This window comes from Polyodon spathula, chromosome 15, assembly GCF_017654505.1.
Source record: "Polyodon spathula isolate WHYD16114869_AA chromosome 15, ASM1765450v1, whole genome shotgun sequence".
Lineage (NCBI taxonomy): Eukaryota > Metazoa > Chordata > Actinopteri > Acipenseriformes > Polyodontidae > Polyodon > Polyodon spathula.
The window spans coordinates 21,938,584-22,218,446 of record NC_054548.1 but is presented as its reverse complement, the minus strand read 5'-3'; the positions used below and the strand labels follow the sequence as shown (position 1 = coordinate 22,218,446).

Here is a 279,863-nt window from a genome sequence, read left to right as displayed (position 1 = left end):
TAATAACAATGAAAACGTACATTTTAAAAAGAAGTTTGAATGTGTTGCTAATACAAACTTAAATCATACACTACAATAGACATTGCTATTGTTTGTGCCTTAAATAAATAAATAAACTGTTAAGTGACTGGGTAGCTCAATCGTATAGTTTTGGGACCATTAAGGAATACAGGAAGAATGACAACAGACAAGCAGTCTGCAATTGTCGGGTGTGCTTTTTGTACATGCGATCATAAAATCACTGTTATAAAAATATGACGGCCGAAACAGTTCAGCACTTCTGTTAATCTCTGAAGTACAAGGAGGGAGGTAGATTTAAACGCGTGCATTGGCCCAGTTTAAAATTGAATTAGTGTGCAAAATATCAGTAAAACACAAAAGGAGTACTGCATGCTACTACGAAATAGTACTTACTTTTGACCGCTATTATCCACAGCTTGAATAAAGAAATACCGAGCTGGAAGCACAATATTGGGTTCCAGACCTGATCCCCATACTAGACTTTTCACAGCACTAGGAAGATTGCTTCCGTTCGAAATTCCCGACAGTGCAAACAGCAGAGTGCAAAGCAACCACAGTTTACACATTCCTTATTCCTTATGTCGTGTCTCGTCAGGCTTTACTATTTAAAATATGTGGCGCAAATGTACTTTTCAGTTCAATACATACTTCACTCACTCAAATAACTTTTCTGTAATTACATTTAATTGTATAAACAAACTTACATTAAAAAAAAAAATACATAAACTACACTGTCCTTCAAATTATACTTTGCACAATGCTATGGATATCCTACTTACTTTTAAATTCTGTACATTGTAATTCGTAGAATGCAGGGATACACTTTGTTTTTCCTACTGAACTCCCAGACAGTCACTGAGGAGACAAATGCTTGGATTCGTGGTTACGTTGTTAATCCTGATTGGACAAAATATTACTACGCTGTAACCGAGACTCCAGTTGGTTGGATCTGGAAACACTGGAAGCTTGGATTGTGCAGGTTGGTTGCATCCGGGAATTTAACAAGATTGTATTCGTGTTAGAAAAAGAAATGAAGATTAAATTGCACTACGAATACAATCGTACAATGAGAGCAGCAAAATAAAGTTGGAACTAAAATCTTAAACCAGGTTAAAAAAAAAAAAAAGTATTTATTTATTTCTTATATGTATACTTTTTTTTTTTTTTTTTTTTTTTTTTTTTTTTGTCGAGGCCCCCAAGATGTAAAATTGTCAACACGGTATAACCACTTTAGGTAACCATGAGTGTGGTCGTGTAAAAATAGTATTGTAATACATTGCAAATCACGACTTGGCTATCTCAGGAAGCATGATTGACGGTTTTTACTTAGGTTTTGAGACATGGGTCAAAGGTCACAGGACAAAGCAGTTTTAACATACACAGGTATTAAGGGCTGTCCTACATTGACATTGTCTATAAGTGTTCTTTGACCTAGGTCTTAACTATCCCTAAACAAATAGCCTTTTCCTGAAAAGGTAAATGTCTCTGTTTGTTAACCCTTTAACTGCAATTAACAGTATACAGAGCAACCTGCTGTGCAAGGCATGCAGCTAGGTTTTTTTTTTTTTCCCCAAGAAAAAAATGTTTCCTTGCTATGTAAATTGGAAAGAAATTTATAATAATAAATAAACATAATTTTTGCACTTGGAAATATACTTTTATGTTGTTCAAGAAATGTTTGATTGTATACAAACACATGTGACAGTTCTAATGCTTTTTTAAAATTGTTTATTATACAACAGGAATAATCACATTCTAATGTCACCCGATTGCGTTGGCCACTTTAACATGCTCTTTTTATTAGCGAGGCAAATGGTTCAATCATGGATTAACATTTGATTGTGATTGTTATAGACCATTAACAAGGAGAAGAATATCAGATTACAAATATCTGCCATTAAATATGTCAGTATATTTAAATAATACAAGTGAAAAAAACACATCAATATCATACATTTTAAATAACACACACACACACACACACACACACACACACACACACACACACACACACACACACACACACACACACACACATATATATATATATATATATATATATATATATATATATTAATAGTATATATGTGTGTGTCATATATCGATTAAGTTTATATTTATAAATATATGTACAAATATAAATTGGTAATCACTGGTATTAAAAACTGACCATATTTGTTGTTTTATAATTATCAAAATGAATAACATTTTCATTGTGTTGTTTATTGTAAAAATGACACAACAAGTAAACATTGATAACACTCTATACGTGCACATCTTGTTAACTTGCATATTAATCTTGTATTGTAATCCTTTACTGCCCTGTAACACCTGTAGGTCACCTTGGATAAAGGAGTCTGCCAAAATAATAATAATAATAATAATAATAATAATAATAATAATAATAATAATAATAATAATAATAATAATAATAACTCTTTTCCATGGGCATGCCTATTTATCATGGACGATAAGTTAGGAGAGCTTATTTCAACAAGACAGTCCATTTACATCTGTCAAAATACAGATCATTACAGGACGCAAAACAAAACTGTCATGTTGACCAATAGCACTGCTGAACTGATCAGCAGCTTAATACAGTACACAAGACAGTTCTTACAGTATGTATAGATGAAGAACACCCCTTGGTGGCTAATGAATCACTGGTTAACAACAAAGAACCACCCTGGATCACAACGCTACAAAGAGTGACTGCCATTAAGGTTCTGGTCTGTGTCCACTCACCAGCCACCTAAAATTTAGGGATTTATTTATTTATGTATTTATTTTTAAAGATTTGCGTGCCAATATAGGTCTTTACCTGGCTTGGACCTTGTCAGACTCCTAAGTGCCAGGACAGCCTTCCTCATTCTACTCAAATCTTGTGAAAATGTGACTTTTCAACTTTGTCTGCCACATCTACTCTCCATTATTACAAGCTGAGTGGCTCAAAGCCAGGTAGGCAAATTTAGATAAAAATTAGAATACTGTAACTGAATATGACAGCAATATAAGCCAAAACCACTCAGATTGACTGAAAACACCATGCAAAATGTAACGGCATTCTAAAAAAAAGCCATATAAATGACAATTTAAACTACCTATCCTTTAAAGACGTAATTTACTGAGTGGCCAAGAAAAATAACTAAATCAAGAACGCATTAAAATGCCAGTGAATACCTACAAAGACACCCAATGGGATTCATGTTTTTGTATCATTATTTACCCTATATTTCCATCCAAGTAGAAGGGCTTCAAGGATCTGGTGATCTTAAACCACACATTTAAGCATTGTATACATTTTGCAAATCCACTTTAAATCTTTTTTCTACTCTATCACTGCAGGCTGTGGAACAGAAACTATTATTATTATTTATTTCTAAGCAGATGCCCTTGTCCAGGGCGTCTTGCAATTGTTGCAAAACACTGCAGTACAGAGTATCAAACTAAACATGTTGGAGACGCGTCACAATCCAGGATCTCACCATTGGAGACTTTTGTTTTCTTTACTGGCATATAATACCTGACATTCTTCCAAAATGTAGAATCAGAATGATTAGATTTGGAACCATTCCATTTCATTGCTGGTAAAATCTTTAGTGCCTTCTTGACTATGTGAGGGAGGGTATCCATTTCAGGCAATGGCCTGAACTTGATCAGAATCAGTTTAAATTGATCGTCGGCCAACAGGTGATTGATTCCTGTCTGTAGTTCAAAAATGCAAGGGCTGCTTATGTATCTTGGGCTGAGGACGTAAATCACTCTTCTGCTTCTTTTGATAGATGAAACAATGTCTTCTGTGTAAGCTGAAATGTTAAACAAAAGAATTAGAACTAACATTTTAAAATAATGGCTGCAAATTCAAATGAATTCCAATAGAGTTTCATAGAATTGCATACGAATAACCTTTTTTTTTTTTTTTTTTTGTAGTCTTGAAGATAATTTTTAAAAGAAATGGCTACCAAGTCATAATGAATTCAAGTAGAACACCACATCAGTAGCAGCTGAAGCACTGGTATGTTTTATAATGACAGGGAAAAAGGGACCAATGTATACGTTTCAGTGCAAACCTTTTGAATTCAAACCCTGGCAAATTAAAACGTCAGGTTAGACCACTAGGCCATCTATGTTATATAATATTTGTGCTGCAACCAAATATGCCAATACATACAAATATCCAATATTAGGAGTAGAATATTTATTGAACATACTCCTCCATAAAATATCTCTCTCTCTTGTTCTGTAACATTAATAGGGTGTTGTTTTCTTTCTTCTGTCACAGGTAATTTCTTAGTGAATTAGAACCAATGTTTGCTATTGCTTAATAACTCATGTATGCTAGTACTAAGGCACATTCATACTGCATATTCTTCTGTGGGAGTGTTTGCACATGTGTAAAATTTTGAAATACGTTCTCACCTCCTCCTGGTAGCACATCCCTCTCAAGGAAGCATAACTTGTATCCGCACTGCTGCTCCAAGAACTCTGGGAGGAGCTTCAACACAAACATTTCTTCTGTAACACAACCTCCATCTTCAGACTCCAAAATGTCTTCAGAAGAGGATTGGTTAGCATGTGAAATAAAGGCATCATACTCCTTCCCATCTGAAATGTAATAATAATAGTAGTAGTATATAGAGGGAGTCTGAGAGGAAAAAAAAATGACACCAAAGTTTGCTGCTTATTACAACAATAGAGCTTCTATTTACCTATTAAACTGCAAGGTATATTTAAAACATAACCAGACTCACAGAACATAAACAATCTGTAAACACATTTCCATTTTCAAGCATTTTTAATCAATACATTCCTTTCAATCCCCAAACTGAAAGAGAATATGCCCTGAAAATGCATTTTTTTTTTTTTTTTTTAATAATTCTTTATATCTCAGGAATAGAAAAAGATCCCAAAATGAAATTTTGTCTGGAGTTCATTCAATGTTATGTCTCTCTTGTGTGTTAATCACAACTTGATAGTACCTATTTTTTTTACTCATTTGTGGACCTTGTGACCTGTTAAAAAAATACCTTGATTACCCATTAAGCCTCCATTTAGCCATGAAAGGTATGTTTTACTGTATTCTTTTGTTACAATATTTGGATTCTATGGATTCTATGAAAAATCTACCTGGGTGTGAATTTTGGCAGCTCTAGGATATTTATTTCAAAAGTTGTTAGCTTTTAAAAGCACTGTGGGTGGTCAAAAAGTGGTCAAGCAGTCAGTATCAGGTTGAAAGCACTTTAAAAGGAAACATACAATGCAGGTAACCTAAATGATCCTTTCCAAAATATTGAAAAAATACACATTTAAAAAATGTCTTTATACAAAAAAAAAAAAACAAAAAAAAAACATTTGTTTGGTTTATCATTGCATTAACATCCCCTCCAACAGTCATTATCCATTATTAAAAAATTAAGTTTTAGCGGGCTTCTATCAGAAAATAGATGCCTGATGGAACATCACAGCATCAACTGTGAATCAAACTTAAAATCAATCCACGCACGTGCTGTCTTTTTCATGATGACTTGCCGTAATGAAAGCTGGGTTCACATCTATTGGTCAAAATCAATTATACTAGCCATCAAAACCAGCTAATCTAAACTTTTCACCGAAGAAAGCAACCAGTCCTGTACCCCCAACTACAGATCAGCCAATCACAGCCTCTCAACTCGACTGGAGCTCAGCATCTTTCAAAAACAACAAACAGAGACACCGACATTCAGTAATATTGCTCCATTCAGAAATTTGGCACTGTCCAGATAAACTATAAGCAGCTCTGACAAGTAAAAAGTTACATACTTAATTTAAAAAGTTGTTTGTTTTCTTCCTCAAATATGTAAGTGATACTTCATGAACATTTTCAGGACTATTTTCCTGTACAATACAAGGGTTCAAGGTAAACCCTTATAGCCTAAACTATAAATACACAATGATGCTTACTACATAATTAAAACTGATAACACTTCACAGAAAGTGTCTCTATTTACATGTAGTTGTGTATTTACAGTGGAATTACTGTAAAACCACATACGCAATTAGTGTCATTTTTAACAGTGTAGCTAGAGACGGTTGTGAGATGTTACTCTAATAAGTAGTTTAAATATTTCAACTGCTGTATCTCCAAAGTGCTGGTGCTATATCTCAGTGTGTGTGTGTGTGTGTGTGCTAGTTTATCTTACAGGAGAGATCAAACAGATTTAGAACATGATAACAAACACACATAGAATAGCACTATCCTTAGATCAAATCTATACAAGCTACCTTAAATATATATTTTTTTTATTATTTACCTGATGAGTTATTTAAAAAGACTGTGTTTTGATGGGATGAAAGGTGTTTTGATCGGTTAAAAGGTTTGGTATTATTGAAACTGTTTTTACATAAGGCACACTTTATATTCTGTTTATTTTAACTTTAGGCTAAAAACAACTGGGGGCAGGAAAGTAATCTTTTGAGACAACCTTTTGACAGCAAAGGAAACTGGGTGATTAAGATGTTTCACTTGTAGTCACCACTACCTCGGATCAATGTAAAAAAAATCCCCAAGTTTATATATTTTTCCATAAGTAATGACACATGCAACCAAAAAAACAACAGTTCATAGTGGCTATTAAAAGGCAAAGAGGAAACCACTTTTTCAGCACGGAGAATCCGCTATGAATGAATGGCAATGAATGATGATGATAGCAATTGCAATTGCAGATGATTTATGAACTGTGATGAGTGCTCAGGGTCCGAGTGAAAGATAAATTTGGCCGGATGTCTCATTCATGGGTGCCCGACGGCTACCTGCATGAGACCGGCTAGAAAAACATAAACAGTTACATGCATCCCAGTGCCGCAGATAGAAAGTGGCTGTGACCACCTCCCCCCAAAAAGACGAGGCCGCCAAACCTGAATGAATAATAATAATTAGCACGCTCCACAGTGACACTCTGCCACCTATCCCCCAAATATTAAATTTAGCCTCTCCAACCCGACCACTCATCCTGCAGAAGTAAATACGAACCACTCAGCACTCAGGTAAGGAAAAACCCCCTACTCACATATTTTTTTATTTTTTACGGGTGAAACCTCAGGAAACCTGTGGCTGAGGGCAGCCCTTCATCCAGGCTCTATATGGTCAACTCCCCTTTCGGCTTCCCAGCGCTTGACTGAGCAGCCGAAACAAAAGTAAGCTTTTATGCTCTCGTTTTGGTTAGGGGTGGATTCTCCTTCCAGAAAAGCAATCAAATATTTTTTTTTACATTTTTTCTTTTTTTACTGTAAATTATTTCAAAAAACACCTTTGAGGTAAAGCTGAAAGGAGTAAACACCTAATGTCCTACAGTAGTAGAGCCACTCCCTCTTGTACTTTTTTTTTTTAAAAACCACACCTGGTTAGTAGTGTTATAAATCAATGTTATCCCCTATTTTGCCCCAATTTAAATGTCTCGTCACTGCTACAATCTGCTTAATGAGCAAGAGGACTGAAGCTCAGTGAACGACCTGTTCTAGCTCTTGAGCCAGTTGCTTCCCCTGCTAAACCCAATTAACACATCTTGCAAGCAAGGCCTCAGCCTGGGCATTCTGCATCAGGACAACCAATTGATACTGTGTTAGGGAAATAAACTGTAGCTTTTCTTTTATTTGGTATGTTTTTCTTTTGCAAAGGTGAATGCTGGATGGTGTACTCGAATTACATTGTATTAAACACAGGTGCCAGTTTTGAAACAATACAAATTCAAGAGTTCAATATGCTGTGAACCAGTGCTGGTGTGATAAAACACATGCAGCATGAATACAGCCCATGACAGCAAGTGGCACATTTTATTAAAGGAATTTAACTGGCTAAATAGTTTTACATACTTTTTAAATACTGTCATAACATGGGATGAACGTCTGATTGAACACAAAACAGATGAATCTGCACTTACCTCCTATGGTTTCATCATATGGAAAATAATTCCTGTGCAACAAAACTATTTCAATCCAGTGAATGTATATGTAGACACTTCCTCCAAATATGAAAATGACTGTCAAAATAATGCCACTCAACACGTATGTTAGAAAGGGTCCATTCACTATTAAAGAGAAATATCATACAATAACTAAGTTTTATAAGATATTCATTGCAATGACAACACTTAAAATGTTTTATTGCAATGGTTTGATTTTAAATGTTAAAACATACATACTGTGTAATAGTATTTAATAGTCATAGGATATAAACATCTTACAAATTCAGTGTGTTGTTGTTTGAAACATACTTTAAAACTCTTACCTGGACTCTTCTTTTCAAGCCTCAATATACCAGTTGTGTTCCCTTGAAAGTTCTGTGCAAAGCAGGTAAATGTGGCAATAAGATGTCTTTCAGTCACTTTACTCAAGTAAGCTGTGTGGATAATAATTTTTCCTTTTCCGTTGTCCTCAACAATTCTGTGTGGAAAAAAAAAAAAATTCCAATAATGTAAAATAAAATCATAAACTTGACTAAATAAATACCCACACAGATAAACATGCACTACTTACCGGCTTTCTTCTAATTCCAGGCTGATGTCAGTTGAATTGTCATTGCCATTGACTAACCATTTAATTGTAGGTGTAAAGTTTCTTTCAAAACCAAAATTAACTATGCACTCCAGTGTTAAAGGTTTCCCTGTAAAGGTACATACATTTCACTCAAATATAAGGACATTATATTATATATATATATATAGCAAACCAGATTCACTATTCCAAATTAAGATTTATTAATTATGAAAAAAAAACTAAAAAACAACTATGCTCATCAAAAACACTGCTCAACTTTGACCAGGGAATAGTTTTTCTTTGGAAGATTCTTCTTTCTTTGAAAAGTTAACTCTTTAATTCTGTTCAAGTCTTTAATTAGCTTGGATTCATTAAAAAAAAAAAAAAAAGACAGACAAAGCTTATAAAATTGTCAAACAAGAGTGCTTAAGAAACCTTATACTTCATATCATTTATAAGAAGTAGGTAGGAGTATGTCTGGTAAATAACAAGAACAGCAATCCAGAATTAACCCTATTAGGAGTATTAACAAGTAAGAAGTTAAAATATTACTAACATGCAGATGTGACAAAATAATGTAGCTTGAATAAAAAACTGGAATAAACAGTTTGAAAATATGCCTTTATACCATACTACATTGGTCTTTTTATTAAAATAAAAATACAGTACATATGCAAAGTATTATCTATATAATCCTGTGAATAACAACTCAAATCTTACCAAGTTCTGCTTCGATAGTCTTCACACCATTGAGGTTGAGAATAGATGGTGGTATGCGGGTTTCTTGTCCTGTGAAGTAGAGAAAATATAAGAAACAAAAAAGATTTTAAAAGGTGTGCAACACGTATTCTTAACCCATCTTACCCATGTATGCTTAAGCATTCCAATCTACAGTAAAAAGAAAATGACCTGTACTTCTTAACTATGGGCTTAATGCAAATACAGGAAGCCCATCTGCAAGCTTGCCAACATTGTTAATATAAATGAGACTGTTTCTGTAGTTCATTAGGTAAAGCTGACTTTAATTTTATCAGACAGGAATATTCCTTATCTGACAGGAATATTCCACTGAATGAACAGTTTACAGTTTTAGAAACCATAAAAAATTTCCTTTCAGGATAATGTTCTCCTGTCCATTGCCAACCGGCTGTGCCTGGAGCCCATTCTGATAATGTCGAAACCATGCAACCTTGTTTTGATAGCGCTCGGACTCATCATAGATAACCGATTGATTTGGTGAAGCACACTGCATTATGAACTGATCTCCAGCTAAAGCTATATATCCAATTGGCTGCCATCCAGTCAACAAACCTGTTGATGACATTCATGAAAGCAAATCTAAATATTACATTCACTTGTACACATCTACTGTTGATGTTATGTCATAGAGGGGAAAGAACTTAAAATAAATTCAATGATGTTTCAAAAATAGATTGATTAAACGTGTTGCGAGTTCACAAGATAGGAGGTGCCCGATAAATTCATTTTCATCAATACCTATACTGGTTGGTAGCATGAGCAATAATTTTGATACGCTAAAACATTGAAGACATTGAAAAAGTCTTCCTGTCAAAATCTTGCTGAACACTACCTTAAAATACCATTTATTAGTAACAACAACCTAAAAGCACTTACCAAAAACTCTGACTGTTAACATTCTTCTCACAATCCACAGAGTATTGTTTTCACTGTAGTTTAAATCACATGTGTAATTGGCAGCATCTTGCTTATAGACTGTCCTTAGTACAAGTTTTTCATTTTCAAGTTCCAAGGTTGGTCTGCTTTTGTTCAATTTCACACGTTTCCCATTCTGAATAATGACAATACAAAAAACTGTTATACAACTAATATGTACATTACTTATATTCACTGTTTATGTCATGTTTGGGATCATTTGTGTCCACAAAGCAAATCGAACTTGAAATTTAGAAAGGTGCCAATATCTAGCAATAACATGCCATTACTGTACCTTGTACCATCTCACAGGCAAATGTCCCGAAGCTCTGTAACAAGTCACAGCAGGACAGGTTATTGAATCACTGCTACCAGACAGTAGGTCTACTGTGCTGTGTGCATAATCCTGGCATTGCGTCTTGTTTTTCTGGTTAACAACTAATGTGAGGTTTATCTTCTCATCCCTGTAATTTATTGAAGAAAAATGTGCAGAGGACATGAGTGTTAAAATTGTAAAGAAAGGTTGTGATCATCAGACACTCAGTGTATCTTCTGTCACAGCTGACTGCACTTTTCGCACAAACAGCAAAATCTGTTGGCACTCTTCTTAACAGATAATTTTTTTACTGCTCAGAGAATGTGTTTTTTTTTTGTGTTGTTCGCCAACCCCTTCATATTGACAAAACAATGCTAGAATGTAATCAGAACTTAAGTTAAAACATTGAATCAAAGTCAGCCTTTATTTCACACTCACATATACATTAACAGAGGGAGTTAAAACTGAGCATCATTTTTTATAGCTAACACTACTTCGGTATGGTAAATGTAACAATGTTAAAAAAAAAATAAAAAATCATTCCCAGAAACGTAACCCTACCTTATCTGACAGGAATATTCCCCTGAGTGAACAGTTTCCAGTTTTAGAAACCATAAAAAATTTCCTTTCAGGATAATGTTCTCCTGTCCATTGCCAACCGGCTGTGCCTGGAGCCCATTCTGATAATGTCGAAACCATGCAACCTTGTTTTGATAGCGCTCGGACTCATCATAGATAACCGATTGATTTGGTGAAGCACACTGCATTATGAATTGATCTCCAGCTAAAGCTGTATATCCAATTGGCTGCCTTCCAGTCAACAAACCTGTTGATGACATTCATGAAAGCAAATCTAAATATTACATTCACTTGTACACATCTACTGTTGATGTTATGTCATAGAGGGGAAAGAACTTAAAATAAATTCAATGATGTTACAAAAATAGATTGATTAAACGTGTTGCGAGTTCACAAGATAGGAGGTGCCCGATAAATTCATTTTCATCAAATACCTATACTGGTTGGTAGCATGAGGTTCACTCAATTACATATTACTTTTTTTGTACTGCATACAGATCACCTGTATTCAGTAAATAACACAAATAAAGATTAAAATTAAAAACGGGAATAACTAAGGTCATATTTTCATTTGTAACATGACACCACACCAATGTGTAAATCTCGGATTTAATATCAAACTGAGGCTGCAGCTATTTTTAAATGTATTCAACAACTTCCAACATTTCCCTTTCAGTATAACATATTGACAGATTATTATTATTATTATTATTATTTTTTTTTTTTTTTTTTTTTTGCAGTCTAAAATTTTAAACCCACTTCTAGTGTCCATCTAATTGGATGCTCATTTGATAACGTACACCGTCAGCGTGACTTGGACGGATGAGTTCTGAAAGTCCACAATCACAACTGGGGCTGACAGAGTCCTATTTGAAATCGATTTCATCTTGACCTGCTACTGACAAAAATTACCTTACTTCAAAGTATGCCAAATCGTGGTGGCAGATGGAAACGTTGCATAATTTGTCAGTAGAGTATTTGTGTTGGCTATATACTGACACACATGTTTAACAAGACCAGACAAACGCTTGTGTTATATATGTTAGTTTTTTAAACAAAACGATGACATTACCTTCAGTTTCCTGAAATGGATAAGTCACTTGGACGTCAGGCAACAACAGCAAAATCACTGCCAATGCCCAGTACACTGCAGCCCACATGTTAGCTTTGTGACAAGCATTAACATCATCTGTCCAATCTTCGCTGCCCCTCCATGGGTCTGTCCACGTCTTGCATTGCAGGTACCCAAATATTTTCCTGTTTTCAGCTAACCGAGACGCAAGAAAGAATAATTTGGTCATTAACGCAAAACAAAAGCAAAACGTCTTACCGCAGTGTTCCTAGAAGTAAGGATTTCCTTTCTCTTCTTCAGTGCTAGAGCATATCAGGCAATTCTGACAAAGACATCAGCACAGCTTGTTTTATTTCCACTTGCAACACACGAGGAAGGATTTTAAGACATAGTGTCCAGTTTGTAACCAAAAACTGCAATGTCCCCATGTTATTGTACAATTAAGCAGTGTTGTTGCACTCAACGTACAGCAGGATATGTCGCAAAAACGATAAGGAACTGTGCAAGGAGTGGGTTGGTGTTTTAGGGGGGAGGCGCCCGATTGCAGCCATGTCTTGCATTGCCCCCTGCTGACTTTTTGGGGACAAAAAGAGACTAAGGTGGGAGCAATGTAACAATTTGTGCATTAATCTGTGCATAAGAGGGCTCAGTGCCGTCTCTAAACAACCTCGCAAGGTGGTTCAGAGACGGTATAAAATATGACGTCTCTGACGGTATAGGCAAATCACACAGACCAAAATAACGCGTCAGTGCTGGTTCTGAGCTGTCATAACTCGTCTGTGTGAAAGGGTAAGAGTGAGCTATTAAAATTAAAAAAAAAAAAAAAAAAAAAAAAAAAATAATAATAATAATAATAATAATAATAATAATAATAATAATAATACTCTATATTTAAATGGCTTAATTAGTTTTATCGATTATTTAACAACGTGTCCCGATTTTCAGCTTTGAAAATCTGGTCCACAACAAATGGACTCACAGTTATCAAATACATGTCTTAAACTTACAACAAACAAGGCTAAACATTATTTTGAAAGGGGGTTAATACATTTTAATTAAAATAATGAACGAATGTAATTTAAATACATGTGTCTGTCCTGAGCCTACAGTAATACAGGTTTATCACATCATTGGCTTATGCTTTCATGGTGAATTTTCACAACAATCTTTATTAAACAACACAACTGCAATTTTCAGTGACTAGATGGTTTGCTGTAAATTCTAAACCATGTCACACACTTCACTTATAGTCACTCTACTGTGTATCTTCCCTTATGGGGGTGAGTTTAAAAAAGTGGATTTCATAGAGGTTACTTAGGATAATAATATCTATCAAATCCACAGGGTGGAGGGAGGGATCTATTAAAAAAAAATGTTATCACTTGAACCAAATTTCATTATTATCCAATTGCAGAACTTTGGAAAACTATATCTCATCTCTCAGTGACCCACATAAGGGAAGATATACTAAAAGTAAACTGTATGACATGGTTTACAACTTACAGCAAAGCATCCAGTCACTGTAAATTGCAGTTATGTTATAATATAATATAATATAATATATAATTTATAATATAAACACCCAACCTGTATTACAGCATAAGAAAAGTATTACATACATTAATTTCATTTTATGATTAAATGTCTGTGGTAATACCATTAAAGGTTTAGGCCAGTTTGACAGCATTTCACACAAAACATAATTAAAAATCAAAAACTAAAATATATCATTACATTAGAGAAACATGCATTTTTGATAAGTCTATTAAGTTGTGCATTTTGTATTTGTATTAGTATTATTATGCGTACACTTTGCATAGGTGCTGACTGATTACAATTATTGGTGTATTAATGTCTAATACTGGATCTAATAGTAAAAAAGAACACACATAAGATGTATAATGTATATCCAGTCATTTATAATGAGTTAAATTGTTAGCTACTTACAGTTTTGTCGGTTATGTCTGCATTTAATTCAGAGGAACTCAGCCTTCCTGTCGTGGGTTTTTTTTAACAAGTAACCCTATTAACACTGCTGCCTGCTAATTTACTATGGATTTCCTGTGCAAAGCTGACCTTGATCATTTTTTGCATGCACGGATGTGAAGTCCTATACATGTCATACAGGTTGTTTCAAAATTGAGTACTTTTTCACAGAATCTGGACGCCTACAGTACATAAGTTTGAAAAAAAAAACAACAACATTTAGTGCTGTAGTCTTGTATATAATATATATATGTGTGTGTGTGTGTGTGTGTGTGTGTGTGTGTGTGTGTGTGTGTGTGTGTGTGTGTGTGTGTGTGTGTGTGTGTGTGTGTATCATTATTTCTTACATTTGGAACACATTTACTATTAAACCAAATGAACTCCCGGGATAAAAAAAAAAAAAGTGGGGTAAATTCTCAATGTAATTACCTCATGATTTTACATACTTATTTGAACAAAACAACATAATTCAATATTTCATAAGCACCATTCAGTTGTTAGTTTCTTATTTTGTAACAATAATATGGATTTCTTAACTTCACAAAAACATTTTGAAAATATGTCCCAGTTTAAATTATTAAACAAATTAAAAGAAGGATGGCAGTTGTCACCTGTTTAAAATACTTCAAATGGCATGTGTCTTTGGAGTCAGTTCTGCAGGCTAAGAGACCATGAGATCATAGGCCATGAGATCATGTTTCAGCTCACATTATGTGATCCAATTCCTAAAAATCATATGTAAAAAATATAGTATAGATAGTATTTAAAAAGTGTTAGAACACTATAGTTATTGCCTTCTCTGTAGTTTCTCCAGGTTGTCTAGCAACAACAAAGACAGTATATGCAGTTTCAGTTTCACAAGGTAATCGGCTACTGAGGTTTACATGCATCTAGACAGCAGATAATTGATGAAACAGCACATAATTGGCAAAACAGCAAATTGTGTTTCTATGTAAATTACTATCAGCTAAACTATTTACAGTATCTCCAGTATTGTATACAGTTTGGCAAAATTTTATTTTTATCCATCTTTAGGAAACTGGCCCATATGACACTTTTGAATATGTATCCAACAGTGCATTAAAAAAAAAAAAAGTTAATAGAAATATGTATAGTCACAGTTTTAAAAGTGTACAATTAAATAACATACGCAATGCATATATTAAATTTGAATATTGTAAAACTATGAAATTCAGCATTTCCATCACGATCATAACTTCTAACAATAGTTTAGTCATAACTTCTAACAATAACAACAGAACATTACAAATTAATCAGCAAAATAACATAAAAACCTTTAAACAAATGTCTGTACCTCGTTATCTCTAGCTCTGTTCAAATGGTGACTAAACCTGAACATGTTTGCCAATGTGGTTGACGACTCACTTTTAACATACTGTTAATATCAGATGTACACTTGCAAAAAAGTCCTATGTGAATTCTCTTATGATGTAATTGTATGATAACACTATAGTTCCTATTTTATAATGTATTCAATAACTAGCATCAGTGTTTACCATTTTGATAAGACATGTTCAGAGGAGGTTAGTTTGAAGCACAAAGGCAAACCAGTACTGCCTTAAAAATCGCTCAGAAACATGTTAATAAGGTCACATTTTGAATGTTTAGCACCAGAACCACTTCATGGGGCTCAATGTGCCGGTTTGTTTCTTTTTGTGATCATTAGTGCACTGTGCTCTGATCAAAACTGAATCATATATGTGACAATAAATTATTTGTAACAATCTTTCACCCATTTTACATCCCCCCCCCCCCCCCCCCCCAAAAAAAAAAAAAAAAAAAAAAAACTTTGAATATATTATACTGTAAACAGAATAATGTATGGCTCGGAATGCATTGTCACACAAAACACGTCTTAGGGTTGCAAGGTACATTATTGATTGATTTTATATCATGTACAATAGTGGTTACATTTTAAAGCATGTTCACTTCTTCTGGATCAGATGAAACGTGTTTTTTTGCTGGCATCAGGTACTGCACTTTCCTCTAAAATCATGAATCGATTTTCATGGACTCACTGTCCTTCCATTTTACTGTCCCATTGGACTTCACTAGTAGTTGGAGTGACTCCGGTAAGGAGCCTAGATCCTTTAAAGGCTTATACTCAATTAATATGATTTTTATTTTTCTATCAACCAATGCATTATGCAGACCAGTTACTAATTAACATTGCCTTTCACTATCCATATTTTCATCACTCAGAATCATTATTAATCTTCTGCTTTTTTCAATGTATTCCAATATACCATCAACAAAAGCTGAAAAAAAATATATACAGTGCCTTGCAAAAGTATTCAAACCCCTGACCAATTCTCTCATATTACCGTATTACAAATGGTACATGGAAATTTCGTTCTGTTTGATATATTATTTTTAAACACTGAAACTCAGAATCAATTATTGTAAGGTGACATTGGTTTTATGTTGGAAAATATTTTTAAGAAAAATAAAAAACTGAAATATCTTGCTTGCATAAGTATTCAACCCCTGTACTGTGGAAGCCCACAGTTTGCACCGATGAAAGAAATTGCCCTAACAAGGACATAATTACCATACCATTGGCCTCCACCTATGAACCATTAAATTTGGTGTCACATTTTCTGGATAAAAACCCCACTGTTGAAGGATCATTGGTAAGGCTGTGAATCTAAAGGAAAATGAAGACCAAATAGCATTCTACAGAAGTTAGAGATAAAGTAATACAAATGCATAGATTATGGAAAGAGTACAAAATAGTATCCAAGTGTTTGGATATCCCAGTGAGCACAGTTGGATCAATAATCAGGAAGTGGAAGCTGCATCACACCACCCAGGCACTGCCAAGAAACGACTGTCCCTCAAAACTCAGCGCTCAAACACGAAGGAGACTTGTGAGAGAAGCCACAGAGAGGCCAACAATCACTTTGAAGGAGCTACAGAGTTCAATGGCTGGGAGTGGAGTAATGGTGCACCAGTCAACCATATCAAGAGCTCTGCATAACACTGGCCTGTATGGGAGGGTGGCAAGAAAGAAGCCGTTACTCAAAAAGTACCATCTGAAAGCACGTCTTGAGAGTGACCCAGAAAGCATGTGGGAAGTGGTTTTGTGGTCAGATGAGACCAAGATAGAGCTTTTTGGCCAAAACTCAAAGCGCTATGTGTGGCGCAAACCTAACACTGCCCATGCCTCAAGACACACCAAGTAATTTAGGGCATAGTTGGAACAAAATCCAGGCCCAGGATTGGACATCCCTGATCTAGCTAGTGTATTCCCAAAACATTTCCAGCAGAGTAAGCCATTTCCTTGGTTGCAGCATGTTCAGTTTTTCATACATGATACAATGAAGAGGCTGTGTGCCACTATTTGAAAATTGGTTAAAAACCAAACAGGCTTGTAACCTGCCAAGAAGAATGGGCCAAAATCACTGTGACCCTGAGCAAGTCACTTAACCTCCTTGTGCTCCGTCTTTTGTGTGGGTGATACTTTGTTGTAAGTGACTCTGCAACTGATGCATAGTTCACACACCCTAGTCTCATATCTTGTTAAGTGCTTTGTGATGGTTGTCCACTATGAAAGGCTCTATATAAAAATAAATTATTATTATTATTTATTAGTTGGAACAAAATTATTATTATTATTATTATTATTATTATGTTATTATGATTATTAATAATGCATAGTTCACACACCCTAGTCTCATATCTTGTAAAGTGCTTTGTGATGGTGGTCCACTATGAAAAGCAAAAGTATTTCAAATAGAATTATTATTATATTATTATTATTATTATTATTATTATTATTATTATTATTATTAATAATAGCGAGTCAAGTCGTAACATGATAAAACATATTGTAATGCAACTGGTCCAGCTGGGGCCCAAGATACACTTCAAAATAAAGACAGGGGACGCCAACACTTAAACTAACACAGACGCCTAAGCAACTCACCTTTATTGTGAGGCACAAGGCAGAAATGACATATGGGCCTGGTTTCAAACACAATACACTGTTAAACAATCTCGCAAATTGACCTGAAGTTATTAAGTAACCATTGCTGTTTGATATGATGCAATATAAGGTTCTGAATACTCGAGGGGAGCTTTCTCGCTGTGTCATACCAGCTTGTACTGTGCAACAGCCTATACTAAAATGTACAGAAGCAGAGTTTCAAAACACAAAAAGGGGGAAGTCAGACACTGCACATTATAGATTAGTCAGGCTGTGTTTTACACAGTAGTTTTGGAATTGCCAGTGGTGTGTAATCTTCTTTTACTTATAAGCAATATTCAGTTATGTAGCAATAAATGTATATAGTCTAAATACATGGATGTTTCAACTCCTCAACAATATTTAAAAAAGTCTTAATATGCGTTTAAATATAAAAAACTAAACTGCTCTTATACTTCGATAACGAGATTCAATTGATTGTTCATTTGGTAATATGACTTGATTTTCGCTCCTTTGTTACGCCTAGTTCAAACCGTTCAAATGTTTGTCTCTCACATTGCGCGAATGCTGTTGTGAGTTCTTCAGAGTTTGAGTTTGAAATCACACATAGTCAAAAGTCTCTGTTGTAAGTGAAGATAGTAGTGGGACTGAGTTTTACTTGTAGAACATATACGTAGCATTAGAAAAAAAAAAAAAAAAAAAAAAACAATGTGAACCAGGAATGGAGAGTAAAGTTATTGATGGTTTTACCAAACCTAAAATAGATGAAGAACTAAATATCATTGCCAGCGATCAGTTTACGAGAAGTACGCAGGTAAAATGTAAGTGGGCTGTAAGCTTGTTTGAACAATGATTAAATGGAAGAAATGCAAAAGCTGACTTTACAGCTAACGTTCATGAGACTAAGTGATGAAGAAATTGCTGTTGCTGATCCTGATACAAATAAAAATTAGAAACGGGGGTGTTTATGTGGATGTGAATTTGTAAGTCTGAAAACTTGTCTTTACATTGTTAATGTATTATTGTATTACTTTTATTTGCAATATGAAACATTAAACTGAAATCACAAGCCCCTTTCTAAGTGTTATGTTCGTAATGTGTAAAACTGTAATTAACTATTTGTTGAAAGTGGTATTCGCTTTTCTGTTGAATTGTTCTGACTGTACTGTCGTTGAATAATCAACAATGTTCTGTGGATTTGTGCACAAACTGTACATTAGTTAATCAACAATATCTGCCCTGCACTCCCCTTCTCTTCAGAGCCACACAGACACTTTTAATTCATAGAATTAATTAATCAAAAGATCAAAGGGTGACGCCACAGAAATGTTTTTAAATTGTTTACTCGTTCCACTTATGAATGTTTCGATACAAATGTTGACATTATAACTGGGGACTGGAAATTGAGCACATAGTTTCATTGTTGTGTTTAATTGAATGTAAGCGATGCCCAGCTACAAGGTAGCAATCAATTTATTTATTTATTTATTTAGTCTATAAAAACATGTGACGTGAAATATTTAGACATGTGAAATATTTTCGGTCAGATATCCTGTTGTAACCTATTCCAATGCAGTTGTATATAAAATAAATCTACACCAGAACTCATTAGTAAAATCTAATTAAAATGCTTAACCTCGTTTTGTTTGTCTGCCGGTATGGTATACATTCGTAGAGGTGTGACATTTACAGTAGTTATAGAGAATCAATGAAAATATGAACAATTCCTTATTGCATAGTATTAAACTGACTGAATCCTACTTTTTTTTTTTTTTCTTAAAACGATTGATCCATTTCCACCCTTTGTAGTGCTTCTAAGTATGCAGTCATATTTCAGATTGAGGTGTTCGTCTTGAAGATGTTTAAATATTAATGGTGATATCATCCAAAATGAATTATGATGTTGCTTTTCTGTATGTTCTATACTGAAAAACAAAACAAAACAAATACTGCTTTAGAACAATAGCAATACAAAACAAAGGTTGTAAAAAAAAAAAAAAAAAAAAAAACATCACATACAATTGTCAAATTAATCATAAACTTCATAAAACACAGGGCTGAATTTTCCTGGTAACTTCTGTGAATGCCAAGTAATTTCGCAATTTTGGTTATGCAAATATATCATGTAGAACATGCTGGAATACTGGAATATACAGCTATGTGTTGTTATTTTGACCAATATTCCAATAAACTCATTTGTCATAAACAGTACATACTATCCATCTTTTGAGCATACATGGTTGTTGTTCTCACACATAGAAAGAAATACATTGTTCTTTTGCCATACAGAGTTACAAATGGGTCATCTTTATAAATAATTGCTGTGCAGTTGATTGTTGTTTCTTTACCTAAACAATTCATGGTATACAAGTACTATAACAAAGAAAAAAACAAACATACAAAAAGATGTACAGTTTTATTTCTCAACAGTCATGGTATAGTGCTTGAAAAAAGAAAAAAAAGATCTAAACAAGCTTCACTTTTTATCTGGTCTCCTTTACACTGGTAGTGGTACAATATTGTATGATTGTTTACTAAAGCAGACATATACAACATATATCTCATTGCAGGGAATGGAGAGGTAGCTCTCCCATCGTAGCAGGCTGATTTAATTACATATTGGTGTATAATGATATCCTTAGAGGTTTCACCAGTGTAGCAAATAAAATCTGCTCAGCTTGTTCAGAACTGAAACAAACTGCAAGTACTGAGTCATCATAATAGCTGTAGAACAGTAGAGAGCTAAGGACCAGAGTCATTATAATAGATGTAGAACAGTAGAGAGCTACAGACAAAAGTTTAGCATCAATTTTTATTTAATTCAGTGCTTAAATAGAAGTGTTAAGTGATTTATTCTATATAGATACATTTTAAACTGTTAAGAAATTAAACTGAATCTAGCATCAGGAAACCTTCATGGAAAGCATATGTTGGGTCTAAAGTATAGATGACAAACCCAAACCTTGCTATTTTTGAACTGCTACTCCAGAACATTGTTCAAACTTCCCCTTCGCAATTTATGAGTGTGATATTTAAGGGTCCTTGATCTTGTACTTTTGGTTATTTACTTGTATTTAAAGCAGATGCAATGTTTATGTCTATCTGCATATGCCAAATTGATTTAAAAATGTATGAAAACAAGCCAAAGATCATCAGCAAAAGAAAATGGAAGACCAGTGATACCATTACTGATCTTATTAAGAGATAATAAAAAGGATATCGCTAGCGCTCCTCTTAATATGAAATAAGTACCTTCACCCATGTTACACGATGCTAGTACTAGAGAACCGTTCCAACTCTGGATACATGAGGTTAATGGAGTGGTCAACAAAACTGGAACATAAGTATTCAACATTTCTGTTGTAGCACTTTCCTTTGTACACTTCCAACTCAAGGTGTCCGGATTCAACAATATCTGTTGCATTTCTGTGTTACACAAGAAAATAATACATTGATAGAATACATCATTGTTGTACATTAGAGTGTTCAATTTAATTAACAAGTAAAACAATATTATTATTTTTAATACACTGTAATAAAGACATACTCTGGTCTTTAAGTGACCGTAACAACATCTGTTTTAAAAAGCATCACTGCCTCGGTAATTAAAAATATCTTAAAGTCCACTTCCTGAGCACTATAAAAAAAAAAAAGCATTGGCCTAAACGGTAACCACAAGCATCTGCACTTACCTTAGAGCGCACCTATACACCCTAGTGTTGTTTAATGCAACTCCCAGCAATCTGAGTGAATTTGATTCAAAGAACACCTCTGTTTGTGTGAGTTTCAAAAATCCACTGCTTGTATTTACACTCCATTCAACTGTAAAACCAGAATTCTGTAGCTCACTCCAGCTTCCTGCGTTCTCTTTGCATTTACTGCAAGTTAAAATGGCAATTCCTCCTTCAACAGCAGCAACATGTAATTCAGAACACCAACCAATACCTGGAAAATAATAACACAAATGATCTTCCTTCAAAGAAGGTGATGCAGCTAAAAGGGTTATTCACTACTGCTTAACGCTTTTCAAACTTATTTTTTTTGTGTTTAAAAAAAAACAAAAAAACATTTTATTTCTGTTTACTTTTTTCTAACCTCATTTAGTGTATAAGAATGGCAGCTTTACACATTACTTACCGAAAATATAATTAATGTTTTCACTTCGATTTATGCATATAGATAGATAGATAGATAGACCAGCAGCAATCCTTCCGAAACCATGTCTCGTTGCTATCAAAAGAATTGATTAACAAAAATTTTGTAATAATCACTATGGAAATACTTTTTGTACAGCTATTTTATAGATACTCTACAAGGTTAATTACCTTTAAAGTTAAATAACAGGGATGAAAATAAGACACCTATTGCAGTGTCATTAATACATACCAGTGTCACCCATTTTAAGTTTTACTACAAGCTTGATTAGCCACAGTGTACAGGTAATAAGCTCAAGTGTGTCTTATTAAACTCATAGTGAAACCAGGAATGGATCAAGCTGCTATGCAATGGGATTCTTATTTCCACCCTGAATAATGTACTAGAATAGAAAATGTTTTTACCTTTTCAAATTTCTAAAATAATCACCAGAATTCCAAGTTGTTCCTTTAGATGCATTCTTGTCTGGGAAAAAAGAAATAATGTAAACAATATTACATGACTGTATATTATCCAGTTTATAACATGTGTACTAAAATATCTTTTAATATTACAAAATGATTATCTGTTATAATCACACATTAATATCCAGCCTAGTGAGAGCAGCACATTATAAAATACATACATTTCTTCAGTTTACTGTGACAGGGATAAAATGGAGGCGGTTGTATGAACTCACAGTATGTATGTGCCCTGTAACACTTGTATCTTGAAACTAATTATCCAATTGGGGTGGAACTTGGTATTACCATTATTTAGCATAATTTATTGAGAGTACCAGAGTGTGGGAATATATACAAGGGTGTCTGTCTGTCTGATTTGTCCATCTGTATGTCATACTTACATTTTTACATACATCTTGAAAACACAAGAAGATATTCCACATTCTGTAAATCAGTCATTTTGATATATTTCACTATGATATTAACACCTTGTATAAATACCTAATGATTTTAATTACCCCCATCCAATTTTCAACTAGTCATACTGTTCTGTAAATATTGTTCATGTTTAAAGTACACATCATGGCCATTCACTTTTTCATCATACTGATGGCTCTAGTCTATTTTATTTTTTTAACAGCCGTGGTGAGGATGTAGGTATGTGACATACAGTACTTGTTTCACTTATAAGAATGACCATCAACAGCCCACTCTTCCCTTTTGAGAGCTCATTGGCTCATTCATGTAATACTACAGTACCATGAACATGCACTGAGTATCCTCCATACTGATTGTTATCTGTTCCATACTAAAAGCCTTTTCTGAAGGGTTTTCTGTACAGCAGTACTATGTCAGTAACTTACATCCCCTGCCATAGCTGAACATTCAAACTTAGAACTATCAAGCTATGAGTATGATAAACATTTTAATGACCATGACATACTGTGTATAAACGGTATATATAGAAGAACAGAATACTGGAAGCATAGTCACCTCAAATGTATTAATAATATTGGGGGGAAGAAACCTGCATCTATTTTTGTCTGAAACAAAAAAAATTAAAAAAAGAACTAGCAAGAAACAACTTAAAACAATAATTCGCTGCCTCTAGATGCATCTGTAATTATGTTATTTCTGGATAGTTTTGTAATACTGCCACTTTGGTATCTTTTATTAGTATTTTTTAGAGGAGGGAGGAGGGAAATTCAGAGGAGGGAGCACATATGACTCCCTTTTGCTTGATGTACGAAGATGACCTAATATGGACATGGTGTATATGCCATGTTTTCCAAAATATAATCACTTATAATCTTTAACTCACTGTCTTGTTACTGTGTGATTATCAGGACCCTCTCTATACTCTATTTGCCTACATTAGTTTTCATAAAAGGCAATGGCTGCAGATAATGTGCTGGAATACATGATTCTAGTTGATAATCAACAGACATATATCTACATTAAAGTACTTTTTCAATTTACATTTAGGCATTTTATGTACAGGTACTTATTTATTTTGTTCATTCAAGAAATGAAAGGCAGGAAATAATGGAGTTGCTCCTGAACCTCCGCTCTGGCTCCACACTCCGAAGCGCTCTCGTGACCCAGCTTGAGCTCCAGCTCTGGAGCTTAGTGCAGAAAACTGGCACGCTCCACTCTGGCGCCATGCTCCGGAGAGCTCCCATGACCCAGCTCCAGCTCCAGCTCTGGAGCTCAGCTCAGAAAACTGGCACACTCCACTTTGGCTCCATGCTCCCGAGTGCTCCGTGACCCAGCACCAGCTCCAGCTTCGGAGCTCAGCTCAGAAAACTGGCACGCTCTGCTCTGGCTCCATGCTCCAGCTCCAGCTCCAGCTCCAGCTCCAGCTCCAGAGCTCTGTTCAGAAAACTGGTAAGCTCCACTCCTGCTCTAGGTCCTGCAGCTGGCTCCAGGGCTCCAGAGCCGCTGTTGTGTAATATTCTGCATTCCCTAACTGATTGCTGCATGTGCAGCTTCGTTTTTAATTGTGATCTGATTCCTGTGGGCCTGATTGTTTTGAGCAGGAGGATTTAGTCATCGCCCAACAGTGTTTGCTTGTGTGAGTGATTTGCTCATGGCAATCTTTTTTTTTACATGTTTACATACATATATATATATATATATATATATATATATATATATATATATATATATATATATATATATATATATATATATGTGTGTGTGTGTGTGTGTGTGTGTGTGTGTGTGTGTATATATTATAATATATATATATATATATATATATATAATATATATATATAGGAATATATATATATAATCATAGTTTATACAATAGTTTTATTGGTTTATAAATAGTTTAAATGTAAATTATGTATGTTGTCATGTTGTCAAGCTGCACAGTGAATTTAATTGAAATATATTTGAAACTGAAGAATTTTTGTCATATTTTATAAAAGGTAATGTGCTGCAATCATCAGGGGATGCAGAATATTACACAACACCTGAGGATGTCCAACCCTACTTTGTATACTTTAGGTAGTTTCTTAGATACCTTTTTTATAGCGAGGTGACCAGAACTGAACACAATATTCAAGATGAGGTCTTACTAATGCATTGTACAGTTTTAACATTACTTCCCTTGATTTAAATTCAACACTTTTCACAATGTAGCCTAATTTAAAGGAGTGAATAGAGGCCTTCATAGGTTTGTCTAGGTTCTATTATTCAGATGTATCTGATCCTTATTTTTTCTAGTCTTTTGGCTTGAACTCTACTCAAATACTTTCCCTCTGGCCATGTCCTACAAATGGCTTTTGGCAGTAAGCACAAATCTAACTAGAAGAGGTACAGCAAGAGGTCATATTACTTTCATGGTAATTACCAATTGTGACTAATGATTTCACACTAATTACGTAATTAATATATAATGATTAAATAATGATTTCCATTTGCAATGTCACATCTAATATATTGTTAGGCAACAACAAAAATTGGCGTACTTCCACAATAACAGTGATGTATGGTAAATACATTTTCAAGAAGACAGGAAACACAGAATTTACAAAGATGATTCTTAGTTGGGAATTTCCAGATCCAGTGGTGACACTGGGGCCCAAACAGTACTCATAAATACCGTAGCCAGGAATTACACTGTAAAAAAAATATTAGAAGAAAAAGAAAAATGAACGAATCTTCCTTGACCGGGTAAACCAGACAAATGTGAAAGAAATGCATTTATAAACAGCACAGGACTGTAATTCTGTAACCTTCTCTATGCCATGCTTTATCTTAGTTTGTATCACTTTTCCTTTGGTTTGTAAAATAAATACATACTCTTACACACACACATTCATAATGTGTAGATGCTACCATGTATTCCAAGTTTAGCTGGGAACAACATTTCAGTCGTCTGCCTTGAATTTGAACAACTTCTTACAGGCAGGTGACAGCATCGATATTAAAATTCTGGCAAGTGCTTGAATTTATAACTTACCCACATTGTCTAGATGAAGACATTTCTGAGTCAACAAAAACGATTATATTTCTGAGGGAAACAAACGATTACATAGATATCCATCTGGATATCAACTATATTTATTAGCAAAAACAACAGTTTACCAAAACATACTCACAATGACCAATAATACTGATACAACATTTCTCACGTTTAAAGATAAGTTGTAACAACCACTGGTAACAGCCCAGCCTGTGTTTTGTAGAATGTGCAATGTGGGTTATAGGAAGTGGTTGACTGTGTGGTTTTGTGATGAACAACAGAAATAACTTGTCTAATTGCTATCTCTGGGAAAGTTTAATTTGAGTGAAACTAAAGGACAATAAAATAATTAAAAAATAATATGAAAAATATGAAACTGATAAACACCAATTCTTTAATGAGCCATCATAAAACTGTTTATCAACTGCACACAAACAGCTACTGTACACAAATATTACAGTATTGTCTGTTATTTATTTAGTCCCAGATTGCTTTGTGAAAGAAGAATATGCAGAAATATGTAAACTGTATTTGTATGAAAATAGGCCAGGTGTTTTTCTGGATATAGAACCGGTTTGACAGTTCAGACTTTTTTTCAATATTGTAATATTTTTAACAAATACAGTAACTGTAGGACATATTATCATGCTTTTTGAAGGGGGCACAGCTACACCTAACAAAGACGCATGTACTTTTTAAACAGGATGTATCTGCGGCACTCAAAACATGGTATCTTTACCTGAACACAAGTTGCTTCCTTCAGCCTCCATACCCTGATTGGGCTTTTTCTTTTTCACTACTTTGAGTGAGTGTTTCTTTTGCCTGTGTGATTACTTAAGCTATTAACGCATTCATCACCATGGTTTACCGCAAACTTTCGGTATTTGTGGTGCTCTACCTTAAAAGCTTCAATATAGATGTTGCTGTGACCAGGCTTGTGAGAGAGAACCACCGCCGCTGCTCGAGAGAGAACCACCGCTGCTGCTCGAGAGAGAACCACCGCCACTGCTCGAGAGAGAACCACTGCCACTGCTCGAGAGAGAACCACTGCCACTGCTCGAGAGAGAGCCGCCGCTGCCGCCTGAGGGAGAGCTGCCAGCACCACTGGCTGAGAGAACCATTGCCACCTGAGGTAGGGCTGCCGCCACCGCCAGCTGAGAGCCCACAGCCGTTGACTGAGAGCCCCCCGCCGCAGACTAAGAGCCCCCAGCTGCCAACCGAGAGCCCCCAGCCACCAACCGAGAGCCCCCAGCTGCCGACCGAGAGCCCTCAGCCGCTGACCGAGAGCTCACAACCACTGACCTAGAGCCCCAGAACTGCTGCCAGGGAGAGTGTGTCCCACACTACCAGAGTCTCCAAGAGAGAACGCCAAGTCACCAGAGCCCCCAAGAGAGAGAGACGCATAACTAGAGCCCCTGGGAGAGCGTCCAATGCCACTGCCTGAGAGAGAGTACCCCGCGCCTTGGCTGTGGCACCCAGGTCTCTCCAAATGACAGCCGGGTTCTGAGGTTGCTGTTGGGGCTGTCTGGCTAGCCTCCGCCTCACTGTGTTGAGAGAGATAGCAGTCCAAGGGAGCCCAAATCCAGGAAGGACTCTGCTTTGGGTAGCTCTAAAAACCGTCCGCTATTGGACTGAAGCAGGTTCTTCCCAGGCTGGGAAGTGTTTAAGAGGGGAGCAGTGTAACGTTGGGTCTCGCAGGACTGTCTAGTTGGACTTTATGGTGCTCCATTGAATGGCTGAGCGGCGGGATTTGTGTTGTTCACTGTCTGTCTGTCTGTCTGTGTAGCTGCTGCAGCCTGGGTCCAACCAGGTCCGCTCTTTCCCTCCTGCTGGACTCTATATAAGGTGTAGCTTACGTGCTGTTTTCCAGGAGTGTGCTAGGAGTATGCTGAGCATGCTGAGAGAGTGACAGCCCTAGTGTCACATTTAATAAAGAAAAGAAAGTCTTCTCGGGCACAACCCCCAGTCAACACGGACCTCCTGATCAGCTCAGTGCTGGGCGAGCCTAACTGCTCAATTGATTGCCCAGCAACATGTCTCCTGTTCTAGGTCACAGCTGCACACATTTGGGCAGGAAACAGCGACAGGGCTGTCCCCTGTCACAAAAGCATTAAAAACATTTATGTTTGCAAAGATAGGCCTATGGCAGGTGTCATTTTGTTACGTGATAGGCTACATTATATTTATGGTGCTGGCCCTGGAATGCTTGAAGGTATTAAACAGTGCCAAACATGTTCCAAACCAAGTACTGTTTCAATTGATAACAACCATGTTTTCTTATTTGCTTCAATGAGTCCTGTTATATCCTCATTTGGTTCTCTGCCTGGTGCATGCCTGCATGATGGCAGTATGGTGCTGGAGACCAGTACTGTACAATACGTCACACCCAGATCAGAGTCCCCTGTGTGTGTGTGTGTGTGTGTGTGTGTGTGTGTGTGTGTGTGTGTGTCTGTGTGTATGTCTATATATATATATATATATATATGTTTGGAGGTATTTTATATGATTTTGATGGTATTATTTACATAGAGTGGCAACAATATGTTACAACATACTTTTAATTAGTGTTGTTTTAATCAGTGGTTGCTGTAGTGACTTTGACAAGACTGCTGTCTTCCCAAAGACGCTCAATTGGGTTTGTCAGCATATTGAGGTTGCCACTGAAAAACCTTTTCTTGTCCTAGAAAGTCTTAACCCGCAGTCAGTATATGTGTTTTTATAGTGTTCTCACCCATCTCTGAATCCATATTCCCCTTACTGTAACTGCTAACCCCCTTCTCTTCCATGCTGCCCACAGTGTGACAGACTGTCAGGGTGGTTGACCTCACCTGTCTTTCTGCAAGAAAAGAAAGTCTCAATTTTGTGGACTCATCTGACCACAGCATTGCTTTCCCTCGGGCTTGTTAACAGGTTGCTCTGCAAATAAGAGCCATTTTCTGATGCTGTTGAAGGGCTTTATCCTGGCCACGCTGCCTATCAGCTTGATGTAACTCTGTTACGGATGGCCTGGGCACTAACTTTGGCTCTGGTGGCTTTCTGGACGTCAGCAAACAGCAAGGATGCTGATGTTCTTCTGTACCAGTAGGACAATCCATCTGTCAGTTCTGGCATTGCTCTCCCAAGGCCAACTTGTTTTTAACTCTACCAAGGTCAAGGTCAGGTTTTCATGCAGTTTATTGCACAGCTGTTTGATTAATTCCAAGTTTGGATGATGTTTTAAATTACGGTAATGAGGCCTTTCTTGTGAAAATTAGGAATTTTGCTGTCTTTTTTACTGATACAACATTTCTCACGTTTAAAGATAAGCTGTAACAACCACCAGTAACAGCCCAGCCTGTTTTTTTTTTTAGAATGTGCAATGTAGGTTATAAGAAGTGTTTGAGGTTGTGTTTTTGTTGATGAACAACAAATAACTTGCCAATTTGCTATCTCTGGGAAACTTTAGTTTCAGTGAAGCTTCGTGCAAAATATTTAATCCTAAACACACATCTTTGGAAATTTTATATTTTATAAAGTATTTCTTTAAATATCATTTCCTAGAATTAAAAAGCTGCTGACTGTGTACTCTTTGTCTTTTCCCCTACATCATTAGCTGAAAACATGACTGCCACATTTTTCTGAAAGAATTGAGGTTTGTGCTGACCCCAATGCTTTGACTAGCATCAGCAGGTTCAAGTTTTTATATAGTGTATCTGGAGATATTCATAATCTGCATGTCAAGGTTTCAAAATGGAACCTTTTCTAAAGATTTATAAAAGAACATTCTGAATATAACAGGAATCAAGTGTTTATATAGTTATACAAAATGGCAGCACAAACACCAACATAGCTTTGTTTGAAAATATCTCTTTGTTTGTAAAACCATGGCCTTAAAAAAAATAAATAAATAAATAAAAAACTCACCTGGTTTTGAACAGTTGCTGGTTATGGAATGGAAAATGGCTACTGTTTTGCAGGTGCTAGTCGATGAAGTGTGAAGTGGACCCCAGTTATTATGTAAAATTACTCAGGTATTATGCCAAATAATAATTTGCCTGGAACATCAAAAGGAGATATTCATTGTCCGTCCAAAACTTTACAGAGCAAGTAGCTTCAAAACACATTTCTTTCCCTTCCCTTTTTCTGACATCTGCGATGGTCCTGAATAGTTTTGAGCTCTCAAATATTGAGTTTTACTTCTCTTTTGTATGGTCCAAGATAGTGTTTACTTTCCCTTCACAGCATAACATTTCCTCGTACCAGTTAGTGAAGTGTTATGTTTTGCTCTGCAGGTGCAGAGTGTTGTTCATGTGCACAGCATGCACAAAATTGTTACAGTGTATATCAACACATGTAAGGCCACGTGTTAGCTGAGTGCATCTCAACACGTGTAGGGCAGCTGTGTTAGCGAGAGTATAAAAGGAAAGGTGCGTGTTCGCTTCTTTGTTCTTGGGGTTCTGTGTTCTGTGTTCTAGGGTCTGTGTGTAACTGTGACTGAATAAACAACATTTGATTTTGTACCGTTCTCCTTGAAAAAAAAAAAATATGTACACATTCACTGCTCTTCTGAGTATTGCTGACCTAGTATCTTACTAAGGTGGGCCTTTTTCCTGGCCACGCTATCTATCAGCTTGATATAACTCTGTTATGGATGGCCTGGGCAGTAACTTTGGTACTGATGATTTTCTGGACTTCAGCAAACAGCAAGGATGCTGATGTTCTTCTGTACCAGTAGGACAATCCATCTGTCAGTTCTGGCATTGCTTTCCCAAGGCCAACTTGTTTTTAACTCTACCAAGGTCAAGGGCAGGTTTATTGCACTGTTGTGTGATTAATTGCAATTCCAGATGCTGTTTTACATTACAGTAATGAGTCCTTTCTTGTGAAAATCAGGAATGTTGCTCTCTTAGATCAGAGTACAGCTCATGAGCCTGGGACACATTTTCTAAATGGTGTATTGCATTCATGCTGACACACCCAATTTAAAAACCACACTGAAGACATTTGTTAGGACCAGATATGACTCATGAATCTTATGACTGAGTATGTACTGAACAAATGCTTAGTGAGAACAAAGGCACGGTGTAATTCTAAAATGAATGCATTTTTTGTTTGGTGCTAAATGATAACTGTGATTATTTGTAAGTTCTCCTTTTAACATTTGAATGATTCAATAGGGTTAATTTTTTAAATCATGTATTGTAAAATGTGCCCTTTCATTTAGAATCCACACCATATGATCTATTCAATGACTAAATTTTATTTTAGAGCCATTCAAGGACAAATATTTGTTCCAATGATAACTTACTTAATTGAATTGAACCGTTATGAGTTCTATTTAGATAATTATTTAATGGATGACTTTGCTTGCAATGGTCTACAAGAACCAAAGTTGTGTACAGCAGGGTTTATGCCATAAGAGATTGGTTCAGCTCTCATCAATTAGATGTGTCACATATGACTTAGTTTTACCATTATCCAGACTAATGTAGTCACGTGGGATGTCAAAAAGTTGTTAAGAAATTTAGGAAAAATATGGGACAGCTTAATTGTTCTGGCAGTAAATGTAATCCTTTTCTTTCAAAGTAAGCTCCCCTTTTTAAATGACAGTGTTTTTAATTAAGCACCTGCAAAATCAGTATTTGTAGCCTGTACTGTATTTCTAAAAATATATTCTGTGTAGTGCTAATCAGTTTAAAATAATAATTGGAGAGTGCTTTAATGCATGTGTGGCAGGGTAAGACCCTCCACAAACTGACCTGAAACATCCGAGAACAGTTAAGAGATTCTGAGCCACCTGCGTAGCTGCTGCTGTTTCCTTGTAAAATTAGCACACCCAAAGATAGTACACATGCAGTAACTGACTCTGCACTTTATACAAACCAGGTAGATCTTATGTACTGTAACACAATGTTGACTCTGTCAATGCTTAAGAAAAACGACTGATAGTCTGAAGCTTCAGATTGCCTGTTTGAGGGCTGGTAGAAGCCTAATTTAGTTTAGATGATTAATATAAGCCACAGCAGTGTTCATTTGTAAAGTATTATCCTTCTTTTGTTTGCTTGAAGACAAGCACAATCTTTTTCTTTTTAGATCAACCTGTGCTACCTTGTGTATAAGCCCCGTATTCAGCTGTGAATTATTATTCCTCAAAGACAGCCCAAACTCCAGACCTTGATAATGCAATCATGTGAAGTTAATTAGTGCAGTCACCAACATTACCCACTAGAGGGATACCAGCACTGAACTTTCTTCAACTGAAATACAGACTGCCAATGGCCTATTCCATGCTTCAGTTGTCTAAATGACAGCACATGCGGCTGTTCTCAAAACAGCACTTGAAGCCTGCTCATTTTTCAAATATATATACAATAAATTATTTGTAATAACATAATATCATTTAAAGGAAATATCGAGTGCTTTGCTTTTATAGTCCACTCCACATTACAGCACTCCAGGAAGATATAAGAAGATGGACTGTTAAATGTACATGTGAGTAGGGGGTTTTCCTTATCTAAGTGCTGAGCAGATCATATTTAGTTCTGCGGGGTGAGTGGCCGGGTTGGAGAGGCTGGGCTCTCTCCCCCGGTGCAGTCATGCTCTGGGGGACGTCCGTGTCTCAGCTGCTGATTTTCATTAAATTCAATATTTTGGGGATAGGTGGCAGGGCGCCACTGTGGAGCGCGTTAATTATTTATTATTATTCATTCAAGTTTGCCGGCCTTGTCTTGTCGGGGAGAGATGGCCACAGCCACTTCCTATCTGTGGCACTGGGATGCATGTAACTGTTCATGTTTTTCCAGCCACCCTCAGGCAGGTAGTTGTCGGGCACCCACAGGCGAGGCCTCTGGCCAAATTTATCTTACCATTGTCGGGTGCGTTAATTATTTATTATTCTCCATTCATGGTTTGGCGACCTCGTCTTTTTGGGGGGAGGTGGCTCATAGTCACTTCCTATCCGCGGCAGTGGGATGCATGTAACTGTTCATGTATTTCCAGTCGGACTCGTGCAGGTAACCGTCGGGCACCCATGAACCCTGAGTGCCCACCACAGTCATCAGGCCCTGAGCGCCCGTCACTGTTCATAAATCATCTGCAATTGCAATCATCATCATTCATTCATTGCCATTCATTCATAGCAGATTCTCCGTGCTGAAATTATGATTTTTTTTTTCACCATGTACTGTTCTGGGTCTTAGATGGAAATACATGACGATGAGTCATGAGACATATTTAAAAAAATAAAAAAATAAATAAAACTGGCGGAGATATTTTAAAGTATTTAAACAAACAACTTGACAGTGCAGAAGTGTGAATTTTACAATGGCAGTATTAAGAGGAATGGCTCTGTTTATATAATTAAAACAGACCTCAGCCACTATCACATGCTGTAGAATCTGGCCACACCCTGTAATATAACCCATTTGTGAGTTTGCCTGGTCTCTAATGCTTTGCTTATGTTAAAGGATATTAGCCTGCAGCCTAATTGTGACAGAACTGCTCAGCTGCTTTTTGGTTACCCTGGAGTCTGGACCCAGTTTTATACTGTGCTGAAATGATGAGACATGTCTTAATTGAGTACTATTCTAGTCGTATGTTTTCTTTTACTCTTCAAACACATTTAGTTTCATATTGCATGGGGTATTTTACCTAAATGAACTTCAACTTTATAGGGGAAGTGGAAAATCCATGGCTCTGTATTTTGTTCCCGAACTACCACAGCAATACCATATTAGTTCATTGACCCCTGTACAGAATGCATGCTTTACCAACAAAACACTCATGGCACTAAAAATAAACCAGGCAGAATAGAAAAACATTCGATACATCAACAATTTCCAATGTTTATTTCAGTTAAATTTGCTTTTGTTCCTAGTACATCCTTGGATTAATTGTTTTCTTTTGTTTAATCTCTATTACACCAGAAGAATAGCTATCAGAACAGAAGTTGGTACGATTGCAGTTCAACAAGGTAAAACCTTGCCATCATTTCAAAATATTGAGAATGGCTAGAACAACAAAAACTACAGAAATGTCATCCACAGTTTCAATGACATCGAGCCAGAATATTGGGTACCATCAAGAAACAGGTACAACAGTTAGAAGTTTAGTGTTTTTTTTTTTCCCCAGCTACTCATTTTATAAAAACTGAAGACACACCAATAGAACACCCTGTTAACAGTTGTTTTTAGTATTTTTTTTTTCTTTTTTGATTAAAGCTAAATGTACTGATATGGTCAACACAAATCTAATTTATAACACCAAAGAGAGTACTTTTCTTTCTTAAAGGACTACAAAGGCACGACTTGCCAACTATCAAAAATATAAGCTATACAAGATATAAATGTTGTATGGTACTGTAATAGAAAATCTCTAATCTTGGTTTTAAAAAATGTAAACACTTTCACAAAAAAAAAAAAAAAAAAAAAAAAAAAAACACACACACACAAAGTTAAATAAAATAAGTTAATGGTTATTTGTATATTTATGGCTTTGATAAATACAATCAGCATTGTAGGGGAGATTTAAAGTATCAAAATAAAAATGTTGTTGTTTTTTTTTTTTTCTTAGCAGTAAAGCTTTGCCTTTTGTACTAGTTTTAAAAGGAGATGAACCCAGAAGGAGGATTTGTACTAATGAGCCTAGCACCTGCTTAAACAATGCCAATGGTTTTGAAATTAATTAGCAAGGAACCTCTTAAACAAACATTTGTGATTGCCATAACATGATTGCCATAACATATATAGATGTGGCGACCAGGTTATGTATTTGATATATTAGAGATTAGCTCTTTTTGATAGCTCTGATTTGAACATACAGTATTAAGCAAGTCTTTAAAGCAGTGGTAGACCTTGAAAAAAAAGAAACACTCTCTTTTTTTATCCACATAATCTAGACCATTTGTTAATAAACAATAACAATAAATAATTTGAATGTGATCTTTATCCACATATACCCCATCTGGATAGAAAGCACTAACATTGTGCACTAACAAACGTGTACAACATATACATTACATATATAGAACGTTCTATATACAGCCATATACAATTTTAAGGTTATCTCTAAAGACTACTGGCAATGTTTACTATAATCACAGAAGGAGCTAAAGCAGCATATGTAAAACAAAAGAAAAGAATAAAAAGAGAAAAAAAAAACACTGAATTTAGCAGCAAAGAAGCTGCATTATTATTATTATTATTATTATTATTATTATTATTATTATTATTATTATTATTATTATTATTATTATTATACATCATCTGAAAAAAATCCATGCTTTATGTCTGATTGCCATTCATACAGCCATGTTATACTGTTAAAAGTGAGGGGTTCTACTGCTTACATTGAGTTCCCATTAATTCTAATCAGTTCAAATAAACAAGAAACTGCAACATTACTTCAGCTTGCGGTAATGAAATAAGATACCAGTGGTTCAATGTATTTTTTTCCTGATTTGAATTTGATCTCCAAGAACTTAGATGGCAAGTATAATATTGTTTTTCATGAGAAAGTAAAAGGGAAAACATAACATGTATAAAGCAAAGAAAAAACACAACCCACTAAAGACACCTGATAATTGCTCATGTTGTCTCTGTGTCTCACTTTACTCCACTTAAGCAGAAGTTTTTTTAGTTTTTTGATGTTTGAGGAACAAGTGCACAATTACACCAAAATACTTTGACTTCAGTTATTCCCCATGGATTGCTAGTGAAACTAAAATTAGGATGACTTCCAACAAAATACCAAATGTGGCTTTCTGCTTGTGTGTCTGTAACTTCATTTCATAAAGTTATTTATTATTATTTTATTAATATTATTTTAGAAAGAGAAGGATTTCAGTTGCTTGTATTGCAGGTAACCATGTTCATCCTAATGTTGTCTGCGGGAATGTCTAAGGTTAAAATGCTACAGAAAAAAGGGGATGGATTGAAGTTGTGGAAATCTGATCATTGCCACTGCTGACCAGGGGTATAATAATCATCTAAAATGAGTTCTTAGTTGGCAGAAATACACAGCACAAAACCACATAGTATAAGAAGTAAATCAAGTATATTCGAAAATAATATTTAAAGTTATGCAAGTGGCGAACAAAATCATGACGAGAACCGCATGGTCTGGATATTTTCCACAATATGAATATGTATTTGAATTAGCTTATCGTTTTATTCCTGCAAATGGAATGGGGGTGCCAGAACCAGCTACAGTTTGTCATAGTAATTACGAAATGAATTGATTTTGGCAAAAAAAGAACTAAAAACTAGTTTAATTTTTTCCAAAAGCGAATTCACATGCCTGATAAAAACTGAACATTTTGGCCTTTTAGCAATGTAGATTTCTTCTTCTTCTTCTTCTTCTTCTTCTTCTTCTTCTTCTTCTTCTTCTTCTTCTTCTTCTTCTTCTTAACAGTAGTAGTAGTAGTAGTATTTGTAGTATTTCAAAAAATATAAAGATTGAGTTTCTTTTTTATTTTAAATAAACTTTTTCTTGTAACATGCTTTTCTTTTTTTTTTTTTTAATATGGCAGTTTATTGTTTGCGTTTTTGTTTCATGCAATCTTGTTTTTATTTCTTATATAAGAGCATCGGCATACTAATCTGTACTCTTATTACTATTTTTCTTTTCCAGGCATTTTCCCAAGGGTCCTGTGATAATTACGCAGCACAGAACATGGAAAACAGAGAACATATTCTTAAAATAACCCAAGTTTGGCAATATCATGTCCAACACAACAAAGTCCCACCAGTTGGCTTTGGACAGCTTTTCCCACAAATTGAATCCAAATAATTTCATGGGGGCAAAACAAGAATCTAGGATAACTATTCTTCCCAGTGACATGGCTCAGGCCCATTTCCCCAACTGCTTACAGTATACTTAAGAAGCCAAGTGTCTCCCAGCAGATTACAATTGATACCACTTCTTGTCCTTGCATTTTAGCATCAGCTGTAGAACAAAAACACAAAAAAATAAGTTTTACTGATGGGCTAAAGCATATTGGAATAGTAACACAAAAACTAAGTGTTAAAAAATGGTTAACGCATAAGCTAAAATATCCCTTTACACATTTGCGTGTTCTAAAACGCTAAATCTGTAAACTTCACACATTTGCTTTATTATTATGTATTATAATTAGGGTTCCAAATCCTGTTATCCTGCATTAACATGACACGATACAAAAAACAAATGTCAGAAAGGCTACTATTCAGCACAGCTGAAGTCAGAGCAAAGCGGCACACAACTGGACTATGTTTTTGTAGATTGTGTCCACTAGGAAGACTGTAATTTCCTGGCATGTTCCTCAATGTGCCCTGTGGTTATTGTTTAATCATACATGTTAGTATCCACCCAAATGAAACACAAATGCAACTGCGTGCTCTGATAAAACAAAATGCACGACATTTTTATTACATTTTGCTTTGTTTGGTAAAACAAACTTTATTATTTAGAACATAGTTTATTAATACAAGCCATATGAATTTAGCTGTTTTGAAATGGAGAATGTTGCTATATTATATATTATATGCTATATTTATCTTAGTTATTTTCTTGGCAGAACATTAAAGAGTTATTTTTTTTTATTATTTTTTTTTAAATATGTAAAACTGGTGATAGATGTAGTAAGATGCTATTAAAATGACAACTGTGTGGACTATCCCATGTCAGTGCAGAGTTTAATGTCCTTTTGAAAGCATTTGTCTGATTCATTAAAGCAGCAGAAATACCTCATGAGCATGTTTGGAAAATGACTCTGCGCTCCCCATCATGGCAGCTGTGCGTTCCTCCAGTTCGCCCAGTCTCTGTCCTCTCTCATCCAAAGCGATGCGGGCCCTTGCCAGGTCTCCAACTACCCCTCCAGCAGCAGCCTTCATCCCCTCCATGCTCCCAGGGCCTGGAATATGCTGTGCAAGACTCCGCGAGGCCTTTCCTGCAGCTGCCTCCCCAACTAACAAGCAAAAGCGTAGCATATTGGACAACAGTCCAAAATTGTTTAGATATGATATATCTGAAGTTTCTCATTGTTCACCAATATAATACAAAATAGTTTTGGTATGCTTTAAAACAATGGATGCAAATTTATATGAAATATTAAATATTTTTGATGTTCCAATTTAATTCATTATCAATTTGTGGTTACTATAAGTTATTTTCAGAACTAGAAAATGTATTATAAAATAACAATCAAACAATTAAGTCATGTAAAAATTTATGAAGCACTGTTTGTAGTTACACTTGCTAACATTTGATTGATTTTCAGACATACCTTTTTACTAAAAATCTATTCCAGGTTTCTCCTGAATGTAGATGTACTATAACCAATGAATACTGTAGTTGTCGTAAAAGTAAATAGCTTACAGAGTTCTTCCCTGTCAAATGTTTGTCCACTTCCTCCAAAGAGTCCTTTTAGAAATCCTCTGTTTTGAGCCTCTGGCGTTTCCACTGGTGCAAACAATGGTCCTTGAGACCCCAACATGTCCTTCAAAAAAAAAAAAAAAAAATAAAGAATATATAATATATATATATATATATATATATATATATATATATATATATATATATATATATATATATACATACACACAATAAATGAAAGTCTTGTGGCATCTCAGTGAATTTAACAAGGGTAACTAAAGGTATTCTGTTTGAAACTGGAATACTGATCATATCTTTCCCACTGATTAAATGAGATTAAGAAACAAATGTGATTGTATTTAACATAACACGGGAGAAGGAAATAAAATATAAGAAATCCCAGCAGCTACATTAGCCAAGTCATTAATATTTTGTTGGCGCAACACACCACAGCTTTTACCATATACTGTACCACTCCTCCTGTTGTTTTAAAAGTGAATACAAAATGAATGTAAAGCAATCAGCACAATATTGTTCTTTCAAGTTACATTTCTTTATGGTATTCACGTAGTTCTACTAGTCAACGCAAAGAAATATTACAATTTACTGCAGCGCTCTCTATAAAAGGTGAGTGCAGTTTCTCATATGGTTAAATAATTTCCATAGAACTTCAAGGAAAATTATGATGTGAACTCTGCTGTTGCTGTGGAATCAGATAATTAGCCTGTGTATCAAAAAGTGGAAAGAATGAATAATTGCTTAATGGTGCTGTTCTACATACAGACCTGCAGGTTTTCACACATCTCCTGGCTGAAGGTAATGCGCTGGATCTCTGTAGGAGAGCTCAGGAACAGTGCCTGCCCTCCATTTGTAAAGCAGAAAGTGCGAGCAATCCTCATGTCTGTCAAAGGTAGATAGTTTACATCCAGCATTGGTCGAAGGCTAGGCAAGCTGCAATGCAGATTGAGATCACCATCAGGAAATTATTTTATTGTAACAACCTTCCCATGCTTTGCCTGTTTCATTTCTTAGTTGCTAGAATCAACTGGAGATGAGTTCCAATCCTCAGCAGATTAACTAGATGTAGTGAAGGTGTGCACCGTACATCAATTCTTTACTTACCTGGCTTATCTACTGCAGATGTGCAAAGCAATGGTGTTTTTGAAAGAATCCTTGCAAACAGGAACCAATCAAAACCACCAGCCACTACAGACTTCCCAGCACTAAGAGCAGTGTGGAAGTAGTGCTGTGCTTGTTACGAGTCACTTGATTAGATGATTCTCTCATGAATCTGGCAACCAGGAAATCATGCATGCAGAGAATGGGATAGTCCACCTTTTACAGTGTCTCTACTGTTGTGTAGAGTCACCATACTTTTGCATTAAAGCCTGCCAGAATGCATCATTTGTTTCTTTTACAATCTGTGCCAAAACTATGTATTCTAAACAAGGCAAAACCATGTTGAAAAAATACCTTAGTGTCATGATATGTCCATTTGCACAGAAGCAAGCCAGGCAAACACTATTACAAACTGTAACAACATCTGCCCTGAGCACAAACGACGACTCTGTGATGCTATGTGCATAAAGGCAGTTTTGGGAAGGCAGTGAGTAGACTTTGGCCTGTTTCTCCGAACAGATGACGGCAAAATGGTAATCCCCCATATCCTGAGAAGAGGAGGGCGAGAAGGTTACAAGTTTACGCTTGCGGGGTTTCTCATTGTCATCCATGCTGTTCGGATCCCTCCACACCTCATAGGGAGGGTGGATCAGCACACCAGCACAGTCAACAGATGAAAACGTCAGCAGTGCTCCTTTAAGCATCAACACGGTCCCTGTACAATAAAAAAAAAAAAAAGAAATACATAAATGTTGCAGTTCACTGAAGAGCTTGACACCACTAGTCAAAAACTGGTACCTGACACTGGTTCTTTTACAAACCCCCAAACTAAGTTCCTTATTTGCTGAAAATAATGAAAAGTTTTAACATTTTACAACTAGAGAATCAATAGTAATTATAACTGATTCACTCTGCAACTTGATGTTTCTTGTAAGTTTTAGCATTTTAAATGTGATCTTTTTTTTTTTTAATTAATTTTAGCAATAATACAACTAAACTGCACTCTGTTACATTGCAGTCACAATCTAATTAACAATATAAGATTTCCCCTTTATGACTTTTATGACTTTAGCAATTAAATCACAGATTCATGGCCCATTAACATTATTAATCATGTGATTGTACAAAATGACACCTCTTACCAGTGGGAGCCACCATGACTGGTTCACTTTGCCTCTGTTCCTCACCAGAAGGCAGGTTTAAAGAGATGACCAGTACAACCCCTAGGCTGGTCCCGACCCAAAGGCATGGCGAGAGGGTCCCATCATTCTTACGCCCATACGAGTCCATGAAGTACAGTGCTGTTATGGTTTCCTTGGATTCCTTGTCAATGCTGGACACACTGGAGCTACGGGAGCGGCTGAAGGAATTGTCCCGGCTTTCTATGGAAACCCAAGAAGAGATTTCAACAAAAGTCATTTTCTATATTGTGTTACATTTTTCACCAAGGCAATATTAACTCAAACCTAAAAACACAATTTCCAACAGCTTGCCCAATTTAGTCCATAGAAAAGGAATGCTGATATTCAGAACCAGGTGGTGTTAATTTTTTTTTTAGGAAAGAACAGTACAGTTGCTGTCATGTGTTCAAATAAGTTTATCCTGAAAGCTTTGAAGGCACAATGGAGCCTGCTAACGGTAATCAAATGAGCTAACCCTGTTGTTACTATTGCTATGACTTAAAACTATCTGCACTTGTGCAAAACATATTGATCTAAATAACAGGAACCACTTCTTGTGATAAAGATGTCTGCAACAGAACAACAATATTGACCAACCTTTTAGAATCATACTACTGAACAATTTACTGTAGTGCTATTCATTTTTCACTAGATTGTATTGATTCATTAACTAAAAAAGTAGCTTCAAATGTCATTGTTACTGGATTCTATTGCTCCAAAATGGACTTCTTATATTTTTTTACTAGGAAGCTGATGTTAGCTAAGCTGAATGGAAATATTGTGAGACTAGAACGAGGTAAACGTAAAGAAAGACTTTTAAAATAGCCACAATATAGAGACAAGTGTAAATATCTACTTTTAAAATAGTATCAAATATATAACAACCAGCATTCTGTAAATAGAGGCTACTATATCGATATATTATTTTTATATATATATATATATATATATATATATATATATATATATATATTTACATTAAATATGAGATATATACACTACATAATAATGTAATTTAGGTGTGGTTATAGCATCATTAAATTAACTTCCTTAAAGAAATACTGCAAGTCTTGTCTTAACATTACTGTGCCATGGGGGAAAATTATTTTATTTCTTGTACTTTACATCATGACATCATCAGCCTGGCTGACGCCGGACTGACCCCGGATGAGCTGTATTCACAAACTTCCTGCATGGTCAGACTTCAGTCCAATGAGTGTGAGCCATTTCACACTCCTACTTGTAACTTCACAATAAAGTATTCAGATGGTTCAGTACAAGTTTTTCTCCCTAATTTGGAATGTTCAATTATTTTTTCCCCTCACCACACAGCTCAGAAGAACTGAAAGTACAGTGGGAGTCCTCTGATCCGACTACCAAGCGAGCTTCCTCTTTTACACCCAGGAGAACGGTTGTTAATGAGCTACTGGCCTCTGGGGGACAGAGGCCAGCCCTGTAGGTGTCTGCCTGAGCTTATTGGGTGAGGGTTTTGCTTCCCTAAATCTCAGAGCCAATGCAACGCTCTCTTCAGAATCCCCAGCAAAGACCAACGACTTTCCACAATCAGGACGCAAACCTGCCCTCTCCTGACTGTATCTCACCCTGCACACCACACTCCTGTGCTTTTACCAGGTGAGCCACTGTGGCACCCTTAATCTTTCTGCAGCAGTAGGTGGGTTATCTAAACCATCTGAGAATGTAATATTCAAAGGAAATGGTAACATGTATTTTTTTAATTATTGACCAGTAATCATCCCATAAGAGAAAAAGAAAAAAAAAACTATTATTTCTAACCCTACCTCATCATGCATTTCCAATACACAGTCCCACAGATCTGCCTCATAGGCAGCAGCAGTAAAAATCGTGCTCTTTTGAACTCCATGGAAGGGAATCTAATGAAGCTTGCAATGGTCAACATGCAATTGAGTTCTTACCTTTCTCACTCCATGTGTAACTGGCAGAGTGGTGTTCATCTTGCGAGTAAATACTGATTCCATGTAATTGCTGAAGCATTGCCCGTCTTGATGCGTAACCTACTGTCCCCAAAAAAGGCATGCATTGCAATAGGGACAAGTTCAACCAAATAGCATCCAATAAAAAAAAGCCGAGCAGCAGATAGTATAGAGTGGTGAAACTGAAAGGGTAAGCACTGTCTCTTTTGATATGGTCACTGTGTTTACATGAATATAAGCTGTAAATGATTTATTTTGCCATTCTGTATTTTTAATAACCTCCTGACAATGAAAAAACAAATATTGTAGTACAGCACTGGCAAAATAGCAACTCTGTTATCATGCTGAGCTTTCTGACATACATTCCTGGCATGCTGAAATGTCAGAGACACATTAAATTAGAATTCTTAACATTTTTTGCAGAACACTTAGAGTTGCTTTTGTCAGGTATTTTTAATTGGATTTGATCATTCAGATTTAAATCATTACATGTAGCAGTTGATAGCTGGTGAGCACACTAAGGCACATTTTAGAACTAGTGTTCAATACTGCTTTCTTGTAAGGATACATCAGTTTAGGATTTCATACAGTGTTTAATATAACATTACCAGTGCGTATGCAAATTTAATAACCTGGGACAAATTGTAAAATTATGATACAGCACATTTTATAACCTGGTACAAATCACTAAAACAGGTGGCGCTAGTGTACCTCATTATCCTAATGTTTTACTAATGATGCATATGTGTTAAGTATTAATAATAAATGCATTAATTGAGTTGTAAAACCCAAGAGTTTACTTTTACACTTGAAAAAGTTTATCTCCCATTCTTTACAAAACATATGCAAAGTCATAATGCTGACTTAATAGAACTGAACCTTTTTACAACATGTTTCACATTTTATTCAACATTTACTCTGTGAATTCATTTTAGATATGGCTATACAATACTGTAGATATGAACTCGAAAGGATTAGTCAGCTTTACATCCTCTTCAGTTTCATCACTATGAGAGCTTTCAATTAGGAGCATACAAATCGTCCACGTGGATCAACCATGTATAACAAGAATTTTTCATTGTGTCTGAATAACATGCAATCAATTTCAACCTATTAAAATTCCAGGATCATGTCAAAACACCACAAAATTCATTGTCGAAAATATGTTGTAGAAACAAATGAACCGAAGTGTTTTGAAGGACTCACACAAAAGCAAAAAACAAAACATCAAAGCGATTATCCAAGTTAACAAAAAACAAAAACTTCAAACACAATTAGCATTGATGAATTCTAATCAAAGAAACACCTCCCAACTATCACCAAACAGAGACATTAGTACCTATACACAATTTCACACAATAATATAAATAGCGACGTGTAATACTTGCCAAAATATATATATATATAGATATATATATATATATATATATATATATATATATATATATATATATATATATATACTTTTGTTTAAATAATTACTCGCTATTATATATAAAATATAATACTGGGGGATATGACAGGTGCACACAAAAAACACTGAGAAATTGATAACAGGCAAATGTTTAATTAAATATCAAAAATTTAATAATATAAATGGTAAAAAATATAAACCAAGTGTTTGGAAACCGAAAAAACTACTAATACTAATACAACACACGAAACTTTTCCCAGCTCACTTGTGTGGAGGCAACTGTAGCTGACATGACTGTAAACTGTGGTTAGAAGAGTGTGTCTGCTTGAAAAAACAACACAAAAAGTTCTGAGAAATGAAAAGGAAATGCAAACAGGAAATCATCTTCACCATCTACTTGTGTGTAGCTCTGACTGTAAACTGTCACATAAATTTCGGAACTAGACCACAGAGCTCAGTGGTAACAGTTTCCAAAATTATATTTTAAAAAGATCACATAATTCTACCACACATGAAGACATAAGTAATGTTGTTTTAGCTGGCCAGTGTCAGTGCCTCCAAGTATAAGTGCATCATGTTGACACAGTATTTAAGCCCGTCTGGGTTGATGTATGTGAAACTAGCCAGGCATAAACTGTGAAACGGGTGTAAATCTGCATTCTACATACATTTCATATAAAAAGTTGTTTTCTTGGAATTCTCCTTTGAAATTATTACCATAAATATAAGTTGCCTGTTCTTTGCAAATGTATACTTTATTTTTATTAAAACAAAAAAACTGTTTTAAATGAAACAAAGTTCGCATTGATGTGAATGTAAATGTCTGTTTTAGCAATTCACCACTGTGTGCACTTCAAGAGATCTGGTATTAACAAAAAAAAAAAAAAAAGCATAATGTTTGTAGAAAATAGTAGATAGTCATTCAACAAACCTGGTTAACCTAGTTGATTCTCACTAGCCATGTAAACAGGTTGCATTCTACTACATGCATTAGATGGAAGAGTGTTATAGTGTTAACTGTTTATTTGAATGGAGGCAGTTTTTTCTGGTGATTGGCCTGAATGATGGAGCAACTGCATCTGGAGTTCAAGCAATATTAAACACCATCACAATCTTTTCAACCAATCCGACTGCTTCGTTGCTGTAGGATATGTCACGATACACTACAGCTTTTGATTTCTGTAGTGCATAAAATGAAACTAGTTAAAAAAAAATAAATAAAAAATATTTATTTCAGAAAACATGTTTTAATGTATTTTCTATAAAGTAATGGTGTATAATAATGATGATTTGTTTTTAAGTGCAGTGAACTTGGAGGTGAACATTCAAAATTATAAAATAAACGACTTGTCAGGCCTCATCAATTATTATAATTTGTAAAGTTTACACTACACTTCAATTTGTAAACTTTACACTACACTTCAAAACAAATTAACTCTTAGGTATCCCTTGAGTGTATTAGAGGGGAAGGTCATGGTCATAATCTGAAGTTAGTATACAGAATACTTCCAGCAGGCAGTGGGTGTTGGGTCTGTGCATTATTTGACTTGCAAAGGCAGAGGGTAAGGACTTTTATTCATTCATTAGGCATTCAGAGATGATTTCCTTACAGCTTTTGAATTTAGTTCACATGCTTCAGAATAGATTACATTTATAGTGGCTTTTGTTGGAAAGAAAGAGTGTTTTTGTTGTTGGAACTGTCATATTTTTTTAGAATATTTATTAAGCAATTATAGAGTATTACTACATTTGTGATTAATGGCACTATACACATCCAGGAATGCAATAACCTTTCATACTGATGCTAATATGACAAATAGTATTGTGAATGCCAGTTCTCTCTATTCTAATTTGTTAGATGCAAAAGCGTAATTGTTATTAGTGACAACTGTGACAAAAAGACAGCAGACGCAAACAGACATGTTAAGGGCAATGCTTCGTCAACACACAGGAGCAGGAAGACAAGGATTAACACCACTGGGCTGTTACATTTAGACACTTTTAAACACAAACCGCACATTTGATTTATTCAGCCGTAAACGGCGAAGCAAACTCTCAATGTCAATTGCTTGCCACAGTATCATAGTCAACAGGAAAATGTTTAGTGTTTATGAGTGAGTTTACCATGACGATACAGAAACTGTTATTGTTGTTTGGTAAGTAATTTTTTCTAGACTGTCAAAAACAACATTTCCTTACCACAAAGAAAGAGCTAGCTGGAGACCCTACTGGGAATAAAAGTTTTTGACACTTCCTTTAATTAGACTGTTGTTTTAGTCAAATCTTGTCACATAAAAGAGTAGCCAAACATTACATTTCTTTACAGTGTTTCATCTTCCTTTCGATAACATTAACTCAATTAAAATTGTTATGCATAATGGAAATGTTATATTTCTCATATATTTCTTTTTGAAGTGTCAAATAATGAATTTGCTGTTACAGTAATAGCTTTAAACGTACTAGGTCTTTTGTAGAATAATAACAACATATTTAACCTTAATGCCAAAATATTCTTTATATAGATAAAGGATCCCATTTCATGCACAAAACACTAAATAAAATATAAGGTATTGCATATTTAAATCTTGGGTAACACTATTTTAAGGACTACATATTAGGCATTTATTATGTACTTATTTGTGACTAATTAGTACAGGATACCTCATATATAACCTCCTGATAAGGGTTTGGTAGGTACTTATTATTCGTATTCTCAAACATGCCTTACTAATAGGTCACTGGACATTAATAAAGGATTTGCATGTCTTAAACTGAAGTGAAGACTGTTCTTGACCAGCTTAGGTCCTACTAGCTACTTGTATATGATTAATATATTGGTAATAAAGCAGCAAAACAAAGTGGACCATTCATGGACAACACTCTATCCCAGAATAAAAGGCTTATTAGGAGGATGTTGGTCAGAAAAGAGTTTTGCAGCCCCTATTCTTAAGTGAAGGTTTAATTTTTGTTAATTAATAGCTTATTAGAAACATATAGGTCATTAATAAAAAGGTTTTGCAGCCCCTACTTTGAAGGTTTCATTTACATTACTTAAGAACTTATAAGCAGCATATTCAATACAATATCTTTAAATAGCACCTTTCATAGTGGACCACCATCACAAAGCACTTTACAGATGTAGGCTGTGAACTGTGTATTATATGCTGAGTCACTTACAATAGGACATTGATTTAACACCTCATCCGCAGGGCAGAGCACAAGGAGGTTAAGTGACTTACTTAGGATTACACAGCAAGTCAGTGAGTGACAGAGGTGGGATTTGAACCATGCACTTCCTGGTTACAAGGCCTGGACTTTAACTACTGGACCACACTGCCTCCTTATATCTACGAATAATGCACAAATAAGCAATTATCACCAGAGCATCTTTAATCGGCTGTGCAACCTGTATATAGTAAAGGGAAGACTTCAGGCACCCCATGAAGCTCTTACTCACATTAATGAACCTGACCAAAAAAAAAAAAAAAAGTTGAAGTAAAAAAAGAAACAGACAAAATCATTTTAATTAGGAATTCTTTTTTTTTTTTTTTTTTTTTTTAAGAACCGTTAAAACTTGTAACAAATTGCTATATAATTAATTTCTCAGTAAAATTACTAAAATTATTAAAATCAGATACATTCTGCATTCCTAAACAGATACAGCACCAACTGGTGTATAATGTGTTTTTTTTTTTTTCTAAGGCCATCAGCAATCTCTTGTAAAGGGATAACATATGCAAGAACATCAGATATTTAAACAAAGTATCACAAATTAACATTAACAGTTAGGGCCCTATGAATATTGTTTTATTATTTTCTGATTACAGTTTTTACTCTTTAAAATGATTTTAATTAGGTTGATTTAATTGAACTTATGTACACAGCAGGCACAGAGAAACAACACAAAACCATAAATCTACTGCTAAATATATATATACACACACACACACACACACACACACACACACACACACACACTTGGTGTGTACATTGGAGTAACAGTCGTATTTTATTCAATTGGACTGAAAAATGGTATTGTTAACTTTAAAAACGGGTTGTATAAGTACAATGTTATTATACAGGTTGCACAACTGATAGAAGATGCCCTGGTGATAATTGCTTCTTTGTGCATTATTTGTTAGATCAACACTATTAATAACATATGCTGCTAATAAGTTCTTAAATAATGTAAAATAAGCCTTTGCTTCAGAATAGGGGCTGCAAAACCCTTTATTAATGATCTATATGCTTCTAATAAGCTCTTAATTAATGAAAATTAAACCTTCACTTCAGAATAGAGGCTGCAAAACTCTTTACTAATGACCAACATCCTCCTAATAAGCCCTTTATTGGAACAAAGTCCAACTCTGGGACAGAGTGATATACATGCATGGTCCACTTTGATTTGTTGCTTTATTACCAAGGTATTAATCATATACAGGCAGTTAGTAGGACCTAATATGGCCAAGAACAGTTTTCAGTATAAGGCATGCAAATCCTTTGTTAATGTCCAGTAACCTGTTAGTGTGTTTGAGAATGAGTATAAGTACCTAACAAACCCTTATTCGGAGGCTATACATGATGTATAAAGTGCTAATTAGTCACAAGTAAGTACATAATAAATGCCTAATATGTAGTACTTAAAATCAAGTGTCACCAAATCTTGTCATTTGAGGGTTGTAAACACAATATGCTGCAAAGCACTGTTTTATATGTAACACACCAAGCGGCTTTAAGTGGTTAATAAATTAAACATAAACAATGTATTTCTTAACATTACCTTCTCTATCTGACATGGCATCATTAGATAAAATATAAACTTTGCATTCAATTCCATCAGCTAATAAAAATAATATGTTAAATATACACAGTCTATACCACTAAAAATTCAGAGAATCATAGTGGCTTTACACACTACAGAATTTAGGTATCAGTGATATCAGTGACGTTTGCTTGCTGGCTGCTCCATTACACCTTTATAAGTGCAAAACTGTGGGAATATTGAATCACAGACAGATAGAAACACGTTAGGTTTAATCCAAGAAGCTCACCCAAAACAAGAGAAACCTATTTATTATAATATAGATCTACCACAAGTAGTTATATCAACTTGTATTGTTTTTATTCCACTTTTAACATCATATAACCATCACAAAATAACTCCATCAATAAATCAGAACATATTACTTGTTAAATAACTGTTCTGAGTTGTTTCTTGATAGTTTTCTAATGTTTAAATACTTTTATTTATTTTAACAAATGGGGGAAACTTTGTCCTTGTTGGTAAACAGAACTTTTGAATAATTAGTAATGCCTCTTCTGAGCTCCAGAATGCAGACAAATATTGACAGATACAGAACATCTGAAAACAGAAAACCACACAACTGTAGCAAGACAGATGGCTACCCTGTGGAAGGAAAGACTGTGAGAAGACTAGGGTACATGAAACAAAAATACAGCCCAGGGATAAGACAGGTTCTGAAGAAACAAAGACCTGGTTATACCAGTATACAACAGATATGGACACACACAGCCAGGTAGCTACACAAGAGGGTTTCAACATAGATGCTTTTGCTCTTTTCCTCACCAACTGTGTTTTATTTCCTTTTTTATACAGCATGTGATTGGATTGACTGTAAATCAAGTAGTTTTGTAAATAGCAAAACTAACATCTTTGGGGTATAAGTCATAATATTTGGGACATTATATGCTTTGGCAATCTGTATATTCTTAAAACACGATTTGTCATTGAAAAGATGTGTCTAAATACAGCGATATTAGGGATGACCTGTTTACAGAACACTTTGAGAAGATGATACAGTTCAATTATGAACTTAAACAGAGTTACTCGGCTGTATGTGACATCTTGTTGGCTTTATAAAAACAGTTTAAGGGACCTTCCTAAAAGACAATTGCTTGAAATTTAAAGATTCTCTTTTCAGTTCTACAGTAAAGACTGCATAATGCTCAAATGTAAAAAATAAAATAAATTAGAAGAAAATCAATAGGATTATTCAGAACTATCCAATCACACCTGCCAGTCACAGAGACCACAGTGCTTGTGCAAGTTCATTTTCATCCCTACTTGCTATGATTTCAGTCACTATTTTGGTCAATTATTTACAGCTGTCAAATGTATTATCTGATAAACTATGTGTAAACTCTAGCAACTTTTACAGAAGCAACGTAAATCAGACCAAAAAGAGTATTGCATAATAACAATTGTGTACTGATGCTGTTTATGAAACTCTAACAAAGGTATGCCCATTAACAGTCCATTATTTGTTAATTATTAAGTTAAATGTAGAAGCTACTATTTTTTGTATCCCTAACAAAATTAAACAGCAGCTCAAAAGAAGGCAAGCATGCAATCAGAAACAGGTTGAGACAAACACACACCTTCTGTGTGGGAGGCAGGCAAAGAGATCTCCATGCAAGCAGCAGACTGTGCTTTTCGGAAAGGGGGTCGGCTAGGACCCCAGCGGTTCAGTTTAGCACCTTCAGTGGCAGAGACGCGCTTCCCAGTGCTGCAGGGCTGTGAGGTGGGGCTAGTGCAATGTCCATTTACATTATCTGTAATAATGGTAAAGCATTAGGAACACTGTGCAAGGAATGAATAACAAAGAAGGCAACAATGTTATGGTCAAAGCCTAAAATAATGTTAAAAAAAAATCAGAAGAATAAAGTCCAAACGTTTCACTACTTCAAAAAATGAAAATTGTCTCTTTGTAGAAAAAAAAAAAAAAAACAGCAGTATAATTTTGCGTTGAATTATACCATTATTAAAATTAATTGAGTTAAATTTAGTATGGGACATCTTTAAACAACTGTGACAACATTAAGCCACCAGGTGGTACTAGTCTATGTACAAACCCTACTAGAATCAAAGGTAAACAACAGGAGTTTTTGTACATGTATAATATAATACAACAATACATCTTATTTTAATACTGGTATAATGTAAATATAAAAATATGATATTTATATAGGCAATGCATTTTTTGCAGAAATCAAAACTAAGTAATGGTGTTGGTAAAATGTAACAGTTTACAACAGTTTTCAATACAGGATACCTCCTGGTCATTATTTTCAGTCTGAAATCTAAGAAAAGAAAGCATGCTTTTGAGACCACTATGATAAGACCCCACCCCACATCTGATGGATACAGTAAATGTGGATAGAAAATGTAGTTTGTCCCTTTAAATGACCATAAGCGTAGAATTTTTATCAGAGTTAGAATATAAGATTACTTCAGGTAAATTACTCTGTGAATGAAACCAGTTGACATTAATGACTATGTAGATATTATTTCACCTCATAAATCAAATGTATATCAGATTGTCCATTTTTGTAAACAGTCCCCCCACAGAAAACATACGCTAAATTCGATCTGCAATAATAGACACCCTGTGAATTGATATTAAGTGTGACCAGCTTGTGGACATTTGAACACATCACATTTAGCACATGCTTACATTTAGCTCATAATGAGATTCTACTGTTATCTGAGGCAATACAAAATATATAGCAATTGTGCAGTAAATAGTTATAGTAGGTGTCTCTTAGCCCATTTATTTGTTTTTTCCATATGTGTTTTATGTTAGTTTGTGTTCATACATTTTTTTCAAGCAGGAGGCACCTTCTGTAAAAAAAAGATTGTGAGAAGGATAATTGTACAGGAGTGATTCCTAATTCAACACTGGAAGAAAGTATTCTGATTAAATTAATACAAATACAGTATATTAAGCAACTGTTTTATTATGCACAATTAAAACAATTAAAAATGATAGTACCACATGTAAAGTTAACCTTTTGTATTTATTGCAAAAGACATGGTGCTCCCATACTCAAGTGTTTGCACTGTTAAGGTGAATTAAGTTACACTATCCAGAAGGTGTTAAGGAATGACTTCAGGAATGGCCATTTGTAATACTTAAATCAGTTTTGCAGCATACAAAACCTTTACAGAAAGCTTTCGAAGTTCACTTTCACTTCTAAAAGCACTGTTTAACCTAAGAGACAGTTTAAAACCCTTCAGGTTCTCTGGATTATCCATGTGTTTCACATGAGACCCAAAAGCATATTTTCAAAGCATTTAATTCAAATAACTGGTGATGTTGAAAAACCGCAGTGGCTTGCTTTCACATATTCTAAAAGTAATATGTGATCATCGTACTTTGAAAGCATGATTGTGAATAAAGTGAATGGCATGTGTTGATTCGTCATTATTTAGGTAATGTGGAGGGGGTATTAGTTCTTTGGTTCTAGATTTGTAAAATTAGGAAATCTTCTTTAAAAGATAGGAGTAAATTATAGTATAATATATATATATATATATATATATATATATATATATATATATATATATATATATATATATATATATATAGAGAGAGAGAGAGAGAGAGAGAGAGAGAGAGAGAGAGAGAGAGAGAGAGAGAGAGAGAGAGAGAGAGAGAATGAGAGAGAGAGAGAGAGAGAGAGAGAGAGAAATTGTTTCTATGGAGTGTTTGGATCCCATGTAGAAATATAACATGACTCCATCAGTTTGGGGTTCACTGTGGATAATTCAAATATGACCCTATCCAGTTTATCCATTTTAATTATCCACAAGCCCTAAGCTGATTGGGTCATATTTCTGCCTGAGATGCTAACATGTACAATACAATCACCCAAAGTGGCTTGTATCTATAGAAAGAAGCCGCATTAACACACCTCTTTGATCTCTGAGTAATTTCATTTTTTTTTTTTTTTGACCATCCTAAATTTAAAGTTGAGAATAAAACAAAGTACACTACAATAGTCTTGAATCGTCTTGTTTAATTGATTAATTGATTGTTCACTGAAATAACTTGAATTTGCTGTTATGACCATGTGAAAGTGATTGGAAGTCAACTGGAACAAAACAGCGACTGGAGCATTATTTTATAATAATTATTTTATTACTTGCATACTGGTGCGAGGAGAGATTCAGGCAGAATGCAAAACATAAATGGCTTAATGATGTCTGAAAGCTCCAAATACCGTACTTGCAAGATGAGCTATGGCAATAAATAAAGATATTTTGCTTGTCTTTCACAGGATTAATCCATTTGGGTGTATATATATATATATATATATATATATATATATATATATATATATATATATATATATATATATATATATATATATATATATATATATATGACCAACAGAGATTAAAAAGTAAAGAAAGGGTGCTGATATCAAAACAAATAAATCAATAAATAAAAGGAATAAAAATGTCAAATGTAGCCAACAGAACCATATGATCTGAGAAATGACTACTGGTACTTGGTTAATATGTCTAATATATAAAGAATGTCCAAAAGTTTTTTTGTTTTGTTTTGATTTTTTAAAAGCTTAGAACTGTTGGCTTTCGCCTACCGTACCAAGATCAGTCTTAAGATCTGTCGGCAGACTTAACTTTCTTGGTCCTTTAACTGCAACAACAGAAAAAGGAAAGAAGATAGTAGTTAATAATTAAAAAGAAAGAAAGAAAATTGAAAAAAACAAACCAAAAAGAGAAAAAAGAAGCGTGCAATATGTGCACAGAGTTTGCAAGCGGGTGTGTTGGCCAGGACAATCGCATGCTTAACCTCAGACAACCATCTACATTCCCAGCAAGACAAATTTAACTGCGGCTCCATGCCCATATCAAGTGTAAGCAGGAGATTTTTTTGAGTCCAGTCACATTTTCTCGTTTATGTGTATGCATGTTAGCTTTTTCAATTTTAAATTATGTTATCATTTGAATAGGAATTACAAGTTTAAACTGTGAAAAAAAAAAAAAAAAAAGTGTTTTATAATATTTATTATTCTAACTTTATCTTATCAAATCTAGCCAAACCTGCTTCATAACGGTATGATTATATACAATCTATTTGGATATTTCAATAATCATGCTTTTTCAACTACAGTATGTTTCTGCTAAATAACTGACTGCAGCAACAGTTAGGTGTCCTGAGCCAAAGGCGAGTCAGCTGTGGAGGATGTTATTGCTATTATAAACTGAAAAATTAGATTTTCATTTGATTTGCACTCAATCATGTAATGCAGCTTGAAATGTCCGTGTCAGCCTTATATACATTTATGCTATATGTATGTATTCTTTCACAAAGATTTATGTCAAATGAATCGAAAGAATTATGTACAGTATTTTGCCGTTGGTCTAAAAGTATACAAGATGGATGCTATGACAACAAGAGAAAAGTGAGCTTCAGGTACCCTCGTGTGTTCACGGTTAGCAGTTGTGTGTGTGTGTGTGTGTGTGTGTGTGTGTGTCTCTCTCTCTCTCTCTCTCTCTCTCTCTCTCTCTCTCTCTCTCTCTCTCTATATATATATAGATAGATATATATATATATATATATATTATATACACATATACACACACACACACACACATTCGTTGTTATGACAGACTGAAAAAAGCTGTCTTATTTAGCAGGGGCATTAATAAGTACTGATATTGAACTCATTAGACTGTTCATAAGGGTATGTTTGAGTACATTAGGATTGGCTCCTCAAGACACATTCATAATAATACAAAAATACATGTACCTGAAATATTTTGATTTTGAAATAACTGCAAGCGTTCATTTAAAATTCAAAAAAGGATCTCAATCAAATAATTTACCATTTTTCATTACACAACTGGTACATAGTTGTAAATGACATTGTAATAATCCTATGTGTTCTATTTTTACTGTCATTTACAAACATGTAATGGTTTAGCTCATTCTATGTATGCGCGTTATTATTATTATTTATTATTATTATTATTATTATTATTATTATTATTATTATTATTATTATTATTATTATACACATTTATGTGTTTATTTTTCTAGTTATTATTTAATAAGGGTGCATATTTTGATTTGTAATTTGTATTATTAATAATTTAAAAAGCTCTGCATACATGTGACTAGCTTATGGGTGAAACATAAATCACTTCTATCTATCTATCTATCTATCTATCTACCTATCTACCTATCTATCTAGCTAGCTAGATAGATAGATAGAAATGCTTTATGTTTCACCCATAAGATTTTCTCTTGTTATCATTACATTTATGTTTTTGCACACAAAATGAGCGAGCCTTAGTCAAGATGAGTGAGCCCAGCAAGCATGGACCAGTTACTTCATTATCACAGTGATTACATTGAGACTTGAGAGCAGTGATGCAGAAGCAACGTCTGAGCAGTGCATGCAGGACATCTGCAGCTCTGGTTAGCCCTGATATTACTGTGCTGCTTCGCCGTTGTAACAGACGCTTACCATTGTCCAGCAAGTAAAACACTGGGCTGCAGTGGCTTGCTTTCACATTTGCTGGGGTGTCTGGAAAGGTGCGGGGATCATTATGAGGTGTGGTTGGGGGAGGAACTGAAATAAAATTGAAAAAGAAAAAGACACTGCATCCTTGACAAAATAAAATAAAAAGTAAATAAATAAATATAAAAATGAATTCTGTAAGAAAGCTTCAGGCATATCCTTCGATCATCTAACCTCTTTGTTTTTTTCATATACCACCCATGATGACAATTGAACAATTTGGAATACTCCTTCCAAATCTTTGAAATACCCTGGTGGTAAGGAGTACAGATAGAATATTATATTACAAGTTACTGTGTGTAAGGCACGCAGAATACAGGAGAAAAGCACTCATTTGTCCATAAAATTTTTAATATTTAACCAGGTTTATAAACTTTTTGCAATGTAAGGTAAAGACAGGTCAACTGCTTCATCTTAGAGAGTTAGCAGAAGTAAATAGTGACATGTTTTGTGATTGTCCCTCCTCTTAAATCTTTATAAAAATAAGATACACTGATACAGGTGCTACTGCAAATGACTGTGCTCACTTTGACAAGAGCTGGTTAGCATGCTTATAAAGGCAACTGCATAGAAAACACACATTTCACTGTTTAAGGTCATTGTGGTGCACATCACACAAATCAATTTAATAATAATAATAATAATAATAATAATAATAATAATAATAATAATAAATAATAATAATAATAATAATAATAATAATAATATAATAATATATATATATATATATATATATATATATATATATATATATATATATATATATATATATATATACACACACATTGTCTATTACAGATGGCAAGATAACATAATAACGGGTTCAAGCAGCATTCAAATTATAACATGCACATGCTGCCTCAAGCTTTATGTATACAGTTCTTTATTGAAATTATCAGTACTAATATAATACACAAACACATGCAACCCTTCTTAACACCGAACATCCATATAATCAGGATTACACAACATAGCATTAACCACTCTGAAGTTAAGCTTTGGCTGTGCCATACAAATTGATTTAACCCATTGCTGTTGGTGCTGGTCCATTTTAGCTTTCAAAATTATTTTTCAAGTAAAACTAAAGCCTCGATGATTAAGTTCCTTCTAAGACCACAGGTACAAAAAAATAAATAAATAAATAACTTGCTGTTTGGGAAACAAAAACATTTACAGATTTTAAACTTGTAACATGATGCAATTGAAGAAAACTGCAGACTGTAATATAATTGGAATCCATGATTGTATGAGTCCATAAAAAAAACAAAAAAAAACAAAATCAAAAGCAAAATCTCAGGAACGCCAATGGTTGGAGGCACCACTTTATCGTTAATGTGTTAAAACTCTTACTTACCCATATATCAGCGTTGCTTTCTTTCTATTGTGCTTGAGATTCTCATCCAGAATCTTTCCGTCTCAACCTCAGCCAGTTGCTGCTCCTTTCTGCTGCTTCAAATAAGTTCTTCACTGTATGACACAACTCTTGGCCACTGAACCCGACATCTGAGAAACCTGGTTTTAGAGTGTGCCACAAATCCTCAACAAGCCACATCTACTGTGTAAACCTGGACTTTCCATCCTCGCTGTTCTGCTTCAGCAGCTAGTTGAGCATACCAAAGTTTCTTCCTCTCATACGCCTCATCCACAGCATCCTCCCATGGCACTGTTAACTGTTAACCAGATGAACAAGGTGTGCTGATCCAGACCATAAGACAATGTCCTGTCAAAGGTTAGTGGTGGCAATCTCAGGTGGAAAAATAAGGCATTGACCAACATCTGCCAGCATCTTCCAGTCTCTAGCAGCTTCCAGTTGCCATGGGCAAGGCTTGGTTTTAACACCTTTTCTTGGTGGTTGCTCTCCTGGACGGAGGAGTATTGTCTTTTGTGTGTAATGCTTTGATGGAACTGGTGGCAACTTATTGGTCAGGTTGCGCTTGTCTTCCAATGCTAAGGCCAAACATCGCAGCACCTGGTCATGGCGCCAAGTAAACCATCCTTGGCTAAGACCCACCTTACATCCTGTCAAAATCTGCCTTAATGTTGCAGTTGATGAACACAAAGGACAAGAGGGATCCTTACCCACCCAGAGGTTTAGGTTCTGTGGTGATGGGAGAATATCATATGTTGATCTGATGAGGAAACTGATCCTGCTCTGTTCCATTGTCCATAGGTCTTACCAGCCGATCTTGCATTGTTCCACACTCTCATCCACTCTCCCTGCTTGGCCTGGGAAATGGCCTTTACACACTTGATCCTTTCTTCCTGCTTTTGCACCTCGCTAACTACCAGCTTCCTCTGTTGAGCTGGGGTTGCCTTGTGCCATGTAGGAGGAACTGAACTGAGACAAAAACCTCCTTTTCCATGCTGAACTTGCCCAATAATATCTCCGATTCAACGGTCAGCCTTAGCATCTTCCACAGCTTTTTGCTGTCCATTTTCTTCCAGTTTTCAACACAGGCGCTGCCTGCCTTACACATTTGTCGTGTGAATCTACTAATGTCATTTCCAGTCGGACTTTGGCGCACTTAAACTCCTTGGTTAGAGTAGAGATTGGTAGCTGCAGTATTCCTTTACCATAAAGTCCCACCCTGCTGAGGCAGCGTGGAACTCCCAACCATTTCCTGACGTATGAACTGATTAAAGCTTCCAACTTCTCAACTGTTGTCGAGGAAACCTCGTACACAGTCAGTGGCTACAGCAGTCTTGGCAGTAGACCAAACTGAAAACACCAGAGTTTCAGTTTGCCTGGTAAAGCACTGCTGTCTATGTTCTTCAACCCTTCCACTGCTTGTTGTCTAACTTCTCCCACACAAACTGTGTTTTTTAGATCCCCCTCGTACTATCTCCCTAGACTTTTCACTGTCTTCTCGGACATTGTTGGTATTGCCTCCCCGTTAATGTAGAACCTTTTATCTACTACTTTACCTTTAATTATAGAGATGCTCCTTGATTTAGTGGGCTTGAATTGCATTCATGCCCATTCAATGTTATTGGTTAATTTGCCCAATAACCGACTAGTGGAGGCTACTGTTGTAGTCATTGTTGTCATGTCATCCATGTATGCTCGAATATATATATATATATATATATATATATAAGACCTTTAAGGGTCTGGACCCGGTGTACATTCCACCTCCTTGTGCGGCTCTTTTGTACAGCAGTAACGGCGCTATGCTTTAGTGCGAGAGGTCTGGGGTTCGAATCAGCCCTCCGCCTGCATGTGGATTGCCTCGCCCTGTGTTATGCGTCTGTCTGCGGGAACCGAGATCGCTACACTGGTGTTAGAAGTGGACGCAGGTCTTACACCGGGCGAATTTGAGCTGGCAGGGGAGAGCGTAGCGTGCACGGGGGAAGGCAGTAGCGAGGCTGGTAGGTGACGTAATCTCACACAAAGACATAAGCCTGATTACGCTCCTTGTAAAGGAGTCGGCTCTTTTGTACAGCTGTATTGGCGCTATGCTTTAGTGCGACAGGTCCTGGGTTCGCACCCGCCTTCCTCCTGTGTGTGGATTGCCTCTCCCTGTGTGATGCACCTCTCTGTGGGAAATGAGATCGCTGTGATCCTCAAGAAAAGAAAAAGGTACAGCGTGTATCATCGACTGATACAGGAGCTCTGGTTTGACAACTCTGGGAAATCAGAAATCAGAACCACAAGCTTTTCCTCCGTTTTACTTTAAGTTTATTTTTTTATTTCTTCCTCACAAAGGAGCCTCTTACTTTCCCCTGATTGGTTGCTGGTAGTTTATGTCACGGCGTGGTGCAGAGAAAGTTGAAAATATTTTCATTTCCTGCGTGCTGCTATGCTGTGCTGCTTCCCTCTGCCGCTGCGCATGACCGCATTCACTGAAAACAATTGCTTTTGCCGCGTCGCATCTGGTGTGAACGCCCCTTTAGGCAAGCAATTCTAGACAGCACTTTCCACTTTAACTGACTTAAAAATTGTATTTGGCAATACAGTACAAGGTTTGCCATGATCTTTCATTAAAAACATATTTAAAATACACTTTGCCACACACAATAATAACAATAATAATAATAATCACATTATTTTCGAATCAAGCAATTTCAGTGCCATTAAAGGTGCTAAATAGGTATTCCATCTGCAAAACCAAATATACGAATGCAGTGTAAGCCAGTGTATGCAGTGTATAACTTCATTCATATTATATTTACAAAGCAATCACATTGAACATAATATACTTTTTTTTTTTAAATAAATCAGTGCTGGCAACATATAAATATTGCATCATTTAGAAGAAACATAAAAGGGTGAGATGAGTTAGATAAATGAATGATGAAACATAAATCAACAGAAACTGGATTATAGTTTCCAACTACATTAAATATGAAACCTTTTTGTAAATGTAATTGTAGTTTTGGTTTTCCATAATGTACTCACTAGTTAGATAAATCATGCTGTCATTTTCTGCTGCACAGATGCTACTGTACATAACAGTGCCTTATCACAAGGAAACATTTCACTGAAATCATTATTCATACAGTACATTGTGTGATTTGTTTGATTTGTTTCCTAAAATCGCATAATCTATTAATCAATTTACAAAAATCCACATCAAATGTCTGGAGGCACTAGCAAGAGCTGACCTTCTGTCTTATTACCTGAAGTGCTCCAGTTTAATTGACAGTGTTTAACAACATTTGCCATTCATAATGATTCATTGTAATGAGAAATAATACAGGGACGAATCATAAACCTAATAACCTCTCACCAAAATAAAAAAAATAAAAAGTTTAAAACACACAACACTGCAAGGTTACAATGAAGGTGACATACAAAAGCACTGTAGCTTAAAAACATGTAAGCTAGCATTCCTATAATTAGGAAAACAACACTTACTTCAAATAAAGTTAATACCAGTTTGTGTCATACCTTGGATACATTACTGGTACCAAAATAATATAACAGCTCTATAACTACACAGTTCTCTATCACCAAAATAAGTTAAAATGTTGTTACCATTTTGTCCTCAAGGAAAAAGATATTTGAAAAAAAAATAAAAAAATCTCAATACATGAGCGCTAAGAAGAATAATTTATAATATACTGAGGCATCAACTTCTTTTTATGTAGTAAATACTGATAATATTCCAGTGGAATCTTATAACAAGGATTCACTGTATCAACTCTAACCCTTGACATAATTTTGAATCTACATTTCTACATTTGAAATCATGCCTGTGTACGAACACTATAGTGCATGACTCACATAACCTTGTGTTTTCTCCAATGGCTCTTTCAACTAATTTAAAAATCAATAACTATCGCAGGGATGGATAGCTCCAAGCCTGGAGGGAGGTTTAACTGATTCAATTAAATAATTAAGAACATCATTGGAAAGAAGACTTGGGTCCAGATTCAATCTAAAATGAAGTGGATGTGTGTTCTGAGAAGCTGCGAGAATTGTGCAGCTTTTGAGTTGCGATTTCTTTTACTCAAATCAAATTAAACAATTTCTGAAATTTAAGGTGCCGCAAAATGGGAGCAGAGATATAACACGGGTGTATTTTACCATTTGGGAGGGAACTGACTTTAAAATTTCTATGAAATCAGACTCACTTTTTATTGAAAATTATGCTGGATAGTGTGTTGGTTTATAGAGGTACTGTGAAATTGAAAACTGCCTAAAAAAGGCATAAATGATAAACTACTTGAACAAACATATGATAACAGCTATTTTAACTATTTGTTTAGTGGACATACAGTACAAGTAATGTCAATTTTTACTTTCTGCATTATGTAACACAGGTTTTACTACAGATGTACCACACCCAATGGACATGTGTGTATTTACAGTATGTAACATACTTTATTATAAACTTAGAAATGTAAAATGATTTGGTGCCAGACGTCACTGTCAGGTTTGCATTGTTTTTAAGTAGCCAAACCTTACAAATCATGCCAGATTCAAAATAGACAGGTTCTGGATTGTAGGTGGTATAACAACATTATATTTCAATTGGTATTTGGTACAAAAATGATGCTGATTTATACAGAGTGCTGGTATTAACACCAGGATTAAACAGGTTTCATTTGGTCACTGTCCCTTTAATTAAAAAGCAAATAATGAGTTGTGTTCGGCATGTGTATAGTATTAAAACTGTGTTTAAAAATTGACCTGTCTGTAGAACCCCAAATGTTGGTCCTATAGCGCTTCAATGAGCGTGCTTTATACCATGTTTAATGACAAATCCCCACAAGTCACCATGTTGACTGTGCCGCCCCTTAAATTTGGGTTTAAGGGGTGGGAAGAGCCATTTGCCCATCCTGACCTATCAATACCCTTCCTAACCTTCGAATTCACTTTACTAAAATCTGTAATGCAATTATTCTCCTGTATTTAAACTGTGCAAATGTTTAACATAAACACAGCAACCAATGGTATGATATAGGACTGAAACAGGAGCAGAATTTCATTACCTGATGTGGGAGACTTGCAGCGTTCTAGCTCCAAGGAAATAGGGCTGTCAGACAGCTCAGACAGACCTGAAAGGAAAATGTACAAGCTAACCACTTTCCACCACACAAGTGTTTTCATCATAAATACATCTTATAGAAACCTTTTATTTTGGAATTCCCTGTTTAATATTTTCTACTGTATATTGTACTACTGAATTTGCTCTTGTGATCGCGATAGTGATTTTTATAACGCAATTCCACAGTCCATAATGCTGAGCCTTAACAGAATAAACTATTAAAGGATAGTTTATCCAATTTTAACTGGACATTAAAGTGTTGATTATTAATGGTCATTCGGAGATAGATACTAATATTTAAAAAAATAAGAGCCCAAAAGATATCCTGTTAATCCAAGCCTAATAATGGAAGATATTATTGTCCAGCTTACTTGTGCAGTTTCAACCCCCATAGGTTTCTTACAATAGATGAACATTCACAGTTTGGTTGGGTCTTTAAAATGCAAGTCATGCATATATGTATATGTAAACACACTCAATATGTCAACTTAATAGCATCTTCCAGTGTAGTAAACTACCCTTGCACATATTCCATAAGCAAACTATGCCACTGCTTCCCTTATTGTTGGTGATACACCATTGAACCCAATTTTGTTTTAATTTTTTTTTTCAATGTCAAGCATTATACCTTACAGGTCTAGACAGAAAAGCAGAGCCTGTATGAAATTAAATGGCTCATACATCAAGATATGATATTTTTTTTCTTTGTGTGTGTGCGTGTGTGTGTGTGTCTGCGTGTGTGTGTGTTAGACAGTTAAAGCCTGAATGACATTTGAGGCAGTTATTGCACACAAAGGTAATTATACAGTCTTTTGTACTTCTGTACTATTCAGTAAAATCCATTCTTTAGAAATGCTTCAGCTTTCAGATACTTACATAAGAATTAGTCGCTATTTTTTAACTATATTTAGTTAAAAATATATAATAACTATATTTAACTACCGATTTAGCCCAGTATGCATTTTGAAACAAATACTAAAACATTTTATCTGTGCACAGAAATGTTCTCTTAGAGACACACTTCCAGGTATGCATTTGTACAGAAGTAATGATGCGTGAACATTATCAAAACCTTGTTGGGGTTTTATTGCACATTCACAAAAGAAATGTTCTTCCAATTAAACACAACTGTAATTAAGCCAATTAATATAATAACATAGAACTTGAAGGCTCAGACACAGGATACATACTGGAGTTGACTGAGGTGAAGCCCCAGTGAAGTTGTATATTTCCCTGGCTCCCAGAATTCCTTATAGACCATCATCCAGTGTCCTCCTGTATAATTAGACTTACTCTGGTGGGATGTACGAATCCTTTTCTTTGAATCTGAATAAATGTTAGACAGGCCGCGCATGCAAGAGGTGTCTGTCAGGCATGCCAGAACATCAGCATCAGCAGTATCACCAGGTCGAGGAAAGAGAGAGAAACAGGCCAAAAGTGAAAGGACAGTGACCCCAAAGCAGCACCCTGTCAGCCATTGGGAAATTATTCAAAAACTTCAAACATGCATTATCTATTTGACATAACCAAATAGAAACAATTTAAAGGCAAAGAATAACTCATAGATTGATTCTAAACCAGTAAGTTAAATCAAATGAAATGCACTGTGCTTTATGGTTGAATGATATTTTAATTAGAGGCAGCTTTCTTAATTTGGATGATTGAAATTACAACATATTAACTACAAGTTTTTTTTTTTTTTTAGTTTTTTTTTTTACAATTAATATATAGAAAAGGAATATTCTGTACCATTACTGATACATATTTATTAAAGATATACTCCTTTATAATTAATGATAATTCAAAAGCAATGGCATTCATATCAAGGTATATTTGTATGTAATTCCTTACTGTTTGGTTATTCTCCAGTAATAAATATGTATAGTATATTAGTGCTTAAACTAATGAAAACATATGGTGGGGGGGGGGTACCAAAATACAAAATAAGTAAAAATAATAATAATTCAAATAAAATATACTGACCTAATATCATCAGATTATTGTTGAAAACAGGTAGTTCGACACAATTATGTGTTAACCTATCACAGCATTTAAAATTAGTTTTGGATAAAGTACTGCAGGTTGCTGGTATATCTATTTCTCCTAAAGAAAGCTTCAGCAAGTAACAACTTGTAAATTAAGACTCAATTTAATAATAATAACAAAAAAAAAGAAAAGAAAATGTCATTGTTTGTGAGGAGAAGAAGGTACAGTAATTAGTAAAATGCAGCCAGCTAAAGAAAGCATAATATATAACATGCTCAAGCAGGAAACTCATGCAGTGCTGGCACCTCCAAATGTAGAACACTGACAGTCAGCATGCGAGTTGTGCCCCTCCCTACCTGCTGTAGGCTGCTTGCTTCTGCGTGGAGAGCGAAGCTGCCTCGGGTATGGGTCACTGGAACCGTAAAGGTCAATGGTTCCCATGCTGAGCAGAACTGTCTTCTGGATGAAATCCACCACAGCTAGGCCATTGGAATTCCCAAACGCAACCCTGTATCAACCAACACACAAACACATATACACGAACAAAAAATAAATAAAAAATCAGTTTCAAAATATACCAAGCTGGTTGTCCTTTCTGACATGCAACATTTCTCCAAAGGCCAGTTAGAAAATAAACTTCTACTTTGTTCTAGAGGACAACTCATATTCGATGTATGCTGACAGCAGTTTAATATTTACTATCTGCAGCTTTAGATTTCCATTTTTTGTCTTCTCAAAAACAATTTTTAGATCAACTTCTTAGATTAATACCTTTATACAAATTACTTTACCAGAAATTACAACTTTAACAACCTCCAAAGAATTGTCTTAAGTAACACAACAATCCATCTTTTTTAATGCTGTGCAAATCAGACTAAATAACTGCTTATGATGTCTACAGTGTCTTCAAAGTATCCCCTGGTCTATAATGCAAAAGCAAACTGTTGCTGTTATGGCAGACCCTGTTAATTACAACAGAGGCACCTTATCACAAAATAAGCATGTGTTTGCACTTTTTGATGCTTGTAAATACCTTACTGTGGCTTTCTTTAACACAGAAATATAGGAATGTATTACCATCCATGTAATGAGAAATGGTCGAACAAACAATATACAATGTCACTTACAAGCCATAGGCCGAGTTCAGAGCCAGGCTTGCTATTTGTTGGGGAGGCTCTCCATCTACCCACACCAGCTGTATTACCAATTCTGCCTGGTAGCCTTGGGGCATTTTTACTGGACGAGACTTCACCCTAAAAAAAAAAAAAACACTACAGTATATTTGTACTGTTTTCTAAAGGGACTATTCCCCTTGTTAGAAGCTGTTTATCTAAAGTGAACATATGTGCTTGTGAAACAGGATTATTAGACCTATAGCTATGCTGATGCTTTATAATGAGGTAGCACTGCACAGTTTTGGTACAGATGATTTTGGATTGTCAGAGCCAAGACCAGCAAATTACCTTAATAACAGAAGAAGCAGATAACGGACAGTACTCATACAAAGACAGAAATTAACATAATGTATGAAGTATGAAACTGACTGAAGCAAGTGCCCAGTTGGTAAGAAAAAGTACCCAGTTAGAAAAACAAAACAAACAAACAAAACCAAAAAAAAAACAAGGGGGTCTTTTCACTATAAATATTCCTGGGTCGATATCTTATTTTGTTGCCAAGGTTATAAAATCAGATCTCTAACTGTAGTCAATTTTGTGCATTTCTGTCTAAGAATATGTAAAACACCACCTGGGTATTAAAGCTATAAAAATGGTTTTGATTAGGTCTGTTTATTTGATTTTACAACTAGAACCAAAACCTTTTAAAATATAGAAGTGAAATAAAGTCTGGAATAAACACTTTACCATATCACCATTAATCCAGCTGCTCATTATAAAAAGTAATTGCAATTTCAGTCACACACTCTTACTTGAGGCAGGGGATGCTGTCCTTTATTTCCTCTGGAGAGACATTGCTGGGACTTCCTGTAATGGGCTGGGAAGGCTCAGTGTATGGAGAGATATTCTCAGTCACCTCTGGGGTGATAATGTCCTCCACATCATTCTGAAGCCTAACCTCTAGTGACTGTAAAAACATAACACTCAAATAATTCTAATCATAATATGTTATCATGATCTACTTAGAGCAGTTGGGCAATATTTCCTTAGGTAAGGCATTTAAAGTTGTTTAATTCATGTTTTAGCTGGAGAGTAACATTTGTAAGAAAGATCCTGCCAATAACGCATTTGGAAAAACATTTGTTCAGATTCAGTTATACATTAGTGAGTATGCTCATTGACTGAGTGGTATACTTGGGAATGAGTAATGCAACACCAAGAGTATAAGCCTCCCTTATCTGTAGTGTCAAATACATTATTCATTAATTACTAATTACTAACTTATGTTGCTCGGTTGAAACAAGGGGACATAAACATCCAATTAATATATATTGTAAATCAGCTGTAAATTACAAAACAGACTTGATACAAACATGCAGACATATAGACCGTAAAGAAAGAAGAATCAACAGGCCTCCTTACCACTATTTCAGTAGTAGCCTCGTGTTTACTGAATCTGTAAAGTATGACATGAGCTGAGATGCCTGTGACGCATAGGATCCTGCTTTCAGGACACCAGCTGATCATCTGTATGGCATATGGGTCCTCTTCCACAATCTCTGCTACCTGCTTGCCCTCTCCCACCTTCTGCTTTTCAAACACCTTGGATGTTTTCAGCTTGTACAGCATCTCAAGGGTTACTGTCACATTGAAGACAACAATCAACATTTGATTTTCTTTGTCATTTTTTCTTTAGATTTACAATGTCCAGTTTTGGGGGACCAAAATGATTACCACCATCACAAAGCACTTTACAGAGGTAGGCTGTGAACTGTGCATTATATGTAGATTCCCTTACTATAGGACATTGATTTAACATCTCATCTGCAGGATGGAGCACAAAGAGGTTAAGTCACTTGCTCAGGGTCACACAGTGAGTCAGTCAGTGGAAAAGGTGGTATTTGAACTGTTGACCGTCTGGTCACAAGTCTGGAACTAACCACTGGACCACATTGCCTCCTGATAGCCATTAATCAAATTCAAAATAATGTATTTTTATTATTCTAAAGTGAAAAAACTTGAAAATCTTAGTGATACAGTTATATTCATTAAATATATTTTGTACCACAAAAAATAGCTGAGTCTGCAAACTTACTGGCAGATCCATCCCAAAACTTTAGTGATCCGTCAGCATGCCTGCAGAAAGAGAACAAGCAGCATGACCAGTTAGTGTTTAAAGAAAAATGTTAACAATAATAGAATAAAAAAGAACAATAGCTGCAGGTTTTTTATACACAGAACATCTGAAATCATATTCACATATTCACCAGGGACCTGAAGCATCAGTTCATTCAACGTTGTGCACTTACCCTGTAATAATAATTTCAGGATACGTCTGTGTTCCCAGTGTCCAGGTCCCACCACTTACCGGCCATTCCTACAGATGAAGAGTCAATTACTCAAGGTATACTATTAATGTTACTTTTCATAGTCAATACTATGGTTAAATAAAATCAAATAAAGAAGAATTACCAAAAAGATATGCACAGTAGGATTCACACGAATAACTTAAATAACTCTAAAGTACTACAGAACCCTATGTAAATATACTTAAGATTATTTGGATATTTCTGTCCACATATCCTGGCCAATTACTCAACTGTTCATCAACCTATACCCCAGGATATGTTTCAGATGGGTTTTTGAGAGAATCTCCCTGGATTGCATAACCCACGTACTTCTCGGGGGAATCTCAGGATAACCACTAGCAGATGGGTGATATCCCAATACTGCAAAATGTCCTGGATGTCATATGGCATTGTGCTTTTGGGTCTTTCTCATTCAGCAATGTAGCTGTGAAGCACTTTTGTTTACACTGATGTGCACAGGATGCATTGGCAGATATGCAATGTTCTGTAACACTACAGTGTGAAGGTACTATACTACAGTACTGCATCACAAGCACATATTTTTTTGATGCATGGTTCTAATTTGCACCTACTTTACTGCGTCTGCTGGTATAGCTGTACTAATACTGAATGATTATGGCATTTGTTGGATAATAAACCCCAAGTGAAGAAAGGAAAAGTTGGTAAACCTTGTTAATCTTAAGCAACAGCCTGTCTAAGAGAAATTGACCCTCCTCACTATACAGAATTAACAGTGGTAATTCAAATATCATAATAAGACACTAATAAGAGCTTAAACTGTTTCAGATTAAATCCATAAACTAATTAGTCTTGCTTTTTACCAAACATGTTATGTGTTTTTCAAGGTACGATCTCCAAAATAATATAAAAAACACACATAAAGGTTATATCTGCTGATTTAAAAAAAAAAAAAAAAAAAAGATTATAATAACTACCAATGTTTTTAAGTTTTATTCAAGGATATTTCACATTTAGTACACTTTGGACAGATTTGTTGCGGTTTCACCTGGGGTTAAGTTTCTTACAGTTACAATAATTAACCATAACTCAAGCTACTGTATTCAGTATTTACAACAACTCTTTAATGATAAATTTAGGGGGATTTAAACCAATTAACAAATAATATGTAAGCTTTGGGGTGCACCTTAATAACAATCCCAGTGATCTCAATTGGACTCTGTTTAGATGTTCTGCTGTACTTGCAAATCCATAATTGATCAGTTCACAACTAATCTAGATTTCATTAGGGATCTGGGTTTAATAAAAATGTAATTTGGTGTCCCTTTCCCATAGAAAGAGTACATTTTCAGTCCATTTTTTTGAGGCTTGTTTGAAGAACAGATGTTGTTTATGTGCCATGTTGCTTACATAATTAATTTGTTGAATGGGCTCTTAATACTTACCTTATTGCTGTAGCCTTGCTTTTTGTGTTTGGCACCTACAGAGTAAAGAGCAGGAATTAGCTCTGGAGGGCAGTCAGCAAAGTATGCTGTGCAGGTAACTGGCGAGTCATGAATATCCATAGGATATGGGTTTTCAAAGATAGGAAAGCTGTTGGAAAAAAAAGATCAAAGTAAGGTCACTTGTTGAAACATTCTGGTACTTTGGGTTCACAGAAGATTCTCATTAGAATGTTCCCGTCATCTAGTTACAACCCAATTCCTGCTGAGTTTTCAGTGACAGTGAGATAATTAGTGCTGGCAATACAGCTCTCAAGACTAGTGGGTTACAGGTGCAACTCAAGAGCATTTTACCATTTTTTTTCCAACCCTTAAATTGTAAAACTTTTTCAATTTACTTCAACCTATTTATACATTTAATAGATTTATAAACGGACAACTTAAACTAAAACTTCACTCTTCAAAAGTTATACAATATTTATATACATATCAGGTGGGTGCATAGTGTACCTATAAAAGGTCCTTCCAACATTAGTATCATATGTTCAGTGTGATAGACCTATACATTTGTTTTACAGTTTGGTATAAATGTCTTTCATAAAGTCTGTATGAGATATACGCACTGGCTTTGTGTTAGGTCCACAACGATAAAGTCCTTTTCAAGCAGCACAACTACTGCATAAGGCTCCTGGAATTCTGTAATAAAAAGGCTCTTGGTCAATTGGGTCTTATGATATTACCTTGAATATATGTGGATGAAATGCAAATTGTAGTCCCAGTGTCATTGGTCCTTTACTTTGTAAGAGTGAAATATGTGATTAGGAGGGTCATATCGCTTGAGAGAGTTTCTAAATATGACTCATGGGCTCTCCCTTTGTCAATTAAACTGGTGTACTACTCTAAGATAGATTTTAAGGGCCTCTGAGATCTTCAGTCTGTGCAATGAATCTAATTTTACAAATGCAAATAGGTAAAAAAAAAAAAAAAACTGGCAAAAAAAGGCTAAAATCTGGCAAGATAAAGTATAACATAATCCCAAAGACACTTATTACAATTGCATAGGCTGAATGTGAATCTGTAGAGTAGTTTAACCTCTTAATGTGACCTTATGTTGTTCTTTAACTTTTTGCAATGGGTTAATTCAGGGTCCTAGGGGGTGCAGTGGGTTAAATTGTATCTTTGACTTTGCAGTAGCATGTAAGGGTGAAGGAGATGTGGGTCATTCCTTGTATTAAACATGAAGCACGTCCTGGTAAAATAATAATAATATTCCCAAAAAAAAAAAATCCATGCATTCAGCATGCCAAATTAGCCTTTGTGTTTATTGTTAACTCAAAGAGGGGATACATATAAAGATATATATATATATATATATATATATATATATATATATATATATATATATATATATATATATATATATATATATATATATATATATTATATTATTTTTAATAATTGAGAAATACATTCAGATGCACAGCTATGTCAATTTTGATTGCATACAAAATTTGTTTTATAGAGCCTTAATATAAAAGATCACATATTGTTCTATTTTGTTAAAGCAAGCTTATGTTCTGCTAGTTACATTTCCCACTTACCGTTTGGATAGGGAGTTTCACAAAGTGTTAAGAATTCTACTATGGGGTGATCCATTTCCAGCACTGTGATAGATTTACCGTGCATGATTGTCAGGCTAGGTCTTCGGCCTGCTTTATCATATGCCCAGCCCTCCGAGAAGATAAATGGCTTTCACTGAAACTAGACGAGTGGGATCATTGTGAATTGTAAAGATGAGGCTAATGAAGTTAGGTCCTAATATGTTATATTATATATATATATATATATATATATATATATATATATATATATATATATATATAATATAGGATTCTGCCAGGTCAATAGAATAAGAGTCTGCCAGGTCAATGCAGCAGTTTGAATGACCCCACCTGGATTTAACAAATCACATAATTTTACCTAGATTTAACCCAGAAAACTTAATATAGCATTTTTTTCCCAGATTTAATTGCCATATTGACTTTAAATGTTGAATTATGCGATAATATGTTTCCAATATTTATAAATGATATCACAAAGTACACAATTCAAAACTTTTAACTATGTTATTATTATCATTTATGTATAAAGCTAAATCTGAAAAAAAAAAAAAAAAAAAAGATTAAATCTAGGAAAAATGTTACAAAAGAACATGCCCATTTTCTCCCCCTCCCCTTTCCCCAGATGGCAACCCCCCAACACCCCCCATCCACCTCACCCCACATAGGACCCTGAGATATTAACAAAAAAAAAGTGATCTTTAGTTGCTTCTGTGTATTTTCATTTGCAAGTGAACTGTTACATTAGGGCCTGAACGAGCACAATATTCTGTAATCTTGAATACTGACTTTGGATACTATTTTAATACTGTGCATGTGTAATATGCTATTGTGTAGTTAATGGGGAATTTTACATACTGTAACAATACGTACCAGATTTAAAGTATGTACTGTATTACAGTCCATGTGTCGTCTCTTTTGGCAAATTATATTTTCAGAATCATATCTTTCTGAATTAATACTTATTCTACTGAAAATATAGTACTGTACCAACAACACCAACTACAGTAAATCTAAATGGAAGCCTACTTATTTTAAAACACAGTTTATTCAGCTATGTATTTTTGAGATTGTATCTTTTTTTTTATGTTCCCTTTAAAAATCGGACATGGGTTGGAACTGGCTATAAAGAAATAATTAGCTATGTGTTACCCTTGTTTAACCATCATTAAAATCAAAATGTTACAGGGTCAGATTTGCGAGTGCTGACTGTGTGTGTGTGTGTGTGTGTGTGTCTCTCTCTCTCTCTCTATCTATATATATATATATATATATATATATATATATATATATATATATATATATATATATATATATATAGCATTTCCTTATTATTTCAACACATCAACAGTATTGTATTATATAAACTAAAGTCCTGGTACATTTTCTTTTTCAAACTACATTTGTGAACTGCATACATTAATCTCCATTCATGGTTCTTCCATTACCGACGTAGTGCACGAATGTTTCTGAAAGGTTCAGTTCTCACATCTGTTTTCAGATGAATTGCCTTGAGCTGTTGGTACCTGGAGGGTGCTTATCTGACTGCCATATACATGTATAACTCCCAAATACCCTAAGCTATTCCATCTAATAAACTAGAGTGATATTTACAAAATGACTGAGCTAAATCTCAGCGGAGAAAACATCTACGCAACAATTTATGATTGTAATGACACTAAATAAAAAGAGACTGAGGTTGCTAGTTTATGGCATGCCTCTACAGAATGACAAAATGCCTAGCAAAGATTAAGTGTGGTTTCATTGTGAAAATAGTTTCTTAAACATAATACAGGAATTGTAGAGTTCTTATGGATTATCATAATGTACCCATAAACTGACATAAAAAAAAAAAAACAAGAACTCAATCATAAACAAAAATTAAAACAAATTATAATGGTGGAAAGACAGTATAAAGGGCGTTGCCATTCATATTGCAGTGTGATAATACTGGATAATAGTGCTTTTGGTATATTACAGTTTTATGAAACTTTGTATGTGAATTCTAGAGAATTGACAGAATACTTTTAATGCTTTTATTGTGAGGTGGAGGCTAACAGACAAGCTATTAAGATATAGGGTAATTTGCAAAAACAGTCTGAGCAAATGTTATCACACTGATAGCAGAAAACAGCTTGGAAAGTGTTTCAACAAGCCAGATCCCAATACATCTCTATCAACCTGTCCTGCATCCATCAATCATTTCCATGATTTAATTCAGGCTTATTTAAAACAAAAGTGAGTGATTTACGTTTAAATGTTGTGTTTTATTGGTCATTTTAATGTTTTAGTATTGTTTATAAACTGGCTACAGTGTTTTTTTTGTTTTTTTGTTTTTTTTTGCTGAAACTGTGTTTTTTAAGAAATTGCCACAACTAATTTCTTATTTCTGTTCAACTGCTTTGGTCTTGGAGACAGTAACCTTTGTAAGTAAACCGAAGTGAGGCAGCAGGTCAGTGTCAGAGTACAAAACTGAAGTAAACACACCTGCTCCTTGATGTCTTGTATTCCACTTTCAGGATTGGTTTGCATGGGTCTGGTTTCTTTCCATCTCTCTGGCTTTTTGCTGTTGTAGAAGAAAAGAAAATCCAATGAAAAAAACCACATAGGATCCAATCCTTTTTAATGATTCCAGTGAATATGTTTATTTTCACATTCTAGAGGTGTAAATTAGTCAGTCTTATTCCCCAACACCTGTTTAATAATAATGGATGACATTGTTTTCCAATATTCTAATCAAAGCATTCACACCCAATTAACAAACTCAATTATTGAAGCATTCACACCCGATTCACAAACTCAATTATTGAAGCATTCACACCCGATTCACAAACTCAATTATTGAAGCATTCACACCCGATTCACAAACTCAATTACTGAAGCATTCACACCCGATTCACAAACTCAATTACTGAAGCATTCTCACCCGATTCACAAACTCAATTACTGAAGCATTCACACCCGATTCACAAACTCAATTACTGAAGCATTCACACCCGATTCACAAACTCAATTACTGAAGCATTCACACCCGATTCACAAACTCAATTACTGAAGCATTCTCACCTGATTCACAAACTCAATTATTGAAGCATTCACACCCGATTCACAAACTCAATTATTGAAGCATTCACACCCGATTCACAAACTCAATTATTGAAGCATTCACACCCGATTCACAAACTCAATTACTGAAGCATTCACACCCGATTCACAAACTCAATTACTGAAGCATTCACACCCGATTCACAAACTCAATTACTGAAGCATTCACACCCGATTCACAAACTCAATTATTGAAGCATTCACACTTGATTCACAAACTCAATTATTGAAGCATTCACACTTGATTCACAAACTCAATTATTGAAGCATTCTCACCCAATTCACAAACTCAGTTATTGAATTCACAACGATTCACAAACTCAATTATCAAAGCATTCACATCCAATTCAGAAACTCAATTATCGAAGCATTCACTCCCCATTCACAATTTAAATTATCGAAGCATTCACTCCCCATTCACAATCTCAATTCAGATGAATTAACATCCGATTCACAGTCTCAATTATCAAAGCATTCACATCTTATTCACAAACTCAATTATGTCTTAACATTTAAGTATAAAAGCATTGTCCTAACTGAGGTCAATCAGGATGATTGTTGATTTTGTAGATATATGTAAATGAGCAAGACAGGAAAGTAATCCCATCTCCAGTACAGTCCAGTTTGTTACCTTCCCTTGCATATGATTACACTGGAATAAACATACAATCAGAAAATACATTTCAGAATTCCTTGTAAATGAAATCTGAAACACAGGTTACATAATTTTCAGTTAGGAAGTAATCCCATTGTCTTTTCCATGATAGTGTGTATTCATTTTAAAGAGAGAAAGTAACAGCAATCCTTTTATTGATATTTTAGTTTATAATTTTAGAATTTCTGACCCTACTATATATATATATATATATATATATATATATATATATATATATATATATATATATATATATATATATATATATATATATATATATATGCTCAAAGAGCCAACTTCCCAACATTTAGGTTTAGCATACCTTTGTCAAGGGAAAGTGTGTTTAAAAACAAACATTGGAGGTATTTGTTGCCTTCTGATGCCATGGCAACCACACATTTATTTCTCTTTAAATCTGATGTCATTCACTATATAGCTAATGATGTCATGGTTTACTGTTCCTTTCTATTTAAACCTTCAGGCAGCATGGTATCAAGTGTATTTATCTATTTATTTTATTTTATTCTTCCTTACTGTACATTATCTAATTAATTTTGTTCTAAAACTACAAACTTTATGTCATCCATAGTGTGTCTGTTCCTTGTAATGTGCTGAACTATTGGTTCATTTACTTTTTATGTCTTATATTTGATAGGTGGTTCTGTATTCTTTATATAATGTACCTGTCTCTCTTACATAATTGATTTTATTATATTTTTTATGCAAAATATACCATATACAAGGTTGCTATCCTTAGGAGTGAGTCATTTAACAGGCTTACAGTGCCTATAGAAAATCTACACCCCCTTTCAAAATCTTCACCTTTTGTTGCCTTATAGCCTGGAATTAAAAAGCAATATTTTTTTTTTTTGTTTCATTTATCTACACATCCTACCCCACAACTTCCAAGTGAAAAAAATATTCTACAAATTTGTAGAAAATTAATTAAAAATACAAACTAAAATAGCTTAGTTGGTTAAGTGCCCATCCCCCTTGTAATAGCAATCCTAGCTCAGGTGTAACCAATCGCCTTCAAAATCACACACCAAGTTAAGAGGCCTCCACCTGTATAAAATTGTAGTAATTCACATGATTTCTGGATTAATTCAGCAGTTCCTGTAGGTTCCCTCTGCTGGGTTGTGGATTTCAAAGCAAAGACTCAACCATGAGCACCAAGGCGTTTTCAAAAGAACTCTGGGACAAAGTTGTTGAAAGGCACAGATCAGGGGATGGGACTAAAAAAGTATCAAAGGCCTTTAATATACCTTGGATATTCAAGACGATTATTACGAAGTGGAAGGTGTATGGCACCACCAAGACCCTGCCTAGATCAGGCCGTCCCTCCAAACTGGATGACCAAGCAAGAAGGAGACTGATGAGAGAGGCTACCAAGAGGCCAATGGCAACTTTGCAAGAGCTACAAGCTTTTATGGCCAAGACTGGTCAAAGTGTGCATGTGACAACAATATCCCAAGCACTTGACAAATCTGGCCTGTATGGAAGGGATTACTCAAGAAAGCCCACCTTGAAGCCCACCTGCAGTTGCTAAGGAACAAAAAGGTAAATGTCCTAGAGTGGTCCGATCAGAGCCCTGACCTTAATCCAGTCAAAAATTTGTGACATGACTTGAAGTTTGCTATCCATCAATGCTCCCCAAGAAACTTGACAGAGCTTGAACAGTTTTGTAAAGAAGAATGGTCAAATATTGTCAAATCTAGGTGTGCAAAGTTGGTAGAGACATATGCCAACAGACTCACAGCTGTAATTGCTGCCAAAGGTGCTTCCATCAAGTACTAACTCAGGGAGGTGGAGATTTATCCAATTATGATCTTTCAGTTTTGCATTTTTAATATTTATTTTTTTCCCAATAAAAACTTTTTTCCCCTTAACAGTGTGGAGTATGGTGTGTGGATAAGTAGAAAAACTTTCTATAGGCACTGTAACTGTCTGTTAAATGTTTGGCAGGGTCTGCTGAGCTTATCAGTTTTACAGCAAATGTGTAGGTGAATCATTGCTATTAATCACTGCCAGGTGGGGCATGGCTAATACAGGGTGAACTGCTGTTGAATCTTTTACAAACACCCTGAACATCACCAATGCTGATGCATTCATTTTCACAGCTGCTGCTAAGTGCTGATGTAAATCACACAGCTAAACTCAATAGTATTAGGAGTGTATGTCTGTGCATTGAGACATTATAGATGAGCAGCAGTTCAATTCAAACACAACAAATGCTGGTTACTGAAGTTCCAGTAATCTGGTCAACCATTAAGTTAAATAAGTCAAAGACAAGTGTTTCAGAAATGAAACAATCAAGAAGCAGTGCCTGATAACTTCAGAAACTGTTACTTTTGGCCAACGATTTTTCACACATTTCTATAAAGGTTGCTGTTAGATATTAGTAATAAGATCTCACACTACTGTGCATCAATGAATGGGAGGGTTTCATGATTTTGAAAACCAAGAAATATAACTTAAGCACAGTTATCATATTTGCGTTTAATTATGTTTCTAAAGTGGGGGTCGAATAAAACATAGCACTGTTCCACAGGACGTTCTATAGCAAAATACAATACAACTTTCTAGTGTGGTCCATTCTCTTGTGTTTGATATGAAGTTGCTGACACTTGAAGTGCTATGTTCAGGTTGTCTACAGTATGTCAGGAAAGTAATTCATTAGAAAGCGGAACTGTATTTTTATTTGAGACGTCTTCAAAGTTTTAGCTGAGCATTTCTAAATGTAGTACTATTCCCATTTTTTTTTTTTTTTTACTTATTGTTGTAATAAGGTTTGATTTTAGTAGCACACTAGACTGCAGCTAAAAGACAAACACCAGTGGTTGTAAGTGTCCAGAAAAATCAGTTGCCCCCTTACCATGTGGAAAGGTGATCTGGAAAGGTTTGGCAGTGTTTTTCAGATTCCACATGGTCAGGCTTCCGTCGGAATGGCTGCACATGAACTGCTTGCCTTCATGATGCCAGCTTACAGAATGAATGGCCTGTAAGATGTGAACACAAGACAGCAACATTAAATGAAGAACTGGGACAAATTGCTGCAGGCATCCAATAATCAGGAATGTTGGAAAATAAAATGTGTATTCAGTTGCATGTTATCATTAGAAATAAAATAAATAAATAAATAAATAAAACACCAGTAACACAACTGTGCCTATCAATAGGTGCTTTGGGGAAATAAAACATTATTTATGAGGAACTATGATATGTATGATATGATATCCCTCTGCTTGTGCCACCCACAAGGCTGTTAGCAATACACACAAAAAGGAAATAAGAGACCATTGCATCTGTATATATTTTTTTCAGTTGAAGGGGTGTATAAATCACAGTTGTAATTACAGCAATGATATCCTCACGGTGAATGCAAATAAGTGTACCAGATAAGAAAACAATACAAAAATGTGATGAATTAAGTTTTAGTCATAACACCATTGTAAGTATTTACTGGTAGATCATCTTTTTGTGTTATTTGTTTGCATTATATCAATGTCATAATTTAATTCCAATCCCAGTCTCAGGTCTCAGTGAGAGAAGAGTTGAGTACACACTCATAAGAAAATAACTTTGAAAGCTGAGGAAGCTTTGAAAGCTTTCTTTCTTTCTTTCTTTCTTTCTTTCTTTCTTTCTTTCTTTCTTTCTGTCTGTCTGTCTCTCTGTTTCCCAAGAAACCATTTAATTAGCAATCAATAGAGATATAATAGAGTTAGTTCCATAACTGTTTAGTAAAATGATGCATATCAACATGAACATTTAAATTAAATGATGGCTCAAGAAGACATTGAGAAAGTCTTATAGTCAAAATGTGTATCATTGAAATAAATGAGGTTTCTTTTAGTATTTCTAAATTTAGCACTACCGAATGTTTAATAGTTATGGATGGATAATTATGAAGCAACCAACATTCACTCACTCTTCACAGTATATATATATATATATATATATATATATATATATATATATATATATATATATATATATATATATATATATATATATGTGTGTGTGTGTGTGTGTGTGTGTGTGTGTGTGTGTGTGTGTGTGTGTGTGTGTGTGTGTGTGTGTGTGTGTGTGTGAACTAAAGTAAATATGCTATACTGAATTGAGGGTTTAAAGACACAAATGCAACTCTTTCGTCTGCAGCAAATGAAAGCAGACTGTAAAATCATCCTGTACTAATCTTAATGTGCAACTGGACATTACACTATAAATTCAAAGATCACCTGCATACATCATGTTTTTGTATACTTGCTAAAGAAATTCACAAACCTCCAATATTTCCCAGACAGTATAACATTTTCACAGCCTCTGTGTTCCGACAGAAAAAAAAAAAAAAAATCGGCATATTTAAAACCTGCCTCCTGCGTCCTTCACATTATTAACTAACTTCAGCCACCAGTGAGAGAGATTGAGTTCTGCAAGACTGATTCTAACTGGGGCTGAAAAAAATCGAGTCTGATTTCAAATTGAATATGAGTTAATTCCAGTGGAGGATGAAAATATGGCAAAAAAAAAAAAAAACCCTCCTGAACTGCCCCTCACAATGTTAAGACTAAAACTACTCTTTTATGATTTGTTAATGAGCACACATAAGCTAAGAAAAAAAGAAAGGGCAGATGTTTAGTTAGAATACCTCTTAAAGGGTGTTCTTCGCAGGTGAATTCTAAGGCATATATACTGTATACAAGAACACAGCTGTTTTGACTAAATTGTGGAATGGCCCCTGAAGCAAAAGCCAGACTTCTAAGTACCATCTTACTAAAAAAAAAAAACATTTTCTCCTAGAGGCTAGTTTTATGAGGTGTAGTGCTCTGGAAAAGTGGGGATGCTGCTTTACATATATATTGAAAAGAGACAACTGCTATGTGAGCCTGTGAGATAGCGGTACTGTACTTCCATTTGTAAAAAATGAAAACTAAGTTAATTTGCTTGAATGCGTCAGCCGGTAATCCATCAGGCAATTATTTTATTTTTTTTATTTTTTTAAATGACTCCTTCACCTTTTTTTTGACAAACATCAATTCCATTAATAATGTATGAGTGTAAAATTTGCACTCAAGGCAGAGTAAAAAACACAGCTTATCTGATGTATAAGAAGATGTAGATCAATTTAGATTACAACTCTATATCTGAAAAATATGAACTCAGTCATGTAAGCACCCTCAATGAATGAAATATTTCAGAAATTAAAATGCATAACTGACATTCAATATTAAAGTCAATCCACCTATTTACCTAAGGATAGAGCCACATTTAATAGACAAAGAGCCTTAATTGATGTCTTATGCAAAGCTCGGCTTATACATCATTATCTGTGCATTAGTAATAAGTTTGTTTTTTGCCATATCTGTGCAGCGCAGTTTCCACTTCATTTATGAGATATTTATACATGTTAATGTAGCAAACAATTTTCATGAACACATGTGTTTGCCATGATTTCTCAGAACATTTTAACACGTGGATGTAAAAAATTTAAGTATTTCCCTCCTAAAAGACTATTTACATCTCTGCATCAAACATATCCCGCAGTGAATTGCATCTACTCTGAGAACTCTTATCTACTGTTATCAACATCTGTAATTCTCAGAGATTTCCTATGCACTGACTGGTAGTGACATGGTCCTTGTTTGGGAGGATTTTGTCTAAAATGTAAACTTAACTTAAAATGGGAGTTAGGATGTTCAATACTACTCAATGGTTACATTTACAATGACAATAGATGTAGCATGTTATGATTATAGCACTATTATTCCTGGGGAAAAAACTCTACTCTGTGCTGTCATTTCAGTGGTTTTAAAAGGACCAATCTGGAGGTGCATATACTGTATTTGTAATGTATAGTCAGAAAGAATGTACAGTCAAAAGAGATGAACCTGTTTTTAGATTATTTAGAGAAGTATGTTGTGAAATGTCTAATTGTATTGACAGTCGTAGAGAAGCGCTGATGGAGCTCTGTGGCCTTTCCCTAGTTCCCGTGCTTTTTCTATGTTTTGTTTATACTGAGGTTCTTTGGCTCAGTGTTATTTTTTTCTGAAGTTGTGTGATAAGCAACATCTAACATGAGACTTGCACCGGGCCGGGATTACTGGAGATAAGGAAGTGTACATCTGTCTCAGTAAGATGAGGATTCTTCAGTTTGACCCTTGAAACTGGCATTGGTCTACCCCCTCCATTCCTGGTGCAGTAGCCCTGCTGCTGTAAATAGTGTGTGTGTGTCCCTGCTAATTGGGGAGTGGCCACGTGTACAAAAAGGTCCAGAAATCCTGTTTGTTGGGGAAGGGGAAGGGCATGGGGAAGGGGAAGGGGATGAGGAAGATGGTGGGGGATGGGGATGGGGAAGTCTGAACTGTGATTTTTGCATTTTTTATCAACATGGTAGAAGGCAAATGCCCACCCTACTCATAGTTTTTTTTAGGTTTAAACCTAATCTCTGGGTCTAATTCCTGCTGGTAGCCAGTCTGGGTCGTGATTCTACCCTGGCACAGATGTGTTAATATATTTTACATAAATCAATGGTGAACATGCAAGTAAATCTTATGTTTCACCTGTTTATTTGAGTTAATAGGACAAACATTACAGCACATCAGCTGTTGTCTCTGCCTTAGTGTAACTGCTGCAGTTGAAGCAGAAGGGCTCAGTTTTAAAAATAAAGATATAGATTTTTGAGCAGATAAACCATAGTTCTGCATGGGATTCAGAACTGTTTGGGACTTCCTCTCTCATTGTTTATAGCTTTCCTTATTGATTTTTTTATTGTGTGTGAGGCTGCAGAGTTACCCATGTAGAAACATCAGTAATCAGGCAATTGTATCTACTTCTATTGGCTTGGACGGTAGAACACATTCAAGTTTCAAGGTACCTTTAGAAAGCAGTTTTACTGGAAATAAAAAAATAAATACATTTAAGGGTCCTAAATTCAATTTCAATAGTCTGTCTTGACTAAATTCGATAATAATATCTAAGATTAAGGAGCACATACAAGATTATGCTTTACAGTAGGTAAATGAGAATATTTAATATAATTTATTTCCCTTCTCATGAATTCAGAACCTGCTAAGACCCAAATCTGATATTTGATTTTTTTATTTATTTTTTTATATGTTGTGATCCAATGCTTTTCAATATGTCATTTTTTAAATGTCACAGCTGTGGGGGCTCCGAAACACTGATGAAGAACAAACAGACATATGTTATTCATTGCAGCAAATCAGAACTTCTTAGAAGCTTTATGAAGGTAAGCACACACACAAAATGTCTGGGGGGTACAAAGGAGCCTTTCCATTTAAGGACTTACAATATGTAAGCTATCCGGCTTGTGTTTATTTTCTTGCCATTTCCATTGAAGGAGGTTTTTAGTTCTTCAGCGAATGGACAACTGAATGGACAAGTGTTATTGATTGTTCCAAATGAGCCATGGTATGTTCAGCTACCCCAAACCCCTTGATCTCATTTGGTTTTGTTGCAAAACATAATAACCCCTACTGCTGGAGTCAGACTGTGGTGAAGAAAAACAAAGATAAAGAAAGGGCTAAGAGTCAAAGGTGTTCTAGATTCTTCTGTTATATATAGCAACATATGTGGCATGCTGAGCACACCTGAAAATGGGTATAAAAATATATCTTTGAGAAAAACTGATACGTGAAGCCCATGTCTTATAATCACAGAGGGGATCCTTCAAAGGGAAAGTAAAAGGGAAATGGATCTCTGAATTCAATTTTGATTTCAACCTAGTGTGTCAGCTAATAAGGTATTTTCGATTCCCAATAAACCAAACATGTAATGTTTCACATTATTATCCTGCTTTGTGACTTGACTGTGAGCAATTTAAGCACCCCCCCCCCCACCCCTGATTTTGACAAAGAAAGCTCTCTAATGTAAACAAGTAATGATCTTGGACTCATGTTGGCAAGTTACATGCAGTGTTTGGGATCTTTATATTATAATGCCTCAAAATAAATTCAATTTGTCCCACAGGGACTCAATTAGACTGACTGGAAAGATAATGGGTGGCATTTGTATACCTGCAATGTTGGCGGACAAAGGTTACCACTTATAAATGTTAAATTTGAGATTTAAATGTATAGGGTATCTCTCCTTTCCAATTTGTTGTTTATGCTCTTCACAAATATGATACAAATGACAATACCTAGAAAGAGCATGGCCTTTTCACGACGAGGTGATTAGTGAAAATGTAGCAGTTCAGGAAGAATAGACGAGAGGATATATTTTAATTTTTTTTTTTTTATCACAGGGTTCAAGACATGAGTACTGTTCCATACCAAGAGGAAATCCTTGTCAAGCTTGTGAGTACAGAATGGACTGAGTCTACAGTATATTCAGTCAGTCAAGCAGCAGCATTCATGTCTGTGTACATTATTCAGCATTAAAACTGTGTATCTGTGCTGTGAGACAGGGTCCCCTGTCTGACATGACTTTTGCACAGACTTGCAGTGTTCATGTGTAAGTCGCCCCACATACAGTAGAGTAGGAGTGGAGGAGTTGTAAGACCAGAGAGACAGAACGGCCTTACTTTATCTGTGTTACTATTAACTAATGTTACACTTATGTTCTCCTGCAATAACACTCTATTTAACTAAGTCTTTCACACTAAATCTCTGCAAAAACGCTTATCTCTATCTCTTCTCTATATGTGATTATCGCCAGCCTACATAATGATACAGCTACCTGCTTACATGATGGATTTTGACTATTTAGAAATAATATAATAATAATAATAATAATAATAATAATAATAATAATAATAATAATAATAACTCAACAGCTTATTGTACTTACCTCATCATAGTAAAATCTGAAGTCTGGCTTTTTTGCTCGGAGGTCCCATAACACTACTGTTCCACTTTCAAAGCCTATCAGCATCTGTATGGAGAGTAAAACAGGTTATGTGAGGTTTTCTTTAAAACAATTAGTACATCTTGGAGATGATTGTTTCCGTATCCCAAAGTGGCAGAGTGGACAACATCTGATTGACAAAGAGTATGTAGGAAGTAAATTCACAAGTAAGTGTTGTTGGTACGGGTGTTTGTATTTGAATTCATGTGAATTCATTTAATATGTAATGTGAAAGTGGGTTGCACAGTATTAGCAGTTTCAAATGAGACAAACCAAATCTTGTCAGCTCATGACAAGAACCCCAATTAAAATCTCACATGGTCCAGATTCACTCTGCACTCCCTGAAGTATTAACAAAACAAATACTGGATATGCTTGGTTTAAGATAAAAGCATTAAACCTGTTAATCTCAGCCACACAAATAAACCTATTATTTGGACGCAAACCAAAACGATGCGTTCCCATTAAGGAGCAGTTCCCCCTGAACAAACAAACAGAGTGCAGTCTGGAAAATGGGATTAAGGTGGGATTTGGAACTTGATTGCTTTCAGTATGTCATGCCTTCAATTTTAGTTTTTTTGTTGTGTTTAACATGGAATGACTAATCTATGAAACCTAAACACGCACACAAAGCTGCAGTTATTGTCTAAAGTTTAAAATGAACACCGTTTTCCACAAAGTTTACTGCAACACAGTTTAAACACTACAGGAGGTTTTCTGTGGTAATACCTGTTTTCAGATCCAGTTCCGAAAACAGTAAACTAAATTTTTTTCTACAGTAGGGTATAATCACAATTATTATTATTATTATTATTATTATTATTATTATTATATTATTATTATTATTATTATTATTATTATTAAGAAGAAGAAGAAGAAGAAGAAGAAGAAGAAGAAGAAGAAGAAGAAGAAGAAGAAGAAGAAGAAGAAGAAGAAGAATCTGCAGTAGTGAACCTCCGCCTTATGATTTTCGCAATAGCTTTATGAGTGACGTCACCTGCAGTACAAGACACCCTGAGCTGTAAGCAAAAATTGGAACCAGTAAATCTCCAGGGACACAGCTGTGCACTATCAAATTCAGCAGGGGACTGTCTTGTCATTCAGGGTAGGCTGTCATGTTCTGATGTTTTTAGAGGGAAGTTGGACCGTGCAGAGCAAGCAGGAAACCAAGCAAAAAGATCATACAAGAAAGAACACTGTCTGTAGGATTAATATTTGGTGCAGAAAGTCATCGTGGCTGTTGAAATGGTAAAAGTAGTGCTATGCTAAACACTGGGGATGAAGAGGGACTTGACAGCTTTTAAACCCTCTACACAAAGAGGGGTCTATTCATAAAGGCTTAATGCCTGTCGAAATGATTATAGTTATAATAATATATTAAAATTATTATTATTATTATTATTATTATTATTATTATTATTATTATTATTATTATTATTATTATTACAGTATTATTCAAACGTCCTCTTACAGTGCTTTTTGATTAGTTGTATTTTTTATTTTTTGTTAAGAATGAAAATCTTATGTGTGCGTGTGGAAATGTATTTACCAAGTTGCCAAACAAAATGAAAACACAAAGTATTTATTTAAAAAAATGAATTTTTGGCAGATGTGTTAGGGGCATCGGAATCAGGTTTTGCAAACAGTCCGTTTTTCTTTTTGCAACAGCTACCGACTCCACCTAGGGAACATTAATAATGCTGATAATGTCATCAAAAAGAGGCGGATTTTGGTTCTTGAATAACTGTATACCCATTCATAAAATGTTTTGCAACAGTCGGCCGTCTGCTCAGATCCTTTTATGAATAGCAATATGGAAGACTTTCATTAGTTTTAAACAAAGTTTGTTTTATTAAGGCAGTCAGCAAGTGCTTTTATTATTAGGCCCAGAGTGTTAGCAGGGATGGAAATAAGACTCCTATTGCATAGCAGTTTCACCCATTCCAGATTTAACTATAAGCTTCATTAGCCCCAGTGTATAGGTAACAAGTTCAGGTGTGTCTTATTATTAAGCTTACAGTAAAACCAGGAATGGATCAAACTACTATGCAATTACAGTCTTACTTTCATCCCTGAAATGGAAGCATAGCATTATTACTGCTTCAATTGTTATAATGTTACTATTTGAAAATATCTTTGCAATGCTGTTCTCTCCCTCACTGGCCACACAGATCTATTTATGTCCAAAGGTATTTTCAAACTTGACACATTTCTTACCTGTTATTGAACTAAGCAGAACAATAGGTTTGAATTAGTCATTCACTAATTTATTATGTTCAATTCAACATGGTAATGTTGTTTAAAAAATAAAGTGTAACCAAATGTAATGCATTCTGTATGATGAAAAGTTTTAATTGATTTTGACAAAACTTCATGGAGCTTGTTGCAAGTGTACTTATATGTCGCGTCTTTAATGAGATTTCAGATGAACCAGGTAAGGGGAGGTTTATTTGAAAAGGGAGCACCAGTAGCAAGTTGAGAAGAAGAAGGAGTGAGTGATAGTGAGACAAAAAAACATTGAAATAGTACTATACCTACACTAGTGTCAAAGCACTGAAATGTATATCGTCTGTGGTAAAGAACTGTGCAGAAAACCTGAACATTTGGCATTCTTTTAGGTCTGCATTTGCACCTCTTATTATAATAGGATTTCTAATTACAAAATGAACGTGATATTTTAGTTTGTCATCTTGCACTAATCCACGTTCCTTTGCTTTTATGTAATCAGACATATATTTGTCTAGTTTATGAAATCAGACATGTATTTATCTAGCTTATGTAATTATACATGTATTTATCTTTTCATGTGTTTCTATCAAACATGGATAACCTTGTATTAAAATAAAAAGATACAATGAATTGGGTTTACAACAGTGAAAACAGTAATTCCATCAGTCATTTGTGTTATCTGGTCCTAATTTTTGTCCCACTCTACACCTGATTGATATGTTTGAGAAAAAACTTGATGTGCCCACACTTATTTACAACTACTGTATTATCAGCTCATTTTATTCTGGTTAGGCTGTAATAATTAGAAATAGTGTATGCACCATCCATGTGTGATAAATCTTGTAGCAGGCTCATGCAGCCCCTTGCATTTTAATAGGCTGCTTTTCCAGTTATTAGAGAGATGCATTTAATTTGTATGTGTAGGTGTACTATCCCTATTAACCTACTGCAAACAAACTGCATGAAAATTACATACCTGTACTACAACTCATAAACATCAGCAACTAACTTAATAGCACAGCACAACACCATTTTAAGCTGAGAAGCTCAAACAGATGCTGAAGGTGAGACTAATTTGATTATCATTGATGCAAAAAGTCTTTCTGGGGTTCTTAAGGAGTGAAGCATGTAGCTATTAACCATATTTGTACAACTGCTTGTAATATTAAAGCTGGTCCAGGGAACAGTAAGATGTTAGTTGCAGTATATTATTCTAAACTGAACGATGTAACAATCAAACTGAAGTAAATAAATAAGCTAAAGTCAAATGTGTTAATTCCTCATAATGAGATGTAGATAGATAGATAGATAGATAGACAGATAGATAGATAGATAGATAGATAGATAGATAGATAGATAGATAGATAGATAGATAGATAGATAGATAGATAGATAGATAGATAGATAGATAGATTCACTGATTAATATATTGCTTGGAGGAATGACCCATAGGTTTGTTCAATAAACCTTAACATTGTGTTTTTTTATTAAATATCCTAAAAAAAAAATATGTTAAACGGTTATAAAGAAATTTCCAGATTTCCTGTGATCCAAACTTGAATAAATATGAGTTAACCTGCAAATTGCTACCTCAGGAGAGGCCCTGTTGTATACAGGGAGTTCGAAAAAAGTTCACTGCAAACCTCTTGATGTGCAGAATTCAATCAGAAACTGTTACAAATAATCCATCCATAAGCTTTTCATTCATTCCCAATGTAGACGGTTATATCCGAAATGTGGCAACTACTGTCTACTACAAAGACATTCCTTCTCAGAGGCATTGCTAATCATGAAATATCAACTTGTTCCAAGCAGCTCTACTGTGAGATATATTCATAATTTCCTGATCTGAGTGACACTTGATTTTATAATGTCCTCATTTACACAGTGTTGCCTATAGCTATTTTTGCGCTCATCAATTTCCAGTTAAGTATGATTGAACAATCTGGGGTCTAATCTCTACATCAGTGGATCTAAATACCATCATCCATTAAACCCTATCTGCCATTTGATTTTTAAGACATAAATGCACTACAGAGACTCTGTTACTGTAAGTTGAGTTTTAATATGCTGGTTCACAATTCTGGTTCTAATAATCAGTGTCTGCATTTAGACGCACCGCTCTTTAGCTCAATTTAACATACCTCTCTATGTAAAATAGTTTCAGTTCTTTAGTGAACAAGACTCCAATTTGCAGACTGACACATTTTATTTGACACTTTTATAACAGTTAGCTCAACCACAACTTTAAAATCAGGATGTTTGACATCAAATGAAACATTTCCTAGTGTATCCCTTTTGAATATCCACGGTTCTGTGTGAATCACTATATTGCATTTAGACTTTCTGTGCTTACCTTTCCCTCGTCCCTGGGACTGTCACTTAAGTGCACCACTGGGCCGGGGTGGGTCTTTGTTGCTCTATGAGGAAAAAATACATTAGTAACAAAAACTTTGCTTAATACAACAAATTATCATTTAGATTTAAACTTTATATTTTAATTTGGGTGTAGGTGTGATGTTTGCACTTGGACTGTAGAAGACTTTCGAGAATACGAGGTAGTTTTAATGAAACCCATGACATCTGTCTGCTGTGCCAGGTAAAGATCACATCCATCTCTTCTCTTTCACATCGTGTCAAATGAATCAAGAGGCAGGGTTAGGGAACTATCTGTGAAATATATTGGCTTGGAGGACCTGCCTATGAAATACATTAACTAGGAACACATCCGTGAAAGATTCTATCTTTGTTAACATTAAAGATTAACAACTTCAATCTAAGTAAAACTAAACAGGTTTGTTTTATTTAAGTAATACATTAAAAGCTCTGTGGCACTATTTCAAAGACGAGGAGGTGTGTAAACCACATTGTCCTAGCCAAATTCAATATACACTGGTAAACATTCCTTATATTTAAAGTTGCAGAAACCCATTTGAAGCAAAGTCTCTCTCCTCAATAATACTCTATTTCAGATACATATATAATATGTTACATTAAGTGTCTCTAATTACTGTGTATTTACATAGTAGTTAGAAAATACACGTGTACTGGCACATAATTACAAGGTTATTATGCATAGTTACAATGTACTTAATTTGTAAAGCTTTTTACATGATATAACCCCAATCCTAACCCTAACCCTAACTCTGCACTTAACCATAGGACCCTAACCCTTTTCTGATACAATTGTGTACTTACAGATAACATGCAGAGAGATTTACATGTTAAGTGCATTGTAACTATACATTATAACATTGTAATTACTGATTATGTGTAAGAACTCATGCAATTACTGTGCAACTACTTAATGTAAAGTGCGAAATATATGAAACTCCTAAAACAGATTTGATAAGTAAATTAGCATGGATGCCAGGATTACATTTAAATAACACATCCTTTAGATAAAAGACTATATTGCTGCAGTTAATTTTAACATATCATTTATGTACTGTATTATTTAAAATCAATTTAGCACATTCTTAATTCTTACAAAGGAAACGATATATAAGTAGATCAAATGGTATCTCAATAGAAGGAATTGTTAGGGCCTTGTTAACAAAATCTTGATAACTGAAGAGCAAATCTGTCCAAGCGTTACTGGTACAATGTAGGTCACATAAAAACACAATACTGCACCTAGCAAGAGAAGAGAAGCCTATTGGTGATTCTCCTTTAAACACAGGCATGCAGGGCTTTAATAGCATGGCAGTAACTGAGAAATACATTTCCACATTTGTATTATTCCCATACCAGTAGGACTTTCAAAAGTTTCTCTTGTGGAAACTAAATGTTATAGACAGTAAAGTAAGGACAGAAGTGTAATTAAGAAATAATGAAGTACAATGCCAGATTTAAAAACTGCCCAGGCACTGCAGTTGAAATTTTAACCAAATTACCTGGGGGGATATTATACAAGCCCTCATTATTGTTCGTCATTATTTCATTTAGTGCTTACAACAGGGGAGTTCCAGTTAAGAACCCCTTCAAGCACAGAGCAGATTATTTCTGAAAGGTCAATGTAATACCAAGGGTGGATTCTACTTGCATAATGATGCTGTGGTCGACTGCCAGCTTTTATCTGACTTAAATTGCTGTGTTTTTTTCTAAAGGTTTACAGTCACCTAAATGTGCAGTCCCTAAGATTTTAAACTCAACTTTATCTACACTTCAATAGCCATTTTCTTTGTGCAGTTTACCTTCCGATTCTAACACAACTTTACCAATTGTAGGGCAATGGGAGTGGCATTGACACACAGTACCCAGAGGACTGTTGGTATGTATTTTTTAAAGTCTTGGTTAGGGGATTATTTTCAGAAGTGTTATACTGTATACAACAGCTTTAAAAAAAAAATAAAAACATGCCTTTGAGATATATATATATATATATATATATATATATATATATATATATATATATATATATATATATATATATATATATATATATATATATATATATATATATATACAGCTCTGGAAAAAATTAAGAGACCACTGCAAATTTTTCTTAAAGCAGCATATCTACATGTATGGCAGTGTAGGAGGTTAGTGGGCTGAGTCAAAACAGTGATGAAACACACAGGAGGCTTGAGTAGTTTTTCCCCACAGCAGGGTTTTTTATTTGTTTGGCTGTAGATGGCAACCAACCAGTATTCCAATCAAAAAGGAAATAAAACAAAAATAATGATAATTAACAAAGTCCCGCACACAATAAGCAGTTAAAGTTAAATTTTGGATGCTCCTGCATTGGTCTCTAGGGGGCTCCCGGTCCTGGGTAGGATTTTAGCAGCGAGGTCCTGGTTGTTCTTCAATTTCTGAAACACAATACACTATTTAATCAATACAGCAACACATCTCCTTTTGCCTTTCCCAGGACTGAGCAACTGAGCTTATATCGTACCGTCCTTTAAATATTGTTCAACCCCGCCCTTAGCCTCGGCCCCGGTCGCCGCTGTACCCAATCGGCATACATAGAAACTCCGACTGAGGTACATGGCGTGGCGGCCGCGGACTTCCGCGTTTGGGCGGAGCGAGCGATCTTTCTGGAATTTCCAGAAGGTTCGACTTTTGTCTTTTCGCCGGTTTCGTCCCGTTTTATGCAACGCCACCAGCGATCAGGAGGATCGACCACAGCTCCGACCCATTGCACTCTCATCACAGGCAGCCATTCCATTCCAGTGTCTGTTGAATTCCAACACAGGCATACCTCATTCTACTGGATGAGGTACTGATTAGGGGATCACCTGAACCAAATCTTATTTAACGAGGAAAAGTATAAAAACCACTCCTGTGGTCATCACTATCCTCTTGCAATAGGACCAGCTGGATGGCAAAACAGTGCTAGTAGTACCTCAAAAGTAATTGGAATAAAAAAATAACTATTGACCATGCCCAAAGAGTTGAAAAGGAAAGTTTTGAGTGAGGAAAAGAAGGGTTCAATTCTGGCTTTACTGGCAGAGGGATACAGTGAGCGTCGGGTTGCTTCTATCTATCGGACAGATTTGTCTTTGTGAAGGATGCATGAATCAAGCCAAGTACAAGGTTGTCCTGGAAGACAACTTGCTTCCTTCTGTTCTGACAATGTTCCACAACTCTGAGAATTGGTTTTTCTAGCAGGACAATGCTCCAAGCCACACAGCCAAGTCAATCAAGGTGTGGATGGAGGACCACCAGATAAAGACCCTGTCATGGCCAGCCCAATCTTCAGACCTGAACCCCATTGAAAACCTTTGGAATGTGATCAAGAGGAAGATGGATGGTCACAAGCCATCAAACAAAGCCAAGCTGCTTGAATTTTTGGACCAGGAGTAGCTGAAAGTCACCCAACATCAATGTGAAAAACTGGTGGAGAGCATGCCAAGATGCATGAAAGCTGTGCTTGAAAATCAGGGTTATTCCACCAAATATTGATTTCTGAACTCTTCCTAAGTTAAAACATTAATATTGTGTTGTTTAAAAATGAATGAATTTTATTGTGTTGTTTAAAAATGAATATGAACTTATTTTCTTTGCATTATTTGAGGTCTGACAACACTGCATCTTTTTTGTTATTTTGGCCAGTTGTCATTTTCTGCAAATAAATGCTCTAAATGACAATATTTTTATTTGGAATTTGGTAGAAATGTTGTCAGTAGTTTATAGAATAAAACAAAAATGTTCATTTTACCCAAACACATACGTATAAATAGTAAAACCAGAGAAACTGATAATTTTGCAGTGGTCTCTTAATTTTTTCCAGAGCTGTGTGTATGTATATATATATATATATATATATATATATATATATATATATATATATATATATATATATATATATAGATATAGATAGATAGATAGATAGATAGATAGGCAGTCAGACATTTGGAAGTATCTGTGTTTTATTTGTATCCTAAGGGAGACAATATGTTACTTTTGCATTGATTCCTGCAAGCATTCTTCACTTGCAAATGTCTTCACTCCTTTGAGAGTAGCATGATGTGCCAAGCAGCTGCCTGTTCCTTTTCCATAGACTCAAAGCTATTGGAAGCTCTTCAGTGAAAAAAACAAATGGACCCCCAAAAAATATTATTTATTTATTATTGATTGATTCCACAAAGAAGGGAGGATCTGATTGGAGAATTGGGAGTGTTTTTTTTAGATCTACTAATAGTCCATACCCTGTGCTTTTCAAACTCTAAAAAAGATCTGCATTAAAGATTGATCAAATTCAGGTTTCAACTGAGCCATGACAAAAGAGGTATATTCACATACACATAGACAGAATGCAAACTCTAGGTGCTCTAATCTTATCGTTATCTCTATAAAGTACCAGAATAACTATAGTTTATATTGTAACCAGAATTCCGCAATGGAATTACAGCCTTGTATAAAAGTGTGCATTGCTCATATGCATCTCAACTGTTATTGGCTATCAAGAAATATAGTTATTTATATGATACATACAAATTATGAGCAGGCCAGAAGAGAATGAGACAGATTAGTGTACTTAGTGAAATGATACCATGACTACAACTTGATAGTGTGTTTCATTGTCTGCCACTTTATAAATACCCCAAAAAGTTTAGAAGTTTTTTTTCAATGTCTACTGAGTGCTTCATAGTTATGGATGCCCTGACCTTGGTCTGTCAATTGTTTGATAGCACACAGTTGCAGCAGGGTCATATCTTAAACCTCGCTTCAGAAATTCAGCCTTTAGAAGTGGTTGAAAAGGGCCATTTTTGTTGGAACAGCATGTACAGTAAATATTACAAATTGTACTGCTGTAATATTGAGAGACACAAAGCTTTCCTTCACCAAAAGATAAATACTGCATATCCAATCAAGCAGGCCATGGAATCCATGGTAACTAAATCCACAAGGTCACCATTTCTTTGATGGCGCATGAAAGTACTGTATGTTTAGCTAGCAACACAATTTCCTGAGTGTGGTAACATCAACAAAGCTATTTTAGCTATTAAATAATTATACATACAGTTATTCACATTTCTCGACATATCATGTTTTGTACTCCATAAATAATGTATTGATGAAAAACTTGAACAGGAAAGCATGTCATAGTTATATTAGTTATATTTTTTTTAACAATTTCTACTTAATTATGCAAATTCAGAGAGAGGAAGACAATACACATTACACTATTTGAATGCTTTTACTGTTATTATTATTATTATTATTATTATTATTATTATTATTATTATTATATTATTATTATTAATCAAATCAATAAATACACAATGCTGACATTAACACTGAGAAAAATAACATTTCCATAAGAATTAAAGTGCGGAACAATGGCAGGAATAAGACGACTTCTACAAATACAAAAGAAAATATAAAAAAAAAAAAAAGAAAGAAAAAATCAGCCAAATAGCTGTGTACCAAATGTTAATACTTAGGGCCAAAACAGCTAGTGCCATTTTGTAACAAACATTTTCTATGTGAGCCAGAGAGACTAAAATTAATTATCTTGCGCACATCAATTAAAGGGCTGGGAGTGTTGTGCTAGTAAACACATAGCTCTATTTACAGAATCCAAAAAAGGATCAATAATTTCAGAGTACAATCAAAGCAGTCTCGTGATTTAAAAGCAAAGCTGTACGCATTACAGCATCAATCAAAACTCTGTGAAGAGCCGCTTGTGTGTTAAGAAGGTATGCCCAGGTACATCAGACATCCCACATCAAAAATGTGCTGACACTTAAAACAAGCCAACATTTTAAATTGGCATTAGCTCGAGAATGACATTTGCTAAGTTATCAAGTTCTTCTGGATTTTACAAGGTTCTCTCTCTTAATGGTATATGTCTGAAACAATAATAGCATTAGATGAGACAGCACATTTTAATCAAGGAAAACAAAACAGTATGTGTTTTAAACTGGCATAATATCAATACAACAGACAGTGCTTTATTACAATCAGCCTCAGCATTCATTTTAACTTTAGTCATCGGACAAATATCAAGCTGTATTTTGTCCCCAGCAGTTATTCCTGATTGTTTATTAGTCATGTTTATTTATTTATTTATTTTTATTTAGAGTTTTTGCCATAAAATATGTTGTTGAGACAAGACAAGCATGACCATTATCATCAATGGATACAGATTACATAAATAAACAACCATTAACACATGTATCAGGTTCAATAAAATGTTGAAGCTATGAGCTGGAGGGGAGTAAATGAGCTTTAAAATAACTTACAGTATCTAACAGTTGACATTTCAATGTGGTAGGGCCTAAGAAAACAGTGCTTCCAGAAATGTGTCTTCAATAAAGAGAGAACAGGTCAATCTCTGTACTGTATGTTGTTTATTACCACTTAAAATATCTAGGACAAAGTATCACAGTCTTCCAGTGACATGTTTTTTAACCACAGACCTGCAATTTAGATGTATGTTAACCTATTATAAACCACTATAATATCACCAGCTGCCTAACCTCTCTGTGTAGCATAATCAACACATCCTTTGTTTATGGTCCTTGAGATCACATCATCAAATCCCACTGTTGTATAGTATTTTAATACAAAAAATGTAGTTCTCTTATTATAGTTATAGTAGTCATAACCTCTCTTTGAAAACTGATTTGATTTGGAATTAAGAATCATCTATTTTATTTTACCAGGCATACTTTGTTTTAATTTGAAATTAATTTTACAGTGAAACTATTGATACTGATGACCGGATGACTACAATTAGGTTAGTAAAATTATAACGTTTCTGTAATATGATTCTAAAATCTTACAAAGTTGTTGTAAACACCCTTTGAATGCAATGAGTGTTTAATTAATGTTATGTTCTTATGATGCATGTTATCATAAATATTAGCATAGCCTCTTCTTAATTGCTATAAAATGACACCCAGTTTGTTCTAAACGCATGCCATAACAAAAAAAGGACCAGGTGGAGTGGATTTTTTTCAGGAACAATCATGCTACAATCATAGATGGCTACATCTATTTTCTTTGTAAATGTAGCTATTGTGAGAATCTTATATTTGAATCCAGAAACATGTATTTTCACAGTTTTTATTATTATTATTATTATTATTATTATTATTATTATTATTATTATTATTATTATTTAAATTGTGTAGCTCTCAAATAGAAAATTCCTTCAAAACACCTCCTAGGTCACAGTAAAGGTCACAATTATTTTATTCTAGGAGAGCTGAGATCGTCTTCCTGGTGCCTGACTTGTCACAAACCTTGCTCTTAGTTAATGACAATGGAATTGGTTTCACAGAAGAGACTGATGGCCCTTCATTTTGGTTAAGTAGGCTTAAAATCTTTTTATGTGTTTGCATTTTTATATTGACTATACCAAGTGCCAAAGCACTTATATCATTATGATCACATTTTTGTATTCAATTGGGAGTGTTCGCCAGGAGAAAAAGAATGTGTCTTATGAGTCTCATAGATAACTAGATCCTATGGCAAGCCAAATTATCGTTTAGAGATATCTCAAATTGCAAATTAAAATATCTTGAAATATTTAAAGATATCTGTAAAACATTTCAAGATATCTCAAATTGAATTCCAGATATCTTTAATTGTGCAGTTTTTAAGATATCTAAAATTAAGTTAAAGACATATGTAAATCAATTTAAGATATTTAAAAATGAAATAAAGATATCTCAAATTGATTTACAGATATCTTTAAATACTATGGAAACCATACGTATTGTGCTAGAATGGCACACCAAACTGTTATTTAGAGATATCTAAAAATAAGGTTTTAAAGATATCTCTAAATAATTTAAATGTATCTCTAAATAACTTCCTGTTCATTTAAGGATATCTTACGATCATTTGAAGATATCATCAAACAACTTCCTGTTCATTTTAAGTTATCTGTAAATCATTTGAAGATATCATCAAACAACTTCCTGTTCATTTAGAAATATCTCTAAATAACGTCCTGTTCATTTGAAGATATCTTTAAACGGACAGGAAGTCCATTGAAAACATAGAGCATTTTCACAGGAAGTCATTTCGACACATCTCGAAATGGCTTCCTGTTCATTTGTAGATATCTTCAAATGATTTAGAGATAGCTCTAAATGAACGGACAGTTATTTAAATATATCTTTAAATGTTTTAGAGATATCTCTAAATAAATGGGAAGATATTTGCAGATATCTTAAAATGATTTAAAGATATCTTTAAAACCCTCATTTTAAGATAACTCTAAATCAGTTTGGGGTACCATGTTAGCCATCTCAAAGTCTTGAAGATATCTTCAAATAACTCAGGGCTGGTGCTAGGATTTACTGGGCCCTGGTGCGAGAGTGTGAAATGTGAAAAATAAATAAATAAATAAAAAATAAACATCAGTTTATTTAGCTGCACAGATTTATGTTTCGTGACTTCAACTCTTAGCTCTTTGGTACAAAAGTCAGGCCAAGTAACAGGATCATAAAAATCCCATAAAGGTGACTGATTGGGTACCGAGTTTTTGCTGTTGTTGTACATTTCCAAAATCTGATGTCTCTTATTCACATCTTTCCTCTGGCTCAACTGTTGTATATTTTTCATGCGAAGACGAGGTTGGCAGTTCCACTGCTGCACTATACTTCCATCTGATGTTGTCGGCCCACTTTTAAACCATTTACTGTACACTTTTTGGGAAATTTCTAACTGTCTTTTCTGCTCTTTTCACTTTGAACAACACCACTTATGTTTTGATGGCATATTCGATATGCCGTGCGTTATATATTTATTACCACAACTGTAGAAAAGTTAGCTTACTTCCAACAAGTGGGTTTTTTTTGTTTTGTTTTTTTCACCAGGGAACTCTATTATGGAAAATTGGGGGTGTGATATAGGAGTTCGCACAGAGAATTAAAAGTTGACTGCTGGCCTATGTGTTTATTTTTTTCAGAAATATTTGAGATTATATACGTTGTTAGTAAACTGTTCGTTATAATCTTTACAAACAGCAGTTGTGAAATAAATGCAACGCCCCCCCCCCCCCACACCCCCCATAAATTGAACAGTCTGTTATTTTTTAATCGACACTGGCCTATTATAAATCTTCATGCCGAGTCCCGCCTACGTAGTTCTGATTTGATAAGGTGTGTTTTGACTGACAGTACAACTTTGCCACGGTTTATTGTTGAACCATCGCGAGAACAGTTTTTGTTTTTGTTTTTCAATAATGGACTTAGAAAAAAAAAAAAAGGATTGGTATGGGCAAAGATATAGAATATCTTTGGTATGGACTCCAGCAGAGGCTGGGCCCAGGTGCAGTCGCTTCCCTCGCGCCCGACCCTGAAATAACTTCCCGTTCATTTAGAGATGTCTCTAAATCATTTGAATATATCTTCAAATGAACAGGAAGCCATTTCAAGATATCTTGAAATAACTTCCTGTGAAAATGCTCTTTGTTTTGAATGGACATCCGGTCTATTTAAAGATATATCCAAATGAACAGGAAGTTATTTGACGGTATCTTCAAATGATTTAGAGATGTCTTTAAATGAACAGGAAGTTATTTTGAGATATCTCTAAATGGATTATAGATATCTTAAAATGATTTAGAGATATCTTTAAATATTTGAAGACATCTTCACATATTTTGAAATATCTGGAAATGACTTAGAGATATCTTCAAATATTTAGAGATATCTCTAAATGAATTTGAGATATCTCTAAATGATAATTTCGCTTGCCATAAGATCCAGGTTCTTCTTGGAACAATGCTCTGATTGAAATGAATAGCTGCTGTTGGATCAGAAAACCAGCAGCCTTGTTTCAGGAGGGAGCATGATCTGGATATCTATGTCACCCACAAGGGGACTCCTCTATCTCTTGGCGCAACCTTTTGATTGAAAAATGTTTTTTATTCAAAATGTGAAAAAAAGAAAACTACATAGAGACACCTGCATCTGGGTAATGACTTTTCTTTAAATTAAGCTTTTCATTTTAACAACATCATTTGTAACTGTGCTTTTGTCTCTGTATTTTAATGAATGGAAGATACATTTAAAAACATGACCCAATAAAAAAGTTCTTCACACTGTAATGTTAAATACAAACATGTATCTTTCAACACCTATTGTGTACATAAATGATCTATATACTGGTTTATTATAAGTGCTTTAGGCATATTTTAAAGGCTATCTTGGTTAAGGAAAGAAATATACAATTTTTAAGTGTCAAGCTTAATTAAGTGTAATTAAGTGAAGTGTCCTATGCAATGGGCCCCTGGTCTTTTCATTCTGACACCTGCTATGTGTGCTGACAGTAATAGAATTGAAAAAGGTCAGTGCTTTCACCCATGATTTCCAGCTGAATACACTAGATTTTGTGTGTGTGCTTGCCTGTGCATATGTGGATGCTTGGTAGGTGTTGCAAAAATGTTAAAAAAGTGAAAAGCTTATATTGAATGCACAAAAATACAATAATTGTAAAGTGTAAAGATTTTCCGTTTATTGTAAACACACACACACACACACACACACACACACACACACACACACACACACACACACACACAAAAATATGAATGCAAAAAGCACATTTTCTGGTTCTAAACTCACAGCAATGTCACCTTTTCTTATGCTCCACAAATAACAGTGGTGTATGGACTGAATCACAGTGAAAAACAAAACCATGTGACATTCATCACAGCTTGATTTTTCTTTGCAGCACGCAAACTATGTACAATACCACAGGTGGTAGCTGCTTCTGTGGTGCTTCTGTGCCATACTGACAGGCTGATAAACTCCTGATGAAATTTGAAAGGATGTTTCATATCTACCCACTGCAGCAAATAATTCTTGGTATCTAAAGCTTCAAAGACATATACACTATAGTGTAAAGCGGGTAGGAGGTGGTTGTGACGCAGAAATGAGTCATGGAAACTTGCCTGAAAACATTTCAGGTACAATACCTACAAGCTTGAACTATTGTGTTAAATAACAAACAAGAGAACTTTAATAGAGGTGACAACCTCAACATTATGGTACTGGATTGTGTGTAAAATAGGGATACTATCCTCACTGTAAAAAAAAAAAAAAAAAAATAAGTGAGGAAATTACAGCGGCTTGCGAAAGTATTGACCCCCCTTGGCATTTTTCCTATTTTGTTGCCTTACAACCTGGAATTAAAATTGATTTTTTGGGGGTTTGTATCATTTAATTTACACAACATGCCTACCACTTTGAAGATGCTAAATATTTTTTATTGTGAAACAAACAAGAAATAAGACAAAAAACAGAAAACTTGAGTGTGCATAAGTATTCACCCCCCCAAAGTCAATACTTTGTAGAGCCACCTTTTGCAGCAATTACAGCTGCAAGTCTCTTGGGGTATGTATCTATAAGCCTGGCACATCTAGCCACTGGGATTTTTGCCCATTCTTCAAGGCAAAACTGCTCCAGCTCCTTCAAGTTGGATGGGTTCCGCTGGTGTACAGCAATCTTTAAGTCATACCACAGATTCTCAATTGGATTGAGGTCTGGGCTTTGACTAGGCCATTCCAAGACATTTAAATGTTTCCGCTTAAACCACTCGAGTGTTGCTTTAGCAGTATGCTTAGGGTCATTGTCCTGCTGGAAGGTGAACCTCCGTCCCAGTCTCAAATCTCTGGAAGACTGAAACAGGTTTCCCTCAAGAATGTCCCTGTATTTAGCGCCATCCATCATTCCTTCAATTCTGACCAGTTTCCCAGTCCCTGCTGATGAAAAACATCCCCACAGCATGATGCTGCCACCACCATGCTTCACTGTGGGGATGGTGTTATTGGGGTGATGAGAGGTGTTGGGTTTGTGCCAGACATAGCGTTTTCCTTGATGGCCAAAAAGCTCAATTTTAGTCTCATCTGACCAGAGTACCTTCTTCCATATGTTTGGGGAGTCTCCCACATGCCTTTTGGCGAACACCAAACGTGTTTGCTTATTTTTTTCTTTAAGCAATGGCTTTTTTCTGGCCACTCTTCTGTAAAGCCCAGCTCTGTGGAGTGCATGGCTTAAAGTGGTCCTATGGATAGATACTCCAATCTCCACTGTGGAGCTTTGCAGCTCCTTCATGGTTATCTTTGGTCTCTTTGTTGCCTCTCTGATTAATGCCCTCCTTGCCTGGTCCATGAGTTTTGGTGGGCGGCCCTCTCTTGCCAGGTTTGTTGTGGTGCCATATTCTTTCCATTTTTTAATAATGGCTTTAATGGTGTTCCGTGGGATGTTCAAAGTTTCGGATATTTTTTTATAACCCAACCCTGATCTGTACTTCTCCACACCTTTGTCCCTGACCTGTTTGGAGAGGTCCTTGGTCTTCATGGTGCCGCTTGCTTTGTGGTGCCCCTTGCTTAGTGTTGTTGCAAAATCTGGGGCCTTTCAGAACAGGTGTATATATACCGAGATCATGTGACAGATCATGTGACACTTAGATTGCACACAGGTGGACTTTATTTAACTAATTATGTGACTTCTGAAGGTAATTGGTTGCACCAGATCTTATTTAGAGGCTTAATAGCAAAGGGGGTGAATACATATGCACGCACCACTTTTCCGTTATTTATTTTTTAGAATTTTTTTAAACAAGTTATTTTTTTTATTCACTTCACCAATTTGGACTATTCTGTGTATGTCCATTACATGACATCCAAATAAAAATCCATTTTAATTCCAGGTTTTAAGGCAACAAAATAGGAAAAATGCCAAGGGGGGGTCAATACTTTCGCAAGCCACTCTATGTGCTTAAAAAAGGACCAATCAACATGATGTCTGAATAACTGAATTCTGATTTATTTTTATTATTGACATTTGAAATATTAGCATAGCATAGCAACTGGAAACCAAGCAAGAGGGTTTATAGCAATTCAAAACTACTGTTCTGCTTGGCAACATGTGCCTTTGCTACTTGTGTATTTACCAGAAAATAACAAACATGGACTACAACTGTTGTACGAACACATATTGCACATATTTAGGTGTGGTAATTATCTGAAATTGTATAATTCCTATTAGAAAATGTTTGCATACGCTTATTTATTATCAAATGATGGTATGTTGCAAAGGCATTGTATAACATCATTAGTGCTCTTGCTTTCTTTTCTGAGAACTCTCTTGTTAATCAAAAATGTTCTTATTTAATTTATAATGATTTTTGTTTCTGCTAACGTTCACATTGTTGATGTAGGTCAAGATGCTTTTAGGTGTAAAGAAATATCAGTCTCTTTATATTTTGGCTGAAGGTTATTTTTAAAGTTTACATAACTAGTATGCACTTAAACCCTGATATTTCAGAAATTAAAGGTTATACTAGTGGTTTGGAAATGATGCCCCTAAATATGATGTGCCTTATTTTGGAGTTTATCTGTACCTTAAAAAACACACACACAAAAAAAAAAAAACACTCAATCAGAAATAACGAGGTAACATTTTTAAGAAACTTTCAAATGCATTTTGTTTCCACATTTGCTGCAAATTCAAGTACAGTTTGACGTATTTGCCAGCACCTGAATTAAAAAAAAAAAAAATCACAATTTTCTTCCTATTTATTAAGAGTTATCTATTGTGGGACATATTCCCTGAATATGATAATAATAATAACTGGATTCATTAATGAAACTGTGTGTCTTGAGAAACAATGCAAACTGCTGTGTCTTGATAAGGGGGCCTCTTGCTTGCAGACATACTGAACTATGTGACCTACTGAAAGAGGTGTCTGGGGCTAGGTGGTGCCTGGGCTGGATTAGGATGAAAGGATAGTTGAATTATGTACAGATAATACACACGTGCAACAACAACCGTTTTGACACAAGGAAGACATAAACTAGTGATGTTCCAGTGGAAAAAGACATTACAACATCAAAGGACTGGGAGTTTAAAGAGGCAATATACACAAATGACCTCATGAAAGCAGATACTCAGCAGAGCGAAAAGGACTATAAATGTCCAAGCAAAACTAAACATTTTCACTTCACATCGAATGCTAAACAAGGTGTTGTCACTCTGCTAAGCAAAGTTGCAACTCCAGGACTCTGCCTAAAACGGACCCAAGACTGGACTCTGCCTGAACAGACCCAAGATGAGGAAGCAAGCTGCAAGCGAGTCAACAACCACAAGCAAGGAGACTGAAGCCTGGCTGGAGGACTGCCATAAAAGTTACAGAGACTCTTATCAGACAAACCAGTCTGGGTCTGCTGTACACTTAAAACCACAATATCTAAAAGAAACTGTGCCTTGATACCTGCGTAGCTAAAAGATTCAGCGAAGAGGACACAGCGGACGGGCGCTGTTGTGGATCCTATACCGAGGACTGAAGACTTTGTTGCAGCTGTTTGTTGATTCTATCAAGAATTGAAAGGTTTGTTACAGAGTTTGATCGAACGTGGGATTGAATACTTTGTTGCTGAGAGGAAAGCATTTTGTACTGGACACTTCAACTGATTGAGTTTCCAAACCAGGGGAAAATAGGTCTAAGCTTCAAGGAACTGTTGTGCATAATTCCAGTTGCATTTTCCTTTCATGGAACTAAATGAGTTAATTGTAACACATTCACATACAATTGAACTGTTAATTATTTAGTTTGCACCTTTTGAGTGTGAAATAACTTAGTGAAAATTGATGAAGTAACTATAAGTAATCTACCTCATATTGTTTTATGAAGAATTTCTTTAAAAGTAAACTTGCCATATCCTTAATCTATATACCATTAATAAGCTTAATGTGACATATTCTAAGATAGTCTGCATCATCTCAGTTGAGGCAGTGCTCGTATGTGGGCATGTGTGTATGTGAGTAAGCTACTAGCTACGTCACAGCTTGCTTGCTGCTGCTTGTCTGTGAGGAGACAGACGGTGTCATATTTAATTTGCCTGCTAGCCAGCATGAATGCAGTGAGAGTTTTGAATTGCATTTTGTGCTAAGAGATGTACTGTCTGACTTTACTGTTTTCTGTGTATTATTTGTGTAATTAATAAAACACTACTGTTGATTTAATACTCCTTGTGTCTGCGCGTGTATGTGTGTTCATAGTAAATCCTTGATTTTTGTAACATGTCAATTAAATATTATCAATAATCAAACCAGATAAACATTAAATTATCAATTATTGAATTGCTCCTACACTATATTTCTATATTCATGTTCTGTTTTTGTATCTTCGTCAATATCTGCACATCCACCATCCCCGACATTCAGTCAGGAAACTCATGCAATAGATTATTTATTAAAACAGACTAGACAACACTACTACAATATACATATTTTACACTACATTCTTTGGCCTTTAGCCTCACCTTTCAAGTTACCCCTGTCCATAAATTAGCTTACAGATAAGTGAGAGGCATGCCATAGGGAAGCCATGGGCAGGTGGGCAGGATAGCTGCACCTGTTTGAGGAACCAAAAAAAAGCAGGTGTAGGCTTGGGAGGTGGAGGTGATATCTGGTGTGATCGATTGACGTTTTAGTTTGATATTGGAAGCACCAAAAATATGCTTGATAGTTAAATGATTTGATCAAAGGTTAAAGGGAGTGCCCTGCCAGAACTATCGCTTTGCTTAATTAACACAAACCAAAATGCCCTTACAAACTGCAATGACCCATCTTAAAGAGCTACAGGTCTAAATAGAGCAGTTGTGTGAACTAATATATGTTTTTTGTTGTTCAGAATCCCATATGTGTTTCAGACATCATATTCTGGTGTTTCTTAAAACCTAAAGTTAAAGACATCCCTGTGGCCTGCACAAGTGGCAGTAAATTGCAGAGGGACAGGTTAATGCACTCTGGTATGTCAGCTCTACTTAGAGAGAAGAGTGAGAGCGACTTCAAGTGGGTATGAATGGTATGAGTGGATGAAAAAAGGAAAAGAAAGAAAAAGCATTTCAGAGACGAATAAAACATACTTTAAGACTATAAAACTAGCATGGGTCTATTCAGAGCAACACCTCTTTCTATAATTAAATAGTTTATTGCAAGATTTATACTGTTATTCATCTAGGGAAATATACCCTTACTTTAAAACAGGGCCCCTAGTAATTTAATTTAATGTGTTTATAATGTTGCTAAGAAAATTGAATAACATATTCTAAGAATTATCTCTAGAACCTAAATTAAAGTAAGAAAACATTAACATATGTGTGGTGGTGACAGAATTTGTTTCATCAGTTTATTAAGTATTTATCAGTTGGCTATTGGAAAGGAACAGCATCTAATGGATAAAACAACTGACTACTAGCTATTTGAAAAGCTAACAGCAACCGGACAACCAGATGAAGCATGTTTCCAGCAATTTATTCTTTAAGATCTATATCATACTATAGAGTGTGCTGATATTGCCTGCTGTGATGTCTCTCCAAAAGACTCTGGATCAGGTCAAGCATCAGCATTAGGGCTTCACTTTGCCCATCTCTGTTTGTCAATGAAAGACATTTCCTCTTGAGAGAAAAAGACAGAGATAAAAGGAAAAGTGCAGAGCTGAAACCCAAAGCTATGTACTGCCCCTTTAAAGATGTGCAGTGCAGCGCCCTTATTAAATTACAGCAGTGCTCTGAGTGACACTGTCACAATGGGCCTAGGAATCCTTTGTCTGCTCTTTGTTTTTCTTTTTATCTCATTGGACAGTAATTCTCTTCTGCTGAACACAGATGATGGTTGTGATGTCTCCCCTCCACTCAAACATGCTGTCATAGAAATATTCTTAAATTAGACGCATGCTACAGGATAGGGCATTCTATTCTGTGTCACATTCCAGAGTAAATGCAACAATATGGATTTCAAGCACATATAAAAGTGGAACAAGTGGACCTGAATTTCCAGAACATGTAAAGGCAACTGATTCAGCATAGACAGAGCATTATTATTGAGTAGAAATGCTAATGGGTTTGGTTAATAAACAAAAAATTGGATTGTACTGTCAGGTTTACTGTACCGTGCCATACTTCCTAAATGGGCAATTTTGTTCAATAATAAACATTTTTGTCAGCCTCTCTCTTTATTTCCTTCTCATTAAAAATAAAATGGGAAAAAAACAAAGGAGTTGGAAAGGGACGAGACTGAGGGTGCCCGACTAGAACCGCAGCTGCAATCATAACAAAAGACACCTAGGTATGTTAGCGACTGTTTTAAGATATGGGAAGATGATAGCTGCAGGGTATTGTGATATCTCAAAGTTGAAAATCAATTATGCACAATAACTGAACAAAAATGTTTTGATTGACTTTTGTACTGTTTCTAATACTGTCTAAAGTTGTACTATCTTAGAATTCACATGCACATTTGAAAGTGGGAAAAATATCAATTTCCTATCTATCCACTCTGTGGCACCAAAGCAACAACACAAAATCTCATTATTCACTTTTATATAGTATATTTGTGCTGGTGGAAATACAGTACAGGCGGTGGTCCCAAAGCCAAACCAGTACTTTAGATATTGCCATTAAACCTAATACTCAACAAACATTTTGGCTACATTTAGAATGTGGAGGCATAGAGAAACCACAACCACACCCACACGCCCCCATGTAAGCATCGTGACCACTGTACAAACGAGGCTCAAGCTATTGTAGAGTTTTAGACCTTATTTCACCTATAGACTTAGAATACATAACATCATTGCATCATATGACACTGCCCGTTAAAACAGCAACGACAGTGCTGTTAGGACATTGCATTACTTCGTTTGGCATAGTGTAGATTTTATTATGACTGTATGAACGGGTAAATACAAGATTCATTTTCAAGGAACCACCTGTGCACAGACCAAAGGTTTGTAATAGCATTTATTTTCTTAATATCGTTGGCATGCTACATAGTAGCTATAAAGCATGCTTTTATTCTGTATTTGCAGGGACTTGACTGTTGTATTTACAGATATATGTTGAAATCAAAATAAGCAATATGAGGCGTGTGCAGCTCTATACTAAACTGTAAACAGCAACACGTGTATGTTACAGATAATTCATCATAGCTGAAGTTTATTTCAGCAGGATATAACTCATTGAGCTGGGCGGAACATTTCAAGAAGATAAGTGAAGTAAAATACACATTGATCACCTCAGACCCATCCAGTATTTATCACACATACAATGAATATCTAAATTAACACAGCCCTTTTGCTTTTACCCTTTTGCTTTTTTTTTTTCTTTGAATACTAAAAAGTGCACTGCTGCTAAATCTTGTAAAGTGGCACTCATAAATAAATTTTGCCCAAGAGAGCCCTGTGATTTAAATGCAGAATGCTGAAACTTTGAATCAAAGTTTTGTCACTATGGCACCATGGCAAATGCTTGTCTTGCAATGTGTCTTTCTTATACAGCCCATATCCTTCTCTGTAACACACAGTACATATAACATCATCCTAAGCTAATTTTCTTGGTGGTAGAGACCTGCTTGACCCCAATTACTTGAAAGACCTCATTAAGTAATGGATGCACCACAATACACTTTACAATAATACTATATATATATATATATATATATATATATATATATATATATATATATATATATAGTTGTTGACAATACACACACATCTATTGTATGATGTATATTATAACCCCACGATTTAAATTAAGATTCGGGTTCTAAAATAATATATATTTTATATATAATGTCTGTTATTTTTTCAAGATTTTCATTATATAGTTACTCAATTCGTTTTTTCTCCAGTCAAAAACAGTCAAGTTTTTGTCTTGTTCCCCAACTGAACCCATTTTAAAACGTTACACAATGTTGGACCTGATATATCTATCTATATCTATCTATCTATCTATATATATATATATATATATATATATATATATATATATATATATATATATATATATATATACACACACACACACACACACACACACACACACACACACACACACACACACACACAAAACTGAAAAACAAAGTACTTACAGTTCTATCGCCTTGTTCCACATGATGATGTATCCTGAGAGGATGAAGGACTCAATATTTACAACATGTGTATTTCCTCTCTCTGTTCCCACATACAGCCATTTACTTTGGAATGGAATATGGCAGAATGTAATCCTGTTTTAAAAAGAACACAAATAATAACATGGAATTAAAATCATAGGTACTATTTCACTGAAGAACTGTCACACAGTATTGCCAAACTGTTTTAAAGTAGAACTCATTATACTTTCCCAAATATAAATAACCATAGGTATTATGATTATTAGTTGAACTCTGCCATCTCTAAAGTTAAAAGCAATACATGCACCAACAAGGACCTACTGTAAGAGGAAAATATAAATCGATAACAAAAGATTGAGTTAATAACTTTGGTTTATTGTAGCATGAATCAACACTAATCATGTGTCTGTCTAGATAGGAAATAATAACAGGAGACATGTTTTCCATCCCACTAGAACAGGACTGTACGATTGTATTGAATATTTTATATTTTAAGTGGAATCACGTGTCATGCTTGAAGCTGTATTCAGTACCATCCTGTCACTGACAGTAGTGGCTCAAAAAATATATTATTTATATCATAGTAACCATATTGCAGTACGCTGCTATATCTGTGTATTAATTCAATATATTGTAGCAGTAGCAGTGATGGTGTTTACATGGATAAGTCATGACAGTTTTCCTCACAATGTTTTGGCCGTACTTCTCAGGAATTGAGTCTGGATAAGTTAAGGACACCAAATTGTAACTAAGCACTGTTCTGTGTGACTATAGGTATCTATGACAATGCAGTATTTATAAAAGATTTAAAAAATCATAGCAACAGAATTTCTTTGAAGAGCAGATAAATGTTGATTTGGTAAGACATAACATTTTTTTCAAGTTGTTCGTCATTTCAAATTTAAGCAACAACAGGCTTTTGTTTTATTGGTAGCTGTTCATATGCTCCAGCATTGAGGCAAAATGAATATCTACAGCTATGGCCAAAAGTTTTACATCACCCTATTGAATTAACTAATTTTCCTTCATAGTCAAATGAAACCTGCTGAATACTGTTACATTAACATATCGAATTACATACCACTTTGTAGTTTTCCATATACTTAACAAAAAAACTGACAAAAATTGAAAAATGTGACTTTTCAAAATCCAGCATGAAATACTGTACTACTATTATGGCTTCCGGTAGACTTTTGAGGTATCATTTTGCAGTTGATTGCATGATGTTAAATAAAATATCTAAATTATGTTCATACAGTTTTTTTTTTAAGTGTCTCAATCTAAAATTCTGAGGTGATGCAAAACTTTTGGCGTAGCTGTACAGTCTGAATATAAAAACATTTTGTAAATATTGAAGCTTGTCTCAGTTGGTACTATGTGTGTTCCTTGCCTTAAAATACAGATGAAAGGATATCTGAAAATATGTTTTAAGATGTGTTGTACTCAATACAATGGGACCATTACTGCAAAGGAACAACCTGGAGTTAATGAGACATGAGTGAAGCAGTTTGGTAAGGAGTGAATTGCTATTGCTGTTCAGAGAGTGCTCCACATTTGTTCTGCAATCATGTAAAACATCTAGGCCTGAAGCACAGACATAGGACCCAGTCAAAGAAGCCATGCTCACTCAATAGCTTCAACATCAGAAGGATAATTGAAAACAATCATTATGACAACAATTTGCCTGAAGTAAAATAGCTATGTTACAAAAATGCAGTGGCATAATTTTTTTAATTTCTTTTTAGACTTGCTGCATACATACCCTTACATAAGCACCAGGTACTGCTCATTTAAAATAAATAAATAAATAAATAAATAAATAAATAAAAAAATGTTTAAATCCTTTTGCTTATTATAGCCATAGTAATGTAATTAGAAGCATCCTTTAAATCGACAACAAACGGCAAAAGACATTATTGGTGAAATATGAGGCTAAAGACACCAACTGCAGTTTTAATTTGAACTAAATTCATAGTAAATGCAGTAGCTGTGATTTAATGTAATCATAATCGTAGTTATCTACTGGGTCGTCACCAATGTGCCAAGGAATCGGAAAAGTGTGGTTACCTCATACTGTGAGTCACTAAAGTGCAGCTAAACAAGCGAGTGTACCTTTGTGCAATACAAAGAGAAGCAAAGCCCATCAATCAAAAATAATATTGAGTGCACAGGCGTGACAAGCAACACTCGTTTCCATTACATTTGCATAATTTTAATTTCAGGGAAAAATGGGAGAGGCGGAGGGGTGCAATCTGACCTTCAGAAAGTGACTGCACGTAATTTAATGAGTACTGTCGAGCAAGATAATGATTGGGAATCAACAGGAAGTAATTTTTTGCAGCAGAAAAGCTGGAAGCAAAAAGAGCTGCTGAGAAACTTCAGTGCTACACTCAAGTTCCCGTCGTCAGAAAATGTTAATTCAAAAAAAAAAAAAAGACTGAAGCCTGTACAAGGAAAATAAAAAAGATATTTCAAACAGACAATTCCCAGCTACCATGTAACTGAACAGAAGGCCAAGCAATTTGAATGTGTATAAATATTTTTAAATTCATTGCTTCTAAGTGTTCATAAAACACCTGGCAAATACATTGCTAAAAGTAGATAGATTGATAGCTCTGCTTCCCACACATATTACAAGCACTCATGAATTTCATTTATTGAAGTATATTTAGTTGGGGGGGGGGCTAGTTGACAGCCTGGCAGCATAGTGACTAAGCAGTATTTGACACTTATTTCCATGGGATTATCACAATGTCAACATCCACCTCCTCCATTTAAAACTTGCAGCTATTCTGAGTCATACCTCTCAGTGGGGACCTAAGTCAACAGCCTTTCTAAATGTCTGAGCAACATATTATCACACTAAGGTGATCCCAGTGGGGTACTTGAAAGTAAGTGTTTTGGATTAGCTACAGAGAACTCGCTTATTGCACAATTACCCCTGATGCTTAAAAGTTTCATTTCAGTTTCTTCCAGCAAAGGCTTTTGAATTAAATTGCAAAGACAACACATTTAAGGAATGACCAACCACTTTAAGGTGTTTATGTTTACATTGGATTGCACTGCGATTGCAACTATTAGAAAAGCCTGCATGATAAGGAACACAGCAGATCACAAAGTGTCTTTCTAACTAAAAAATAGGAAATACCTTGTCATTTAAGTGTTGTCTCTTTGGCAAACCTTCAGTGCTTCAACTAGACATGTTTGAGTGTTTTTATTGCTATTTGTGCTGTTACAGTCACATAAGAACAAATAAGATTGGCTATAAGTGGTCACATGTTTGATCCTGCCTAATGTACAGTATGTTCCTTGTATTGTGATTGGTTTCACTCACAACAGTCATCTAATCAGAAAGTTCAACAAATTCTAATGCACTGGGTGTCAATAGATTAATAGAAATTATCAGAAATATTTTTTCAGGCACAGCTAGCAAGTTCATTATTTTGCAAAGAATAAAACACTTTAGTGCACTGTGCATTTTGTCTGTAATCTACTTGTTTGCTATTAATAATAATTATTTAGTAGACGCTTTTATCAAAAGTCTCACAGAGACTCAAGGCTGAGCTATACATCAACAACTGATGCTGCAGTCACTTGAGTCACCTTGGTTTTGTATCTCATTCAAAGGATGGAGCACAAAGACATTAAGGGACTTGCTCAGGGTCACACACAGTGAGGCAATGGCTGAATTGGGATTTGAACGGGGAACCTTGTAAGAACACACCACTGGACCACCAAGCCTAGGTAATCCTCTGTCTTCTTAAAAAGGATTAATTCAAACATGACAGAAAGGATAACTAATTCAAACCAAAGTTTAACTCTAAAGCACTATTGTATATCATTTTAAAACCATCTAATTAAATCTAAATAATTCTGTTCAGGATTAATATTGTACCCTAAGAACCTGACATACATTTTTATCGGACAATCAGCACACCTCTTATCTCTTACTGCACACAGCACTTACGACTTCATGGTTTTGGGATAGTAGAGGTTGGTGAATTTAATTAAGAGTAAAGTATTGATAAGAGATTAATTCCCACTGGAAATCTGATTAACTGCAAGCAACAGGAAGGACATAAACTAATTTTATAGTTTACCCAGAGTTCTATGTGCTTGTACATTAATTGAGTATCCCAAGAGTAGGATCTTGCAAATTGGAACTGAAGTATGTACATAATACACATGGCTGCTGAATTGTTAACCATGGGTGGTTTTTCAAGTCTCTGTATATCAATCAATCAACCTTTATTTTATATAGCGTTTTTAGTGCTTTAGTGCTTTATTTTTATGTATATAAATACAGTATGCATAGATGACTCTGACCATCACATTTTAATGAAGTTTTATAACACAGAAACATAATTTGTACTCTTCTAATGACATTTTATCCGTAATACAGTTTTTAATACAGTTGTTGCCCTTGGGTAATACCACAGCTAAGTATAGAAATTACCAACCTAATTTTCTGCATGCAGATTATAATGATGTAAAAAGTAATGCGTCACAACAGTGCCACAGTGTGTGATACAATGTATGCACATAAGCACTGGTGCCTGTTGCTGTTGTATCAGCCTCTGCCACCTCCACATGGACCAACATAAACAAAGACAGCTTCTTAAATTAAGGCTGACATCATAGTAATAATGGTTACTTGGCAACCACAGTGAACTGAACAGTAAAAAAAGTAAATAGATAAATTAAACAGAACTGTACTCCAAAGTTCTTGTGTGATGCAAAATTGGCTATAAATTTTGTGATAGGGCTGATTCATTTACATTGCGTGCTCTTTTCAGAATGAGAAGAAGCCTTCTCAAAATAACATTTGTAAAGTCGTGTTTGTATGCTTGTTTAATTCTAGAATGAATGTAATATTTTTAGGGGTATAACCTTTTTGAAAAGGATTATGTTCTGGCTCATTCATATTGTTACAAAAGCATCTGACGTCATTATAAGATGTATCACCTCCTGAATAATACGTAGGCCATGACATTAAATAAGAATCTGTACCCCAAATTGCCTCTAGATAGCCTGTCATCTCACATGCATGCATGCTGTTTGATATTGCCCCCTGTCTATATATTCTCCTATGTCAAAAAAAAAAAAAAAAAAAAAAAAAACTTAGCATTTTCTAAGTAATTATATTAAGAAATTCAACTTAATTCCTGATTAGAAGAATTAATTTTGGAATTACTGTTTAATCCTCTTAGAGAATATCTACTGCAGTGGATAGAAGTAGATAGAAAGTCCTCTGAATATTCTGTACAAAAAAAAGGCCTTTAAATGATATGTGGGTGACAGGATAGGACCTTATATACCAAATGATATACCGGTATATTACACTTTTAGAAATACTTTTACATTCTCTAAAAACTAAACTTACAGGGTTGTATTTTTAGGTATAAACCTTTTTTACACTATTTAAATACATTATGAGAATTTTTTTAAACTACCCAATTACCAGCATCTGCTACAATATTCAGACTTTACACTTTACAGTGTCTTTCCCAGTTGTCCAAATTTAGTTTAAGTAAATTGTTAACTAACTAAGCCAACATTAAGACGCGCTGTTATAACTGTAGTCACTTATCCAGTATTGAGTTAAACGAAAACAATATTTAAAACAGTGCTCTTTAAATATTACTCTAAGGAACTTTACAAATGACATACATAATTCAAATACAAATGAAGGCAGGGTATACAACAGTTGTCCCCTCTATATTCAAGTTCCATGCATCACTGATTCAATTAGGAGGTCAAACTTGAATGACTAACTAGATGGTTGTGGATTCAGAAGAGATTGAGGCAGTCTTCCTGAAGGTCATGTCAAATAATCCAAGCATGAATCTAAAGCAACAGATACGATTAAAATAATGTGGCCAATGTTAAACATAATGGACCTCTTTACACCTTAGAAACCACAGCAACTACAACTACTCGCTGGTCCAACCACCTACTCGCTGACCTCTAACAAACTGTCAGACTGGTCCAACCAACTTGTGTTGCTAACTGCTTTGATTGGACCCACACAAGTCATAACAAACAGTTTTGAAGAGGTTTAAAAATAAGCTTCTTGTCAGCATGAGGTAAAAAACTCACCAGTGCTATATAAACAAGAAGAAAAATCATATCTCTTACCGCTCTCTGTTGAATTTGAGAGAATGGAGGATTGCTGGACGTTTTTGTCGCAGGTTCCAGAGGTGAAGAGTGTCATCAGCACATGCAGTGACAAGAGCTCCCTGTGGAGAATTAAAAGAGAGAGAGAGAGAGAAAAAGAAGAGATTAGAAGGTCTGTTTTTGCCTTATATTCTTTATTAGGTTTCCATGACATGTAATAACCTTAATACCCACAGAGCAGAACGTTGCATTTCTGACCGTGTTCAAGTGAATGAGCCCTGTGCTTTCACACTAGCATGTGCTATTAAAAGAGATACATATGTTGCCCTTCTCAGCTATTAAATATGGAGCACTGCTTAAGTGTTAAATGGTTCAAGCATATATTGTATTTTTTTTTTTTTTTTTTGCTAGAGATGGCATATATTATCTTGCATCCATTTAAAGACACTTGTTCTTGCCTATTGCTCTTTTCATCATACTGCCCCTTCCTATCTGCAATCCCTCGTGCTTCCTTATAGTCCTGCTTTCCTTATATTCTTGCTTTTACTGGCCATCTTGTTATGCATTCTCTTCACCCTTCTTCCTCCCCTGCTCACTCCTTCCCTTCCATTGTTCCCCTGTGGTTGAACCAGATACCGGTTATCCTCATGACTGTTCAGTCTTTTACTGCGTTCCGCCATCATATCAAAGCCCACTTATTCAACCAAGCACCTTTAACCGCCCAGGCATCCATATATTTCATGGAAACCGCATGGCCTGAAGTGGTTTATACCACTTATAAAATGGCTATTTCAAAGTTCATTGTCATTTGGGAGAAAAGCATTATTTAAACACTTTTTAAATGTAAATGTGTATTCATCCACAGCGTTATATAGTAGCAAAGGACACTCATTTTAGTTTCAGTTGTTAAATAAACTGCACATTTCAATTTATGGTTAAGCTGTACTACTATTATGACTTTTGTGATATCATTTTGTGGTTTCTTTGATTAAATGATGTTAAATAAAATATCTAAATTGTGTTCACATAGTTTTCTTTAAATTGTGCCTCCATCTGAAAATACTAGATGATGCAAAATGTTTGGCCATAGCTGTAGCTTCTCTGGGCTGAGCTTCAAATCAAACTGAGACTGGAATTGGAGCAGCTGCAATGGAAGCTAAATACAGATTCCAAGGTGAGGATGATGATAAAATGTTACTTTTCTGTTTTGCAGGGTTGGAATTCAGAAGCTTAGCACTGCTTTCAGATCAATGTCCAGATGCAGACATTATTTTCCTTGTGCCAGGTTAAGCTGAAGATAAAACCCAACCTTGCGTACCAATCCGACAGTGATGACCATGGAAAGGGCTTCAGATTCCCGCAGGCACTTCAAATCCAGGTCGGTAAAGGCTTTTGGCCTTGTCTTTACTGGCTATTCTGAAGGTTTTCGTGACTGACAGGAACATATTATTGCTGGACTTAAACTCACTGTCAACAGATATTAAAATGTCTACCATTAAAAAATCTATTTATTCTAGCTCTCAGCATTAAAAAAACTGGAGACTGAATACTGGTCAGTTTAACTTCTTGCACTGACATAAACTGTCCTCAGAATGCTGTTGAGATTATCTGGACTTATTTCCTTAAAATGAATAGCTATATATGTTTTTCTTCAAGCCAATTAAGAATAATAACAGACAATGTTGCTGTTGTTTTGTGTTTTTGTTATCTTTGTTTTCTTCTATTTCATTTGCTCTTATGTGTTTATTGTTGACAGTTGCTGTAGCACTTACTTTTCATTTCTTTTTTTCAGGTGGACAACTGTGGAAAAGTTGGTGCTGTTCCAGTTCTCTGGAGTTTAATCCCCAAATATATTAAAGAAAATTGGTGGAATGTCACTCATTTTGTTGCCGTGGTTTTATAACTAATACATAAAATGGCAGTTTGTCATGGAATTTAGAATGTGGTGGTGCATGCTGATTTATACAGTGTGAAGTGGCTCATTAGTATTCAAGCCATCCGTATATGTTATTTTTTTCAGCACGGTCATGTGATGCTGTTTAACCAACCAGAGGTTGCTATTTTTTAAAGTCTTTTAATATATATATATATATATATATATATATATATATATATATATATATATATATATATATATATATATATATATATATAAAGCAGAAAGCGCCTTTGAAGAGTCAATCTGCACCGTACTGATGCAGATTTAATTTTGATGTTGCATTATTGGCTTTTTCATCCAGCTACTCTTTCTTGGGAGGAGAATTAGAGGTTGAACAATGGGAGGGTCCACTTGATGACCCATTCATTTGGACCTTGAATAAGGAGACGGATTTGACGTGCAGCTGCCAGGCGAACGTCTAATGCATATAGCTTTGGATATGTGAACTGGTCAACGAAGACCCATCTGATGCAGTCCATACTTGAAACTAAATGAGAAAACATAATCGATCCTGTGCAAAGCTTCTGAAACCTAAACAGATCAACATACCCTGCATGATGGATTGGGATGCCAAAAGATATATCTCAAATTTCTATACCTCCCTCCTTTATATTATGTTGAAAATCAACACTCAGCTACTGTATTCCTTATCTACAGCTACTTCAAACAGTATTAATGCAGTACAGCATGGTACCTCCTGCTTGTGCCAATGGGTACCATTTTTCAAAGGAGTCAAACAGGATGATGTGATTTGGGTACAGATACCCTTTCACCAGAAAGTAAACTGTGAATACAAGAACTATTTGGGGAACCTCAGACCTTTATTCATCCTTCACACAGAATCAATGGCATTCATAGCAAGTGATCCTTCCTAAAAAGTGAATAATTTGAAGTAACAAATATAATGCTATATATTAATTACAGGAGGTTACAGGGAAACTTGACTGTTTAATACAAATATGGAAATAATCTATTGAGTAATGCGTTTTCAATGTATAGATGTATGTATGTATACTGTGTATACAACTATCATACTTTACTTACAAATCTTTTTTTTTTTTAATATGTTAAAAGAAGACCTTTATTCAGTTGTCAACCACTGAGGCATCCACACCCTTATATATAAGGCTGATTTCATTCTGTTAAAAAACTCTACATACTTAGATTTCCATCTGGAGGCAACTATCATACTAATTGAAACATTAGCCAAATGAAAGCCACTGACACATTTAAATCTCTAAAGAATAGCTACTTCAGTGACATCAAAAATAAATATTGATTCACTAAGATGCTTTACTTATATTGTTTGATAGCACGCGTATAAACTTAACCAACACTGTTTATAACAAAAGCATACAAGCCGGTATGTCTGACCTACTCAAAGAGGAAAGCTGCACTGAAGTTTAAGTTAATGCATCTTCACACATTAGACCACTGGCAAAAGCATCACCTCTTTCATAGAGAAGGTACATGATTTCGACATGGTTGCTGTATTTGTTGCTAAGTGTGTTTTTTTTTTTTTTTTTGGTTTGTTTTGTTTTTTTCATTTAGACAGCTTGTAGTACATGGATAAAAAAAACAACTAATATGTGTTAATGTGGTTGTAGGATACATGGCTACAAGGCTGTCAAATAAACATGAATGGCAAATACAGTCTTTCCTGCCAAATTCTCTTTTTGTATTACAAACTGGTTTACACGTTATTTTGAATCCGCTGAGGCTGATGACCGATCCATTGTAAATCGATAATCTGGTGCATCTAGCTCACATGTTCAGATTATTTATAATTATACAGCATTCAAGGCCAGTGCAGTCACATGACACATTTCAATAGATCATCATTACATTTGGCAGGTTTTCCGGATTCATTATATGTGCAGTGTACATGTATACAATATAATGACTTTGTAATTGGCTAGAGATATTTATCAAGATCGTTTTAATTAGTGTTGTAATAACTTCTGGCACTGTCACTAAAAGCTGTTCTCAAAACATCCTGTGATTATCCCCTCATCAAAGTAATAATACTAGTTAAGCAGTATCAAAAGGAGAAGGTTATAATGAAAAATGCATTTTTATTTTTTATTTTAAGTTAAATGAATGAAAAGCTGTACACATTTTACGGGACAAATAAACAAAAGCTTTCAACACTGCATAAGCAGGCCTCTTCATCAGGTGTGAGAATAACAGATTATTTTACAAGCGTGGGGACTGATTTTCAAAGTGTTAACTCCAGCCTTTAATTAATTTTAAAAGAAAAAAAGCCCCTTCCTCATTTAGTTTCAATCAAACATTAAAATATTGATTTAAAAAAAAAAAAAAAACACATTATATTTGTATATACATTATTGACACATTTTATGTTAATTTCCTTAAGAAATAAAAATTCTCATAATGAAATCATGATGTGATTTTTAATCTGGGTCCTTTAACACCTTAAAAAATTATGAAGATATAGAGATTTGGAGAGCTATGGGGGGGGGGGGGTCTTTTAAATGTACTGTAGATGATTAATACAAACCTGCAAAAGAGGGTTGGAATTACTATAAACCGGAGGGTTTGCATATCACAAACAAAAATGTCCTTAACCTTGAAATGGCCTGATGTCATGAAATATGACAGTAGCACCAAACAGGGTTTGTGGTATGCAGGTCATTCAGTGTCTATAACAATTGAAGCATATGTTTGAATATCTGAGCAGCACTCCTACCTCATTGATTGGAAACTGGAGGTGTAGAACAGCTGCTTCACTGTCATGCTGACAATAGCAATCGACGCCAGGTCTGCCCAATCTGTCATGGTGAAGAGTCAAGGAGTCTGACAGTTTCTGTTAGGATTGAGCACAATTAGCTAAAATGCCATGTAGTAAAACCTGGACTAGCTCAGCATTCTCAGGAATGAAAGGTACCAGTTTTGAACAACTATCCATTGGTTACTCTCTCTTAGCTAATGCCTACAGGACCTTGAAAAATGAGCTCCTAATTGTCTGAGAAGGTACTTGTCATTGACTCATTCAACTCTAAACCATTCATCTGCAACTAATTGAAGACTTCAAAAGAAAAAATAATGGGCATGTCTCCTTTATTCTCCTTATGAAAAGCAAGAATTGTATTTGAAAATACTACTTACGCTATAGATACCATGTGAAAAAAAAAATAGTTATTTACAAGGATACATTAAAGGCATTCCTTTAAAACCACAGACACGGGAACATGTAAAACAGTTAAATAAATAATTCTTATAAAAAATCATTATCATCATCAATAAAGAGGAAACTGCATGCTGGTTCTTTAATTTTCTGTGTGCATCTGGAAAAAACTACACAATTAAATATTTTGTATTGATTTGTGATGAAGAATATGATCATACCACTGTTTTAACCAAAAATGAGTAGTTTCTCTCATAAGAAGTTATTCTCGAGTTAACCTTCTTAATCAAATTAGCCAGAAATATTCTTTCTTTAAGAATGATCACTTCGGCACATACAGCTGCGCATTATAATACTAATGCTGTTTGTGACAAATGTATTCTTGTTGCAGCCTGGAAACTGAGTCTGTGGCTATCTAATCAGTTTTGCAACAAAACGTAATGTAAATAGAATCTTTTATGCATTTCATTTCTTCTGTGTGATTCTTCTTTCTCCAAGAGTGAAGCACACTGCTAAGGCATACAGACAGATTGCTGTGGTGTACGTATATTGCATCTGAAACAAAAACACATTGGATATGCAAAAAAAAAAAAAAAATGGCAAGTTATCAAAAGTGCCCAGCCATTTAAAGTAGAGATATCAAAAACACAAGCCAAGCTTCAAGAAACCATTGGGGCAACCTTGCCCAGCACAAAGCAAATAGGTACAACTGTAAAACCGATGGGCACAATAAACGCGGATCAAACGCATGAAAAACACAAGCCAAGTTAGTAGAAACAATTGGGGCAACCTTGGCCCCCACCGCTTTGACAGTTGTGCCTATTTGCTTGGTGCTGGGCAAGGTTGCCCCAGTGGTTTCTTGAAGCTTGGCTTGTGTTTTTCCTATTGCTACTTTAAATGGCTGAGCACTTCTGATAACTTGGCGTTTTTGTTTCAGATATCTTTTTTTTTTTTTTTTTTTTTAACTTTATAACACACTACGGGAATAGCTAAATTGTTCAACAATCTTGAGGCAATGTATTGCCGTTTGGATAGTGTAAATGTAAATAATAGCCTAGTCTGATGAAAGGTTAAGATTCAAGTCTGTTTAGCATAGCGATTATATAGAGTGAAAGTATGACTAGTTAGGGCTCAAATCCTGCCATATATACTGATGCACAATGCAAACTCATTGGGCACATACATATTGTTATTTGCATTTTAAATAGTGAGCAGATAGGTTGATTGTTTGAGTAGTATTGTTCCTTGGAAAAACAAAACACTGAGCTCAAGTCATGTGATTTCATAAAAATGGCAGGTGCTCAGTGTTTGTTGTATTTGAATTCTGTTAAAATTACCAAAATTAGTTGAGTAAGAATCTGTATAAATAGCCATCGGCATGATTGCTATCGACATGATTGAAGGCAGCCTGTCTGTGAGAGAAGTTGCCTGGAGCATGAAATGTTCTGTTTCAGCAATCAGCAGACTAGTCCAGAGAAACCAGGAAATGAGCTCTGTGAGGGACAGGCCACGTCCTGGAAGGCAGAGTCACTACCTTTGAAGGTGCAGCTAAACATCCCACAGCAGTCTATCTAGAGGCTGATCAGGTCAATGCTGCAGGATTGTGTTAATGCTCAGGGAGGTCATACCTGATACTAATGCTGGAATGTTTTGATTTTGACAGTGTGTCATGTTTTATACTGAAAACATATCATGATTGTTTGATCTGCATTTTTGTTCCTATTTTCTGTGATTTTGTTTGACATCTGTTTTAAAATCTATTACAGTATTGCATTTCTTTTGTGTATCAATATATATGCCGGCACTGCAAAGATATTTCAGTCCATTTAATCAGACACAAGGTGCTTCGTCCCAAGAAACGTTAAATAGAAGACACTTCTTAGATATTGCCACCGCCAAAGAGAAAAGACAGTCCCAAAAGTCTACATTCCAAAAGTGTGTCAATTATTCATACTTTATTCATTAAAACAAGTTAAAAACAGGTACGTTGATGTGTTTCAGCATGTTGTCTTCATCAGAGCGTATTGAAAGCAGATTGAAATTCATTAGATCTATTAAATGCACCTGGAACTCATTGTCATTTAACACCTTACCCAATTACTAGAAATAGTAATCTAGCAATCAATGCATTCAATTCATATTAACAATCTGCTATGTATTGTAGTGGCAGCGTATCTGTTCTGCAGCAGGAAGACATGGAGACGGCACAGGATGCAGTTTAAAGAAGTGAAAACTGCTATTTTTATTGAAGCGTTGGAACAGCAGGCAAATGGACGCTCTCTTATTAAATGGTTTAGCTCAGATAAACAGCTCCAGGACACACAGCTACATGAAAACCACAACACGAGGTTCTCTCTCTGGTAGCGCAGGACAGTCTCTTTCAGACTCCGGGAGGTACTCTTTCGCTCGTGTCACTCTGCAGTCTCTCACTGGCGTTGGTGCGGCATACTTTCACTGGCTGAGGGGCACTTTCTCTTGGGTGGCACGGGACACTCTCTCTCAGACGGCAGTTGTGTCAAATATCAATCTCGCACTGTGCCAAAAACACTGCAACCTTTCTAGCCAATGGGAGCACATACTAATATTTTAACCAATGAAAATCCAGCCTCACTCAAAATTGCTTCAACCAATAATATTGCAGTTTATTAGAAGTGCTTTTCAAAAGATATTCTATTTAACAAGATACTCAACTCTACTTATTTTCAATGGAGACTTCCAGTGGTTATCAAGTGGTTATGTACATTGTCTTCAGCGCTATTCAAATGCTGGGGACTAAGTAGAATGTACAGATCAGTAATAAACAGTACATTTTTCTAAATAAGATTGTGGAACTCGTTTAAGCAACTACAAAGAAAATATTATAGGAAGGTTGGTGTTTCTTATGCGTTTCACTTAAAAACCAGATATCAGGGCGTCCAGGCTTGCTAATTCCTGCCACATGTATATAGATGCCAATTCCCAGGCTGTCCGGTCAAACCCGGACTGGTGGCAACCCTAATTCAGGAATGAGTGTTACACTCACAGGAAACCAAACATTTTCAGAACTCAAGCTCAAAATCTCAGAATGAGGATGATGAAGATGAATAATGGTTAAAAAAATTGCAAATATATAAAAGTCCGATGACTCCTGTAGTCCAGCTGGGCGTCTGTGGGCTTGCCTGTAAGCTGCCCAGAGCTGCATTGTCCTCCAACGCTGTAGCTCTGAGATGGCTGCACGTTGAGTCTGCAGTGTGAAAAAACCAGTCGGCTAATGGCACACACTTCGGAGGACAACGTATGTTCGTCTTTGCCACTCCCAAGTCAGCAGGGGGTGGTAGCTGTGAGCTGAGCCTAAAAGTAATTGGATATGCCAAATTGGGAGAAAACAATAAAATAATTGGAGATTATTAAATCCAAAAAAAAAAAGTTGGATGGAAAAAGGTCTGTTGGCAGTTCTCGTGCTTCGCTGCAACTTGGCGGGTGGACTACCGTTCCTCTCAATTTCCCGCCTAGATTGTCTATAGTCATGTGACATAATCACTGCACAATCGTGGTATTGGGCTAATTTCAAGATTTTCATGCAGCCCAAGAAATCACAATTATACAGGACCTTACTTATAGTTACAACCCCTTAAAAATAAAAAAAAAATGCCATTGCAATCATTTTTAGTTTATTTAATTAGGGCTTTAAATCAGGGAGATTGTTTTGCTGGCTGAGTTCTGTAAAATAAAGCAAAATAGAGAATAATCATGACATAGAAGTCGCCACTCACTGCCCAATTTCGAATGTCATTCCAATGTCATTCATGTTTATATCAATAAAAGCATGTTGTAAAGTATATTTAGATATTGAAATGTGTTTAAAGCACATGCCATTGAACTAATTTGTTGTGAAGGACTATATTAAAATGTTATTGTAATGGGAATTATGACATCACTGCACTGAGGAAGGCCATTGTTTTAATACAAAGCAATGGAATCTGCAGCAGATTTACAACATCCAGTAATGATGACGTTAATTACTAGTGATGTATTTACTTAATACATTGGCTACTTTATTTAGTTATTTATCCAATTTATTTAAATTCTATAAGTAATAGTTTTTCATATTGTTTATGCCACGAATGAATACTGTGCTTATACAGACCTGAAGGTACTGTAAGCTAATGTAAACATTTTTATAAGAAATTACAGAGCTTGTTTCTTTCAACTGTTGAGCTGGATTTAGAGAAGTGTTTTGTAAAATCTTTTTTAATTCATTTAAAAATACCTGTATTTAGTATTTTTTGTACTTTTTTAACACTGTTTTAAATTATATGTAGTGTGATTAGTAACAGAGTGTTTTTAAGTTGCAGTATGTCAAAAAAAAAAAAAAAAAAAAAAAATGTAGTTCCCTTTCAATTCGAATGACAACCATTACTGAATGGAAGAGCCTCTCTGACCGTCAATCTCTGAGCAAATATACAAAAGCTGCCCTATCAGGGCCCTGCTGTGAGGGGGAAGTCCCTCCCACCTCCTGCTGAAGAGGGACGTCCTCACAGTAGCACATCGACATTTTCTCTCTCATCTCTCTGAGACAGGTCGTACATTGCTTTTGCTTTTATGTACTGAATTTGGCTAATTTGTTGGATTTATCTGCAAATTAAAGATTAATTCACAGTAAAAATCGTGCTCAAGCATGTCTAAAAGAGTGCCCTTGCTTTATTTTCACGTCAGTTTTCTGGCTAGAGCTGGTTTCTACCCCTCTGAAGAGACTAGCGAGCGGCCATTGCTCTTTTCACTAGACAAGGCCTTCTGTAGTTGTTACACTGTGTGAGAGCTGTTGTGGTGCTGTAAGGAGACCCCGCTGGCTCACAGTGTCGTCCTCTATGCCGATTTAATCGGCCACAGGCTCGGGCCTACCGCCCCTCTCAATCTTCGGTTCTTAGCTAAGCTGCCAGGGCAGGACTAACATCGATCCTGTGCCAGGTTCCTAGGGCCAGAACACACGACCAAGGCACTGGCAGGTGAGTGAGACACCACTCCCCTTCTCCACGCAGGTACACACCGTCACAGTCGCCTCGAAGGCGCCCAAGCTTGGCCGAGCGGTGCTTCCTGGAGCTGGCAGAGACTGTAAGGGCTCAGCAGACCAAGCTGAAGACCCTATTGAAATCTCAGGGCAGGCTGCCCCCTACCACCGAGCAGCTCCAGCCCCCACAGTCTTGTTCCCCATCCCCTCTGCCTAGACCCCCTAGCCCAGGCAATCTGTCCTTGTCCTCATCCAGATCGGACGTCTCGGATCCAGCAGCCTCCATCGGGCAGGCCACAGTGGGAGGCTCCATAATGCCCTTGCCACACGTGTTGCAGAGGGAAGAGTTCCGAGCCCTAATGCAGTGTGCAGCTGCAGCCACGGACGTTCCCTGGCCGGCAGAACAAGAGGGAAAGGGAAACCGCTTCCACCAGCAGAAAGGGCACCCACAGCATGCCTGAGCAGCAAATGCCATGGCCATACTGGTGCTCTACCAGAATCAGTTGGCAGGGAGGCTGCAGTTGAGGGCTACACAGGCAGACAAGGGTGAGCTCCAGGTGGTGGTTAAGGCAATGACCGACCTAATAGGGGATTTAGGTCAGGCATCAGGGAGGTCGCCAGCGGCTCTGGTGGCTGTCCGCCGACATTTGTGGCTAACACAGGCTAAGGTCATGGAGCTCGAGAAGGTGGCGCTACTAGATGCCCCCATTACACCCGGGCAAACTTTCAGGGCAACCATTGATGTGAGCCTTGAGAGGTCCCACAAGGCCACGGAGGTCGCCTCAAAGTTCTCGAGCGTTCCAGCTTACAGCCAGCGCCCAAGGTGGCAAGCACGGCCTGCTGGGGTAAAAGGGTCTGAACATCACCCTCCACCCCAGACTAGACAATCAGGCAAAGGCACAGGCAGGGCCAGCGGTAGGGGACCACCGCAGGCCAGGGGTAACCGGTTCTCCAGCTGGAGACTGAGGCCTAAGAAAGACCAGACCCCTCCCAAGCCCAAGGGAGACCACCCCTGAGGGGCCCCGGCTACCACCAAACCCCCCATAACTGGCTGACCAAAGGCAACAACACATGGCAAGGCTGCACCCAGGACTCCTGGGTGCTATCAACTATGAGACATGGATATGCTCTACAATTCCGCATAGGTCCACCACACTTCAAGGGTGTGCTCCTCACCACCGTCGAACCAGCGAGGGTGATACTCCTTCAACAGGAGATCGCTAATCTTCGAAGGAAGAACGCTGTACACTTGGTAAGCCCAAGCGATGCCCTCAAACAGAGGAAGCTCAACATGTTGACAGCACATCGTATCCTCCAGTCCATCCAACCGGGAGACTGGTTCACATCTATTGACCTGCAAGACGCCTATTTTCACGTCCCAATCCGTCCCACGCACAGAAAATATCTGCGCTTCGCCTTTCAAGGCAACACGTATGAATTCCGCGTGCTGCCATTTGGCCTCTCGCTGGCGCCCCACACATTTTCAAAGTGCATGGATGCAGCACGGGCTCCACTTAGGCTGCGAGGTATTCGGATCCTAAACTATCTGGTCGATTGGTTGATTTGTCACACAGCCAAAAGCACGCGCAGAGGTGCACACAAAACACGTCATAGATCCTGTGGCAAAGTTGGGGCTCTCAATACATCAACAGAAGCACAACTTCGTACTGTCTCAGTCCACAGTGTTCCTGGGGATCAAACTGAACTTTGTGAGTATGCTTGCCTCAATGTCGGAGGAAGACAGAATTCGGTTGTTGGAGACCACACTCTCCCTATTCAGAGAGGACGCTCTCATACAGGTCAAACTATGTCAAAGGTTGTTGTGGCTGATGGCAGCCGCCTCGAGAATTCTTCCACTAGGGCTGCTGAGAAGCCTGGGTGAATACGCTCAAGTTGCACCCAGTCCGAGATTAGTACCGGCTGGTGCGAGTGTCCAGACAATGCTGGAAGACACTGGAGTGGTGGCTCCGTCCCAGCAATCTGTGCCTCGGATCTCCCCTCTGATCCCCTCGGATCCCCTCACAGAAGGGAAGTGATCACTACAGATGCCTCCAGTCTGGGCTGGGGAGCGGTCTGGAGCAGGAGAGTAATAAGAGGTCAGTGGAAGGGACTTTGGCAGCAAGCGCACATAAATGTGCAAGAGCTGCAAGCAGTGAGCCTGGTGTTATTATATTTTAGCCAGCAATTAGCACACAAACATGTGCTGGTCCAGACGGACAACACCACAGAGGTAGCCTACATAAATCACCAAGGCGGCCTACCCTCACCGGGCCTTCACCACGCAGCGCCCAGACTCCTGTCCTGGATGCACAGAAACCTGCGTTCCATCAGGGCAGTTCACCTCCCCGATGTGGACAACAAGGCAGCAGATCTCCTGTCCAGAGGAGCTCCGGACAGCTCAGAATGGAGGCTGCATCCTCAAGTGGTGGAGCAGACGTGGGAGAAGTTTTGGCCGGCACGAGTCGACTTCTTTGCCAAAGCCAAGTCCACTCATTGCCCCCTATGGTTCTCCATGGAGAGAGACGGGGGTCCCCTGGGAGTAGATGCGCTAGCTCACCCCTGGCCACAGAGGCTCTTGTATGCGTTCCCTCCGCTACCATTAATACCCCTGACACTAGAGAGGATCAGGGTGGAGAGAGCACAGATTCTGCTGGTTGCACCCAGATGGTCGAGACGCCCCTGGTTTGCTCTCCTCTCCGACATGTTGTCGGATCAGCCGTAGCAGCTCCCGCTGCACAAGGACCTCCTGAGCCAAGCGGAGGGGCTATTATGGCACCCGAACCCAGCCCAGCTCCAACTCTGGGTCTGGCCGTTGAACGGAGCTGTCTATTCAGATGAGGTTTGCCAGATGCAGTAGTAGAAACACTACAGTCTGCTAGGGCGCCGAGCACTAGAGCCCAGTACTCATATAAATGGAAAATTTTTCAAGACTGGTTCCTTGCCGAAGGTCACGATCTGTTGACTTGCCCAATTGAGACGATATTAACCTTCTTGCAACACCTGTTTCACGCAGGAAAATCAGCGTCCACTTTGAAGGTATACCTGGCAGCAATATCAGTGAGCCATGACAAAATTGACTCAGTCTCCCCTGGAGCACATTTCCTGGCAATGCAATTTCTTAAAGGGGCTCAGAGGCTTCATCCTCCCATGAAAAGTATGGTCCCCAAGTGGGATCTAGAACTGGTACTGCGGGCCCTTATGGGTCCCCCATTTGAGCCCACGGCATCAGCAGAACTGCGCCCTGTTTCATTAAAAGTGGCATTTTTAATAGCCATTACATCAGCGAGTAAGTGAGCTTCATGCACTGTCAATCAATGACACATGTATGACTTTCACTGGAAGTGACTCGCGGGTAACATTAAGAACAAATCCATCCTTTTTGCCAAAGGTGGCATCCTCATTCCATATTAACCAATCAGTGGTTTTGGAAACTTTCAGACCTCCCCCATGTATGGGTCAGTGGAGGACCGTAGACAAAACACGTTATGCCCAGTTCGGGTTCTGTGCTGTTATTTGGATAGAACGGCGTCTTGGAGACAGTCCAACCAGTTGTTTGTCTGCTATGGGTCCCGCTCTAGAGGTCAGGCCCTATCAAAGCAACGTCTAGCGCACTGGCAGATGCTATACACTTGGTGTATGAATAGACAGACTCCCCGTTACAGGGGGACATTACGGCCCATTCTACCAGGGGCCAAGCAACTTCATGGGCTTTCCTTCATGGTGCCTCCTTAGATGAGTTATGCAATGCTGCTACATGGACAGGTAGTCAGACGTTTGTACGATTTTACTGCCTTGATGTGACAAACCGAACAAGACCCTCTCTGGGCTCTAGAGTTTTTGCAGGCGGCATGCCCTTAGGCATCATGTGGGCTCTGATGCTATCACCGTGGGGCTGTACTGTCGGTAATCTGGAGCCACAACAGCTTTGGTACAGCTTTCCCATTCAGTAATGGTTGTCATTCGAATTGAAAGGGATGTTAGGTTATTAGCATAACCCTGGTTCCCTGAAAGAGAATGACAACCATTACCCTTCGAGGTCGTGTCTCCAGGTGACCTCTGATTTTGAAAGAAAATGCCGATGTGCTACTGTCAGGATGTCCCTCTTCAGCAGGAGGTGGTCGGGACTTCCCCCTCACAGCAGGGCCCTGATAGGTCAGCTTTTGTATATTTGCTCAGAAATTGATAGTCAGAGAGGCTCTTACATTCGGTAATGGTTGTCATTCTCTTTCAGGGAACCAGGGTTACGGTAATGATTTGCGGATGCAAATGCTCAATTAAGCTACTTATTTTATTCTCATATTAAGGCGAATGATAAAGGTAACAGTACAGCTATGACCAAAAGTTTTGCATCAACAAGAATTTTAGGATTGAGATATATTTAAAAAAAAAAAAAAAAAAAAAAAAAAAAACTATATGAACATTGAGATATTTTATTTAAAATTGTTTTATCAAAGAAACTACAAAATCCTATTGCAAAAGTCGTAATCGTAGTACAGTATTTCATGTTACATTTTTTTTATTTTTGTCAGTTTATCGTTAAGTACATGGAAAACTACAAAGTGGCATGCAGAACCAACAGATATTTTGTGGGATCCACATCTTTTGAAAACCCTTTGTAAGAAGCGATGAAGAGGGCAAATAACCTTGATATCAACAAATTTCCAAGGAAGGTTGATAAACAGGTTTCTTTTGGGTTTTATACTATATTTAAGAATCCCAACACACAATCAATGGAAATTACTTTTGAATCTGCTCAGACAGTGTGCCACCTTAGATTAGATTCTTTGTTCATATAACTTCTGTACAGAATATCCTACAAATACTTCTGATCAAATGATAATACCTGTTAAAAAAAAATTAAAAATCTCTGTGTCATATGTAAAGTGCTGCAACAGCACATAGGGCTTCGAGAGATTTACCAGGCAGAAAAATTGATTTTATTTTAATTAAATTTGGCACATTGAGACTGTGGGTCAAGGACATTTAATGTATGCCAATGTTAAAAAAATAAATAAAAAAAAACAGCTCTTATATTGTTTAATTTTTTAAACTAACAACAAAGATCAGTAAGATTTTTACAGGTATCACATCATTACCAAAGTTTAGCATTGTTAGGAATATTATTTAATTCACGTACAGGAATTAGTTTTGTTTGCAATAATCTCCACATTTTCTTTGTTATTATTTTTTGTTCTTAATTAATTTTCAGGCTGGTTGGTCCAGAAGCTGTTAATATGCTTCACCAGGCTCATTATCACACATTAAGCTGTCAATACATTCTGTTTCAACACTCTGGGGCGCATACTTTATGTTTGCTGTTTTTATTATGTTTTTTTTTCTTCTATTTTACAGCCTAGAAACACATTCAGCAAATAAATCATAACTATTTGAGTACATCTACATCAAAATGATTAACACATCAATTAATCCACCAGCACAATTCTGTAAAAATACAGCCTACAGCTGCAGAAATCTTGCACTCATGTTATATATTAGCCTCCTGGTTTTGTGCTAATGATCCATTTTGTTTCATTCTGTCCAGTGATAATGCTCTAGGTTTACAGATGCCTTTCAGATATAATCTTAAAGTACAATTTAATAGCTGTAATGGATTCATAAATAATGTACTTTTTTGACAAAGATTTATATCCACAATATACATTTACTAACATTTAGCAGATGTGTGCAGGGTGTACGTCATATAAAATGAACAACAAAGCACTGAGCTGATCACAATGATGTCATCTGGCAAGGAACACTACTTCAAAACAGTGAAAAGGATTATTTGTCACAATGTGTGCCATTGAATTTACAAATTTTACAGTGCACAATGTGCCATTTCTGGCAAAATACAGTACACTTATCCTGCTGGGCAAGGAATATAATTTAGATTTTTTAAAAAGTAAATATATAAATATAGTTGTGGTGAATTTCCCCATGACACAAACCTGAGCCAGCTAGGCTCCAGATTGAATTTACTGCACTGCACTAAAAGAGCCAAGCTCCACAAATGGTCTTAGACACCCTTTACACCATGTACTCGAACAGTGAGCACATGCACGGGAAATAATTACAAGTTGCTGTCAGTCCTCTGGTTGGGTGTTGTACCTCTCATGAGGTAGGAACGTGGCTAAGGCTGTATTTTTTTCACAGAAATGTACCCATTATTGTGTAATATGTAGTTCCCCGTGAAAATTCACAATAGTGTAAATATACATATTTTTCTCAATTAAAAATAAATACAGCAGAAGTTTGCCCTATTGACAGACTACCTGTTACACTGCATTTAAGAACATGGCAGGCGGTTTAGTTTGCTTCAGGTAAATGATTGAACACACTGCATAGAGTTTGCATGATTTCTATAAAATGTCTTCAATGGAAAAGACACCAGCTGCATCAAAGATCAAAAATATTTCTGCTAAATATCACTCTATCCAGAGTTTCTTTAAAAGGTGGACATAAAGAAAATATACAGTTTTGCATTTACTGTTTTTCAGGTAAGCATTTAAATATTTAGGAACATTAGTTGTATAACAAATCCAGAGAACATGATGAATTTTGAATGTGACAACACTATTTTTTCTGCTTTAATACATACTGTGTTTAATCGTGAAATATCTTGAAATACCTATTATTAGAAATAAGCTATGTTTCGCTGTGAAATAAATACAGCACTACTTGTGACATTTCCATTCCCTGACCTACATTACTGACTCTGACATAATGATATCAAACTAGTCAAATACATCATAGCAATTATGATCTGAACCACCAAAAAGTTCAGTGCATTATATGATTGTTGTATAACTTGTTCCTCATAACATTCACTTGTGGTCATGGTGGTTTCATACTAGCATAAATAAAATACAGTGCGGGCCAGTAATCAGTGTACAGTACATTCATATTTACTGATATCTGCTCCTGCCCAGGGGCTGTCAGTAGCATCTCGGCTGGATGCCTCTCCAACAGAACCATAAGATAACTAGCAATGCGTAAAAGTCAGTGAGCTAATGGCTCAATAATTAGGTCATGTTAGTTATAATGCCGGCGGCATTTTTCTTTTCTGTGGATGGAAATATATTTTTAAACAAACACTGATATCGTTAACCCAGCAAAAGCTCTTTTCACTAAATTGTCTAACTCCAATCATAGTAGAGATAGTCAGATGTGCACTATTACTGTGACTAATAATGATTAAATATGTCTTATTGTGTGTTGGGGGGGGGGGGGGGGGGGGGGGGGGGGGGTTGGGCGACACCTACAGTTGATAAGACCAGGTTTTGAATCATTTTATCTTTCATATATGTGTCTATTACATTGATCACAAAAACTGAAGCTACAGTACTTACTGTGTAAGTTATGTTAACTGACATCAGACAAGCCCAATCCACATTAAATTATTTTTATCTTGTATCTATTTTCCAGCCTACCTCTTTGACCCAGTTTGGTTTTAGTAATTTGTAGATTCCTGAATTCTAGGCATGCATATAATCCGAGAATCAATACACAGACAGCTAAGCAAGTTATTCTGTTACCCCAATGATGAAAGATGTTCATGTTTTCCATGTATCAATAATGATGTAGCACTGCAAGCTTTCACCTGAAAAGTGCACATGTTCATACCTTTCCCCAAAGCTGTTTTAATTTAATTGATGTTATGTAGAATAATGTTTCCTTTCTTTTGTAGAATGCAAACTGTTAGTCCTATTTCCTAAGCTGTGGTGCAAATGGAGAGACTTGAAAATAGCTGTGTAATTTTGTAGTGTTAGGATCAAACAAGACCGCCTTCTGCTCATTAAGGATAATTAATTTAGATAAAGCAGAACCAAATCAATTACTAGCAATGAGTCAGTTTGCATGATACAGCCTTGTCTTGCAATGAAGTTTAAGTATAATAAGGTTGAAAACAATTGAATACTCTTCAAAAACACAATCATAATAATAATAATAATAATAATAATAATAATATAATAATAATAATAATAATAATAATAATAACAACATCCATTTCTTCTAAGAGCCACACAACTGCAAGGAAAAAAACAAACAAACATTAGCTGAATTTTCATTGCAAAACAGTTGCGATATGAGAACCTATCAAATACCTTAGTTTTATCTGTAATGCTCTTTCAAAACAGCACGTGTCAAACAGGTAAGATTAGTAGAGTTTTTGGATGAGCTGTAGCCTCTTCAATATCATGCTAGTGAACCGGCTGACATATTGTACTATAAGCAGTGGTGAGACATTCCTTCAGGATGGAATGGCTGCAGGAATATCCATATACTTTAGCTGCCGGACACTTGGGCAGAGCTAATGAAATGTGAACGAGCTGGGGTGCTTTTATTTAACTTTATTTTTTTTTACTGTTGAGAAGTCTGCAGTTTTGATCCAAGTAATACATGAAATAATATACACAACTTTTTTTTTTATCACAGAACATGCAAAATACAATTGCCTCAAGATGTTCTTGACGTTCTTATAAAAACATTCATGTCTTCTACATGGTAATTAGTTTAGAAGGCAAAAAGACCACCCTGCATGTTAAAAATTGTCAAATTTAAAAATAAGACCTGCATTAACCTTGTGAACTATTTGTCTGCTCCTTTAATCCTTACTTTAATTCAGTGTCTTTCCTGGAGTTCTCCAAGAGAATAGAAAAGTCACATTTTGTTAGGAATTCTAATATGCACAGATAACAGGTAGCCAAAATTAAATGCCAGCTCATTTTAAATTAAATTGATTCAGGGAACCTCATTACATTACTTGAGGTCAAATGTCTTCTTTCTTTGGTCTCATTACAAACATTGACAGTCTGATAGCTGCCTCAGCTTTCATTCTGCTTGTTTCATACTGGTTGTTTCTGCAAGGAAGAAAAGGACAGCTGTTTCTGTAGGTAAGGTGTAGACATTCCACTAATGCACAAATAACAAAACAAAATATCATTACATGTTTTTCACATAACAGTTTTTTCTTCCTTCTTTGGTTCTTTTTGAATGACATCACACATAGTAATTTAATTCAGGCAGTTTCAGAGGAGGATAATAATGTAGTTTTATAAAACACATACTACATCATATTATTTCTGTATAAACATCTAATTTTAAAGTGGTCATGTCATTTTAGCTTGTGAGTCAGTCAGATATTAATATGCCTCCCATGGAGAAGGCCTACACAGATTTAAAAATAAAAGATGAATTCTCCAAACCCAGATGCACCAGATTTTTTTTTCGTTTTTTACTATCTGATTCACAAAGGTTTTAGTGCGTCACAGACTTTTTTTTAGGCTTTTGCAAAGTCATAGGCAAATGTTATACAGTTACACTGCTGCCAGTTATATATCCACTTGCATGTACTTCTATTTGAAGCCCACCGGTTTCATCTTAAGGATTAGTCCAGATATATTATGTAGCTGTGTAAGATGTTTTTTGTGGAAACTGTGGATTGCTGACATCCTTATAAAAAATACCATTAAAAATATTTAAAAAGTACCATTCAAAAACTACTGTTCATCATTTCATCAATTCAGATAAAAAAAAAAAAATAGAGTCTGCTTTCCGGTACAATAATGCAGATAAAAGGAACATAATACTCATGCAAAGAAATAGCAGCATGAGGTAAAGATAAATCATTTTAACGTTACTTCATGCAACTATTGTTGACAAAAGTATTTAAATGTTTTATACACCACAGGATACTGTACAGCACCCCAAAATCTCTAAATGATAGCATCATGTGATATGAGAAAATGCATTAAATATAGGATTCTTATTGTAGATAATGAATCGACAAATTAAAATATCTGTAAAGCGGACAATTTAGGACTAGCCCCTTTTAACGGCCTTGCCATACTCATACAGCAAAATTATAAATGGAATGTGAAACTAACACACCATTCAGCAGCAGTTTTCTCTATATTTAATTAGTTGGAACTGAAACTTACTAACAGAAAACTTTTTTTTTATTTTTATAAGCAGGTATTTAGAGCATGCAGAGTTAATAATTTTCCAAAGCTTTAAAAAAAAAAAATTAAAAAAAAACCTGCAGGATCACTCCTTGCTTTGATAATTCTAAGTGCCTTGGTACACTGGTAAAATTTAAAAAAGCTTGCAGGTCCCAAGTAGACTGACAACAAGACAAATGAATACGGTGTACTTCAACAGATGAGTGGCAGATTACAAGACGCTTGTCCAATCTAGGTGCACCAGCTGAGGAATGTTAAGAGAGTCTTACATTCAAATCACAAGCTTCGTTCATTTATCTCGATGCCAAAGCCCCACTTCGCTTTCTCTAAGGAAAATCGCATTCAAATTCAAAGCACTCATTACAAGCACGTGGATCTTTACAGTAAAGCAAATTAACAGATAAGTAATACCTGATATGAAAATCTACCTTGATAAGAAGTCATTATAATTTATCTTTCAACCGATTACTTGCTTTGTTTCGTTGAGTTTCTCTGCTACTCTAAGACTCACTTCTTTCTCTGTGTATTTCTACGTTTTCCCTGAAGATCCAAAAAAAACCTAACACAACAAAATATAGTAACTGCTCTGTATTCAGCCTCAAGTCAAAATAATTTTATTTGAAATGAAGCTTCCATCAGGTTTGGCTGTAGAATGTTGTGTGTGCCATTTTGGACTGACAGGGGACAGAGGATATTTGTCAGATTACAATGCACTGCTTTAAAGCTGACCAGGAGGTCATTCCCTCAGAAGCACTTAGAGAAAGATAGGTCTCTTAAACAGCCTGACACAATCTGCCAGTATAATGACACAGACTTCACTAAAGTCAACTGAATAAGGCGGTGTTAAATACAGTCATGGCTGCTTTATTAGTTTGAACAACTCTTTGTTTAGAGACTGAGCTGAAACTATAAACTATGTAATTTGTGACCAGACATTAGACATATACATCTAAAATAGCAGCTTTCTGAAATTAAAATTTGACAGGATAATTATCCAATCTTCAGTTGGTGGCTTCTGCTGCTGTACAGTACATAGTCCAAAAAGGCATCTGGTTATTTAAAAATGTGTAAATGTATTCACTGGTATAAAGATTTGTAATTGGTCTGATACATAGATAATATGATTAAAGACACATTCTTATTGAAAAGAAACTGAACGTGTGTGCTAGTCTGCACGTAGTGACTAAAATGTGAATCGACCAATTAATCAAAATGTGCCATCTTGATATAGAAAGATATAATTCAGTAAAGTTATAAAATAAGGTTAAGGTAAAGATAAAAGTGCATTAACTAGCGTATAATGAGCATGTTAGCAATAAAAACGTAACAAGCAAAGTCCTTCTGGTGTAGTAGTAGTAGTCCTTCTGGTGGTGTAGTTTCCTTATACTACAAATGTTGAGAGATATTTTAACCAGATCTGATTATGAGACAGTAAAGAGAATTAATTATTCATTTAAATATCAGCCTTGATATACAGCATATATTTACGAATTGTCACCAGAAAATGAAAGGGCAGCCATACTTCCACAGAGCCTTGTCTCTTCAGATTGGTCTTGGTTATTACTTTAATGGGGAGCCTCTGCTGAAAACCTGATTCTGCAGAAAATGGTGTTTGTTGCTCAATAAGAGTCAATCTTCCTAAGTGACACTGTGCTACTGTTTGACATTTAACAGGAATGACAGATAGCCCCCATGGGATTAATCGAGGATACACCATGACTGTTCGTTCATAGCATACTGTACTAATTCCAACATTGTCACCATTTTCTGGTGACAACAATAGAAAATTCCCAAATATATCTAGCAAGATTGACCGATGCATTCCCTTCACTGTTTTATTGTCTGGTGGTATTATATTATAGTATGGATAAGGTTTTCAATTAATCTTTCTTTCTTTCTATCTTTGCAGTTTACAAAAATCACAGACCTATAAAAAAAAAATTCCATGACACGCTGCCTATAGTTTTTTCACTTCAGTAACCATATCTACATTGCTGTAAATGTCAAAAAGCATATATGTGTCATATAATTTGTAAATGTGCTACAAAATAATGCACAGTTGCACTTTTTCGTCACAGTCTTATGGAAAATGTTTGTGGTTGTCAAGCAGTGTTTCAGTAGACTGATTTACTGCCTTTATTAACAAGAATTTTTTTTTTTTTTTTCATGTTGACTTTATTTGAAATATCACATCCTATTTCTGTACTGGAAAAAAGAAAGAAAAAAAACTAATTGAATGTGTTCAGAATACAACCACAGCTGATTCTAAATTAAGCCTGAGCTGGAGAAGGAGAACACAATTAGAAGATAATTAGTAAGTGAAAAGGAAGTGTAAAACAAAGGGTGTTTTAAGTGTGAAGTGTGTCAATGTAGAGCCCACATAATAAAATAAGGTAAAGATTAGAGATGTTAAACAAAATGCTTTAGTATTTATAAAGCATTTGTAATGGAAAAATGAGGTGAGCCCAATTATTTTCCCCCCAGTGGGAGTCATCTGATCCCATGACCAAGCCAGTTGCCTCTTTACACCCAGTAGCTTTGCAACGGATGTTGCTGAGAATTAGGACCCTAGAGGCAAAAGGCCAGCACAGCAGGAGTCCGCTTTGAGTGCATATGTTTGCTAGTGCAATGTCGATTTAGTATCCCTAACCCTTTAAACTCCGGTATACAGGAATATGTTTGGTCTGCCGGCAGGCCACTTATCGTTTGCTTTCTTGCTCCGTCCAGGAACATCTGTCAGCGATGATTCTTTTTTTGTTCGACAGACGAGGAGTCAGGCTTCAGTTCAAGACCAAATTCGATGTGATACTGGGCCAAACAAGGATTTTAGAGCCCTGCGCACATCAAACTTCAAAGAGGGGCGTGTGCACAGAGACGCACTGTAGTAAGAGACATTCAAAGTGGCATCAGAAAATGTATATAGTTTATTAGTTATACATGTATATAGATGTTTTCTGTTCTCCAATAATGTTTGGATAAAAAAAAAAAAAATCAGAAATTGCAAACAATGTTCACATTCTGTTATTCTGGTCATTTTTGGTGCTATTGGGCTGAAATGTTATGTGAAACTTCTTATCATATAGGGCTATAATATAAACTTCTCCAAAAAAAGATACATATTTTCATGGTTTATTTTTCAATAAACTGATAATTTTTGTAAATGTGTTTTTTTTTTTTTTCACATTTTCTCATCAGTGAGTCTTGGAAGTACTTTTTATTATAGATTCCAACATAATATGAAATGAAAATGTATACTTTAAATTTTGATTTAAATAACATGCTTCTAGGACATTCAGAAATCTGCTTTTTACAGGGGAAAAGGCCATTTGGCAAACATAGGCAAAAATGGCTTTGAGTTTAAAGGGCTAACCTGCAGCATCACCAGCCAATTCCATGCCTCCTCTGGAATCCCCAGAGTCTGATGGCTTTGTACGGCCAAGACACAAGCCTCTGCTCCCCTGGATGTACTACTCACCCTGCACACCTGTGTATTACTATTTAATAATTTACCTATTTAAACCATTTACTGTTAATAAAGGTGCTAAATTATTTGTAAATTAGACAGTTTGTAGGGTTTGTGACTCTACAGTATGAACATCGTTGAAGTACCAGTAGTTACAGGGTGCTGTAATATCTTATATCTGTTATGCAACATGGTATTGAACCCTGGGATATACATTTGAAATACAGCTCTTCATAGCTGTCAATCAGTGGAAAGGACCTACTGTTGAGATACAGTACAGATCACTGAGAAATCTGACACATGACTCACTGACAGTTGAAGTTTTCAGAACACTAGCTAAGGTATACCTTAGCATGTTCATAGTATAAAGACAAAACAACAGTGTTTCTCAAATGCGCACAAGTTACTTACTTTAAAAAAATGCTTTATACTTTATCTTGGGAAAGCTTATGGTAAATCTGGCAAAAACTCAGTAGCTGTCAAGGCATTGCTGCTAAAACCACCAGGGTGTGAACAGTTGTAGACTAAAGCTTGGGTTACTTTAATGCAATTGAATAGAACTCTGTTTAACAGTAGCTTCGGAGAATAAAGTGTGTGATAGTTTTTTCTAGACACAGAGGAGATGATTGCTTGATATAACATGCCCATACAAAACTATCAAAGCCTTTGTTCTGTCTACAGTACATACTGTATGTGTGACTAGATAGTGTTGTCTACATGAGTAGACAAATTAGGAGACTAAGGACAGATCTGGGAGAAGACATGTCGAGAAAAATGCTGTCATCCCTACCATTATTTAAAAAATAAATAAATACATAATAGCAACATTACATACAGGTGTACTGCACAGTACTGTATATTTTACAGTATCGGTGGTAATTTAACAAGAACTGTCTGCACCATCTGTCTTAATTAAGTTTTCCCAATTGTTGTTTAAAAAGGCCATTGTGAAATATCACTTCATTAGTCCTCACGATAATATAATATATAATACGAAAAAAACTTCACTTAATGCTTATCAGTATTTAAATAAATATATTTTCAGCTTCTTTGACTTTGGTACTATATATAGCCTTGGGCAGCAACATAACTTTGTTTGCAAGGCAATATATAAAAAACAGATAATAACAAAGGAAAGGAAAAGCAAATACATTTATAAATTAGCAAAGAGTTACAAATAAAAGCTTTTTGTCAGACATCCTACAAAAGAATTTTTTTTAAGAGCTGTGCCCCACTTGTTACTTCATGAACAAAAGTTAAATATTGATCACATGAAATGCAGTGCAATCTGCCTTTAATATACACTCAAGGAACAACTTTAAATTGTTCTATATAGACACGGTCATTCTATACAGGTGATCTCTGTACTGCCAGCTCATTGTATGTCATCAATCAAAAACACAATACACTTGTAAATACCACCTACAAGCCAGTTATTGCAAAAGGTTCCAGTTTCAGTTATATCCAGGGCCCTAAACAGCTGTGCTCGGACTGCTGCAGTCAAACAACTGAAACTGCTCACTACTAACAATAGGGCAGATGTATTTAATAGTGCAGCTTTGTGCAAAATCTTACATTCCTGTCTTTCTTGCAGTTCTATCACAACTCATCTTTTGTAATTCAGCTGACAGGACGTTGTAGTCTACAATTGTTTTTATCAACAGAACTGATACAGATGTGACCACATTTTATTCTACCACTGAGTAGCAAGTCTGGTGTGACACCAACCAACCTCTTCACCTTCTGACTGCACTGGGGTTGGGACTGGGGTCATGGTTGGGGTTAGGGTCCGGGTCAGGGTTAGGGTTGCTACACTGACATTGCAGCTGTTGAGATAATAGTTTTAATAATAATGTGCATGATCCCACATAGACAACAGTGTGACACCACTCTTATATCGCTTTCAGCAGAATATGCTGCTGAGTACATTTTGTGCAGCAGTTGTTGAGAAATGCCACCTCAAACTGAGTAAAGTAAATGAAAACCTTTTTTTGTTGTTTGTTTCATAATACAAGCATGTGCCTTTGTTGTATAATAAGCTATTGTTTATCTGCCTGTAAATGTACAACAAAGGTATATTAAAAAAAAGCTCTTAAATTACACAATGGTATAGTTTATCACAAAATGAAAAGAAAACCTGTTGCAAACCATGTACAGAATTGTAACAGGGAAGACCTGCACTGACCCTCCAGGCGCATTCATAGTGCTGCAGGAAGAGGACAGCAGCCTTACAATATTTGTCTGTCAGTCATGGCAGTGACACGGAGAGGTGGGGGAGAGGGTGTGTGGCTCTCCCTCTCTCTGAGTGGCTGAGAGGCAGGCCTTGGGGGATTGCTGGTCCTATAAAGATTACGCTCTGTGTTCCCTCAGGCTGCCGCCTAGGATGAAACGAGCCAGCTGGCGGAAGCTGGGATTGCCGGACCGAGCACGGCCGACGAAACAAAAACAAACTAAATAACTAAAAAAAACCATTGGAAAAGGAAAGATTGCAGAAATCGAGGAATCCTTCGGCAGACCCCAAAACATGTATAGGTGAAGGGAACACTGTGGTGTAGGACGGAGACCTGGGTCATGTGGATAGCGACAGCTGGGGTGATGCTGCCGAGTGCAGCACCTTTATTTTGTAGTTTTATTACTGTGTTTTACTTTCCCTTTTTCTTTCACCTTTTGTCCATTATGATTTATTATTTCCAGAGCACCTGCATTGGACTGTGTACCTGGACTGGTATAACTGCAGTCTTGTTTACCATTACCGGTACTAAAGCCACTGACAACAGCGCCCTCTGTGAGCTGAAATAAATCAGTGCGCCTGAGCGGCGTTACAACTAAAAGTCTCCTTGTTAGTGAATTGCCCACCACCCTTACATAAGAATTAAAAGCTTTGATAATCTGACCCGATATGTCAACCACTACGTCTCCTTTTTAAATGACTCAGCAGTCACTAGGCGTGTAGAGGAAATAGAATCTAAATAATGAAGCTGTCTTTCCAGTGTTGCTGAAATAAGCTGAGGTTCAGCTGTTGGTGTTGCAAGAAAAGAATGGAAAGTAATCTTTTAGGGCCTCAGATAGAGCTTCATGAGCAATGGATAAAAATAAAATAAAACTAGACTGTAGCTGTGAAGGATTTGTGAAATGTTCCTTTGACCTTCAGCAGTGTTCAGTGTAATCAGTGTAGTGTGTCAAAACTCCTGAACATCCAAAAAGAGTGGGAAGACCTGATCAGTCTCTGAATTGCTCTGTGAAGATAATTAAAATGATTCTTATTAGCCATCAACAGATATTACATACAGTATTCAGTACACCAACTACTGAACTACACTGAAATATGTAGCGTTTTTTTTTTTTTTTTTTTTTTTTTTTTTTTGCTGCTGTGTGTGTGTAAATGGCCCTTTTTATCAATTAAATGCTGTTGAATAACTAAAGTATATCACTGACAGTGATGCCACTCTTTAAAACTGGCTTTGCCAGTTCCAAGAGGTGCCTTAAATTTCCAGCAGGTTATCTATTGAAAGTGTTTTGGCAAGACATTCTAACTCTTATAGGGCTACATTCTATACATTATATACTTGCTCCATTGGCAAAAGCATTATGAATACACTTATCCTGATATAAAAGAAATAGCATCTTCTGATGACACCATAATTGACATGCCAGAGGCTGTAATGAAGATGTATTTCTTACTGCTAGATTTAACGTACTTAATATATCTTGACCAGACCTAGACAAGTCACAGTAATTACAATATGTATAAACACAGAGAGACCAGTTTGTTAGTTTAAATACTTATGTCTGCAGCATCCCACAGAAACCACTCATTAGTTTAGTAAAGTCAAGTAGAATGCAGCCTGGAAATTATCTAAGTGGGTGTGCATTATGCATGTGCTACAATCTAAAACAGATCAGTAATTAAAGACAGGAATAGAACTGCAAAGCTCTTGTCTGCCCCTTCACTTTTGTTTTCCTTCTGCCCCTCAAAATTCCCCTAATGGGCCAATAATAAATAAGCAGTGTGTATACACCACCTCTTCAGCGCCACTGAAACTAACCATGGGTTTTACATAAAAGTAAATAAAACGCATAAATTAACTCATTGATGCTGTGTTTTTTGATAATAGCGTGATTTGTATTTATGAATAATTGATAATAACACAAAAATAAAATCTGTAATTGCACATGTTTTATTATTATTATTATTATTATTATTATTATTATTATTATTATTATTATTATTATTATTATTATTATTATTATTACTACATTTTACATGTTTTGTATGTAATTTACTATTTTTTCTTAATGTGAATCCACTGTTGTTTTTAGAAAAGCAGGTTAAAAATAATCCTTTGATAGCATTTATACAGAAAGAAATAATCATTATTAGGTTGATTTCAATTATGTTTTATATTTATGGTTCATTTTTTTCCTTCTATCATTTCCTTTTTTCTCTAAGCTGGTTCGTTTCTACATGATGTGACATGTTGGAGAGAAGAAATGGTCTGTGGTGTCTTTGTTCTCCTATCTTTTCATTTCCATGGAAACTGCTCCAAAAACAGGATGAAGTTAGTGTGGAGGAAATCAAGTCATTGACCAGCTTAAAGGTAAGTAAATGTGATAAAGTAAGAATAAAAATAACTTTAAAACAATGTAAAATATTACGCAATCAACAATCTCCACCCAACAGTACAGTACAGTATCTTGCTTCTTAAATTTAATTAAAACTGTATAAATTGAACTATTTATAAGTAACAGACATGATTCTTATACACCCAATAACTGGGGTTCATCACTATTGGACAAGCAATTTTATGGCTACAACATATATAAAAATGTGATGTGCAATACAGGCAGTCGTCAGAAAGTCGTTTCTCCCATATTCCCATCACAAGGGATATGCAATCCTGACGGGGGTTAATACACAAAGGCTCACCCACGATTCACACGGTAACCCTTTAAAATAATGGCTCTAAATTGATAATAAATTCTGTCTGAATACCACATGAATAACTCCTGAATATCCTTTGAACTTCCTATGATTTCTGAATTAATTCATTTTCAATTCAGCCCTGTTAATTCATATGGGTTAAATTAACTGTATTCATGCCATGTTCCTTTATAACATATTTGTCACATCTATAAGGCATGTATTCATGCCTAAATTAACACTTCTGGGTGACTATGAGTTAGTGAATTCATTAAAAATGGACAGAGGGAAAGGGGGAAACTATTTTTTAAATCATGATGAATTAACGGGGTGGAATTCAAAAGGAATTACTTCAGAACTCAGAGGAAGTGCATAAGATATGTAGATGCTATTCCTGTAGTAAAGTCTTACTAAACACTAAATGTGAGTCATGCAATCAGGAGTTTGCTGGTTAAAATCACGGCTTTGCTGAGTTGCTTGTTTTGGCTGGGGACCCAAGGGGAATGTTGCATTGGCCTTTGCACTCACACTAGCTATGGAAGAAAATTGTCTCCTTTTCCTCACTGTGCCACAGGAACAACTACTGGTCAGGCGCCAGACAAGGCCAGACGGAGATCAGTCAGACTGAACTCTCTGAGGTTCAGTAGCTTGGCAACATCCACTGCTTATGCTTGCTTAGTGAAAACAGCTGATTGACAAAACAGCAAGTACCAAGGTCATCCACTGGGTTTCAGTCCTGAACCCACACTTGGATTGCAGTGAGGCTACATTCTGGAATAAACTAGTAATTGTACTTAGTTCTGAAGATACAAGTAATCTTTTCCTCCAGGACTTTAGGTCAAGTACATTTTGTAAACTCTTATGCCTATTAACCTCTGACTTGTGTTTTTTTTATCAGTTTTGGGGAATTTGTGTTAACATCAGTTTAGTCAGCTATGTATTGCCTAGTTAATCCAGTTCTCAAATGGCTGAAATGAAGACAAATATGATTTTTTTTTTTTTTAATTCCCTGAAAACTTTTCTTGTCTGATATGATTCAGGCATCGCATGACAGTACATCTGGAAACTTTATTACACAATCAGGGAAAAGTTTTGACATTGTTAAAATTATTCTTTTTTTGTGGATTACTCCTTAAATACCTTTTCACTGCTCTTCAAAATGTTTTTTTTTTTTTTTTTTTTTTTTTTTTTAAATATGAGAAAAAAAAGTGCTAATGAGTAGAAAAAAAGACTACTGCTTCAAAATCCATGCTGTGTGGCTACTTGTCTACACATGAGCACTAAACTGCTATAGATTCTAAAAAGGTACTGCAATGTCACAAAATCAGTTATCATGACGTTGCAAGATAACATCACTGGTCATTGAATTTTATGAATTTCACCCACTTTACTTAAAGGGCGCTGGAACTAGGGGTGCTGGGGGTGCAGCAGCACCCCCTGGCTTTGCATGGCTCCCATTATATACAAGGTTACAGTTTTGTTCAATGGCTTTCAGCATCCACGCTCTAAAAATTGTTCCAGTGCCCCTGCTTTACTTGTCATTTTAATTATGCCACAGCTATTCTAATAGCAGCTTATATAAAAAAAATAATAATACATGATGAAGCTGCAATTAAAATTTCACAAAACATCAGTTACATTTGTTGTTTGTTTTTTAATTTACTAGTTTTCAGAAACAAATAGAGATAGACTGCCATAATTCAAATTTGAAAATGGATTTCCTTTAACTTGATTGGTAAATATAAACTTGCAAATTCTAATAACAAATGAAAATGTTTATTTTATTCTTTTCCATATTTTATAATTTTAAAGAGGTAGATTAAAAAAAATAAATAAACAGATCTCGAACCACGTTCGCCTTTACGAGGTATATATATATATATAGTATAAAGTTATTACTTAGAAATGTTAATATTGTAAAAGCCATTTCTAAATGGGATATTGAAGGAATGCTTCCAGACCACATATGACATTCTGAGTACCTTATGAATATTGAGGAAAACATCTGCATGCATCAATAACTAAAACTAGCACATAAAATCAATATAAAAAACAACAAACAGAAAACCTTTGTTTTCTGCAGTAACAGCAATAGAACAGGCTTCACCATCTGGGAAGGCCCTTCTCATTATATTAAATGCCCTCGGCTTCAGCACAATGGGTGCTTATGTATACAATACCATAGTGGTGTTAAAATAGGAATGTTTGAGATTAAAGATGAAACTGAAACTAAAAGCAATACCCCCGCCTAATGTGTAGTCCTAGCCTAGATTATACAGTGCAAAAAAAAAAAAACTGACCAGGAGCATCACCCTTTTCCCCAGGGCCCAGACTAGGTATCTACCACATTGTTCCAAAGTAGCAAGTACAGTTGCTCAGTACTAGCTCAACAAATAACAAAGAAATAGCAATGGGATATTAGTACCTATTAATAACACAATTTTAAAGAATTCTGTTAAAAAATGTTACTTAAAGCACAGCTAACACATGAGAATGTTTATGAACACTCTAAACACTATAACACTATACAATATCACTTATGGAACACTATAAACAAGGTTCTATAAGAGACACAGGTAGTTATGAAATCTGTAATATAGAAAGCCATAAATATAATCCACAGTTATAGTATAGTTGATTGTGTTTGTGTTGCGTTGGCAAAATTCCAGTCTGGCAGACATACATGCATGGAATACTATAAGCAATTATTTTACACATTTTATAAAGTCTATTTTCCACCTCATGACAGTTTCATGAAAGTTTTTAATGCAGCTTCTTGTTATACACTGACACTTCTTTTCTGATACCAGATTTAATATAGAACAGGGGGATGCATCAATATATTGTAGCCAGAAATGGTTGCCAATTAATCAGAATTTTAGATAGGGGAATAAAAAAGTTTATACATGCAACGCCTTTTAGTCTATGAAAACAAGATGACAATTAGAATGACAGGGCAAATTCTGCATAAAAAGTCAGAGCTGGCTGCCAAGCTAATTGTCATTCCTCAGCTCTTTAATAATTCATGGAGCACAGAATGCCTATTCAGTGCTTCTGCATTAAATGAATGTACACAAAAAGCCTTGGGATTAAAAGCTAACATTACCAGTCCCTGCATTTCCATGGCTGGTTGAAGTGGCAGTAAATGCCAGCATTGTTTACCTTCTATAATTCATGAAGGATAGATAATGTTCAGTTACAAATAATGAATATTCTCTACATTGTACAACAATGGTACTTTGCTACACAGAAAGTAGACATGAACTACAGTAACAATCATTGAATGCTTTGGGCTGGTGAAAAATAAAATGAAGATTTAACAGTCTTTTTCAACAAGGCATGTTTTATTTTGTTCCATCAGTTTCTTTTGTTAAATAATAGTTCCTTAGTAAAATGTCTTAAATTAGATAAACACAGTGTTCTTTCCTTTGTAAAAGCATGATAAATCACAGCAAGGTATGGTAAAGTATAACTACCTATGGTGAAAGCAATGTAAAATCAAGCCAATTACTGTCCAAATTTAAACTTTACTACTCTATGGTTACTATGCCTGACTATTTCTATGTATTGAAAGAACTTTACTTTAAGGGGATGGTTTATTTGACTTTCATTACATAGCATTAGTTTTCATAGTCATTGGACACATAATATCACATGAATAATTAATCAAAGCAATTGGAAGGGAGATATATTTAATATCGTCTGAGATAAGCATATCACATGCAATATATTTAAAAATAAGATGTATTAAATTCATGTATCATTATTTATGATGTTATACTTCCATCCTGGCAGAGAAAATACTGTTCAATTCTCAAGTCCAACTCACCCTTCACCTTTCCGAAAGAAACATATCAGGAGTGACAGATATTATGGTGGCTTTTGTAATGTAGGCACTTCTGCACAAAACCAGTAGTTTCTGTTTTGTCTTGTTTTTAGTTGGAGACAACTTCTCATTGCTATCAACTTTGATTAAAACCACACAGTACACAAAGAAAAGTCAAACCCATTCCAATATACATAACAAATATTGTAATCCATAATGCTTTAACCCAGCCTGCTTTGGGATGGAGGGTTTATTAAAAGAGATATTGATCTGAGGGCAAAATTGACATAGAACCAAAACATTTGATTAATGCATTCTGAGGAAATAGTGCTTTATAATTATGTGATAGGATGGCCACATTATTGCTGTGCAGATTTCTCCTACACAATTTCAGGTTTGCTCATCCCTGACACACACTGTCAGCTCAATAAACCCTTTTTAGACTTATAATTTATGTTGTATGAGTAGAAAGCGGCAACAGAAATATTCTGTTGCACAAATAGCAGAAAATGATGATTTGATCACAGGGCTTAATGATTCTGGGGCAAGTTCAACTAGAAATATGAAAAATAGTAAATTGCAATATGTCATGGGTTCATCTTTTCCTAAAAAATGATAACCTGTTCAGTTGGAGAGCCATTTGATTCCCAAACGACCACTACTAACTTCAGCATTTATTCTCCATAGTGTTTACTGCGTTTTGTGTTAGAAAACTGATAACTAGGATAGGAGAGTAATTCCCTCTGCAGGACAAGAGCACCTGTTCTGGTTAAACTGACAGCATCAGGAATCACACGGGCATGCTGCAGCATGATACTGCAGCTTGGAAGCCATTGGTATTTGACTCTGATACCATCTGTTAGCTTAGACTTGAGGAGATCAGAATTGTGTTGGCCACTCACTACAGCTCTAACTGATAAGACATGATGGATGAGCAGTAAACTCTCCAGGGTCTGGAAACAATGGGCTCGACCTTTCCATCTGAGGGCTAAGTCTGGAATAAATGGAAGCCATTTCAATCGCCATTCCACTGATTGGCATCGTGGCCCAAGATCATAGATATAAATACTGAAAATCGGTGGTTGTCACCCCAATTTCTGTGACAAATCCATCGCTGCTTAATTTAGTTAAATCTATTGCAATCTAAACCAGTCTTAGCATAAATAATCTGGATGAAAGTGCAACCCATTAACACTAGAACTACCGGGCGTGCATACATACCTAGAACTACCACAGTGGTCTTTTTTACATTCTATTAAAATGCATATAAAACTACTGCAGCGGCGCACGCTACGAAACTGTTCTTTGTTAAATGTAGTCAAAACACCGTGTTTATTTTAACATACCAAGCATAGTGCTTACCTTTAATTCTGATTTCCTCACTTGTATTTTCCCATTATTTCTTTGTAAATCAGACGTTGATGTTACTATTTGTTTTTCTTCAGGATATTGTCTGTGACACAGTTTTTGCAGCCTGCTTGTGTGTTACACATGAGGGAAACCTGTTACAACACGAGCACTGACACAAGTCTTGGGGGTGGTGTTGGAAGGGGACTTATGATTGCAAATGCTGGGCAATAAAACAGAGCGGTTTTAGCAGCTCAGAGATGACTTTTGACATGCAGCGGGAGCTTATGACAGTCTGTGAAGCAATGGAGGAAAGTGACACAGATGGCTTTCTGCCAAATCAGTGGAAAAAAATGCTTTTAAAAAATGTGATGCGCCAAAAAGACCACTCCGGCAGTTCTAGTGTTAAGGCCTTTCAACAATGCAGGTTAATGAAAATAACAGCGGCCCAATGCAAATCTTTAATCGTTGTTAGGCCAAACTATCACAGACAAGAACTCAACGTGACCTATCCTGATATCCTCAGCAAAAATTAATCTTCTTAACATGTTTTATCATTAATATGTTTTTTTTTTTTTTTTTATTTAGCAGATGCCTTTCTCCAAGGTGACTTACAGAGACTAGGGTGTGTGAACTATGCATCAGCTGCAGAGTCACTTACAACAGCGTATCACCCGAAAGGTGGAGCACAAGGAGGTTCAGCGACTTGCTCAGGGTTGAATTTGAACCAGAGACTTTCTGGTTACAAGCCCTTTTCTTTAACCACTGGACCATACAGCCTCCTATATCATAAATGGATAAACAGATACACGCCTCCACAATATAATTGTTTCTAGAATATGAATCCCCTGCAGGGTATAACAGACTTCCATTATAGAAAAGAAATGCTATTCCTTACAATAGTGTACCATTTACTGTAATTGGTCCTAGCTGTTCTATTCCATTAGGGGTAAAGGACATGTATAACATGAAAAGGGACCAATAATGTATGACAAATATAATTGTGTTTTATTTATTTAAAAAGTTCAGCAAATAACACTTTTACATATTGTATTTGGAACAAATATATCTCTCTCCTTCATGTACAGTATGACAAATCAATATACTCCTAAATTATACTGTATGACATAACCTCACAAGAATAAACTTTCAATTGAGAGTGTAATTTATTCATCTCTGTGAAGTCCGTATTGATCCCTTTCAAATACGATCAGGTTTCTGAAATCCCCACAGCCTATTCCTTCAATAATGATGCTGAAAATAAGTACCCTGCATTTATTGAATTTTCAGCATTTTCAAATGCAAAAAAAATATATATTGCTATTGATTTTTTAACCCATTTCTCCAAATATTGCATATTTTAATAACTAACTTATCATTGATCCTGATCCATGAAAACATTGATTTGTTTTGCTAAAACTAATATGTTGACCCGCATATGGCAATTTTTGTTGTCCCTAGGGGTATGTTAAGCATTACATGTTAAAAACACCCCAATAGAAAAAAAGAGGCAGTTAAAAACAAGAAACAAAAGGGTTTATGGTTAGTGATTGGCAATTGGCAGCTTGACATAACAAGTTTATACAGTAAATGTCCCTGTTGCTCCTGGGGTGAAATACCTACCTAAGGTGTGTATTATTCTAGTAACACTAAAAGAAATACATTCCATGACCAATGTTTCGACTACAAGCCTTTTTTAATGTCTTTAATTGTACAGACTAGCAATGTGATAGTTGTGACCATGATTGGGTCAGGAGGCTGAACTCTGACCAGACTGGAAGTTCCGAGTTGGCAGCCATCTTGGCCCAAGACGGAACCATGCGGCCACCGAGTCCCTATTATTGCAATTAGCTGTGCTGTGCTGGCCGATTGGGGCAGCACACTGATTGCAGGTGTGGGAATCAGCAGTATTTAGGCAACATGGTTCTGCCATTCAGTCTCCCTATCCTGAACTCAAAACACAGAGGGCACGCGCTGTGCTTTGTTGTTTTGTTTTTACAAACCTGCTGTAATTCATAGAATCCTGAAGCTTTGGAAAACCCTGGTGGATTACAGCGGTGGAAAAAAAACCCAGGACTATTCTTTATTCCTTGGAAGGGAGCCAAGAGACGGTGAGAAGAAACCCACTGCAGCAGTACGGAGAAACGCTGTGCTTACTTTGTTGTAGTTTTTTTGTAACCACAATGTTTTTGTTTACTCTTTTTATTTGAAACCTGAATTTACCATTGCTGGTATTCCAGGTAGTTTTCATGTTTGTTTTCTGCAATACTGGATTGTTTATTTTCATTGTGAGTTAAAATAAAATCCTGCCCAGATACCATTCCTGGTACAGGGCTCCAGGACTAAACATCACTTCCATCTCCTGTGTGCTGTCATTTCTGGTCTTCCCTAAGCTCTGCCCACTACCGTTTCACAGACCTGTATTAAATTTAACCAACATATCAGTCAAACTTCCCTTGCAAATAATTGATCCATGAGTCAGTGCCTGGCTTGAGTGCATCAATCTTTATGTATGTTCTTGGCTGTGCCTTGAGATCTACACTGTAACAGGTGTTTTACATAAAGACTAGCGGAGAGAATTTCACACTCCAGGTGAAATATCATAAAGAGCTCAAGCATTTTCATCCACCAATCAGAAAGCTGAATTGTAGGGCTCTATCACACAGTAATTGGCCGTGGAGCTTTTAGATAGAATGTCAAGCTTAAAAAAAAAAAAAAAAACAGGAAGTAAACAAAAAATTGAAAAGGAAAATCTGAGAGCTGTCATTTTTTTTTTTACGCTCACTGTTAAAACAAGGCAATCTGAAATCTACCAGTTTTTTTTTTGTTTTTTTTTTTTGTTCAGTCTGGGAGCATGGAATAATGTTTATGTATCCACAATCAAAACACTGCTGACAGGCCATCCTTATTCTAAAAGCCTCTTACTGGCATATTTTGACATGAATCCATCTAAAGAACCACTATCTCATCGATATACTGTATGTTATAACAATACTTGTAAGATGTATTGGTCCTTGCTTTGCTGTTTCTTATCTTCCCTGATCACTTTAAATAACTTCCAGTACTCCAATCTATCCCAAAGCTTGGTGATACAGTATGTTTACATTTTTTACTCCCTTCCCAGTGTTCATTTTTTCTGGTCATGTAGCAGCAGAGTTGAATGAACTCAAATGGCATGTTTTATTTTGTAAAATGCCTACTGCCATGGCAATTATATACAGTAAATTTAATACTGAAACACCTTTGTTTGTGAGCTGAGGTCAGAAACAGTGTTCGGCTGTCATCTTGTTCACTGATTAATTTTATGTTACTCTCTAGTTACTGTAATAATAGAAAAAAGACTTTCAAACACACATTTCAGCTATTGAAAAAAGTGACATTACTTGTTACTCGTTTCTTCAGAAAAAAACGAATATAATGTCCTTACTTATTACTTAATACGTGTTTTATATTACTTTTTACATGTAACTTGTAATATATCTTTCTCTTGTCTTGTCCTGCGAAACAGATGTAATGACTATTGTTTTTAACTATGTCTGGTAATTTATTTTTTAAGGGTGTCAAACAGGTTTTTTTAATTTGTTGTAGTATAATAAACAAACAACTCTTAATAACTTACTGGATATAGCAAATAGTACATTTGAATAATTACAATACATGTCACTTTTGTGGAAGTCATAAGGAGCAACAATTTTTTATAAGAGACTAGCAAGCGTTAGTTGGAAACAAACTAGATAAATTACTTAATGTAATAGATACACACATGCATTTTGTATATACATACTATATATCTATGCATTGATTATACTGTAGTATTTATTCATTCTTACAAGCGTACCTTCAGTCACACTATTTTAAATGTTTTGTTTATAATTGATAAATAATCCATGCGCATCACTATGTTGTGTGTATGCTCGTTATCCACTAATGCCCAAATGCAACTTTGCAGCTTTGAGATGTGCATACTTTAGTATACTAATATGCTGTATACAGTATGCCACTCAAATATCAAGCATATTAATGCCTTCTTAAGTTCAGTGGTTATTCAAAGGTGCACCCTAGCCCTTTGGCAATAACACATCAACATATTCCTAAATACTGTAATGACATTATAAAGACTTATGAGCCCTATCTGCTCTGACACCAACATTCATTCTTATCCACCAGTGCACAGTTCCACCCAAGGCACATGAGAATGCATGCATGACATCATTGTTGAGGCCATTAGTCAGCGATTCAAGTACTTTGAGGTTTAAGCCAATGGATCTGACTTTTCTTGACCATACATCACAGCAAAACATACAAACCTTGATTGCACTGATGAAACATTGACTAAAGTATGCACTGCAACATTTTACCTGCACTTTATGGCGTGAAGAGGATTGAAGAGATGATTTGGTATTCAGTCATCTTGATGTAACTTCAGGTGTTATTATTCTTTCATGAAATAGGTAACAAAATATATCAATATATCAATATTACTGTGGCAGAGCAGACTGTGGTTTTGGTCTTGGGGTTAAATAAAGTTGATTTGTTTTGAATTTAAGTTTGGCAGGAAAGGAATTAAATTTAAAATAACTCAACTTTATTTAAGTCAACACCAAAATCATACTATTTACACGTGCAAGGATTCTACACTGCCATAATTACATAAACATTATTTTAGTGTTTAGTTCTAACTGAATTTTCTCTAACCAGTAAAATGTATATCACAACCCCTGAGACAATCTCATAGATTTCTGTATACATCTGTATAGTTCAGTCAGGTGCAATATCATGGACCAGCACTTGCATAAATGCATTAAACAGATTGTTAGACCATTTTTACAAAGGATATTTTGGATGTTTCCTTTTCATGCATTCATGAATCTGCTCTCATATTGATTCAGTTTTAGCGGGCCTCCTTCATTTACAATCCATTCTAATTCAAAAGTCCACATTCTGACCCCTACTAAATCTAACTCATCAATCTTAATTTACACAAACTTCACTTGCTTAGCATTGATTTCTCTTCATACTCCTAATTATTCAGATCATCCATAAGTCAGTCTATGCATATCTTAATGACTTGCTCTCTTGCCCCCTGCTGTTTTAGCTAACTAAACCATTTCATAAACCTTATGTTTTGTACACTGCCCTAATTTTTAAATGAAAATAACTGCTTGCTTTAAGCTGCACATCTCAGGTACAAAGTGAATGGAGATGCATGTGTGTAAAGTAGTGTTTAATTCCATAACTAAATGCTTGGCTGTATATCCTGAACAAGCAGGTATATACTTTTTCGTTACTTCATAGAAATGCCTTGTAAACATCTACATGATGTGTACAATAAAAATATCAGCAACTATATTTTTTCAACATCTGAGATGTATGGCGATTTTACAGTTTAAAAGAGCAATGAATGTAGATCTGTCAAAGAATTGTTGAGTCATAATATATAAAAGCAATAACATGTGCATGACCCAGGTGCCAAGATTTTCCAAGATTTTCAATTCATTATTACTTCACAATATTAACATGATTGTCAGAAGACTAAGGATGAAATGTATTTTTCACAGTGGCTGTCAAAAAGCATAGCAAAATGGCATATGATGCCTTGGTCCATTAGCGTTTTACTGATGATTGAACAGCATATGCAAGAAAGAGCCAGGCAAAACAGAAAATTCTGGATGGTCTATTACAAACACAACTAGACAAATGTCCAAAAGCTTTAAACACATTTTTGTCTCCTGCAATATATGGACAAGAACATAAACTAGCTCCAAAGAGGTAGGTGTTCAATGCAAAGAACATCCCAAATTGGTGCAAAAAAGGACCATAACTGGCCAATTTGTCCCTTATTTTCTGAATAGTTTATTTATTTTTTCCTGTTTAACTTCCTGTTTTGTGTATGACTTTCCATTGCTATTTCAGCATATATGACTATTTATTCCACTTTATGAAGTTAGGTGGTTATTAAATTGCCCAATAGGGTAACTGTACATATAGGAGACCAAAATTATAACAGCACACCACTTGTGGTCATTTTTCAAGCAACCCCATTCAGAAGGCTTTTGAGTCTTTTCAGAAGCAGACAAACTGGCTGAAAAAGTAAGTGGCAAACAATGACCAAGGCAGAAACAACAGCAGAAAATGATAGAGAGCACATTTAGTATGACAGTTAACAGGTAGAATTGTAATGCTATGAAAATATATGTGTTATAAAATATCCATTACAGATAAAGTAACTATTTCATTACCACGTTCCATAAGTTTACTGTCTGTTGGCGCATTGGCTCAAAGTACACTACACCCACGAGTAACTGTGATAGTCAATACCCCTTTTAAATAATGGTATTACTTCTGCTAAATTGGATGCTATATTACTGATTTTATATGTTTGACATGATATAACAGCGGAGCTGTAATTGTAGGCAATGGCTATAAGTCATGTATGACCTTAAACAGCTTGCAATAAATGGACAATTATTGTTTTAAAAGTAATACCCAATTACAGTGTGGGCTGAAATATATATTAAATTATGTAAAGAGACACAGAATGAACAAAAATATTTATGCTGTTACAGAGATGTGATAACCATGGCATGGCTTTTGTGTATGGAAGTCAGCAAACAGCATGCCATCAAGCAGTGCAAGTTATGCAGTCTGGATAAATACATAATGAAACATGTTATTATGACTGCTTCATACCCACTGAACCAATAAGATAAGTGTGGAGAAGTCCAATCAAGACAATCTCATTCATCCATTTTCACCTATAGCTATGGTTTTGCATCACGCTGTAGAATTAACTAACTTTGCTTCATAAAGTGGAATAAAACCCGCAGAATAATGTTATGATAACATATTGAATTACATACCACTTTGTAGTGTTCTATATACTTATCAAAAAGCTGTACAACAAGATGAAATAATTGCTTTTGGTCATGCTATTTCCCTATATGATAATTTTATTCATTATCTTGATTCAAAAATTGAACACCAAATAGTTATCAAATGAATTGTATTTTAAGTTAGACTACAAGTGGTTTGTTTGCTCTTTGTGATAACCAAATACAGAATAGAAGATACAAACAAAGCCTTCAGTGCGAGCACTTTCTAGCTTAAATAGCTTAAATGGTAGGAACAGAACTGAAGTATCATCATTATATCAACCCTCTTGAGCAGTATCTGTGGCACCTAGTCAGAGCAATCTGTTGAGGTAATCTATCACACTGGTGGCAAACTCTTTAAATGGGGGTCAAAAAGGATATAACAAACAAGGGACATTTCAATGAAAATGTGATGTATACATTTTTGAACAAAACAGGTTCAATTTGTTATGTGATAGTTCCTGTAAATACCACTTCCTAAGCAGTGGGTGAAAAGTTCAAGACTTGTAATACTTCATACAACATACTGTAGAACATTATTTTATTTCATTTTATTTTAAAGAAGAAGAACCAATGCAGTATTAATTGTTCGAGTTAATAGAAAGAATTTGCAACTAATGCCTTTAGCACTTGGTTATTCTGTTGTCTTTTAGATGGGAACATTTTATTTTTCATTCTCCTCTGTCTTGTGATGTATCCTTTAACATTTTAACAGGAGAACTGACAGGCAGTGATTCATAATATTGCTATCCCTACAGAGTTGGCTATAAACACTGTTTAAGTAATGGGTGACCATTTAAACACCTGAATGTATTAATGAGTCTTCATTAATCATCGTGTAAACACTGAGTCACTCTTTTTAAGCTTGGTAACAGATGTGTCTTTATGATTTAATAAACTATTGTTAAGTGGTTTACTTGTACAGTCTTCCTATTCAACGTGTTATAATATTGTATCAGAATTATATAACATACTTTTTTGTCTGAAGGAATCTACAAATGACAAAAAGACATCTGCCACCTTTTCACATCCAACCTATTTTTAAAAGCGTCTTTAACAAGCCTGTTTTTATTTTTGTGGCTCAAACAAAAGGGTGCTATAATTACAGTGCATTTCGCTTCACAGCAGATGCAATTCAGAGTGGCTGTTGTTGTAAATTGCAAGGAATGCCTACGGATTTAAAAAAAAAAAAAAAAAACACTTAACATGTCAGTTCTGATTCTGAGAAAACATGTTCTATCCTTTATTAAGCAGATACACAAACAGATAAATAAATAGATGTGCATTACTTTAATGGCAATGTGCAGTGCATTGTTAAGTTTAGTACCCAGTGAAGAGCCTGAATTGACTGTAAATGTATTTTTTTTACACAGTTCTCAAGGGAGTTTACTTTTATGTATAAAGAATAGAAATATTATTATTATAATTATGATATAAGACATACAGATTTTGTAAAGTCAGCAGTGGCCAATCTTTCACCTGCTGAAGGTGATTGATTTTCCCGCTGACGTTTCTCAGCAACTCATCAAACGTGGCGGGATCCATCCTAACAAAAATATTGTAACCACACAAATCCTCACCATGTAGTTCTGCCAACACATTTTTTAAAGCACCCCTTTCCTTCCTCTTTTGAATCCATTTTCTAACCCAGATTTTCCTATCCTGCTTTTTACTTTTCTTTCTCTTTAACATCACAGCACATAAAACTGGCAGTTCTTCATCCGCCATTGTTTCTCACTGGTGATAAATTGTCGACGACAGTATGTTTTTTTTTTATTCCAGTAAATATTTCCTTTTTTAACCACTGTGACTGCTTCTAAATGTTGACTTTCTACAGTGAAGTGGTTTGAATAATGACTAGGGGTGTACATCTGCACACCCCAAATATTCATTTCTAAAACCCCACTCCAGAGATGTCTTTCCAGAAGCAGTCAGCATTGTTGAAAAAGTAAATTAGTAAGTAATGATATAAACAGAAAACAGCAATACAGCAGTATATAACACACACATAACAGGAATTGAAAATGCTCCTTGTCTGTGATCCACACAGACCAAATTAAATCAAAAGGCCAACTGTATTTAATCCTTTGTTTATCACTTCGAAATACGAAACTAGACACACGGTGCTACAGTGCAACATCATTTAATTTGCCTGTCTCGGCAGTATTCATCTGTGCTAACAGGTATGCACATTTATTTTGGTTTGGTACCAAAACATTATGTCAATAAAGCCATCTGGTTCAGTATTAAGAGAAGAGAAGAAGCAGGTGCAGGCTGTTGAAATGAGTAAGGTTTTCTCTGGTATTATACACCTTCTTTTTAGACACAGGACTCAAAACGAATGGTGCTGTATACTGTGTAATTATTTTACTATTATACTTTTGATTGAGTGTTTAGAGTTATATGTGCTATTTAAACCAGTTGACAGAAAGTCACACATTTTAATGAAAAGGTAACCCAAGCAATAATATTTATATGGTCAAAATCTGTTCATTTATTACATTATACAATACACAACTTATTTATGTATTTATGTATTTATTTATTTATTTAATTACATTTTTAGTAGTATTTATATAAAAACCTGTAGTTGTGAAAATAAATTCTTTGAAAGTAGTGGCATTTTAAGAAAGAGAAAAAAAAAAAACAAAAAAAAAAGAAAAAAAAAAAACAAAAGGAAATAAGCACCAATAGAGAAACCAAGAACAGATGGAATGAAATGTGATGTAATACATCATCTCACATATCCCTGATAAATGGTTTTCCACTTTGCAATGTAGCTAAGGGTAGGTCATGAGTGATCACACAGGCCAGCCAGTACTCATGAAGCCATTTATAATCTCCACCAACCTGGCAGTGTCTCAATACTGACTCGTTCCTCTGCAGCTTTAATTTGTTTGAGATAAAGGTCAGATACAGTACAGTGATATCAATATCACCTATTGGAAAATATAAAACAAATAAACAATTCTAAAGAAGCATGCTCAGTCTTCAATAATGTAACTATTCAGCACAACAAAATACAGAGGGCTTAACATTCCTCTTTGTGACATTTCTCCATCTCTTTTTATCTACTTTATGGACATATATTTTAATAATGACAATAAAAAGGAAAAAAAGGAGTAAATGTAATTAATATCATGGACATCAAAATGCTTATCACAAATTGTCAGAGCCAACTGTCTTAAATAAAACCTATGGCAATCAATGTAAACACTGAAATAACTACTCAAGCAGTGAATTAGATGCACACATGCAGAGCACGTTTTTTTTCTTTCATTTTTCATTTTTCATTGGAATCACTCCTCTTCTTTATTATTTACTAGCACAGTTTTGTCTTAATACATTTTGAGTCACTTACAGTCACAACGGGCAAGACATCAGATCTGACAGATTTGATAGGTGGATGATGAAACAGTAGGTGCTTGACAGGAGCATCTATATCCAAGTCTACACAAATCATTGCTGCTTCACTGTCTCAAAAATACTATATGGGACATTAATAATATATTTTAATGCCCCATATTATATATTATATATATATATAGATATATATATATATATAGATATATATATATAATATATATATTTTTTTTTTTTTTTATTCAGTGCCTGAGACTCAACATTAAGTTAAGATAAATAATATACTGTAATTGGAATTTTGAAGCGGCAAAGAACATATTTCATTCATACATTCAAATAACAAAAATGAACTGAGAGCAACATACAATATCCCATGAAGTCCATATGCATTTTTGAATAGATTAGGCATGATTCTACTGCCACCACTATCAATTTAAATTCAGGGCAATTGTTCCTTTAACCTTATAAGAATATGTTACAAACTATCAGTGATGACATCCGATATGTTCTGCTAAAACATAATACGTTCCTGTATATTCCCAATTAATGTAATTGACATTCATTATCTTCCACTGATACCCTTGAAATTGTCTTATAGCTAATTGGATTTTTTTCATAACATTGTGGACATCATTTGCTCAGATGACTGCAACAGTGGAGAGACAGCAAGTGTGTCAGTCTGCTGCAAAGCCATTGATTCCTGTCAAAGGAAGTCACAAATGCAAGACTCAGTAGAAACATTAGCTAGAGAAGGCATCAAGACATAATCCTGCTTAAGGAAGATGTTACATCCCTGGACACCTATCCCCTCTTAGCAGATTTTAGCAATATGACACTTTAGTTGGTTAGTGAAATGTATTGTTCACACCCCTCTAACCAAGATGAACACAGAGCTAACATCAGCAAACAGTGCTGGAAGTCACACCTATCAGGGTTACCAACAGCATGTTAAACAGTGCTTGACTGTGTTTAGGATCTGGAAGTCACACCAGTCAAGGTTAACACAAGGTTACCAAACATCATGTTGAACAGTCCCTTCACCCCCATGAGGAAAGATGGCAACCTTCCTGACTTTCAGATCAAAGACTCTGCTCATCTTAAATAAAGGATTAATGACACCATATCGATGATGTATTGAACTGCAGTGCATTCATTACCTCTTGAGGAATTAGATCTCTTTAAGAGTCATTACACACTCTTGAAGAAATACACTAATACTGTTTCATTAGATTAGCAGGTCAACATTCAGTCAACAGCATATGAAAACATCAAGTCATGCAAAAGTACAGAATGTGTATGTGGAAACTATATTGAACTTTCTTTTTCTTTTCTTTAAACTTTTCCAATAGTTTGGACAAGAAGTAATCCATAAAAGTGACTATTAATTCTCAAAACTTTGTTCTTGGATTTATTTTAAGCCCTGCTGCTGCTTCCTGCGCAGATGTGTGCAGCTGGGATGTGGAATTGTAGTTTTAGTTTTATGATCTCTACTTGACCTTGAGAACTCCAGCACTGTTCTCTGCATATCAAGCACCAAACTCCAAATGTTTTTATTTTGTTTTTTGTTTTTAAAGAAGAAAATACAAGTTGTGCTTTTTTAAATGTGTTTCAAGCTGATCATGTACACTTTCTAACAAAAAGAACTATGCTGATCTCTCTAAAACACCCCAGTCAAGGTAAAAATAGAGGATACACCATGAACATTCAAAGTGTACTGCAGTGAATAACCCATGAGTCTCTGAAGGGATTGGCCAAGGACAGACAGGTGTTACTGAGAAACACTCCTCGGAAGTCACAGATGGAGTTTAGAACAACATTGGCGGCATGGAATGTCCCATCATTACACTATGTAACACAATTTTTGTTCCTGAGTAGTAAGTGTTATTTCTTAATTGCTTATGCCTCAAAAGTATAGAACATGGCTATTATTCTTCACAAACTTTGCTTTTGTGACCAGGACAGTGATATTTGAAATGTACCTATTTCCAATGAGAAAACGGTCTTTTTGTTCACATAAAGTCAGAAAAAAACAACATGAATCCAAATTAACATGTATTTATACTAAAGTAATACAAAAATTACTACAAAAGATTTAGGAGTAGTTTTTCGGGATTTACGATTATACTGTAAATCACTTTCATGAATCAGCCCCCAAATGTAGTCTCCCATCATGTTCTCGTTATACTGTCCTTGGTAGCGGCGTTCAAAGTCCAGTATACCCTGGTGGAAGTGCTCGCCTTGCTCCTCCGAGTACACTCCCATGTTCTCCTTAAATTTATCAAGATAAGCATCAAGGATATGGACTTTGAGGGACATCCTACAGCGCATGGTGCCATCATTCTTCACCAGAGTCTCAACCAGCTCTGCATAGTTTTCGGCCTTGTGATTGCCCAGGAAGCCCCAAACCACTGCGACAACGCTGTTCCAAGCAGCTTTCTCCTTACTAGTGAGCTTCTTAGGGAATTCATTGCACTCCAGGATCTTCTTTATCTGTGGTCCGACGAAGACACCGGCTTTGACCTTTGCCTCAGACAGCTTAGGGAAGAAGTCTTGAAGGTACTTGAAGGCTGCCGACTCCTTATCTAGAGCTCTGACAAATTGTTTCATAAGGCCCAATTTGATGTGCAGTGGTGGCATCAGCACCTTCCGGGGGTCCACCAGTGGCTCCCACTTGACGTTGTTCCTCCCCACAGAGAACTTGGTCCGCTGTGGCCAGTCCCGCCTGTGGTAGTGCGCCTTGGTGTCCCTGCTGTCCCAAAGGCAAAGATAGCAGGGAAACTTGGTAAAACTGCCTTGGAGACCCATCAGGAATGCTACCATTGCAGCCTATTGATGTCATCTCAGAAAAATAAAGATATGTATCCACTTAGGCAGCTGGAACTTAACTGAACTGGTGGTCTTAAAGGCCCTGTATTTATACTACTATTTATGTTACTGGAAAGTTCTAGAAAGTTCTAGAAGTTACCCCAAGTTTACTCAGCACTGAATCTATCTGGAATGTTCTGGAAAATAGGTAAATTTCAAAATATCACTGTCCTGGTCACAAAAGCAAAGTTTGTGGGGAATAATAGCCATTTTCTATACTTTTGAGGCATAAGCAATTAGGAAATAACACTTACTACCCAGGAACCAAAAAAAATAAAAAATTGTTACACTGTGTTATTTACAGCAATAAAATACATTAGACATTCTGGAAAAATAAAAACAATGTAGTGTGTACAGCCCTGAATACAGCTAAGGTCTATGAATGGCTTGTGTTACCCATGATTAAAGCAAATTTGCAGTTACTCAACTGAGTCAGTAGATGTTTTTAATTAATAATGTGCTATGTGCAGAATGGTCATTAAGCCAATGATTTAGATTTTTATTTAAAGGAAGACTCCCTGTGAAGACGCTTAGTAAAACAACCCATTAACGGAGTCTACCAATTTCAAAGCTGAAAGGAGGATGAATTTTTGAGAACCCTACACCAGGGAGCTTTTTTTTTCATGAACATCAAGGATCTCCATTAACATCAATGAGAGATAACCTGCTATGTTCCCACGGGCACTGGTTTGATATGTGCCTTGTACTGTATATTATAATAAATGTCATTTAATTGCAATGCTGTCCTCCCTAGACTTAAGTATCTGAAAAAAAAAAAAAAAACATTAAAAAACCCAACACGAAAACCCATAACTACTGATCGCCTAGCAACCATAGCACAGAGAATTGCTATTGCACATGAAAAGGGAGTTCAAGATAGAGCAGAGTTTGAAATGTATATTGATATCAATGCAGACCAAAACAATTCTGATGGTTCTTATATGAGAACTGCACAGTTTTATTTGAACTCCTATATATATTATTAACAGTAAACATTGTCAGGCACAAGAACAATGTCAGTCTTTCTATCTGACTGTATTATGAAAGGTTATTTTTCAACGATGTGTGTGTGATAGTTAATCCTTTACATACCTTTTACAATTATGACTGTATGTCAGCAGTTATAGCTGTACAAAAACAAATACAGAATTCAGCAATGAAAAGTGAGTTGTAATTTATTTATATTTTTGGATTATGAGGAAGGACATATTAAATTAATTAGTTGCATTCCAATATTGAACTGGAATAACAACAAGTTAATAAATTCTACTTAATAAAGTTTTATTTTAATTTTATTACAGCCCAGGACTACTGTGTCTCTACAATATTACAGTGAGGGTCTCCCTCTCACATCATCACAGGGCTGTCTTTGTACATTTTCTTTACAAATACTTTTCAGTGTGAATCTCTGTTATGGAATGACAGAATGCATTGCACTTCTTGCATGCCCAAACCAAATGTGAGTTGCATGAAGAGACTGTTGTGTGTCGCTGTGATGCAATCTTCACACAGTTGTCCTTAGACAGTGAGCTGATTGTAAACTTGGTATGTATGGTAATGTTATGTACAACAATATGTCGCATGTTTGAGTTTAATGAACCAAAGTGCTGCCTTATTGCTTGGGGCATAAATCCCTTCAAAATAAACACAGCAGGTTCATATAAAATGCAGCTTAAAGCTTTAGAGGTCAAGCTTGGTGCACAGAAGGCATCCTCAGGATGCTTCCTATGATAGCCTGAAAAGCCTACAAACCTTTCTGGATAATAGTGAGAGTTTACATTTAAAGCTGTCCACTGGCAACTAGTTATTTGTTTGCCTTTTCAACATTTTCTGCCATTTTGAAGAGGATGTCTTTTGACTGTGATTTAAATATCTCCAAAGTCACTTGCATTTACACTGCATGGCAGTCTTTGGGATAGTTAATAAACACAATAAGAAGGACAACACTGGGTTGTTTGGCCCAAGGAAAATCATTTCTGTTGACTACATAAATATGTTTGGAAGCATCTCACCAATAAAGTAAAAAACATTCAGTAGGTGCCATGAACTGTTACTTTGGGCAAGCGTTTAAAAAGACTGTTGTAGGTTGTGTCAATGTGGCACTAAGCACACCGTAAATATAAAAGCTTGCTTTATTTAAAGTCCTATGCTTGTACTAAGATTGGCTGTTTTGCTAAATATTTTATATTCATGCAGCTACAGGCTGATGTGCAAATATCTGTTAAGAGCTTTGTACTCAAAATGGTAGAAATACTGTAAAAGCAATAGGCAGGTATTAATGCATTAAAAAAAAAAAAAAAAAGCTGTGATCCACTTACATGCATTACACTGTCACACAAGCCAGGCATACATGATCGAAGTATGGTTTAAAAGAAATAAAAAGAAATAATAAATAATCATGATGAATGAACAGCAGCAACCTGTTAGGGATGGGTACATTTCAAATGAAGATTTTGGAAGTACGTTTAACCCAGTACAATCAATCCAATCCCATTGGCTAAAATGATGTTACATGACCATAAATATGTTTTTGCTGTTGCCCACAAATTCAGTCAATAGTCACTCAAGTAATGGTACATAGGCAAAAAGAGCTCAGTGCTCAGGTATTTAAACCCATTTTTAAATATACAAAACCACGAAATTTTTGAAACTGGGAAATAAGTGGCATCTAGTGGAGAAAGAAATTACTTGTTTACATAAATTGTGAGTCATCTCTACTATTTTAGTGCACCAAACAGCTGAAGATCCTTTGAAAACTCCCTGCAACTGATTCTATTTCAAATATATAAAAAACCCGGCAGAAGTGCATTCTTACCATGCAAATTCATCGGAGTAATCACACACATACAGCAGCACCTTAATCATTGCTGAAATAAAGGTCATTGTCGAGGTTAGCAGCTTCATTAAGATTAGAAGACTGCCCTGGCTGCCCAGAAAGATAATAATCTTACTAAAAGCTAATTCTGCACAATGACACCGAATGACAAAACATGAAAATAATATAGACATGTTACATCAACAGTAATTATCTGAATGATTAGGTTTTAAATTCCACTTCATTATTTGTGTTAATTGCTTCTCTCGCTCCATGTAGTTATTTGAATTGATCTGAAACAGTATCTTTGTCATAGAAGTGTTTGGAGTTGATGGTTCACAGATACCGCTTGTTTTCAGTACAGAAGGTCACAGACATACAGTACCAGAACACTTTGTGAGACTTCTCACAATCCACAAATCCTCTAGAGCAGGGCTTCTCAAACTCGATCCTAGGGACCCCCTGTTGCTGCTGGTTTTCATTCCAACCGAGCTCTTAATTACTAAACTAGACCCATAATTGATAGAGCGCAGCACAGGCCATATAAGCAGCGACTTTCAGAAAATGAATCAATTTGATTTTAGACTAGTAGATTATTAATGAGCTCCCCTTCATAACACTGTCTTTTGGAGCTATAGATAAGATACCATGTAATTAGTGTCCCATAAATGCAAGTGCCAGGGGAAATGACAAAAGGGTACCCATCCTGTCTAATGGTAATGCAACATAAAGGGGTCCCTAATGAGGGACTACTGCATTATTATTATTATTATTATTATTATTATTATTATTATTATTATTTTATTATTATTATTATTATTATTATTATTATTATTGTATTACTTATATATCTTTCATCCCATATGACACCTGAACTATATCATGTTTTGTGTGGATTTGTCTCTCCTTTTCCTGTCATGCCAAGGTTATAACTGGTGAGTGCAGTATATGCACAGTGTTCACCTTTGTTGCTTTCCAAAACCCCACTATCCTGTATAACCATGGCATGTTTCTCTTCTAATCTGACTGTAATAAAATGTCTGAGGTTCTTCAGGTGAGAAGTATCATAGGGGTTGATCAATGGTCACTACTAGACAGCAAACAGTTCCAGGTAATCCCCTGCCTGATATTTCTCTATGTAATTGGCTTTCTAAAGACGTGGAAGTGAAATAACAGGATTACTCCCAGCTGAGTCACTCAGCAGGTTTATCCGCTCTCTCAACCTAACCTGGATTAAAAATAAAAGCACTGTCAGTCTGCTCCATAGGATATCCCTGTGCCATATACCCTGCTGACCTTATCCAACCAATAATTAGGGTTAATTACACACAAATAGCAACTTTTGACCCCCAACGACTGTATCTACTAGAAAGACTAATGATACAAGGCAATTGGAGATGTAGTCATGTCCTTCTATTTTAGGATGCTTGTGGCCACTCTGGGTGGGTTTGAGTTCAGGTGCTGTTTCCCTAGACGTATTTCTACCTTCCAACTATACATGAGGTCAGAACCAATTTCAATCCTAGTAGTGACTCTGCAGAAGCAGCTGTTGTGATGCATAATTCACCCCCAAGTCTCTGTAAATCGCTTTGGATAAAAGCATCTGCTGAATGACTAATTAATAATGAATAATAATAACTATTAGGCCATGTGAGAAGAACTCTTTTGAATTTACTGTCATCTTCTTCTTTTTGCACACTGATTCTGAATGCTATCATATGAACTGGTTGCTTGGGTGAGTGGGAGTGAACAGTAAAGCAAAGGATCTTTACACTATCAGAATATAGCAACACTGTCTGGTGACTGTGTTGTCTAGACCAGCGTGCCCAAACTTTTGATTGTCGTGTTCCCCTATCCAAACCTATGGACTGTTTGCATACCCTTAGCATACAGGTTTATATTTGAATGTTATTTTTAACATATGCTTTCATAATACACATATAATACAAATAAACAATAGAATAGATACAATATAAATGTCTATAATAATATAATATGCATAATTTGTGCTGTAAGGTGATTGGTGGCGAGGGCACTGTATGGCATTGTCTCTGTGTATCTTTGTTCTCATTGGTACCTCTTGGAGGTTTGTAATAAATGTGCACGCCAGAACCCAAGTGTCCCGCAGATGCGTGATTGTCTTGCACTGTTTTGTTTCTGAATCTAACTAGCATCATGTGCTATTTCACACCAGAAATTGAAAGGAATTCCCAATGTTTTTTTTAAAACTTTGCCTGAGTATGGCAAGTCTTATGAAAATGTGAAAACAAAAATGAAAAATGAAACTGGTTTTAGCTATGACATTCTTCTTTATTTTACTTTTTTTAAATTTATGTTACGTATTTTCCTGGACTCACACTTGACATGGTGTCAAACTGTCCCTCACCAACAGATGCCTCATTTCCATTGGCACATGTGTACACACTCATAATGGCATGTTTCTGGTTTCAGTTGTCAGCTGACAAAATTGTTTCCGTACATTCCGAATATTGAACATAGTTCCTTTTTGCACTTACTGTGTTGTTGGTCTTGTTGGATCAAGTATATCTGTGTATGCTGCCAACACAAAAAAGGAAAGGTCTTTATGAATTGTACTGGTCCCTCGTACTATAAAAAAAGCAGCTCTCTCTACCTACAGCTCACTTGCTGTCTCATTTTTTATTGTCCTGCCCTATGCTTTCCAATGCTGATCAATGTCTGTGGAGGCAATTGCTTTCTGCACAAAATAGTCCCAGGTGGAACTATTATCAGTTGGCTCAACCCTGCTATTTCTGTACTGTGATATCAATAAAGGGACCTCACTATAACTAGTAATAAAGTGTACCAAAGGTTGCAAAAATAGTAAAGGTTTCTTATGTAGTTCTTGTATTTTGGAGCTTGTCTTAAGGATGACTTCAAATAGATCCGCTGTTTGCATACTAATGTTTGTTTATTGGCGTGACATGTAGCTAAATGAGGACAGGATGTACTGGCTTATTTTGGATGTGCAGAATATCATTCTAATCTTTTTTTTTCTTTATTATGCTAAATACACCTTAAGGAATTAGTCATCCATCATTGTATCTTTCTAAGCTTTGGAAATAAATATTTATCATGGCTGTAAGCTATCTTGAAAGAAGTTGCTCTCTAGAATGACATGATGTCTCAAAATACACTACTCACTGCCTGAATTCCACCCTAAGGTCATTCAATTAATTGCTCATACAGGTAATATGATTTAACCCTACTTTGTAATTGTCACATTGAGTTTTATTTATCTCTGACAAACATGAGGTAATTTCATATAGAGGTGAAATGCATTATTTTGATAGCTACTAACATATTGATAATGTGGCTAAGTGCAGGGTTACTGCAGTAATAAGCCTTCAAAAAAACAGTTTCCATTAAGCAAAGGGGTCAGGAAGTTGAGTCAAAGAGATGAAAGCATACTTATTGTCTAGATTTGGTCGTGTATAAAATAAACAGACCAACAATAATGGCACATCAGTTTATTCTTTATACAGAACTCAAATGGACCAGATTCTGTGAAGTGGTTTCCTTTATTTGAGGTTGTTGATACAAACCACATGTGACTGAGAAAATGGTGCCGGGGAATGTAATAGAACTATGAAAATCATGCACCCCAGTTTGATGATCTTTGACCTTGGAACACATATTGTATGCACAGGGTGGTATACATTTGTTAATTTAAAAATAACAAAACAAAAACTGAATACAGATATTTAGAAGAAAAAAAAACACACTGAAAAACATCAACTTAAAAAAAATTAATAAGATAAAAAAATGCGTGTACTATGCATGTGAAAAATCTACAAATTCAAAAAGCCTGCCATCAGGAAATGGAGTTCCTGCTGACATTTTCAGTCCATTGCGCTAACACACTTCAGTTTGTCCATGAGATATGGACATTTAGCTGTGCACCAAAGGAATTGATGACCTTGATGTAATCGGGTAGTGTCTTCCTTTAAAATCCAGGCTGTTGCTTCGGCAGATCTCAAAACCTCAGGCTTCTCAAGGGCATTTACTATCTCACCCATAAAGGAATCTAGTTGATGCTGATGCCATAAGTTTGCACACAAAATCGGTAACACTTTGGCTTAGGTATCCATTATCAGTGATTATAAACAATACCAAAAAGACAATAGCAAAAGTGTATAATAACTGTATTTTAAAAGACAAGCATCTGCATATATTTGGTAAGACAGGAATAGAAATACAAACAGACCTGAAAAGACAGAAACTATATTATAACTGATAATATGCAACCGCAAAAAAAAAAAAAAAAAAAATGGAAAAAGTGTATCATAATAGTCTTGCTTCTAATCATAGTCTATAATTCTTAATAATATAATTAATAACATGTATAGATTGTTTATAGTCACTTATAATGGACAACTAAGCTAAAGTGTAGGATCGTGTAGGATCATGTCCTGTAATACAGTGATTTTGTTGGTCAGAATTTGTGTGTATTTTTTTTTCTTTAACAGTTTGACATCTTTTTAATATCAGACTTTTCACCTTCCTCGTCCTTTTTTTTTAAGATTTCACATTTTGCAGGATTTATCCATCTATGTTGTGCATGTCCTTGAACATTATCTGCTGATGACATTGCTCATGATTTCGATTGTGTTTTATTGCCCAAGTCACGTCTGCGTTGGATGTACCCTTGCCTCTCTCACAACAGCAGCACAATTCCAATTCTGACTTTAAAGTGGCAACTGTTCTGCCAACCAACTTCTGTTCAGACTTTATCTGTGTTCAGTCAGGCATATTATGAACAGGTACTATCCATTTCCCAGTCTATGTCAAGCACCTAATAAATGAATCTGCCAAATATATGGACCACCCTCCATTGGATTTATAAAGGTTACCCAGTGGTTAAAAGATACACAAAAATAGCAAATTTTACCAAATATGACTGGCTGTAGTTTTAAATAGTTTACTATTGCACAAGGCATTTCAGAGTATAGATATAGTGAATGGTTACACAAGAAATTAGTTAACAGTAAAATTATTTATTTATTTTTTCCTGAAAATGGAAGTAGATGTACTTTCTATCTCCTGGTCTCCAGTGTTCCCTTAAGGACTTCAACTTATTATGAGAAATGGGATGGAAAGTTAGATATTAATCCCACCTACAATTAGATTAATGTCTTTATTGTACCAGAAGCCAAATCCCCTCCCATACAGTCTTCTGTATTTTCAATATTCAACATTGTTTTTCTTATTTTGCTTTATTTTATGCTTAGAAATAATATCGATTTTGTTCCTATGCAGTGAAAAAACTACAAGTACACAGCACTCTACTGTATCAAAAGTAGTCTCTGGGAATCTTAAGTGAATATGAAACCCAAATATTGTGAAGCCATATACTTTACTGCATTATTACAGGAATATGCTATGCAACAAACTTGTTCATATTTAATGAAACTAAAGAAGCAAGTTTTAAACAAATAACAAATTACATTGAGGTTTATAACTATTTGTTTAAGGGCATATAATTGCCCGCTTGCTCTATATTTTTGGATTGTTTACTGTTTTCCAGAGATTGAATTGCATCCCATAATCAATGTATCAGATTGGAATGCATTGCTGATGGAACTTAGATCTGAGACTTCCCATCTTCAATTAAAAAATGTGTTGTTTCATTATCTGAAGAAGCCCTGTGTATGTATATGATGTTGTGTAGTGTTTTAAATGTGTATTCCGTGTGTTTCATGTGATTGTAATTTGTTGATGTTGGACTTCGTTGTAAACGAGCTAATTATAGCTCATATGGCCTTTTCCCAATAAATTTAAAGAACATTAATTGTTGTAATCAGGCTCCTTTCAAAAACATATTTAAGTAATTCACATAATTGAATACAAGTGTTCACACATTCAAAACACATACAGCATCCAACATGAATTTATATTGGATACTGCTTTAAAACTTAAATCTTATGCACTTCCAACAGGGAGCCAATTGCATTTCCTTTTCACCAAAGTCAGTTGCTGTAAACAATCTCAGTGTGTTTCTCTATATAAAAAAAGGAGATCAAAGGTTAAAGACATCAAAGATACAAGTCCTGGTAAGCAGCCTGGTTGAAATGCTCTGTAATGACACTGCCATTCATTTACTATAGTTTATGGTCTCCTCCTCATGCACATGGGCTGCTTTTAGTGGTCCATTTGATAATACAATATTATATTATAACAAAGACGAATCACTCCTCTTGAAAAAAATGAAATAATGTGGTCTAGATGCAAAAGCCAATTCACCATGTTGTTAACCACTGTGACAGGATGGTCGCAGTGCTCAGGTGCGTGGTGATGTCACGGACCAGAAAGAAGCGAGGCAACACAGACAGGACGAGTGAAAAGATAAAGGTGCTGATGCGCAGTTTAATAAACAGGCAGTAAAATAAAAGGTTTGAACAAAAACACAGAACAAAACAAAATGGTGCGCTGACCAAACAAACAGACAGATAAACAAGACATGGACGAATGCTAAACACACAAGTAGAGTGCTGGCCCTCCAGCACTTGTAGCAATCATTGTTTTATTTTACTATAATTTCTCCTCTTTCTCATCCGTTCTCCACTCTCGAACACACATCCCGAGTGAGTGAAAACATGCTGCTTTAATGCAGCTGTATCAAGACTCGATTGCTAATCAATCATTCAACTGGAGTCTCGGTACAACTGCACGTGAATTAATTTTAGTGCAATTTCCCATGCTCAAATATTACATTTTACCTGCATGTGAAGTGCTGTGCAATCCTCGTGCCTAAATACAAATTTTAAATCACTCATGTTACACAGACCCATTTATATCCAGTGTACCATGACTATACACCAACATTAACACACCACCCACAACACATAACACAAAAATATGCACAGGGGTGGTGCACATCACACTACATATATAACAAATATAAAAATTGCATTGGACCTGGAGTGGTCAGAATAAAAAAGGGCCAATAATCATCAATTTTACTTGTATGGTATTAGTACTGTAATGTGAAAGTTATTTTCAGCATGGAGAATCCGCAATGAATGAATGATGATGATTGCAATTGCAGATGATTTATGAACAGTGACGGGCGCTCAGGGCCCAGTGACTGTGGTGGGCACTCAGGGTTCGTGGGTGCCCGACGGTTACCTGTGCAAGGCCGGCTGGTAATACACGAGAACAGTTGCATGCACACCAGCGCCGCCGATAGGAAGTGGCTATGAGCCACCTCCCCCGAAAAAGATGAGGCCGCCAAACCATGAATGGAGAATAATACTAAATAATTAACAAACTCCACAATGGCGAGATACATTTGTATTTATGCCTCGTCTGTGGGTGCCCGACAGCTACTTGCTTGATGCCAGCTGGAAAAATATGAACAGATACATGCGTCCCAATGCCGCATATAGGAAGTGGCTATGGCCACCCCCCCAAAAAAGACAAGGCCGCCAAACCATGAATGAATAAAAATAATTAACACACTCCACAGAGGCGCCCTGCTACCTATCCCTCAAATATTGAATTTAATGAAAATCACCAGCTGAGACATGGCCCAGCCCCCAGAGCATGACTGGACTTGTTGATGACGTATTGGTTAGAGGTGGATTCTCCTTTGCAGAAAAGCAACCAAGTTTACAATTCTAATTTAATTTAAACCAAAATAAGTTAATTTCTTTAAGCAGTAATAAAATAGTTAATAAATCTAATTAAAAGGTAGTTTACTGAGTAAGAACAAAAATAGTAAATACAAAAAAAAAAAAAAACTAATCTTTGAGTGAAGCAGTTGTTTCTCCATCTCTCATCAAAGTTCCACGTCTGTGTACTGCAGAATCTGCACAGGGACGTACAAACTTGTTGTGTCAGCATGTTGTTCAATTTAACAATGTGCTCAAGTTTTGTAAACTAGGCTTTGCAGTCTTTGCTCTAGGCAGGTAGAAAGTCGCAGGTGTGTCACACAGGGGCTATATTCCAGAAAAGGTCAAAGCTGAGTCTACAAATCCACCCTTTTTTACTGCAATTAACCACACAGTCAAGTATGACTCAGAACAATTGTATTTTACTGTGACCATAATGCTTATTACGCAACTGTTAAAAAAATAAACTGTATCAATCTTGCTAATGACATTTTAGTTAAGAGGGGATATCGTAATATTGAGTCTGTGTGTCAGATTTAGAGTTACATAATTTATCACATTATGTACACTCTTTCAACATTTGACTATAATTCCAGCCACCATAAGTGAGTACAGTATGTTTCACTGATTAAAAAAACAAAAACAAATCCCTTTGTTACATATTCCTCCATGCACAGGATAAGCCTAATTTATGTTAGAGTAGGTTGTAACAGATCAACAGTAAACAGTAAGCTGTTTCAATGAAAGGCAATAGCTAACATGTTTAATATCACATTCAGAGGTCTTTCCTCAGTAAATCTCGTCATTCCTCCAGATCTCACCAGCAAGATTGAAAGCAACACACATCTGCCATATCCAAACAAAAAGAAAATCATCTGAAGTGTGTTGAATGCTTTAAGTTTCCTTTAATGTTTGTACCAATCTCTCCTAATATAAAATAACTGCTCAATAAGAAGGACATGCAGGGATCAGGCTATATCACTGTAAACTGGCCATGGGAGAGAGCAACTACCACATTGCCTCCATTCCAAGACAGTGCCAGGCAGGAATTAAAAGCAACTGAACCCTTTAAAGTCTGTACTAGATAAGGTATGAAACAGTTTTCAATTTTAAAAGGTAATTTATTTTTAATTAATGTTATATTTACCATCAACGAATGGTTGAACTGCTGCAATTGAAGCCTTCAAACATTTCAATATACCGCAGATCAACAATAAAATCAAATCTAGGCAATTAGAATTATATATTAGATTATATTTGTAAAATTTTTTAAAAAGCATAATCACTATCGACGGATATATATCTCTAATATATATAATATATATATATATATATATATATATATATATATATATATATATATGTGTACACATTGATAGCATAACTACTGTGAGCAAAATTAAACATTTCATTTAATTTGAAATTTAAATGAAGTCCAGATTTATAGTTAAAGAAATTAGTAAGTGTGAGTAAAATCAAACTCTAAATGTGAGAGAGATACCTCTTGTTTTCCAGACCCTAAAATTCAGACATTTACAGGCATTAAAACTTTATACTGCACATCATCGAATTTTCAAACCTGGTTGTATTCCAATTCTATCCTGAATCTCTGATGCCTGCATGCCAATATTATACCATTCATTAATGAAACTACTAATAGAGGTAATAAATCAAAACATTACTGCTTTTAATATCTATAGATGCAATCATGCATGTGCTAGTCCCCATGGACTCATGAATTACACTATGTAACACAATTTTTGTTCCTGGGTAGTAAGTGTTATTTCCTAATTGCTTATGCCTCAAAAGTATAGAAAATGGCTATTATTCCCCACACACTTTGCTTTTGTGACTAGGACACTGATATTTTGAAATTTACCTATTTCCACTGAGAAAACGGGTGAATGTTTCTTTTCGTTCACATAGTCAGAAAAAAACATATGAATCCAAATTAACATGTATTTATACTAAAGTAATACAAAAATGACTACAAAAGATTTAGAAGCGAGTAATTTTTCGAGATTTACGATTATACTGTAAATCACTTTCACAAATCAGCCCCCAAATGTAATCTCCCATCATGTTCTCATTATAGTGTCCTTGGTAGCGATGTTCAAAGTCCAGTATATCCTGGTGGAAGCGCTCACCTTGCTCCTCGCCTTGGTACTTGAAGGCTGCCGACTCCTTATCTAGAGCTCTGACAAATTGTTTCATAAGGCCCAATTTGATGTGCAGTGGTGGCATCAGCACCTTCCGGGGGTCCACCTGTGGCTCCCACTTGACGTTGTTCCTCCCCACAGAAAGATTGGTCCGCTGTGGCCATTCCCGCCTGTGGTAGTGCACCTTGGTGACCTTGCTGTCCCAAAGGCAAATATAGCAGGGAAACTTGGTAAAACTGCCTTGGAGACCCATCAGGAATGCCACCATTGCAGCCTCTTGATGCCATCTCAGAAAAATGCAGATATGTATCCACTTAGGCAGCTGGAACTAAACTGAAATGGTGGTCTTAAGGCCCTTGTATTTATACTACTATTTATATTACTGGAAAGTTCTAGAAGTTACTCCAAGTTTACTCAGCACTGAATCTATCTGGAATGTTCTGGAAAATAGGTCAATTTCAAAATATCACTGTCCTGGTCACAAAAGCAAAGTTTGTGGGGAATAATAGCCATTTTCTATACTTTTGAGGCATAAGCAATTAGGAAATAACACTTACTACCCAGGAACCAAAAAAAAAAAAATTGTTACACGGTGTTATCACATGAAAGTGCCAGCAGTGTTCTATAGAACCTGAGCAATATTGTAACTGCTTACAGCAAATAACCAAAAAAAAAAAAGCTGTTAATTAACAGATTGTTCGAGGAAGTCAAGAATCACTTATTTACATACAAAGTCTAGGTATGATCTGTTTACCCAAACAATTGTGTCTAGAGGTTTCTAATTTAAGGACATATTTAGAAGACGCAGTTTAGAATATATATATATATATATATATATATATATATATATATATATATATATATATATATATATATATACACACACACACACACACACACACACACAGATTTTATACATAAAATCATAATTGGATAAGTCTCCACCCCCCACCCTAAGTTAATACTTGGTGGAAGCACCTCTGGCAGCAATAGGATAGGTCTCTACCAACTTTGCACACCTAGATTTGACAATATTTGACTATTCTTTACAAAACTGTTTAAGCTCTGTCCAGTTCATTGGGGAGCATTGATGGACAGCAATATTCAAGTCATGCCACATATTTTCGATTGGATTTAGGTCGGGGCTCTGACTGGGCCACTCAAGGACATTTACCTTTTTGTTCCGTAGCCACTCCAGTGTAGCTTTGTCTGTGTGCTTTGGGTCGTTGTCATGCTGAAAGCTGAACTTCTGTCCCAGTTTCAGCTTTCTTGCTGAAGGCAGCAGGTTTTCCTCAAGGACTTCTCTATACTTTGCTCCATTCATTTTTCCTTCTATCCTGACAAGTGCCCCAGTCCCTGCCGATGAGAAACATCCTGATAACATGACGCTGCCATCACCATGCTTCACAGTACAACATAACGCTTTGCATTTAGGCCAAAAAGTTCCTTTTATAGTTTCGTCAGACCACAAAACTTTTAGCCACATGGCTACAGAATCTCCCGAGTGTTTTTTAGCATACTTCAAATGGATTCAAGGTGGGCTTGCCACCCTACCATACAGGCCATATTTGTGGAGTGCTTGGGATATTGTTGTCACATGTATAATTTGACCAGTCTTGGCCATAAAAGCCTGTAGCTCTTGCAAAGTTGCCGTTGGCCTCTTGGTAGCCTCTTTGATCAGTCTCCTTCTTCCTCTTTCATCCAGTTTCTAAGGAAGGCCTGATCTAGGCAGGGTCTTGGTGGTGCCATACACCTTCCACTTCTTAGTAATCGTCTTGACCATGCTCCAAGGTATATTCAAGGCTTTCAACAATTTTGTCCCAGAGTTCTTTCGAAAGCGCCTTGGTGCTCATGGTTGAGTCTTTGTTTTGAAACACACTTCTCAGCAGAGGGAACCCACAGGAACTGCTGAATTTATCTTGAAATCATGTGAATCACTACAATTTAACACAGGTGGAGGCCACTTTGGTGTATGATTTTGAAGGCGATTGGTGACACCTGAGCTAATTTAAGATTGTTATTACAAGGGGGGTGGACACTTATCCAACCAAGCTATTTCAGTTTTTATTTAACTAATTTTCTACAAATTTCAAGAATATGAGATAGAGAGAGATAGAGAGAGAGAGAGAGGAGAGAGAGAGAGAGAGAGAGAGCTCCAAATCATTCTGTTGTAATCATTTAATCAGTTCCCAGTATTTGCTATAGACCAATAAAACAGGCAACACAAGTGGATCCACACATGGAGAAATTGATGTATAGGGGCACTGTCATATCATATCTATTTGATTCCACAATGGTTTGTATCTTTGGGATAATATTAACAAAAACAAAAAAGATATATCATTATGAATTATTTATGTTAAATAAATAATAACATTATGGAAGTAATGTTCGTATAGCTCCCCCTACAGTATAAGGTCAACCATGTTATACCTTTATACCTTTAAAGTCTGTTTCAAAGCTGTTTTCAAAACGGCCAATCTAGTGCTCTGATAGTTTAAGGATTATTGCCCACATTGTCAAGCAGATAACAGTAATAACGACGCATTATGTGGTATTGTGACAGAAATACAAAGATTCTTGGTAGCAAATCTCCCTCTCGACCTGTGAGGGTGCTAAGCAGCAAGAACAGAGTTCCTTGGATGGGCTGGTCTGACAGTTCGTTACCAGGGTTCAAGGGAAGTCAGCCAGCTAGAAAGGGGGTGGAACTCAGTTGCATTAATGCATTGACCTGGAAAGGAAATGACGTGGCAGTCGCAGATTGGAGGGGAGGCTGAACTCGTTTAACAATGTGTGACGGCATAAAAGGAGACAGAGACCCAATCTTTTCCTTCGCTTTGGTTTGTGCTTTTAACCTGAAAGGACCATGAGAGACCACACGAAATACATGTATTGTGAATGTCTTGTTTGTTCATATTAGATGGCTAACACGCTCCGGAGCTGTTGCCAAGGGCTGGCACAAAAGCTGGAATAGCACTGCATTACCATCACTGATAAACTTGTATCATCAACCACAAGCACTACTGCACTCATCTCGGACTGTTGACAGTGTTAGTATATTGTAGAACGGATACAGTGTGTTTATTATTTGGGACTGCAACCCCGTTGTTATTTACTCCGTACAATACACATTGTTGTGTATTGCCGGGGGATTATTATTTGGTCACCAGACCTGGATATAAAAATAATAAAACCATTTCCAAACTGGATTATAAACACCTGTGTCTTATTCATTAACGCACTGCACCACTCCTGCACCTGTATGCAGTATAAGCACTTTGCCACAGGGATGGAAAAGCCAGAGTACTTCTTGATATGTTTTTTTTTTTTTTTTTTTTTTTCCTGCAGTGATTTAGAAAACAGATCTCAAACCCCAGTATACCAGAGCTGCCATTTTAAAAATAGCTTTGAAACAGACATTAAAATTTAAGTGTAAAAAGTTATCAGGTTGTTAACAATGAAAAAAAGTTACAGGTACATTATTTAAGCAGTTGTCCACGTGGGGAAGTGGTATAACACACACATATATATATATATATATATATATATATATATATATATATATATATATATATATATATATATATATTTATTTATTTTTTTACAGACCCTCACTACTCTTTTTAATCTCTTAAATATGGTTAGTCATGTGCAGTTAGGCGAGTCTCATTTTTAAAGGTAATGATATGATCTGTTAAAGATATGCAAGATATGCCAGATTGTGCTTTGTGTTGTTATTTTGACATGTAGATTTCGTGGTCACAATCCACAATCATCAGAAAATTAAACAGCTTTGTCACTACAGACAGACATAAAAGCACCCCCTTATAGAAGCTCGGTAGGTTTATTTTATAGCAGCTGAATATAGCAGCACTAGGAAATATATAACTGGAGATCAGGGGTTATTTTTAGTATGTTGACTGCTCTTAGAAATCTCCTCCTGCTAATATGGGGATGGATGGGGTGTGTAGTAAAGAAGCACATGATTAGGATATTAGCTGGAAGGGGACTAGGCGCTGCAGTGCAGCCTGTGCGTGACGTGATTGCAAATAGCCGGCACACAGAGAGAAAGAAATGGCAGGAAAGGCAGGGCTGCAACACTCCACCCTGTGCACTGCAGATACAAGCCTAATTAAATCACAGCAGCACCCTATTGCAAGGCTATTGGGTATAGAGCTATACAAAAAAAAAAAAAAAAAAAAAGCCGCTCCAGTAACCAAGCATATGCTTAGTGTCATATTTACACATCTTGTTAATAAAACATTGATTCAATGTTATTAACTCTTTAAATACCACACTCAGTACAGACTTATTCTTTGGCAACAAATAAAGAAAAATTGGATACAGAAACTATATTTTCCCTTGATTAGGTTTATACCATTCCTATTTTATTGTAACAACACAGATAAATGCATAGCCTAATTTAAAGCTCACATTTCTCCTATTAATTAACCCAGAAAGTGTGCATAAACAAAAATCAATCTCTTTTATATAACGCCTTTCATAGTGGACCACCATAAAAAAGCGCTTTACAAGATGCAGTAACAAGAAAATCCATAAAGAGAAATGTATAATACATGCTATACGGTTAAAAAATAAAAAAAAAGAATAAAAGCATAATGCATTAAATATACATGATAGCAGCATAATACATGAAATAGTAGCCGCAACACAGCAGCTAATAGCAGATATTAGGCTTAAAAAATATGGAAAGCAAGAGAGAACAGGTGGGTCTAGAGAGTTGATTAAAGCGAGCAACGGTGGGAGCATGACGCACCAAAGCTGGGAGAGAGTTCCACAGAGTCGGAGCCATGAAGCTAAACGGGAGTTCTCCATTGTGGTGCACTTTTGCTTGGGGATAACAAGCAGGCCAGAGTCGGAGGACCTTAGCTTGCGGGCAGGGGCATAGTGGGTCAGCAGGTTGAGGAGGTACTCTGGGCCTGTGTGATGAAAGGCATTGTAGGTGGGTAGGAGAGATTTGAAAATAATCCTGAACTTTACAAGTAGCCAGTGTAGCTGGGTAAGACGGGGCGACAGTGTGATGTGATCACGTTTTTTGCATCTGGTAAGGATTCTTAACTAGCTGCAGTCCGTGTATGGTGCGTACCGAGAAACCACCATATAGAGAGTTGCAGTAGTCGAGTTGAGAGGTGACAAATGCATGACAAAGTATCCCCATCTGGGAGGGAAAGGTAGGGACGGACTTTGAAGATGTTTCGAAGATGGTAGAAGGAAGATTTGACCATGGAGGAGATGTGGGCATCAAAGGAGAAGTACACCAAGGCTTCATACTGTGGGGGAAGGCAGCAACAGACAGTTTCTGAGGTTAAGGTCAGCTATACTTAGATTCTTAACGGTAGAAGGACCGGAGACATACTCATACATAAAAGCCCTGCAGCTGTCTTTCTGGTGGCTGTATTCAAAACACTGTAAATAGTATAATGAAAGGAGAAACAGTCAGATCTAATTCTTTTTTTTTTTGTTTTGTTTTTTTATTGAATGTGCCACAAACATCTGAACAACCGAATATATATATATATATATATATATATATATATATATATATATATATATATATATATATATATATATATATGCCTATAGTAAGTATTCACCCCATTGGGCGTTTTCACAGTTTGTTATGTTACAACCTGAAATCTTGATGCATTTAAATGGGATTTTTTTTTTTTTCCACTTTGATTTACACAACCTACTTCACACTTTGAAGAGGCAATAGAATTTTATTGTGAAACAGTTAATGAAAAAAAAAAAAAAACTGAAATGTCTTGGTTAGATAAGTATCCACCCCACTGAGTAAATACTTGGTAGAACCACCTTTGGCAGCAATTACAGGTATCTCTACCAGATAAGTCTACCTGGTAGAGACTCAACCAGGTTTGTACATCTGGATCGTGCAATATTTGCTCATTCTTTTTGGTAAAATTGCTCAAGCTTTGTCAAGATGGATGGGGATCATTGGTGAACATCAATCTTCATTTCTTGCCACAGATTCTCAATCGGATTCAAGACAGGGCTTTGACTGGGCCACTGTAGGACATGCACTTTCTTGGTTTTAAGCCACTCCAGTGTCACTGTCCTGCTGAATGGTGAATCTCCGTCTCAGTTTTAGGTGTTTTGCAGACTGAAGCAGGTTTTGCTCAAGGATTTGCCTGTATTTAGCTCCATCCGTTTGCCCTCTACCCTGACAACCTTTGCTCTGCTATATTGGAGATAGAGCTGGAGTACTACAGAAAAAGAACATGAGATGAATAAAAAATGAAATACAAAAAAGAATAGGAATAGAGGAGAGGGGAGGAGAGAGAGAAAATGTGATATAGGACTATATCACCCAGAATGCCTTGGCATTTAAGTAGAACGAGTATGGGAAACACCTGTCTCTAATACAATAAGGGAAACCTGTCTGTAGTTAGGCAGGCAGGTGTATTAAAACAGGTTGTCTGTGTGAAGGCAAAGATTTGTGTGGAGAGACCTATTTGGAAACAGTCTGTGTATAAATTATGTGGGCAAAGGTACTTTGTATATTTAGAAGTGTTTTGCATGAAACTTTGTTTTGTAAATTAATAAGAGTGTACAGAAGTACTTTAAACTGCAGTTTCTGAGTTTGCCAGTCACATTACCATATATGGTGAAAAGGTTGGGATAGTGCCCCCCATTGACCCAGCTGGGAACTGAAAAAAATAAATAAATACAAGAAAATGGCAAACCGAGCTAAGGCAACTGCACCTTGTGGGCTGACCAAAGTTTTCAGGGACTGGGTATATCAGTACTAAGAACTCCTTGCAGAAACTGAGAACTCCAGAATCAGAGTTGCCTGTGTTGGAATTGGAGTTGCGCGAGCCAGAACCAGAGTCGTCTCTGTTGGAATCAGTTGCCTGCGTCAGAACCAGACTTGCTGTGTGCAGAGCCAGGGAGATGGGAGCTGCTACTGTGTGCACACCCATAGGTAGAAGCTTTGCTGCTGTCCCCAGTTCCAGAGAAAAACGCCGCCATCTCCAGAGCATGGAAAAAAAAAAAAAAAGTCACTGTTGTCTCCAGATACAGATGGGGAGAAGCCATCTGGGGACCTGGGTCAATGCATCAGGGGCTTATAGTGCTGCCAGTGCTGGGGTGTCCTGTGTTGCTGCCAGCACTACCACTGCTGGAGTACCCTGTATTGTTGTCAGCATCGCCAACAGCAAGTCTGGGGCTCATGCCACTGCAAGAGCTATCCTCAGGAGAGGAGCCCCATGAAGACAAAGGGAACACTGGGTTTAGGGGGTATGCTAAGGGTTACAAGGGCACCTCCTTATAGAAGCCCAGTAGAATGCACAGAGCTAATGTTAGGGTCACCTCTCTCACTCATCCAGAATGGCCAGATGTTGTACACATGGGGGGGGGGGATCTGTGGTAGAGTAGGTGTTCCCAACTCTAATTTGGAGGCTTTAGGAACCTGGGGGTTAGGAAACAACCACTCCATATTTGTAAAGGTGGCTCCAAGAGGCAGCCATCTTGGGAAAGAAATATTAATCGAGACATGTGTGCACACTAAGCCCCTGCATAAAGGGAAGAGAAACCCCATGGACAAGGGAGAGCGAGGCTAAGGCCTACGAGCACATGGAGAAAGAAGGCCTGCATGCATTGTTAGTATTATAGCAGTTGTGTTTATAAACGATTGACTTGCATTATACTTGGTTGTACTTTTATGCAGAGCAGAAGCAGGAATGAGAGATTGTGTACTGCAGCTTATGATTTATAGTACTGAAATACATATTTAAAATAGAATTTATTTGTTGGCTCTATTGTTTTACATAGAATGGGAAGTCACAAGCATTGATTATTCAAATGAAAAAGAACTAAATTTCAAACCTTATGAATAGTGGCTATAGCTGTTTTAATGCATTAAGGTGAACAAGAAATTCTCTTTAATGGCTGTCCTAATCCAACCTACCTAAAACAATCACAGGCTTAAAAAAAAAATACTAAGAAATGTAATAAATTCAATTACAAGTGTTTCTCAATGTTTCCTATAAATGGCAGAGTTTCATAAGTGTAGTATGCCATTTCTTTGTTCTAGCATTGTAATGGATGTTTTTAGAAAACAGTGTGCCAGTTAAAACTGCAAAATATGGATTTGTTAAAATAAATATTCAGTTAATGATTTAATACAAATGTACACAGTGCAATAACAAATGCATGCAAAGACATACAGTACAATTCTTCAGTTTGTAAAAGTGACTTTAGAAAAAAAAAAAAAAAAAAAAAACATACAGCTGGTGTGTTGACATAGGGCAATGCCCTTTCAGAGCTTGTGTTACGCTTGTCCCGGGTGGCCTGTGTTGAGCTGCCTCTAATAGTGAGAAGTTGTACATTTATAGGTAGTTATATTTGATTAAACCTTAGTATTAAACCAACGAGTACTCTCAGAATGATGGCTAAAAGGAACCAGTTAAACCTTGATGGGTCGGCAAGAGCCAACACACGTATTGTCATTTTGAATACCACCGATTATCTATTTTGTACAAAACAAAGTGGCAAAATGTAAGAATAAAAGCTTAACAGCTTTTTTCTGCTCTGTGCTGGTGGAGTAATATGACTTTTAAACTATCTTGAAATGGTTTTCAATTGCTAGCAAGTCAAAGTGGTTGACCAGACATGTTAAATGTAACTAACCAGCTCAGATTTGACACCGACTGAATTGCTTCAATTGTACTCATCTTGAAATGGGAATAACTGATGCAGAATATCAAGAACAAACATGAAATCAAAATATTGTTTTTCTTGCATTGTAAAAAATAAATTAAAAAATCAAAGCTTGGTTTTACCACTTACATACATTTTTCAAAAGCATCATAAATACTGTATATCAAACAAAAGAATACTGCCTTCCAGTTTCACTTACAAATAAGTAACATTGTTAGAATTGTAACACTATTGTACTTCACCACAGTTCATTGCCCCTTAAAAAGCAGGACACAAATAGAAGTTCCAGCACTTGCACACACTTAACAAAATAAACAACAAACACCTAGTTCTTAGGAGCTCTGACTAACACACAACACAGAACAGGAATAAACAGGACAGCTAAGCTGTTTACCTGTTAAAACAAAAAAAACAAAACAAAAAAAAAAAAAATCAACCAACACCCTTTACACAGTACCTTTTTTCTTTCAAAACAGTTGAAAACACCATCAACCAGGGCCTCCACACAACAGCAGCCCTGAGCACACTGACTGCTTTCTTTAAATACCCTTCACTTGGCTTTAATTTACAATGATCACCTCTGACCCTCCCCCTGCTATCATACAGAATGAATTACTATTGTTATTGCTATACAAATTATTGCAAACTGATTAAATCTGACTCACACGCTTGTTGCGTCTTTTTCATAAAATAATGTCAGGGTTTGTATAATACTTTAGCAAACTTATCAAAGAAGACTAGCCCAAATATAAAAACAAAATACATTGTGTAGAAACACCAAGCAGTGTTTACAAACTGCTAAACCAGTTTACAATTGTCTAAATTAAATGTATTAAAAAAAAATGTAACAAATACAAATGTAATTTAAAATATTATTATAGATTATAATTAACCAAATGTACAGTATGGTAGCATGTCACACTTGATCTACCTGCCATGTCACAATTCTGTGACATTGTCAATGATAATCTTTTTTATTCATTCTTTTTTTTTTTTTTTTTACAGCTGTTTGCGAGGTGGGTGAAATGAATCAGTGACAAGAAATGTTGACTCAAATAATACTTTCATGGTAGTTTGTTGCAAGCTAACGGATAGCATCTTGCATAACACGATTGACATAACACGATTTCCAGCTTATTGCAGCATTTAATTTGAGCAGCGAGTAAACACAGGCTATAAACTAGAAATATATCGAGGGTCAGTTAGTGCTTTAATTTGGCTTTATATATAGATGCGTTTTTTTTTTAATGTATTTTTATTGTAAACCAAACCAAAACCAAAAGAAGAAAACAACATACAATAGATTGTGACTTGATAAAATGAAAACACCTACATAAAAAGGAAAACAGTACATAGGGCCCTATATATTTACAATGTAATTACTGTGGTCACCCCTGTTATGACACAGTAATTAATGTCAATTAGTGCTGAACTCCTTTGCAAAAATCTACTGTATTGAGTAGTCAATAGAAGACAAACACAGAAAGATCTGTGTCTTTTTTTTATCATGGCAAATACTTTAAAAAGCAAATTAGAAAACAAGAAATACCAGGCATGCCATAAATCCTAAGCTATTTTATGTCATACACATCCTGTTTTCCTTTAACTGCTTTGCCTGTTTTTTTTGTTTTTTTTGTTTTTTTTTTAGAGCATCACAAAAAACACTTCATGGCTTTGCAGATAGATAGGTCTGAATCACTTGCTAGAATCCTATTCTCCTCTGTTTTATACAATTTTCAGCTATGAATGTTAAGTTGCCAGCCTTGCCAGTGATGAATTACAAGTACTTAACATCCCCAAAACCTAAATTCACGCCTCTCAGGTTGCATTAAGATAAACGTCAGGTAAAATGAAAAAAGGTGGTACTCTTGTCTCTAAAGAGCTGTGTCTATGAGAGAAAAAAAACAAAACTTTTTTAGGATATGTACAATTCTTACCTTGAGAGGAAATCCAACCTTTCGGATTAATTCTGGTTGCTTTAGCAGGCCATTCTGAAAATATCAAATAATGTGAAAGGATACATTCGCACACCTCCTGTTCTCGTTCCAATGGCCACGATTTTTTGCACTGGGTCGAAAGCCAAGGCAGTGGGCTGATATGGGAAGCCATGACGTACCATCTGAAACAAAATGGAAATTCATATTTTGAATTCACCACACACAAACTGCTGGCTTTAACTTCAAACTGAGGCATTGATTCTACCCATCTCTTGTTCTCAATAAGTTAAAATGCATAAATAAAAGTGAAAAAATGGCAAATTAAGCAAATGCTGGGCTGTGCTCAACTATGTACATATTTGGGAATGTTTAAAGAATGAATTCAGCACAAAACTACCGTTAGTTAACAAACGTCCTAGTTTGGCCGGGACAGTCCCAGTTTGGCCAGGGCATTTCCAGTTTTGCCGGGACAGTCCCAGTTTCAGAAAGGCTATCCCAGCGCCAAGAGCCAATTGTGGAAATCATGATTGTGTCCCGGTTTTAAGTTTTTCATCCAGAGCTCTTGCTGAGCTGATGAAATTATTTTCCTGGCTAAGGAATACTGTTTTCGCTGCTCTAGACTGCCTTGTGAGTACCACATGCTTCTACCAGCTTCAGTATATTTTGGAAGTTTAACACCAGCTGCCTGCACAAGAACAGACACATAGGCTACACATGAGAAAAAGGTGCACTAGGTATTCATTTAATTTTACTAGAGTACTATATAATTGGTGCTCTTCATTTTCATTTATTTTATTTTTTTATCACGTGCTGTTTCTTTTTTTTGAGTTGACTCAATTAAACTCTTGGAAAAGTGTTGATTGTAACTTGATTGAGGCTATGATTCTGTTTCATTGATAAAAAAAAAAAAAAAAAAAAAAAAAGCAGCTCCTTATTTTTAATTCAAACCAAATGCAAATAGCAAGAGGAAACTATTATTTGCAACAAATCATTAAGATTTTAAATCTGGGAAAAGCAATTTATTTGAAACATGACCAAAAATAAAAACTAAACAAAGAGCCCTATGTATACTTTACTGTATAGACTTACTGTGCAGATTTATACCTTGACTTAGTGTAATGTGTACAGAGAACATATGAATGTTATTTAGTATATATATATATATACACACACACACACACACACACACACACACACACACACAACACACACACACACATATATATATATATATATATAATATAGCGATATATATATATAATATATATATAAATATATATATATATATATATATATATATATATATATAACTTTAAAACAGAAGTGGACCCGGTACCCTGAACCAGACCTTTAGTCAAGAAGTAATCAGGAATTCAGACCCAGGGCCCAGAATTTATTTTTTTCAATACCACATGCAAATTAGAAACATCAAGATAAACAACCGTTGTGGATTGACACAGGCTAGCACCAAAATAAAAAAAATATATATTTAATGACCGTACTTTAAAACAGAAGTGACAAATTATTCTGTAAATTGGTACAACCAACTAAAAATGTACAACAGTTTCTTCAAATTGGTTCCTAGAATATAAAGGATGCTTGTCCATGTTCACACAGACGCTGTGTCGCAATATAAACACATGTACCTGTTCATACAGAGACTGCGTCACTATATGAGCACCTGTGCCATTTAAATGAATTACTCTGACATCTACAATAAAATGTTTCTGACTTCCACATGGTATTGAAAATGAGCATTCCCCCTTCAAAAAAATCCATGATCCTCAGTTATGAATCCCCGATTCTAAATTCCATGCAGTGACAGCTCATTATTATGGACAACCTGACTCTCTCCTGACATGGCTAGTTCAGCGAGGAACTACTGTGTACACATTTTTGTGGAAAATGACATTTCGATAGAAACAGATTTCAGTTTTACCCATTCCCACACACTTGCTCACCATATGTCCTGGTTCAGCCTCCCATAAATTTGATAGCCTTAATGTTCGCAGAGAGAATTTACGGTTATGGCTAAAAGTTTTGCATTACCCTAGAATTATGTAATTTTGCTTAGTAAAGTCAAATTAAAATTGCTGAATAATGTTAATGTATTGTACATTAACATATTAAAAGACATATCACTTTGTAGTTTTTTATATGCTTTACAAAAAACTGACAAAAATGGAAAAATATGACATTTCAAAATCTAACATGAAAGCACACGATTTCTGACAAAAGGCATCACAAATCCTGGCACATGTAACTCAACTAGATGTAATCAAAAGATGACAATTATAAGTGGTAACGAGTACATTTAAGCTTCAGAAGCACGTTTTTTTCAAAGATTTTGTAACTTCAGAGCAAGCCATCGGGAAACACGCTCAGCCATCATTGCACTTCATGAGGAAGGTTTTAGCAGTCGTCAGATAGCCAACAGAGGTTGTGCCAGCCAAAGCACAGTATCAAGGATCAGCTGAAAGCTGTAAAGCTGCTCCAGGTCTGGACGCCCAAAAGCCAGCACTGTGTGTCAGGAGAAAGATAGAAGCCAGATTGTATCATCCCAACAACGAAGCATCCAGAAACTGTCCATATCTGGGGATATTTTTCTGCCTGTGATGCTAAACTTTTGGCCGTAGCTGTACACTATGCAGCTGTGTTAAACATATCTGCATGGTCTCTTAACCTTCTGAGGGTATATTCCGGAATTCATTGGGTAAATAACACCCTGGATATTATTGATGAAAAGATTAGAAATAAACACACAAATTCAGCTTTTCTAAGTGTTCTAATTTGTTTACATCATTTCATACATATCCAAGAAACAGCAGATCACTTTGTAAAGTGATATGCTTTACTTGGGTGTTTTGTCTCTGAGGCAGGAGAAAACCAAGAAACATAAAGAACCACAAATAAACAACCCAGAAACAAAATCCAAATAATGCACTTAGAGTAAATCAAAACCCATCAAATCACTAAGTAGCCTCCTATACACAATACTGAGGTTTTAAAATAAAGCAGACCTATCATCATTAGTCAACCTACTGCAAATTAGGTCTCAGCCTACAGTTTGTTATTTAGAGAGCTGTTTTATTACCTACTATTAAGTCTGCTGTTTTCTGTAGCCTCTTTTTCTAGCTATGCCCTGTATGGAGCTGTTTTCATGCTTGCTTTAGCCTTGCATGTGGCCTTTGAGCATGAAGTAGGAAATGTAACAATCAGAGTGACAAATAAACTGCTCATTATCCTTCCAGCTAAAAGGAATCCACTTTATATTAACCTCTGATTTATGTGTCACTCCAAGTCGAGAGCTAGGGGATCTCAGACATGAACTACCGATTTATGTAAATACAAATATGGACAAATTAACAGAAAAGAACTTGTAAGTTACAAGAGGAAGTATTGTGCACTGGGTCTGGGATCTACAGCTATGGCAAAAAAATTTGCATCACCCTGTACAATGAAATCCTTTTTGCTTCATAGTCGAATGAAACCTGCTGAATAATGTTACAGTAATATATTGAATTACATACCAATTTGTAATTTTCTATATATTCAATGAAAAATCTGAAAAAAATTATGTTCCTATGTTTAATGTTGTTTTTTTTAATTTTTATTTATTTTTTTTTAATGATGTCGCAATCCTAAAATTCTAAATGATGCAAATCTTTTGGATGTGGCTGTCCCGGTCTCTTCACACATTTTGTATTCTTGAGTTGATGGGTTTCAACCATTTGGAACTGGGGTAGGCTTGAGGAACAGAATCATAACCATTTTTTCATTATTGTTCCTTTAAAATCCAAGCATGACAATAACATTTTCAGTTATGCAATTTAATTATGCTTTAACAGCTAAGGGGTCTGTTAAATTGATCTAAGCAATGGCAGATCTAAATACAGTCTGTCTTTAAATATGAAAATACTGCAGGAACAAACCTGTCATTTTACTTACCTTAAAGTACTAAAGACACTTACACATGCTGCCATAGAGGGCAAAGTTCCCTTCTTTTAATGATTTAAACAATTACATTATTCAGATTCACTGTCATTTAGATCCACTTTATAGACCCCAAGATATCTTTGCTTTTTAAATCATTACGACATGACAACCAAACACTGTTGAGCAGCTCCTATTAGGTAACCATTTACTGAACATTTCAACACAGTGAAGACAAGAAAATTGATTTAGTTCCCACCCCACGAGGGTATGCAATCTATTATACATAAACACTACCATCTTTACTGGCATGCAGAATTGTACACGCTTTGTGGGTAGTACTGGGTGTATTAAATATGTATTTGTCTTGATTCTTTTGTATGTTTTTCCTATTACTGTTTTTAGCCTTGGACTCTCCTTCTAGAAAGGCTGAACAGTCTCCTATTAGTTATGCATGAGATGTGCGATTAACTTGTATGGTCCAGTATAAACAAAGTAATTCCTGTCTTGCTGTCTGGTTTCTTCATTGTTCACTGTGACAGATCACTAACAGTAAAGAATCATAGTTACAGGACAAGTATTTTCAAGCATCCTCAAAAGTAACAATAAAATAACCTTGCCCAATTGGAACCCACTTGTCAGTACATCTCTCACAGAAATGGCAAGTTACTACAAGGAAAACCACCTTACGCCAAACGCAAGCAAAACACAGATATGCACCTTTCACCTGAGGAACCGTAAAGCAAAGTGAACACTGCATGTCAGCTGGGAGGGAACAAAACTGATTCTTCATAGCCACTCTGTGAACCTGGGAGTGACCCTAGACTGAGCACTGACAAATAAACAGCAAACACAAAAGTGGGTACAGGGAACAGCATCCTGTGAAAACTGGTCAATCCCAAGTGGGAAGCCCAACCAACCACCCTAACACTGTTAACACAACAGCAGAATAAGCCATCTTAAGCATAGCGACAACGTGCGGACATCGTCACTGGGTGCCTTAAGGCTACCCTGGTACGCTGCCTGCATGCCCTAGCTGAAATTGCCCCACAAAAAATAAGAAGAAAGACAACAGGAGACAATGACCATCTAAAACAAGAATCTGAGAACCACCGACCGCTCCACAAACACAAACATGTCCAACGACACCTGTAATAAACAGATATACCAATATATTTATATTTAGAAAGATGGTTTAACTGCTTTGTACATGAGGTTGTAAAAAAACATAAATATATAAGCTCTTTACACCCTGATACAGTCAGTCACCATAGATGCAAGAACATAAAGGGACGCTCTATAAAGGGGGAACATTGTATATGTTACTGTATGTCTTTAAGAGACCAAAAAGCATCTGTAGCTTCGGTCTGCATTTAAAGATATGCCAGTATAAACAGCAGCTATATATAGAACTCTGGTTTAGGCAACACATCAGAAATTGGATCTGCAACCATTTATTACACTTTTGTTTTTCTGTTATATTTTTCGATGCAGAATAGCACAGCAGGTGTGATATTGGGCTTCTGCTATCAAAGTAGCATGAGTAATAGATTATGATATTTGTTATTTCATGAAAAAATGGCCCTGCTTAAAATAATGCAGCTGAAGAAGCAGGCATAGGAGGGGAAACTATTAGCATTAACAAACTTCTCTTTCCCTGGAAAAAGAACAATCAAATTCCAATGGATCAGTAAACTGGAACTGCCTTTAATCAATCAATATGTCATGTCTCTGAGCATAAAGAAAAAGAAAAGCCATGCACTCTTTGGCATCGATCTAATTTTTCATCAGTTCAAGTCATCTTTAATAATAATTCTGTACCATATACTGTGCTACATTAACTAGCTTTTTATTTTAACCCATTGGGTCCCATACAAAAATGAAAACAATCCAAAGGTGCTGTTACTGCAATGCCACACTGGAATAAAAAGACAAAAGATTGTCCTCTGCTATTAAATCGTACGCAGTAATGTTCTGATGCATGTACTCGGTTGGAGGTAACCTTGTCATTTTAATAATTGTATACATTCTAGTAAGGACATTTACAAACTGTAGCAAATTTAGTAAAGTCATTTGTGAAACCGTTATGTGCTGTGTTTGAACTAAACTGTATCACATCTATAACGTTGTTCTCTTGATCAAACTCTTCCCTCTTTTCAATAAAAATCACAAGGGAACAAAAAAAGAACTAATAGAAAACAAATCTAGCTGGATTTTTGTACTTGTATATTAACAGTAAATCAGGATATAATCAAGAGATGATTGCCAGTATCTGTGAATGGGTTAAATTTACACTTATTGCAACTTGTTGAACAGACCTCAGCATTATTGATATGTTCACTTCGGCTCATGCAGATATTCCCTCATACACAGTACTAGAAATAAATTATCATAAAATAGGCTAAAACCTTGTCAGACTACAGTGATTATGGTGGTATTTAAGAGCAGGATCAATTGTACCTTTATCTGGTGAAAACTAGATTACCATATTGTGGAATATAAATGAGAATACTATTAGCACACTTTGTAAAATGAACACAGTATGACTTTTTTGTTTGTTTGTTTTTAATAGCTATATCTGCAGTAAAATATAAATATATATTATTCCAATGTTGTTAATACATATCAACACTAGCCTTCCAGCCTTGGCACTAGAAAAAAAAAAAAAAAAAAAAAAAAAAAAAAACAGTTCTGAGAAATCCTTGGTTGGTGGCATTTCTAACATTGGCTTCATGCTTTCATCTTACGTTCCATGCTGGGCAGGTTTGAAGCACAAAAAGCAAGAGACATGACTTGCCTCAATGATCACTTCATTGTTTGTGGATTGAAATTTCGCTCTAACACCATTCTACTGTAGAAAGGCACATGCAAGGCAGCCAACAAGGTAATATGAAAATAAATGACACACATGTTTATATGTGTCAAATATTCTTCAACTATTGGGATACAGAATAATGAAAGTAGCAAAGATACCACTAGAGGTACATATCCCAGTGCTGCATCCTTTCTCATTGTGACAGGGTGAAAACATTGTAAAGAGTGTGTATTTTGGTGGTGGTTTGGTGTTTTGTGTTGTATTGTATTGTGTATGTGTGTGTATAGAGGTAGAAATGGTGCGGATTTGACTTGCTTGAGGTTAATTGATCCTTTGCGTAAGATCACCTGATCCTGATTACCTGGCTGATGTGCAATCAGTTAATTAAAGTTGATTTGTCTGCAAGGCAGGTAGATACAAAAGGTTGCAACTTGGCTTTGTGCTTGGTCTTGTAGAGGCTTAGGGCTTAGTAAAGAGCTATACTGCTATAACCAGCCAAAAGTTGAACCTTATTGTTATTATTTGTTAAAAATCATTAGTGTTGTTTTATATATAGCATCCCTATTTTAAATGCCACCTGATTTTCTGCGGTTTTGGTTAATAGCTTTTGCAAGCATTTTACACTCCTATCAACACAGTCAAATAGCTCTCATGTATAAAACTCAAACTACAGTAAACAATGCCTATGGAGGTCTGAGGGTGTTTACAATCCCATCTTATACTGTTATGTATTCCAAACACAGTACACATGGTATGTATGTTATTTTAAATTCCTAGTAGAAAAAGCTTTTTTTTCAATTTCAGTAGTATTGTTTATCTGACACATTGCTGTCAGTGGTGTTGTAAGTGAATCCTAACTCACAAGGAACAGCTTGCTTTGAAACAAAAAGTGCCTGCACTGCAGCAGTGAATTGAGCCAAGCCAAGTACATACTGTATCCCACTGGAGATGGCTGCCACTGAGAGTGAAAAATCCACTTCACTATCCTTTTTTTAAAGCAGCTTTTCATACTCAAGATATTTGCTCATTCTTTGTTAGATGTCTATGGGGTATAGGCAAGCAGCTTAAGAAAGAAAATACACTGCACACAACTGGCTAAAGATTATCACAGCAACATGTTTATTAAGAATGGCTTGCTAGTTAACAAAACATGTACATACTATATCATACTACAATGTACATTCATTCCCAGAGGAGGTTGATGCATGTAGATCATTTTGTACAGCATTTACCGATATCCTTACTAATGACATGAGCATTCAACAAAATACACGATTACCTAGAGGTTACCTTCCTTTAATCAAAGTGCTTTGTAGAACTGATAGCTAACCCTCACTACAATGGGGTCAGTATTTAAACCACTAACCAATACCAAGTACGGCGATGAACAAATTCACTGTGTAAAACAGATTCTACTTCGAACTGATAGCAACAATAATGTAGATAAGATGACCAATATACATCAAGATAAATACGTGTCTAAACCAAAACACCAAAAAATGATCAGGGTTATTACTTGCAGACGATGGAGATACAACAATATCCAATTTGGCTATGACCAAAAGATTTAAAAATATTGTACTACTGTGCTGTATTACAATGAAAAAGTATGCTGCTATAATGAAGTGTTTGCCATTGAGTAACTCTTTTCTACAGACTTATACGGTCAAGGGATTTTCTTTGTTTTTTATAGTAGCTACAATTTATGAAATTCCCTATTGAAATGAACATTGACAACTGAAACTCTGTATACATATTTTGATAAACAACCATCCAGAACATTCCTGTGTCAAAATTTCACTGGTTATTTCTTACATGTTTTTCCTCATGGTTTAATTCCGATATTCTCTATCCCATTATTTAGAAAGGTTCTGCTCCTGATTTCTTCTAGGGATTAACCCTGTATTAACCTATATAAACTATATTTTGGAATTTGAAGGCAGCTATTTGTCTTAGGTATTTGCAATAATGCAATGCAAAATGAGTTTATGGAGTCACGGTGTTCATTTTTAGAAAGGTAGCTGGCTAGACAGACACCGTAAACCATATATAAACCCTGCAAGTACATCCTCTAAAAAACAGAACACACTAGAACACAACATACCTTTTAGCATCCTCCACAAGGATTGTACAAAATAATGTATATATAAGCTAAGTTGGTTCACATACGTGATGCAGAGCAAACATTGGATGGTTAATATCTTTTTAAAATGAGGAGCTGAAATATATATGTTGTAGCCTTCCATACCACAGAGGTCTCTTCGTCAGATGTCTTAAAAAAGTTGTTATATTGTCATGAGAATATTACATAGCATACACATACCAAGCACATTCCTCATCCTGTAGGGAATGTGCATCCAAGACATGGTATAGCTAAAAAGGGTGGATGAATTGCCTTCTCACGCTAAAATGACATGCAAAAGTTTTCAGCTTTTTTAGTTTTTGTTTTTGCATGGCAACAATTGTATTCCAAGATGCAATGCATGTTACACTAGTCTTCGAGTGTTACAAAAATCCCAACAGGGTTTACCAGAAACCTTTGCTGTATCCAGTGTTGTCCATACTGCAACATATTTCAAATTGTTTTACTATGTTTTAATTCATATATCATAGGTAAATAAAATAGGGAACAAGTCATGTGTTCACCAAGAGAAAGATCATTTTTCTTCAAAACATCACAGGTCAGGCTCCCTCCTGCTGGTGCTTTGATTGAAATGTGTGATGTATGGGGGTGAGAAAAGGAAATCAGGATTGTTACAGGAAGGAGTGTGATCTAGATGTGCTGAAACATTTTTTTTCTCTCAATTAAAACCTATTATGACCAAAACATCTGTTAAGATCACAAAGAATTGGCCAAAATTGTGTGTTTGAAACCCAAGCTGAACTATCAGAAAAATGAAAAGCAATTATATATAAAACACAAACTCTCTTAAGATAGGTCTGGCATTGTGCTCCATGTCCCACTGTATCCAAATATATTAATGCTCAATGTCCCACTGTATCCAAATATATTAATGCGCAATTTTATACGTACATTTTTGCATGAAAGTTTTTTTTTTTTTAAAGGGAAACAAGATTTTACAAACATAGAACATATGATAATAAGAACAGCCTTTGTTCATAACACATTGTCACAAAGACGGCTGTAGTAGGGACGTCAGACCAGAAGAAAGATACAGTACAGAGAGGAAATGATAAATGAATGCGCTGCTGCGCAGTTTATTATTACAAAATAAAACAAGACAAAAACAGGACACGGCACTGGCAGCCAAAACAAAGAGACAAACAAAACGGACTAATACTAAACAAAAACACGGTGAGCAGATATTTTACTTCTATTATTATGATCCAAATTATTATCTCCATTTCCTGTCCTGTTCTCCACTCACCGAACATCCAACCCTGAGTCGGTGAAAACATGTAGCTTTTATGCAGCTGTACTGTGACTCGATTGCTAATCAATCATTCAATTGGAGTCGCGGTACAACTGCACGTGAGTTAATAAAGTGCAATTCCCTGTGCTCACATAGTATTACTTTTTACTTGCACGTGAAGTGCTGTGCAATCCTTGTGCCTAAATACAAATATACATTTTTAAACACACATGAGACACATACCCGTTTATATCCCGTGTACCAATGCCTATACAGCAACATTTAACACACCACACGCATATACAGAAAATAGAGCTTATATATATATATATATATATATATATATATATATATATATATATATATATATATATATATATATATATATATATATATATATATATATATATATATATATATATTATGGTGTACAAACAAGGTATTGTAGCTTGTACACATGATGTAATATTAAGGTATCTTACTCCTAGGGCAGTCTGATGAGCCACAGTTACAGAATTAAGTAATTTCATCAAAGGCCTAGTGAAATGAAAGCACCTGTACAATACAATTTAAGTAGGATTCAAGAGCAGTTCTTTAACTTATGAATCCCCTGATAGATAAATAGGCTTCATTTATTCATATTATTCATTTTACATGTGCTATCATTTTGCACTCAGAAGACTAAATATAATTACAATTGCACAAAAAGATAGAAAACCTTCTTCATTTCAACTCAAGTATGTGCCTAGGCCATTATAATACAATACCCATACTTTATTACTGTAAGCATTATAACTAGGGCTTCTAGTTTCCGGGTTTTATTTTTGATCACGTGATGTCCCTTTAAACATATTTTGAGCCGATTCGCTTTCTTAATCAAACACTAATTACCAAAGGAAGTTGTTTCTTTTTACCCTCATATCTTGATTGAGTTAACAAATGGCATGCATTGATCTCACCAGATTCTATTTGAACCTACATTTCATTCTGGCTGTAATCACCGAATTCAGCTTATTAATTTACACTGCGTTAGTTTCTAGTAGTGAGTCGTTAATTTAAACAATCTGGTATTCAGTTAAGGCTTACCAGTTATTAATTAAGGTTTAAAGGGAGGGAGAGAAATGGGAAAATAAAAGGTGAAAACTCGAAGCCCTAATTAAAACCTTCCAAAATGTACAATGCCTTAGTGAATTGAATTTGGGGTAAAGAGAACCGACTCCACAGGAAGAAATCTGCTGCTGGAGGAGGAAGTTCTATATTAAATTAGTTTGGTGCCCAACATATGGTTCTCAGTTTAATTGTCAAATGGAAATCAAAAGAGGATACCATAAAATGGAAAAGTGGCTGTAATGTTAATTTAAAAAAAACAAAGGAGAAATGGATGTGTATGATGGGTGATTTAATTTTGCCCTGCATTGTAGTTGGATGCACACAGTGGAGCATGATAAAAGATACAGTGCCCAAACAACATTGCTCTGTGGTTTACTTTAGTGCTGGTAGTCTGGCACCGTCTACAAGCAGTGAAATCATTACAAGAAATAATATATTGCTCTCACGTGTACACCACATTTCATTTGCACTAGAGGCTCATGAGATATAGACAGAGCTCTGGCAATATGCCCCACCAGTAGTGTCTTGGGAGGCATACTATATGTATCAATAGTAATAGTCTCTGCAGGTTCTGGAGAGTTTTACTTGCCAGAAAAAAAATGCAATTGCACATTCTCTCAGTTGTTGCAGAACTCTTGTGGCAAACAGTTGTTTTGTTAGTTTTTTTTTTTTTTTTTTCTTGAAATACTGTGTCAACATTCAACCTGAAATAAATGTCAGCTGAAAGAAGATTCATTGTGAAGATGCATTGTTAAGAAAAAGACTTAACATGATATATTTCAACATGAGTTTGCATTTTGATAACATCAGTCAAAATGTACTAGACGGATATTTTTTTTTCCATTGTTACTTTAAGGGGGACTCAGAAGCACTTGTTCTCTCTTGCTAAGGCTTGCCTTTGCATTGGTGATAATAAAAGGTGTTGCTAAATGTACTGGTGGGTGTTGGAATTGAGATCGTAAAACACAGACTCAGATTTCAAACTATAATTGTTTCAATCTCACACACCACTAAGAAATTTATATTAACCATAGCTGGTGTTTCTGAAAAAAAAGGAATTTGAATAAGACATTCAGATGAGCATTCATCAATTCATACATTGCCATATCTATTGGCACATCCCAGATCTTCTTATTGCTATCAAATAAACGAGTACTAAACATTAGCCATTTGCAAAATCCTTACTACAAAAAAATAGCCTTCTAATAACAATGCACACTATTGTTTGGGCTTTGTCGATTCAAGTGAGCTAACAACACACCCCGGGGAGAAAAAAAAGAATGTGATTTATAGGTTAATGAGTAGTGTAATGTTGGGTGAGCAGTTGTAAAGTTTTAATCGATTTTTTTGGCTTGTGCAGAGATGTTACACCTAGACATTTTGTGTAATGTTAAAGTAATTTAACTATTTCATCAATGCAGTGATTTTAACAAGATAATAAAAAAATACAAAAACAGCTGCCTTTACTGCATTAGTTTTAAATCAGTGTGCTTCCATATGACTGCTGTTGATAATAACTGCTGTTGACAATAATAATAATAATAATAATAATAATAATAATAATATAATAATAATAATAATAATAATAATAATAATAATAATATATATAGTACATGTACAGTCAAGAATTAATGCTGTCATTAACATCATCAGTAATTGTTAGCGTTTTGTACAAACCCCCCCCCCCCCCCCCCACCCCCCACAGGGGGGTTTTTTTTGGAAAAACCTAGCTAATTCCCCTTCTGAAATATATTTCTAGTCATATTTAAACAGTCTTCCCTGGCAGTCCAACTACTAGGAGATTTATGGAACCAAAAATGTGTGGCACATGACAATGAATTTCCTATGGAAATCAAAAGTAGCACCTGTCCTAGTACTTTTCACAGAAGTTACCCCCAGCTTGGTTCACAGATTTTCTACACATCATGAGGTGTCCAATGTGTTTGTTTGAACTCTATCTGGAACAGTTCTCATCTAACAGGGTTTTGGCACATTTTCTCAAGGTCGTATCTTGGGACCAAATTGATCTTGGGACTCCCCGTTTGAATGTGTTGATTTTTTTAGCCTTATTAACTGCTTTTTGTTCAGACATTTTTTAAACAAACTGAACCCCCCCATCTACATGCTTTCCATTAAATCGTTTTCTTCCACTTTCACACTCAGATGTAACAGGAAGGTCCTTTCATTCTGGTACTTGTAACAAAATTGAGAGCTCAGCTGTAGGAACAACTGTAGGAAAATCTGTACAAGTCTGATATTAAATGGGCAGTTGAAACTGAATCAAATTTCAACATAGACATCAATAAAAACAATGTCACCAGACATTCTAATCACTAAGATTTATAATCATTGTGTGCTGTATTGTATTAGTTACAAGACTAGAAGGAATTCCAATGGTCTGGATAATAATAATAATAATAATAATAATAATAATAATAATAAATAATAATAATAATAATAATAATAATAATAATAATAATAATAATAATAAAGCAGAAATATCAGATTTTGAAATGTTAGGTTACCTTCATCATAGCAGCTGTCCATTCTAACAGGTATTATCAGCTGTGACCCTCATGAAATTCATTAATCAAAATATGGATTTGAAATGTATATAATATTAACATAATTTCCACATCCCATAGTCACCAGGGCTGACTTTGAATGTACTTCCTCCCTCACCTCAGCCATGTGCCTAATCTTTAATAATATTTGTAGATAATATTAAAAGTACGGGCAATTATATATATATATATAATGTTTATTAGTGTTGTGAAATTATAAAATTGGATGTCAGCTTAACATAACTATTCCCTGACTGTGTGTACATATTCTTCTGTTGTAATACAAATAAATAAATACATTAAGGAGGCACTGTGCTTTTATTTGTTTTTAGTATAAGATGGTAACTTTTATTTGGTTTAGAAAGGGTACTGTAATATTATTTTGTTATAAAACTTTGGGCAGTGAATGGCTAGTGCATCATTATGTTTTTATACCTAATCTTAATTCTGGTTATGCCTGAAAACTGTGGTCTTCTTACATAAGTGTGTTGATATGATAACTAAATATTTACCAGACTATATTACAAGGGATCACTCTCAAGTCTAAAGGCTTGTCATGTCATTGCACATTTGTGGTTTCAATCTTGAAGTCTACCACCCTGACAAATAAAGGTTTTTGAAGAAGTAGACCACAGTTTCAAATAAGCTACTATATATTATGATCCCTCACATACAAAATGAAAATAATTCAAACATGTAAAGACAATAGGCAGCGGTTCCACAGTTTGACTGAGCAAGCACTTTATAACACAATGATTATGCCAACTGCCGCACAAGAACGGGTTTTATGCACAGGTTGCTATATAATCTAGTATGCTTCTACTGTAGCCACGTTCATTATAATATGAAAACTTTACTTCAGTTCCGAAAATCTATTTGAACCACACAAAGCAAATCTCGTCAAATCATACTGTACTTCTAAAACCAACAGTTCTACACGAAAAGCTTATTCTGCAGTTTGGGCAAGGCTGAATTATTTGTTAATAAATGCTGTATATAATATCTTGTACCTAGGCAAACAAGCGACAACGCTTCAAATGTGCATTTTGCAGCAGCTAAGACCCACTCCAGTGCTGTGTTGAGCTTTGCAATTGTAAAAACTTCTACAAAGAACGTATGACATTGCTATGAAGTAATGTTACAGCTCACTGCCGCTTGTCCAATTGGACTACATCTTTAGACGATGGGTTCAGTTTAACAGAAATAAAGTGAACAGCAGAATGCACATTGACTGAATGTAAGTAGTTGTCTGTTCTGCACTTTCAGATCAATTTTCACCCGTGCAAGAGAAAATGACAAATTCGCTCGCTATTAAATGTCAGATTGTGTTTGATAAACACACTTTCGTAATAATACCACATCTATCAAAAATAAACAAATAAAGATAGTTTTATTGCAATACATGCAAGTCATCTACATATACGATATATACATTTAAAAACGCACGCTCAGGGATAGTTTTTTTTATTTATTTATTTATTTTTATTCAGTGCATATTGCTCGTGTTGTTTTTATATTCTGAGCTTCTGTGTGTTACCTGACTATAGAAATGGAAACCCTGCGTAATAATCAACCATAAATGAAACATTTTAGCAGCTGTACAGCCTTGACCCATCACAGTCTGTATACTCGATCGTATCACTGAAAGGCTCAAAATAAAACGGATACATTTGCCTGCAAGTCAGTTATTACAGTCTGGGGCGTTGTTAGCTTATTCCAGTCAATTGATTCCGCAATGAAAAGTCACCCCTTTCAAGTTTCACTATTGCAATACAGTGGGTAAGTCTGCAATATTTTAACAAACCCAAACTACGGACCAAACAGTAAACCGACCGTATCAGAAACGTTACCAATCAGAACCAAAAAGGCAACAACGTTATACCCGCTATATAAGAGATCTATATGTGATAACTTACCTTAGAGATCTGAAAGTTTTCCGAAGCGAGGGTTTCTTGAACTTCTATTTCCTTGGGAGCCGCTCCTACTGCAGGGACACCAGTGGTCCCACCTGGGCATGTTGAAGTTCCGCTAGCGCTGCCAGGGGAGGAGGCAGTCAAGCCGTCCAAAACCTTTCGAAAATTAAACTTCTTCATTGTTTGTGTACAAATATAAAATAAACGCTGTTACATTTATATTATAGTTTCAATTAAAGACGCAACGATGCTGTTTTCACGTTCTGTGGTTTCCACTAATTTGAGGTATAGTTCAGAAAGTCGTCAAACGACCTCATTTTGAGTAAATGAAAAGCCACTAAATAGCTCTTAATAATAATAATAATAATAATAATAAAATAATATTATAATATAGATAATAATATATATAATAATAATAAATAAAACTTATTTCAATCAATATGCAGGCTTCAAAAAAAAAAAAAAAAAATTAAAAAAAAAAATCCAGTCACCGATCGCATATAGAAGCTGCTTTTAATTAAAGATTTAAATCATGAAACTTCTTCATTGTTGTTGCATAAAAATCGATTCCACAACATTCGTTACAGAACAGGAAATAAAAAAAAAAAAAATGTGCAAGCAAATTAATAATACATGTTGTCCCACTATAACAAAACTACAGGATTGTAGGGCGACTATTAATAATCTGATCAATATTTAATGCAATGTTAACAGAATGAGCAGAAAATCTCTTCCTCAATTGTTCATCGTTAATGATTTAGCAGAAAAGGGGCTTGAATGCACAATATCCCTGAGCGATCCGGCTTCTTATTTCCATTCGCTTTATATTAAAAAAAAAATTCTTTCAGCGATTTGATATATTTTCTTTCTTTTTTTTCAGATAGAAACGTAACATAAGATTTTGTTTTCATGTGTTTTTCTTTCCCATTCCCTCCGACAGTGAATGCAAGCTGCTGTCCAGGGTACTGAAGATAAAAGCTCGAGCTCCGCCTCTAGCACCAACAGTTTAACCCTGCCTACCCTCGGATGTGTTTGGTTAATGTCTTAAATGATTGTCAGTTATTATAGCCTATCATGTTTGCTTTTTATAGGTATGTCGAAGTACAATCCTCCTAAATTTTGCAATGAAACGTTGATTGACACATATACTAACCTATTGCAAAAAGTGTCTTGTAAACAGCGGTTCTGTGCTAGGTAGCAACCCCCCCCCCCCCCCCCCCCCCCCCCCCCAATTTTGAGGATTTGAAAGCTCTTATTGAGTATTGTGAGAGTGCGCAAAAACCACGTGAATGAGATGCATAGGTTACCGTGAAAAAGTAAACGTTTAAAGTGTTTTATTATTATTATTATTATTATTATTATTATTATTATTATTATTATTAAAATATATTATTAGTATCATAGTATTATAGTAGTAGTAGTAGTAGTAGTCATATAGTCGTAGTGGTGGTGGTCCTCCTAGTTCGCCCCTCCCAGTCCTCCCGTTTGTATAGCAGAAACACACACACACACACACACACACACACACACACACACACACACACACACACACACACACACACACACACACACACACACACACACACACACACACACACACACACACACACACACACGTATGTATTATTGGTTTCTTTAACACCAATGTGCTGCTAATGAGAGGTTATTGTTATAATTATAAGAATTATAAACGCTTGCATTGTGTTACATCACATGCTGATGGCTCCATATTTCAGCTCGGGAGAAATTCTAATTTAAAGAACATTAAAGAGTGGTGAGTGACTATACTGCAGGTATATTTGATTGTGTTTGAAATGTTGTCAAAGTGTGACAACATATTGATTTTAAATGTGTCTTGTTTGCAAAATATTCATTTTGTCAGCAACTTAAATATTAATCAGGGTTTTAAAAAAGTGTATAGCTTTTGACTCTCTTGATAGTGGAAATATTAAACATGTATCTATCTATATGAATGTCTCTATCTATGTGAATACAACAATAGTATGACCTTGGGCAAACCCCCATGCACAGCTAGAAGCTATGTTCTTTATGGCTGTCATTACCTACCCCCATATATATATATATATATATATATATACATTTTAGGAGGTGAGCCTTTGCGGTACAGCTCCACTGCCATTAATGTTTAATTCATGTATGCTTAAGGCTAGAGCAGCAGGATTTCTGTAATGACAAGCATTAGATCTAGTATTATTACATTTTCCCCAAAAATGATTGTGCTTTTCTCTAAATAATCATTAGCACCGAGCTTTTCAAAATCTCTATCTTGATTCAATAGAATTAGATACCATTCCCAATACAGATAATGTGAAGGAATGAATGGTGTACAATTCAGCTTCAGCGTATAATATAGACCATACAATACATTTTATGATTTTCTTTTCATACCAAGGCATGTACATCATGGATGTTAGTACAGAGCACATGTACAATCAATTAAAAGCTAGAGAAAGCAATTTTTATTCAAGACCGAACCATTGCGGCATTGCAGTATCATTAACCTTAGGCAGTGAAGTGTCTAACAAGTTAGGCTGGCCCACAGAAAACTGTTATTGACAGATATTAATATAACCTTTGATGTAAATAGGGCTGTCTGTTGCTGATAGGGCTCAGTCATTTTCACAAAGGAGTCCAACTTCCACAAGTTTTCTACTGCTTTTAAGCTTGGGCAGCACATACAGGAAACCTGTCAAACCTGTGTGTGTGTGTGTGTATGTGTGTGCATGTGTGTGTGTGTTTGTGTATGTATTCGTGTGCATGTGTGTGTGTTCGTGTATGTGTGTGTGTGTGTGTGTGTGTGTGTGTGTGTGTGTGTGTGTGTGTGTGTGTGAGTGTGTGTGTGAATAATATATCATTTTCTAATACTAAAAAAAAAAGTTTTTAACTTACTGTTCCAATACAACACCTTAATCTCAATCAGCAACTCATACCTCTTATATTTCTTTATCAGGGGTAACAACTTATGAATGAACCAGGGTGATTTTTTTTTTTTAATTAACTAATATCTCATTGACTTTTTATGTGTAAATTTATTCAGTAATTGACATGACTGAGTGGAACAAGCATTTTCAGCCTAATGAACAAACGTTGCCTATGGAGTTCTATGTTGTCTTATTCTTTCAAACAGTTGTGAATTGTAATACATGATTTAAAAACATAAAAACTGACATTTGATTTCTATTTGATGTGTGTTTATGCTTCATGTCCCTCGAGTTATTGTTCATTCCAACTGACTAAAAAACCTTCGCATCACAAGAATTGTTTTTCTTTTTTTTCATTTTTAAATGAAATAAAACCATTTTTCAATTGCATCATAATTTGCTTCCTGGAAAATGCATTGGACAATTATCCAACTAGGCACATTGTGTATTCTGTTAAGTCAGCTTTAACCCATAGTCATGTTTGTTGTTCAAGATTGCTGAATGTGTCTCCATTCTTCACACTGTGTTCCTGCTTGACTTGACAAATTTGGATCAGTACATGTCTACCTTTGGTAGTGATTATAATAGGTTGCCTCGGACTGGCAGCAACCTCTTGTCCTTCCATTGGAATATCACATTCCATGTGTTCAGACAGCTCTTTCCTTGAACACACTTGTCTTTCTTTTGCTGTATATACTGTGTCTCAACATTATAATGTGCAAATCAGCAATACCTGACACATATGCAATGCATGAGAGGCTCCCTATGAGAAGAGGTCTAACACTGATTCCAAGACACTGTACAGTATGTGTCGATTGTTCTAAGTAAACCTAACCAGTGCAGAAGAAAGAGATTCTACTTGTCTGACACCCACTGCTAGTTAATAGAACTTCTATTTGACAACTGTCAGAAAACAAACATTAACAATAAAAAATGATTGCATAGAATAATTATCTCTCCTCACCTTTCAAAGGAACAACAGTAGGCACAGTTGAGGAAACAGAACACCAGTGAGAGACACAAGGGCTCCTTATAGCCCATCCACTGGGGTGAAGACAAGAGTTTATTAGTTTTTCTATGTATTGATTGTTGTAGTTGTAAAGGTCAGAAACCAGCTTAGTGTAGGAGTTTAGATACAAAGGCTGCTGATAGAAGGGAATCAGACTAAAGCATGTATTTGAGAGAGAGAGAGGCTTTTGCAGCTTTACAACAGTTCTTAACACTGCAGGATACTTACCAGGCAGCCAAAGTCAAAGCAATTCTAATTTGTTTTGGAGCACTGCAAGGGCTGACTAATGGTCTTGGTACAGAACCTAAAATAATCATTTAACAACTGTAGTTTTATTCAACACAAAACTATAAGAATAAATACTTAATGCATAGTTTTCTGTAGAAAGAGTACTCTGTAATGCTTTATGAAAACATCCATTAACTAAAAGGTATTCCTAATTAAGAGACCACATCTTCCATTCCGGGTGAAAAGCCATCTCGCTTAACTCCTAGTTCTTCAGTAAAGTTTGCTCATTATGTCTTTGCATTATTGCATGAATTTAGAGGTGCAACTCAGATAGAAGTGTTCTCCTATCTGACATCAATTGCATGTAAGTCAACACATCTAGTTAGTGTTGCAATACGGATACAGAGGATCACTCCATTATTTTATTTTTACAGTCAACTATCTAGGAGCCAACTTCTCAAGATCATTTATGCGGCCTTATTATGTGATTCCACTGCCTTGCATAACATAAATAAATAAATACAACTAAAAAACAGAAGTAACCTACAGTATATTACATGAAGCCAGTTCATGGATATTTACTCATACTCACCTTAAGCCATTTGAACAAATAAAGCACACAGGATGAAATATGACAACGATTATACTCTCTCTGCAATCAACTTAACCTTCTTTTTCTTATCAAATACCTTGATTTAGCTCATGTAATGTCAATTGTCTGTGCTGAAACATTTATTCAAGGGATGAGACATCATTGCATCGCCATCAGCAGGCTACATGTATAGTTGTCCCTATTCATTACATATTGTATATTACCAGGGCTCTTTGAACTTCAGCTTCTGCCAGTTTGTAATTGTTCTTGCAGTGCTGTTTCTGGGCAAAACAGTTTTACAATAATATTGTTGTCCTTTTCAAATCACAAGGCAACCCCAAGCAAGCAAACAATCCAGTTATTATTTTTCTGTTGACCTTGTGACGATCAGTAATTGTGCCCAGTATGTTCTGTCCCTTAAAATTTTAATAGGCTATTGGTTAAATATGAGCATCAGGGGGCAAGACCCACAGACAGACGTAGTCACAGAGAGAGCCGGAAAACTTTTAAACTTTTATGGGGGTGCGTGCATAGAAAGTCAAGCAGAGTTTATTTATTTCTTTACTGTTATAGTTTTTTAAATTAGTAAATTGGAAAAGCACCAGAGTTTTTTCTTTGGAGTAAAGGATTTCCTTGCATGTTGGAGTTTGCTTTGGATGAGTTTCTACCTGAAACCAAGAAAGTGAACGGGGAGTAGAAACTATATAGAGCTTCAAACGTTTTTGAAAAGAACATTGTTCTATTTTATTATTTTACTTATTTCTTGAAATTAACTGGTCGTGTGGTACTGAACTTTAATCACACTTTGGATTATACTATTTTTTTGACTTTGAAGAGGTTCAGATCTGTTTGTTTTAAAAAGAAGCGAGCATTGAATGACATACTGACTGATTGGAGAAGACTGGCCTTAATTTCTACAGAGTTATTAACTTTATGAAAAAGTGTATTTATATGTTTATTGCAAAATGCTGCTAGGTTTATATTACATGTAAACTGTGTGTTTAATATTTTATGGCTTTCTTACTGTGACTTGTCTTAACTACTAATACTGCTATTGCATGTGTGAAAACACACAACTGTGTTAAGCATACTTTATTAATACACGTTTCTACATTCTAGTCTCTGGTTTTAAAGTAGTAAAATGTTAATTAATTAGGGTGAAGAGAGTAATAGGACGGTTGTTAAATAGTGTTTGGGTATAATTATATCCTCTTTATATGGTGTTATACTATTTCTGGAAAAGCAATAGTAAATATTAACGTTTTGCTTTTGAAAACTTAGGATTATATATGTGACAAGTAAAAGCTGTAATTATTTCTCTGAAAAATTACAGTAGTGCAAAGAAAGGTATATTTCAGGATCCCTAAAATAAGGTTTAGCAGATACTTTGTTTATCCATAGGTCTAATGAACTTTAATATTGTTGGAATGAATGTTTTTCTATAAACTGTAAATATATTTATACTTGCCTGTGGTGCAAAGGTTAATTAGTATACTGCTGTTAAGGGTGTTGGGCCAATTAGGTGTAATAAAAGTAAGAGTGCAATATCAACCTTGCTTCCTTTCTAGTTATTTTGTGGGGGCCGACTTGCTCTATGCTCAAATTTGCAGTTGTGAAAGTCCATTGGTTTTGTGTTCCCTGGTTTAGGATAAAGTGTTTTAGGGATTACTTGTTTTATGTGGCTTTATTACTATGTGATGGATTTGGTGAAAATGAACATAAAAATTAGTAGATTAAATATTTACCTGGCAACTCAGATAGCCAACCGTTATAACCTTGATCTATTTTTTTCAAAGACATAATTTATCCATCTGTAGTTGTCCAAAGCATTTCAAGATTATTACATACCAGTCTCACAAGGGCAGCCAGGACAACAGATCTACAAAGTGCTTTCTGCGAGAACAGAGTTCCTTGGACATGCTGGCCTGACAGTTCTTTCCCAGGTTTCAAGGGAAGTCTATCGGAAGGGAAAAAACGTGGCAGATGCAGATTGCAGAGGCAGTTGCACTCATTTACCAAGGGGTCATGTGTGACCACATAAAAGGGGACAGAGAATCTTAATCTGTTCCTTCACTTTGGTTTGTGTAAATAACCTAAGCAGGACTGTGAGAGACCTTATTGCACGTAAAAAGTACAGTTAGTATTTTGTTTGTTTGTCTTGTCTTGTGTATTACTAGATGGCTAACACAGATTTGGAGCTGTTGCCAAGGGCCAGCATTAAACCTGACAGCACTTCATCATTGTCACAAATATAAACTTGTATCGCACACCACCAGCACTACTGCACGTACCCAGGACTGGTGACCGTGTTTGTATTCTTGTGGGGCACATATTTCTTTATTGTCTTTTCTTGTGTTTACCCAGTGCTGTAAATATTGGTGTGTTTTGCCAGGGAATTATTGTTTGGTTGCCTGACCTGAAAACTCCAATAAAAACATTTCAAAACCGGATTACAATTCTGTCTGCTTCTTTCACGCACTGCATCACTCCTGCACCTGCTGTCACTCAGTCACTTTGTCACAGGGACATTTTAAACTGCAATGACTCTTTTAGATAAACAGGGGTAGATAATAAAATTACTTTAAAAAGTTGTACTATAATAGTGATAATGGCATTGCTGTGGCATATTCCTTGGTGATAATGACATTTGTTTGAATAATGATTCGGTTTTTAATTATTACCTTGTAACACACCACAGCAATGACATTATTCCTTAAATATAAGTGAGACAGGCCATTTACATTTAAAAAAAAAATCTTGTGCAAAAGTGTATGTTACTGATGTTTTACATGTTTTGGCAAACCACTACAATATTCGAATTAGAGAAAAATGAGATAATCTGCAGTAGTTATATAAGTAATTTGGTATGGAAATTATTATAAACACCAATACACATCTGACACCTTCAAAATAAAAAACAGAGATTGGAGTAGCTTACAGAATACCTGCAACCACTGCCTGCCAATGTGTGTTCCAAGTTTCATAGCATGTGTTGAGTGGGTTGGTGTTTGATATCTCAAGTATCATTTTCTGAGGGGAAGCCGCCCTGCTCTGCACCAGTAAACAATGACCTACAAGTCAGGGTGCTCGTGTACCAGAATATCAACATGTTCTCATTGCATGTCAAAGTCATCTGCAAAGTTTAATGAACAAAATCCGAACTGTCCTGATTTGAGCAACTTGGTGTAAATTGCTTTAAAATGTCACCAACAACCAATTGCTCTAGAAGTTTAATTAGCTTTATTAAACATAACATCAACTAATGTAGATATCCAGGGTGAATACTGTACTCTGGGTGTAAAATAATATAAAATAACCCCAGTGGATTTCCTAGTGTTGGGGAAAAAAACTCTATACAATAGCAAAGGTGACGTATCTGTATTATTTATCAGTTTGGGAACTATTTCTGAAGGCACTAGAACACAGCTGTCTGAGAGATGACATCTACATTTACACCTGTAATAAATATATACAATTAAAATATTTAACTACAAGGTATATTTTATTCTAAGGGTGGAGTCTTTTTCACATGCATGAGAGCAGGATGTTTAATTAGGAATACATGGGCAATATAATGCGAAGGGTGGCACTATGTACAGTGTAATGAAATAGATGACCCATTTTCTATCAACAAATCCATGAAATATCAACCTGTACAGTACATAAGTGCTCATAGTACTGCTATACTGCTCATAGTGCTGCTGTTGCTTATAATTCAAACTGTCAATAAGCTGGATTGTTCATTATGGAGTTCACTTGGGACTCAAAAGGCAAGCATTTATGCAAAAATAAAGATTTGTTTTTGCAGTTTTAATGGACAAAAGTTTAAATGTAAATATCTGGATAATCAGATGTTCATTTGCATTATGAATCTGAAAATAAATTCAGATTTTGTCTCATTTCATGTAGGAATATCTAAATAGTGGTTGTTGGAAAACATGGATTGAGAATTGATTAGGGGTTTGCTACGCATGTGGACTAGCAGAGCTATACTGGTGTTCTTTTCTGAAAAGAGGCTAATATTGCAGATAGCAGACTGTTTGGTTCAAATTGCATGTACTGCTAACCACTGATAGAGACGATGCGTCTACAAACTGCCCAACAATGACTGCAAGCTAATGAGATAACAATGCTGTGGACTAGAAGGGAACAGGCTCTAGACTTCAGAGAGATCAAAAGAGATAATCCCACTGGCATCAAAGGGGGTCACAAGGAGATAACAAAAGGCAGATGTATGGACCTTTTGTCTCCAGGAGTGTGAAGAATGCACTGAGTTCAGAGGTTGTCACATTAGACTACACACACACACACACACTAAATTAACAGAATAATGTGTTGTACCTTGACCATTGGTTAAGTGTAAGAGAAAGGGGAGGTGGACCATCTATACAGAAGGGTATTTAATGTCACGCAAACATTGTAATGTTGAGTATTCTGCTTGTCCTGTACCTGGGACCAGACTCCCTGCATATTTCAATAAACCTGGCAACTGATTGAAGAAAAGGACTCTGTGCATTTTCTTGAATCTACTTACTCACCATTTATTTTTTGTAAGTTACTTCAGTGGTACTCAAGAAAAAAAAAAAAAAAAAGTTTATTATCCAAAGGTAATTCATTTTGGAAGCTTTTTCACTACTCACACCCGATAATATCCAACAATACATCATCCCAAAGGCTTTTGTAGACAATTTATTTTAAGTGCTGTCTATGTAAAGTACCTATTATTTTGCTGCATGGCAAACTCCGTTCCCATTTAGGTTGAGGAAAGATGCTGATGGAATTTTGATGAATGCAGCCAAATCTATATTAAAAGCAACATGGCCTCATAAACACTATTACGGTAAAATAAATGGAGCAGTAAAGGGCAGAAGGGCTTAATTTAGAGCTAGGCTCCTAAAGACATGTCTGTCAATAACAGGTAAACATTACAGAATGGAGTTAGACCATTTATAACTATAATAGAGACAGTGGCTGAATGTGTAAATGTTATAATGTTTGTTTTTGCTATTACAAGCACCATGCAGCACAGGCAGTGTTTGGTCAGATGTCATTCCATGTCGATGGAATGCAACACCAGCAATCCATGAGTCTAAGCATAAATGATGTAGCAAACAGAATCACTGGCTGAGGGGTTTACATTTACACATTTACATTTTTTATTATAAATACATGGATTTTTGTGTTTTTCCATAGGCAGTAATATAAAATAAAATGTAATTTCCATTTAAAAAAAAAAAAAAAAAAACATGTTATTTTTCTCTTTTTGCACCATGATTAGCTATATGAACAATCAAGGTCACACAGTTAGTTCATGGCTGAGCTGAGGTTCAAACCAAGTCATCGATTGTAACAGCTAGACTACACAGCATTCATTTTTGGCAGCTATCTTGTACAGAAGGAGCCATGGGAGATGTCCAGGAGCATTTCAAGGCTACATATGGAGTTGTGTCAAGTTGATACAGATTTGCTTGGAGAACAAAGCTAACAAGCAGAGACTGTTTACGAGTTTTGAAAAAAGTGTTATTTGTTCTAAGTATGTGTCAATGACGTGCATAGCTTGGCATGAATCATTAATATAAAATGGGCACATTTCACTGGACTTAAAAATTATATCATTAAGCATAAAATGACACCTGCTGCAATGTGACAATCTAAAGAGGTCAATGTTAGTGTGATGTGGACAACACAAAAAATAGTTTTATGAACAGTGAGGATTTGTCAGCTAAAATAAGGAAGTAAATGAAGCTTTAATGCCACTTCAAAATCAACCACAAATTATTTTTAAAACTTAATATGCTGAACAGATTAAAGCTGAAAACTAAATGCAATGAATTATAGCACAATGCTTGGATAAGCAGCTTTAGTCAAAGTAAGACAATGCCTACGGAAACATCATCACGGAAGCATGTTGTGTTGCAGTGCAAAGCTTCTCAACTGAAACAGAACTGTGGACTGAAGCAGTTTGCCAGGGGAAGAATATGCCTAATTGAATGTATATATCAGTGTGTCAGTTGAATAAGAAGAGATACAATTGGCAGCATGTAAAGATCTGCCATGGGGACTGGGGACAGTTCCAAGGGGTAGACAACCCCCACCAAAGGGCCAGGTAAATAAACTAAGAACTGGAGTAGTTTAAGATTTTTTTATCTCTAAAATAACATAACACAAAGCACTGTGCACTGTGCAGTATTTGTTTATTTAGATGTCACAATCATGAGACATAAATTCACCCAGGAAGAACATGCCAGGGAACATTAGCAGTAAAGCTATTAATTAAAGGCCACTTAAAGAATCATCTAAAAGTGTGTCCACAGACAGGTAATTTAAAGGAATTATACTGTTTGCATGTACACATGGTAATGAGAGAGAGGTGATCCTCCTAAACACTATCTTTTTTATCATGATTTTCCCTTGCTTGTGCATTTACCATGCATATTGTACCATGATTTACCATACCTCTCTGTGCTTAGCTGGTTGCATACTTTACCATGCTTTTACTATGCTTTTATAGGGGCAAACTCCATTCCACACACGAACCCATGCAACAAATGAAATGTTAAATTACTGAACCCTTTTTGCAAAGACTTAAAAATCCATTTAATAATAATCTTTTATAGTGGACCACTATCACAAAGGGCTTGACAAGATACGAGACTACGGTGTGTGAACTATGCATCAACTGCAGTGTCACTTACAACAACATCTCAGTCAAAAGACAGAGGTCAAGGAGGTTAAGTGACCTGCTCAAGGTCATACAATGAGTCAGTAGGATATGAACCAGGGACTTGCTGGGCGCAAGGCTGTTTATTTAACCACTGGACCACATAGCCATTTTAAAGTCATTGATGATGTCTGTCAACACGACTCTACCATGTTATAAATCTGGCAACGGGGTTTTCAGTCTGAGTGCTAGCAACACTTCCTGTGGTTAGATACTTCATGATGAGACATCAAAGTGTTTCATTTTTACAGGCACCCCCACCTTACAATAAGTTGTGCAGAGATTGATGCCTCCAGTCCTTCCCTCACAGCAGTGTTCTACTAGGCTACCAGCAGTCCATGTAATGGGTACGCACTGTGCCCCATGACAGTTCACATCCCACATTGCTCTTATTGTCCCCTACAACATGTACATTCCTATGATGAATACATTTCTTCAATACCTTGCGAGAGATGAATATACTTTATATTCATCCTGTACGGCACATTAAATACAACAGCATAGCAGTTAAGGGGTTAAACCGCAAATACATGGTGACAATTTAGCAAACTTCTTAAATCATTAGGGACAAGGAAGTTAAATATTTGCCTGTAGACATTTCAATCACTGTTTTTATAAGGTTAAGGGGCTGTAAGACAACATGAATAATGTTCATATATTTAAATACTATTCAGAAAAAAAAAAAAAAAACTGTCTATGGATCTTTTTTAAATAGTTTTCTTCAAATTGTCAAGTCATTAATGAGTTTTTTCAAATGAAAATGCACAATCTCTCTTACTTCACAGCTCTTTTTTTGTTGTTTTTTTATTATTATTATTATTATTATATTATTATATTATTATTATTATTGTTCCCAAATGAAATACCAGGTGAACTGAAAACTACTCAAGTCTAGATTCGTTTTAAGCAAGAGTGGATGTTAAAATCCCCTGTATTTTTTTCTTTTTTATTATTTGTTGTGGAATTTGCATAATGTGATGCTCTGTTGGCAATTGCTTCGTATTTAAATGAACTGCTATGCATACAACTGAATTGCTTCCCTGGGATGGTCTTTCAAAGAAAAGTATCTTATTTTTCCTATCAAATTGAAATTGATTGCATTAGTGGGATTTAAAATAACAACATGCAATAACAAAACACTATATTATTTTTGCAGTATAAAAGAAAATATTCAGATTTCTTAATTGAGGTCTCATTATTAATATAATAAAATTAAGACACACTCAAAGGAAATATTTTACTCTCTTCAGTGCTGCATGAGGATGGTCACCTACACCAAGCCCTGTCAGATAGGCAAAAGAGATTAATTAAGCTTGCTCTAGAGGCACCAGAACATACATTTTGTACCATGTCTCATTGTTGCAGTCATGGTTTTGTGCTTTTGAACATAGAGGTGAGAAACCTTTCCTCATTTAAGGTGTCACCATTTTGATACTTAAGCCATAAAACATAATAGGTTTTCAAAATCACACAAACAGCTTCCAAAACCAGAACCTGCTCACTTGTAATGCAAAAGCCTTGCATCAGGAGACAAATGCATAATGACTGAATCATTCTTCTCTAAGACGGTGAAGCCAGCTAATTTATTTTCTGTATGCCTAGAGCAGGCTTTTGCTGCCCAGAGATTTTTGAGCGGCTTTCAACGATGTTTCAACACACTGACGACCTCTGCCCTTTGCACCCTTCCTGGTCATGTCTGTCATTGCTGTGTTTTTTTTTTTTGTTTTTTTTCTCTTGGCTACCAAGAGAACAAACTCATTTTAAGATATATGTGTGCTGAATCTATTAACAAATTTGTACGAGGAGGGAAGAGTGGTATTTCACCTTTCTGTAACTACTGAGAAACTTTCTGTTTATCAAGAGAAACACAAAACAAATAAGCTATTCATCATGGGATTACTTTGTGATAGTAGCATTGTGGCAGGGTGGAAGCATTGCTGGGGTAATGTGGGTGTGGTGGTGGGAATATATTCGGTGGGCAGGGATGAGGTCAAATTCTTCCCTGCCAGAATACATATGAAAATGTGGCTGGAGCTTTAATTGCATGATTGATGGCATATAGGAGAAGAGAAATCCTTTGTCTGGAGTTGGTGAGCGAACACGGTTGGATTGGATTGGGTTTGGGTGGGGTGTATATTGAGCAGAAGACGAACACCCAGCCTGACATTAGTGTTTTGTTTGAACTGTTTATTTTGGCGCTTATGCTGTTGTTTGTTCATTCCTGTTTATTTATTTGTTTAATAAACACGCACAACAGCACTTAAACCACAGCTCTCCGTTTCTGTCTCTCTCCTGCCGGGAACAAGCCTTGCCAGTGACGCTACCCTGTCACAAGCATATACAGTGGTTTGCAGAATTATTCACCCCCCTGCAAATTTTTCACATTTTGTTGATACCTGAGCATACTCCACAAGACTTTCAAATTAGACTTTACATGTAGAATCTACATACTGTAAACTATCCCACATTGATAAAGTAAAAAAAACGCATATAGAATATAAATAAGCTTTCAAGCTGCAACTGACATAGTGATCCAACAAAGCAACCATGAAGACCAAGGAGCTTTCAAAACAAGTCAGGGATAAAGTGGTAGAGAGGCACAGAGCAGGAAAAGGGTACAAGAAAATTTCAAAGGCGCCGATTGTCCCTCACAGCACAGTGAAGTCCATCATTAAGAAGTGGAAGATGCATCATACCACCCAGACACTACCCAGATCAGGTCACCCCCCCAAAAACTGAGCAGCCGGGCAAGCAGGAAACTGGTTTGGGATGTCACTCTGAAGCCAACAATGACCTTAAGAGATCTGCAAATCTGAGTTGTCTGAGATGGGAGTCAGTGTTCACACATCAACAATACCGTATGGTCGGGTGGCAAGAAAGAAACCATTACTCAAAAAGCCTCATCTTAAAGCACACATGGAGTTTGTGAAAAAGCATGTATATGATACTGAAGACATGTGGAAAAAGGTTTTTGGTCAGAGAAAACAAAAATTGAACTTTTTCATTCTAAATTCCAAGCATTACATCTGGCACAAGCCTAACTCTGCACATCACCCAGTCAACACCATCCTAACTGTCAAGGTGGTGGAAGCATCATGTTATGGGGATACTTCTCTTCAGCAGGGACTGGGAAGTTTGTCAGGATAGAGGGGAAAATGGATGGTGCAAAGTACAGGTGAATCCTTGAGGAATACTTGTTTGAGTCTGCCAAGAGTCTGAAACTGGGAAGTAAATTCACATTTCAGCAGGACAATGACCCAAAACACAAAGCCAAAGCCACATTGGAGTGGTTGAACAAGAAGCGAATTAATGTTCTTGAGTAGCCCAGTCAAAGTCCTGATTTGAATCCAAGTGAAAATTTATGGTGAGACTTGAAGATTGCAGTCCATTGACGAACCCTGTGAAGAATGGACAACAATGTCACTATCCTACTGTGCAGAGCTAGTAGAGACCTATCCAAAAAGATTATTACTTAGCAGTAATTGCTGCAAAAAGTGCTTCTACCAAGTACTGACTTAAGGGGCTGAATACTTATGCAACCAGTACATTTCATTTTGTACATTTTCTTTGCAAGTTTTGCCGACATGTAACCTCCTCCTCAGTGTTCAGTTTAACCACTACAGTTTTAAAAAAAATATGTTTCTTTGAAAAACTGTGCATAAATTATTTGTAATTCAACAATATGTGGCATTATTAGTAGGGGGTGCATGCAAACCACTGTAGTAACATTTTTCTATTTTCAAAGTAATATGCTTTGCTGGATCCTACACACAACCCTCCGTCAAGTACTGTGACATGTATTTTCCAATTTAATCCACTCATACTCCTTCTCACTATCTTGGTATCCATGATCAGATATTCTTTACAACTTCAATTATAAGCAAAACATTTTAATGAGCAAATAATTACAGTGTACCCAAAATATTATGAATTCACTACCAGCACAGATGGACAGGATGGGTCATTTGTTCTTCATTTTACCACCAAAAATGTGCTTCTGCAAAGGTAGCTGCCAAGACTAGAATACCATTCAAGTTCTGGCAGTTACCATTGCAAATGAGGAACATATGTGCTACACATGTGTCTGCATTGTGTGTTTCAATGTGGGACTGTCAATGGTCAGCCTACAGCTATGGCCAAAAGTTTTGCATCACCAAGAATAAAAAAAAAAAAAATATCATTTAGATCAGGACTTCTCAAACTTGGTCCTTCCAACAGACCTCTCAATTACTTAACTAGACCCTTAATTGAACTGATAATTTGCTTAATTAGACATTTTTACTTCTTTCCAGCTCACAAACAGTTGCAGTTCATGTTACTTATCAATTGTTATAGCTAACTTGAAATATGCAACTGCTTAAGAGCTGAAAACAAGTAAAAAGATCTAAGTAAGCAAATTATCAGTTCAATTAAGGGTATAGTTAAGTAATTGAGAGCTCGGTTGGAACGAAAACCAGCAGCCACAGGGGGTCCCCAGGATCGAGTTTGAGAAGCCCTGATTTAGATCTTTTATTAAGATCATATTGTCAGCTTTTCATTAAGTATATGGAAAACTATAAAGTGGTATGTAACATTATTTAGCAGTTAATTCTATAGGGTAATGCAAACATTTTGGCCATAGCTGTAGGTGGTATTGCTGGACAGATGACACATTTTTATTCCCACTATAAAGGTCAACCACAACCCTGTAGGATGACCTTGCTTTCTCAATTGACATCTATGAACAGGAACACCTTAAGTAGATTTTATTTCCAAAACGATGCTCTGGAGCAGAAGTCAACAGACAATCTCCCCCTCAAATTCAATTGCCTCTAAATACGTTGTCTATCCCGTTCCTTTCTGAAATGGTTTCAACAATGAGGCTTAGTGTTATCAATAAGATTAAGTGGTTGACTTTGAAGTAAGTGCAAAGACAAAAGCAAAGATAAAGTGTCTGCAAGGAATACAACCACTTTAGCGGCATAAAATAATAAACAACTTAGTTGCAGGATGAAGCAGTTAAAGTTTGTTCTTCGCTTTTTCTTGCTAGTTCTGGGTTTTGTGTTGGTCTTCATCATATCAGTGTTGGTATGTTGGATCCTGCTTGACTCATTGTTTAATCCAGAAACAATACAGTTTCCCCAGTGCCAATTCAGAAATCACATCAAGTAATAACTGAATAACAATAAATAACCAGAAACAGTTTTTTTTTTGTTGATTTTAGAGCAGGTATTTCAGGATACTCCAGACATCCATTCCTGAGAAAATGCAAAACAATTCAATTATGTACTCACCTTGAATGTGTAATTGTTAAGTTTAAAGTAATTATCTGCACAGGATAAATCAAAGAGATAATTCAGGAAGAGCTAAGCATCAGACCAGAATACAAAAAAATGAAGGCGATACATCCCTAATGTACAAAAAATAAATGACTATTTCTATTGGTTGGTTGGTTTCACAATTTGCAGTAGTTGGTTGAATCATTAGTTGAAACCATTTTGACAGGATTTAATAAATTATCTAGATTGCATGCAAGCTAGCCTCACTACTGTTTGCACTCACACTTGAGATCAATTGGGTTAGTGAGATCCCATACTCCCATATAAACTGATGCAATCCCAAAAGAGGTAATTTTGATTCATTACTTCAGGTCCATGCTGCTTGATTTATGGCATTTGTATTCATGCATAGATCAGATTAATTTAGTTCACTGTCAAATACGATACGTAGTGTGTAAGCAAATTTGTGTACTAGTCCTTTTTTGTGAAGGCACACAGGAACAATTTCACATTAACTATCTAGTTGCGAAACGATCACCAAATTATAACATCAGAAGTATAAGGGTATTGTCTTTAAAAACACCATAACATCCTCAATAGCTTTGCATCCAACACAACTTAGACATGGAATTTAGTATTTGACTGGAGTACACTTTAGAGGCTAAACTCCATAAAACTTTAATATTGCAAAAAAAAAAAAAAAAAAAATGTCCAGTGTTGTGTGCTACAAGTACCTTAACAGGTTTTACTCCAGGTTAGATACATTTAGCATCTTCAAAGGAAAAGTGTAACCCAAAGGCACCTAAAATGAGATAGAGTGTTATGCTACTTTAGATTTTTGACAGTTGTCCGGTATGTAAACGGAGGGTGAAAATGTGCTCAAGTGAGTTTACAGCTGTCGAAACCAATAGACCACTTCCAGTGAACCGATAAAAAATCAGTCAGTACCCCAAAGCATAGAAAATTACTCTCTTCAATACGTGACAGCCAGTTCTGTTATCTTTGGGTAGGTGCTTATCAGATGTTATTGCAAAAAGCTATGTTGCTTCAATATGTGGCTGTCGAAAGAATCAATTCAGAAAGCCATGACAGTATGCCCTGCAGTGGTGATGTTAATGTCCAAAGGAAAATTGCAGTCATCATCTGTTGGGTTATGTTGATAATCAATACTCCCAGTTCTATTGTGTGTCTTTATTTTAACAATTTACATTTACTTCCTGTTCTTTATGTAGAAATGTCCTTATTTCCATTAAAAAAAAAAACACTTTTTGTCAGAATATTGATTACAAGGAAATTATTCTGTGGCTCTATGACCCACATCCAGAAATATTAGTGCAATATAGAGAGCACAATTAATTACCAGTATACCTCCATGATTGACAACAAAGAAAAATACCTTTTAGATATCTGTTAAAAGCTACAGTATCTCTATCTTTTTATTTTTAGATGTTCATATTTGGTTTTGTTCTATAGAACAGTGTTAAAGAGCCAGTCTTCCAATTAACTCCACTGGGAACTAAAATAATGTAACATATTGATTACAGGACAAGCAGTGAAATGAGAAAGGGTTTTATTTGTTTAAAAGAAAAAATGGGGTTATGAAATGTAGCTTGTAGCTTGCACCCCCATGCAGTTTCTAAAAAAAAAATAACAGAATCTGGTCTTTAGCACATATCTACAATCTTCATTGGCTAAGAAATCTCCACAAAGATTCAATAAATGATTGATCAGTGTCGTCATCACGAGGCTAGAAGAGGTGGTGAAGGTTGGTCATGTGGTGTTAGCAACATTAAACATTAAGACTGCCTACCTTGGTTAAATTAGACCTTGTTGAGAGCTGTTTTCAATACTATTTCTTTTTTAAAGGAGTGCAGTTGCGATTCCATTAAAGGTTGATTCCAGGTTTTGTCAGCTGATTGTAACACAACCTTCTGTACTCATTCATTGCTGCCTGCAATATATAGGACATAGATAATGCCTTCTAGCATTGTCCTATTTCACAACCTTCAGTGTCCAAAAGAGCGATCTTTCCTTTATCTGCAAAGGCTCTTGTACAGATTCTACCACACATCATGCATTAGTTGGTTTAAAAGCTATAAAGCAATCGATGGAAACAAAGCTGTTTAAAATGTGGGTTGTGATTCAACTCAGCAAGGATTCCAAATTCTAAATTACTAGTTTCTGCTGGAGTGCTGCAATATATGGCTACATACCAAGATGGAAATGCCATGTAAAGTAAAGGAGAAAGCTGTATAAAATGTCAGTCTGGTGACATTTCTGAAGCATTCTGGTAATAAATAATTAGTTTCATTATGGCCTCAGTCTCCAAATTATGTCCAGGCAATTTGACTTTAACGATGGTTCTATGAAAATAAAACATAACTTTGATATGAGATTACAAGATGTCCGCCATTAATATCTTAGATGATTTTTGGTGAAGAAGTGTCAAAAGGACAAGCTGTCCAAAAAATTCTTCTTCAGGTACAAAAATGTCTGATTGACATAGATACCTTTAAAATACCGTAGACAATTAGAAATTAAATGAGCAGGGCTGGAATAACATATCAGGAATGTTAATCTTAGAGATAGTGAAATAAAGTATTAGGTTATTGTGTTGTGCTGTCACAATTTGTATAAAGGCTGCATTAAAAAATTCTAACAACCTCAAAAGATGCACATTATACAGTCCTTCTATTCACACAGCAAAACGAGTGTTTACATTTTCCTTTAGAAAGCAAGGTTTTAGGCAGAATTCAGTCTCACTTGTTGGTATGAGGAGAAAAAAAATGAAAGCAAGGACTATCAATAGGCCTTTCTACAGTACATACCAGGGATCAGGTGGGGTCGTCTTGGACTGATATAGAACTGGTGTTGGTAGGGGAGATTCAATTTACTGTAAGAATTTCTTATATACAGAATCAACCCTTAAATTCACCTCTGCTGCTGTTTCCATAGAACACCCATCTGTGTTGCAATGACTTCACTAAAAATGAGATTCATAAACAGCCCACAATAGGTCTACTAAAAATCCCAGGATCATTATTGAATTACAGGACATAATAAGAACAGAATGTGCAAACCTATACTCAAAATGTGTGGAATCAAATAATTACCATATTCCATGTTAAATATTCATATTGTCAGATTTGCACATACTCTTCATATATATATATATATATATATATATATATATATATATATATATATATATATATATATATATATATATATATATATATATATATATATATATGTGTGTGTGTGTGTGTGTGTGTGTGTTCTGAGCAAAGTCTTCAACTCAGGGGATACGTTTAAGGAGGATAGAGATGTTTTAAACTCCTGTAAGTGGTTTTGTCCATGACAACTTTTTAATAAGAAATAAAATCACAGAAATGTATTTAATTTGAAATTTGAATGAATCAGAGCAGTAGTAGTGACTGGCAAAAATAATTTTCCATGTCTAGCAACACTCTACTGCAAGCAGGTAGAGGCGAGGCTATTAATTTAATTGTTTTTAGTAAGTCTACTGTGTACTAAAATGAATAAATACAGCTTAAACTTTATTGTCTTATATTCAAACCTACAGTCCCTCTGTTTTTTTTTTTTTTTTTATTTGCAGTAAAACCTTTATATAAACTAAACATTAATATGCTTTTGGTTTAATTTAGATTATAATGTCTAAAAGACTTTTTGTTTAGTTGAAAACAGAAGCTGAACTAATTCTTAAATTATTAAATTAAATGAACATTATCTCAAATGTGTTTTAACAGTTTGTTGACAACATTGTCAATGTCAAGCATCTGTTATAATGAACGCTCAATATGCTCTTTCAACAGTTGAACTTTAAATGGCATTATAAGATGTATTTCTAATTTAGTTACTTCAGTATAACAGTCACTCCTAGAAATTGTAATATTATTTGAATATATGATTTCATAACTTCTGTTATGAAGTCTTTAACTTTTAGTGGGAGGTCCAGTTATTTACATCTAAATACAGGCTACTATTAATATATTAGAATGTAATAGTATTATTCTGACTGAACTAAGTTTGACCCATTTTTCTGTTCATACAAAATCCAGTTGAAGGACAACAAAATCCTGTTTTAAGACAACCTACCTTCTGGCCAATTTTAGTGTTGATTAATTTGAAAATTGAAATTTCTAATACTCATTATTTTAGACCAAATTTTGTCTTAATTCAATAAACCCATCCTATGCTATGTGCCCCGATTTCTTCTTGCCAGGTTCTAATTAATTTTTGTGATATATAAAAAAATGTTTATTTTAATATAAACTCCTACCTTCTGTTATCCAAAATTTATTTTGTTCATTAATATTAACAAGATCACTCATTATAGAGAGAATCTTGGCTTTTAAATTGCTGACCATCCGAAAAAAATCCTCGCTTCGTCGGCCAAAACCAATGAGTCATCTTCAACACTGCTTTTAGTAGAAGCAGGTAAGAACGAGGTTACAGATGTAGTTATTTTCCTTAAATCGGTTCACTGTATATTTAAAGTATACTATTTTTTATCTCCTTGTCTTGCTTTGCAAATGTAACTTTCTAATAGCTGTATTATGTTAGCCTTTCTAGAATATTTACTTATAACTCAAGGGTTCCTTTTATATCAAGTCTTAATACTTATTCCAACTAAGACACATTACTGATTATCCATTTAAACTTGTCATTTGTTTAACTGAGAAATATAGCAGCAGTTTTAAGACTTTACATTGTTAATTCAGGTATTTTGTTTCCATTAGTTTAGAATACTTGCTTTTATTTTAAAGACTGTCTTCACATCAAGCTTACTTCTTTTTTTAAATAAGAGACTTTACTGTTAGTCTGTTCTTGAACTAGTTAATACTGAACACTGGTTTTCTAAGTCTTTTTTAGTTTCCCCCCATTACAAGACTTTCTGAAACCTTGGTGTAAACATTTGTACATTGTGATCGAATATATATATATATATATATATATATATATATATATATATATATATATATATATATATATATATATATATATATATATATATATATATATGCATGCTTTGGACTATGTTATTCATTTTTTGCTCAGCACAGCAAATCTCTCCAGAAAGTTGGCTACCTTTTCTCATCAGACTAGAATGTGCTAACAAGGTCTGGCATTTAAGTCGAAGAGTTGCCTTCATCTGATAAGAGCTTGTCAACAGCAGGTCAGCCTGACCTCTCTTTGCAAGCACTATCACAGACTGCACACAAAAGCTACCTACAATATTTTCTACTGGGTATACATATCTATTTGAAAAGAGTACATACAGTATAATATAATTATTGGCAAAGAGTATATATTATTTCAATTAATACATGTTAGTTTAAATCATCCAATTCACGTGTAACAAATAAGCACATTCCCAACAAGATTCTCTACAATGAACAATAGTTCTGGTTCTTTAACTGTTTCCCGGATACATTTCATGTTGTTCACAGATGGTAATTTTAGGAAGCATGCCCTCCATCCAGAATATAGGGGTGTGCCAGAGTTCACTATTTTTCATATCACTTGGTTCCCAACCTTTTTTTTTTTGCACATCATCAGTGGGCAGACTCATCGTAATTGAATCTGGGTCCATTAAACACCCACTCACCCTAGCAACTGAGACCTGCCACACAAAGGGTTCTAATGATTTATAGCACAAAATGGATATGCTAAAACTACCTATGACAATATGTTTACGAATCACTCTGTATACCTACTCTATATTTGCTCAAAGTAATAAAAAAAGTTATTTACAAACCACTAACCAAGATCATGCAACAGTCTCTTGACACAAAATGTGCATTATAAATATCATATGGGAAATACTGAAATTGAAGACGGAATCTATGAAAAGGAGTTTATGTTGACTGTCTTTATCTAGACAATGCGGGGAAACTATAAAAAAGGCCAACAAGATCCTTGGATATATAGTGAAAAGTGTTGAATTTAAATCAAGGAAGTAATGTTAAAACTTTACAATGCATTAATAAGACCTCATCTAGAATATTGTGTTCAGTTCTGGCCACCTCGCTGCAAAAACGATATTGCTGCTGTAGAAACAGTGCACAGAATAGCGACCAGAATTATTCCTAGCTTAAAAGGCATGTCATATTCAGACAGGCTAAAAGAATTGAATTTGTTCAGTCTTGAACAAAGAAGACTATTCAGTCTTGAACAAAGAATAATGCATTCACCCAGAAGGGAAACGACGTGGCAGCCAAAGATTGGTGAGGCGGTTGCACTCGTCATGGGGTCAAGTGTGACAGCATAAAAGGGGGCGGACAATCACAATCTGTTCCATCACATTAGTTTGTGTTTATGAACCGAGAAGGACTGTGACAGATCCCGTAAATTCAGAAACAGTATCTTGAGTGTTTTGTTTGTTTGTCTATGTGTAATTTGTCTTGTTTGTAAATTACTAGACAGCTAACACGATTCCGCAGCTTTCCGAACGCACTGAACTACTGTCATAAAATAAACTGTACTACCACGAGCACTACTGCAAGCACCCAGGACTGGTGACTGTGTTGGCATTATTGTGGGAAGGACTCTTATTGTTTATTCTTTGGGTCTGCAAGCCCATTAGTGTTTACTCTGTGCAGTACACATTATTGTGCATTGCTGGGGGATTATTGTTTCTGGTCACTAGACCTAAATATAAATAAAAAACCCTTTCCAAACAGGATTACAAGCCTCTGTCTGTTTCATTACTGCACTGCATTACTCCTGCACCTGTTTCCACTCAGCCGCTTTGCCAGAACCTGTCATACAGTAAGAGAAATATGTCATCAAAGGAAGGTAAAAATGTCCATATTCTTCTTCTTCTTCTTCTTCTTCTTCTTCTTCTTCTTCTTCTTCTTCTTCTTCTTCTTCTTCTTCTTCTTCTTCTTCTTCTTCTTCTTCTTCTTCTTCTATTTTTTTGCAGATTTGCGCAAGTTTAATGACAATTAACATATTTTGTCAACATGGAATATACCTGGGAATGCACTTATTTTTACGACAGTGTCATGTATATTAAATGATTTATTGATATTTTAAAATTGACTAGTCGCACATATTGCAGATAAAATAATCGAAGTCCCCAGACATTTTTATACACGCATATGTATGTTGCAGGACATCTGATTTTAATGACAATTAACTTGTTTTGTCAACATGGAAACATATCAAGGAACACACTTATTGACACTTATTATACTATTATATTAAATTATTTATTTCTGTTTTAAAAAATCTTTCCTTATATAAATTTAAAAAGTCACATATACATGAGATTTGAACCTAAAACCTTCAATTGGTAAGCATGTTGTGTTAACTGTCAGTGCTACCCAATTAGTTGAAACAAGCAGTATTTTGAAAGATGAAGTCAGCGAGCTGAGAATTCTCCGGACTCGAGATTTTTGAAGCCGCCATTCATCTTCATCAATCTCTTTCTGAGATGTGCTTTTAAATATGTTATAAATTATGTTTCCATGATTTCATATTAGTTCAGTAAATATATGAATAAATGTAGCATACTACGGTCTGTTAACGGTAAAGGCATATTTTATGTAAGGACTTGGAATCACCATCCTGCTTAATTGTGTTAAACTATATTACAGTGTACTGCAGTTTTGATAGACCAAGGCTGACTGAGAAATATGTCTGGGTTTGGTCTGAGTACTACTTCTGAAACATGATCACGTTACAATATACTAAATGAACAGATCAAAAATATGATGATAGTTTGCAAAATTAGATGGAAACTTTCAATACAATCAGGATAATACACAATCATTATTTACAAAATCTTGTTAATCTCGTTACTTGTTAAAAACTGTAACTTTACTGCTATACTACTTATGAATGTTGGGAAATGGAAATGGAATGCTGGCAAACTGGCATGAAAGCTAAGATGTTTGATTTATAAACTTCATCAGAAGCATGTTTTGGGTTTAATTCTCACACAGGTTTATATTACAAACTTCAAAAAGAAAATGGAATTAATTTTATTTATGTGTAACAAACACATTTTATATGTGAAAAAAAAAAATAGTTGAATGAATGACACTTTCATTGAACATACAAACTGTTGATGAAATAACATGAAATCAGGATTTGGATATGTCAATTGCATTATGCTGAATGCAATTATATATATATATATATATATATATATATATATATATATATATATATATATATATATATATATATATATATATATATTTAAATCACTTTAATTTATGTGGCAGATTGCTGCTGAACATATGTAGCACCCGGAAGGGGTCCTCGTTCTTTCTGATCAGGGTGGGATCAGCAAGGCAGAATACCAGAGGGGAAATATAAACTAGACCACACTGCCATGTCAGGCAATGAACATTGTTTTATTAAATACAGGTGGTAAACTATACTTAACAAACAGGGCAGGTCTGGAATACACATTTACAGCAAGTGGTTTGCACTGCCCGTTAATTAAAACATAAACCAAACACAGAATTACAATTTAAAACTAAAGGTCAGGCTGCAGACAAAAAATAAATACATAAATAAATAATAATTTTAAAAAAACAGCAATAAAACCAATACAGCCCATCTCCAACATTCCTCTGAAACCCCAATGCCTTTTAAAATACAAGTTTAAAAACACTTACATGACAAAATTGAGACCAAAAGCACAGGCAGGGAGATACACCTTTAAATTAGGTGGCTCTTAATTTCCTATTTGTCTTCCTTCCACCAGCCGAATCAAAGAGCCCCGCACCGGATGAGTAGGAGAGAGCACAGCAGTGGGTGTGGCACCAGGAGAAGCCGTGTTGCTAAGAAGGAGAGGGATGAGGTCAACCAGGTGGCTGTCGAGTCACTGCCGGAGAGAGTGCAGCCACTTTTGCTGCTTTAAACTGTGGACCAGATAAGCTGCTGCTATAATATAGCAGATTGATAAATATCTGGAATGTAAATTGAATGCATTGATTGCTAGATTACTTTTTCTCTATGTTCTGATGAAGACAACATGTTGAAACACATCAGCGTACCTGTTTTTACCTTGTTTTAAAAAATCAAGTATGAATAACTGATAACACTTTTGGGATGTAGACTTTTATTTAGCGGGACTGTCTTTTGTCTTTGACGATGGCAACATAAAAGAAGTGTTCCCTATTTAACGTTTCCTGGGACGAAACGTCTGATTAAATGGACTGAAACATCTCTCTAGTGCCGGCATCTATAATTTCTACTACTCATGTCTAATGGATTTAATCAAATAATTTAAACAGAAATGTCAAACAATATCACAAAAAATGTGAACAAAAATTCTGATCTGTCAGAATGAAAACATTTCAGTTATTATCGGGTATGACCTCCCTGAGCATTAACACAATCCTGGCAGCGTTAATGCTTAGACCTGATCAGCTGGTGAAGGTTGGCTAGTCACGTTTGCCACATTGGTTGGCTTGAACAATGCAGCAGTCAGCATAACGGTCCTGAATCGGTGTGGTGATCCTCTGCCTTCCAGGACACGGCCTGTCCCTCATAGAGCCGGCTTCCTGGTTTCTCTGGTCTAGTCTGCCGATTGTTAAAGCAGAACACAGACAGGCCGCCTTTGATCATGCCCATAGCAACCAGGCGATCTTCATTACTCAAATGGAGCACGGTCATATTTTTCACTGTTATTGCGTTAATTATAATCATATCTTTTTGAATGGCTATTTATAGATTCTTAATCAACTCAAATAACAAACACTGAGGACCTGGTATTTTTATGAACTCACATGACTTGAGCTCAGTATTTTGTTATCCCAAGGAACAATACTTCTAACAATAATTTATCAAAAATGCCCAGCCATTTAAAGTAGAGATATCAAAAACACAAGCCAAGCTCCAAGAAACCATGGGGCAGCCTTGGCCAGCACAAAGCAAATAGGCTGAACTGTTAAACTGATGGGGGTCAAGGTTGCCCCAATTGTTTCTATTAACTTGGCTTGTGTTTTTCATGCACAATGTTTCTGGTGTTTTTGTTTCAGATTCAAGATACAGTGAACAGCCTCATATTGTGCCACATGAGCAGGGTGTCTGGGACGAATAATTTGAATGTTTTTTTGTTTGTTTGTTTTCTTTTCTTTTGCACATTTTCAATTAATCTTTTTTTTTTTTTTTTTTTTTTTTTAGTTGCTTTTGGTCACTTTTGTATATACATGGCCATAATTATTTTTATTTTTATCCTACATGTTGAAGTTTCATTGTGCACTGTCAGATTTGAGCTGGCCATGCTTTTTTAATAAAAAGCCTAGTATGTGCACATTCATTTCATATATGTGTTATAGCCACAAAACTAACAACAGTAAAAAAATTAAAAAATAATAAAAAAACAGGCGAAAATAGTTCAGACCCTAAAAGGTTTAAAATGATATAGCAATGATATAACATTAAAAAAAAAAGAAAAAAAAGAAAGAGATTTCTTAACATGGAAACTGAAACCTAGCCTAGTTAAACTGTTAACACAAGTTCTCAACTCAAAACAAAATAATATAGTCAGGTCACTGGAGTACAACAAGAACATAAGAACATAAAAACAAAAATGAACTAAAGGGGACCATTTGGCCCCTCTAATCTTGTCCAGTTCCTAGTAGCTGAAAGATCTCAAAACTGTTTCAAGTTGGGTCTTATAGGACCCTAGATCCAAGTAATCTTGTGAGATCAATGCTAAGATCACTTCCTTGTGAGATCATGTGTCTACACAGACAGTGAGAAACTGCTTCCACAACATCCACTAGCTTGCCAGATGGCCTGGTATTGCACTTCCTCTGACAAAAATACAAGCTCTTGTCGTTGGTCCATGCGAATGTGGTCTCTTACTTGTGTTTTGTCTACATCCCCTACTTTTCGAGAGCAGCAATATTTTTATTGCAGTCTATAAAGTACAGCAATGTCACCTGACCCTGAAATTAAATTACCATTCTAATAACTTTAATACAACGCAGGCATATCAATTACATACATCTGAGATATAATTAAGAACGAATAATGTTAGGGAAAAGAAAGGCTTTCTCTGCCTCAACCACAACAGCTGTCACACATGCATGCACTATTCTAAAGACACACAATAAATGATGAACACTGTAACTGTATCGTGATGATGTGTCCTACCCCCTCAAAGAAAAATCTAAACACCCTCAAAATTAACCAGCATTTTCAATGTGTAATAGCAACATCTAAAAACATAATGTGACCGTATCCTCTGGATGAATCCCAAACAAGTTTCAAGAAAACATGACGCATGTTTTGCACTAACAGTTAGAATTAGCCTGCTGGTGGGTGGTTAATAGGTTTTAAATGAGGACAGATGTTGTGTGTGTAAGGATTAATTTGTTTTAGCTTGTGCAGGGGTCTAGGAATAACTTTGCAACCAGTTATTCACAAAATGTTAGGTTTAGAGTGATTTTGCTGGTTGTCTGGCACACTACCAATTAAGTAGCAGAATTTTTGGCATGCAATCTGCATCTCTATTTCCTCTATTTGATGCTGATTATACCACACATGAGAAATGAGGGCTAGTGAAGGTCAACCAGTGAAACAGGACTCCTGATTGCCAGTTTTTATCTCACATATTTGGAGTATTGGTCTTATAGAGGTGCAGTTTGTTTTTACATTCTATTCAACATTTATAGTCAAATTCAGGGTTGTTTATAGTCCAAAACTCTTGCCTAATAATCACATCTGTTGACATAGATCAGCTAGGGAGCAGCTGTCATTTCCCCCACAGATGCTGCTTGTAATTTCCAGGTCCTGGTATCCTCCTTTTTTCACCTCTCTCTAACGTTCTTGTAATAAAATGTGATGCTCATTATTATGGCAGCAGTGAAGATTAATGTCCTCTTTTTTATCAACAGAGCAAGGATAGCAGTGAGTTTGCCCAGCGAATAGGGCTCAAACCAACCATCAAGGGGAGAGTTGCTCCATCTCCAGACCCATCCAATTGCAGATCTCTTTATGCGACCAGTTCCAATCGTTACACAAAAGGCTAATCCAAGAGCACAGATTTCACTTGCAACCCAAGTCAGATTGAAACTAGTGTTGCACCAACGAAAGCTATGATCAATTAATCATCTCTGGTTCAACAAATGAGCATCAGTGATTATGTACTAGAGTACTCGACTGACAGTTTACAACTGTAGGATTTTAAGTTAAAATCACCACAGCAAAACGAATGCTAACTGTGAATGTGTATTATTTGTTTAATAAACTACAATCATTTATAGGTCTGATTATCACCCACTAATTGAAACCCAGCCATTTAAAGGTAAAATTAGAGTACTGACCCAGAATCCAAAATCAACCAAAAGGTCATTGATTAATCTCAATTATACAACCTTTCTTATGTGAATTAATAACACCGTGTAACATTTTTTTTTTTTTTTGTTCCTGGGTAGTAAGTGTTATTTCCTAATTGCTTATGCCTCAAAAGTATAGAAAATGGCTATTATTCCCCACAAACTTTGCTTTTGTGACCAGGGCAGTGATATTTCAAAATATCACTATTTCCAATGGGAAAATGGGCAAATGTGTGTCTTTTCGTTCACATAAAGTCAGAAAAAAACAACATATGAATCCAAATTAACATGTATTTATATTAAAGTAATACAAAAATGACTACACAAGATTTAGAAGCGAGTAGTTTTTCGAGATTTACGATTATACTGTATTTACATTTTGAAATATCACTGTCCTGGTCACAAAAGCAAAGTTTGTGGGGAATAATAGCCATTTTCTATACTTTTGAGGCATAAGCAATTAGGAAATAACACTTACTACCCAGTAACAAAAATTGTGTTACATAGTGTAATCCAAATGCACTTCAGGCTAACAGGAGCACAACAGAGCCATCTGCTGGTGGAAACTCATGCCAACATGGACTGCAGTATTTCTCACCTTCATGGCAGTGTGCAGTAACCCAGTGTGCCACCTAGTATCATTTTTATGTTGTTAGTTGTTTTATCTACACTATGGGAAAACAAATCCCAATCTAGTTTTACAACAACAAAAAAAAGTAAGTCACCATGTCTTGCATCCACTGTACGTAGATCAAGAGAATCACAACTGTGGGTCAAAATTAAAGCCAATATCTGAAAACACATATGGCTCAAATAGACTCAAAATGATTCTAGATATGAGGTGCTGAAATTACAGTGGCAGCAGATTTTCTAAAATGTATAAACGCCTCTGTACCTCTGAGTACAATCAACCAGGAACCCATTTTCAGTGTTTGGATTGGGATATGAACTGAATGTAGTCTCCAATCAGAACTCAATCCTCTGGCTGCCAGAGAACAGGCTATTTCAGGAGCGTGGTTAGCCATGGTTGAAAATATCTTGTCAGTTAGTGCTACAACAGTAACAAGGGTAGTGCAGCCTCAGCCAGCCCAGTCTGTGCACAAGCAAGCTTGACTGACAGTTTTAATTACAGTACTTCCATGGTGATAGAGATAAGATATATTAGGATGGGTAGATGTTAGTCAATAAATGACAATAACCCATGTAACCTGTAACAAAAGGTGTTTAAACATACTTCCAATATAAGACCATGAATTCTGTTTCCATGGTAACGAGAACTATATCGACAATGTATATGCTTTACATTTGCACGCACATCAATTTATGACAAACACCATTTAAATTACCAAGTTAGGCTGGCATTACCATACCTGCTGGGTCCTTCAGAATTCATGAGATTTCAGGGATCCTTTAAACTTTGTCATTTAACTAACTGGGTGTGAGTGTTTGTGTCTGTTACGGATTAGTTTCGGTAACAAGGGAATCCAAATTGTGGTTCCAGAAGTTAATTTAAAATTGAATTTTTTTTTGAGGTGAGCAATTAGGAGCAGTCATTACAAGACATGCCATACCAGCAGTATTACAAAAATCAACATTATTACAAAATGAGACAGCATCAAATCCAGATATTCTCATAGTAGCAATGGGGGTTAAATGAGGATTTCAATTATATAAATAGCAGTTACTTTATTTTTCTATAATACTGTGGAAGGATGGTGGGTAATTCACTGACACAGGAAACAGACAGGTGAATTTGGCAACACCACACAGGTGCCCAGTTTTATTTCAGGGTGCTATTTTTTCTTTAATCCCGCAGATGGCGCTGTGGGTCCGTGGTCCGATTTACCAACGATGGTAAACAGAACCACGGGCATATCAAGCGATGGTACACAATACCGGCGCCCTTGCAGGTGCTTCGAAACAATAATTCAAAACAGAAGGCACAAAGAAACAGAGAAAATAAAACAGTAACAAAAACTACAAAGAAAAGGTGCTGCACTTTGCAGCGATATACCGATCGCCGCTGTCCATGTGACCCGGATCACCGTCCTACACTGCCGGCTCACTAGCCTGCTCTGATATATACTAATCAGGGGTCTGCCCAAGGGTTCCCCGCCCTCAATGTCTCGCTCTGAACCTCCGTTTCTTTCTCTCCCACTGGTTCTCGGTCGTTGACCAGCGCCTCCGCACTCTCGGCACGTTTAACAGGGTAGACCTGAGGAAACAATAGAGTGTTAATTTATAGAGCTAACAATCTCCCAAGACGCGCCTCTCAGCCATTCAGAGAGGGGGAAAGTCCACACACCCACTCTCCCACCTCCCTGTGTCACTGCCATGACTCACAGGCGGTTGTTGGACGACTGCCGCCCTCTTCCTGCAGCCCTGTGGACGTGGCAGCAGAGGCAGCACAGATCTCTTCCTGTTACATATCCTTCCCATCAGAATGACACCACCGGTTCATTCGAAAATCTTACACCCCCATGCCTTCCCGAGAGAAAAAGTCTGCGTTTTGATGCAACTTTCCTGCTCGGTGGACTACCCTGAAGGCATAGGGCTGCAAGGCCAAGTACCACCGTGTGATTCTGGCGTTGCTATCTTTCATCCGGTGAAGCCATGCTAAGGGGGCATGATCTGTAACCAGGGTGAAGTGTTGCCCCAGGAGGTAGTACCGGAGTGACTCGACTGCCCATTTTACTGCGAGACACTCCTTCTCGATGGTGCTATAATTTTTCTCGCGGGGAATGAGCTTCCTGCTGATGTTCAGGACTGGGTGCTCGCTTCCCCGAACCTCCTGCGACAACACTGCCCCGAGACCTGTCTCTGACGCATCCGTCTGCAGGGTGAACCTCTTACCAAAATCCGGGCTGCATAGTACTGGCTCACTACACAGCCTCTGCTTCAAGGCGAGAAAGGCCCTCTGGCACGACTCCGTCCACTGAACCGTATTTGGGGAAGCCTTCCGGGTGAGGTCCGTCAAGGGAGCAGCGAGCATAGCGAAGCTTGGGATGAACTTTCTATAATAACCCGCTAGTCCCAAGAAAGAGCGCACCTGAGTTTTGGTTGTAGGAACTGGCCAGTCAGCCAAGGCTTTCACCTTAGCAACCAGCGGTCTGATCTGGCCCCCTACCGATACCCCAAATACCCAGGACTCACTCTTCCCAATAGCACACTTCTTTGGGTTAGCAGTGAGCCCCGCCTCCCGCAAGGATTGCAGCACCGCCGCTACCTTACACAGATGACTCGGCCAATCCTCACTGTGGATAACCACATCATCTATGTAAGCAGCGGCGTACTGCTGATGGGGCCGCAAGATGCGATCCATCATCCGCTGGAAAGTGGCGGGCGGTCCGTGCAACCCAAAGGGCATGGTCCTGAATTGGTACAACCCGAAGGGAGAGGAAAACACCGTCCTCTCTCTAGATTCTGGAGTCAGGGGTATCTGCCAGTACCCCTTCGTTAAATCCAGTGTCGTCATAAAATGAGCTGTGCCTAGACGCTCCAGTAAGTCATCTACCCGGGGCATCGGATAAGCGTCAAATTTCGATTTCTCATTGATTCGTCTGAAATCAATGCAAAATCGCCCAGGACTTACCATTGTTTGGCCTTTTCCCTCCGTCCCTTTTTTTTTTTGTGGCAGGAGAGATGATCTAAGATCCCTCGTCCCCATATACGGTCATGTGAACAATTATAGGTGCAAGGCAGTTAATTTTACGTCGACACGGATCTGCCGAGGTCGTTTGAGTAGATGCGCCCCGTCTAGTCCTCTGATTCGCCAGTTTTCAAGCTAATAGAGTTGACCCGTCTGGCTTATCGACTAAAACGATCGGACTGTTCCAGTCACTTTGGGACTCTTCTATTACCCCCAGTCTCAGCATTTCGTCAATTTCAGCTTTTATTACCTGTCTTTTACGCTCAGGTATACGGTACGGCCTCTGGCGAACTAGCGCCCCCGGCTCATTATCAATGTGATGATGGGCTACTCAAGTCTGCCCCGGGACGGAAGAGAAAACGTCAGGAAACTCCGCCACCAGACTGTGAGCCTGACATTTCTGCGTTGGTGTCAGATTCTCAGCAATCTGTACCAATCCTTTTCTTGCCAACACAGAAAGATCAGGTCCCAGGTCCATGACGTCATCTGCATGCGCCACTAACAACGCCTCTGGTTGCAACCAAGGCTTTAAGAGGTTGATATGGTAAATATGTTTCTCTGTCCGTCGCTCCGGCTGGCAGATCTCATAGTCCATCTTCCCAACACTGCGTGTAACCTCAAAGGGTCCTTGCCACTTCGCCAAGAGTTTCGACTCAGAACTGGATAATAAGAGAAGTACCTTAAATGTGCGCAACCGGGCTCCTCGGTTATATTGTGTCTCCTGTCTGTGCTGTGCCTGCTGCAAATTGTCCTGCGCCCATTTCCCAACCGACTCAAGACGCTTGCGCAGGTCCAACACATACCGGACGGTATTGATCGAATTGTCCTGCTGCTCCTCCCACATCTGTCTGACCAGATCGAGCACGCCCCGGGGTCTCCGCCCATACAACAGCTCGAATGGTGAAAACCCCGTGGAAGCCTGGGGAACCTCTCTGATCGCAAAGAGAAGGGGAGGAATCAGCAGGTCCCAGTAACGCACATCACTATGAATAAACCTGCGCAACATGCTCTTAAGGGTCTTATTAAAGCGTTCCACCAGACCATCGGTCTGAGGATGAAACACTGAGGTCCTAATGGTCTTAATTCCCAAAAGCTTACATGTTCCGCAGATTAGCCGGGACAGAAAATTGATGCCTTGATCGGTTAGTATCTCCTTGGGAATCCCCACCAAGGAAAAAACCTTTACAAGCTCGTTGGCAACGGACTTAGCAGACATAGATCGGAGGGGAATAGCCTCTGGATAACGCATGGCATAATCCAGAATGACAAGTAGGTGGGTGTATCCTTCCGCGCTCCTTTCTAATGGCCCAACTATGTCCATCCCAATACGCTCAAATGGAGCTTCCACTAGGGGCAAAGGCACCAGTGGGGCGCATGGAACTGCTCTAGGGCTGGCCTTTCGACATTCCCCACACCGCTCACAAAACCGTTTGACATCGCCATCCAGCCCCAGCCAGAAGAACCGTGACACAAGCCTTGCTTTAGTTTTATCCCTTCCCAAATGACCAGACAGGGGAATAGCGTGAGCCAGCTGCAACAAATCCTCCTTAAAGGGCTGAGGAATGAGCAACTGATGACGCACTTCACCGGTCTGGGGTAATTTATCAACAAGGTACAGCAGGTCTCGATCAATTTCAAAGTGGGGGTACGTGGCGGCACGTCTGGGCTCGACTACCCAACCATTAACCACGACGCTTGGTCAAAGAGCCTGCCCAGCACATCGTCAAGCCCTTGCTTGAGTCAGAAGTCACGGGAGTGAGCTAAGAAATCAGCTCCCATGGCTTCCAACTCGGGGTCAGGTCAATCCCGAGCAGAGGCAGCTGAGCCAGACCCCTGCGCTGGCTCCGCGACCTCCCCCTCGGACTCTTCACCGACCGCCCCCAACTGAAACTTCTCCAACTCCCTCCATTGCCAGCCCTCATTCTTAGCGATCCGGCACTCCCGTTTAGTTTTACGGGGTTTAAATTTATGGCAAAACCATTCTGGATCGCGAAAGGGAAAGATGTCTCCAATTACTTCCTCTTTCTTCGCCAATAAAGAGGACGGGGCTGTCAGGGCAGTCAACCAATCTTTACTGCTCACAGTCCCGTCCCAGAACTACTGGTACTGGCAATCGAGGACATAATCCTACCTGCACCTGCATCACCTGCTGGCCAAAAGTCATACACACATTGATCTTGGGATAGGAGAGGACATCCCCATGAATACACTTAATATGCCCCGGTGAGATTAGGCTCTCCTGTGCTAGAGACTGACCACACCCTGAATCCAGGAGAGCCTGGGTTTTTGTACCATCCACTGTCACAGGAATAACAAAACCAGTGTGCTGAAGTGACTGAGGTAATTGAACGTGCCTACCTGGTCGGCTGAGGTCACACTCCATCAAGGGGCAGTCCCGGGCGAGGTGGCCCACCTCCCTGCACGTCCAACACCTCGGTGGGCTGGTTTCTCTCCCCGAAGTTTTGGCAAAAGGGGGACGCCGATAAGGCGTCCGCACGAGACCCCGGTCCGACACTGCAGCAGCCCGTGGGTATCCCCACCCTGCCCCAGTTCCCGGGCCCGGAGCTCCCGCCGACACCCCCCCGACCAAATCCTGAACTACCCCTTCCGTCGAGTCCCCTTGCCCTCTCCGGGGCCAGTTGAGGGGTTGATCTGGTGGCCGCGCTCCTCCCAGGCGGTCTCGCAGGCGTTGGCTCCGCCACCTGGTACTGTTCCGTCAGTTCGACCGCCTGATGGTGCCTGTCGCTGGACCCATAGCCGAGGTCCTGGGGCCAGACACTCCAGAAACTGCTCCACCATGACCAGCTCCACCAACCTGGCTTTGGTGACCGCGTCTGGGTTCAGCCAGCCCATGGCGTAATCTTTTAGCCGGTGGGCAATAGCTCGGGGGTGCTCCCCCGCTGCAAACTGCTCCTCCAGGAATTTCTTCCGGTAGCCCTCCGGGGTGGCTCCCACACGACTCAGGATGGCTGCCTTCAGCAGGGGATAATCCAGCATGTGCTCCGGGGACAGCGTCCTCGCAGCTGCTTGAGCCTCCCCGGTGAGCTGGGGCAACAAACAGCTAGCCCACTGGGCTTGGGGCCACCCGGCCGAGATCACCATGGCCTCGAACACATTCAAGTAGGCGTCAGGTCGATTCTCGGCCGTCATTTTGGTGGGTCTCTGTAGGGAGTGGTCTGGAGCTGCGGGTCTAGCCGCCCCCTGCACTGCCGCGGTGAGCATCTGTTGCAGGAGGTCCATCATCGCGGCAAACTGGGTAGCATCCATTGCCAGTCTGCTCCTTCTGTAAATGCACTGCTTGGGGCAGTGCCAGTGAATCCCACTGTTAACACCATGTGTGGAAGGGTGGTGGGTAATTCACTGACACAGGAGACAGACAGGTGAATTTGGCAACACCGCACAGGTGCCCAGTTTTATTTCAGGGTGCTATTTTTTCTTTAATCCCGCAGATGGCGCTGTGGGTCCGTGGCCTGATTTACCAACGATGGTAAACAGAACCACGGGCATACCAAGCGATGGTACACAATACCGGCGCCCTTACAGGTGCTTCGAAACAATAATTCAAAACAGAAGGCACAAAGAAACAGGGAAAATAAAACAGTAACAAAAACTACAAAGAAAAGGTGCTGCACTTTGCCTTCAGCAGGGGATAATCCATGCATGTACGGGGCTCTCATTTTCCAACCCTGATGACCTGTCTACGAGACCACAAACTCAATGCCCAAAATCATATTCTGCTGTTAAATTAGCAAACACCATGAAATCAAAGTAAATATGGTATATTTTTATTATAATAATAAACACACATCAAAAATATACAACTTAGGTTTACAATTTTATCTGAAGGCAAACTAAGAAGCTACAGACTAGTTTTAAAAAATAAATCAAAAACTGTTTGGCATGAATTTTGTGTGTTTTCTGTATCAAATCAAAGCCGTATGACTTTAAACACTGACCTGCAATTTCAAGACAGCACCACCAGGAGTTAAAGAACTGACATTAGTGTGTGTACTTGCACACAATGATGCTTGCAAAAAGCAACCAAAGCGCCTCAACAACTTCAATGGCACTGTTTTTAAACTGCTAACGAACTTTGAGTTAACACTAACCATTCTGCTTATGGACAGTTTTTTTTTATTTTGTTTATTGCAGCAGTTTCAAATGTATATGCTTGTTATGAAATTTATACAAATGAGTATTTCTTGGATTCAATGTTGCCTGTTTTTGCACACAGAACAAAAGAATGGTACTAATAAACGATATGATATATTAAAAGACGAGAGTCTGTAATCATTTGTTGCACACCTGCAAGTCACGCTGTGAAAATGATCATTAACACTTAAAACTGGTTATGATTCAAAATACTTCAAGTCACTTTGTCGTTCCGCTTGAGCATGTGAAAAGAGTGAGGTATTACTACAGATGTCCGCCATGGTTGGGAACAGGGCTTGTAGTTCTAAGCAGCGATGTCTGAGCTGATAAAATAACTGTCCATAAAAGAAAAACACACAAAATATTAGAGATTAAAAACAAAAATGAAAAAAAAAAAGAGAATTTGCAATGGTTTACTCATACATATCCTGGAACATCTTTTGTCCCATTTCAATGTAAGCTTCTTTCTCCTCAGGGCTCATCTGTGTGACAAGCTCAGGCCGCTGACTGACCTCACTGTAGGAGTGAGGCCGACCAGCCACTAGAACTGTAGGCTCATTGCCCACCTCCTCAAACTCTCATCATCATCATCATCATCATCCTTGTTTCTTCTGTAGTGCTGAGCCACAGGGTGGGGAGGAGAATCCTCGTCAGACTCACTGGTGTCACTCTCTGAGTCACTGGCATTGGCGCCTGAGAGAAACACGCCAGCCCCTGCACCCGCACCCCCTGCCGCCGCCACAGAGTTCATGCCAGCACTCCTCTTCTCGTGGATCAGCAGGGCCCGCATAACCTCCTCGTTCTCATCCAGCTGCATGCTCTGCCCTTCATCATGACCACGTAAGCCATCAACACCCATTCCACCTGATCAACAAAGCATAAAGATTCTTAAAATAAAACAAACACTTACTAGGTCTACACCTGTAGCAAATATGGATGCACAGGATAAGAAACTAACAGTTAGGTCAGATATACTGCTCTTGTCAAAAGTACTGGGACATCAGCCTTGGAACAAAACGACTGGGGTGGGGGATTTACCCTTTCTAAAGCTTTTGGTATCCACGTATAGATAATCATCTCACTTAATTAGAAGCAAACTATTTTAATGAGGTCATCTCACAAGTGCAGACAATACCCAAAATGTCAGAAAATGTATAAAAGCAGTATGTGAACATTATTATACCAATGCCGATGGTGACGCAAACCAGACAGTCTTTTTCTGATGAAGATGCAACTGTGTGTAACAGAACAACATGATTCCACTGAAGTGGAGAAAGATGAAACTCCTTCGGGTCTACCTAACACATAAGGCTAAACATGGGGATCTGCTCTAACGAAAATGTTCTTGTGTATGGTAAATAAATATATAGTCATTCCAGTCTTACTTTTCAACTACATATTAACAAGTATGTAATGGGATTGTTTGCATGTGGTAATAATTTTGAACTCTTGAATTCAAACAACATGGTAGCTAGATGAATATTTGGGAATTAGTGTTGACCCATGAGAAACAAAAAAAAAAAAAAAAAAAGACACATTACCTATAATTATCCTATTTAAGTTGTTAATTATTTCAAATATTTACAACAATTAATAATAATAATAAATAAATAATAATAATAATAATAATAATAATAAAAATAATAATAATAATAATAAATAATAATAATCAATTAAATAAATAAATAAACAAACAAGATGATATATATGAAAAACAGGCCATGTCCTTCCTATTGCATGGTTCAAAGCAGCTTAAAAATATAATTTTAATGTTAACGACACCATTAATTTAAAGCAATTTTTTAAAAACATGCTGTTGTTAAATAATCCATGACCCAGGGAAGCAACAGTGTCAAAATATGTCAAAAACAAAACTTATCTGAATCAAGTTCAATTGTGTGCATGTTGGTCAGTTTGCAAGGTAGCTCGGTATTGGCTTTTTATTGTTAAACCATTTCAGAAAACTCAAACAATAAATTACAAAGCATAATTGTGCTACTCTTCTGTCATTAGTGGCGGCGTTTAGGAGTGTTGTGATATTATGATAAAAAGATAATAGTGATAAAAATTCTAACAATTATTGTATCGTCAATATTTTTCAATATCACAGTAATTATTTATTTATATTTATGACTTGTCAACCTCGAGTCATAATTTGTAACGCTAAATTATTAATACAAATAAGTTCAAATGGCAGTGATGACATTTTTAAAGTGATCTGCCAGTAGCATACTGTATACTTCGTCCTCCATACTCTTTTCCGATGTAGAAACGTATCTACTTAATGTTGCGATTTGTCGTGTTACGTTGCCCACTGTGTAAGATCAATTATGTTTGAATCATGTGCAGGTTTGTCAGAAAGTGAAGAGGGAAACCAACTTTACTTTGTAGTTCTTTGTAAATTATCGTGTTTATCGCAATTATCGTGATAATAACACACACAGTAATCGGATGAGAAAATGTTCATAACATGACACCCCTAGCGGTGTTTACATGTCTTCCTCACAACATGTCTGTTGTACTTTTCAGGAAACGTGTTGCTATGCAGTTCTGATTTAGGAAAAATAAATTGGCCGTGCCAATGCAGATTAATCAATTCATAGTCATTTAGGAGAGGGGATATTTAAATGTCAGTGTCTGCTTCCTAAGTAGGAAAAGAATGAGAATATCGTGAGGAGAGCTTAATGCATTGCCATGAAGATAAAAACATTTAACAAGAGAAATTAATTCATGTGTTGACACGTACATTCTGAATTACGCTGTGCATTAGCTACTTGTTTGTCTGGTTACCTTTTCAAACACACACACGCACACAAATATACTAAATATAATTTCTACTAAGTACAACTTTTACTACTTATAATTTATATTTGTGTGTGTTGGGTGTGTGTGTATGTTTTGTACAGCATTTCTACTGGAGATTACATGAGATTAAGTCAGAAGAACTGCTGAAATCTCGTGAGCCACAAGCACGATTCCTGCTCGGTTTACATGGGTTTTTACAGCTATTTTTATCGTGAGAAAGTAAATGACCTTGCTCTTAAAGTCGCGCTGCCAAAAGGACGCCTTTTTGCTGTTTCACGATGTATTCGCGTAACAATGTCACACAGTCATGACTGTAGAGTCGACTTTCACATGCATGTAAACCCAGCCAGTGTAGTTCACCCCAGTATATTCTCATGCAGTTTGGCTCAGCAGCAAAATCTGTCAAGTGGATTTTATGTTTACTGACGGCAGCATGCAACTACCATAAAATCCAAGTGACCAACCTTTTCAAAAAGACCATACCCTGTATAAAGGCTTTCCTGCACATGTTTCATCTTTACATACGGGCAGTCTACAATTATTTGAATTTTACATTCCATCATCAAAGAAAGACTGACGCCTGGTAGGCTTACCTTCCTTCGGGTCATCAGCCTCGCTGTACGCCCCCTTGACAGTACTCTCTGAAAGCCACACAGGCCTCTCCTTGGGAGTCTTGCCCTCGCTGGCTGAACGTTTCTGTTCCTCCTGCTCCTCCATGCTGATAGTGACGTTCTGGGTGTAGAAGTCTTCGTAGGCACCCTTGGTGGCCCAGTTCTCCCGGTGGGCTCCAGCAGAGGTTCCTAAAGCCGCCGCAGCTCGCTCCCTGCTGCATGATTCATGGAAAAGTAAAAAGTAGATATTGAAATACTCACAAGTAAGTTTCTACAGAATCACCAACTTGGCTTTCATTTAAAACAAGTGCCATTTTTTAACAAGAAACAAGAAATGATTCCTACAGTTCCAGCAACCTTGTTGTCTGGATAGTTATATAAAATGTTTTTCCTTTTGAAGATCAATTAGGTAAATTTGTACTGGTTCATAAGCTTTGGCAGGCCAAATGACAGTTTACTTGCATCTTGATCACACTCTCTCTTTTAACAAGGTTTTCTGTTTTCCTGCAATACGCTACTCATTTCAATTAGCATTGTTGTAGCATTGAACTTGAACTTGATACACTGTGATGTTCAGAAGAAAAACAATATCTATTTCTCCTGATGAATGTAGTGGGGGGGAGTAATTCCCTAGATGATTTACCTAGAATGTGTGAATCAAAAATAACCAGGACTATGTTGAAAAAAACAAAACGCTGCAATACAGGGGAAACAGAAAAGGTAAAGTAATGGCTTTCTTGAAAACACTGCAGGGGGTTCTGCAGTACTTTAATAGAGTGAATAAAGTCCTAAATTACATTATGATGCAAGTTATATGTTCACATCAGTTCAACTATTTGGGTTACTTACAAGTCAATTACAGTCATTTACTGTAGTGGCACCTTTTCTGTGTTTTTGGGCACTGTAATCATTACCCCAAATTGTTTAGAGGTTGGTTTTAAAATTTTATAAAATCACATGCTCTGCATACTGAGAACTAATATGAACCCCTGATTTACAAGTTCATTCATGTATTTTCAGTAAAATATGAGACATGGTCCAGCATTTATTACATCAACTGAGTTTTAGACCATGGCTGGATCCCGTAGAGTAACTTTCAGCACTTACCCTGGAAAAATTCCTTCTCACAGACAACAAGTTAAGGTATAGAGCCACAACAACTGTCACAATATGAGTGTATTTTGGCTTTGAAGTAATTTTCCCAGAGGTCCTCCAATTTTTTCAAAGGACATCAGTACCTTCTGTAAAATTTCAAACTCAGACGTCCTGCATCTTTTTACTCCCATGCAAACCAACCATGTCAGAGTTATGTTAGAATTGATACAGCATTTCTAGGGTATACCAGGGCTGTCTCTCCCAGTACCCAAGTAAAAAGAGTTAAAGGGCCATGTAGTCTGCAGGATATTTAACACTGGGCGGACTCTAAAGAGTTTTAAAATGGGTACGATCTGTCCTTGATCTGCCCTCAACAACTGGGCATAACCAAGCTGGGGACAGGAGAAAATACAAAAACATAAATGCTGATTATTCTAGCCTTTGTAAAAGAAGGTACAACAAAATGAGTTATTAACACCCAGTTCCTTGTTTATAAATCATGCACAAAAGTGCCTTCTCTGGCCACAACATCACATTTCATTTTGAATTTACCAACTTTCCTTGACGAAAACTAACCTACGTCAGTGAGGATACTAGACGCCCTCTGCTTTTGACCAACTCCGAGGACACCTGATTTTAAGTCCCGTACGAATCATGCTTTAATTGGCTAATCGGTAAATTTGCACATTACACATTAGCGAGTAACTAGTTGGACTGATTAGTCCTAGTTAGGGCTTCTGTTTATCGGTTATTATTAATTGCATTTTTCGGTGCTTATTTTTAAGCTATTTTTTTAGTTTAATGTAAATCGTTTTTTCCAGGGCTTATGTTTTTGATATACTGTTTGAAATTCGTGTTTTCGTTACTTTCCAAAATGCTTGAGTGTTTTTTTTTCTGTCAAAATATGTATAGTAGTAACTGGACAGTATTTGCACATTTAAGTTCTACCTTCTTTCCTTTGCTGTCTTCCATAACGAAATCCCCCCATGGTCACGGGCACATTCTTCTGGGGCTTTTGTGTGTAGGGATTTTTTTTTACATTTCACAATTCTGTTTTAAATCCTCTGTATCTTAACTCTAATACAGCTTTAAATCCAGCTAACAAGCCTCCATCCTGATTGTAATCTCGTCTTAAATCTCACAACTGGAGTCTCCAATAGAAATGTAGGAATCTGCTGTCACTCAGTAGTTGGGGAGGGTTTAAAGTATTCAGAATGAATCAATGATAGATACAAGTCAGGAAGGTGGGACATTGCCCAGCCGCACTGGGAAATGTATTTATTATTAATTTTGTAGTAGGTTTTATTTTTTAATGGGAAAAAGGTAAAGGCAACGTGAATTTATTAACCATTTCCACAGTTTTTCCGGCGTTTTCCTGTGTTTATTGGCGATCCACCAATTTCATTTTTTTTTTTTTTTTTTTTTGTATCGGGTGTGTTTTAAAACCGAAAATCAGAAGTCCTAGTCATAGCATAAAATCTGTGAGAAACAAAGGCGGAGGTATTCCAGAGAAACTAATGGTGGTACACAGGAATTGGATGGGTTTATTTGTTTCCCTTGCTTTGCTGCTAAATGTGTCAGGGCAATCGCGCACTTGTTTGTTTATTCTTTATTTTTGATTTAGCAAAACTTGGTTTCCTGCCAATAAAAGAATAGTTTCTTTTGAAACTGCGGCCAAACCTTGGTCTTTTATACACTTTTCCACAAGGCCTAAAATGAACCTGCTCACACAGCCTTTGCATAAGAACACACTGCAGTACACAACCCACACAGACCTCTCATCTCAACCGGACGTGCTTTGCATGGCAACAGCTAAGTCAACAGAACAGTACCATAAACTATTATACTAATATTATGAACATCTAGTGACATTCTACAGGATAGGATGTCACTAACCTCTGCTTGAGTGCTGGGATCTCAGCTGGCTCTGGTTCCAGTAAATCATGGGACAGGTTGATGTCTTCAGTTTCTCTAAGCAGGACATAAATCGGCTCGATTTGATCATTAAACCTAGCCACTAGTGTCCTAGCATCTTTTTTCGGCAAAGCAGACTCATCCTCTTCAACCTCCGTTTGACAGAAAGTACAACAGAATGTTCCTAAATGGATTTAAAAAAAATGAGCCAATGTTTTGGTACATTGTGATCAAATAAAGATGTGCTATAGTCCATTCTGGACTTTTTGTTTCTAGTTCTGAAACATTAACATTTGTTTTCCGTTTCATGACAAATTCTGCAAATTGTGGGTGTAAAGAGCTTTATAAGTTTGAGATGGTTTTAAAATTAGAAATTGCAGCTTGAGATATGTATCCTAAAATAGCTAGAACATAAGGTGATGCCACAATGTTCTGTAGATCCAATTTACCCAGGTGGTCACACACTTTTGGAATGAATGTTCCATGCTTCAGCCAATTTTAATGATGGCCTTTTCATCAATTTTCAGAACTGAAGTAGCGCAACAGTCTTAGGCCAAAGCTTGGAAAAAGCCCAATTACTTTCATGTCATGTGTCAAAAACATGATCTAACTGCTACTTTATAAATGGCTCAATATATCATCATTGCCTAGAAGTTATATATTTTTACCTGTATGTGCTCAAAGATAAAAGTATGAAGGAACTGAACTTCTACTGTACATACAGTAGCATACTTATAGATGATATTCTACACTGTAGACCAGTGGTAGGCAATCGAATTTCATACAGAAGGATACGGCTGAATAAAATACCTGGGCTTAGTGTCATCCCGTACTTGCGTATCCCTGCTATAGATGACAGCTCTCGCAAGTTATCCAACACACACACGGTTTTGGAAAAACGGTTTTCTGAACCCTGGCACAGTATGAAATGTGACTGCAATGGTAGGTTTTTTTTTTTATTTTTTATTATTAATATTTGTATTTAGGAGGCACATATTGTGAAAGTTTCTTTATATTAAGATCACCCTCTCTGCAACATTCCATCATAAGTGTAAAAATAACTCCAGCAGTAGGAAACGTTTTGCTTGCTTGCATTCCTGGAAATGCTTTGTATTTGTTTCTTGACTAGATTTTTTTTTTTTTTTTTTTTACATTCCAGCAAATCAAACATCACAATTGTCACCTAGGACATTTGAGAATATATCATGCAGTTTTACTTGCAACTTATGCCTGGTTTCCATCTTTCACTGGCATTGAATTGAAATCAATTAATAACAGATCCTGTTCATTTCCATTAGCAGCACATAAATACCATCACTATTTGAACTAGGACTCTGACAGTAAGAGAAAATGTGCCCCAGCAGTCGCTCAGATGAAAGAAGTGATAACAAGCACCCTTATTCAAATGCAGTGAGATTCAAAAACTTGGGCTAAGGAACTTATCACAATTGGATGATGAAGATATAAATACAACTGTAATGATACCTGAAGGAACCTCCTATCTATCTATCTATCTATATAGTCACCTTTTTGCTCGCCACACAGGCTCTCACGAGTTCTTCTCCCTTCTAAATCACGACCCAACACACAGGATTGTACCGATCAGCGCTCACGCGCACTTTTAATAAACAAAATAAACACATAACAAACGCCTAGCTCCTATTTGGAGCACTAACTAAACATAACAGGAAACTAACTATCACGCAGGATGGCTAAACCGTTTACCTGCCACAAACATTAAAAAACACACCCTCACACAATACCTCGATACGACTGCTCGCTCACACAGTCGGGCTCTTCTCTCAGCAGCAGCCTGGAACAGACTGGCTGCCTCTCTTAAATACCCTGCACCTGGCTCTAATTTACAATTACCACCAGGTGCAGGGGATAACTAAACAATAAAACAATTACACAATTAAACCCCATAACACCCAATTGTGCATTCTCACAAGGTTTTTAGCAGGGAAGGATTTTAACCCCCTCCCTGCTATCTCACTATATATATATATATATATATATATATATATATATATATATATATATATATATATATATATATATATATATAAAATAGAGGTATTCATCTATCTATATCACATTACACAGGGAATAGTATATAGGATTAAATGCTCAGTGGCAAAAGCTCCAGAAAAGAAATATCCAAAGGCCATCTGAACCTCAGTGAGTAATGCAGTTACTTACATTTCACTCTGCTGGCAGAAATGCCGCTTTTATCAACTTGCAAACTCAGCAGCAAAGGCATAACTCTGCAGTGCTTGGAACCAATTCAGTAAAAAGTGTTTGCACAAAGAGTCAAGCCTAAAGACCTTTTCCTCTAACTGATGAAATTCTTCAGACAGCAACTACTAATACAAATTCACACTGTGACACACCCACGTGAAACCTGGACAGAGCGGATGGGAGGGTCTTACTTAGTGACTCAGCAATTGTCAACCTCATTCAGGCTAGTTTACCCAATTCTCTTTCCGTTACAGGAGACACAATCGTCTGCATGAGGGACTGGGCAAGAACTTCAACCCTGTTTGGAAACTCGAGCCTTTAATCTGCAAATTAGATTAACTGCAAGAGAATTCAAATGTCAAGCAAAAAAGACTGAATTTTAAGTTCCAGTTTAAGAACACCAAATCATGGATAAGCTAGGAGATCAGCTCCAAAAGGACGAGCTGGCCTAAATACTGATAGTAGTCAAGCACTGTTAAATGTTGAGTATTCAACTAATTCAATGCTAGTCCAGTGACAGGCAAGAGTACAAATAATGTGTTATTGATTTTCCTTTTGTAATTACAATATGCAGGCATAAATATGAGACTGCAATAGTTAAAACTACTCAAAAGAAATACTGAGGGCAAAGAATAAAAAAGTAAGGCAAACCTAGTGGAGTAGCGAGCGTGTTTGACTGACATAAGGACCTCTATCATAATTGTAACTTATGTTGAACCACACACCCCATACAAAGAAATACCCAGTCCTTAAGTGTTTCATGGGTTTACCCAGTGCATTTTGCCAGTTGCTTTATAACAATACTTGAATAATGACTAAACAGAACAACTTTATAATAGCTGTTGAAGCCAAGATGCAGCAAAGAGATTTCCTTTTAAAAAAGATGCACTGACTAGATGCTCTACAAATTAGCTGCTGTATAGTAAAAAAAAAAAAAAAGATAAGCAGAGAAGTTTGTTCTTGTAGCCCCATAAATGCATTGAAACTTGGTAAAAGCTATTGTTTGGTATCCACTTGTGCAACCAATCACTTTAAAGCTCTGTGTCAATTCTGGCTTGCAGGCAGACAGGGAAAATGCATTTAAGGATAGAAGAATATTATCTGGTTAAACCAAAGCATCATCTCTGACATCCAAAGATCCTTATTGTTTCTGATGGACACCGGTCGTTAACCATCCATCTTTACAACACCTGGGGATGCACAGATTGTGCCTGTCCATCTGTTCCTGCAATTATTTTAAGCTCAGGTCTGGTCCTTCAAGCAGAGCCGACACAGAGAGAGCCGAGACTCCCTCCTATTGCCTGCTTGGTGGGAAGGAAAGCTCAGGCTTCTCATGTAAAGTCCCCAAGATGTTAAAAACAGATGTTTGTTTATGTTTTTGTTTAAAATAAATCCAACAGACTGAGATTGCTAAACGGAAAGAAATAATAGTTACGTCTGAAGCTAAACGAAATTGATATTCCCATATATATATATATATATATATATATATATATATATATATATATATATATATATATATATATATATATATATAGAGAGAGAGAGAGAGAGAGAGAGAGAGAGAGAGAGAGAGAGAGAGAGAGAGAGAGATGAGACGAGTTTCAAACTGATGTACACGAAACTTGGTCGGTTTGAGTACATCTGCTTGAAACCAGGTTTTTTTTTCATAATTGACATATTATATTAATACATATTATATGTTTCTGTAAATAATTGAAAATGAAAACACTTTACTACATACAAAACAAAACATAAGGAGTATCAAAGCAATGTTCAAGAAAATTGAAAATTGTCTCTAAATCTTGGATTCCTCAAAATAGCCACCCTTTGTCTTAATAACAGCCTCACAAACACGAGGCATTTGGTTAACAAATCACCCGACATGTCTTCCCAGCTGTTCTGCAGCAATTCCCCAGAGATGTAGGGCACTTGTGGGTAGCTTTGCTTTGACTCTTCTGTCCAGTTCGTCTCATACAGACCTCATTCATCTATGGGATTGAGGTCTGGGGACTGGGCAGGCCAGGTCATTCGATTGAGTTGTCCTTCTCTTTTCTTCATCGCCAGTTAGTTGTTGTACAACTTTGAGGTGTGTTTTGGGTCATTATGTGGCTGAAGAATGAAGGACTGCCCAACTAGCCGTAATCGTGATGGAATGGCATGCCTCTGAAGTATGCTATGATAACCATGCTGGTTGAGCTTGTCATGGACTTGGTTAAGATCACTCAGTCACCAGCAAAGCAACCTCAGACCATGACACTGCCTCCTCCATGCTTGACAGTGGGAACCACACATGCAGAACTCATGCGCTCACCCTCTCTGAGTATTACAAATACTCGGCGGTTGGACCCAAATATTTCAAATTTTGACTCATCTGTCCATAAGATCGACTTCCACTCCTCAAACGTCCAGTTTCTGTGTTTTTTGGCCCAGGCAAGTCTCTCCCTCTTATTTTGAACTCTTAACAATGGTTTCAATGCAGCAATTCTTCCAGTTAGGTCAGCTTCACGCAACCTCCTCTGAACAGTTGATGTTGAAACATCTCTACTTCTAGTAGCATTTAGCTGAACTTGTATTTCACGGGCAGTTAATCGCCGGTTTTGCAGACTTGTGACACGAATGAACTTGTTCTCTGATTCTGAGGTCACCCTTGGCCTGCCTGACCTTGTTCGGTCCTCAGGAGTGCCAGTTTCTTCAAATCGTTTGATGGTCTTTGCCACAGCAGTTACAGACACTTGCAAAATTCTTGCGATTTGTCTTAAAGATTGACCTTCATTTAGTAATTACAGTAGTAAATACAAGTAATTACAGACTGTCTTTTTTCTTTGCTTAACTGAGCGTATTTTGCCATTTTCTGCTCCCTTACATTCAGGAATGATAAACTTGTGCCTATGCTACCTATATTTATAGTAATCATGGACCCTCACCTGTTAACAATAATTGGCGACAAAAGGTTCATTAGGTAACATGCTAGTTAACTCAGAGAACACCAAACAAAGACACTTTTATACTTAGGCCAGTGTTCTAACAACGTGTTATACACATTTCAGACTTTTAACTGACTAAATCAATCGTGAACAAATACCGGCTTTTTCCCTTAACATTCTACTCTACAACTAATCTGATAACATAAACGACTTAAATTGGACAGCAAATAAACAGGGAAGACACGATTGGTCCACAATTCTGTCATCGGCTGGATCCAAACAACACCCTCCATCAAAAATAGCCAAACTCCCAACCCTGTTTCAATTCTTTCCGCACCAGCCAATCCACTCCCTGCCTGCTTGACTGACACCCCGCCTCCAACAACAAGTTTCAAGTCAGACTCAATACTATTCAACAACTGTACATGTCCAGATAAATTATAGTAAGAAAGAGTAAGACCCCAATAAATAAATGTTAGCAATAATAATAATTTTAAATAAAACATTGTGGCAGAGCACAGCTCTGCTCTTTAGAAATTGGCAGGGATGGGGTTAAATTCCCCTACCTGCCTTGGTTCATTGTGTTCAGGTGGCTGGGGTTGATTAGATGATTAGTTTAATTAACGATCAATCAGCGCCCAGCCACCTGACATAAAAGGAGGCCTCTGCTTTTCATTTAGGAGGAGGGAGCTGAGGAAGCAGGTTGGTTTTTTGGTTGTTTGAATCCAGTGAAGGCACTGTCCAGCCTGGAAATTGTTATTTTTGTCTTGCTTTATTTCTGTTTAAATCCCTTTATTTTGGCCCTTGTGCCCTTTCATTTTTGTGTTTATTTATAATAAAATAGTTATTTTTCTGAACTACAGACTGTCTCTGGGCCTCTATCCACTCGCCAGCCTGCCACAAACATTATTATTATTATTATTTATTATTATTATTATTATTATTATTATTATTATTATTATTATTAAGTGTATGTCGTTTTTCTATTCTGATTATGCTAGGGACTATTTTCCTCAGCCGAATGTTAACTGGTGAAATATCAGAAGTTCAAGGTAAATATAGGTTTTAAAGTTTAGTTTTTTTTTTTTTTTTTTAAAAGAGAAAATAAATAAATCATTTTCTAATAGCGATAGAGCCCTCTCGATGTGGGCTCTAGTGTGTGGTAGATGACCTTGAATTTTGTTAGCGCCCTCGCCTTCGGCTTGGGGCGCATAACTCCAGTCGTGGTCATCTACCACATGGTAGAGCCCACATCTACGGGCTCTATCGCTTAAATATATCGCTTAAATCGAGTAGGTAGAGCTGATGATGATATTCTTGATGGCCTTGGCCTTGCAAAGCGACTGCTGAAAAGGTGCTAAAGGAATTCTTTACACCCCGTAATTGTTAATAGCCTTTTAATTCTTACCCAATATAAATATACAATACTGTGTCGGACTTTAGCACGTACTGGCAGTCCTCTTTTCTGAGTAACTTACTAACCTGTATTAATAACATTTTGCCCTTTACTGTACACCGAAATGTAGGATGTAATATCCAGGAGTACACTGCAGACAGCTTAGTGTTCACATTATGGGAACATTTATGGCAACATATACAGCTCCCAAAAGCAATACTCTGGCATTCATTTCTGCCTTGCTGTGTCTCTTGTCTCACAATGGATGTCAATTCTTAGCAAGGGACTCTGAGGAAATGTATGTTTGCCTAAATCCTGAATTCCAAAATTACTTTCAAAGTAACACAATACATTTTCTAATTACAAAGCCATTAATATGTAAATATGCATGACATTACACCTGGTTTAAATATGCAAGTATTCAAAAGCAAAATGTGTAAGCTCTAGATGATATCTTACCATCTACTTTATCTGAACTGCAACACATTTAGTTTACACATTACTGTACTGATTTTTTTTGTTGTTGTTTTTCAAATCAACTATAGCAGTATTTAACTTTTCACTTTGTTTTTTATCCCAGTGCAATAGCGTTGAGGCTCAAAAGATTACTTAAAATCTACATAGAGTTGCAGACAAAAGTACAAGCACTTTACACTTAATATAATTCAAGAAAAAATGTTAAATGCAAGCATGTAGTGAACATTAGCCTCTAATCAATATGACAAAGACCAAAATACACAATTTGTGGTAGTTTAACAACACATCTTTATATAAAAAAACACAAACAAAAGCACTTAAGCAATTTCAAATATTTGTTCATGACAAAAGTTAATTATTGGTTAATGTTCGCTAAATGCTTGTATTTAACATGTTTTCTTGAATTCATATATTAAGTGTAGGGTACCAATACTTTTGTCTGCGACTAATTTAATGAGACAAGAGTTGTACTTCTAAACATGACAACATTTAAACTATTCAGTGCCAAATCATAATTTCCCCTTAATTGGGATTAAGCCTTTCAATCCCTGATTATTTTTGTTAAAATGAAGAGTGCTAAATTAAATTACAGAATTTTAAAAAAAGATGCTCCTTTATTGAGTATACATGAGAACAGGTCAAAATACATTTTTTACACATGTTTTAGTAAACAGGACTCAGTACTTTATTTAGGAACTGTAAACGGCGCTAAGATGATGCATGAATGGCTTAAACACACAGCAGACTGTGGGCGGCTGTACCAAATCAAACCCCGATCGCTCTTGCGAAAGAGTGTTTATGCAATAATATCGCTTGTCTTCATATCGCATTTTCTTTATCACGAAACCAAAACTAGCCATTTCCAATTCGTGAAATGGGCGGAGAGAAGTTTTGCAGAAGTAGGAGGGACCGCCAAAAAGCAACATGTAAACAGCTGTTGAAGAATCCCCAGCCGGTATTTGTGACAAAAACTACTATACAACTATACCGTGCCCTGGCTTGTGTCATCACTATGCAATGCCACCATCCTTATATCTGACTGATTAGTGCAGAAGGCTGTATAATAACTGCACAAGAACGGAGATTAAAAAAATAAATAAATAAATAAAAAAAACCAACCTGGCGTGAATAAAGAAAATATATCTAAAAAGCTTTACCCTCATTGAAAGAGACTTCAAGCAAACCTCTCAGTGGGAAGAAAAATGTTTATTATTTGTATGTATTACAATAAGTAATATGTACTGCTTTATTAAAAATTTAACTTTAACTGTGGTGAAAAAAAAAGTAGGCTAAAGAAGTCTTGTGCGTGTTTCGTTTAAGGGTGCAACAAACACAGCATATAGTATTATAATAACATGAATAATACATATACTAATATTTGATACTGTAAATTAGTTTTAAATGATTCAATGTTGTGTGCAAGTGTTCGAGGTTAGTGAAGCATCTTGAGGCATGTACTGTTTTTTTTTTTTGGGGGGGGGGGGGGGGTTGTGCACAAATATCAGGATGTTTAGTGTCATTTTGTTTACTCTTTGCTTAATATGCGATAGCTTTTGACAAGTTCAAAGTTGACTATAAAGTTGACTATAAAATCCGGTAATTCCAAAATACTCCAAAATACATTGTCAGTAATAGTTTAAATATTAACCTGCAGCTGTATGACATTTAATTATAGTGAACCTGTATTTGATTAAATAAATTTCATTTTTAAAAATTAATTAATAAAAAAAAAATTGCACACGCATGCTCCAGTTCATCTTGTGAGTAACTTTAGATCAACAAGAAAGTCTAGCAAAATCACAATGTTGGCGAAAGTTTGAGAGAGACAGGCAATTGTTAGATAGATAGATTAGATATAGTATAGACAGATAGATAGATAAATATATGGATACAGATAGACATATATAGTATTGATTTTCAGCCCCCAAAGAAATTGGCGGTTGGGTGACCTCTTCCATAAACTTGTTTTGCTGGAGGAGAACTGATAGAGAACTATACAGTGCCACACATCAGTCTAGTGCATCAATGTGTACTGAAAACGACACTATTGTTAGACATTAAATAAATACTGTTTGAATATTCAAAGGTTTTTGCTTGCTACAGAATTAGTCTCCTACACCCCACCAAATTAAAAAAAGTTCTAAAATTTTCTGGTGTTAAAAATTGTTATTTATTTTAAAACTGCACCTTGACAGCAAAAAGAATAAAGGTGCTTGGAATAGTAATTGTCTCTGAAGTCCTTTATCAAAATGCTAAAAACCCCACATATTTCCTAAAGAGCAACTTTAAAGGGTTACACTTATAACAACCATCCAAAATGCATTCCAAAATGTTCAGGTTCAGGCCTTATTATTTAAAATAGATTTTTCTTGGGGGGGGGTGAACATATATAATAAAAAAATAAAAATTAGTTTTGTTTATTAAATGTATTTTGTAATTTCAAATTGTATTTTGTATTGAAAATACAGTAATTCCAAAGTATTGTATTATGAATTTTGATATGTTTTCTGAGTATTTTGTATTGAAAATACATTTCCTGAATATTTTGCCCAACCCCGCCCTTACTGTAGACTCACAGCCAAATATCGATGCCTTTAAGAAACAGAGGGCTAGTCAATAAGTTGGAAGCGGTCACAATGCATCATTACTCTTGCTGTTCCAGCGCACAGCTTTTAACTTAGAAAACAATACGAGTCTGTGGCAAAGTGCCCACCCCTGTGTGTATTTTGTGTTGTGTGTTAATGTTGGTGTATAGTCATTGGTACACGATATAAACGGGTCTGTGTAACACGAGTGTTTAATATGTATATTTGTATTTAGACATGAAGATTGCACAGCACTTCACGTGCAACTAAAACATAATAATATGTGAGCACGGGGAATTGCACTTTATTAATTCACGTGCAGTTGTACCGCGACTCCAACTGAATGATTGATTAGCAATCGAGTCACGGTACAGCTGCATAAAAGCTGCATGTTTTCACCCACTCAGGGTTGGGTGTTCGGTGAGCGGAGAACGGGATTGGAGACGGAGGTAATAAATAATAAAATAATAACGTAAAGTTAAAATATCTGCTCACCATGTAGTGTTAGTCCGTTTTGTTTGGCTCTTTTGTTTTGGCCAATGTGCCGTGTCCTGTGTTTTTGTGTTTGTTACAACCGTTTATTTTCTGGCTGTCTGTTCATTTATTAAATGCTGTGCAAAACCATTCGCTCAGCTCCACCTCTCTCTGTCGTTTATTTCCTGTTTCTGGTCTGTCACCCACTGCAGCCATCTTTGTGACAGAGTCTCATCAAGGTTCTTCTGGTTAAATAACTACATTAAATCAATGTGTCTCATGTTATTTTTGGAGCAGGATGTGGCCACAAAGGATTACTCTTCCATCTTATTTGTATTAAGAAGTTATTACATAACTTAAGCAGATTATGTCAAATGGCAGTGCATGTATTCTCTGTGGTAGTCACCTTCTATAGTTATACAACAGAGAATGACAACTCAAGAAAAACATGCATTATTTTAATTTAGATAATATCACTTACATTAAATAAACCGCTCTCCATTAACTTTTACTGCAAATAATTGAAGGAGCTGTTTCAGACAATTAATTTCAGCTCCCTGAAAAATAAAAACACTATAAATTGAACATGTATAGTGTCTGAAAGCAGTAGTCCATCAGAACAGATTACTAAACTCTAAGACATGGGGAATAATCTTGCCAATGTTTGATTAAATACAGCGAGTAAAACGATTAAGTAGTGGTATTCGCGGCAAGCAACAAAAGAGAAATTTAAAACTTTATTTTTCTGTAAATTATGCCTCCTTGCACTGGCTCCCTGTGCAGTTTAGAACTGATTTTAAGATTTTGCTTTTAATTTATTAAGATCTTGAATGGATTAGCACCGTTACTTACAGGAATTATTGACGCCATATACTCCTAACCACACTCTCAGGATGCAAGGCTGCTGGTTATTCTTAGTGTCATAAAAAACAACACGGGAGGAAGTGCCTTTTCTTGTAAAGCTCCTAAATTATGGAATGCTCTGCCCTAGTCATAAACTGGGGCTCTTACTGTTTTTAAATCCAGATTGAAAATGTATTTTTTACAAAATAGCTTTTCTATCTTAGGGCCGGACCAAATCAAAGTTAACACTTGGCGAAAAGCATTTGCGGTAACAAAACACATGAATAATTGCAAGCGAAATCAAGAAACAAAAAAAAAAAGCCATTTTCGCCGTTCAAAATGCAGCTATCCCTGGTTGACTACAAGTGGTCTGGGGAGTGGTTTGCTATCGCCCGACCAAATCTACTCACTTCCAGCTATAAATCACATCGCAAGACTTTCGCAGGATCGGATTTTATAGTAAACTTCGAACTTGTCGAAAACTATCGCGTAAGTAAAACAAAACAATAAAAAATAACATTAAACATCCTGATATTTGTAAAAAAAAAAAAAAAAAAAAAAAAAAAAAAAAAAACGTACATGCCTCAAGACGCCCCACTGATTTCAGATATCGAACACTTGCACACTGAATCATTTTAAATTAATAATTTACAGTATCACATATTCGTATATGTATTATTCCTATTATTATCATAATATATGTTGTGTTTGTTGCACCCTTAAACGAAACACACACAGACTTCTTTTTATCCTATTTTTTTTTTTTTTTTTTTTTTTTTGCCAGTCTGAATTAAATGTTTAAAAAAGCAATATGTATTGTAGCGATCGCGGCTCCTGCAGCAGGCAGGCACATCGCATAGGATGAGGCAATCCTCACACCGGCAGAGAGCGGGCGCAAACCGGGGACCTTTCGCACAAAAGCATAGCACCAAATCCGCTGTACAAAAGAGCCGGCACGCTACAGTATGATTTCTTTAATAAGTACAAATAATAAGACATTTTTCTACTCATGGAAAGGTTTGCTTGAAGTGTCTCTTTCATTTTAGATATATTTTCTTTTATTTCTTATCTTTGTAGTAAGCTACAAACTACGGACCCCCCCCCCCCCCCCCCCCCCCCCCATGGACATATTCACACATCATGTGTGACATCACCTACCTCTGTTGAAAGTATTCATTTCTTAAAAGGCACAGTGCTCCATTACATTGAACTTCAATTATACCGTGTCAACATGCCAAGCGGTCCACTCGAAACGTATAAATCGGTGTAAATAAGCAAATTACGTAATACATATAATAAAGTTCATCTCAGAAGCATCAAGATAAAGTTTTTAATGCTTTGGATAAATAATAAAAATAATAATAATAATAATAATAATAATAATAATAAAAATAATAATAATATTATTATGATTTATTTGATGTGCTGAGACGGGTAAAATTTTAAAAATTATTTAGAATCGCTCTGCTAAGTTTTTTTTATTTATTTATTTATTTATTTTTCACGGCACTGGATAGCACTTCATTCGACTTCTTATTGTATAGAATGTACCATTACTGATCCTGGTGATAGTGGCTGGTTTTTCACCCCAAGTTTTTTTTTATTTTTTTTTATTTTTATTTTATTTTATTTTTTTTAATCTTCGTTCTTGTGCAGTTACTATACAGCATTGGCAACAACATGGGTCTGGGTAGCACCATGTCAGTCGGGTATGACGATGCTGGCATTGCATGGTGCTGACACAAGCCAGGGCATTGTATGTATTTTTACAAAAATCATGAAAACAATGTGGCACGCTTTCATAACAGTGACGGTAATTGTATGTAATAGCATTAATGTACTGATATTCAAACTAAACAGTAGTACAACACAGACTTTTACTTGTTTATTTTCTGCCCTGGGTGTCTTCGTCTGCTGGGGATTGGTCAACAGCTGTTTTCATGTTACGTTCGACGGTCCCTCCTACTCCTGCAAAACTTCTCTTCGCCCATTTCGCGGTTTGGAAATGGCTAGTTTTGGTTTCGTGATAAAGAAAATGCGATATCGTAACTAGCAAGAGCAATCGGGGTTTGATTTGGTCCGGCCCTTTAGTTGTCCTATTTCACAATTAACACTACATTTTCTTTTTGTTCTTTGTTTTAAAAATTCATATTGTATTGCATTTTTGTTTTAGACTCGTAATTGTTCTATTTTTACAAACTAGCTTGTTATTACAATTAAAACCACATTTTGAATCGTTTTTAATTTCTGTTTTTAGCTTAATTGTGTGTGTGTGTGTGTGTGTGTGTGTGTGTGTGTGTGTGTGTGTGAAGTTCTTTGCGATCCTTGTGGTGAAAGGCTCAACAGAAAAGTGAATTGAAAGAAGCCCCCTTTTAAAAGTAGTTTAGTTTTGGAACAGTAGAGTAGCAGTACTGGCAAGTCCAATGCTTTGTGATTCTCTAACATTTGTGTATTAGATTAGACCCGTCAACTCACAAATCATGCGCTTGCCATTAGCCTGAAATCACAAAGTGTAATGAACATGCCATTTTAATGTAATAGTCCATGATTTAATTTAAGGTCTATAATGGCTATTCAAGGTCTGTTTAAAAAGTGTAGTAGCTATCCATTGAGTTAACAGAACCAGAGTTACAGACTATGGCTCAATAAAACACACCCTGCAAAAAAAAAAAAAAAAAAAAATAAAAAAGGTAGCCATCATAACAGCCTTCAATAATTCATGGATACCCTCACCTCTTATATTCCTTAAAACAAATAAATCATAAAGATGAATTTTAGATTCTAAGCAGCTCTTTTTCTCAGTGTGCGTACCCTGTCTGTCACATCAGCTGTATGGGAATAATATATCAGTTCTCGCTGAGTTTATTTATCCAACCAAGTGTTGAAGCAGCAGGATACTAATTATCTAAGCCTGCCTTCCGTACCATGGGGTCAAAAACCATCTTCTAAACCAGGCCACAGTGGGATATTCTTCTTCAGTTTAAATTAGCATAAAGTATGCTTTCATTTTCCCTTTTGCTTTAATGAGTAACGACAGGTAGCAAAAAAACGTAATTCTATTAGTCATCTATAAAAACAAAAACAAAATATATACTTGCATCGAAGCAGGACAGCAACAAACAGAAAGTCTTTCATCCCTAATTGTCTGGCACACTCTGTGCAGCTGCCTAGCATGCTGCCTCATCGACCCGAGAAGAACAACTTTGTTTACAAGACCTCTTTAGAGGTCAAAGCTAGAGGATGGATTCCAACCTAAGTTTCAGAAGTACATTGGTTATTAGGGAAACCATGGAGGGTGAATGATAACAACCTTAATTATTTATTTTAAACAATATACAGGCAGAAGTCATCACCCACTGGGGTTGCATATAATAGGATATGGAATAGGTATGTTTGAGTTTTAGATAGTGTCTAGTTGTGATGAAACTTGGTTGGGATTCTTTCAATCAGAATCTTGGCATATACTGACATATCTGTCTGTTTTAATTTGTGTACTGTATACATGTCATGCTTACATTGTTACATGATTGCAGCCAAAGCAATCTGCTTTTTCATTACAAGTTTGCTCCAATTTTTTATTCACAGCCATGGCAAGGCTTCTTGTTCAACAGATTCCAGGAAGTCTATGCATTGTTTCTTAAGTAGATCCTGGGGCAGTAGGTGATTTCACTGCACACCCACAAAAGTACAGTGGTAATGGTCACACTCACACAACAAAACAAATTAGAGAAAAACATTTATAGTCAATTTAATAAAGCCTATTTTCTGTCATGCTGAGACTATGTATGCACATGTGAAAGATGCGTTTTCATATATGGTGCTGGAGTACACCATGTACCTCTAGATAGAAGCATCTGTATTAACAACTGCATTTGTATTAGCAACTGCTTATTTGTACATTTCAAATAGTTTCCATACTGACTGTAATGATTTACAGGTTTTCCCGCGTTATACCGCCACCCTTGCATACCCTCAGCAATTCTCTATGAACAAATGTCAAATATAAAAACAGAGCTATTTTTACCCGTTACATCGCAACCCCGCTATCTGCCATCCGCCAACTTCCCAAGCCAAGCAAATGTAAATATGAGCATTGCAATTTACCTCATTGTAGCACCAGCGAAATAATCATATCCAATTAAAACAAAGTTATGCAGTTAACCTGTGACTCGCTTTCCTAATTCACTGTTAAACTGAACATACCCAACACTCAGCACTCCCAAAACAAAAAAAGGATAACATGGTGAGTCGACCCTACATTTAACACAAAGCAAAAGAAAAAATATATACATGTATGCATCTGAAAATAAGAAAGCAAGACATCGCAAATGTTTTCATATGTAGAGGTTTGTTTACGTGCAAGTTTTACACAAATGAAGGCTGACAAACTAAGGCATCAGTTTTGTAAACAGCATAATACATTTATATATATATATATATATATATATATATATATATATATATATATATATATATATATATATATATATCAATAAAAAATATATAATAATATATATATAGCTTTATTTTTATGGAATTGTTGTTTGGATGATATAAAAAAATAATTAAATTGTACGCTTTGTTTTTATGGAATTGTTGTTTGGATGATTTGATGCTAAATGTTTATTTTGTTATTATTTTAAGTATAAACTGTTCCTCAAAAGTAACCATGTATGTTACATACAGATGGGAAAAGATGATACAATGTCACTAGTAGACCTACTGTTGTGTTAAGAATTAGTACTGTAGTTTTTAAAAAGAGTAATGTTTTATTAAAATGGCCTGGAGATACTGTAATTGTATGCATTTTTTTTTTTTGACCCTCACTATAACGCCACCCTCGCTTATTGCCAGATTTTGCCCATGGCCCTTAACAGGCAGTATAAAGAGGGTTGACTGTATTTAAAAACAGGATAGTACAGAGGAGAAACCAGTAGTTCAATGGGGTAAATAAAAACAGTTACAATGCCCTTTATTTAAATAAATAAAAATAAATAAATAAATAAATAAACTGTTCTTCAATGAATGCAAAGATTAATTTTAGGCAGTGTATCATCTCGCAGTGAGTCGATCTCGCTTGTCATAATTTGGATAATACCCTTGGGCTTTGACAAATGGTTATTGCTGTAATTGAATATTCTATCAATTAATTAAACTGTGCGTCCAAAACAGAGAGCCAATTAATGGGGACTGCAAACACAGATTGATTTATTGAAGCATGCTGACATTTTAGAAATTACCATATTGTTAGTTATATACTGCCATGCACAACAATGCATATATTGTGTAGTCAAGTAACAAACTATATTATCATAAAGACAGCAATTCAACCAATCACATTCCAGCACTTATGTGCTTCACCAGAGCATAACAACTTTTAAAACAACGTTTTAAGAGATTTATGTTGGACTAGGTTTATGAAAAAGGGCAGCTCTAGTATCTGGACAGTATGCTATTTATTCACGTTTTTCCTGCTCCAACACCACTGATCAATTTTCAGCGACCAACAACTTCTAATTTACATACTGTAATAAACACAGCTGCAGTTATAGTTACTAATCAATCATCCTATAAACATAATCCCCCTCATTGTAGGGAAATCTGGCCTTGATACAGTACAGAAGACTTCAACTTCCCTTTATTCTCCAATTAGGAACCTATTCAACAAAGAAAATGATCAATGACTTTTTTTTTTCTTTTGCTCACCCACTATTACACTATATACCACAAAAGAGGACTGTCTGCTGGTTTGTTCCTCATCAAGCTGCAGCGAGAGGGTGATGTCATGATGCAGCAGGCCATTTGGACGCATTCCAGTCATTGCAAATGACAAAGCCTGCTAGTCAATAACGTTCATTTGTCAGCAATGTTATCATTAAAACCTATTCAGATAATGTTAACCGTTTCCTGACAATATACTGTATGTGTCTCCGAAGGGTGCTCATTTTAAACATGCTTTTACTAAAATGCTGAAGAAAGGCATCAGGTAAGAACAAAGTAAGACAAGTACGATTCTGAAGATATATCTGTCTTCATGACCAGGCCCTGCAGTAAAAATATTACACTAAAGTGCTGTAAGGAAGTACATACCTTTCTTAGAGTTCTTACATACCTTTCTTAACCTCTTCACATCATGCAGAGGTTAAGACCTAGCAAGTTAAATTCTGTATATTAATGTGTTATTTTCTGTAGTCAAACTCTAAATGATCCACATATCACATCGTTAAATGCTGGCACTTGAATCCCTATTAAATAACGAGAGAGCTCCCCCTGCTGGTAAGAAAAATCAATCAAAAAATAAATAAATAAAAACAAACTTTTTGTTGTTGTTCCCCTGAAATGTGACAATTCTAAAATTAAATCCCAAATAATACAAGTTGGATAAGGTGTTCTTTATATGTAACAATACTAGGTGTGATGGATGTATAGAAGTAAGTTTGGTCTCCACTACACACCTATCTTTTCTCTTCAACATCTACATACTTCCCTTGGGTCACCTCACACACAAACATAGCCTCATGTTTCACTCCTATGTAGACCATAGATATCCCTATGCCATGGTCCGGCTCTCAGCTTGCACCCAAGACATCGAGGCCTGGATGTCTGCCAATTTTCTTTATCTCAACACTAACTTCAGAAGGATCGATAACCCAACTCAAGAATCTTAGTATTGCTGCCTTGAACCTCGGAAACTGTCTGCTGCTACCTTCCCCCACTATACGAAGCATCAGTGTACTTCTGGATAGTAACCTCTCCTTTGATGCCCAAATTTCCTCTGTAGTCAAATCCTCCTTTTACTACCTTTGAAACATCCCAAAGGTCCATCCCTACCTTTTCATCCTGGATGCAGATACTCTGTCATGCAGTCATCTCCTTTCGACTCAACTACTGCAACTCTCTCTATGGTAGTCTTCCCTCACGTGCAATAAACTGATTGCAGCTGGTTCAAAATGCCGCTGCTAGGACCCATAAAAAACATGATCACATTACCCCGTCTTGCCCAGCTGTAGTGATCCAGAAAATCTCTCCAACCTGCTGACCTGCTATGTCCCTGCCCGCAAGCTGAGGTCCTCTGACTCTGGCTTGCTTGTTATACCAAAGCAAAAGTGCACCACACTCGGAGAGCAGTCTTTTAGCGTCATGGCCCTGACTCTCTGGAACTCTCTCCCAGCTTTAGTGCGTGCTGCTCCCACAGTTACTCACTTCAAATCAACTCTCTAGACCCACTTGTTCTCTCTTGCTTTCAGTGCTCTTTAAGCCTAATATCAGTTATTAGCTGTTATCAGGTTTTCAGCTTTTTTCACTCCTCCTAATTCGTCCACAATGTTTAGAATTCACATCCTAGCCTTGTATTTTATGTATTATGCCTGTATTTAATGTATTTGCATTGTTTTTACTGTTTGTATTTATATTTCACTGCAATTAATGTATTTTGTATTGTTCCTCACTATCTTGTAAAGTGTGTTGTGATGGTGGTCCACTATAAAAGGCACTATATAAAATAAATATTGATTGATTGATCTTCCCCTAGAAGTCACTCTGAGTCATCATCGAGTGCACAATTTTCTATTCAGTAATACAATGCTTACTTTTATTTGAAAGCTTAAAACGTGAAAACCTTGGAATCAGAACCAGGGTCAAGTACAATTGTAACTGTGCTATTCATAAAGAACTGTAAATAACTGTAGTTGAAACTTTGTACACCTGCATAATTGTAATTGTAATTATACCATATAATTAATTGTTTACAGTTCAATTATGCATTTATTTGTTATTTGATCATTATTCTTGTACTTTCAACCACTTTTGGTGACCTCACTTGTTTGAAAAAAAAAAAGTTAGATAATATATTTCTGTACTTGTACCTGCAATTATTGTTTGATTATTTAGAATAGAGAAAATATGTTAAAATGTGTGTAGTTGTTATATTGCTTTTTAGTGTCATTGTAATTGCAATTGTAATTACTGCTGCACAACTGTAACTGTAATTGCAGTATGAGGGGGCCCAATCTTACCTGTCATGGGGTCAAAGAGCTGGTTCGCTTCCAGGTCGGTAAAGGTACTGAAGCAGCAGGGGCACTTGAAGGAGGCACGGTTGGTGGAGTCCCTCTCGTCCGTCTCAATCCGCCTCCTCATGTGGTCCAGCTTGTACTTGACCACGTTGACCAGCAGCCTGTAGTTGATGAAGTAATAGTTGTGCCGGGTGGTCTTCCCGTCGGGAGCGGTCTCCACCCTCATGCGGCACTTGATGAACTTGTCCCCCTTCAGTGTGTTCAGGACCGAGCGCAGCTGCTTCCTGTCAAACTTTAGCAGTTCCAGCATGTCCTCCTCTCTTACACAAGGGTTTCGGATAAGGATGTCTAAGGCCAACGCATGTTCCACCCCATAGAACCCGCGCACCACTTCCTTGGCCAGGCGCTTCAGGGAGGCAGGCACCTCTGTCAGAACCTCAGGTTCCGTCATGGCGTTCCTTCAAAAACAATAGAAAACACAACAATTATTAGCCTTTACAACATTTTTTGAGTTGCTGATGTGCTAAATAAATGCAGACAAGATGGAATACCATACATTTTGAGTCGAGGTGCATTTTCTTTGCAGTCAAAGGCCAAAATCCTTTATTTGTCATATTTGGACCATCGCGTGAAAAATGTATAGTTTAACCAACCAAGTCAGACGAATGAGAGACTTGAAAGAAAGTTATTATGCTATTGAGAAATAAGACCCTGTACTATAATGTATTGGTTATTACCCTTTAATATCAGCTTGCATTCTTTTCAATTACAAATAATATTTGGATGTCTCTCTTGATTGGCCTGGGAGTTACAGTGCTCAAGTATGAATGATTTCCCTTACATTTACTTATTTACTGTTTCAAAATAAGGCACCACCTATCTAAAGCTGCACATTGAAGGATACGATACAGTAGTAGGCTTATGTGACACAAACTTGTTGCAGTGAGAAAATTATAATTAACTCGTAACAAGAAATCTGTCCAGTTTCTGCTGTGTTACACAAGTTACACAACGTTGAAAGAAAATAATAATATTGTTCGCAAAGGTACAACCACGAAATACTTTACTGCAGTTATCAGTTACAAGTAGTAAAGTAGCCAGCTGACGAGTTGTCCAATCTGTTTACAATATACAAATCAACAGAAACTGTCTGTGCAAGACAGTATCCAGATGACAAAATAAGAGTGTGCGTTTCTTTCAGTACCGGTGTTCATAATTTCACTGAAAATTAAAATAAAATGTGCAATTGATTTAGCAACAACAAAAGTAGGCATCAAAATGATATACTCGCCTTATATCAACACTTAAACCGTTTCTCAAACTGCTTAATTGAACACACACACAAAAAAAAAAAAGGTTAGGTGCACTGAGCACCCTGACACCTTCAACAGTGGTGATGCCGTCTTCTTTTGTTTGTGTGTGCACTATGACCAAAAATGTCGAGTCGGTTAATCTGTCGATATGCCCATCTAACTGTTCATTCTTTAGGGTTGGTCTCTCCGTTTCCTCGTGTCGTGTCCTTTATTAAAATGCAAATCCTAGCTGTCAACTTTGTCCGTTTACTTCAACTGTAAACGAGTACCACCGAGAGTATGAGTTGGTCAATCTTTCACGATTTTTTTTTTGTTTTGTTTTGTTTTTTTTTGTTTGTTTTTTTTTTTTTTTTTTTTTTTTTTACGTGGTTGGATGTGTGCATCCGGTTGCCGGGAGAGCAACAAAAATGGCGTTGCTTGACAGAGTAAGGGTTTTTGTGTTGGGAGACACAGTTGAGTTCTTGAAAGATGCAGTAAAATACACAAAATTATAATTCTGAATGTTTTTCATTAAATATAAACCTCCCCAAATCGCTTCAAAGGAAAAGTAATACCTTATGCATTAAGCAACTAATAGTGGTTTTGAGACGTATATTTTTAAAACTAGGTGATTTATGATCATGATCCTACAACACACTACTCCTGATAAGGTAAAGTCCAGTCTAGTAAGTCGGCAGAATTGGTGGGTAGCCTACTGATCATGATAATGATGTATTTGATAGTATTAAAAAAAAAAAAAAAAAAAAAAAAAAAAAAAAAAAAAAAAGTACTGTGTTTTAAGAGAAAACTACCATCTGGATCAGTATCGTGATGTAATTGCCATGCAGTGCAAGTCACCAAGAAATTACTGATTGTGACTGTCAATAAATATTGCCTTTCATTTCCAAAGTGATGCTGCGATGTAGGCTTAATAGTTGAAAACATCTATTCACCACCAGTAAATAACTCCTTGAGAACCTTTTTCTCACCTCATGTACACCTTGCCATGTATTTACTAAAATAAATAAATCAAAATGAATGCTAATAAATATATTACATCAAAATGTACTAAACAAAATGAAATATTGCAGTAAAGATTAGACAATGGACTAATGTGTTTTAGACTACATGCACAACACACTATTTTGCCGGTGTTGGCAAATCCTCTCTGGTTCACTTGCTGTGTCAGAATCAAATGCTGGGTAACCCCTCATGGACAGTTGGCTGCTCTGTTGATGTGTGAGTAAAGCAGATTCTTTGAGTGCTCTTGCTAACTGCTTATCTCACACCGTTAATTTTGCCTGTAGTAACTGGTATTAAGAAAGGTCCCACAAGGAATCCCTGGCCATACTTTGGCACATGGAACGCTTTAGAGGGGATTATTGCTATAAAACTGGCTAGATTTCTGTGAAAGCCTAAATGATTTGCGTTGCTTCATTTCACAGGTTCACGGCTACAAAGAAGGAACACCTGAAGAGTAGACATACTACATAGAGCTGTGGGATGTTGGAGGCACAGTAGGCAGTGGCAGCAGTGTGAAAAGCACCAGAGCAGTGTTTTACAACTCTGAAAATGGTAATCTGTGACCTACCAAATTCCAGAAAATAAGCGAAGTGACGTGTTGACAAGGACAGCTTTCCTGGCAAAAGATTTTAACGCAGAGGAAATTAATCTGGTGTGTTTTTTTTAATTCCCATTTAATTATAATTGGGAATTGTATATTTTGTTTTGTTAGTTGTACCTAATGCAGTGCTACTAATCCTGTATATTTCTGATGTTTCATAAGCTGTGTGTATTCATTCTGGTGTGCACCATGTCCTTCGTTAATATTATGCGCTACTGGCAGAGCATATCTCAGTGGACTGGGAAATACTGGAGGCGTCTGTACTGTATGTATGTATGTCACAAGAGTTGTACATATATCTAGAGAAGGGGGAGGCCACCTTTGGTCTTCCATTGCATGCTTTGATGAAGATTAATACAATAATTAAGGACCTATTTGGACAAAGTCTTGCAATTGACTGGGCTGTAATAGCCACTGCTCTAGATTATGGGAGGCAACCTTTGCTATTCCATTCTAGTCCAAACTATGGCTTTAGCAGTGAGTTTTAGAGGAATGTTCAGTCCGGGTATTTTTTTTCAAAGATATTGAATGGAATGTAATGGAATGTCACTTGAGCACCGATTTATCTAACCCTACTCTAGAGAACCGCAATGTGATTAGGACATTCTTCAGCATAGAGTATAGAAACTTCCAGAATCCGGGGATATAAGAGGGAACTATCCAGTCATGACATCTTTGTCACACTTTCATTTTTAAATGAACAGACATTCATCTGTTTACTTTGCTAATTTATATGTAATATAGAATGTTAATTTGATTAAATTCCAAATGTATTAATCATTTATTTTATATTTTTATAGGATTCTACTACTCCAATGTATTTAGCAGCAGGCTCATCCAATGCGGTCAAGCTAAGTAGGTTTTTTGATAGGATGAGTTTCAAATATAGGCCTATTTAAAATAGTAGATACAATCCTTATCCAATAGCTAGCAATGAATGCCATCGATTGGAAGAACATAAGCATACATATTTTGACAGAACCTCATATAAAATGTCTTTCATTCAAGATTTAATGTTCATTTTCAGTTTTAGTACAGCAAAATGTTGTCTTTTCTTTTTAGTGTAATAGAAAAGTGATACTTTACAAGGGATGGGAGTCGGGTTAGTTTGCATTATTGTGTGGTCTTACAAAATTCAAACTGTAGAATAAACACTATTGATCCAGGACTAAAATACTGTTCAAGTATCCTGGCAAAAGTCTTCTGTAAATGTTTGTACACAGTGTAGTTGTAGATCACTATTATGACAGGGTACACACAACACACACTGTAGCTTTAAGTTAATACAGGGTGTCCTGTATTGCTTAAGAGATGTTATTACAAAGTGAAGCTGAGTGTTTCTGGCTGTTCAAACTATGCAAATGACGTACACTAATAATCTTACACAGAATGTATTGAGTTACAAATCACAAAATTAAGTTTGCACGCAGGATTTTTTATTAAATTTATCATCTAATTTTCTGGAATTTCAACGAGATCCATAAATTGTAGAATTACTTCTTACATTATTACACTGTTGGGTGTTACAGAAATCCACCACTAAATGGAGACTTGTTAGTATCCCTGCCAATTTGAGCAAGCATAGCTTAGACTAGAGCCGTGACGGGTACTGTTTGTTTTAATACCTGGGTGATTCATTAAAATATGTTTGGGATCATCTCATGCTGCTTATTCATTAGCACTTCTACAGTTATTTGTGTATACTGTTTCTGTGCTGATGTCAGGGAATACAAAATATTTGATACAAATCCATGGGTTTGCCCATGCAGTTGTGATGATGTGATCATGATTTTTCTGGGAAGAGGAGCTTCTAAAAATAGGATAAAACCTTTAAAATCATATATCTCTGTAGCTATATATCTTAAGTATTGATCAGAAGCATGTCATGTGCTGTGATATAAAGCAGTGCACAATTGGAGCTGGGTTTGACGCTCGTAATCCTTCAAGAATGTCAGCCCCAATCCAGAGCAGCTGACCCAGCCCCACAGAGCTGTTAAGGTCGGCTGAAAGAACTCTATTCAGCCTGAAACAAAGAAGAATTAGGGAGGACATAACTGAAGTCTTTAAAAATGTAAAAGAAGTTGACATTGTTAACCCTAATCAATAATTTAAGCACAGTAAAGAAACCAAGACCAGTGGCAGCTGGAAATTAGGTGGGGATAGATTGAGGACAGAGGGAAGTAGATGGGTATGGAATGGGTTGCCTAGTCCTGTTATTGAGGCTGAATGACTTGGATCCTTTAAGACCCAACTTGACAACATTTTTAGATCAATCTGCAACTAGGAGCTGGATTACCTTAATGACCTCTTCCCAATTGTAAATGTTCTTATCTTATTTGTTAATTCATTATTTCTTACACACTGTGCCTACACTAACCACAACACTATGTACGACACTTCTCTTAAACTGCTGTTTCCTTTTCCTCTGTAGATGCCAAGATTCTCAGAAAGAAAGCAGTATGGAGCAGGGAACTGCATGAGCCTCCACTACGACCAACCCTCAGTTCTAGCAATGTGGGTTTAAAGGAGGACTGTACCACAAGTTGCATTCTACATTGGGAGTAATGTTCCAAACACCATACAATATGCTGTACCTTTCTGGTTATTAACGAGGGGCCTTTTATTTATTCTGTCAAAAAACGTGTTATCAGTTTAATGTGAGACAGGGTCAATAGATGTATAATGATGATAAGTGTGTATCCTGAGTCATGTCGATTGGTTGTCGAGTGACTTCTGGTGACTTGAGGCCAGTTTAGAACTTTTTTAGTCTTCTTTGTAATTGGAACCAGTCCCTTTGGGAGCCTAAAAGCCTGGCAGACTTGGAGACCTTAACAATAGCTGGTCTCTCAGGACTGCCTAGAATGAGGCACAATGTTTATGCACATTTGTGAGAGCTTAATAAAGAATGTGGTTCCCTTGCTGCCTGTGCAGTAATACTATGAAGGACTTCTGGGAATCTGTTAGTCTGGCACAAAATATTTATTTCCACAAAAAATAAAGTTTTATATTTTAAAAGGACTCAAATATTGGAAGCAATTCAGTTATTTCTGTCAACAAATATGTTGTATTGTTTTGTTGTTTAGCAGTAATGATTAATTTGTAAAAATAAATAATTAAATATGTAAATTATTTTAAAATAAATAATTTCAAAAGATTGCAACATTTTTGTAATGTTTTTTTTTTTTTTTTTTTTTTTAATATGTTTATATGGTTTTATTCTGACAAATTCATCTCTTAGCTGCAACCTACAGTGCCAGAAATATGGCATACCCCACAATAGTTTCCTTTTGTGTCTGACAATGAGTTGCTTGTAGAGCAGTCTACTTTCAAAAGGCTTATAAGGTGTGGGGGTGTGATTAGCAGGCTAATCAAGTCTGCTATTGGGATGTCTGCCTTTAGTTTTGTCACTGTTCCCTGGCATAGGGGAATGGTCCCTGGAGAGCTGTGTGTTGAGCTTGTCTTGAGTGGCTTATTCCGTTGAGTTGTCTTAAATAAAGCACCTCGGCTGCCTAAACTGGGTCTCATGACCCATTAGGTCTTACTTGCACCCTAAACACGCTACGATGCGTCTAGTAGGTATGTTTCACTTGCTTACATTTTTACCTATATCTGTAGAATATCCAATTATGATGAAATTGGTTACAGCAGGCATAATCACAAGTTAAGAATAACTTCTATCTGGTTATATCTGGAGGAACCTGCCCGCATGTCACATTTTGTTTGTGTATAGGGTTGATCAGTCAGCTACTTTTCAATGATACTGGCAATTCAAATGGTTGTGTTTATGGTGATACAGGATGTGCATACCTAGTTCTGTACATTTGAGTATTAGACTATTTTCAGTAGCTCTGCTTGCAGACCTTTTGTTCTTTTCTGCAAGCCACGTCCTTCATGACCAGACACCTATTTTCTACAGTTTTTTTTTTTATTATTATTTAATTTTTTTTTTTTTTATTGCTGATAGAGGAAATCACTTTAACACATTAAGTAACTTTTGCAAAATTAAATAAATGCATCTAATTAACAAATAAATATTCTCTTTGGTACTGCAATAACTTAATTTACTAGGAGCAGTTTCTAGATTCAGGGTCATCGGTTGGTAAAAAGGTTTAGGTGTAAAAAAAAAATTGTGGCAATGCAGTCAGAGTTTTTGTGTTATATCAAGTAATAAAGTTACATTTGAAATAAGATTACAGAAAATCAGGGAGTGTATTTTTTTGTTTAAGATTATTAAGATTGTGTTGTTTTTAAAGACTTGAAAAATCAAAGAAAGAATTAATATTGACATTTTTAATGAAACAATCAATACAATTTTGGAAATGCTTGATAGAGATGTGGAAACACTACAATGTTTCAAGAGTACTCTCAACATTTTGTTTTACATCTGTTTCACACGTAACTATTCCATTGTTTCTTTTATCCACGGAATAAGGCTTGCGATTTTCATGTAAACCTGCGGGCGCGTGGGATCCTCACAGTTCTGTCCTGTGAATGCAGCAATTCCTTGTGCTTTTGTATTGCACAAGAGAGGGCCTCCTGAGTCGCCCTGAAATAAAGTAATTTGCATGTTTAGAATATTGTTGGATTGTTATAAAATGGCAGCTTATATTATACGAGACAAATAATGAGGTAGCCCTATAAACCATACAGACGTACCTGACACATTCCCCTTTGTCCATTGAAATTTGTGCACAGCATCCTTTTATTCACATATTCTTTCCACACCTTTTTGCAGTCTTTCATGTCTTCTATAATCACAGTTACTTCTTGAAGAACATTTTCAGCTCCCCCAGTGTTATGCTTCTTACCCCAGCCTGCTACAGTGCATTTAGTCTTGGCTGGAACATCTCCCTGTTTCCTGGGGAGCCCTATCACTTTCACATTCTTATTCAGAGTGGCATTTTTAGCAAGCTATTTAACAAAAGAAAAAACGGCAAGGAAACAAAATCAGTTATAAAATTCCCCAGTTATCATTTTACAGAGCAGTTATGCAGGAAATGCAGGAAGATTTGAAAATAAAATGTAAAGGATGTTAAATGTCAAGTGAAATGTTGAAAAAAAAATCCATGTAGAGACATTTGAATTTTGATCAAATTGATAGGCAATGTTTGAATTTTCCCACAGAACCCAGCAAGTTTGAATAAATAAAATAATCTGACCTACTGTTTGAATGGCAAGTGCCATGCAAAACTATCAATAAATACCTTCAGTAACATAACATCAAAGTTATATTTGTCCAGCGAATTCAATTTGTGCTTGTAGAATTGTTTTACTTCAATCTTCTGCTGTGATTTTTCCTTGACTTTTAGATTGTGGGCACCCAAAACCACAGTAAGAGCTCTGTCTCTAAAAACAAACAAATGTTGACATAAAAATACACAATTTGAGAATTTAAACTTTAATATAAGATCATTATTAAAAGTTAATTTACAGTCTGCATTCTGCTGCAATATCGTAGTACTTTTGTTGTAGAAGGGCTAGAAAGTCAATTAGCAGTATTATGACTGGTCTCCAGTTTCTTGTGTTACAAATAATGAAGTTAGCAGTCTTAGATATCCAGTTGACTAAGTTAATCCAGTTGACCACCCCAAGTCCAAATACGAAAAGATTTCGCGGTTCTAAAAATGTCAATTAACCCCAAGCCGATGAGGTCAAAGTATGTGTACTGTATAATTCTGTTTTAAAGTTGTTTTTGCATAAAAAGGTTTTTACCTTTATTTAAGGATTACTTACTTGTAACAATGGGCAGCTGTCAAAACAAAGTCTTCGCGCACCAGGAAGCCTCCACACACATGCTGATTATCAATCTGCAGTGAAGCCATGTAGGGTCTGGAGTGAGGCTTTGCTTCCCTGCCTCCAATAATAGAACTATTGAAAGCTCCTAAAAGTGAGTCACAGACTGGTATAAGACATTTGATAAGAACAGCCACCAAGCATGGTAGAGGCCCTGAAATCTCTTGTTGGTTTGTTTAATGTTTTATGACAATGGGTAAGGCTGAAACAAAACTTCGCGTGGGTGTCTTTATAGTGTCTTCTCTTGTCCCTTAAACCCGTGTTGAAGTTTAGCTGTGAATACTGTTCAACTGTCCTTTATACCCTATCAGGTGGGCAACATTTGCACCTGTCACGGTAATTCTAAGGAAGCTCAAAATGTCTGGTTTCATATATTTTACCCTCTCTCAGATGTTGTCAAGTAGTCATCCCTGACGCATGAAAGTTGAATGCTTTTATTAAAGATATGATCACATGTAAGAGCACCTACAATTAACAATGACTCTTCATAATTCTTTAATACATTTAATTGTATTCATAAAACCTTTCTTGATCCTAGAAAACGAAAGTTTATCAATACACTCAAATAAAGTATGTGTTAAAATGTATTGTTTCAAGGGCACTGCTGTAAAACAAACAGAACAATACCATGTGAACATGAGCACAAAGCTTATCAAATCTACCACTAAGTGACACGTTCAAACATGACTAACATTATTTTTTTATTGTAAATAATAAAACAAGTCTGTTTATAGTGAATAAATATCAATGTATAATATAAATGAGTAGGAGTACTGACGTATTTATGTATCTAATGATGATAACTCACCATTAATGCCACAAAAGGCACCAACACAATGTGGCCTAATTAAATGAAAATGATGCTACTGGTTTCACACTCAATCAAAATGTTGTAAAGCAGTATATCCGTTCCTATCTGATTCTAATTAATTCACATGAAGCAACTTAATCATGCAATTTAAATGTATTATTCAATTTAAAATCATAACCATAACCTCAATAATTCATGATGAACAAACAGTCATTTTAAAGAAAAAGCTAACTATTTTAATGATTTGCCATGGAAAGATACTCCTTACCAGTTGGAACCCAGGGATGAAGCAAAAGAAGGACGGTGAACATCAAGTAATACATTTTTAGCCAGCAGTCGCTAGTGAGACCCTGAAATGAAGAAGGGGGTAATGAAGTTTTAATATATCTTCCGTGATAACCTGACAGGATATGGTGGTAAACACCTTTTTATTTAACATCTTGATGCAAAAGTATTTAGCAGATGCTATATTGCAACAGTGCAGAGGTGGGCTACAAGGGGCTTTCCATCCAAGAGTTGTTTACATAAAACACAGAATCATTACCAGTTTAGAAAATGCATGCAACTCATGCAAATGTATCTTATGTTTTATTTTTTATTTTTTATTTATTTTTATCTTGGACAATCATGCTCTTGACCTGAACCCTGTAAAAGAGATCTGAATCTCAAAGAAACTTCCTGGATACAGTATTATTTATTATCCATGATCACCATTTCCTCTGTTGAAGATCTTTTGGTTCTTTGCCTGTATTGTGACACGCATATATGTCAACACAGAATTCACCTTCATAATGGCTCTATACCACTGTATACCTATGAGCATAGTCCTTCATAAACACTTTCAAAATCAACTACATGTGGATCTGACATAATACAAAAAGCCAAAAGCTGTGCTGGGTTAATGAGACAACAATTATCATATTTACCAGAACAAAGGTATGTGTAACAGCAGTAGTTTACGGCAGGAGTTTAGGTTCAGGTAAATTGTAACGATATTTCATGTTAGTTTTTAAATTAGATGTTTCTTATCACTATTAAAAACTGTCCATGTTTCCAACTGTTTTGTTCATTTGTTATCAAATAATAATAAAATATTCATGATGATTTTTTGTAACAACTGACATTTCACATTTGTGAGTCATAGCGTGTGATGCTCACTTGTGACTCTTAGATTAAACCTTCTTTTAAATTACTGAACTGAGTATTGAATATTCAAAAAGAATATTTTTAATTTCATGAATATCATATATATTTTTGCATTGAATTTGCAGTGAGATAGGTTATATTTGTTACAATATAACATATATCTAAGATATATATATATATATATATATATATATATATATATATATATATATATATATATATATATATATATATATATATATATATAGTACCAGTCAAAAGTTTGAGTACACCTGCTTGAAACCAGGTTTTTCATGATTATCTATGCTTTTAACTGTATAAACTTGTCTATAAACACTTAATATTTCATTATATGATACGTGTAATTATATAAGCTGATAATCATAAGTGAATTGCATTCAAAAATTTAATTTTTAAATGAAAATGTAAATCTTGTCAGTTTCAATGAAATCGTCACCCAAAGCAAAGACATGTCGCATGATTTCCTGCTGAAATGCCTTGTGTTTGTGAGGTTGTTATTAAGGCAAAGGGTGGCTATTTTGAAGAATCCAAGATTTAGAGACAATTTTCAATTTTCTGGAACATTGCTTTGATCCTCTTTATGTTTTGTTTTGTATATTGTAACATGTATTTTCATTTTCAAGTATTTACAGAAACGTATACGACATAAAACATTGTCAATTATGAAAAAAACCTTGTTTCCAGCAAGTGTACTCAAACTTTTGACTGGTACTATATATATATATATATATATATATATATATATATATATATATATATATATATATATATGATGTAAAATATATACCTATATGACACTTATTACGACACATTATTTTATTGGATAGAGTGAATTCAATGCAAAAATACAATATTATATCATATTTTTGCAAAAGCAATGTGTTCTTTTTCATAGGAAAGTATTTATTTTGAGCCAATTCATATTCTAAATTGAAACATCAGGAAACCTGCCATTAGGAAGTTACACATGAGCCCCTACCAGTACTAATTGAAATCAGGCAGTGTTAATGCAGCTGATCCTAAATGTTGCATGATCGTCACATATTAAAACTGTGATAGTGAATGATGTGAATGGTAACACATGTTAACTGCACCTTATTTAGGTAGTGTAGATTGGGTATAAGTGGCAAAGCCTCTGAAACTTGTTGCATAATTTACAGGTTTCTTGATGTTTTAATGAAGAACTTGAGTCAACCCAAAACAAGATACTCTGAAAAAAGATATTTTGGGCACCAGTTGAAAAATAAACTGCAGTATGCTCAAGCCCAAAGAAAGCTCAAGTCTCTAATGAAACCACTTGCTGTTGCCTGAATAAAACTTAAACTTCTGGTTCAGCCTATTTGAAACCCATTTATCCTGTGGAGACCATCACCAAAATGTGTTAAATATATATGTGTGACCCTGGCAAAAGCTGCTGCAGAAAACATTTTAAAATAGATGGAGGTGGGCAGTCAACTATTGTACAATTCAAACACTGATGAATTTCCACTGCCCTAAGTTTATGACTATGTTTGTTTAATAAATGGGTATAAAGGCCATACAATATATAAGTCGTCCCTTTATGCCACTATGGTCCGGCTCTCATTTTCTACATAACACCATCACAATCGCTCCTACATCATTAATCAATGGAACTGCCTTGCAGCTTCTTGCTTCCAATGTGTGACTTTGGGTGGGTGTTCCTTTCTATTTGTCTGGTTCCAATATTATGCAATAACCTTCCTGTAAATATCAGAGGAGCTGACAGCTTAAATACTTTTAAAAACCCCTCTATTCAGTAAAGTGTAGGTTGTGGCTGCATGGGATGAACTGGATAGCCATGAGGCCATGCTGCTTTCTGAGTGAAAGATTTTTAATTATCCGAATGCAACGCATCACTTTTATATTTCTTTATCTAGGATACATCATCCTATTACTATTCTAAATTATTTATTGTTGTATCTTTGAATGTTATTTATTTTAAAAAGTTGTTTCATGTCTACAAATGTTTTTTCTTCTGTATGTTGTGTAAAGCATTAGGAGACACCTTTGTTGGTGTGAAGGGTGCTCTATAAAAAAAGTCTTAATTTGATTTTTAAAGTGGAAGTCAAAATAGTCTTTATTGCGCGGAAATCAAAACAGTGGCAGCCATATTTCTTCAAAGGTCAATATCAAGGTCACCAGCTCATTTAATAGGCATGGTTAAAATTAAAACCCTGTAACTATGAAGTCAGTACCTGAAATTATGCCTGATTATCAATGGCTAATGATCTGTAACACTTGTTGATCTTGACTAATTAAGCCAATAACTGGTACATAGTAAAAAGCTGCTTGTCTTTCTGTTGTAATTTGTTCCTTTGCATTGGTTTGTAGTAAGAACCAGAAGGACAGTAAAAGTGTATCTAAAGCTAAAATCGTGAGTGTTGTGTTTTGTTTGTTTGTAATTGTTTTGTATGTTACCAGAAAGTTAATACACTTCCAGAGCTGTCGCCAAGGGCCAGCACTAAACCGAACAATATTGCACCTTTGTCACAAATATAAACCTGTATTACACACCACAAGCACTACTGCACACACCCAGGAATGGTGACCATGTTGGCATATTGTGGGATGGATACTGTTTATTATTTGGGACTGTCTCTTCTTGTAATATATCCCTTCCTGTACACATTGGTGTGTACTGCCGGGGAACCATTTTCTAAAGCTGGATTACAATTATCTCTGTTTGCTTCTTTCACGCAATGCAACACTGTATAAAATAAACCACTTGGCCACAAACACCTAAAATGCGCTTGTGTATAGAGGTCATAGTGACTTACTTCTTCATGAAACTAACTGGTAAAACTATGACTTTACAGCTGTGAAGTGGGATGTTTGTGCAACCATGATCAGCAGCTCTTCCTGCACATTTCACACCTTGTGCATGGTTGGGTCTTGGTTTCTTATTTTAAGCTCCTGTTCTTTGTTGCTCAGCCATTCTCTTAGTGACCACATGCACCCCTGCAACTTTATAGTTTCTTCAATACGGATTTTCAAAATAAGCTTCCAAAAAGATCTTGCTCTGTACTGATAACCACTTGCAAAATAAATACAAAATACAGTAGAAAAAAAAATCTTGCGTTTATTTAAATAAATTTCATTTTAAAAAGACATGTTTTGTGTAGAAAACATTATGTTATTAAGAACCTGCTTTAAATGTTTGGGGGAGGGGGGGTTTGTAAGTAAAATAGGTAGGCAGACAACTTGTAAAGGCTCAGTGAAGAAATTGAAAATGTATACCACAAAAAAAAAAAAAAACTTGCAAGTGTTGTCATTAAACTTCAAGTTCCCAATATTAACAGAAATACATATCGCTTTACCCTCAGTGTTTCACCTTACAGTGGCAGATCTTGTGATGGCACAATTTCATGATGCTTTTCAGCAAAAACAATAAGAATGACCAGCTCTATGTTTCTGCCTTTTTCTCCAATTTGTGCTTCTTTGATTTGAGGAAGGGTTGGTGTAACACATCATGGAGACGTTGAGCCTGAAACAAATATCATCCAAATTACTCACAATCAATTTTACTATTGATTGTGACCCTGCTGCAACAAAGGTAGTCAAACAATACCCCTGTGGTTTATTTTAACAGTGATAACCAAGGCTTTTCAAATAAAATGTATCACCAAAACTAGAACAGACATCATTCTGTTTTAAATGTAATTTCATAATTTCTTTTAAAATAGGAAGACACAATGTTTATTTAATTTTACTACTCTTATCATCAAACTTTAAGGGCTACAGGTGGTAGATACTAAATATGTTACAGTATATAATATTTGTGACTTTGTATAATATGTGACATGGGTTGTGCTATTCCCTTTGGTCCAGACATGAAATTATTCATTTAGATTTGAATCAAGATGTACTTAATTCCTTAACATATAATTATTATTGCTATTGTTTTTTTTTAATACCTTTACAAAAATAAATAAAACAGTTAAGTTAGATTTTCACCTTCTGTGGTCCCAGACCAGGACAGAGAGTGACGTCTTCTTTGGATGCTTTGATAATACCTTCCAAAGACTGAAAAACAGGACATACTCTTAATGTTACCAAATTGGCATTTAAACACACATACACACACACACACACACACACACACACACACACACACACACACACACACACACACACACACACATATATATATATATATATATATATATATATATATATATATATATATATATATATATATATATATATATATATATATATATATATATATATATATATATATATATATATATATATATATATATATATATATATATATATATATATATATATATATATATATATATGATAATATATTTAGTCTACAATATCTCGCAAATTATGCAGACATAAATAACTGAACAACCAAATGTTTGCCAGAAGAGTTAATGAGTCTGTCTTATTTATTGACTTCATGGCTGTCAAACAATCACTCACCTAGGTTTACACACAGAGACAGCAATACTTAGATTACTATGGCAAGCCAAATTATCATTTAGAGATATCTCAATTTGCATTTTAAGATATCTTCAAATATTTAGGGATATCTGTAAAACATTTCAAGATATCTCAAATTAAGTTACAGATATCTTTAATTGTGCAGTTTTTAAGATAGCTACAATTAATTTAAAAATATCTGTAAATCAATTTGAGATATTTAAAAATGAAATAAAGATATCTCAAATTGATTTACAGATATCTTTAAATACTATGGAAACCATATGGATTATGCTAGCATGGCACGCCAAACTGTCATTTACAGATGTTTTAAAATTAGGGTTTTTAAAATATCTCTAAATCATTTAAAGATATCTCTAAATAACTTCCTGTTCATTTATAGATATCATTAAATAATTTAAAGACTTCTACAAATAACATCCTGTTCATTTAGAGATATCTTTAAATAACTTTCTGTTTATTTGAAGATATCTTTAAATGGACAGGAAGTCCTTTGAAAACATAGAGCATTTTCACAGGAAGTAATTTTATCTGAATTTTATCTTGAAATGGCTTCCTGTTCATTTGAAGTTATCTTAAAATGATTTAGAGATATCTCTAAATGAACAGGAAGTTATTTGAAGATATCTTTAAATGATTTACAGATATCTTTAAATGAACAGGAAGTTATTTGAAGATATCTTTAAATGCTTTACAGATATCTTTAAATGAACAGGAAGTTATTTGAAGATATCTTTAAATGATTTACAGATATCTTTAAATGATTCAGAGATATATTTAAATGCACAGGAACGTTATTTAGAGATATCTGAAAATTATTTAAAGATATCTCAAAAACATTTAGAGATATCTTAAAATGATTTAAATATATCTAAAAATGCTTTTTAAAGCTCAATTTAAAGATATCTGTAAATCATTTTAAGATATCTCTAAATGTATTTTCGATATCTTAAAATGATTTAGAGATGTCTTTAAATATTTTAAGATATCTTCAAATACTTAGAGGTATCTGGAAATGATTTAGAGATATATTCAAATATTTAGAGATATCTTCAAATATTTAGATATATTTATACATTAATTTGAGATATCGCTAAATGACAGTTTGGCTTGCCATAAGATTACAAGGATGTGCAAAAAAAAAAAAAAAAAGTTTAAATTGTAATGGGATTTTCCTTTCTCATAAAACACAAATGCTTTAACTGCAGTTTTGTTTAGAATTGTTGCATAGAACACATGCCACCTGGTGGCTTAATGTTGTAATTGCAGCTTCTTCTTAAAGGGATCACTTCTACCCTAGACAGGAAGTCATGTTCGACTCTTCAGTACCTGTCTGGGGCTGACAACGATGCTGTTTCCAGTTCCAAGTGGCTTTGGGGACCTGCCGGAGACCACCCCCTCCCTCTGGATGTCCTGCTTCCTTTCTGACAGAGTGCCTGCTCTCTGGTTTCCTTCCAGAGCAGCCCTGACTTCCTGTTTCTCAATATGAGCAGCCTTGGCTCCAGGACTCCTCTCTTGAACAGTTGCAGTGCCATCATCCACTGCTTCTCTCCCAGAAGGCTTTGAAGGTTTCCCCCCACCACCACCCAGCATCCCTCTTTCCCTGTCTTTATTTTCTGGGGTTGCATCACTCCCAGAGGCAGAGGGGGGGCTTTTCCCTGGACAATAAACTTGCTGTATGACAGTGATTGGTCATCAGGGATCATTGTAGACTGGGCTGACTTTCTAGACACAGAGGTGTCATTGCCATTGCTTTTTGTGGACTTAAATAAAGATTTTACCTGCAGGCAAAAACATAAAGATACCAAAGCTTTTAAAAGACCACTTACAACTGCATCATCAATGAATCAACCACTTAAGAACCTCAATGTGAAATATTTTTCAAATATCAGTTAGTAAGTATTTAAAGATGGCATGTTTTCAAATAAAATACATATGTGAATTGAGTTTCAGGTTACAGTAGGGTCTTGATCTGGAATGACCCAATAACTATTGATAAAAACAACAGTAAATGCTACAGTATAACATATTAGTCTTCCCTTCCATATTTATAAGTTTTGTTTAATATATTACTTTTAAAACTATGGAGTAAGAACCCTATGAAAGATATCTCAAGATACATATTTTACCCCTGTCTCAAAGAGCTCTGTATCATTTAACCGTTAAGTAAGTTGATTATTGGATTTTCGGCTACTTACAAAACGACAAGACAGTTTATTTGATTTTATTTGATTTTATTTGTATTTTTTCCTGTCACGGTTGAGTGACCTTATCATCTTGGCATGGTTGGATCAGGGCATTAACGGTATTCTCCTGACTTGCTGTGTGTTGACTTTTTTTCTTGCTGTTAAGCTTGAGTGTAATAGGCGTGTACTTTAGCTGATTGTGGTTGTTTAGTAACTCCAGTAAAACTATTACAGGAAAACGGTGGTAATACAGGTGTCAACTCTGTGACGTAAATTGCTGGGCACCTTTCCTGTCTTTGTGGGTTTCTTTTTTATTGTGTTTTTTTGAGAATGTACATACAAGAAAGTGTTGATTGTACAGTTATTTGTTGTGCTTGTATCATCAAGACTTTGTTTATAGTTCGATTGGTACAACATGCAGGTTAAATTTGGAAAAATTTGTACTATTTTTAAAGCATAACCTAAAACTATACTTTAACAAAATACCAAGTTAAAGTGTTAGATGTGGATTTAATACTTTTGTGTGTGTGTGTGTGTGTGTGTGTGTGTGTGTGTGTGTGTGTGTGTGTGTGTGTGTGTGTCACAATCAAAGCAACAAACTGACCACTTTGTTTTCATTCCAGTGCAACATAACTAGGCTAGATAATGTGTTACTAAATTCATACCGGCCTGGAAACCGTAATATTAAATAACAAGCACCGGTGTTGCAGCATTGCATAACTCATCTAAGGAGGCTCCATGAATGAAAGCCCACGAAGTTGCCTGGCCCCTGGTAGAATGGGTCGTAATGTCCCCCAGTAATGGGGAGTCCGTCTGTTCATACCCCAAGCGTATAGCATCTGTCATCCAGTGCACTAGACGTTGCTTCAATAGGGCCTGACCTCTAGAGCGGGACCCGTAGCAGACAAACAGGAGGTTGGACCGTCTCCAGGATGCCGTCCTATCCAGAAAACAACACAGAGGCTGAACTGGGCATAATGTGTGCTGTCTACGGTCCTCCTCTAACTCATGCTGGGGAGGTCTGAAAGTTTCCAAAACCATTGATTGGTTAATATGGAATGAGGATGCCACCTTTGGCAAAAAGGATGGATTTGTTCTTAATGTTACCCGCGAGTCACTTCCAGTGAAAGTCATACATGTGTCATTGATTGACAGTGCATGAAGCTCACTTACTCGCTGATGTAATGGCTATTAAAAATGCCACTTTTAATGAAACAGGGCGCAGTTCTGCTGATGCCGTGGGCTCAAATGGGGGACCATAAGTACCAGTTCTAGATCCCACTTGGGGACCATACTTTTCATGGGAGGATGAAGCCTCTGAGCCCCTTTAAGAAATTGCATTGCCAGGAAATGTGCTCCAGGGGAGACTGAGTCAATTTTGTCATGGCTCACTGATATTGCTGCCAGGTATACCTTCAAAGTGTACACTGATTTTTCTGCGTCAAACAAGTGTTGTAAGAAGGTTAATGTTGTCTCAATAGGGCAGGTCACAGGATCGCGACCTTCAGCAAGGCACCAGTCTTGAAAAACTTTCCATTTATATGAGTACTGGGCTCTAGTGCTCGGCGCCCTAGCAGACTGTAGTGTTTCTAGTACTGCATCTGGCAAACCTCGTCTGAATAGACGGCTACGTTCAACAGCTAGACCCAGAGTTGGATCTGGGCTGGGTTCGGGTGCCATAATAACCCTTCCGCTTAGCTCAGGGGGTCCTTGTGTGGCAGGAGCTGCCACAGCTGACCCGACAACG

At 36.1% G+C, this 279,863-nt stretch overlaps 5 protein-coding genes, 1 long non-coding RNA gene and 1 pseudogene across 12 annotated transcripts in view; 1 reads left to right on the top strand and 6 right to left on the bottom strand.

The window, feature by feature from the left end:
- Positions 1-889, bottom strand: part of LOC121328099 (protein O-glucosyltransferase 2-like) — a 14,657-nt gene extending 13,768 nt beyond the window's left edge. The window contains exon 1 of one of the 2 annotated variants that reach the window (XM_041272587.1): positions 415-889. In XM_041272587.1, coding sequence (XP_041128521.1) covers positions 415-587 — 173 coding nt within the window. In that variant the 5' untranslated portion in view covers positions 588-889. The remainder of the gene's footprint in view (positions 1-414) is intronic. The other variant, XM_041272588.1, reaches the window with a different exon arrangement.
- A 1,505-nt stretch (positions 890-2,394) lies between these two features.
- On the bottom strand, positions 2,395-14,355 carry LOC121328104 (interleukin-18 receptor accessory protein-like). 3 transcript variants are annotated; one of them, XM_041272595.1, is made up of 11 exons: positions 14,121-14,355; positions 12,174-12,368; positions 11,084-11,348; positions 10,502-10,670; positions 10,168-10,342; positions 9,253-9,321; positions 8,533-8,659; positions 8,285-8,439; positions 7,938-8,084; positions 4,441-4,626; positions 2,395-3,827 (listed from the first exon to the last, which is right to left on the bottom strand). In XM_041272595.1, exons 2-11 carry the CDS (start codon positions 12,259-12,261, stop codon positions 3,463-3,465), a joined length of 1,746 nt encoding a protein of 581 aa, XP_041128529.1. In that variant the 5' UTR covers positions 12,262-12,368; positions 14,121-14,355; the 3' UTR covers positions 2,395-3,462. The 3 variants fall into 3 exon arrangements, with proteins under 3 accessions (XP_041128529.1, XP_041128528.1, XP_041128530.1); XM_041272594.1 differs by lacking the exon at positions 14,121-14,355 and having other exon boundaries at positions 12,174-12,967; XM_041272596.1 differs by lacking the exons at positions 12,174-12,368; positions 14,121-14,355 and adding an exon at positions 12,432-12,967.
- A 3,792-nt stretch (positions 14,356-18,147) lies between these two features.
- On the bottom strand, positions 18,148-30,441 carry LOC121327674. Of its 2 annotated transcripts, XR_005951594.1 has the most exons (6): positions 30,085-30,441; positions 22,668-22,728; positions 22,246-22,338; positions 21,801-22,053; positions 21,361-21,534; positions 18,148-20,033 (listed from the first exon to the last, which is right to left on the bottom strand). It is a non-coding gene; the product is annotated as an uncharacterized LOC121327674 (long non-coding RNA). The 2 variants fall into 2 exon arrangements; XR_005951593.1 differs by having other exon boundaries at positions 21,361-22,053.
- Positions 30,442-36,614: 6,173 nt separating this feature from the next.
- On the bottom strand, positions 36,615-198,844 carry LOC121327553 (syntaxin-binding protein 5-like). Of its 3 annotated transcripts, XM_041271639.1 has the most exons (28): positions 198,508-198,844; positions 182,880-182,977; positions 117,510-117,591; positions 112,882-112,982; positions 106,723-106,857; positions 87,729-87,792; positions 83,087-83,170; positions 77,151-77,274; positions 72,999-73,081; positions 70,498-70,645; positions 69,520-69,592; positions 68,900-69,047; positions 67,437-67,504; positions 67,223-67,263; positions 66,550-66,767; positions 65,940-66,094; positions 65,140-65,265; positions 64,369-64,520; positions 61,971-62,036; positions 53,591-53,641; positions 50,577-50,750; positions 42,746-42,847; positions 40,773-41,012; positions 39,985-40,345; positions 39,297-39,462; positions 38,515-38,635; positions 37,884-38,104; positions 36,615-37,104 (listed from the first exon to the last, which is right to left on the bottom strand). In XM_041271639.1, the coding sequence occupies exons 1-28, from the start codon at positions 198,682-198,684 to the stop codon at positions 37,063-37,065; spliced, it is 3,621 nt and encodes a 1,206-aa protein (XP_041127573.1). In that variant the 5' UTR covers positions 198,685-198,844; the 3' UTR covers positions 36,615-37,062. The 3 variants fall into 3 exon arrangements, with proteins under 3 accessions (XP_041127573.1, XP_041127571.1, XP_041127572.1); XM_041271637.1 differs by lacking the exons at positions 42,746-42,847; positions 53,591-53,641 and adding an exon at positions 63,320-63,391; XM_041271638.1 differs by lacking the exons at positions 42,746-42,847; positions 53,591-53,641.
- Positions 198,845-235,415: 36,571 nt separating this feature from the next.
- On the bottom strand, positions 235,416-262,108 carry LOC121327564 (general transcription factor IIE subunit 1-like). The gene is given in 5 exon segments (XM_041271656.1): positions 235,416-235,965; positions 235,968-236,251; positions 238,786-239,018; positions 241,795-241,996; positions 260,771-262,108. Coding segments are annotated over 5 exon segments (1,332 nt in total). The 5' UTR covers positions 261,219-262,108; the 3' UTR covers positions 235,416-235,800.
- A 379-nt stretch (positions 262,109-262,487) lies between these two features.
- Positions 262,488-266,696, top strand: LOC121327544 (annotated as a pseudogene).
- A 1,275-nt stretch (positions 266,697-267,971) lies between these two features.
- Positions 267,972-270,636, bottom strand: LOC121328063 (cathepsin G-like). Its single transcript, XM_041272535.1, has 5 exons — positions 270,556-270,636; positions 269,417-269,564; positions 268,888-269,029; positions 268,340-268,594; positions 267,972-268,229 (listed from the first exon to the last, which is right to left on the bottom strand). Exons 1-5 carry the CDS (start codon positions 270,608-270,610, stop codon positions 268,083-268,085), a joined length of 747 nt encoding a protein of 248 aa, XP_041128469.1. The 5' UTR covers positions 270,611-270,636; the 3' UTR covers positions 267,972-268,082.
- Positions 270,637-279,863: the final 9,227 nt, after the last annotated feature.

Excerpts from the sequence above, each read along its gene's own strand:
- LOC121328104 (XM_041272594.1), bottom strand. The coding sequence starts at position 12,402 with ATGACCAAATTATTCTTTCTTGCGTCTCGGTTAGCTGAAAACAGGAAA. Across the intron at positions 10,671-11,083 it reads GAATATTCCTGTCAGATAAG|GGATGAGAAGATAAACCTCA; the intron begins GTAGGGTTACGT and ends AATAAATTACAG. Across the intron at positions 8,660-9,252 it reads GACTATCGAAGCAGAACTTG|GGAAACCTTTAACACTGGAG; the intron begins GTAAGATTTGAG and ends GTACCTTTACAG.
- LOC121327553 (XM_041271639.1), bottom strand. The coding sequence starts at position 198,684 with ATGAAGAAGTTTAATTTTCGAAAGGTTTTGGACGGCTTGACTGCCTCC. Across the intron at positions 182,978-198,507 it reads AAAACTTTCAGATCTCTAAG|ATGGTACGTCATGGCTTCCC; the intron begins GTAAGTTATCAC and ends ATTTTGTTTCAG. Across the intron at positions 64,521-65,139 it reads CTGAACTCGGCCTATGGCTT|GGTTGCGTTTGGGAATTCCA; the intron begins GTAAGTGACATT and ends TGGTTGATACAG.
- LOC121328063 (XM_041272535.1), bottom strand. The coding sequence starts at position 270,610 with ATGTATTACTTGATGTTCACCGTCCTTCTTTTGCTTCATCCCTGGGTT. Across the intron at positions 268,595-268,887 it reads TTGATGTTATGTTACTGAAG|CTTGCTAAAAATGCCACTCT; the intron begins GTATTTATTGAT and ends TTTGTTAAATAG. Across the intron at positions 268,230-268,339 it reads GACAAAGGGGAATGTGTCAG|GGCGACTCAGGAGGCCCTCT; the intron begins GTACGTCTGTAT and ends ACTTTATTTCAG.